This window comes from Callithrix jacchus, chromosome 14 (assembly GCF_049354715.1).
Source record: "Callithrix jacchus isolate 240 chromosome 14, calJac240_pri, whole genome shotgun sequence".
NCBI lineage: Eukaryota > Metazoa > Chordata > Mammalia > Primates > Cebidae > Callithrix > Callithrix jacchus.
In genome coordinates this window covers 42,225,869-42,469,661 of record NC_133515.1, presented here as the reverse complement: position 1 = coordinate 42,469,661, position 243,793 = coordinate 42,225,869, and the positions used below count along the sequence as shown (strand labels likewise).

Genomic DNA, 243,793 nt, shown 5'->3' with positions numbered 1-243,793 from the left:
CTCTGATCCCTTGCATTCTATTCTCCAAAAGGCAGCCAAAGGGAGCTTTTGAGAAGTAAATCAGATCCTGCCACTCCTCTGGACTTAGGCCTCAGGCAGCTTCCCCCACGCCCTGAATGGTCTCTCCAGCCTGCCTGTCCCATTCCACAAGCTCTTAATCTACACTCCTCTCCTCCCATGACCTTGACACAGAGCGCTTCCTTCTCTCTGGAACACTCTTCCTTGCCCCATCCTCAGTCCTGCCCAGTGAACTAGCTGGCCTTCAGATCACATCTCAAATAGCTCTCACTGTCCTGGGCACTTGCTTGATGAGGGCTCCCTGCTCTCTGTTCTCACACTCCCACATTTTCTGTCTTTTATGGCACTTACAGATTTGTAATGGTGTGTGACTGACGTCATTATTCCGTAAGTGTCAGTTTCCCTCACTGAAGTGGAAGCTCTTTGAGGTCGAGGACTGTACTTGTTTGCCAGGGCTGTCGTAACAAAATACCACAGACTGTGGGGCTTATAGAAAAGAAATCTATTTCTCACAGTTCTAGAGGCTGTAAGTCCAAGATGAAGGTGTAGTCAGTAGGCTTGGTTTCTTGAGTCCTCTCGTCTTGGCTTGCAGATGGCAGCCTTTTCCCTGTGTCCTCACATGGCCTTTTCTCTGTGTGCATGCATCCCTGGTTTATCTTTGTATCCAAATTTCCTCTTTTTATAAGGGCACTGGTCAGATTGGATGGCCCTAATGACCTCACTTTAACTCGTTCACCTCTTTAAAGGCTCTAAGTAGAGTCACATTCCAAGATACTGGTGGTTGCCTTTCACATAGAAATTTCAGGGGGACCCAATTCAGCCCATAACATGGACTGTGTCACTTCTGCTCACCACTGTGTCCCCCACTCAGGACAGTGCCATGCCTGACATGTCTTAGGACTTTATACATTCCCATTAAATGAATGATTGCATTTCAACTCTCCCTTTCCTCTTCCTCTCCCCACCGTACGTTGTGCTAGAGGCACAAAGGAAAGAAGGCATAGATGGCTACAGAAGGAACCTAAGTGACCACAGGAAATGTCTGCTACGCTACTCTTGAAATTACAGACCTTTTGGGAGAGCGTTGCTCTCTTCTAGTATTCTCTATGGGGGAAAATCAGCCACCTGTCAGCGGCCAGCTCATCCTGCCCTGGTGTGTGTCTACTGCCCCCATGGGCTGCTGTGGGAGTTTTGCTGACAGCTGCACACCCATCCAACTGGCCTCTTTGGAAGGTGAGTCACAGGCTGCCGGGAGTGTGGATCTGCATATCTGCAGGAAGGCAGTTTAGTAATAGGTACTAGAACCTAAAAAAAGTCATATCCTATGACCTTATAATTACAAAGCTAGGAATCTAATCTGAGGGATTAGCGGGGGCAGGGTGGGTGGGGGGGGCTAAGATGAGTTTATATCTATTTTTTTTTTTAACGCAACCTCCTTTTCACGATTATAATAGTAAGAATCTGGGGAGAGCCCCAATGTGAAACAAGAGAAAGTTTGTGAATCTAGTACATTTAGATGACAGACAATTATGTAGCTACTGAAAATATTGTTTATGAAAAAATTTTAATGATGCAACAACGTGGGACACAGGCCACATTCTACGCTCAGATATATAATAAATACTGCAATTTACATGTGTATGTACATTCAGAGGGGAAAGCCTGGGCTGGCAAATACCCAAATGTTAATAGACAATTTTTTTCAGAACCAGAGATTTCTTTATGCTTTTTTTTTTTTTTGAAACGGAGTCTCACTCTGTAGCCCAGGCTGGAGTGCAGTGGCGCGATCTCTGCTCACTGCAACCTCCTCCTCCCGGGTCCTGGTTCAAGCGATTCTCTCTACCTCAGCCTCCAGAGTAACTGGATTACAGGCACGCGCCATGCCCAGCTAATTTTTTGCATTTTTAGTAGAGACGGGGTTTCACCATGTTGACCAGGATGGTCTCGATCTGTTGACCTCGTGATCCACCCGCCTCGGCCTCCCAAAGTGCTGGGATTACAGGCTTGAGCCACCACGCCCGGCCGTCTTGCTTTTAAAGCTAGAAAAAGAAGGCAAAGTTTTTAAAGCAGCCGCCCTGCTTGTCAATGAAATTCTCAGCTCCAGGCTTCCCTTAGGGAAAGAGCCTCCCCAGGATCCCCCGTCCTACCCCGGGCGGTCGGGTTGGCTTCTGGAGAGACTGCTCAAATCTCCGAGGCGGAAGGAGGCGACCGATTTGGCGCAGCGCTCAAACAGGGGTGGATGGAAGCTCAGGGGAGGAGCCGAGCCTTTCCCCTGTGGGAGAGCGAGATCTGGGCTACGCTGGGCGTTCGGAGCCTGGTCCAGCCTCCGGCCATCGCGGCCGCCGCCCAGCCAGGTGCAAAATGCCGTGTCATGGGCCGCAGCCGGGGCATTAGATTACAGCTCAACGGCGCCCGGGAAGGGCAGCGGGGGTGGAAGATGAGCAGAAACCCCTGTTCTCAGAACGCCGGCTGTCGAGCGGGGTGAGCGCAGTCGGGGCGGGGACCCAGCCTAACCCACTGGAGCCGCCGGGGGGGTGGCCAGTTCCCCTTTAAGAGCAGCAGCTCTGAGCCAGGAGCCAGAGATCCCAGCCGGCCTCGCCCAGCCAGCCCTCTCTAGTGAGGGGACCCACGAGTGGAGCCTCAGCCCTCCCGACCTTTCTGAGCCCTTTTTGTGCCCTGGGCGCACGGGGCCCTACACGCGCCAGACATGCTGAGGGTCTTCATCCTCTATGCTGAGAACGTCCGCACGCCGGACACCGACATCAGCGACGCCTACTGCTCCGCGGTGTTTGCAGGTAGGAGGGGCCGGCCATCCCCGCCGGGGTTCGGGATGGGGGTTGGGGAGGGGACCCCGCGGCTCTCAACCCTGGAGAGCACCTGGAGGTGAGAGACAGGGGACTTTCTGGCCCCGCTAGACTGACGTTGACTGTTGCAACGACACAGGTCTGCAGAGGGCGATTCAGAGGGAAACTGAGGCTGGAAGAAGAGAAGTGCCGGTTAGGCACTTCTCCTGGAAGCTGAGCCCAAGTTGGCACTGAGGTGGGCCAGGAAGGTGGGAACAGCATCTCTCCTCTCACCTTTTCGGGATATCTGAAAAGAGGTCTTTCCGGTTTCAGGCAGCGAAGCGCTGTACCGCCGGGCTTTCCTCCTTCTTCCCCCAAGGCCTGGTCCCAGGCCTATTTATAACCCAGCTCTCCCCCACTCCCCACCCCGGCCTGCGCCTGGCTGCTTTCTGGCCCTTTGCTCTCTCTCAGAGGCTGGCCTGGCAGGCTGGCAACTACTGGGGGCGGAGGCACCGCCCACTCTTTCAGGGACCCTACCCTTGCTTTGGGCACAGGATGGGGGAATTTAGCAGCTGGGCACAGCTGTCACAGCACCAACCTTTAGAGACTTTCTCTGCCCCCAACCCCTGCCCCCAGCGGACCAGTGGGTGGAGGGAGGTGGGGTAGTATCTGGTTTCTATCATCAGAGTGAGGCCTCCTTGATTGAGCAGGGAAGCCACTCCCCTATCAGATTGGGACCTCCCACAGGAGAGCTTTCAAGAGAAGACTTTTCCCCCAGGAGCTGAGGGCTGGGCCCTGTCTGCTCTCAAGAAACCCTTCAGGACCAAGCCAAGCTAGGGTCTACAGAGCTGAGTCTTCGGGCTTGGAACCATATTGGGGGAGAACTAGGGGGAAAGAGTGTGAACCTCCCACCAAGCCTGAGGCTTTTCCTCTCAGCCTTCACGTGCCATTCCCCTTCTCCCCAGAGATCTGACTTCTACTCTAACTACATCATAGCATTAGTCAGTCTCTGGCCATTCAGCACAGACATTCCCTTTCAGTTTCATGAGCTCCTGGATACACCTGTTCACAGACTCATCTGCACATATGCTCCCAGGCACAGGCACATCCTGGAGCGTTTGGGACACCTGTGATGTGCCAAGGACTAGAAGCTCCAAAAGCACAGGCTCATGTTCACCACAGCATGTGCAGTGGGTCATTTCATGAGTGCCCACTCCTGGGTGTGAGATTCAGGGGTTCCATATTTGTTGGACCAGGTCGGAGCTCCAGGAGGAGTTGGTGAATGTTCCTGAGCTCTGGAGAGCAGTGTGCACCAAGAGCAGGGCCACTAAGGGCAGTGGTGGCACTCCAGCTGTGCATTTCTCCTAACGCACTGCTGTGACCTGCTCTCAATCCGTTTCCCACGGTGGCCTCCGGAAATGAGCTTTATCCAGGTGTTTCCAGCAGGGAGGACATGGGGGTCTTTCATGCTTCTTCTCTGCATCCTCAGCTCTGGGCAGGCCAGGTCAGTGGCCCTGTTTAGCAGCCTGGCTGAGGGCTCTGGGTTCCTGTTGCACAACTCCAGGGGGCACCATTCATACTGTAAAGAGCCCCTTGGCAGAGGGGAGGGAGGACAGGCACTCTGTGGGTGAAGCAGCCTCCACCCACCCCAGCACCTCTTCCCCATTTACAGCCCCTGAACCTGGGGGCTGAGTAGGCTTTGTGAATGGTGCCCTCCCCAGGTACACAAATGTACACTCATCTGCAGCAGCCCCTGCTGTCAGGGGCTTTGTCTCTGGTTTCCACTGAGCCTGAACCAGATTTTCTTCCACCTTCCCTGACCACATGCCCCCTCTGCACCCATGCACTCAATACACTAGGCTCCCACCTCATGGTCCCTTGCCCAGGCTAGACTCAGACCTCTGGCTGGAGAAAGGAAATAATGAATAATGAATGGCAGGCACTTTCTAACCCCAGAAGTGCAGGAAGTGCTGCTGGTGTGGCTTCTCTTGTCATTTCAGCCCCAAGGGCCTGTATGTGGACCAGTTCCCCCCATCCTGCCTCCTCCCATTTACACATCCCTGGCTGACCCTTTTCCTTCCCCCTGCCATTTGCCTGCTGCCTGGCTCTTTGGGGTTGGCTCCCTGTTTCCAGGGCCCAGAGCACACAGCTTACCTTGGGGAAAGGAAATACATTTTCTGTGCCAATCTGTCATGAGCCCCTGAACCTGGGAAGAGACTGGTTGGAGCCCCCACCCCCAGTCATCACTGAAACCGCCAGGCAGTCCTGGGGAATGCAGTTCCTCCCCTCCCCCAGCCTCTGGCCACATTTCACCTCCTGCATTAGCCAAGCTCCTGACCCATGTCCAAATTTGGCCTCCCTGTGCTATTCAGGCCTGCTCACTGTCCTTCTCCCTGGCAGGGTCAAGTTGGTGAATTTACACAGAAGACTTCAGTCTCAGGGATGCAGCTCAAAGCAAAACACCAGTTTGAGAAGCCTTCCCTCCCCAGATGGCCTGGGTCTGCTCTTCCCAGACTCCTTATCTGTTGTCCCATAAAGGCCCTCCTTTGGTTACATGATTATAATACCCGGTAGTCACACTTCGCAGCCCCTTTGTGCATGCATACATTCATTTCAAGCTCACAGAAGCTTTGTGAGGCCAAAGGGCAAGGATATTATCCCCACTTAAAGACAAGGATATTAGCTCAGAGAAGTATAGGAGCCTGGCCAAGGTCACATAGTGGCCACAGTGTCCCCACCTCCAACCCCTCATCAGTGCCCTCTGTTGTTCTCAGCATCCTTGGCATATGAATAAGAAAGTGCTGTGCAGAGCATACCATGTGCTGCCCACACCCAGGACACCAGGGAACTTGGACCTGAGCCAGCTAGGGAGGGCAGTGCCTGGGGCCCCAGCAAGGGCTGAGTCAGAGTAGGGGAGTGCAGGGCTGCAGGAGCGCAGCGTGAGACAAATGACCCAAAGAGGGAGGATTCTGGGGTTTCAAATGCATGTTCCTCACAAAGAGAGGGAATGGACATTTGGTAAGCACAAAAGCATGCCATTGTCAGATGGTGTTTCTTTAAGAATCTCACCGCCAGTCGGATGAAAGAGATCTATTGAACTGACACCATGGTTATTTTATGGCAATGCTGTTCTAACTAGAACATTAATATAAGCGACATCATGGCCCAGTTATAATTTGTAACAGGCACTTACATGAAGATACATACACCTCAATCCTCTTAGCAAGCTCTCATCACTCCCATTCTACAGATAAGGAAACTGAGACATGAAGAGGTAATGTAAGATGCCTAAGGTTATACACTGGTAAGTAGTGGGGTTCAAGTCTAAGTACCTGGCTCCTGAGGCCCCACAATATCCCCAGCTTTAACCACTCTGCTATCTACCTCTGGCTTTGGCTTGGATTTACCAAAGACAAGCAAGAAAAGGTGAAGCAGTAGGACTTGAACCCAGGCCTGGCTGAGCCCCTGCTGCCCGCCTCGGCCTGCACATTGATTCCTCACATCCTGCCACACCATGCGCATGGTCCTTACTGCTGCTCGCTCACCCAGGCACAGACATCCTCAGCCCTTATACTCCGGTCTTGCAGATGCTTTCTTATCTCAGGGGGTCCCTGCCCTCTGCCTCACCCTTTCTATATCCGTTGGGACCAATTGGTCACCAGTTGGTACAGGATGCTCCCTCCAGGCAGTGCCCTCATTCCAGGCCAGCTCACAGCTCTGACAGGGCTATGGTGGCTGCCTAAGATCTGAAAGCCAAGGGTGAGGGCAATGGTCACGTGGCACTGAGGTGGGCAACCTGTGGTGGGTATGGCAGGTGCCCTGGGGCTTCCAGAGAGGGGACCATGTAACTGTGGATCTCAAGCTTAGCCAGTCCAGGAGAAAGTAAAAGTTGGGTGGGGGGCCTGGAAGTGTGGATAGCTGGCAGTCTGAGTCAATCCAGGGGGACAACAGCATCAAACAAGAGGAGAGAAGGATTGCCTGCATCTGAACTCGGGACCCCAGGTCTGCCACTTTCTGGCTGTGTGGCTTTGGGCAAGTCATTAACTGCTGTAGGTCAGTTTTCTTATCTGTAAAGTGTTGTACTTGCTTTGGAGGAATGATTCTGGAGAGTTTATGTGTTAGTCCATATAAAGCACTCTGAACATCCTTGGGGTGGGTGGCACCTTTGCCTGAGTTTTGCTTGGACCCGCTGGGCTTGTTTCACTCACTCAGCCTGGCAGGCTGTGCTCAGCTCACAGTACCGGCCGGATCCCACGTCTACCAAGGGTGAGCCAGGCACCGAGCAGCAAGGGGTGTGTGAGTGAGTGCAGGGTCTGACCCAGGTGAGCACAGGCATGCCAGCTGTGGTGGGGCAGGCAGCTCCAGGTGCTGGTACCAGCTCTGTGGAGGCTGCGACTGGACCAGGCATACTACAAGCCGCTTCCACTGCGGCCACCGGGGAATGCAGTGGTGCCTGGAAACTTGGAGGCACCAGGAACTGCAGAGCCCCAAAAGAGTGTCACAGCCATGACTCGAAGGGCCCCTAAGGTCTGGGCTCCCTGAAGGGCTGCAGCTTTTCTCTCCTTCTCATCACCTGAAATGTGGCAAGTGGGGTTGGGGGATGGGTCCTTTCAGCTTTGTTTGTGTTACAGCTCTTTTAGTCCTGAGTTCTTGTCCTGTGTCCAGGAAGAATGAGATACATAGACAACTGGAAGGTGAGCAAGGTAGAGAGAGCTTCACTGAGTACGGAACAGCTCTCAGGAGACCCAAAGTGGGGTAGCTCCTTTCTGCAGGCCGGTCCTCCTGATGCTTGTGCAGCTGTCATCAGACAGGAGATGTGCAGAGGGCAGCTCCTCTCCACAGGCAGGTCTCCCCGATGGGTGGAGGAGACCCAACCCAGAGTGGGTAGCTCCTTCCTGTACCTGGTAGTCCCAACATCTGTCTGAGTCTGGCTGAGTCCCGGGTTTCTATGGACTCAGAAGGGAGGAAGTGTGTGCTGTTTGGTTCATGGGCAGCCAGGAGTGGGCTCGGGGGAAAAGCACCATAAGTTCTCACTCTCGGCTGAGGATTCCACCTGGAACTGGCAGCCCAGCCCCCAGGCTTCAGGCCATTCCTGGCTTGAAGGTGGGATTTCACTGGGGATCTGCCCCTTTCTGCCCAGGAGCAAGTCTGCCTCCTACTGCCATCAGCATGCCATCTAGGGCACCAGGCTGTTCGTGTAGAGGAAGTGCTGGTCAAATTACATACTTGGGCTTCTTGGCTCATAAGCTACTACCACACAAACGTACTAGATGTAATATTAAAAATCACTTGTATATCACAATTCCAAGTTTTATGCAATGTTGACAGCTTATTTCCCAGACATTTTGCAGAGTTTATGAGATTAAAAAGGCAGTACTGAGTCTTTCTGTAGTAATAGAACAAGAGTTCAGTATTATTATGGAAACACTGAGATCACTGAAAACTACAATCAGAAGTTAGTAGCCTCTGTTGTGCTTGCTCAACAGGGAGGAGCCTGTGAGATCCCTGGGGAAGAACGCGGCTACCATGCAAATCGTTCTGCACAATTAGCCCACACTTTTTAAAAAGACAAGAGAAATGTTCGTTATTAAATAAATAAGGCTAAAGTGTTTTATTGGACAGACCTATTTCCAGGCATAGAAGGCTGATTTACTGGGGTGCGGGGAGTTGTGCTCAGATTTGTTCTTTTCTGTCTGCTCTTTCTCGTCCTAATCTATGATGTTTTCTCCCTTTACAGACCCCCTGTAACACAACAGTTAACTTGACTTTTCTCTCCAAAGCCTCCAACTCAACTTTTAATGCTCGAAACATCTAGTGAAGTCTCAGATGAAGAAAATGAAGAAGCGAAGGATGCACCATCCTCAACTATGCCAGATTGGCATATAGATTATTTTTCCAACCTTTTCCACACCAGGGCGAGAAAGCAGCCTTTACCACCGTAATGGGAACGAGGGGCTGCAATGGACCCACAGAAATGTGCTTACCAAAAAAGCTCTGATTCTCCTCTGGTTCTACCCCGACGGTGTATTTCCTAGTGACTCTCCTAAAATTTACTGCCCCTAGCCAGACACGATTTTTCCTGTTTTTTCTTCTAAAATGTATTGTGTTTTGTCTAAAAAGTATAAAAGCATCCAGTCAAGTGTTAGGACACAGTTATACATAGTACTGATGGTGTCAGAGCAATTTGCCCCCTTGGTGTTTTTATGAGGTGGAGATGTGTCCAGGCAGTGTATCCTAATGCCAAAGACCTGGTCTTTTTTCCTCTCCATGGAAAGCTTCATGGGGGCCAATATTCAACATCCTTAAAGAACAGAACTTTCAGCCCAGAATTTCATATCCTGCCAAACTAAGCTTCACAACTGAAGGAAAAATAAAATCTTTTAGGAACAAGCAAGTACTCAGAGATTTTATTACCACCAGGCCTGCTTTACAAGAACTTCTGAAAGAAGCATTATACATAGAAAGGAACAACCAGTATGAGCCTTTCTAAAAATATACCAAAAAGTAAAGAGCATCAACATAAAGAAGAATTTACATCAACGAATGGATAAAATAGCCAGTTAACATCAAATGGCAGTAACCCTAAATTTAAATCGACTAAATCCCCCAATCAAAAGATACAGCCAAAATCTAATGGTATATCCAAAGATACACAAAGACTCAAAACAAAGGGTTGGAGAAAAATTTACCAACCAAATGGAGAGCAAAAATAAATAAATAAACAAAAAGCAGGAGTTGCAATTCTCACATTTGATAAAATAGATTTCAAAGCAACAAAGATACAATGGTAAAAGGATCAATGCAACAATAAGAGATCTTAACACCCAGATACATAAGACCCATAACGAGATTTAGACTCAATGAGACAGAAAATTAATAAGGATATCCAGGACTTGAACTCAGATCCAGAACAAGTAAACTCAATAAATATTTATAGAGCTCTCCATTTTAAATACACAAAATATACATTGTCCACTTTAAATACACAAAATATTGATCAGCCATTATTAATACCCATTTTTAGAATGAAGCAATATTCCTGTTCTCTCTCCCTCTTTTTCTTCCTCTTTCTTCCTCTCCTTCTCTCCTTTTTTTCTTAAAAAAAAAAAAATCCCTAGACACTTAAATGGTACACTTAGGCACCAATAACAGTGGCTGTGGGTGGAGCAGGCCTGTCCTCAGGCCCCTAGATGGTGGGAGGTGGTGCTATCAGGGGTAGCAGAGGGCTGAGCAGGCCTGGGCTGGCCTATCCTTCAGCCCCGGGACAGTGACTAGAGAGACCTATCCCTAGATCCACTGAAGATGCATGCAGGTGTACTGTAGCCCCACCACTGGAGGGAGGAAAAAAAAAAAGCCTCATCAACACTCACCCAAACTGAGACACAATCTTACACATCAACCTTATGTGTAAAACATATGAGCATCAATTCTGAGTGACTGGATCAGAAGGACACAGCTTTCACAATGGAGGGTGGTGGCCTTCGGACTGGGTAACTTAAAAGTTCTCAAGCCAGGTGTTTGCTGTCCCTGAAGAGTTTCATGAAACAGCAGGGAAAGATCACAGTCATCCATTTGGCTCATTTTGTTGTCAGTAAGTGTTAAAATTGCCCAATGTCCCCGGTATACATGTAAGTGGATCTGTGTATGTGTGTGTGTGTGTGTGTGTGGTATTTCGGTTATTTTAAAAAATGTACATTTATATTTAACATATATTTTTATTTTTACAAATGTGATTTGATTGATACCTATATTTATTTATTTGTATATAAATATATATGTGTGCAGGTGTATTTTCTTATCACCTGCATGGAAAAATACTGCTGCAGCTGACAAACAGCACCACAAAATTATATGTAGAATGACCAAAGCACTGAGACCCCCTCTGAGTGCTGCTGCTCTAATCCGGTGTTAGCACGCAGCTGCACGTAGGACTCAGGGGACTCAGAGTGTTGGAGCCATCCATTCCCTTGCTGTTTTGGTGAGGGTAAGCACCTGCTCTAGGAGAAGGCAGAGAGTGGATGCTGTTTTACAACACATGGGGGCAGCCAAACCTAATGGACCGGTCATATCAGCTGGGCTTCCATTCAGATCCTGAGTGGTCACAATCTCAAAAGTAAAAGGGTCATTTTTTGTTTGTGCAGCCACACACTCATCAGCCCACTGTGGTGCCTTAAGTCCAGCTAGATATCACCCAGTGATGCCCAAGGCCAGTTTCCTGGCACGGAGCTTCATGACACCCTATCGCTTTGGGGTTTGGGCATGCATAGCTCACATTGGCCAGGAGAAACATGCCTCCCCCACAAATTTAGCCCAAGTTTGGCAGCACACATTCTCCATCTACCTGAGGAGACAGGGTTCAGCACTCTGCCTCTTGCCTGGTTTTCATCATTACCACGACTTTGACCTTCAGAAGGGTTTGTCAACACCCAGTTCCCTGTTTCCCACACTTCTCAAACTTGTGGAAAAGATTGCAGGCATCTTACTCCCAGGGTCTCTTCTCTGGGTGTTCTTCAGGCCTGTCCTGTTAGCCTGTCTAGAGCCATCTGGAACTGGCCAGCAAAGCCTGCTCTAGACTGTGTGGTCTTCAGACTCTGGAGCCATTTTCCTGGCCTGTGAAACATCCAATGGACCTGAGTGCAGTGCAACTCTGGCCTGGCTGCTCTTCACTCCTGTAGCATCTTACAGCAGCCACACTCTCACTGCTTGAAGCATAACCTGAGGTTTAAGACCTAGACAATCTATCTCTTCACAAAGATCCTCTTCAATGCCCACCAAACTGGGACACCATTGCATGGACCCACCTCAGATGTACAAAACATGAACACCAATCTTTTTTTTTTTTTTGAGACAGAGTTTCACTGTTACCCAGACTGGAGTGCAATGGCACAATCTCGGCTCCACCTTCTGGGTTCAAGCAATTCTCCTGCCTCAACCTCCCGAGTAGCTGGGACTACTGGTGCGCACCACCATGCCCAGCTAATTTTTGTATTTTTAGTAGAGACAGTGTTTCACCTCATTGATTAGGATGGTCTCAATCTCTTGACCTCGTGATCCACCCACCTCGGCCTCCCAAAGTGCTGGGATTATAGGCATGAGCCACTGTGCCCGGCCAAGCACCAATCTTGACTGGGAGAAGTAGACAGCTTTCCCCCTGGAGTATGATGGCCTCTGGACTGGATATGGTTAAAGGTCTCTGGTTAGGTGTTTTCTATCCATTTCAAGTGAGATGGAACTGGGAGGAAAAGTCTCCAGTATCTTCTCTGGTATCTTCACTGCCAGTATGTTGCAAAAGGGCCTAACAGCCACTGGTATAAATATAATGTATGTGTGTGTTTATGTAATTGTGTGTGTGTGTGTGTGTGTGTGTGAGTTGGGGTTGTTTTTGTTACCCATCTTTATTTATGTTTATATGTATAATCCTATATATCTATTATACATGTACATGTAATTATATAGAATATATTTTTAATAAATATATAGTTATCTATTTTTCTATATCATATTTATCTATCTATCCATGAATACATTTTATTTTCACCTGCATGGAGAAACACCATTACATGCTGGCAGACAGTGTTAGAAATTTATATGTATTAATATCTATATTTTGATTTGTATTTACTTATTTATATAGGTTACATACTTATTTGTATATACATAAAATTATGCAACTTTGTGTGTTTGTGTGTGTGTGTGTATATATATTCCTAGTTGTGTCTTTACTCATGTTTTGTCTTGTTGACACAGTCCAGAGTGCCAGCACGACACTGTTTCTTGACAGCAGTGATTCTGAAACAAGTAGACATTGCCAAGTGTTGTTCTCTGGTCTCGTGTGAGGACGCAGCTGCAAACTGCACTCAGGATGGCGGAGCCATTTGTCCCTTTGGTGTTTCGTTGAACTTGAGCTCTCACTCCAGGAGAAAGCAGAGAGTGTCAACTGGCTGTTTCAGGGTGAATGTGGGCTGCAAAGGCCTAATGGACCTGGTAATGTGGATTGGTCTCCCATCAAAGTTCCATTTAGGTGCAACCTCTATGAGTTTCTATTACAAGAAGTCAAGGGGATCTTTATGGCTTGCGTGGCCATACACTTGTCAGCCTAGACTGGGCAACTAAAGACTGGTCTATCCTGGCACAAGGAATATGCCTGGGCTAGGGACACAGGGCACTCTGTGCCTTTTAGAAAGAGTATGCAATTGTAGTTTCCATCCACCAGGAAAAACATACCTATCTTTACAAAAAAAACAGACTCTATCTTTACAAAAAGAGGGCTTGGGCCTGGGAGGTCCAGGCTGCAGGAAGCAGCCTGATCACACCACTGCACTCCAGCCCAGGTGACAGCGTGAGACCCTGTCTCAAAAACAGAGCAAATAATGCAGCACTAAAGAAACATGCTTAGTTTGATTTGTTACACCTGTATGTGTAATTCGATCAAACTGAGGCCTCAAAAACAAAGGTAAGAAACAACATTCAAAAGCGTTTTCTAAACACTTGGATACAGAGTTCTTTTTCTGAGAAAAGCTCCATTCCCTGAAAGACAACAGCCAATAGCACATCCCTAAAGAAACACACTTGGATGTCTGCCTTAAACACGTATCTGAAAACCTATCAATGAGGCCTAAAAACCAAGAGCAACAAAAGGTCTTTAAGAACATGTATACCACATACGGTAGGGCTTTTTCACAATGGGTTTGCCACCAGAACGTAGGTGTCATGTAAACTACCCCTAAAAGCCAAAATGGGAAAGGAAAGAAAGGACTCATATCAACACCGTCGTCATTGTCCATGTAGATCTGGGAATTCCACCATTCCTGGCCATCTGATCTACACAGGTGGTGGCCTGGACAAACAAATCACTGAAAATGTGAGGAGGAGGCTGCTGAGTTGGGAATGGGCTCTTCAGTGTGCTGTGTCTTGGATAAACTGAAAGCTGAGTGTGAATGTGATACTACCTTGACCTCTTCCTTTAGAAATCTGAGACCAGCAAGTACCAGTGACTATTGTTGATGCTTCAGGCCATAGAGACTGTATCAGCAACATGAATACAGGCTCATTTCAGACGGGCTGTGCTATTCTGATTGTTGCTGCTGGTGTTGGTGAATTTGAAGCTGGTATCTCCAAGAATGGGCAGACCCATGAACCTGACCTTCTGGCTCACACGCTGGGTATGAAACAACTAATTGTTGTGTCAACAATATGGATTCCATGGAGCCACTCTCCAGCCAGAAGAGACATGAAGAAACTGTGAAGGAAGTCAGCACCTACACTGAGAAAACTGCGTACAACCCTGGCACGTAGCATTTGTGGTAGCTTCTGTTTGAAATAGCAACAGCATGCCGGAGCCAGGAGCTCATAGGCCTTGGTTCCAGGATGGAAAGTCACCCTTAGAGATGGCAATGCCAGGGCAAACATGCTGCTGGGAGCTCTGGACATCTTCCTACCACCAACTGGTCAGACTGACAAGCCCGTCTACAGGATAGCTACAAAATTGGTGGTATTGGTTCTCCCCTGTGGGCTGAGTGGAGATAAGCATGACACCACATGCACCCCATCCACACTCTGCCCTAGGAGCTTTAGGGTCATTACTAATGGGCAGAGGAATTCTACACCTACAAGAAAACGGTCAATACCTATCATCACAAAAATTCAAAAATATAAAACACACTGATAGAGCAAACACACAAATAAGAAAAAGAAAAGACTCAAATGTTACCACTACAGAAACCCACCAAACCACAATGGTAAGCAAATAGAGAGAACGAAAAGAACAAAGAACACAGAAAATAACCAATTAATACATTGAAAGAAATGAGCCCTCACATATCAACAATAACTTTGTAAATGAATTAAACTTTCCAGTTAAAACATATAGGCTGGCTGAATGGATTTCCATTTTCATTTAGATTTTGGTCTTTTAAAATATTCATTGTTTTCTTCACAGCTTAAGACTATTTGAAAAGATTTGTTTACTTTAATCTAGGATATTCAGTTGTTTTGTAATAAGATGGTAGTTCAAGTTATGAGTCTGCCATTTTGCTAGAAACAGAAGTCCCTAAGGCGTTACTCTTTCTGTAAAATTATTAATGAAATTTTGGAGCACCTTACATACATTTTTATTGAAACATACTTAGGATGTGTTGCCCATTGTCCAGCTTGTGGTGCCACATTTTTTTGTGAGAAGCAGATTTCTCTGATTCTTTAATCGTGAAGCAATATGAGTTCCTAAACAGGTAATATAAAATATTATTGTGGATGATGTCCTTAATGATAAATTTAAGGCACAGGAGAAACGTTATCTGTCTAGTTGACCTTGGTAAAAGACTAGGGCACAACTTTCAACTTATTAACAATGTCTCTGAGGCAGTTAAGAATTTCGATCATCCACGAGGTAAAGAAATTGAGAGTATCCTGGCCAACATGGTGAAACCCCGTTTCTACTAAAAATTCAAAAAATTACCTGGGTGTGGTGGTGCGTGCCTGTAGTCCCAGCTACTTGGGAGGCTAAGGCAGGAGAATTGCTTGAACCCCGGGAGGCAGAGGTTGCAGTGAGCTGAGATTGCCCCACTGCACTCCAGCCTGGAGCCTGGTGAAAGAGCAAGACTCTGTCTCCAAAAAAAAAAAAAAAAAAAAAATTGATTACCTTAATTAATGAAACATAAAACTTAAATTAACCTGAAAATTAAAGCCAGGCTCCCATCAGAAACAGAATAAAGTTAAAGCTCTTAATTAAAACCAGGAATGAGGACATGTTGGCTGCTCACTGAAGGAAAAACTATGTTCTTAAATCCAGACAGGCTGACAGTCAAGATGAAAAGCTAGATTATATACTCATTAGGGTGAAAAAAATAATCACCTCAGTGGCCCAAGGACAAGGCCTGAATTTTCTGTTAGAGGAAACTGGATCTATGCATGTGCTGTGTTGAGACCTCATAGTTCTATATTATAGAAATGGGCATGTTTGGTTTTCTGGAAGTGTTGCAAGTATAAGCTATTTGCATTTGTTCCTCTGTTTGCCTAGCTTTATAGGTGTCCACTGAGGCAGTCCATATTTGATGGATGATTGAGTCCTGATTTCTGACAGTCAGCTGACTCTAGTGTTACTGATCTTATGGAAAAGCCAATGCAGTGAGAAGTTTTAAGCAGAAGTTTCAAATACACATAGATCATAATTTAAATATGTCCCTGTTTTGGTTTTATTTTTCTTTTCAGCCAATCCTGAGGCATAAGAAACATTTCAATTCACTGCACATTCCAAAAGCCTTGCCATTTAAGAACAAGCCAAAGACCCAAGTGAAGGCAGGCAAGGTGCTGAAGGACAGGCAGAGACCAGATATCATATGCGGGCCTTGTGAAGGAAGGTCCTGTCACCAACTGACTGCCTGTTTATATAGTAAAATAACACTCTTGGCAGCGCACTTTGCGTTTCTACTGCAACTCAGTTTTTTGTTTTTTTTTTTAAAGGCAAAAACCCATGTAATTTTATTTTTGTTTAAATTTAACCTTGCCAACTTCTTTCCCTGAACAGCATTTGTCTTGTTTTGATACCCACCTACACTTATATTAGAAACGTACTGCAAACTACTTAGTGATTCCACTTTGAATTTATAGTCGTACGACTAAGATGTTTTGAATATAAGCCTACCCATATGCCAGATATAAATTTCAGGAACTCTTAATGTCTCTTCTTTTACAGAAATTCTACCTCTATCCTGATGTAATTAGGTTGATTAAAAAATTAAAAGGCTATGGGCCAGAAAGCTAACTTATACAAATACAACAAAAGGAAAAGATTTTCCAAGTACCTCTATGCAGTGGAAAATATTTCTTTCAAGTACCAAGTCAATTTCTTCAACTGTACAACGTATTCTAATTTGATGGTTTTCAAATATAGTAACAACAAAATGTAATAAAATTAAGACTAAGAAAACAGAGTAAATGGTATAATTCAAATAATGACTAAAACAAAATGGCATTATGGATTTTGTAATCAATATATAACTATATATTTAAATTTTACTTTACATCCATAAGATCACAGTTAAGGAGGTTAACCATAATTTCAAATTTTATTACCAGTCATTTGTGCTACTTTATCACATTTGAAAATATCACTCATTTTTTTACCTCAAACAGTGATCTATAAATTTGTTTAGACCATATTAAGGACGTTTTCTTTTCTTCTTCAGGATAATTTTTTAAAATGAATGATATATTGAACATACTACTAAAGAAACTTTACTTTTTGATTATGACCTCTATACTGAAGATCTGTAGGAATTTTTCTAATTAATTCTCAAATCTTCCCATGACGTCTCTGTTCATAGAAATATCTTTGAAATAATTTGTGTGACTACTTTACAAATCAAAAATAAATTCACATGACCGAATTACCATAATCACTAATTTTAAGTTTCCTAGATATTTTCTATATCCGTTTTCTTGATTATGTCAATGAACATGCTCTTAATAGAACAGAATATTTAATTACATCAGTTTCCCATCAACCCACCAAAATCACTTAATAATTATATTGGCCATTTCCACTGATCGGCAGGAGGTTCTTCCACTAATGGCTCCCATGTTTTCCACTGCACCATTTTTCTTGCTAGACTTAGTTCATGTTCAGCCTGAAGAATCACCTCTTCTAACTGACCACCTTGAAGCTGGTCTTCTAATTTTTGAACATCTGGTTCCGTTTTAACCATAGCCAGCTTCTCATTTGTAATCTGTTCTGTATATTTTCTATAAGCTGCATTTTTAGGGATATCCTCAAGAACATCAAGAATCTTTGTGTACAATATTCTTAGCCTCTCGTGTGGAGTGTTGCACACAGCCAATCCCACAAGGCCAGTGGTCTTCTTCAGCACACCCGCCATGACAGCGCCGACCTGCAACTCAGTTTTGATCAGGAAGGGATATGGCCAGAGTTATTCACGGCACTGGAACTAGAAGTTAGAGGCAGGGCTGGGATCTATTTCCCGTCCTTTGCTTGGCCCTGCTCTGCCCTGTGCATTTTTAATGTGGAGTCATAGACACGGCTGCTTAGTAGAGTTAATAACAATAATAATAAGGAGTTAATATTCATTTGGATCCTAGGTTGCCTCTAGCTTGGATTCCATCAACCGTGGTGCCTAGGATGGGAGTGTGCGGTGGCGGTGAGAGTATTCTGATGCTCGCCGGGTTTTGTTCCTGTCAGATCCTTGAACTGCTGGATGCTCTGAGTACAGTGCACAGTCAGAGGGTGAAGAAAGCCAAGAAGCAGCGGCTCCTGCAAAATAAAGAGCACTTCAAAGCACTCCTCAAGCAGAAGGAGAAGAAGCTGAAGCGGCAGGAGGACCTCAGAAAAAGCTCTTCTGAATTCAGGGTCAGAGGGAAAGAAGAAGCCAGACATCCAGTCTGAAGAGGGCTGAGGAGCAATTGCAGTGAGCCTTTGTAATGGGAGGGCTGGCCATAGATCTGCAGAAATGGACAATTTCAAACATGATGGTGCTTGTGAATAACCAATCAGGTGGCAAGAGCCCAAGCAACGTCCTTTTTGGACATGTCGCACAGACTATGTCTGTTTCAGAAGGAACAAAACCTGCATTGGCAGGATCTGGGTTCATTCTTAGCATCTGGAGCTGTCAAGATTTAAAGTAATGTAAACTATGGTTATGTGGATCCTCTCACTCTCTCTGCCTGCCTTAGTTTAATTATTTTGTGCTACAAAAATATAATTAAAACATCTCCTGTTAGTTTTGGCTTAGTAGTTTTCATTGGCGGTAAATGTCTGACAGTGGATTGTGGATAATTGTTTATTTCACTACCTTCCTGATGAGTCTTCCAGAAAAAAAAGAAGTATTCACTTGAACCCTTAGCTATCATGTAAATGTTCAAGGAAGGGTGATTTTTTTTTTGTCTATTGTATTCTTTAATCAATGGTTTTAATAGACATTTTATATTTTATTTCATGTATTTTATATTTTACATAATACTTTAGCAGCCGGGTGACAGCATATATAATTGAAAGCTTTAGACCAGGAGATTGCTGTCTCAGGTGAAGAGACCGAGGAAATAGAATATATTGTGAAGTAGGTTTTCTGTACTATGCTCATGCATTAAAACTGCCTAGCTACCTTGCTCATACAGTTTAATTCTGGGTCCTCACCCAAATCTCATGTGGAATTGTAATCCCCATTGATGGAGGAGGGACCTGGTGGCAGGTGATTGGATCACGGGAGTGGTTTCTAATAGTTTAGCACCATCCCTCTAGTGCTGTCTTGTGAAAGAGTTCTCATGAGATCTGGTTGTTTTATAAGCGCGTGGCGCCTTCCACTTTGCTGTCTTTCTCCTGCTCTGATTGTGTGAGGATGTGCCTTGCTTCTCCTGCGCCTTCTGCCATGATTGTAAGTTTCCTGCAGCCTCCCCAGTCATGTGGAAATGTGAGCCAATTAAACCTTTTTCTTCATAAATTACCCAGTCTCAGGTAGTTCTATATAGCAATGCGAGAACAGATTAATACAATTGCCTTTTTCAAATTGAACATTTCATTGATGTACTCATAGTATTATGTATTTATTTTGTGATAGTATGTTGGTATAATTATATAAGGTATAATCCTCTGTGATGTAATAATGGATTCACAACCAGTTGCACACTTTGCCCAATCTCTCTCAATAGCATGGTTTTGCAAATATCACAATCAAAATATTGACAATGATAGTCTACCGATTTTATTCAGATTTCCCCAGCTTTTCTTATACTCCTATGTGTGTGTGTGCATGCGTGTGTGTGTGAAAATACGGAACATTTAGCAAATCTTTGTGTCATCTTTGCACAGGACCCACACTGATCTCTGAGTGTTTCAATTTTAGTATGTATGCTGCTGGTGGGAGTACCCTGTTGCCTTTACCACATCATATGGGCCAAAAAAAATTCACTTGGGTCAACCAGGGGTTTCCTGGCAGGGTTGTGAGCAGGTGGCCTAGTCTGGGAGGCTTTCTAAAAGCCTAAAGCTGTCAGCAGACAGATGCGGCCTTGTGTCTCCATCAGAATGGATGGGGATGTGAGGATCCGGCCAGGCCCAGGTAGGTCTACCTGGTAATCGACAGTTGGAACATTCCCAGACCTTTCTGAGCAACTCTTGGTATAAATTTTCCTCTATTTCTCATGAGCAATTAAGAATTCCAGCATCAAGTATGGTGATGAGTCTGGGAACTGATACACAGAATACCCATACAAATTATTAAATAATTTAAAGCTAATATCTGTTGTGTTATATAGCATAATTGATACATTTTAAAATATGAGACTATAGTTTAACTAAAATAAACAAGGCACTCTAAGTCATACCATGTATTGCAATTATGTAGTTTACAAGGTCTTTCAGAGTAGATGAAACCTAGCTTTAAAAGAGTGTTAGGAGCTAAGGAAGTGTTTCCAGATAACAACTGGAATCAACAAAAGAAAAAAGGTGTCTTATACAAGTAAATGTTTTCAAAGAGTAAGCTTGCAAACACTAAAGTACATACGATTGTAGTTTCATATTTTAGCCAAAGGAGTGAAATCCCTGAGCAAGGTGAGAAATAAAAGGATGTTTAAGCACAGTAGCAGATAATTATGTTTTCTAAAGACAATATATGTATGTGTAAATGATATTTGCTAATATTAAAAATCTTGGTTTATCATATTGGAGAGCAAGGGAAATGAAAAGTTTGTACATCAAGATTATTTCAAACTAAAGTTGAACCAGGTGCCGTGACTCACACCTGTAATCCCAGCATTTGGGGATGCTGAGGCAGGTGGACCGCTTGACCCTAGGAGTTTGAGACCAGCCTGGGCAACACGGTAAAACCCTGTCTCTACAAAAAATACAAAAATTAACTAAGCCTGGTGTTGTGCACCTGTAGTCTCAGCTACATGGGAGACCGAGGTGGGAGGATCACTTGAGCCCAGGAGGTCAAGACTGAAGTGAGCTGTGATAGTACCACTGCACTACAGCCTGGGCAACAGAGTGAGATTCTGTTGAAAAAGAAATTTTTAAAAAACCCACTGAAATTAAGGAATTTCTATTGTCTGAAAGAAACAATAAATAGCATCTTCTATGTAGAATTTTTACTGGTGAAGGTCCCAGCTAGCCAGGTTAGTAAAATGCAGTCGTGTATCACTTAAGGATGGGGATTTATTCTGAGAAATGCATTCTTTGGCAGTTTTGCCATTGTATGAACATCATAGAGTGTGCTGACATGAACCTAGGCTGTACAGCTGACTACACACCTAGGCAATATGGTATAGCCTGTTGCACCTATGCTATAAACCAGAACAGCATGGGACCATACTGAATACTGCAGGCAATTGTGACATAGCGGGTATTTGTGTATCTAAATGTAGAAAAGATACAGCAGAAATACAATATTATCTTATTGAACCATCAATATATATTGTCTGTCATTGGATGTATGGCACATGGCTGTATGTGCACGTATAGTTTTTGCGACTGTGAAGTTTGTATCCATCTCATTGGAAGATAGTATATCAAAATGAGGACCTGACTGGGAGAGTTTGTAAATTCTTTTCTTTTCTTTCTTTCTTTTTTTTTTTTTGAGATGGAGTTTCGCTCTTGTTACCTAGGCTGGAGTGCAATGGCGCGATCTTGGCTCACCGCAATCTCCGCCTCCTGGGTTCAAGCAATTCTCCTGCCTCAGCCTCCTGAGTAGCTGGGACTACAGGCGCGTGCCACCATGCCCAGCTAATTTTTGTATTTTGAGTAGAGACGGGGTTTCACCATGTTGACCAGGATGGTCTCATCTCTTGACCTCGTGATCCACCCGCATCAGCCTCCCAAAGTGCTGGGATTACAGGCGTGAGCCACCGCGCCCAGTCAGTAAATTTTTTTTTTTTTTTTTTTGGTGACTGAGTTTCACTCTTGTTACCCAGCCTGGAGTGCAATGGCGGGATCTCGCTCACCGCAACCTCCGCCGCCTGGGTGCAGGCAATTCTCCTGCCTCAGCCTTTCGAGTAGCTGGGACTACAGGCGCGCGCCACCATGCCCAGCTAATTTTTGCGTTTCTACAGGTCTCATCTCTTGACCTTGTGAACCACCCGCCTGGGCCTCCCAAAATGCTGGGATTATAGGCGTGAGCCACCACGCCCGGCCCCGTAAATTATTTTCAGTGCTAATTGCTTACTTTTGTGATATGGTCAGGATGTATGTTGCAAAAGTAATTCTACTAGATTGTGAGTTCCCTGAGAGCTAAGAGCAGGAACTGCATTGTTTACCTGGCTGAAACGTGAAGTAGATACTTCAAGTCGATACTTTCCTGCTCTTAGCTCTGGTGGATAGAGTGGCAGGAGATGCCATGGCACCCACTCCGATGCCTGCCCTGCCATCTCCCCAGGTGACGTCTCTGGGGCATCTTGGCAAGTATCATTATCCTATCCCGAGCCTTCCCTCCCCAGAACTGTAGTTGAGGGCATGTGGAGGCCAAAAGACTTCTTAGAGTGTTACTTTCCTTGAAGATCTCTGCTGAGCGAACTGGAGGAGCTGGGTATTCACTGAGGTAACTGCACAGTCAAAGGATCATCCTGGTGGAGAGGTGTGGAAAGGTGGGGAAAGAGCGTATAGTGTTTTCCTTGGAAATGTATGGACGTGTCTTAGAGGAAATACTCCAATTCTGGAACCTTGAGCCCTCCAGGAAATGTTGGAATACTGGGTTAGTCATCCCCAAGGAAGACTAAGAATTCTGGGATCACCCATCTCCTTTAATTCCCACAACAATTCTACATAATATTAAGGAACACAGGCCAGTAACCCTCCAAGCAATGGATGTGGTAGCAAAGTATGACCTCATGGTGAAGAGGAGGTTGGTTCAAAACCTAAGAATTTAATTTATTGTTTCAAAGTGTTCTCCACTCAGTGTTATTAAGGCATATGTAACTGACACATAAAAATTGTGGCCGGGCATGGTGGCTCGTGCCTGTAATCCCAGCACTTTGGGAGGCCGAGGCAGGTGGATCACGAGGTCAAGTGATCGAGACCATCCTGCTCAACATGGTGAAACCCTGTCTCTACTAAGAATACAAAAATTAGCTGGGCATGGTGGCGTGTGCCTGTAATCCCAGCTACTCAGGAGGCTGAGGCAGAAGAATTGCTTGAACTCAGGAGGCGGATGTTGCGATGAGCCAAGATCGCACCATTGCACTCCAGCCTGGGTAACAAGAGCGAAACTCCATCTCAAAAAAAAAAATTGTTTATGTCTATGGTGTGCAATGTGATGTTTCGGTCTATGTGTACATTGTGAAATGACTACATCAAACTGCATAACATACCCATTCATAGCACTTTGAAGGAACGAAACTCAGGTACAAAGGAGAGGTGCTGTTGAAGGGTAGGGCTGCTCTATCTAAGTAGTATGTCTGGGGGTGTCCTGGATCAGGGTCCTTTTGTGCTAGTAATAAACTCGCCCTTCTGGGGCTGCTCCACTTTCCCCACTTTTTTTTTTTCTGGGGCCTCCTTAAGAATTAGGACATGGCCACTTTCTTTGAATAGGCTTCTTACTTCAACTCTTTACAGACAAGGGCTTGTGCCGCACCATGCCACCTCAGTGTCCCCACAGCACAGAGCTGAGTGCACACTGGCTGAGTGAGGAAATCCCCTTGGATTAATCTTGGTTCTAAGCATCATGGCTGAATTTCACATGTGTATGAATGACAGCATAGCTGAATAAGGATTTTTGTGCTACAACTGGAATCCCTGATTATGCAAATTCAGTATACTGAAATTCCTAGGACTTTTTATTAGATTTAAAAAAGTTATACAAGCTTAGAGTAAGAAATGAAACAGTGCAAGAGAGTTCATTGTGAAAAGTAAAATGCTCTGCCTCTGCTGAGAGACAGATACTGCAGCTCAGATACTACCACCATCAATAGTTTTCCGTAAGCATACCGTTTTGATGGTTTATGGAACTTACCGCTCAGGAAGCTTGACACTAGGGTTGATCTCAGAAAATCACTGTTGCAGATCATAGGCATGACCGTCTCACAAAGATATGGACACAGATATGATGACTGGAGATGTCCAGGGGGGCTCATGGGCTGCCTGTCCTTTTTGCTCTGTGCCCAAGTTGGGCTCAGAATAGCCTGGCATTGGCTGTGGGGAGAATAGTGGCGGGGGTTAGCAAGACCCCAGTTCATACTGTCCTAAGCCACCTGCAAGCGTCTTTCAAGGAAATCAGACTCCAGAGGTTCTGAGGAAGGAAGGACTTTTGACTGTTTTTAGGTTTTCTAGTCCCAGAGTTTAGGCAGGAATGGTTTGGCTTTGGGCCATGTGCCCCTTTACTGAGAGGGAGGGGTTGTGCTCACAAGCCATTAAACTGGCTATAGGAGAAGAGAGCAAGGCCAGGAGCGAGAGGCCAGGAAGCTGTGGGGTTGTAGGCCATCCCAGCAGAGGCCTGGTGGTAGTGATGGTGGAGGCCGAGGTGGAAGAAAATCAGAGGACTACAAACCCCATGGCTGCTGGTGACCTGACCAAGCTCCTACGTTCTCCTCGTTCATTTGAGGCTCTGTTGCAGCAGATGATCGGCTGGTGTGAGAGAACTGCACCTGCCGTATCAGGCAAGCAAGGGCGAGTCTGAGCTATGTTGGCAGAAAACCCGAAGGCAGCAGCAGGTAGACTGGCTGAAGGCAGGCAGGCAGCTAGCTTGTCAATCAGATTTGTGTTTTTGAGGACTCCCAACTGGTGAGCCCTCCATGATAGATGAACTGAGAGAGGAATCTGGTAGCATCAGGCTACCAGAGGGTCCCGTTGGTGCTTGGATCTTCTTTGCAGTTGGGTCTGAGGTGTGCTGGTAGAGGTGAGCTGGTCAGAAGGGTCTGTCGCAGAGCTAACCAATGCCTTCCCAGGAATGCAAACACAAGCGCCCCCCTGCAGGCAGGCAGGCAGGCAGGCAGGCACTTCTTTTACCACCAGGACCTCATAGAGGCTGACCTGGCTCTGTGAGGTAGGAAAATGGGTTGAACTTAGCACATAAGAGAGAAAGAGCTTAGGATGACCATCTGTCCTGTGACCCTGTCCCCAGACCACAGGTGGCGACAGGTGCTTCTATTCCAAGGCTGGGCCTCAGTGCAGGCTTGTGGTTTCTTGCCCAACTGTGGTGTCCTTCAACTAATGAGCCAGAGGGCTCTCCATCCTCTCTGCCTCTAGCAAGTGGAGACTCTGGGCCCTGGGAAAGATACAGGGGGAAAATGCCATCTATTATCTAAACATATTTCACTGGGACAGGGAAGGGCTCTTTATCTGACCCCCTTCCCCATTTACTCGCCTTGTACCCAAAGTTGGACATGCTGTAGCGAGAGGGAGGATGAGGGGCAGACTCAGGAGAGAAACCTGCCAAGGGGACCCAGACAACCAGGCTGACCAGAGCAATGCTTGGCCTGATTCACGGCCCATGTCTTATATCTTAGGTGTGTTGAATCATCTCTGTTGAATCTTACTTAAAGAAAACAAACAAACAACGACAGTTTCCTATGACAGAAGGAGCCCCAGGTTTGTTATTTTCAGTTAATGCAAAGTGAGTAAGAGGGGCGAGGAGTTCATGTTGATCAACCAGGAGGAAGGACTGAGGCAGACACCAGAGCGGGGCCTCATTCCCACAGTTAAGGATGCAGCATCCTAGTCTTTAGGCAGAGTGCTTCCCATCATGGCCTGGGCCCCAGTACCCCTCACATGCTTGGTGCTTCTGGGGAGGCTTGGGAAGGGGTGTGGAGGCTTACTGTCTGATCTTGGGGAGCTCGTGTCCTGTTGAGATAGAGGACGTGCACACATCCGCCTGCACACCAGGAACTTCCAAACATGGCTGCTTAACAGACTCCAGAGACATTTCCAAGTGAGAAGTGCAAGAATATGGAAGCAGGGACTCAAGTAGGAACCATGGAGGTCAGGGCATCCATGAAGGAGTAGACCTGACTGACGGAAGATTGAAGGAAAAGCACCACTTGTTTTGTATCCGAAACAAAGCCAGTACCTGTGGTTTCTCGTGTTACTACTGGAGAAAAGGTCAGGGCTGAGCTCTTGGGCTCCCTAGGTGTGACGTTTTCAGGACTGAAACCTTTGCCTCCAACAGTCTCTTGGCACCAGAGGCTGTTTTGTTCTTGCTTCCTTAGTTAAGCTGCAGTGGTAACATGACAACACACAGGAAATCATGTCAGGAGGGCTGCTGCCACCTAGGAGGGACCCACCTGACTGCTGCAAACGGCGAGCTGGAAATCATTTACTCCATTATAACTTAAATGGCCACACAGGAAGACCCGTTTATCTAAGGAAAGAGGAAAACCTGTGGTTTTTTTTTTTTTTTTTTAATGTATGTGTAGAAGTTTCAACACACACACATTAAAAGTAGAAGTTTCAACAATCAAAACATACACAATAAATATTTTATTGGTTTGATTCATTTAGATGCTTCTGGGGCTAGTTTTGAACATTAGGGAATAGAATCATTTGATCATTTGAATTTACCAAAAATGTGGATATTTCTAAAGTAGCAGAAATAAAGGACTTCAGTATTGGAAGGGGTCTCAGTTGCTCCCTCTCTATAGACCGGGAAGGGCATCAAGACAGATGGTGTGACTTGCCCAGAACCACTCAGCCAGGCACGAAGGGAAGCTGGGTCTGACTCACCACCACTCACAGCTGGTCTTTGCATTTCATAATGCTTTACTACTGACAAAGTTTTTCGTATGCCTTATCTCATTTGATTCATACATGTTATAGCTATGGATAACTAGTCCTTGATTCCTCCTCAAAACATCACAAGCATCCTGTTGTATTCAGATGAGCCTAGCCTTTCCCTTCACCCATGTCCAACGTGTAAATGCTGCGCCATGCCCATTAAAGGCCTCCCTGGACTGACTGGTGACGTGAAGCAGACAATAGCAGTTACTGTGGATCACACATCTTCTGTGTGACAAGCACGCTATCAGCTATTTCATATTTATTATTTTATTTTCTCCTTACGGCATCACTAAGCACTGGTGATTATCATCCTTCCCTCTTTGCAGGGGCATGAATAAGGCTTAGAGGAGCTAAGTAACTTGCTCTTTAGGTTCTTGGAAACTGACTCTAAGTGAAACAATGTGCAGCAGGTCCTCGAATAATGTCATTTTGTTCAATGTTGTTTGTTTTGTTTTACATCATTTTGTTTAAAATTGTGGTTTCCAAGACCTTAACGACGACATTAATAGGTTCTTAGATGCCAATGTTATTTCCATGTCAGAAGTGCAAGAATATGAAGCAGAGACTCACTAAGGCACTGTGGGTGTTGGTGCATCATCCATGTATTTAGTCCAATATATTCAAAATGTTATCATTTGTACATACAGTCAATATGGAAGTTGTTAATGAGATATTTTACATTGTTTATTATGTGCCATGTCTTTGAAATTTGGTGTGTGTTTTACACTTTACACTTCAATTCTGACAAGCCAATTTCCAATGCTCAATAGTTACATGTGGCACATGATCACCATATAGGGCAGTGCCACTCTATAAGAAAAGAAAAGGGAAAATATTTCTGGAAGGATGGTTGTTGAGAGTTGATGCCATGGTTAGCTCTTAAGGAGTTGAAGTTAATACTGGCATGGAATATTGAAAATATCAGTAAGAAGTTAAATGACATAGCAGTCATTATTCCTAAAATTATTGTTAATTTTGATTGACAAACGTTAAACATTTCAAATATCAAAGTAGTAGTGAGATACAATAAAGAGAGAGCCAGTTCTAAGTACAGAATTGCTGGATTCAGTTAAATCTCTGTTCTCTACCAATTGGGCCATGTTGAAGAGGCCTTAATTTAAGTGCTTTTGGCCTCAGTTTCCTCCTTTACAACATGGGGATTACACTACCCGCCTCAGATATGTAAACTTGTGAAATGTTACCATAATTGCCAAGGCGCACCTGTTTCCTTTTAAACATTTAAATCACTGTGCCTGAAACAGGGATTTACCTGCCCTTTGTGTAGGCTCCAGAAACAGGGGTCAGCCTGAGTCTCATAGCTAAGAACATGGATTTGGGTCATTTTCTCATAGTGAACACATTTCGCAGGTCCCTCAGGGAAGCACATTTTCCTATAACTCACCTTAATCTCAATTGAAGCCCTTGTTTCTTGTTTGGCATTGTGTCAGAAAACTTAAGCTTGTTTCTTTTAGGTAAACTTCAGCAATCCAATAATATTGCAGTCATTTTTATGTTTAAACTGAGCCAAGTCAGGATTCCCTTCCTTCCTTCCCTTTCTCCTTTGAGGACATCCATGAAGTGGAGGGGTCTATATAGCCTGGAGCTATTGGTGAGGGGCGGTGGGTCCGTGGTGGTCTTGGGGAACGGCAGAGCTGTGTCTGTCCGGTCTGATGTCTGATGATTGATGGCCTTGCTCCCTGTGGTTCATGCTGCAGGACAGTTCACATCCTTCTTGTCCTGATGACTAGCTTTTAGGCCCATGGGCCTCTCTCTCTGCTGAGAAATGGAACAGAACAGCCTCTGGATCTTCTTATGAACTCTCCTGGGGCCACAGGGGACTCTGTATGTGTCTGTGCCCACATAGTATAATTCTGCCCAGACCTTTGCTGCTCTTTCTTGTTGTTCTGCTATTTTTAGTCCTTGGAGGGCTTGGAGCTTCCTTGGGCTCCCTGTGGAAGCAAAGCAAAGTCCTCTAAATGTATCTGGGTTTTATCGTCCACCCCTCCCAGAGTTCAGTCCAGAGGAGGGGCAGCTTTGGACTCTCTCCTTCCTCCCAAAGCCTCTTCCTTTTCACCAAGGCAGCCTCTTCCTCTCTGTTGGAAAGGGCTGTCTGGCTCTTGTACATAGAGTTGCAGTTTTGTGGGGTGTAGGCTGAGGGAAGGCAAACTATCACATGGAATAAAAATTACCCTGTGTCAAGGAACAACCAGAGTTGTACAGCTTTTAAATGTGAAAACCGATTTTATTCAGGACTCTGGTGAGAGGTGAAGCGAGACCTCAGTATAGAACTGGGCTTAGTTCTGAGTGCAGGGTGGGCACATGGGACTGTATAGGCTGGGAGCAGGGTGGGACCCATGGATGAAGAATTACTACAAGGGCATATCAGGGGTGAGTGGGTGTCCTGGCTAAACCCACTAACCACTCTTGCTGAAGAAAGTCCTGGCAATCAGACATCACTGGGAAATTGTAGGGGATAAAGAATCAGATCAGATGGATATTGAGGGTAAGAAGATCTTGACAAACTGGCTTAGGAGGGTTTTTGGTAAAACTGGTTTTTATAAGAAAGTCTGCAAATAGGGCTAAGAGAAAGCTCAGGGACCTGACTGAGGTTTGGTCAGGCAGAGGCACTTTGTCATCTGTCACACTGTCACTGTCACCTGGCTTTCCTTTAGTCCCCAACCTTTTTTTTTTTTTTTTTCTGGAGTGGTTTTGGGAGACCAGAGGAGCAGGGAGTTAGGGAGAGTAGTCAGACAGGGCCAGAGAAAGTAAGGAAGTGTGTGTAGGGAAAATCCTTAAATCCTCTAATTAATTTAATTTATTTATTTGAGACAAGGTCTCACTCTGTTGCCCAGGCTGAAGTGCAGTGGTGTGATCCCGGCTCACTGCAGCCTCGACCTCAGGGCTCAAACAATCTTGCCACCTCAGCCTTCTGAGTAGCTGGGACTTATAGATGTGTACTTCCATGCCTGGCTAATTTTTGGATTTTTTGTAGAGATGAGGTTTCACCACATTGCCCAGGCTTGGTCTCGAACTCCTAAGCGATCCATCCACCTTGGCCTCTCAAAGTGCTGGGATTACAGGTGTGAGCCACGGTGCCTGGCCTAAATTCTCCAATTTTAAATGCTTCCCTGCTCACTGTTCCAGATTTGGGCTACTGATAAATCAGCCATTTCTCCCCATGGAAAGGTAGCCAATAGTAAGCAACAAGAGTGAGGGGCCTTTATATTGAAATAGAGGATAAGAGAAGATAGATGTTATGTTAGTTCCAGAGTGGTTTAAGAACTGTGAGTCTGTAAGCAAAGCAAAGCAAGGCTCCTAGAGGCTGAGAAACAATGTCTTTCCTGGGAAGTGTCTGTGTTCTGAGCCTTAAGCTGGGAACATCTCTAAAGATGTTTGCCATGAAGGTTTTCATCACTAGGCAGGTGTGTTTTGGAGGCTCTATCAAACAGATCCTGTGTTTATTAGAAAGCCGTGGTTCATAAAGCCCCATGCTAATCCTGTAGGTAGCAGAGTGGCCCTGGCCTGACCCATGACTGACAGACGAGTGTGCTGGCCTCCCTCCAGGCAGGAGACTCTCTCCTGCCCACTACTGGGTGAATATCCAAATTTCAAGGGAGCTTCTGGGTTATAAGTTTACCAGACTAGGTTCTGAGGTAGAGTTAAGCAAAACCAAACCAAACGGAATAAAGAAATAGAAAGGAAAACAGGTGTTATAAAAGCTGGAAAATACTCTTCAGGACATTATCCAGGAAAATTTCCCCCACCTAGCAAGACAGGCCAACACTCAATTGCAGGAAATACAGAGAACACCACAAAGATATTCTGCAAGAAGAGCAACCCCAAGGCACATGATTGTCAGATTCAAAAAAGTTGAAATAAAGGAGAAAATACTAAGGGCAGCCAGGGAGAAAGGTCGGGTCACCCACAAAGGGAAGCCCATCAGACTCACAGCAGATCTCTCGGCAGAAACTCTACAAGCCAGAAGAGAGTGGGGGCCAATATTCAACATCCTTAAAGAAAAGAACTTTCAACCCAGAATTTCATATCCAGCCAAACTGAGCTTCAGAAGTGAAGAAAAAATAAAATCCTTTGTGAACAAGCAAGTACTCAGAGATTTTGTCACCACCAGGCCTGCTTTACAAGAGCTCCTGAAAGAGGCACTACACATAGAAAGGAACAACCAGTACCAGCCATTCCAAAATCACACTGAATGCTAAAGAGCATCAACATAATGAAGAATCTACAACAACTGACAGGCAAAACAGCCACTTAGCATCAAAATGGCAGTATCAAATTCACACATAACAATATTAACCCTAAATGTAAATGGCCTAAATGCACCAATCAAAAGATACAGACTGGCAAATTGGATAAAAAGCCAAAATCCATCAGCGTGCTGTATCCAGGAAACCCATCTCACATGCAAGGATACACAAAGGCTCAAAATAAAGGGATGGAGGAAGATTTACCAAGCAAATGGAGAGCAAAAGAAAGCAGGAGTTGCAATTCTCATCTCTGATAAAATAGACTTTAAAGCAACAAAGATCAAAAGAGACAAAGAAGGCCATTACATAATGGTAAAAGGATCGATACAACAAGAAGAGCTAACAATCCTAAACATATATGGACCCAATACAGGAGCACCCAGATACATAAGGCAAGTTCTTAACAACTTACAAAGAGACTTAGACTCCCACACAATAATAGTGGGAGACTTTAACACTCCACTGTCAATACTAGACAGATCAACCAGACAGAAAATCAACAAGGATATCCAGGGCTTGAACTCAGACCTGGAGCAAGCAAACCTGATAGACATTTACAGAACTCTCCACCCCAAATCCACAGAATATACATTCTTCTCAGCACCACATCACACCTACTCTAAAACTGACCACATAATTGGAAGTAAAGCACTGCTCAGCAAATGCAAAACAACTAAATCATAACAAACAGTCTCTCAGACCATAGTGCAATCAAGTTAGAACTCAGAATTCAGAAACCAACCCAGAACCGCACAGCTTCATGGAAACTGAACAACTGGCTCTTGAATGTTGACTGGATAAACAACGAAATGAAAGCAGAAATAAAGAAGTTCTTCGAAACCAATGAGAACGAAGACACAACATGCCAGAATCTCTGGGACACATTTAAAGCAGTCTCTAGAGGAAAGTATATAGCAATAAGTGCCCATATGAGAAGAATGGAGAGATCCAAAATTGACACCCTATCGTCAAAATTGAAAGAGCTAGAGGAACAAGATCAAAAAAACTCAAAACCCAGCAGAAGACAAGAAATAACTAAGATCAGAGCTGAACTGAAGGAGACTGAGAAACGAAAAACCCTCCAAAAAATCAATAAATCCAAGAGCTGGTTTTTTGAAAAGATCAACAAAATAGACAGACCACTAGCCAGATTGATTAAAAAGAAAAGAGAGAACAACCAAATAGATGCAATAAAAAATGATAAAGGGGAAATCACCACAGATTCCACAGAAATTCAAACCATCATCAGAGAATATTACAAACAACTCTATGCACATAAACTAGTAAACCTGGAAGAAATGGATAAATTCCTGGACTCCTGTGTCCTCCCAAGCCTAAACCAGGAGGAAGCTGAAACTATGAATAGACCAATAACAAGGTCAGAAGTTGAGGCAGCAATTAAGAGCCTACCACACAAAAAAAGCCCAGGTCCAGACAGGTTCACAGCCGAATTCTACCAGACACACAAAGAGGAGCTGGTACCATTTCTTCTGAAACTATTCCAAATAATCCAAAAAGAAGGAATCCTTCCCAAATCATTCTATGAGACCAATATCATCCTGATACCAAAACCCGGCAGAGACCCAACAAGAAAAGAAAACTTCAGGCCAATATCCATGATGAACATAGATGCAAAAATCTTCAATAAAATATTGGCAAGCCGATTGCAACAGCAAATCAAAAAACTTATTCATCATGATCAAGTAGGATTCATCCCAGGGATGCAAGGCTGGTTCAACATACGCAAGTCTATAAACGTAATTCACCACATAAACAGAACCAAAAACAAAAACCACATGATTATCTCAATTGATGCAGAGAAGGCATCTGACAAAATTCAGCAGCCCTTTATGCTAAAAACCCTCAATAAACTCAGTATTGATGGAACGTATCTCAAAGTAATAAAAGCTATTTATGACAAACCAACAGCCAATATCATACTGAATGGGCAAAAACTGGAAGCATTCCCTTTGAAATCCGGCACTAGACAAGGATGCCCTCTGTCATCACTCCTATTCAATATAGTACTGGAAGTTCTAGCCACAGCAATCAGGCAAGAAAAAGAAATAAAGGGTATTCAAATAGGAAAGGTGGAAGCCAAAGTGTCTCTATTTGCAGACAACATGATAGTATACCTAGAAGACCCCATCGCCTCAGCCCAAAAACTCCTGAAACTGAGAAGCAACTTCAGCAAAGTCTCAGGATATAAAATCAATGTGCAAAAATCACAAGCCTTCCTCTACACCAATAACAGACTTAAAGAGAGCCAAATCAATAACGAACTGCCATTCACAATTGCTACAAAAAGAATAAAATACCTTGGAATACAACTCACAAGGAACGAAAGGGACCTCTTCAAGGAAAACTACAAACCACTGCTCAACGAAATCAGAGAGGACACAAACAGATGGAGAAACATTCCATGTTCATGGTTAGGAAGAATTAATATCGTAAAAATGGCTATACTTCCCAAAGTAATTTACAGAATCAATGCTATACCCACCCATCAAGCTACCATTGACTTTCTTCACAGAACTGGAAAAAACCACCATGAACTTCATATGGAACCAAAAGAGAGCCCGCATAGCCAAGTCAATTCTAAGCAAAAAGAACACAGCGGGCGGCATCACACTACCGGATTTCAAACTATACTACAAGGCTACAGTAATCAAAACAGCATGGTACTGGTACCAAAACTGAGATATAGACCAATGGAACAGAACAGAGGCATCAGAGGCAACACAACATAGCTACAACCATACAATCTTTGATAAACCCGACAAAAACAAGCAATGGGGAAAGGATTCCCTGTTCAACAAATGGTGCTGGGAAAACTGGCTAGCCATGTGCAGAAAGCAGAAACTGGACCCCTTCCTGACACCTTACACCAAAATTAACTCCAGATAAATTAAAGACTTAAACATAAGACCTGGCACCATAAAAACCCTAGAAGGAAATCTAGGCAAAACCATCCAGGACATAGGAGTAGGCAAGGACTTCATGAACAAAACACCAAAAGCATTGGCAACAAAAGCCAAAATAGACAAATGGGACCTAATCAAACTCCACAGCTTCTGCACAGCAAAAGAAACAGTCTCTAGTGTGAATCGGCAACCAACAGAATGGGAAAAAATTTTTGCAGTTTACCCATCTGACAAAATGCTGATATCCAGAATTTACAAAGAACTCAAACAGATTTACAGGAAAAAAACAAAACAAGCCCATTCAAAATTGGGCAAAGGATATGAACAGACACTTTACGAAAGAAGACATATATGAGGCCAACAATCATATGAAAAAATGCTCATCGTCACTGGTCATCAGAGAGATGCAAATCAAAACCACATTGAGATACCATTTCACGCCAGTTAGAATGGCGATCATTAAAAAACCTGGAGACAACAGATGCTGGAGAGGATGTGGAGAAAAAGGAACACTTTTACACTGTTGGTGGGAGTGTAAATTAGTCCAACCATTGTGGAAGACAGTGTGGCAATTCCTCAAGGCCTTAGAAATAGAAATTCCATTTGACCCAGCAATCCCATTACTGGGTATATATCCAAAGGACTATAAATCGTTCTACTATAAGGACACATGCACATGAATGTTCATTGCAGCACTGTTTACAATAGCAAAGACCTGGAACCAACCCAAATGCCCATTGATGATAGACTGGATTGGGAAAATGTGGCACATATACACCATGGAATATTATGCAGCAATCAGAAATAATGAGTTCACGTCGTTTGTAGGGACATGGATGAATCTGGAGAACATCATTCTTAGCAAACTGACACAAGAACAGAAAATGAAACACTGCATATTCTCACTCATAGGCGGGTGATGAAAAATGAGAACACATGGACACAGAGAGAGGGAGTACTAAACACTGGGGTCTATTGGGGGCAAAAGGGGAGGGTCAGTGGGAGGGGGAGGTGGGGAGGGATAGCCTGGGGAGAAATGCCAAATGTGGGTGAAGGGGACAAAGCAAACAAAACACACTGCCATGTATGTACCTATGCAACTGTATTGCATGCTCTGCACATGTACCCCAAAACCTAAAATGCAATAAAAAATAAAAAATAAAATGTTTACATCTTTTAAAAAGGTCAATTTTCACCTTGTTGACCAGGATGGTCTCGATCTCTTGACCTCGTGATCCAGCCGCCTCGGCCTCCCAAAGTGCTCGGATTTCAGGCATGAGCCACCGCACACGGCCGGTAAATTTTTTTCTTTTTGAGACAGAGTTTCACCCTTGTTACCCTGGCTGCAGTGCAACGGCGCGATCTCGGCCTCGGCTCACCGCAGCCTCCGCCTCCTGGGTTCAAGCAATTCTCCCGCCTCAGCCTCCCGAGTGGCTGGGACTACAGGCACGCGCCACCATGCCCAGCTAATTTTTGTATTTTTAGTAGAGACGGGGTTTCACCATGTTGACCAGGATGGTCTCGATTGCTTGACCTTGTGAACCACCCGCCTCGGCCTCCCAGAGTGCTGGGATTATAGGCGTGAGCCACCGCGCCCGGCCCCGTAAATTATTTTCAATGCTAATTGCTTCTTTATGTGATATTGTCAGGATGTATGTTGCTAAAGTAATTCTACTAGATTGTGGGTTCCACGAGAGCTAAGAGCAGGAACTGCATTGTTTACCTGGCTGAAACTTGAAGTAGATACTTCAAGTCGATACTTTCCTGCTCTTTCAACCAGGTAAACAATGCAGTTCCTGCTCTTAGCTCTCCTGGAACTCACTATCAAGTAGAATTACTTTAGCAACATACATCCTGACAATATCACATAAAGAAGCAATTAGCATTGAAAATAATTTACGGGGCCGGGCGCAGTGGCTCAAGCCTGTAATCCGAGCACTTTGGGAGGCCGAGGCGGCTGGATCACGAGGTCAGGAGATCCAGACCATCCTGGTCAACATGGTGAAACCCCGTCTCTACTAAAAATACAAAAATTAGCTGGGCATGGTGGCGCGCGCCTGTAGTCCCAGCTACTCCGAAGGCTGAGGCAGGAGAATTGCTTGAACCCAGGAGGCGGAGGTTGTGGTGAGCCGAGATCGTGCCATTGCACTCCAGCCTGGGTAACAAGAGTGAATCTCCGTCTCAAAAAAACAAACAAACAAACAAAAAAAACATGTCAATCTTCAGGTCACATGGTAACTCATGCCTGTTCCCAGCACTTGAGGAGGCAGAGGCGGGCAGATCACCTGACATTAGGAGTTTGAGTCCAGCCTGGCCTACATGGTGAAACCCTGTCTCTACTAAAAATACCAAGAAAAAAAAATTAGGCAGAACTGGTGCTGCACACCTATAATCACAACTACTCAGGAGGCTGATGCTGCAGAATCTCTTGACCCTGAGAGGTAGAGGTTGCAGTGAGCTGAGAATGTGCTTTTCACTGCAGCCTGGTGAGGAAGACTCCATCTCAAAAAAAAAAAAAAAAAAACCTTAATAGAAAAGTCAATATTTTAAGTTTTTTTTTTCCTTTCCTAATAAAAATGGGGGTCCAGGCCAGGAACAGTGGCTCACACCTGTAATCACAGCATTTTGGGAGGCTGAAGTCTGTAGATCATCTGAGGTCAGGAGTTTGAGACCAGCCTGACCTACGTGGAGAAACCCCATCTCTACTGAAAGACATAAAATTAGCTGGGTGTAGTGGGTGGTGCATGCCTGTAATCCCAGCTACTCAGGTGGCTCGGGCAGGAGAATCCCTTGAACCCAGGAGGCGGAGGTTGCGGTGAGGCGAGATTTGGTTATTGCACTCTAGATGGGGCAGAAAAGTGAAAATCCATCTCAAAAAAAAAAAGGGGCAGGGTTCCAACATATTGCCCAGGCTGGTCTCCAACTGCTGGGCTCAAGCAACCCTCCCAACACGCATGACCTAAAAATACCAATGTTGTTTTGAAAGCGTTTACAATGTGTTCAACTGTTTAAATTCATGTTCACTGTCAAAAATAACCACTATGGGGTATGTATTATTAAAATCTCCATGTGACTGATGGAAAAATGGAAATGTAGATGGACTAAGTATCTTACCAAGATCATAAAGCAGGTAACAGAGCCCAAATGCAAAACCAGGTCCGGCCTGACAACCACTACACTGGAGTGCTTACCAAAAACTGTTGCTAAACTGGCCAGGGGCGGTGGCTCATGCCTGCAATCCCAGCACTTTGGGAGGCCCAGGTGGGTAGATCCCCTGAGGTCAGGAGTTGAAGACTAGCCTAGCCAACATGGTGAAACCCCATCTCTACTAAAATACGAAAACTAGCCAGTGTGATGGCAGGTACCTGTAATCTCAGCTACTCACAAGGCTGAGGCAGGAGAATTGCTTGAACCTGGGAAGTGGCAGTTGCAGTGAGCCAAGATTGCACCACTGTACTCCAGCCTGGGCAACAGAGCAAGACTTTGTCTCAAAAAAAAAAAAAAAAAAAAAAAAAAAGAAGCCACTCATCATTGCCTGCCTGGATTACTACAACAAATTAATGTCCCTACTTTCCCTACTGCTATCTCAACTAATCCTCCACATGGCAGATGTTATCTTTCTAAAACATAAGCCTGGCTGGGTTGTTTTTGCTTAAAAGTCTTAATTTAGCATAGCACGATGGCCACACATCCCATGGCATTTAGAATCCTTATCAACCGACATCAATCTGTCTTTCCAACTGATCCGCATCCACAATGATCCTAAGTATGATTTACAAGGGCCTATATCATCCTCCTCCCTTCTGCCCACCCCTAACCTCTTGGATCCCATTTCTCCCACTCTGACCCTCATTACCGCCACTCCAGCCACACTGGCCTCTTTACCACTCCTCAAACATGCCTCACACAGTCATGCCTCAGGGACTTTGCACTGCTGTTCCCTCTGCCTTGGAACACTCCTCTCCAGACACCCAATGACTTGGTTCTGCTCAAATGACATCTTCATAAAGAGGCCTTCCTGATCACTCACTTCTTCCCTCACCCCTTTATCCTGTTTTGTTATTCTCTAAAGCACTTATCACCATATATATTCCACATATCTATTTGCTTATTTCTCTCCCCCACTAGAATGTAAAGTATATAAGGGCAAGGACTTTGTTCTTCAACTTAGGTTATATAATTATCTGTTGAACATGAACATATGAACTCCATGCTCTTTCACACTATCTTCTAGTCACACATGAGGCTGCCTCTCCATGGATTTAAGCCTGGTGCCTTTTGTACCTAATCACCAAAAGTGGGCTGTCCTGTTCTCATCCTGGTGAAATTATCTTCTCCACAGCTCCAATGTTGTCTCCAGTGAGGCCATCATCAATCTCTCCTCTATATTCTCGCTGTAATTAATTTATTCTTTTATTATAATGAATTTTTTGTCTATAATTAACCCACATCTTAAACCACATGCACTACATATTTTCCTAGATAACTGTGAGCTGCTATAATAAAAAACAAAGACTGCTAACACCTCTGTGTCCTCATGCTCTAGCAAGAAATCTAAAAGGATCTCCGTGTTTACTGCATCAATTTGTTTTGAGTCTCCACCAGTTCTAGAAGAGAGTGGAGAAAGTAGTATCCTCTTTTTATCAGTGAGCCTGGTGTCTGTGGGAAGGGTTTATAGCAGAGGTAGCCAAAACAGATTACGAACAATGTCCCGAGTCTGCTATGGAAGTGGGTACTGCAAGACTCAGCCAGCCAGCACAGCTCAGGTAGAAGACCAACATGGAGTCCAGTCTATCCATCTGACCACAATCAGTGTAACATGTGAACAACTAAGATTTAAAAGTGTGTTCTCATGTGTTCATAAGGATCTCCTAGCCCTCACAGAACAGATGAGGTGCTATATAAAAGTTTCACACAAAAGAGCCTGGAAGCAGTGAACAGGCCATCAGCTGTACCCTCATATCTTAAAAGGTGGTATTTCTGTGACAACAACTTATACAAATGAGAAAGCCAAATCTCTCAAGTTTTAAAGTTAAAGTATAGGGGAAGATCTGTGAACAAGGAAGATCTGTTAACATAATCAGAAACTAGTGTCTACATTAAGTGACTGACTGGGTTATAATTGGACATTTTATCTTCAAACCCACTGACCCAGTCTCTACCTCTCACCTTCCATTCCCTATCTTCCCCCCTCTGTCTCTATTCTGTCTCCACTACTCCATCACATATTTTTAAAAAGGAATATTTGCTGTCAGATTAATGTAATAGAGTGTACACTCCTCAAGCTAAATTTGGAAAAAGGCAAAATGAAGGCTTTTCCTGTGGGTGCCAGTGGCTTTCCAAAGACAAAAGTTTCTTCGGTCTTAAAATATGGTAAGTATCACATTCTTTCTGGCAGGTAGATGCCAGAAAAAGGCAACTGGATCCTTAAGATAAAGAGGCTATTAGGTTCTATTTTCAACAGAGTAAGGTAAATCTTAAAGCAGGAACAAGAAAGCACCAGCCTTTGGCTTACATTCTCCCCCATGAAGAATAAGAGGTGGTGGTAACCTTTCTCATCTGTCCTCAAAGTGGAAAAACAGCAGAAATATCTTAAATACATATGACAAAGGGGCAATTCCACTGGTGCACCCCTTCTTGTTTTGCTTCTTGGGGACTGTCCCATTCCTAATCATCTTACCCTGTTAGCACCATCTGACATTTTCATCACCTTAGCATTATTAAATACAACAGGTCTAAGGTTACAACTATAAAAAAAAATGCCAAAAAATTCCCAACTCCAATCACAATGCACATCGAAGTTCAGATAAGAAGTGTTGTGCTAGAGCAAGCATAGAAAGTCAATTCCAAGACAAAAGTATGCCAAATTGCAGGATATTTATTGCCAGTGGCCATAGAGGACTCACGTCTCTCCAACCTGTAGCCCCGAAAGGAGGGTGTCAAGAACTTTTATACCTGTAAAACCACCTCGGGAGCGAGGGTGAGGGGCAGGGGTGGGGGTGAGGGGCTTCAGACATTCCGAGAGCTGGTGGATTCTGTAAATCACCTCCTGGGCGGAGATGAGGGTGAGGGGCTCCAGACATTCCAGTGGATTCCTGGGCAAAGATGAGGGTGAGGGGCTCCGGATATTTCGAGAGTCGGGACTTGTGACATTCTGATTGTTACTTAAATGGTTCACAAAAGTCAAGATAAGCATTTGTTTACACATTGTCTGGGTAGGGTGGAAATCACAGACCTTAGTTACTTATTACAAGTTGCAGGGCCAAGATGGCGTGGGTTTGGACTGCTTCCCTGTCACATTAGGGGTTACTTAGAGCAGTTTCGACAGAAAGCCGAGGTATGGTTGAGGTATGCAGTCTTATGGGGCTTTTACCATGTCACAGAAGAACAAAAACTCACCATTATCTTTATTTTCTTTCAAAAACGCATTATCAGTATGTTTTAATTTAAAAATAGTCTCATCATCAGGTACTCAATGCCCAAGTAACTATAAAAATTTTTAAGTAAGGAATAGTTTCTGGCAAATCCTATAAAGCAAAACCATACAAGATGTGTATTATTTCATTTGCAGAGAAAGAATTAAAGAGTAATTAGGGGACTCAGAATATAAGCCAAGAAATTATGATAAACTTAATATGCCAATATCAGAATATGCAATTCTGATAAAAGAGCCATTTCTTCCAACACTGCTTCAACCAGGGAGTATCACTTGATTTTCAGTAAAACTACACCATAGTCAATAGATGTCTAAAACTGAAAGCAAATTCCATATGAATGAATGCATATTTAACTATAATTTATATAAACAGTTCCATTTAGTATTTTACAGTTCAAGGGCCAGCACCTGTGTAAAACAATTTAAGTAGAAGAGTAGAACAGAGTCAGAAGAACTTGGATTTGAATCGTAGATGGAAGGAATTCCAGGCACTGTTGAGAACTGATATTCTTGGGTGGGAGAAAAGCAGATACAGATAAATAAAGACAAAAGACAGAGAGGCTACATGAAAATCATTTTAACCATCGGAAAGTGTATCATTCAGTGGCATTACATTCCTAGTATTGTGTAACTATCACCATTGTCTATAGACAAAATGTTTTCATCATCCCCGACAAAAAGACTCTTAACCATTAAACCATAATTCCCTTTTCTCCCCACATCCTAGATCCTTTAGTCTGTCTTCTGTCTCTGTGAATTTGTCTATTCTAGGTACTTCATACAAGTGGAATCACATATGTGTCCTTCTGTGTCTGGTTTATTTCACTCAGCATGATTTTTAAGGCTCATCCATATTGTAGCATATATTCAATTTATTCTTTTTTTAGCTGAATAATATTCCATTGTGTGCATATACTATGTTTTGTGTATCCATTCACGTACTGATGGACACTTGGGCTGTTTCCACCTTTTGGCCATTTGACAAATGCTGCTGTGAATACTGATGTATACGTATTTGTTTAAATCCTTGCTTTCAGTTCTTTTAGAACTGAAGTTCTGAGTTTAAATGGAGAGTATCAGCATGAACTCAAGAGGTATCTTACATTACAAACAAACATATTTCCTAGCACTGTCCACAGAGAAAGACAGGAAACAATGAGCCTAGAAGCACTGAGCACCTCTAGCACTCAGACTGTAATCTCTAAATATCATTCCAACCAAAAAGGAATCAAAAGTTCCTTGGGAAAATGGCTGAGTTCACAGTGGGGCAGGAAATGTACAAGATAAGGCTAGAGTTTTTTTTCACATGAACAGCAAAAAAAGAGTGATCAAAGGTTACTAGGTTGTGTCAAAAGGACTTAGGAGACAATCTAAGAAGTTCCAACTCTCCAAAGACAGGGCCTCAATTTCTGCCTCACTTTAAAAAAAAGAGAGAAAGAACTAAATTTAGGTTTTAAGTTATCCTTTGTTGAGCCTGTTTTATATTCTGTAAAATTATGTATTAATTGTAACCATTTCTCCTCTGAGCTTAGCACAGAAAAAGCACTCAACAGAAGATGTTAGTACAAGTGCTACTTCATCAGCACAGGATTGTTCCGTGGATTAGATAAGCTAATACATGTAAAAGTACTTTTTTTTTTTTTTGAGATGGAGTCTTGCTCTGATGCCCAGGATGTTGTGCAGTGGCATGATCTTGGCTCACTGCAACCTCAGCTTCCCAGGCACAAGCAATTCTCTTACCTCAGCCTCACTAATAGATGGGATTACAGGTGTGTGCCACCACACACGGCTAATTTTTTTTGCATTTTTAACAGAGATGAAGTTCACCACATTGGCTGGTCTCGAAATCCTGACCTGAGGTGATCTATCTGCCTCAGCCTCCTAAAGTGCTGGGATTACAATAGTGAGCCACCACACCCAGCCAAAAGTACTTTTTAAATGGCAGACTGCTGTACAAATGTTAAATATGATTAGATGTTATTGCTTCCAAAAGCCATGGAACTGGTCAGAAGAAGGATCACTCCTTCACAGCAACATGCTAAATGGGGCAAACAGAATATATGAATCTTTGTATTGTATCAACACATACTGGAAAAGAAATCATAAACTTAGAGAATTGTCTTCTATCATGATGCTTACACATGTGTGAGCAACTGCTTAAAATAAGTGCTAAGACATATCAGATATTCCTTTCTTTCCTCAGGCCGCTGCTAGTATTAGCAAGTTTACTTCATTTTCAAAATATAGAATATGGAAGTTTATAGAATTTCTTAGGCACACGCACAGCCTACTGCCAAATATTTTAGTTCATTTCATGTCTTCAATTTCATTTTAGACAGTAATTAAAAACATGTAACTAAGGAAATCACTTGGTTCTCTTTTAACCTCACTACCCATTGAAGGAGGCCAGGCTTCACATTAGCACAAGATGATTACTGAATTATTACTGAATTACTATAAATTATTTTTATATCAGAATAAAGAACTTTTCTATTGAGGGCTCTACTTACCTCTGGTTTATAATAACGTTGAGTATATGTTAGATCAAGAATCAGTCCAAGTTCTTCATTTTGTTCTCAGATTTTGTTACAAAGAACCAAAGGGGAAAAGCATTCTTCTGGAGCAAGTTTCTTTTCAAAACTCTGTGAGAGAGAAAGAAATCAGAGCAAATATGTGCTTAAAATCCTGTATTACATTAGGCGTTTATTCAAGTCCTGTGATGCTAACATACAATGAGATTCAAAGGAAAGTTTCCATTCTCCTAAAATGGAGACTCTTTCTTCCAGAGTGATCACAAGGAAAAAAACTAAGCCCACTTCGATATTTATTTTTGTATTTGTTTTATGTTAAGTCTCCTAATCAGACTGTAAACTCCCAGATTTTAATCACCACTTTATCTCCAGCTCCAAGTGGAGTGCCTATCATATTTGGTGCTTATCAGTATTTCTTTTTTTTGAAACAGGGTGTTGCTGTGTCATCCAGGCTGGAGTGCAATGGCACAAATATGGCTCACTGTAGCCTCCACTTCTGGGACTCAAGCAATTCTCCCACCCCAGCCTCCCAAGTAGCTGGGACTACAGGCATGAACCACCACGCCTGGACTTTTTTTTTTTTTAAAGAGATAGGGTTGGCCAGATGCGGTGGCTCATGCCTGTAATCCCAGCACTTTCAGATGCTAAGGCAGGTCACGAGGTCAAGAGATTAAGACCATCCCGGCCAACATGGTGAAAACCTATCTCTACTAAAAAAAAAAAAATACAAAAAATTAGCCTTGTCTGGTGGCATGTGCCTGTAGTCCCAGTTACTCAGGAGGCTGAGGCAGGAGAATCACTTGAACCTGGGAGGTGGAAGTTGCAGTGAGCTGAGAGCGCACCACTGCACTCCAGCTCTGTCTCAAAAACAAAAACAAAAACAAAAAATGAGATACGGTTTTGTCATTTTGCCCAGGCTCATCTCAAACTCCTGAACTCAAGCAATCCTGTCTCAGCCTCACAAATAAATATTTCTTATATGTCTACATATAGGAAGGATGGACTTCATTGCTAAATATTCTTTAATGTATTTGGCTTATTTTTTAACTTTGTGCTCTGTTCCTTCAATCTGTCTGGCTGTTCAGGTGCCAGCAACATACTTTTTAAAAAATACCCTAGTTTTCAGAGCAATTTTAGGTTCACAGCAAAACTGAGTGAAAACAACAGTTCCCACATGTACCTTCCCTCCCCCACACCACCCAGACTCCCCACTATCCACATTCCATACCAGTGTGGTGCATTTGCTACAACTGAAGAACCAACTTTGACACATCATTATCACCAAAGTCTAGAGTTTAGGTATGCATGATTCATTCTGTGTTGTGCATTATGTGTACATATTATGTTATGCATATTTTGCCACAAAAAAGCGAAAGAACTTAGTTCAAGTTTTGATTCTCTTTTTCTGAGCTGCTTCATTATCTATAGAATTATTTATTAGTTGTAACCATCTATCCTCTGAGCTAGGGCAGAATAAGCACTCAAGAAGAGATATTAGTACTACTGCTACTTCATCAGCAGAGGATTGTTGTGAAATATGTTACCATATAGGAAACCCTTTTATGGGTTTTGATCTATCTATAATGACATGTTTCTACCCTTATAGTATCATACAAAATAGCTTCACCTCCCTGAAAACTCCCTGTACTTCCAACACCTTTTCTTTTTTTTTTGGAGACAGTGTCTCGCTCTGTGGCCCAGGCTGAAGTGCAGGGGCATGATCATGGCCCACTGCAGCCTTGACCTCCTAGGCAAAATCAATCCTCCCACCTCAGCCTCTTGAGCAGCAGAGACCACAAGCACACACCACCATGTCCAGTTAATTTTTGTATTTTTTGTAATCAGGGTTTCACCGTGTTGCCCAGGCTGGTCTAAAACTCCTAAACTCAAGCGTGGCCTCCCACCATGGCCTCCCAAAGTACTGGGATTACAAACATGATCCACCGGGCCTGGCCTGAAATGACTCACTTTTAAGCCCAGAAATGCAGAGAAGCTGATACAGCAGTTGAAAAAGGAAATCTGATCTATAAGTCACAAATTAAGTAAATTCCCAAAATGTTTCCAGTGGACTTCCCTGATACTAACCTCTGCTATGCTGGGGAAGTCTAAGAAGACACAGAATCCAGAAAACAATATTTGTCTTCACCTTCTCATTTTTTGTTTGTTTGTTTTTGTTTTGTTTGTTTCCTTCTTTACTTGGAACCTTCTCATCCTTTTTTATGGCTGTCAAAAGCTGTCCCCTCCTATTCCTTTCATAGTTCAAAAAAAAACACACACACAATCTTGAGATTTTCCACACTGAAACCCTAACGTTGATGATCCAGGGCATATTTTTTATTTTGACTATGGGAGGAAAAGAAGCCACTGACATTCAGTGGGTAGGGGTTACAAATTCTAGACAGCTTGCCAAATTCAGAACAGTCCTACAGATGTGTCCCACAACCTGAATGGCTTTTGAATGCCCTATTCAACATTAATATAGATAAAAAGCTGTTCATATTTAGCTTGGCCTTAGAACCTAACTCCATTTCACAAATAAACACAAATTTTTTTTTACAATTTTAATATATATTTAATTTGCCAGAATAATAATCACCTTATCAACAAAGTGAAGACTATACTTTGTTTTGTTTGGAAATCTATCACAGAAAGTGCTACCAGTAAGGCAATATCAGCCACCTAGATCAGTCTACATTTGTAGTTCTTGAACTGAAGGCACAGGCAACTATTACCCTATGTCTTATAATGCAGTCATGTCCAAACATTTATATATTGAAATACATATTACTTTACTTCAAATTACTTTTATTTTATTCTTTATATTATAGCTAGGGTGTGAATTGGTATTTTTCTTTGAAATATGGAAGCAGGCTGTATGTGCCTATGAACTTCATCTCAGGATAGAAAGGGATCATTACAAAGTATTTGCTATAAAAAGAGAATATGGAATGTGATAGAACTGAGAACAGTGTTCTGCATGGTGAATTTAGATGTCTGAAATTAATACTGAATTAACTTTTGCTTACCTACTGCAAAGGAACTTCAAAAGCAATGAAACGAGTCCCAGGCATCCGATGGCCAGTTGGGAGATAGTCTTCCACCTATTACATATATTTTTTGTTAGCCAAATTGTGCCTTGTCTCCTTGCACAGAATAAGACTTCTTGAAAATGAGAATCACAGCCCACATCACATGTCCTCTCTTCTCTCTGCTTTGCATTTCGCCACTCCACTTATTCAACCCCACCAAGTAACGACCTATACTGTCTTTCTCCCGTTTCCCATCATCAAAATGGAAACACAGCAACAAAACAGCACAAAGTGACTATCAAATAAGGCCTATATAAAAAAGAGATACCCAGAATTTCTATATCCCTGATAAAACTTAGCCGAGTACCAGATACTAAAGTGCCATTAACACAAACATATTCACTGAAATAATTCAAATTCTATTATTTCACTTCATGGTTTTAGTTTTCATACAACTGATGTCATCAAGTTCAATTACTATGAAACCTCAAGTTCATAGTTTAAGAGAAAACCTGCTAGGAGAAGGACTGTGAACTTCACTTAATAATGCTAAGAATTACAGTGAAAAGCAGAATGAGTCAGAATTAATGGCCATGAGCAGTGGCTCACGCCTCAAGGTGGGAAAACCACCCGAGGTTGGAAGTTCAAGACCAGCTTGAGCAACACAGAGAAACCCATCTCTACCAATAACAACAACAACAACAACTACAAAAATTAGCCAGGCATGGTGGCACATGCCTATAATCCCAGCTACTGAGGAGGCTGAGGCAGGAGAAACACCTGAACCTGGGAGGCAGAGGTTGCAGTGAGCCGAGATCACACCATTGCACTCCAGCCTGGGCAACAAGAGCAGAACTCCATCTCAAAAACAAAAAAAAAAAAAAAAAAAAAAAAAAATTAACTAGGGTTAATTCAGTATATAAGAAGCACAGAAAGTGAGGACAAGCAAGAGATGGGGCTGGAGAAGGAGAGAGGATCCCAGATCATGTGCAGCCTCATACTACAGACAAAAAGGAGTTCATTTTTACCCTTAAAAAATTTTTTTTTAAATTTTATTTATTGATTTTAAGACAGAGTCCCACTCTGTCGCCTGGCTGGAGTGCAGTGGCATAATCTCTGCTCACTACAACCTCCACCTCCTAGTTTAAGCCATTCTTGTGCCTCAGCATCCCAAGTAGCTAGGATTACAGGTGCCTGCCACCATGCTCAGCTAATTTTTAAATTTTTAGTAGAGGCAGGGTTTCTTCATGTTGGCTAAGCTGGTCTTGAACTCCTGACCTCAACTGATCAAGCCTACTTAAGCCTCCCAAAGTGTGGGGATTACAGGTGTGAGCCACCATGTCCAGCCCTTTTTTACTCTTAAAACAATGTTAAGAGCAGTGCTCATGAGCAATATTCCAATTCCAATTCTATTTCAATTTTTAGTAATTACCTGTTAAATAGATTTCTTCTTGGCCAGGTGCAGTGGCTCATGCCTGTATGCCCCGAATTTTAAGAGGCAGAGGCAGGTGAATTGCTTAAGACCAGTTAAAGAACAGCCTAGGCAACATGGCAAAACCCCACCTTTACAAAAAAAAAAAAATACAAAATATAAAAATTAGCTGGGCATGGTGGTGCACGCCTGTAGACTCAGCTAACCAGGAAGGCTGAGGTGGAAGGATCAAAAAAGTCTGGGAGGCTGAGTTGCAGTGAGCTATGATTTTGCCACTGCACTCTAGCTTTGGTGACACAGCAAGACCCTGTCTCAAAAAAAAAAAAAAAAAAAAAAAGATTTGTTATTGTTGTTAAGAACAGTTTGGGCAAGGTACAGTGACTCACACCTGTAATGTCAGCACTTTGGGAGGCCCACAGGGGTGGATCAGCCGAGGTCAGGAGTTCTAGACAGGCCTGACCCACATGGTGAAACACCATCTCCACTAAAAATACAAAAAAGTTAGCTGGGTGTGGTGGCGGACAACTATTATCCCATGAACTTGGGAGTCTGAGACAGGAAAATTGCTTGAACTGGGGAGGTGGAGCTTGGGGTGAGCAGAGATCAGGCCATTGCAATCCAGCCTGAGGGACAAGAGCAAAACTCTGTCTCAAAAAACAAACAAACAAAAACCACAATGGACCATAAGAAAACAAACAGGAGATGCAGTAATTAGAACCCAATTGAAACAGGTCAGGCAAGACCTGTATTAGGGGGCTGACAGAAGGTGACAGTCAAAAGATAGGACATAATATGTAGAGGATTTACTGAGGTATGAGATGGTGGAGGATGGTCTCAAGGAGTAAAAACAGTTCTCTGCACATACGTGCAAAGTCTCAAAATTAATCATTTCTACGTATAAAGGAACATCTCTCAAATGAGGCCTGTTAGGACCTAACAGCGTATGCCCTTTGTGATTTCTGAAAACAATACAAACGAACTTTCTATGTAAGATCTCAGGGCACTACTACAGCTGGGTTCCTAACCCAAATCATTATACTATCCGTGCCAAGTAACAAGGAATTGAGGAGGTTCTATTTTGGGAATTAAGGAGTGTCCCCAAAAGTAACAGTCCTGCCTTAAAGCAATTCTTCCGTATTTCACTGAAGAGCACTGGCCAGAACCTCGCTTTTACAAGAATAAGGAGAAATGACAGGACATCACAGACATTGCCCCTTTCAGCAGGTGGCGAAGAGGGTCAAAGCCTCAAAGCAAGGGGTGGACAAGCCAAGCTTGTGACAGCAAAAGTGAGACGCAGAGACCACAAAAGATGAAGCCCATACCCAGAAGCCATGAGCTGGAAAGGCCATGCCAAGGGCCCAAGACATATTACCTTTTGGGGATGTGGTTTCCGCTCTTCTTCTTGGACCAGGAGCGTCCAGGAAAGTCGCGTCCCTGACCCCAACCACAGCGAGGATGGTGCCATTGGCTCCTGTGGGTTCCAAAAGCCGCCCACCCAATGCCAAGCTGGCCAAAAGCGCCAGTCCGGCACCCTCAGTGCCAGGATAAGACCCCAGACCTAAAGAGACTTGGAAGCCACCCACGCAGAGCTCGGGCATCACACTATTAGCCATGTTAGTCCTGATGGCGTAACTGCGTAGACTTACTGAGAGGCTTGATTTGTACAGAAGACTTTGGTGGTTACAGCGCCCTCTTTAGCCAGAGGCCGGTTACCACAGGTGAATGAGGGCGTGTATGCACCCTTCAGAATTCAGTGTGGCACAGGGAAGTCCCTCTGTCCCTGCCCTGTACCTCCCCCGAGCACCCCTCCCAGTCCTGGTGTGTTCTAGATATTTACAAGTGCTTACACTCACATTTTGCACATTGTGTATAAATATTTACTTTCACACATATGTATGTCCTCTATTTTTATACTAAAGGAGCGACTAAACATATTCTACACTGTATCTCGAACACTGATTTTCCTAGTCAATTTATACATACTTACATTCTATTTTTTAGTGGTCATAGGGAATTTATTGGATTACGAGTAACGTAATTAAAAGTACCATAATGTATTCAGCCAGTTCAATGTTAATGGACCTTTTGTTGTTTTCAGGTTCTTTTGAAATCTTGTTACAGAAAATGCTGCAATGTGAACATCCTTATACACATATACAGCTATATCTAAATTCCTAGAAGTAGAATGTCTAGAATAGAAAACATACAAACTTAAAATTCTGAAAGATACTACCTAATTATCCTCCAAAAATAATGCACAAACATCCACTCCCATCACAGCTAAACTTTTACTGGGTTCTATCACATAGCAGGTATCATGCTAGAAGTGGAAAGAATGTAGTTAGGTTTTAGCAAATACCAAAAATAACCAAAAGTGGAGCTCAAGTCCAAGGTTTCCACACAGTCTCAAGCACAAAGATCTGTACCTGTTAGAAGAACGTTGAATTCTGCTACAAGTGGAACAGCAAAGAAACAGCATGCCCTATAGTAGCTCTGAAAACAGAATAGAATACTAAATTCCAGATTAAACTCTAAGTAATTAGGATTGCAGATTTTTAAAAGTAACTTTTACTTCTTTCTATTTTATGGATGTATCTTACATATATTTTTAGTAATCTTTGCAATCATTTTAGAATTTGGTGAACCAAGGATCAGAAAGGTCAGAGTTATTAAATAAATGAATATTAATAGAGCTAGGCCACTAGATTTATTAATACTTTTGAGACAATAATATTCCAATACATAAACATATACAATTCTGAAAATTTCCACATCATTAAAAATGTGTCAACATACATAAATTGCTAGCTGGTGAAAGAAAAAGATATGTTAGCCGCAAATAGCAAATTTGCAATTAGGAATATTCAGTTATTTGTTGTTGCTGTTGTTGTCATTGTTGACAGAGATCTTGCTTTGTCACCCAGGCTGGAGTGTAGTAGCACGATCTCAGCTCACTGCAACCTCTGCTTCCTGGGTTCAGATGATTCTCTTGCCTCAGTTTCTTGAGTAGCTGGGACTACAGGCCCAGGCCATCAGACTCGGCTAATTTTACTATTTTTAGTAGAGATGGGGTTTCACCAAGTTGGCCAGGCTGCTCTTGAACTCCTGACCTCAAGTGAACTGCCTGCCTTGGCTTCCCAAAGTTCTGGGATTACAGGCATGAGCCACCACACCCAGTCCACATTCAAATTTGACATTAAATTACACAATATTTTGGCCAGGCCCAGTGATCCCGGCCTGTAATCAAAGCACTTTGAGAGGCAGAGGTGGGTGCATCACTCGAGGTTAGGAGTTTCAGACCAGCCTGGCAAACACAGTGAAAACCCATCTCAAATAAAAATAAAACACTCAGCCCCAAAATTAGCCAGATGTGGTGGCTCACAGCTGTAGTCCAGGCTACTTGGGAGGCTGAGGCAGGAAAATGGCTTGGACGCAGGAGGCAGAGGTTGCAGTGAGCCAGGATCACACCAGTGACCTCCAGCCTGGGCGACAGAGGGAGACTCCATCTCAAGAAAAAAAAAAAAAAAAAAAAAAGATCAATTCGGGTATCTCTAATACCCTACCACCAAGGAAAAATATTATATCCATAGATTTCCTACCCCAAACCAGAAATCACCAGCAACTCAGCCCTAACTCATTTATCACAGTCATAAGAGAAGTTAGTGAGAAAAGCACTAACTAGGAAAACAAAAACCAAGGCAATCCAGGTCAACTTGAGCTGACTGCAGACATCTCTTTCTTTGCTTGAGCGCACAGCACAACTCACCACAGCGCCTTTTCCACACACCCCTTTTGATTTCCTCCACAAAACCTATCAGGTCAAGATAGTTCATGATGTCTCAAAAGAAATAACCATTATGAGAAAAATGTGCACTATGTCTTGCAATGTTGTATTCCTTAAAAATATGACAGGGAAAAAACATGTATAAAAACCGGGGCATTTAAAAGCAACCTACAGGTCGGGCATGGTGGCTCACGCCTATAATCCCAGCACTTTGGGAGGCTGAGGTGGGCAGATCACCTGAGGTCAGGAGCCAACATGGCAAAACCTTATCTCTACTAAAAATACAAAATTTAGTCAGGCATGGTGGCGGGCACCTGTAATCCCAGCTACTCAGAAGGCTGAGGCAGGAGAATCGCTTGAACCCAGGAGGTGCAGGTTTCAATGAGCCGAGATCCTGCCACTGCACTCCAGCCTGGGACACAAGCGTAAAATGCTGTCTCAAAAATAAATAAATAAATAAAAATAATAAAATAAAAGCAATCTACATTCTATAGACATACTAAGGAATGAAATAAATGAGGCAATATGACATAAAACAAAATGGAAAATATGATTATTTTCTTCAGTGTACAAAAGTCATGGAAGTTTCTGGACTATCTAGCTACATACAAAGTACTGAATTATCTGTTCTGTTAATACCAAATAAGGGTGTGTCATTGTTTCCCACAGAAATCAAAAAAGCCACACAAATCTCTTTGTTCCTATCACTCAACTGGCCTATTCCCTGTTCTCCACTAAATCAACTCTTCATTTTGCCTGGCCCTTGCACCCAAGCATGGCCGACAGGGAATTCTAAAGCCCCAAGATTCCACAGTGGCTGTTTGCAATGGAGAGGAGGCTATAAGTAACTGCCACACTGGATCCTCTCACGTCAGAAGAAAGAAAGTACCCTGAATGCCTCTCACGTATAAAAGAGAAGGATGGCAGGATGTCTGTGTGGCCCAAAGGTAGCAAACTATGGGCAACAGAATTGTAAACAAAGGCTAGAAGAGGGAAGGTCTACAGTCAGCCCTGTCTTCTACCTCCCTGGTGTTTGCTTCTCATGAGCAGAGTTTGTTTTCCAAACGTCACGACACGGAAAAGAAGACCCCTGTTCTGGAAGTTGACAGGAAGTTATACCCACGACTGTAAAAATGCAAGATCAAGGCTTGGCCCAGAAACAATGCCTAAAATCAAGTAGAAAAAAGAAGAGCAGAAGAGAGATCCAAGTCCAACCTGGCCCACCCTGGGCCAGCCCAAGGAATGTAGGATTCAAGGAGAAGAAATTAAAAGAGAGGAGCTTTGGACCACATCATTTCCTACCAGGGGCAGTCAATGAAGTTAGCTCTTCAGTCAAGGTACAAAAGAAGGCTCTTTAATCTCTTCATCTGGCCCTTAAAAGCAGCAGTAAATTCTTTAATCAGATTCACTGAAATGCTTTTAGAACAACTGTAACTGCTCAGCTGAGATGTCCCTTTCCTTTCTCTGCAGGGTACTTTGTACGTACTATACAATTATCAATGTACAGTATTATGTACTATGAAATATGACATATAAAATACAAATACTAGTCAATAATATAAGTGAACATGTATAAGAAACACCGAGATGATCTTGCAGGATGTCACCTCCCTGGAACTCAGCCACTTGGTACTGTTTCAGCTTTCCTACCACCTCTGCCAGCCAATCCCATCTTCCTGAGAATCTGGCCTCCCTATTGGCTATTGCACACCTTTAAACTGCCTGCTCTGTGACATCATTCTCTCACCAAGCCTATTGCCAGCTGGTAGAATCTTGGGGTAGCCTATAAATTTGTATCATCGCAGGTGGCCAGTGACCAGTGTGACCGGTGGCCTCCATACTGGACACATTCACTCCTTGGCTTCAGCCACCCAGACATCCACTAGGATCGTCTCTTCATCCCTTGAATCTACAGTTGATGTTTCTTCTTCTCTGACCATGTCAGGTAAAGAGAGAACCTTTCTTGACAGTTTTTCATTTGACTTCTTTCCCCCAACTTTAGATTTCTTTACCCCTATAGTCCCAAACAGCTTGGAATAACAGGGAACGTATTCAAGTAGAAATCTAGAGACCTCATTTCAGTTTTGGCTTTGACAGTTACTAGCTGTGTGACTTTACAGGACTCTTTTGTTCTCTCACAAAATCTATTCCCTCATCTGTTACATTAGGATAATAGATTGGTTATTCACTCTTGCCCCTTTCTTTTCTAATGCTGAGTCTAACAGGGCACACGTACAGAAAATGAAATCAGACACTTTTTGAGGGTGTTTGTTTCAATAGAAACAGAAAGAAAACCTAAGTGGCATAGAAAACTAGCAACATATTCTGTGGCGGTTCATGTGTAATAGTCTCCCTCCACTAATATTTCAACTTCACTATTTTAAATTTAGTGATGTTTTACATATTCAGCCAGGCACGGTGGCTCACACCTGTAATCTCAGTGCTTTGGGAGGCTGAGATGGGAATATCACTTGACCCTAGGAGTTCGAGACCAGTCTGGGCAACATTGCAAGACCCCATATCTACAAATTTAAAAAAAATTGGCCAGGTGTGGGGCATGCCAGGTACTCAGAAGGCTGAGGTGGGCAGATGAGTTGACTGTTTGAGGCCAGGAGGTTCAGACTGCAGGTGTGAACATTGCTCCATGTCCCCACCACTGGACTTCTGCCTGTGTGATGAGGCCAGACCCTGTCTCAATCAAATAAACAAACAAACAAACATAATATTCATGCTCTGGAGATTCCTTTCTGAACAAAATGGAAAGAGAAAATGAAGAGTACTGGGTTATAAGGAGGCAGATATTCTATGGTAAGGAATTTGGGATTTAAAATGAAAGCAGAAAGACCGGGTCCCCTACACTTACCCTTGGGAGTGCTCTGGAGAATTACACAATGATTTCAAAAGAAAAAAGTGTATTTTAAATTTTGGAAGAAAAGCGCAAAGGCAACAGAGTGAAATCTATTCAGAATAGGGCAAAATGAAGTTGGTTTTAGCAAAGGCTTAGATCAATAACCTAGGAAGGAAACAGGATAGAATAGAGCATCCCTAGATAAAGCAGCTTATCAGAAGGCACATTCAGTTGTTTTTTTCTGTTGCCCTTTTGAACATAGATGACACTTGACAGTTTAAACATTTTAGAAATGTGTTTGAGAAATGACGCTTCCAGGCCGAGCATGGTGGCTCACCTCGTAATCACAGTACTTTGGGAGGCCGAGGCAGGCAGATCACTTGACGGCAGGAGTTCGAGGCCAGCCTGGCAAACATGGTGAAACCCTGTCTCTATTAAAAATATAAAAAATTATCCAGTTGCAGTCGTGGGCACCTATACTCCCAGCTACTCGGGAGGCTGAGGCATGAGAATTGCTGGAACCCAGGAGGCAGAGGTTGCAGTTAGCTGAGGTCAAGTCACTGCACTCCAGCCTTCATGACAGAATGAGACTCTGTCAAAAAAGAAACACACACACACACACACACACACACACAACCATTTCCTCTGAAACTATTAGGTAGTATTTTGACTTAGGATAAAAAGCCAAGCTTGAAGAGGGCAAAGAACGACCGTTCTGATTTACCAATGGCCTGGCTTAAAGGTAAACACTAGGCAATGTCACATGATCTGTAGAAGCAAAATGTGACAGTAAGGATTATAAAAGTAATAGCTGTACTATATTCTCGTAGGCCACAATTGCCATATTAAAAGTTCTATTTCTCCTGGTTTCTGGTCTACGCTCAGAGAAGAGTCCTGTCAAAGAAGTCATGGTAATGATATTAACCTAATGGTAAATCCTAAACAGGTCAATCTGACCTCTCTCAGCCCATCTTAGAACTTCTCTAAGGACGTCCCAGTTCTAAAATGCTCCAATTCTAGGAAATAGGAGTCAGCACTCACCCAGATTCAAGGGAAAGACAGGGAAGGGAGAAGGTTGCTTCTAGCCTAGGAAATAACATACGAACCCAGACCTCTTGGGTCTTCTGCACATCTGTGCCAAAACTGGACACAAAGACAGTTCATCAGAAGAGGACCAAACTGCTTCAGCACTCATGGCCATCGTAAAGTGTTTGGCTTTTGGTATCTCAGTGAGTATCGGTATTAGAGGCTTCCTGATGGCAACAACCTTAAGATGATGCTGTTCTTCAGATAAGGTGACATTTTCTCAATCTCACCAGTTTGTTCATCTCTCTTCTTTCCTACAGAACATTTCAAAATACCTCTTTACTTGGAACTGCAAATTCTCTGCAGCTCTCTCTTCCTGTGGTGAGCAATAAGGCTTCCCTAACAGGAAACATCTCCAGCTTCTCCAGAGCCTCTGCTCCAGCTGTTAGCTCAGCATGGCTACTGCCATCAGCCTCTGGCACCTCTTTCCAGCCACTCACGGGCACTGTCTACCTTTACCAACATTCTAGGACAGCTATGTTGTCTGGGGTTAGTGGCCAGAGCCATAGCTCTACTTCAGCTGCCTCTTACCCAGGCATTTTTGAGTGGGACATTACAGCAAAGACAGCAAAGAAGTCACCCTCACTCAGGGACTTCAATGTGACTGTCACTAACCAGAACACAGCTGTCTCTTCCATGTCTATGACAGCCCGGCATAATAAAACTTCACATGCCAATATTATAGTCCCTCTGTATCCAACACTATCTACCAGTCTTGTTCAGGGGACATAATCTAAAATCACTAATCAGCAGGGCCATAGCCTGTCACTTCCCTACCAGAAAGGAAGGCAGGTCTATTACTATAATCCTGGCACACTGGGGCCTCAACTATCTGGAGAACTTGGCCCTGGGCTGCAATCCTATGGCTCTGCATCATACCCAGGAAATAGGGCCTCTGCCCATCAACCAGAAATGGTGATGGTGCTACAGGAGGTTCAGCCCACAAAAGTTCTACCACCAGTCTCCACTTCCGGGATGCATTACTCTGTGTCTGCTCAACCCAGCACAGAAACCAGTTTTCAAGGTGAGTACAAACAGCAAGAAAGGAGAACAATAAATACAGCACTGAAAGGGAGGGTCAAATCTATAGCTGAGTGGTAAGTCCACGGGCAGGTAGAATTTAAGTCCTGGGACTTCAACCACTATTCTTGGGCATTGCTCTCCATTTTCAGAGTCTACCTAAGAACACCTTCTAAGTGGGAAAGTGGAACACTGTAATGGTCATATATGCCACATTTAAGAGAGTCAAAAGAGATACCACACTTTTTAGCGCACTGGCTGATCCGTTCTCCTGCACCAGACGCTGTAACTTCCTTCCTGAATCTATTACTTCAGCCTCCTTGGAAGGCACTTCAGAAGTCTTATCTTGGCAGTGACCTTCTGATTTTCCTTAACTTACAGTAGGATTTAAGACCTTTTGCTCAGAGATTCTCCCCAAAACAAACAGGCTCAGAGTCTGTGCTTGCTTATGTATTTCAAGAGGGAGGGCTCCACTCTCTCCCCTAGTCCATGGTGTAAAGGGTTACCCTATATGAGAATGTGAGGCTTTATAAATCATCTCCTATTTAAAAATCACTTTGACTTTTTATTTGGCTTACAACAACCCTATGAAATTCAAAGAAAGCCAAGAAACAATCACATAAAATGATAAGCAGTAAGAGAACAGTCACTGCCTATCCCCTAATGCACAGTCTTGTCCATGACCCTGAACAAGAGCCAACAGAAATTCTTGCCCATGTTAGAAAGGTATGTAATTGCTGTATTTGTATGTAGGGGGACATCTCACTTACCAGGGATTGACTTCCTCCTTGATTCCTTTGTAGTGATGGAAACTTCCCTGGGGATGGATACTTCCCTGGGATTGCAATCTGCAAGCCAGACATTGTGTCTGGCACAAACTCCAGAATTCTCCAAGTCCTGCAGTACCCGAAATACCCAGATACTTGAGAGTAATCCATCACCTGAGCTTGGGGACATTTCAACGATAGCTCAAGTCCAGAGTCCAACCAGTCTCTTGACAGTGTCTCCAGCTCCAAGCCAGGACAAAACCAAGACTAAGGATTTGGATGAGATTAAAACCAAGATTTCAAAGCCTCTAGATGCCTACTGGTTCCCAACAGAAAATCAAGATCCTCCACTTCTTCCTCTAGAAATCCCTGATATTCACCAGCTTCTATGCTGCATTGATCCTCTTGGCCTAGGGGAGCAGCCTGGTTCTGAAAATGCCAATCTGGGAAAGAACAGCCTGAGTCTTCAGGGCCAAGGGATACTTGAAAATGGGACTGAGTCTAGCAGTGACCCTGCAGACGTCACTACATTGGTGGAGGATACTCACCTCCCCTCCATCTTCAGTTCCTTACAAGATCTTGACCAACCCAAAAGTCCCTCTGCAAAGAAAGCCAAAGATCCCAGCACCATCAAGGTAAATCAGGTGCAGAAAAAGTCAAGTTCCATTAAGGGCCACTCTGATCAAGTCAGGAAGAACAAGCATAAAGCTGCCGAGCCTATCCAGGGTGCTCCCAAGGCCAAAATCCAGCCAAAGAATCCAGAGAGCCTATTAGAGGGAGAAGTGGATGTTTGCAGGGCTACCGCCAGTTACAGCGCTTCTGTGAGCAAGGGTAAGCGTTCTAGCAACAAACGTCACAAAGCCACATCCAGCAGAGGCAGCACAACTAAGAGGCACGGGCAGGAGAAGACCAAAAGGAGCAGAGAGAACAGCGCCAAGAAATCTGAAGTCAGTAAGCAGTCAGGGACCAAAGTCAACGTAGAAGAGAAGCAAGCCATTCCCAATAGGAAGCGGAAGAAAAATCAACCTGAGCTTAGCCAAGAGACCTTCAAAAAGCCACGAAGCTCCCTAGGCATGCACATGCTGGAGTCTGTGCAAGTTTTCCATGCACTGGGGAAAAAAACTGACAAGAAAACTGGATTCTCTTCCTCCCGGACTCCGGGAAGCTCAACCAACACCGAGAACTCCCAGCCATTCTCAGCTTTCCAACCATGGCTGGATACCCGACATGAGAGGAAAGGCCCAGAGAAAACTCAACTCAAGGCCCAGAAACTGGATGATAATGCTGAAAAAGAGTGTCCATCTCCATCCCTGTATGAGTTGCCACCACCTGGGAAGGTCAAGTTGGTACCGTTGCCCTTTCTGACCCCGGACAAACCTCAAGCTCAACCTGTTTCTTGGCGGCCGCACCCTCCGGCCTCACGTAGGCCTGTGGTGGCTTGCTCTGCTCCACCTGTTTCTACTAACTCAGCTCAGTCAACTGCAGTCGATCCGTCACAACCGGCTCCTACCAACACATCTTTGACAGGTCCTGCCAGACCAGCTCAGCCAATTTCAACCAATGCAACCAAACCCGGTTCAGCCAATCCTAAACAGCCTCCTATTGCCTCTCATTCTGCTGCTTCTAGGCCAGCACCCTACAAAACATCATCTTGCTCTTCTCTCCAGCGGGAGCCTGTTTCCACTGCTGTGACCAATCTCCAGTCACTGCCCAAGCCTCAAAATCCATTTCTAATCCAAGACTTCAGCTCACAACCCAGGCCGTGGAAGACACCCGACATTTCTGGGCCAGTAGTGTCAACGCCCATCACAAAAGAGCAGAGGCCAGAACGTGAGGCCATGAAGAGGAAGACTCAGCAAGAGCGTGAGAATGCTGCCAAATACACCTGTCTGGGAAAACCACAGTTCTTCACCTAACAGGAAAAAGATACGGCAATTTCTCAATACTACAGCTCCAGAATCTAAGAGCTGCTGAGACTGTTGGCTTTACTTTGGATACCAGCTGGTTTTCCAAATAAATAGATACTAATTTATTCATTCTGATAATATATTTTTAAAACTTAATAAAGAAATCTAAAACAATTAATAGATAAGTAATAAAGAGGCTTTTGAGTTTTGAGATGCTGTTGACTGTGGGTTTTCTTTGGTGGGGTGGGGATCAAAGGCTGCCTTGGAAGGAATTAGGGCTGGGAGCGGTGGCTCATGCCTGCAATCCCAGCACTTTGGGAGGCCAAGGTGGGTGGATCACCTGAGGTCAGGAGTTGGAGACCAGCCTGGCCAATATGGTAAAACCCATCTCTACTAAAAATACAAAAAAGTAGCTGGGTGTGGTGGCGGGTTCCTGTAGGCCCAGCTACTGGGGAGGCTGAGGCAGGAGAATTGCTTGAACCCTGGAGGCATAGTTTGCAGTGAGCTGAGATCACACCACTGCACCCCAGCCTGAACAACAGAGTGCAACTCCATCTCAAAAAAACAAAAACAAGGAACTAAAACTTGGATGAGAGAATGTACAGCAGAATTGAGGAGAGAGGAAGGCATGTGGTCCAGAACTAAGAAGGTCAAAAGGGGAGAGATTTCATGGGCTTATACAAAGAATCAGAAATGGGGGAAATGGCAGAAGTAAGATGCAGAATCTGAGGTTAGGACTAAAAGAATAAAATTTGGATGAAGTTGAAGATGGCAGAAGATAAGGCTGGGTGGACCACAGCAATGTAGAAAATCTCCCATGGATGATGGCCTTATGTCTCATGGCCTATCAGATAGGTGTTTTAGAAAATAAGATTCAGGATTCATCTCCAACAGGTTTGGGTTACCTTATACATATATAACTGCAGTACAAAACAGGGGAATCTACCACCAGGGAAATGGCAAGGACTCACAGTTCTAGGTGCAGCTGATAACCTGCACCCAGCCAAGTGAACTGCAGCAGCTTGAATCTGACCCAGAAAAGACCCTGGAGTACAGATCACCATTGACTCAACACCTATGCACGGGCCAGTGAGATGCACTACTTCAGTTCACCTTCACAACCACACACAAGACCAGTAACACTGTGCCACGTTCCTAGTGAGGTTCAGCAATGGGCTCGGGTCACACTGCATGCAAGGGGGTAAGGCCTGTGGGTCTCCGAAGTCCTCAGCGTTTGCGAGGGCCTGCAGGCAGCCAAGCTGGCTTTCAGACCACGGCATCCAGAAGTTACAGGCAGACGAACTGAAGCTTCCGGAGGTATTTAAATATTAAGAGGCCCGCCAGATCCTCCTCCTCCATCCATTCCAGCATATGCAACCTTCTCGGCCAACACCATTAACTGAAGTACACGAGAAAAAAACGGCTGGGAACCTCCATTTTCACCGGATGTGGTGGGCGCGCATGCGCCCTGGGTCGCCCTCCAAAAGCTGCAAGACGCAGGCGCTCAATGTGCTGAGATGCTCCTTAGCGGGACGGGACCCCGCCTCTAGGCACCGCGATAACTAGAAAGGGTTGGGGGCGGTAGGAGAAGGCAGGAGAGGAACGGGTGGGGGAAGGGAAGATGAGGCCAGTGGACGGTCACCGTGAGAAAAATCAGGACTTTAGTTTTTTAAAAATTAGTTTGTGATATATAATTCACCTAATATAAAATTCACTGTTTGCTGGGCGCGGTGGTTCACGCCTGTAATCCCAGCACTTTGGGAGGCCGAGGCGGGTGGATCAGGAGGTCAAGAGATTGAGACCATCCTGGTCAACATGGTGAAACCCCGTCTCTACTAAAAATACAAAAAAATTAGCTGGGCATGGTGGCGCGTGCCTGTAATCCCAGCTACTCAGGAGGCTGAGGCAGGAGAATTGCCTGAACCCAGGAGGCGGAGGTTGCAGTGAGTCGAGATCGCACCATTGCACTCCAGCCTGGGTAACAAGAGCGAAACTCCGTCTCAAAAAAAAAAAAAAAAAAAAAAAGCCGGGCGTGGTGGCGGATGCGTGTACAGATACTCCGGAGGCTGAGGCAGGAGAATGGCTTCAACCCGCCTGGCCGAGGTTGCGGTGAGCCGAGATGGCGCCACCGCACTCCAGCCTGGGTAACAAGAGCAAAACTCAGTCTCAAAATTAAAAAAAAAAAACCACACAGAAAATTGTACAGTTCAGGGGCATTTAGTATGTCACAAGGTTGTACAATCACTACAACTATCTGAGCCATTACATTTTCATCATCCCCTGCAAATAAAAAAAAAAAATTCCTCTACCCATTAGCAGTCTACTCCTCATTCCCTCTTCCGTCTGGCCCCAGGCAACCACCAATCTCTGGATTTACCTTTTCTGAACGTTTCATATAAATGGAATCATACAATATGTGACTTTTGGTATCTGGGTTCTTTCATTCAGTACTGTTTTATTTTATTTTCTATTTTTGCTTTTTTACACTTTTCTCAATTTTAATGTTTACCAAGCATTATTTTGACCAGGTACCCAGGTTTGAGTTATGCACATTGAGAGCATCCATTATATAACCACACTTGCAGTTATTAAGGATTTAACCATTTTCTAATATTGGCCTATTTTCTACACTGCTTTTTCACATATATGCCCACAAACACATGGAATGTCTCTTACATTTACAGGTTTGTGAGCGTTTCTGGAACTGCAGTAAGTGTGAAGATCAATTTCCAGGCTGGCATTGCATGCATCCAAATATTAATGCACAGACACACAGAATTACAGCAACAAAAGAGCATATTCAAACCCTAGCATGCCCCATTCCCCTGGTTATTGCTTGCTTTGCTTAGTCATTTAGTACTACGTTTTAAAGGTTTATCTATGCTGTAGTGTGTGTCTGAACTTTATTGCTTTTCATGTGGCATAGTATTCTCATTGTATGACTACACCACATTGGCTTATCCATTCATCCGTTACTAGACATTTGGGTGTTTCCACTAGCAATCTATATTTATTGAGAGTTTATTCTGTGCCAGGCAGCACCTGGCTAAGTTATTCACCCATTTCACAGATAAGGAGGCAGAGAGTCCTAAGAATTTATCCAAGATTAAGGGCTAGCTAGCAAGTGCTAGCAATAGCTGGGATTTGAACTCAGGCATTTTAGACTTCAAAGGTAATAGATTCACATGACAGAACACTGGAAAGACATAAAGTGGTGAGAATGGAAATTCCCCCTTTCCCCAAGTTTCCCAGTCACCACCTATCCCCTCCCTTAGAGGCATCTACTTTTGCCACTTTAAGAATTCTTCCAGAGAATTTATTTATTTATTTTTACCCCAACATATATGAATTACAGTTTACTGAATAATTTACCCCATTGGTTTGAAATGTCACTTTTATGTATACCACATTTCTCTCCGTGTTTCCATTACTCTTTTCGGAACCATCCTGACTTTTTTGCCTATCTTTTATATTTGCCATTTCTCTAGAATCCTTTTTATTAACTTCTTTTTTATTTTTAAAACTTTCTTCTTTTTAAAACGGTTTTTTATATTATGTTCATTCATTCTTTTTTTTTCCTTTGAGTCTCCTGCTTCCCAGGCCGGATTTGCACTGGTGCAACCTCAGCTCACAGCAAACTCCACCTCCTGGGTTCAAGTGATTCTTGTGCCTCAGCCTCCTGAGTAGCTGGGATTACAGGTGCACATCAGCACGCCTGTCTAATTTTTGTATTTTTAGTAGAGACAGGGTTTCACCGTGTTGGCCAAGCTGGTCTTGAACTCCTGGTCTCAACTGATCCACCTGTCTCGGCCTCCCCAAGTGCTAAGATTACAGGTGTGAGCCACCATGCCCAGCCTGTTCATTTTTGTGTTCTTTTTAGTTTAGTCTTCATTTCTGAAGCTTTTTTGTTCCCTCCAAATTCCTGGTTTAATAAGGACTTATTTTGAGGAAAAAAGATTCCAAACATCAGGCTGTTCACAAAAATAACCCACAGTATCCACTTTAGAAAACAAATCTTAAGACTATAACACTATCCCAGATACTCAACTAAATGACATTGCCTCTGCAGTTAGGGAAGCAACAACTGAACTTATGTATGAATGAAAAGAACTGTACTCCCTGCATAACAAGAGATTATTTTGGAGACAGTTGATTAAAACCATACATCCTTTGAATTGTTAAGTCATAAAGAGGTATCAAAATTGACCAGATGTGGTGGCTCATGCCTGTAATCCCAGGATTTTGGGAAGCCGAGGCAGGCTGATCACAAGGGCAAGAGATGGAGACCATCCTTGTCAACATGGTGAAAGCCCATCTGTATTAAAAATACAAAAAATTAGCTGGGTATGATGGTGCATGCCTGTAGTCCCAGCAACTCGGGAGGCTGAGGCAGGAGAAACACTTGAACCCAGGAGGCGGAAGTTGCAGTGAGCTAAGATGCACTCCAGCCTGGCGAAAGGACAGAGGGAAACTCTTTAATAAGAGGAGTAGTGTATTCAGAAGTTTGTTGAACAGTCTGATTTATAGTAAAAGATTTTCTGTGACCTGGGTTGTGAAGAGTTCTATTAATGCCAGGCCATAGCCTTACATTTCCTCATGTTAGCACACCAGAGACCTGATGACCTGATTTTCTTTGGAATAGTTTTTCATAAAAGTTTGTTAATGTATCCAGTCATTTCTTTGTAAGGGCAAGACTTAACAAGGTAATACAGAAGTGCTAGAGATAGGTAACAGCTCTCAAACTCAATAAGCTTCTGTAGGTGATTTGCATAATGTGCCCGTTGTAGGAAAAGATTGGTTTCAGCAGACACTACAAACCATGTATTATTGTGGTGCTTAGCAGGAATCACATAATTAAATGACAGAAGGCGTTACTTGTCTCCGGATATTTTCTTAAAAAGCAGCTTCAGGTTTTTAGTTGGTTCACATATCCATTCAGGTCTGTTAATTAACCTGATAGGTTGGGCTGAGGAGGGGTGATTTTTATCCAGGTATAATGCACCCATGGTTCAGCTCCCACCTAATAGATGAATTTTAAATAATGTCTAATAGCTCCTTCCCTTTCTAAGATTTTATAGCCTGATCTTAGCCTCACGGTGGGTAAGAAAAGGTCTCTCACATATAATTTCTAAAGGGCTCAACTGGATCCTGTTTCAGGGAATGACCCAAATCCTCAGCAGGAGAGAAGGTAGTACTTTGTCCCAAGTTAGATTAATTTTCTGGCACATTTTAGCAGCAGTTGTTCTTTTTTTGAGACAAGAGTCTTGTTCTGTCACCCAGTCTGGAGTGCAGTAGCATGATCCCTGCTTACTGCAATCTCCACCTCCCACGTTCAAGTGATTCTTATGCCTCAGCCTCCCAAGCAGCTGAGACCACAGGCACACGCCTCCACGCCCAGTTACTTTTTCTGGTATTTTCAGTAGCGATGGGGTTTTGCCATGTTGGCCAGGCTGGCCTCAAACTCCTGGCCTCAAATAATCTGCCCGCCTTGGCCTCCCAAAGTGCTGGGATTACAAGCATGAGCCACCACACCTAGTCTAGTAGTTCTTTAAATAGTTTGATTCAGTGTTTTAGTCTTTCCAGTGGGCTGTGGCTGTGCTGCATGAGGTTTCCATTCAGTGTCTAGGACTTGAGACACTTCCTGTACTACCTTAGAGACGAACACCACAGCATTGTCACTCTGACTCATCAAAGGGAGTTCATACTGGGGAATTATCTCTTTAGTAAGGTGTGGGTCACTTTGGCTGCCCTTTCTGTTTGGATAGGGTATACCTCTACCCATCCTGTAAATGTGTCTACAAAAAAACGAAAAGATGGTTTTTGTACAAAAAGATGCCTGGTAGCCTCCAGGTGCCCGTGGCATTATGGTGAAATTAACTTGCCAATTCTTGCATGGAGAGTCCCCTCGATGTTTTACCCCCAAAAGGGGCAAGGTCCAGTTTTAGTGCACGAAGCATGCATTGATGGATCACATTTTGGATGACCCGTTGCACGTCTCAGCCAATCAAGTACTCATGTAGGCATAGAAGGGTTGCATCTCTTCCATAATAGATGCTTGGATGGAACTGGCTCACTATATCTTTAAGGAGGGCACTGCAAACCCATATGATGTATTCTGGATTACATTTCCAGGGCTGGGAATGTAAATCCCCATTCCTTGGCTCACTTTAAATCTCCTTTGGCAAGGTTGGAACTTGGTCAGATCGACATGAGGTATTAGTGTGGCTAAGAACGCCTCCAAGTCCAATGTTTCTATGGCTTTCTTGGCTGGCAGGTTGGCAGGTTGATTTCCTTTGACTATTTGGGAGTCTCCATTTTGATGGCTGGGACAATGGATGATAGCCACTGTTAGAGTGGCATTTACAGATTCTTTTTTTAAATTTCAGATGGATTCTTGCTGTCACCCAGGCTAGAGTGCAGTGGTGGAATCTTGGCTCACTGCAATCTCTGCCTTCTGGGTTCAAGCAATTCTCCTGCTTCAGCCTGCTGAGTTGCTGGGACGACAGTCCCATGCCATCACGCCTGGCTAATTTTTGTATTTTTAAAGTAGACACAAGGCTTCACCATGCTGGCCAGGCTGATCTCGATCTCCTGACTTCAGGTGATAGTGATCAGTCTGCCTTGGCCTCCCAAAGTGCTGGGATCACAGGCGTGAGCCACGCACCTGGCCAGTAAAAGTGGGTGCTTTTTAATTCTTAATGCTAAATACTTAGTGAGCTTTTTCCAATCTCGCAGCTTATGTGCTTCAGTTCTGGGATATTTTGATTTTATCACATTTTCTTTGAGGGGGTTGTTTTATCAGTTGAATGTGGGATTTTCTGAAATGTACCTCTAAGTATTTTTTTCTCTTGTTTTCCATTTTTAACCTTTTGCCTTTTTATAAAAATTAGGAGGATTTTCTCAGCTTTATTTTCTACTTTTCTGTTGGCTATCTAAATTTTCTGCTATATATTTTTATTTGCCCTAAGATTTTGATTTCCGAGAGCTAGCTCATTTTTTTTTCTAGAAAAAATGCTATTAAAAAAGTGAATTCATTATCTTTATCTCCCTAATGTCAATTACTTTTAAATTTCCCTGAATCGACTGTTTTCTTTTTCTTTCTTCTCCTTCTCCTGTGTGTTTATACCTCTGTCTCTGCTCTTGGGCGTGTTCTTGCAATACCTGATGACCAAGTTTACCACTCATCTGTCCACACTTAACACTGAGGCACTAAAAGCTGATAATGGACACTCTAGTCTTGTCATAGTGGAGTTGTAATAGGTGGTTAGTCAGCTTGGTTTTTGTTTACTTTCCTCTTGCTGCACATATTTAAGTTTTATTTTTCTCCATTCCGATGGTTACCATCGTGGTAGTTTTAATTTTTGTCCACCACAAAAACTTCTACTACGGAACGGAGGCACTTTCTAGAATCCTGTCTGAACCTCCTTTCCAATGTAATGCTAGAAACTGCCCCAGAATTACATTCTGAAAACAAGCTGATTTGTGTTTTTTTCTCTTGGAAATCTTGAAGAGCTTCTAGTCTTTAGAACCCATTTTCAGCTTCTTGTCAAGGCTTTCTGTGATCTGACTCCAAACTGACTTTACAAAGCCCTGTACTGTATTCCACTCCGTATCTCAGGATGCCAGCCATTTCCTGAGTGCACTGTATTATACGCACTATGGCACCGTGTCCTTTGTCTTTTGGGTTGTTCTCTTGGCTGTAATTTCTCTCCTGTGGTCTCTGTGAGCCCATCATTCACATTCTTAAGCCTATCTCCTCAGTAAAGCCTTCTCTCCCATCCTACATTATCACGAACACCCTGCCCTTCCAGATGGATGATTCCTCTCTCAGCAAGGTACCTTGTGTCATTATTTAGCATTTGTTTCATTTATATCTCAACCTTTATGAAACACCAATTCTGGAGCACTGTCTCAGATTCCACCAATCCCATCAACCCCTCGAGCTTCTGCTGGCAGGTGAGGTGATGATCCAGAAGTATGGAGGACTTGCTCCCTCTGGAGGGCCTTGATCAGCGAAATGCAGAGGACAGGAGGGAGGCTGGTAGGCAAACACCCCTCCAGTCTCCCCACTGTGGACTCCTCTCAGCCATGGTTTTGCCTTGCATGTCTTTCAGAGGAGATGTACAGGTTGTTTGGAAAATGTGGTTGCCTAAGTAGACGCACTTGCCAAACAACCCATGTGTCTCCAGGCTCACTGTGAAGGCTGTGGTGAGATAATGCATCACATCACATTGCTATGCATCGTTCCTTGCTTCACTTATCTTTTTCCTCACCCACACCTCTCTGTTCTTACATATCCATACAAAATACCAGTGCTTTAATCCTTGCCTTGGGCTCTGCTTTCTAGAGGACCTAGGCTAAGACACCCAAATATTTGTTTAAAAATCTGGCAGTCATAAGCTTTTAATTGTTCAGCCATGTGTACGACAGCTGGAAGTACCAGATCACCCACTGGTTTGACATTGAAGTCCTATGAATACTTACACCTTTTAGGAATATAGAAATGTCAGTTACATCCAGCATAACAATTGATCAAGAATTACAAGTTTCATTTTCGAGGTTATTTTCACAAAACATGGGAGTCGTGTTTGGAGTCTGGGTATCTTACCTGACCTATTTGTTCAGATAACACTTCCAAGGTTAGATTCATTTTAACACATGGTTATAGTTATGCATATTTATGCAAGTCTACATATTGCAAAGAAGAATAAAGATGATATCCCTTTGAAAGCTCTCATTTAATACCTTGTCAAATTAGATACTTTGAACGAATTTTATGATACATAACCCTTACAAGCCATAAGGGATCATTTTTATCTGAGATGGCTTAAATAAATAGTAAAATTCACCTTTTATTATACAGTCTATGAGTCTGACAAATGCATAGTTTTTTTTTTTAGATGAAATCTCACTCTGTTTCCCAGGCTGGAGTGCTGTGGCACCCAGGCTGGAGTGCAATAGCACAATCTCGGCTCATTACAACCTCTGCCTCCCAGGTTCAAGCAATTCTTTTGCCTCAGCCTCCCAAATAGCTGAGACTACAGGCATGCGCCACCATGCCCGGGTAATTTTTGTATTTTTAGTAGAGACGGGGTTTCCCCATATTGGCCAGGCTGGTCTCGAATTCCATGCTTCGTGATCCACCCGCCTCAGCCTCCCAAAGTGGGAATTTCAGGCATGAGCGACCTCACCCAGCCAATAAATGCACAGTTTATAACCATCACCGCCACTACCACAATCAAAAGATACAATAGTTCAACCACCCCCTAAAATTCCCTCATGGCATTTTGTAGCAATCCATTCCCACCAACCCCAGACTTTGGCAAATGCTGACCTATTTTCTGCCCCTGTAGTTTTGCCTTTTCTAGAATGTTGTATAAGTGGAATAATAGAGCATGTAGCCTTTCAAGTGTGGCTTCTTTCATTTAGCATAATGCTTTGAGATTCCTCCTTGTCACTGAGTGGACCAACAGTTCATTCCCTTTTGTTGCTGAGTATGCTGTGGGTATACCACAATTTGTTTTCCATCTACCAGGTGAAGGATATTTGGGTTATTTACCAATATTTGAATTTTGAACAAAGCTGCCGTAAACATTTGCATACAGTTTTTGGAGTGAATTCTTTTTATTTCCTTGTGCTGGGAATGCTGTTGTGGGGTAAGTGTATATTTAATTTTATAAGGAACTGGCAAACTTTTGCAAAATGTCTGTACTACATATACCGGTTTCAAAAATGAAACTTGTAATTCTTAATCAATTGTTACATTGGATATAACTGACATTTCTATATTTTTAAAAGGTAGAAGTATTCGTAGGACTTCAATGTCAAATCAGCGGGAAATCTGGTACTTCCAGCTGTCATACACATGGCTGAACAATCAAAAGCTTATGACTGCCAGATTTTTAAACATGCATCCTCTGGAATAATGTATGAGAGCCCCAGTTGCTCACATCATCACCAGTACTTGGTGTTGTCAGGTTTTTTTTTTAATTTTAGCTGTTCCAATATAAAAATGTAGTGTCTTGTGTTTCTTAAACAGCCTTAGAGAGATAATTGATATGCAATATGCTGTGTATTTTTATAAGTATACAGTTAGATTCATTTGACATATACACATCCATGCAGCCTGGCTGATGAATATATCTGATAAAGGGACACTGCAAACCCAAATGTCCTGGGCTAAATGGCACAGTTAGGAATGGAGCCAAGGTCTCTGATCCCCACCAGAGGCCAATGGCTCTATAGTTCTGCTGAAATAAAATGGGGCCAAATGCAGTGGCTCATACCTATAATCCCAGTACTTTGTGGTGCCAAAGTAGGAGAATCCCTTGAGCCCAGCAGTCAGAGACCAGTGAAAGCAACAAAGTGGGACCTTGTCTCTACAAAAAATTTAAAAGTTAACCAGGTGTGGTGGTGGGATTCTGCAGTCCCAGCTGTGTGGGAGGCTGAGGCTGGAGGATTGTCTGAACCTGGGAGGTTGAGGCTGTACTCCAACCTGGGCAATGGAAAGAGAACCTGTCTCAAAAAAAAAAAAGAGAGAGAGATAAAATGGAGAAAGGTGAAAAATTCTGACTGCTTTGGAGTTCTTGGATACTGAAGGCCACATGACAGTATTTCCAGGTTCCTTTAGGGGAAAAAGTAAGCTGGTGACACCAGGAAGTTTATAGATGGACTCGGTGACCCATAGTGCTTATCTGCTTGTGATGTGGCTCTTTGGGCCATTTCAGGTTATCAGTCACCATGGTTTCCACCACTGAGTGCTTTATAGGCATTGACATTTTGGTTGCTTGTGGCACAGAACATCACTGGCACTAAAGGAACTATGACCCCTAACAGCTAAGGATTTGAGCCATAACCGTGGGGCAATAGCCCTATACCTATCACCATATCTTGCCACATTTTTACTGATTCATAGGCCATTGCCAACAGCATAACCATCTGGTCAGGGAAATGGCAACAGTGATTGGATTATTAAAAGGTCCCATGTGTGAGGACAAGGACTATGGCAACAGCTTGCTGTTGGAAGGGACTCTATATGCCACTCATGTGGATGCTCTGACTACCACAGCTGCCCTTGGGAGGACTTATGTCATGTTTTTGGATACCTCATGGGATTTCACTCTGACCAGGGAAAATCCTTCCTGCCCAAGCAACATGACAGTGGACACACTATCATGCAATACAATGGGTTTTCCATGCACTCTGTCATCCACAGGAGCAATTGAATGAGGGAACAGCCGACTCACAAAGCAACTGAATAAAGGACATCAGGACAGTCTGCTAGTGGGGTGGTACCTCGATCTGACTAGGGCAGCGTGGATACTAACCACTGTACTCCAAGGGAAACACAGCACTGCACACATCTTGAGAAACACCGAACTTGGTGTGGATGGAGGTGGACCAGGTAACTGCCTGATTAGTCTGCATCTGTGAAATTCCAATATCAGGGTTCCCAATCATTCTTTTTTTTTTTTTTATTTATAGTGCACATCCTGTAGGTGGTTTGTGGTTCAGACTGCCAGAACACCCCAAACAGGGCCCCCTGACTCTAATCTAGAAGTGATACTTCCTCCAGATACTTCTCTTCTGTGAAATTCATAGGGATAAAGGACAGGAACAAGAAGTACCAGTGTGTTAGGATTAGCAGCACCAGGAACAACTGATCTTTCCACACAGGTGAGTAACCTTATCAGACATGTCCAGTTTGTACGAGACAAACCTCCCTTCCTGGACTGAAGGACTAAAGCCAAAAGGCCTGGGTCATGCGGCAAGGGGAATGGGTAGTCTCGAGACTGCAGCAGTCAGACTGGGACACTGCACTCAGGCCAGCCTCTATGGGACAGCTGAGGATGCAGGGAATACCCGAGGATGCAGGAAGTCTAAGGTGTGGGGCACTAACCTGTCAGTCTGCTTTTTCCACAGGATGTGAAAGTAGAGGCCTGGAAGCATAATGCCTTTGTTGGGCTCTCCCAAGCTGTGACCACCAAAGGAAAGTACTGGATCTGCCATCCCAGACCCCATTCTGTCACAGACTACAGCAACCTTCTCGTCCTGCCAGTAGTAAACTCTACCAGTATTATAGTGGTGCAGTGAGTATCAACAGAGCCTCAGCCGTGGCTTTCTCGTTTAAACTCAGGAGTTTGAGCACAAGAAACTACTGGTAGATGATGAAATAGAGTCAGAGCAAATCACATGGTTTCCTACCTGGACAAGAAAAGAAACCTTGACATCATTACTGCAATCAATGTCAGTTGCCCACAGGACAAGCAAGCCTGCAAATCTCCAGGAGCCCTTTTTAATCCAATTCAAACTGGATGCAGCTGGGGAAGCTTTAATAATTAAAACCCTCAGCAAAATCGGCATGTAAGGGACATAACTTAATATAATAAAAGTCATCTGTGACAAACCTACAGCCAACATAATACTGAACAGGGAAAAGTTTAAATTTTTCCCTCTAAAAACTACAACAAGACAAGGATGCCCACTCTCACCACTTCTATTCAACACAGTACTAGAAGTCCTAGCCAAAGCAATCAGATGAGAGAAAGAAATAAAGGGTATCGGAACTGTTAATGCTCATGATATGATCATATAACTAGAAAACCCTAAACACTCCTCCAAAATGATCCTATAACTGGTAATTGAATTCAGCAAAGTTTCAGGATACAAAATTAATGCACAAAAATCAGTAGCTCTTCTATATACCAACATCAACCAAGCTGTTAATCAAATCAAGAACTCAACCCCTTTTACAACAATTGACACACGCATACACACACACACACAAAAAAAATTAAAAAAATAACCTAACCAGGGAGCTGATGGACCTCTAGAAGGAAAACTGCAAAACACTGCTGAAAGAAATCATAGACGACACAAACAAATGAAAACACATCCCATGCTCATGGATGGGTAGAATCAATATTGTGAATATGACCATACTGTTAAAAGTAATCTACAATTTCAATGCAATTTCCATCAAAATACCACCATGATTCTTCACAGAACTAGAAAAAACAACCCTAAAATTCATAGGGATTCAAAAGAGAGCCTGCATAGGCTAAATGTTAGTTTTTAAAAAGACTAGTGGGTTAAACTCTAGAAAAGTTAATTAAGTACAAAAAAGATACAATTTACCAATATTAAAAATGATACAGGCAAAATCACTGCTGATCTTAAGGATATTATAAATTTACCCCAATTAATACAAAACAAATGGAAAATCTTAATAGTTTTATATTTAATTAAAATAATTGAATCTATAATTAAAAACCTCCTCATACATAAATCTTCAAATTAAATAATCTTGACTGGCAAATTGTCTCAATCATTTAAGAAAGAAAGAATATCAATTTTATACATATGCTCCAAAGAATTAACAAAGAAGAAACATTTATCAAGCAATTCTATGAAGTAAGCAAAACCACGATAATTAAAAGCTTGCAGGGACATTAAAGGAAGAAAGAAGTGCAGACAGTATCTTTTATCAGCACAGATGCAAGGCATAAGAGGAAAGTTGGCAAATAAAAATATTTATATAACAATCTATTCATCGTGACAAACTGGATTGAATCTGGAACTATAAAGGTTATTTAACATTTCAAAAACAGCCTATGTAGTTTTCCAAATTTATAAAAAAAGAAAAACTTTATATACTTCAATGGATGCAGGCTAAGCTTTTGTAAAATTTAACACCTATTTATATAAAAAGCAAAACTCTCTCAGCAAGCCAAAAAAAAGGAACATTTTTAAGCTGAAGAAGTTATGTAACAATAACCGAATTGTTGCAGCAAATAACATTTACAGAAAAAGTGATAACTTTCCTCTGAAACTTAGAATAAGGTAAAAAAAAATTCCTGTGTCACTATTTCTAGTTATATTTTACTGAAATTTCTACCAAAGCAATAATGAAAGAAAAAATAAAACATACAAGAAAATATACAGGGAAAATATACAAGTTCTCTGTATAAAATAATTTTTATACAGGGAAAATAAAATTGAAGAAACTGCAGAAGTATCTACAAGGAAACTATAAAAATTGAGTTAGGAAGGTTGCAAGATTTAAGGCCAATTTACAATAAAAAGAGAAATTATTTCCGGATAGCACCAACAAGCTATTAGAATATGAAATTATAAATATGATACCATTTGCAACAGCATCAAAAATCTTCAAAATGAAAAGGTAAATATAATAAAAGATGTAAAATACCTCAACACCAGAACCTCTGTCACTGTTGAGAAAATTTGAAGATGGTTTCAGCAAATGGAAGTTTGTAACATGTTTATGGATTGAAGAATTCAATATTGTAAAGAAGATATATAAATTCATCAAAATTCCAATGAATATTTCTGCAAGTTTTATTAGTAATTGGGAAGTTGCTAATCAAGTAGATGTGGGAATGCACTGGGTCTAAAATAGCCAAGACATATTTGAAAAATAACAATACTGGAGAACAACAATACAAAACATCATGAATTTGTATAAAGCCACAATATTTAAGACAGTAAAGTATAGGTTAAGGACAAACAGATTTATAAAGGCAACAGAGTAGAGTCCATAAATAGGACTACACATACACTCAAAGTTATGACAAAGTTGGCATTGCAATACCATAGGGAAATAATAAGCTTCCTAATCAATAGGGTTGAGTTAATTGAATTTATGTACAAAAAATTATTTGGACCCGTATCTCATCCCATACACAAAAATTAATTATACATTTGAACATAGGTCTGAGTTTAGCTAACTAGACCATGAAGTTCATTTAAGATGACAGAGGATAATTCATTCATAAGCTTGAGAATGGCAGATATTTTTAAAAATAGAATCTCTAAAAGCACTAACCTTAAGTGATTTAAAAATGAAGAAAAATGAAGGAAATAGAGAATCCCATTAAAATACTACAGTAATAATTTTTGCAAGCAAAATTCAATAGTGGATACTAAAATGACAAGTGAAAGCACAGAATATTGCATCATCCTCAAGTAAAATAGCAACTTACAGTGGAGAGACCTGTCAGTTATCCCTTAAACCAGTAATTCAGATTAACATCAGTAATAACGCATATTAATGTTTTTAACCCCTAATATAACTCACTGAAAAGGAAATATCACTTCTGTGGTCTTTTCAAGAAAAATGTATAACACAATTTTATCATTACAAAACATCAAACTGATAACAAACTGAAATTGGGGGACATTACACAAAGTAATTTACCAATTTTTCAAGTGTCAAAGTCATAAAAGGGAAAACCGAGAAGCTGTCACAGGTAGAAGGAGACTAAAGAGACTTAAAGGTAAATGCAATGTGAAATACTGAATTGAATCCTGAAACAGAAGAAAGATTTTAATAGGAAAAATTGTAAAATTTGGAGAAAGTCTAGTTTACTTATTAGTTTCAGAATAATGTTAATTTTTTAGATTTGGTGTATTTTCATGGTTATATGTTAACATTAGAAACACTATTACAAGTTAATGGAAATGGGAAATTTTCTGAAGTATTTTTGTGACTTCTTTATATGTCTAAATTCCCACAAAGTAAAAAGTTTTAAAATATTTTAATTTGGATGCCATTTACAAAAAAACTGGAGGAACAAGTTTTAGTGATATATTGTACTGCATGGTGACCACAGTTGATAACTACATATTGTGTATTTCAAAAACGCTAAAATAATAGATTTTTAACCTTCTAACTACTAAAAAAGATAAATGAGTGAGGTGATGGATATGTTAGTTGCTCAGTTGAATCTTTCTGTAATTATAAATAGATCACAACATCATGTCATACCACATAAAGATATACTATTATTCCTCAATTTAAAATAAGTTTAAAAATAAAAATGAAGATAACACTGAAAGAATGAAAGGAAAAGATAATATATATAAAATTTATATATGAGACAAGGGAGTCAATAACATGTTTAAAAACCCAATAAATCAATAAAATACTTTTAAAAATCCAATATAAAATATGGAAAAGGCTCAAACAGTCATTTAACAAAATAGTGTACTTAGATGGCCAATGCATATACAGTCAGCCTTAGGTGTCTGCAGGGCCAGCAATGTTAGCTCCTCTATATTTAGTATTCTTGGAGGTAAGGGTTGTTATCCTGAAATCCAATTTCTGCTGATATTGAGGGGTGATTATATTACTAACTGTTCAACAACATTGAAAAACTAGATAATGCAAATTAAAACCATCATGATCCATCACTATATACCTAACGTAAAGGCTATGATTTAAACAAAAAACAAATAAAATTAATAATATCAAGTGATGTCAAGGAAATGTAGCAACTAAAATATGCACTGTTGGTGGCAATGTAAATTGATTCAACCACTTTGGAAAATTATTTGGCCAATTCCATTAAAGCTTAATATGCTCCTGACTTATAGACAATCAATTCTACATCTAAGCAAATCAATGTCCATTAATAATAACACAATGAAAACTGTATTATGAATGGATGTCCTATATGCAACGCAGTAAGACAAAGGACAAGAGCAAAACTATTGTTACAGGCAACAGCAATATGCCAAATCTTATAAACGTAATGTAAAGCAGAATGATTTAGAATTACAAAGTAATTCTATTAAATAAATATAAGAATAAACAAAATTCTTTTGTGGTGACAGATTCTGCATAGCAGTTGCTTTTAATGAAGAAGGATGTGATAAAAAGAGGAGGAAACACACGTCTTGTAAAATAGAAAGCATTTCACTTCTTCATCTGGATAGTGGTGACACAGATGTGTATACTTTGTAAAAATTAAGAAATACCCATATGATGGCTATTTGTAAAAACATTAATTAAACTGTTTAACACTTTTAAATATCGTAAGTGTTCCCACCATTTTTTTTTTTTTTTGAGACGGAGTTTCGCTCTTGTTACCTAGGCTGGAGTACAATGGCGTGATCTCGGCTCACCGCAACCTCCGCCTCCTGGGTTCAGGCAATTCTCCTGCCTCAGCCTCCTGAGTAGCTGGGATTACAGGCACGCGCCACCGTGCCCAGCTAATTTTTTGTATTTTTAGTAGAGACGGGGTTTCACCATGTTGACCAGGATGGTCTCGATCTCTTGACCTCGCGATTCACCCGCCTCGGCCTCCCAAAGTGCTGGGATTACAGGCGTGAGCCACCGCGCCCGGGCCCCACCACATTTTTTAGGCAAACCTGTATTATGTGATCACTAAAAATCATATTGGCAAAAATATATAATGTATTAGATTTAAACTTTTAATCTTTAGGGAAATGATCATAATATATATCCAATTATGTATACCAAATGGGAGAAAAATTACTAAAAAGACAGATAGGCCTGTAATCTCAGCACTTTGGGAGGCCGAGGCGGGTGGATCATGAGGTCAAGAAATTGAGACCATCCTGGTCAACATGGTGAAACCCCGTCTCTACTAAAAAAAAAATACAAAAAATTAGCTGGGCACGTGTGCCTGTAATCCCAGCTACTCAGGAGGCTGAGGCAGAATTGCCTGAACCCAGGAGGCGGAGGTTGCTGTGAGCCGAGATCGCGCCATTGCACTCCAGCCTGGGTAACAAGAGCAAAACTCCGTCTCAAAAAAAAAAAGACAGATATCAAACTCAAATGTATTCTCTACAACGAGTATGTATTTCTTTTAAATTAGGGGAATACTTTCACAGTATAAACCAATTGCATTTAACTCCATTTATTATTTGACCAGCTTAACTGAAGGTGCAACGGCACAAAAGAAAATTTAAATTGTCTATTTCCAAATTGGTTTACTCCACATGGTACTTTATTTTGCTGCTGCTGTTTGTTTTGTTCTGTTTTTTCATTTTTTTTTTTTTTGGTGTGTGTGTGTGTGTGTGTGTGTGTGTGTGTATGTGTGTGTGTATGCACGCACACTTTTGGTAAGAACTGAATATTTTCCTTTTTCTTGTATCCATCTACATTTTAAGAAAAACAGTGAAAGAATAAGTATACTGAGGCCCTGCTAGTTAAGGGTTTCAGTGCTCTGCTTCATTGCATGAAAGTCTTCACTATTTTTATTCACATATATATTAGTTCAGTCATGATTTTGTTTCTTTACTTTGGATTTTTTAGGAAAATTCTTTATAATTAGGCTTACATGATATACAGATTTCCATTTTCCAGAAAGTAAATCAGAAGATAGTGACTGATAATTGGCACCCCTGTGTAACCTCATACCCTATCAAATTAAACCAAATTTGGCAGGTGATGGGGTGTGGTTACCAAAGACCTCGATGTTTGCAGTTACGTAGTTTGTCAGGATGGCTTTAATGGCCTTTGATTGCCTAAAACTATGGTTAGCATTACATTTTTGTTTCTTTTCTAATTTCAAAACAAAACAATATTGTCTCTGCAGGGTATAAACTTTAGTTACTTTAATTTTAACAATAACACATTTTATTTATTTGCCCACAGAAAAGTCTCAAATTTTCAATTCATTTTTGTTTTTATCTAGTCACTCTAATTCTAACTCTAAGACTTTGGGTGGCTTTTCGCAAAGCAATGCTTATCAAGTTGTCACTGAATTCTACAATATACTGCCATGTGCTATAAAATGTTCTCCGGAAAGAACAATTCTGATGCATTAGCTAACGAAAACCTTTGTTACCTCACAAAAGAGAATTTGACAGTTCTTCACTGGTACTTCATGTCTAAGATGAAATTGCAAATAAGAAAAAGCAACGTTTTGAAGTAGGGGTGCACATGCACATTACTTACTAATACTTTTTTGAAACCTCTAATCTGTCAAAAGTAAAAAGTTAGAATATATTTTTCAGTTTAAATATCTAAACTAGAAGTTTTCAATTAACATTACAAGGTTTGAATTTAATTCATTACACACCTACCATAGAAGAAAGATGACTTATATTGTTAAAGAGATTTAGAAATAAGGGCTGAAAATTTATAAATGGAATCATTTTTAAACCTCACCAGAATGTCTCATTCCTTCAGATTTCTAAATCACCAAAATAATATGTCTAATTTTACATTACTAGGAAATAATAAGCATATTTTGTTTAAAAAGCAATGCTCACACAAATGGTGGCTTTATATTATCCTATAAAAACACTTCATAATAAATTAGAGATAATTGAGAAATATTGGTAATGTGGAGTTAAAGAAACTTTGATATAAAAAAAGGCTAAAGAAAACAAAGATGATGGCAACAAACAGAATATAGATATTTGAATATTTACCACTTCAAGACAAATGTAGCTACATTGACAACATTTAGTTCATTTTAATATTCCCTTTAACTACAGTCGTCTTAAAAATCACTTCTCCCTAAACTGGGAACCACATCAGGTAATGAGCTATCATAAATGGGGACAAAGACTTCAGACTGGCAGTCTTTGTGGTCTTTATGACACAGCCTGAGTGATAAGACTCTTATTTGTTATTTTCTTGCATAACTACTTCATTCTATCATCATAAATATTGAGTATAATATTTTCATTATTCCCTCAATTAAAGATATTGGCTAAAGATTATATAAAAACAGTAAGTCTTTGATTTGCTTTTTATCTGGATCAGGGAAAAATTATATTACCTGTGAAAATTTATGGAAAGAATAAAGACTTCTTAAATGTCTTAATAATTTAGAATCGGCTGGCCGCAGTGGCTCAAGCCTGTAATCCCAGCACTTTGGGAGGCCGAGGCGGGTGGATCACAAGGTCAAGAGATCAAGACCCTCCTCGTCAACATGGTCAAACCCCGTCTCTACTAAAAATACAAAAAATTAGCTGGGCACGGTGGCACGTGCCTGTAATCCCAGCTACTCAGGAGGCTGAGGCAGGAGAATTGCCTGAACCCAGGAGGCGGAGGTTGCGGTGAGCCGAGATGGCGCCATTGCACTCCAGCCTGGGTAACAAGAGCGAAACTCTGTCTCAAAAAATAATAATAATAATAATAATACTTTAGAATCAACTTATGATATTCTAAAACCTGGCGGGGGAGGGAAGGGATGTGATTTGAATCATGCTTACATAATGTTTCCGATAGTTCAAACCATATAAATGCAATGCTCAAGAAACTGAAAATCTTAATACAACCTGTTTTTTTTTTTCCTTCAGTTTGCTTAAAATTTAATCACATGGTCTTCGCAATGTATAAGAAAACCAAATTAATATAGTTATAACAGTCTGAATATTTTCTTCTTAGGAGGTATGTTTTCCATCCTCTCTGTCAAGGAAAAAAATAGAGTCAATTTTAAATAAAATAGAGCATTGAAAACACAGCAAAGGGATTCTCTGTCATACTTCCTGCTAGATTCAAGCTATTTTCATTATACTTGGCTCATCTTGAGTATTTTCAGCCAAAATGTTATTCAGGCTCCCTGAAGTACATTTCCTGGGGTGGGGGTTGGGGGAGCAGATTTCTCTTCATTGTATAATATTATTTAATATAACAAAATGACATTTGAAAATGTCAAGAGGATGTAAGTTTGAGTATGTGCTTGTGTGTGTGTCTCTCACACATATATATACACACACATATAGACAGACACAGATACACGTACAGATGTCAAAGCCCCAAACCTTTGAATTCTTCAAAAGTTACTCAAAATGTTTTGAAACGTATTACTCTGAAGTTTCTGTAACTTGAATAAAGGTTAAACAGTGCATATTTCTCTAATAATTGAGAAGCATCGTTCATTTAGTGATACTAGAGGTGCTTTTGGTTGTTTTGTTGTTGTTGTTGTTGCTGTTGTTTTTTTAATTGTACTTTAGGTTCTGGGGTATGTGTGTAGATCATGCAGGATTGTTGCATAGGTACACACATGGCAATGTGGTTTGCTGCCTCCATCCCCCCGTCACCTACATCTGGCGTTTCTCCCCATGTTATCCCTCCCCGACCTCCCCCCACACCCTGCTGTCCCTCCCTTGGTCCCCCCACAATAGACCCCAGTGTGTGATGCTCCCCTCCCTGTGTCCATGTGTTCTCATTGTTCGACACCTGCCTATGAGTGAGAACATGCAGTGTTTGATTTTCTGTTCTTGTGTCAGTTTGCTGAGAATGATGGTTTCCAGATTTATCCATGTCCCTACAAAAGATATGAACTCATTGTTTCTTATGGCTGCATAGTAATCCATGGTATATATGTGCCACATTTTCCTTGTCCAGTCTATCGTCGATGGGCATTTGGGTTGGTTCCAGGTCTTTGCTATTGTAAACAGTGCCACTATGAACATACGTGTGCATGTGACCTTATAATAGAATGAGTTACAGTCCTTTGGGTATATACCCAGTAATGGGATTGCTGGGTCAAATGAGATTTCTATTTCTAGGTCCTTGAGGAAGCACTTTTTGCAATGTACCCATCTGACAAGGGCTAATATCCAGAATCTACAAAGAACTAAAACAATTTTACAAGAAAAAAATAAACAAACCCATCCAAAAGTGGGAGAAGGATATGAACAGACACTTTACAAAAGAAGACATATATGAGGCCAACAAATGTGAAAAAATGCTCATTATTAATGATTATTAGAGAAATGCAAACCAAAACCATATTGAGATACCACCTCACACCAGTTAGAATGGTGATTGATCATTAAAAAATCTGGAGACAACAGATGCTGGAGAGGATGTGGAGAAATAGGAATACTTTTTTTTTTTTTTTTGAGACGAAGTTTCACTCTTGTTACCCAGGCTGGAGTGCAATGGCGCGATCTAGGCTCACCACAACCTCTGCCTCCTGGGTTCAGGTAATTCTGCCTCAGCCTCCTGAGTAGCTGGGATTACAGGCACGCGCCACCATGCCCAGCTAATTTTTTGTATTTTTAGTAGAGACAGGGTTTTACCATGTTGATGAGGAGGGTCTCGATCTCTTGACCTCGTGATCCACCCGCCTCGGCCTCCCAAAGTGCTGGGATTACAGGCGTGAGCCACCAAGCCCAGCCATAGGAACACTTTTACATTGTTGGTGGGAGTGTAAACTAGTCCAACCACTGTGTTTTGTTTTTTTTTAACCAGTGCTGTATTTCATCTCCTGTTTCAAGAAAGAGAAAGAAAGAATACACATAATAGTATCTAAAAAATTTAATTTCTGGTCTCTACCTATGTCTTCTTTAAATAAATATATATTATAATAAACTTATTTATTGTTTAGGTGTTCTATTGAGCAGTTACTGTATTGCAGACACTATGTATATCACAAAGGTAATAAAATAGAATCTAACATAATTTACAGAAGAAACAACATTTAGATTATTCAGTAAAGGTATCAGTAAGATAAATAATACTTTTAAACCTGTATCTTCTTTTCTTATAAACTATCTAGGTATAATGACTTTCTTAAATACCCTCCACTAAGCTTTTCCATATTATAAATAATGCAACAGCGATAATTAGTAGAATTTTCTCAAAGATTATATATTTACTATATTAAAACCTACACATTATTAAATTATTATTATTATTTCAATTTTGTAGACATTGGCTAAAGCATCCTAGAGTTTCTTCCTGGTTAAAAACAAAAACAAAACCAAGAAACCAAAATATCCCTCAAAAATTGACATATGTCTTCCAGATATTTAATCTTATTAACTGGCACAATTACCTATTGAATTGCCAAAGCAGAACCCTTGAAAGAAACTCCTGCTGCTTTTATTTGTAGGTTGTGAAATCTGCACTTTTCCATGGGGGATAATTGTTTACATTTTTGCTTTCATTTACCCAGGAGCCAGGAAAATGCAGTGGTTAAGAGCACTGGCTGTGGAGCCAAGCTACTTCGTCAACTAGCACAGCTTTTCCACTTCTGCTGTGTGGCTTCAGACACGTTATCATGGAATTGTTGACTTATTTAAAAGACTAAGTTAAAAAAATGATCTCTACTTCATCAAGGATTAAGTGACAATACATGTAAAATACCTTGTACATGGTGCTCAACATCTATTAGTATCTGTTCTCTTTGTCTTGTTTTCTTTGATAATTCTACCATTTCATCCCATCTATTTTCTATTGTTCGGTTATTATTCAATTCCTAAACTTCTTTGCATGGTAATGACCTTTTTATTTTCCAGCTATAACAGGGTTCTTTCAATGATATTTGCACATATGTTTTCAGTGTGCAATTGTGAACTAAACATTGCTTCTAAAGAGTCTTATAACTTCTTGAATTACCCCTTCTATTTGTTCATATCACTTTGTGTGTATCTCTTATTTTCGTAAATTTTTGTTGTAAGATGGCAGGATTCATGCTTGTCTTCTTCCATGGCCCCAGTATCTAAGCAGGAATCTTGCAATTAAGAAGGATTCACTGAAATTAAATTAATTATCTAATACATTAAGAATAAAGGAGAACAATAATAAATATACCTACCTCATCCTCGACCAGAAAATCCGACTCTGGGGAAATGATAGTCCACTACAATTTTTCTTTGATGATGAATGTTAGACGCCCTTAAAGGATAAAAGAAAGGAGCATTTAGAAACACCATAGTAGTTAATTTATATCCATTTCTTTATTTATTACAATCAACTGACTCATGAGATAGATCTCTTTATCTTCCTCTTTTCAGATCAGGCAAATTAGTCTCAAAGAGGTTGTAAGACAGCAGCTGTGACCAAGGAAACCTATGTATCAGCCAGTTCTTGTGTAACCATTCATGCCTGATACCCATAGTGGTGATTCCAGTCAAAGGGAGCTTCCCGGGTTTTCAAGGCATCTCCAAAAAGCATCATCTTGGAGCTATCAGAGAAAGACTATCCTTACCCTTTTCTTGTCCTAAAATTTGCCACAATATGGCTTTAACTGTGAAAATAGATGAAAACCGCCCAAGTGAGAAAAGGCTTTTTAAATTTTTTTTGGAGTTTACTGTATCAAGAGAAACAGTTATCATCACTTGCATTTTACAGAGAGTTAGGCAGACTGAGGGTTGGAAACGCTTTGTAGTAGAAAAAACAGATAACTTTTGGTATGCGCTTATTGGAGGCTGTTGTCATGGGAATGTTGGAGGCGGTCTAGCTAGTAAGTAAGAAAGCATATGCGATTAAAAGTGAGTATTTTCTTTCTTCCTCTCCTTTACTTATTTTTTTTTTCTTTCCTTCTCTCAAAAAAAAAAAAAAAAAAAAAAAAAAAAAAAAAAAGAGTGAGTATTTTGCTTTCTCCAGTTGGTCCCAAGTTGAAGCAGCTGTAAAAAAATAGGAAAGACATCAGTTATTAATCAAGTTCTGGTCATTTTGAACCAACTGTTTAAAATGGAATCACATGGTCTTTATAATGTGTAAGAATATAAAACTAATATAGTTATAATAGTCTGATATTTTCTTCTTAGGAGTTAGGTTTTACATCCTCTTTACCAAGGAAAAATCATTCAAAAACTTTTGGAAATTGACCATTAGAAATACAGAAAGGAAATTCTCTGCCATATTTCCTGCTGTAAGCAAGCTATTTTAATTATACTTAGCTATAGAGGGTATTGTTTGACCTCCTAGAGTGGTTGCCAAAGATAGCAGGTTGGCTTCCTTGGCTGACTGTTGCCGGTTGTGAGTCAGAGTTCTATTTTTACTTATACTCTGACCATTGTTCATTTGTATATCCAATCTTAATATATATTAATATAAAGCAAATAATAAATAAGAGTGATCAGAACATAGCACTACACTTTTCAATTAACATGAATAATGAAGGTACATATATTAACCAAATAAAGAGAAAAAAATCTTAAATGGTGTACTGTGTTAGTCTAATGTTTCTAAAGAATGGCAAAGGTTTGACTCTATATTATAAAGTAGATAAATGAAGATACCAAAGGGAAAAATATGGCTTACCAGGATGAAAATTGTAGAGATTAGAAAGATGTATTGATGAAAGCAAGTCCAGTTATCCTATTAAAAATAATCATAAACAAGACGATCACCTTGATGAGTTGAAAACCATTTATTGGTATTTTGGATACTAGGGTCTGAATAATCTATTATCATAATATGTAATCAGAAAGATTACAAGGTGGCAATAAGGTGAAGATAATAGTCAAAACTGAGGTGAGAATTAAGAAGAAAAGAGGTCAGTGGTTAGAGATGAATAAAAGCAATGCAGGAGGTTGATGCAGTGAACAGGAAGTGACTGCTGATCAATGATAGGAACAGTGGTTTGTACGACATCTCAGTAGGTGAGGACCAGATGCTGCTGAAATACACAGTCACACTTCATCTGGAAATGCGGAGTCCAGCCTATGGGATGAAAAATGAGTAGTAGCTCAAATCTGACATGCTGGAAGGGTGAGATAAGGTAATAAAAGTGTTATTGAAAGTCTAAAATAGTACCCACAGGAGTAGCAGCTCTTGATAAAGACAATCCCTCCCCCATTTTTGACATATCGAAATAGTGAGAGTGTTCCTAATCGAAATGCTAGCACCTCTGGCTTGCCCATCAGCTAGCCATTTGCCTTTAAGTAAGTTGTTACTTTTTGTCTTTTAGTAAAATGAAAGTTATACTATATCATCTCTATGCTTTCCTGATTCAACAGAGCAGCCAAAGTCACTCCTATGTCCATGGCTTACATGGGTGAGAGATGTGAGTATTGCCCAGTGGAAGAGACAAGAAGTAATCACAGATATTGTTGCAAAAATCAGAAAGTCAAAGAATGCCAGAACTCAATTGACTATGTGGGACCAAAGAACTTATCAATTTGAGAGAGATGTACAGCACAGTATCATATTTAAACATAATGAATTAGCAGAAAAAGTGTGTGTTATCAAGTCTCGTTATTCCTTTTCTCTTTTGTTGTAACTAGAAATCAGTACCTCAGAGCCATGGTGAAGATACACATGGTGAAGCTGCACAATCTGAGAATGGCTATGTGAATAGCAGACAAATTTTCTTTTCAGGCAGTTCTTGTCAGGGTGGAATTTTAAGGCAGCATTGCCATAAATTCTATAACTCTGAGTAAGTGATTTTTGCATAATGTGGAACTTGAAAACAAAACATCTTTTTGTCAAGTCTAAAAATGCTATTTTCTGTGTATACTTGATTTCCAAAAGGGACTCTTAGAGCAGAAGGGTCCTTTTTATGATATCTTCATTTTGCATGAAATCACACTGAATAAACATATATTAGTCAGAATAAGAACAGTAAATAGCAATTGCTTCCACAGTTTTCCCCTGAGACTGACACAGAGAAGAGTAAATTGTCTAACAATGGACAAATCATAACTGGTTCTTAACATTTTAGATTGCTTTGGGAAGTGATACACAATATTTGATTTTTCAATGCCATATTATTTATTAATGATTAATTTATTAATCACATCTTCAGAAGATTGTTTAAGCCATTGTTAATAGCTATTTAGTGGTAAAACTGTTGCATAGCACTTAAAATCCAAAATATTTTGACCGGGAACTGGACAACTGATGAATAAAATATAGCAATTATTTCTATCATCAAATTACTGAAAAACTTATGATTATTTTGATGTCATAAATTGTTTTTAATATAGTGTCAATAACATACAAAATATTGGATTTGCATATACACATGAATACAAGTTATATATACACATGCATACATAAAATATATTTATACATAAGTATACATGTTAGCATATAGAATTAAGAATGGTAGCTATTACTGAATGCTGGGTAATTGGATCTAAACGAAAAAAACACAATAATATTTTCTATTTGCTTTTTTCAACAAAATTTAAAAAAAGTTCTATAAAATAGTCAAGATTTCATTACAAGGTGGCAATAACATGAAGATAATAGTCAAAACTGAGGTGAGACAATTTTGTACCAAGACAAAAAAATAATAAATTTTAAAAATTACTTAACACATAGTGGAATAAATTTTAATTATAAAATCAATGTTAAAATATAAAATGATTACTATTAGGTGAAATTATACAGAACGGTATTATACTAGATTTGTTTCTATTAAAAAGGGGCTTTTTCACTCTTCTTGCTTCTAAGGCCTAAACTTAGTCATGGGCCTTCCAGATGCGTCCTCAGAAGATATCATGGAAGTAAAAAATAACATGAATATTTGTTATATTGAGTTTAAAAAATAAATTAGCAGCACTGTGAAGAAGAAGATCAAGATTATGGGTTCTACAAAGGGCCTTATCTCAAGGCAGCCACCTTGGAGAAGGAGGAGGCATGAAGAATGGAAAAAAATAGAAGTGAGAGTTGTACAACCCCACCATGGCATCTCCATTACATAGAGCTGGGCAGGCACAGGAAGAGATACAGTATCCAGCAGCAAGGTTCAGGACCTTTTCTGATTGAGAAGGGAAACTTTTCAGAACAATGCACTCTATCTGTGGTGCTGGGATTACCCAAAGCAGGGAAAAAGCAGAGACTGAGTGAGATTGGACTACTCTTCCAATCCAATTATTTATGGCTGGAGACAGATTTCATTTGATTTAAACAAATCAAAGTTGATTTAGACAATTCAAGTGTTGTGGATAATTTCATGCCCATTACACTAGAAGGATGGAATTTTGAATGGATGTTTTCCTCTATTTATGAAACTTTTGTATAGTTTAAAATTTTTCTAGTGCTCCAATTTACTGAGTAACTGTTTGGGGTGGAACCATGTACATATAAGTGCAGTCCTCACCTATCCTGCCATATAGGAAACATCTTCATTTCCCTTAGGTTCGGTAAGTGTTTGACTATTGCTGCATAGCAAATTGCTCCACACCATCTGACTTCAAAAACAAGGTCATTTTATTCTGTTATCTTCAGGAATTCAGAAAGAGCTTAACAAGGTGGTGAAAATGTGGTACTCTCATTCAGTAATTCAATAATAGAATAAGAAATATGAAATGATAGAGCAGCTGGGGACGTCTGGGCAAAACTCTCTCCGCCAGTTCTAGAGTCTTTACCTGTGTTATTTCCATGTAGTCTCTCAGTGTTAATTGATTTAGGCTTCCTCAGAGGATGCCAACAGAAAAATGCAATCAGACTACTTGCTTGGCAGCTAATATTTTTCAAGAGTGAGTATTCAAGCAAAAAATGCAGAACCTGAAGTGACTTTGTGTGACTGAAACTAAGAAGTCACATGATGCTATGCCAATTCTGCCATTCTCTTTTGCTCAAAAACATCGTAAAATGTGTCCATTTTAAAGGGGGAGATGATACAGACACCTCCTGATGATGGGAATAGTGTAAAGAAATCTGTGGATATGTTTCACAAGTGCCACTGACAACGCATGTAAACCAGAAAAAGCAATTGGTGGACTTCAGGTCTATATAAACGAAGGGGTCTTCCAAGCCAAGCATTTCTTCCTATCAATGTAATCAAGTGAGATCAGGAGACTATGTGAAAAGTCCAAATGAAAACATCACTTCTTAGTAATGAGGCCAACTGGAGCATTTTCCTTGTCTTACTAAGTTTTTTCAAAAAGCATTTGCCAACAATAGTACCAGCTGTAGAAATAACACAGCATGACATAATGAAGTTTTGGCTGTGTTTCCCAAAATAACATATTACAAATGCAATACTTATGCTCTGAATTACAGGGTAATTTCTTACCACTGTTAACATAAAAGGTCTCAAAATAGGCGGTTCTTCTATTCTTGCCATTATCTAGTCCCTGTTCTTTCCAATTGTGTATTTGATTTCCTGCTTCTTTTCAGTTCCCAAAAGATACAGCATTGAAATCATTCCTTTGTATTCTCTGCCTTTGTGATTAATGGTAGCTTAAGGTAGTACACAGCCACAATAAATAATAGAATTTAATTTCACTATAAATTTTTAAATTGTAAAGGAATAACAACAGAAGGCCCCCTTGGTGGGAGAGCCATGTCAAGCAAATGAGTGATTTTCCACAGTAAAAAGTAACTCAGCGATGAGCATTTGTCATTTCCTGTCAGAGGCGAGCTTGAGAGGCATCCAGGTATAATTTATAAACCTGCTGGTTCCTACCCATTGTTCACTGACTACTCCCTTAGTCTCTATCTGCCTGATAGAAAAGAAAAATAACATCAGCCTGGCCTCTGTTATTCCCTTTCTAAACTACCACGCATACAATTATCTGCATTGTAGGTTTCTCTCCAGACTCAGTTGGTTTTTCTTAGAGAGAAAGCATATGACCCTGATTGTCTTTTTTTTTTCTGCTTATAAATTTGATGGTTTCTTTTCTGCAACCTATTATGCCTCCTTATATTTTAGCCCTTGATTGTTAATTTTTGAAAATTGGATCACTAGGTTCAGAGTTGTCATCTACTACATGCAAGCTACACAAATTTTATTCAACTAATAAAAACATAGTTAAGATTACATAGAAAACAAGGAAAATACGTTATCAGGCTGTGTGATAAAAGCATGCAAAATACTTTTTCCATACCCCGATGGCAATTATGCAAAAATGTGTAAATGTAATAGTAAAGAGTAATATTCAAATATGGCATAGACTTTAAAATGATGGACACCAGTAGCACTATTACATTTTACAGATAATCAGTTATGCAACTACAAATGAGATTTTTCATAATATCGTGGCACGATGCTATGAATAAAAGCAATTCACAATGCATATTTTATTTTCGTAGCGATTGATTGACTCATGGAAACATTATTCTCCTTTAAAGAAGAAAAACTAAAGGTCAGAAATCCAATTTATGATTAATGTCAACACTTTTCTTTTGATGTTGGGTAAGGTCACTGAGGACTGCATGTCTGCACAAATCAGTTAACTTTTCCATCCTACTGGGTGGAGAGAAAGGGAGAGGAGAGGAACAACTGCACATATCAAGAGAAACAAAAAGGGTGGAAAGAGTATGGGCACAGGAAGCAATTGAAATAAGATCTTTAAAACACATAGACTTATAATTAACTGCACCTTTACTTTTAAGCAACAAACTCACAGCTGTGAAATCAGAACACTAGTGGGAATTGTGTGTAATAGCACCCTTTCCTACTCAGAGTAACAATTGTAGGGCAAAGAAAAGGGGGCACAGCCTTACTACATAAAGAACTTTCAGAAACACTTGAGACTCACCCAAAGACACATGACTAGTCACAGGCAAGATTGGAGAACAGCTGAGAGATCTGACTCTTAGTGCCTTGAACATTCTGATTTATCATTTTTGATTCTTCATTGAAGCAATTCCAACATCATGTCCACTAGAAACAGGAAATGACAAACTGAATAGACAACTCCTGAACACACATATTTACAAACACACACACAGACACACACACACACTCACAGAAAGAGAAAAAAAAGGAGAGACAGAATGACCTTTCCATTTTTCAATTTAAGGAGTTATTGTTCATTTAATAGTAAGGGTATTTTTAAAAAATAATCCTAAACAGAAATACTGTGCCTAAATTTACACATCTCTTAATTAAATAATCATAGGCAGGGGATCAATTATGTTTGTTTCAGTATCTTTGTATCACCAGTATCAGTAATATATATTGATACATACAGGTGTTCAAGACTCAATAACTAAATTAAAGAGTTGCCCTAGCATTTATATTTATGTCTTGAACTCTGCTGAATGTACAATGAATTACAAAATAAATTGCCACTGCAGGCAGAACCTATCGCATGTGTCTGAGTGATTTTTAATGTCAAGTGGTACTTGCCATCACAGTGCATCTCTCCTTTCTGTTTATTCAAATGCACAGTAATGGCTTAGCCAACCTGGATGGAATAGACTCAGTAACTCTCCAATTAAATTATGTAAGGTGGCATGGGCATATCAGTTATCTATTGCTGCATGAAAAATTAACCCAGAACATAGCAGCTTAAAACAAATTTATTTTCTCAGTTTTTCGGGGTCAAGCATCCAAGAATTTCCTAGCTAGGTGGGTCTGGCTCAGGGTCTTTTAGGAGGTTTTAGTCAAGTGATTGGCCAGGGCTGCTGTCATTTGAAGGTTTGACTGTTGCTAAAGGATTTGCTCCCAAGATAGCTAACCCATACGGCTGTTAGTTTGAGGCTCCAGTTCCTTGCTCTGTACTTTGCTATAGGGTTCTTTATTATCAGACCTTTCTATGGGACTGTTTGAGTATCCTCATAAAAGGCACCTGGCAAATTTTCCAAAAGAGTGAGGAGAAAGACATGGTGTATTTATGTCCTAATCTTAGACATCACAATTCATTCTTCTGTCACATTCTATTCCTTAAGAGTGAGTTACAAAAGATAACATACATTTTTTAGAGGGGGAATCACAATTCACCTTCTAAAGGGAAGAGTATCAATAATCTATGGATATATTTTTAAATAACCAAATGGGATCACAGGCCTTTTCAACAGTCCTGTGGTTCATCAGTATAGTAGTTCAATAGTACATAAACCTGACACAATCTGTGTATTAGATTGTACTATATATGTATGTGTATATGCAAACATATTATGTTAAAGGCTTCTTTAAGATGATTTGCATTTTTGTGAAACATAATTGAAAATCTAACTGTATCTGTGATGAACCACAGCAGAATGGATGCCAACCATACTAAAAAAGAAGATGTTGGCAAAGAAAAGAAGGAAGAGAGGCTTGGCACAAAGACAGAGGAAAAGGAAGCATATACATTAATGAGCATAATAAAACAATCATATGCAATTACACACATGATGATATCTACCTCTATTCCCATTCCACATCCTGGTAACTGGGTTTTGATGAGCATTAGGGGTCATTGCATACACATTACACATCATTGTTCTCTAATTAGTCCCATATACCAGAAGAAAGTAGTAAAATACTTTTTTCCAAGATTGACAACTATGCACTGCATGCCTACATGAAATACTTTGTCTTTGCATCTGTGTCTCACAGATTGATGGCATTTGTTAGCATGGCCCCTACCACTCATTTTTGTATGTGAGCTGTGAATCTGTCAACAACTCTTATAAACACAGGATATCATCTACCTGTAAAGCATATACAATGCACATAGTTGACTAGATGAATTTTAAGTTTGAAATTTCCCTATGGTACCCTAAACATACACAGAAGTAACTTTTAGAATTACCTAACCACAATGCTCCTTTTAAATGCTTTTGTCTCTATGAAATGTTTACAGGAGACTGTGTACAGTGTTACCTAGTTATAAAACTTTGTGATTCTGTTTCTGTGATAATGCAGACAATATATTATCAGCCTTGGCAAATATGCACATTTTTATTCGTAGTGAATGTCTTCTCAGTATTCTCTGACAGAATTTGAGGAGCGAAATGTCTTTATGATTTCCATTTTACTGCTAAAATTGTGTTATTTACCATAGGGATCCAGGCTACTGCTGAGATTTACTCCATAATTAGAGGTATGTGAGGGGCTCAGCCAGGTTTCCCATTCGTTGTGAGAAAAGGCTTTGGCAATACCCTATATCTACTCTGCATTAGTACTTCTCAAGTTTTTGTAGTGAGGAATCAGTTAGTTTTCTTTCCAATCACATTCCTTCTTTTTTGAAATACCCTGTAAAGCAGGACAAGTCTAGTAGTCATATGTTGGATGTTGTGACTATGTTAGGTTGCCATATATATATATGTATGTTGTAATATCCAGTAGAAAACTATATAATAAAACATTAGAACTGTAACTTTATTTTATTTTATTTTTATTGCATTTTAGGTTTTGGGGTACATGTACAGAAAATGCAAGACATTTGCATAGGTACACACATGGCAGTGTGTTTTGCTGCCTTCCTCCCCTTCACCCACATTTGGCATTTCTCCCCAGGCTATCCCACCCCAGCTCCCCCCTCACTGTCCCTCCCCTCTTCCCCCCAATAGACTCCAGTGTTTGGTACTCCCTTCCCTGTGTCCATGTGTTCTCATTTTTCATCACCCGCCTATGAGTGAGAATATGCGGTATTTCATTTTCTGTTCTTGTAACTTTATTTTATAGCTTTTTTTGTATATTGGAAAATATCTCTTTGATTTTAGAAAATACCTCTTGGACGTTAGAAGATAACGTTACAGTTCTAGCTGATGAACTGTAACTTTATTAAAAGAGTTTTTTATTGGATATTACATATATAAGATAGGCTAGGTTTTTCTACAGTAACAAATACCCATAACACCTCGGTAATTTAAAACCACAGCCACCAAATTTGTGGGGATTAGCTGAGAATCTGTTCCACACTGTCTACATTCTGAGAAATAAAACCTTCTTACTTTACTTTGTCATGCTGTGCTATTATTTTACCATTTTATTAAATATAATTTGCCATTACTTAAGATAGGTGTCCTAAATTAAATTGCAATTCAGAAGTACTCTTTGTGTTATTTTGGTCAAATTTCATAGTTAGGTTAGATTCATAAATTGCACTTTGAGGATTTCTGAGTTTACGTAGTTCAAAAACTGCATAAGCAATGAATATTCTCTTCCTTTAAGTTTTGATAGAATTTTTCAGCAAAACCACCTATTTTAATGATATTTGTAAAATGTTTTTGATGTCTATGAAATTGAAACCTATTCAAGAGCTCTGTTTTTTAGATAAATTCGGTAATATTTGAAGAATTCTGTTTCACATAAATTTTCCAAATTATTAACAAGAACTACACTGTAAGTCTGTTTTCTCTAAATTGAATTTTGAATTTATTCATAATATCTAAGGTCATAGTTAAATTTAGTTTTCTCTATTTTTTATCTTGATAATGTTTGGTGAAATAAAATATTTATTATTTATCTCTTTAAAGAAAGAGTTATTGAATTTATCAACTAAATTTTTCTGATTTCTAAATAATTTGCTTTAATCTAATCCCATTCATCTGTTTTCTTTATGTTTTTGTCTTACTGCTTCCTAAATTCCTATATTCATTATTTTTTTCATGCTCTTATTGATGACAGTAATACTAATCACTGTTATCCTCTAAGGATATCTTTTATGCTGGTACATATTCTTTTTTATTGTTTTTAACCTCCACGTTTTTAGCATCTGCAGTTCTGATTGTGTGTGTGTGTGTGTGCAAATTGCTACATAAAAGAACTCCCTGTTTAACTAAATATTTTATCTTTTCTCTTATCTGTGTTAGATATAGTGAACTCCAAGTGTCTCTTCAAAGAAGAGTATGTTCAGCTCTCTTATTCTTTAATTCTCCATTTTAAAGTTTGACTTCTTTGTAGTTTTGGTAAACAAACTTTTCCACCAGTTCTAATCAGTAGGTCACATCTGTTCCCTGGTCACTGCTCCAGTCACGTGCTCCAGCCACCTGCTCTGGTCACCTGCTTTGACCTGAATTACCCCAGTACTTCTCCCATAACCATCCTTCCCACCAAACTCCCCGCCCCACCACTTTGACTCGTACCCTAGCTCTCTTTAAAATAGGCAATTGGAATTTTAGCTAGACTGTGTGGTCTAACCCTACCCAATAGGGGAACAACACAGCAGTAGAGACTACCTTTGTCAGGAATAAGGACTCCTTCTCCTTTCTTGTCAATGTGTGTGCTCACCATTGTTCCATCTGTGAGCCACACCCTTCTACAGAAGTTAATTGCCTTGTTGAGGAAATTTATATTAGAGTGCTACTTCTTTTGCAGCACCAAAAATTTACATAAAAATCTGGGAATAAAAGCATCCAGATAATATCAGTGTGCATATAGTTTCTTCTGCTCTTTAATCTCATAGTGAGCAACTTTCCTTCCAAAGTCTACCTTGAGAGAGTGGGCACATAGTAACAGCCTTGAGTTCACTCCGTCTTCATGTTTTCATCAAATCTTGGTTTTCCTGAAGATTACTTCTGGTTCTCTAGGACCCCATGCAATGCAATAAAATAATCAATAGTATATCAGTAACACTCTTTCTAGCTTTCTTTCAGTTTATGTTATTCATAGCTTGTTAATCCAGGGTAGAGCTTTTCAGGATATAGCATGTCACAGCCAACACTTGGTAATTGTCAACCAGTCATTGCCTGCAATTTGGAGTTCTGCATGAACTTACATATCTCTGAGGGTGAAGTGAGGACAGAGGCAGCAATACTCTCTCAATTGCCCCAATTTATAGAAGAGTGCCCAAGTGCACGTAGAGATAGGTTCCAGCTTTTTGACTTCTGAAGGCCCCGGTAATTTACGAAAGCAACAGCATGATCCTTTTCCAAGCAATCTCTGTTTCCAGGAAGAAAGTCAGGTACTACCAAAAGCAGAAGACCGAATGGGCTCTATTCTCAATTCTGTTCCTTAATTTGCAGCAACTGCTTTATCTGTAAATGTTTTCCATCAAAGCTCTTTTGCATTTCCTTCTGTCAGTGTCATCCGGGGTGATCCAGTGTGATTTGGAAGGCATGCCACTGGATGTCACTGGACAGATACTACTTGAATACAGAAAATCAGCAATTGTCTTTTAAGAAGAAACAAACAATGAGCACGTTATTCTAGGAAGTCTTCATTCAAATTGAGCAGATTATTGAACTGTTAATAGACAGTCAACACGACCTTAATTAAACCATTTTCCAGTCATACTTCCTATGAACTAAACTCACAGAATTAAACTTCTACATTTGAAGTTTCGATTTCATGTCTTTGGTAAAGTGTTTTCTCTCTCTCTCTCTCTGAAAATGATTATAGCAATCTTCAGTGTTCATGAGTGTAAATTTCACTTATTTGTGGCTCAGTAACTCTGACTTCAGTATCCCCTACCCCAAGCTACAAAATCACTTTGAATAGCACCATATAAGTAAATTGAGCCATCAAGTCATCAAGCTGGGAATGTCACAACCAGGAGAGTACTTCAATGCTTATAGCTGCTACTTGGGGACTCCAACAAAAATTTCCCAAAGCTGAAAGCATTCCAAGGCTCAGAGACTTCATGGAACATTAACCTTTACTTCAAAAATAAACTTTGTATTTTGAAAACAAACCATTTATTGTTTGTATAAAAGGTCCCTGCATTTTATAAGGAAACAATTTAATGACTCCATTTTATAAAAGTACTCTAGGACACTGATGACAAATGTAACCTTTACTTTAAAAGAGCAGAAGCAATCTAGTCCCTCGGTTTTAAAATTAGGTTGCTTGGCTGGTTGTACAGAGCTCGCAGTTGGACCCAAAAATGGTTGCGGAACTCTAGTTTGTTTTATTTTTATATTTTTCATAGGTTTTTGTTTTCTATTGAATAGCTCCTCATATCCCAAATAGAGGAAGAATTAAAGAATATGTGCATCTATATATGAAGTATTGTGAGCTTAAAAAGGAGTCATTTTGGTTATAGCTGTTTTAGAATAAATTTGTAAAGAGCATCTAAAATCAATTTTTACATATATGACTGCTGTATTACACAATTGATTTGTTTCAGGACATTGCCCAAAAATATCATTCTTTTTTTTTTTTTTAATTTTTTATTGGATTTTAGGTTTTGGGGTACATGAGCAGAGCATGCAAGACAGTTGCATAGGAACACACATGGCAGTGTGCTTTTCTTTCCTTCTCCCCTTCACCCACATTTGGCATTTCTCCCCAGGCTATCCCTCCCCACCTCCCCTCCCACTGGCCCTCCCCTTTTCCCCCCAATAGACCCCAGTGTTTAGTACTCCCCTTTCTGTGTCCATGTGTTCTCATTTTTCATCACCCGCCTATGAGTGAGAACATGCGGTGTTTCATTTTCTGTTCTTGTGTCAGTTTGCTGAGGATGACGTTCTCCAGATTCATCCATGTCCCTACAAATGACACAAACTCATCATTTCTGATTGCTGCATAATATTCCATGGTGTATATGTGCCACATTTTTCCAATCCAGTCTATTATCAATGGGCATTTGGGTTGATTCCAGGTCTTTGCTATTGTAAACAGTGCTGCAATGAACATTCGTGTACATGTGTCCTTATAGTAGAACGATTTATAGTCTTTTGGATATATACCCAGTAATGGGATTGCTGGGTCAAATGGAATTTCTATTTCTAAGGCCTTGAGGAATCGCCACACCGTCTTCCACAATGGTTGAACTAATTTACACTCCCACCAACAGTGTAAAAGTGTTCCTTTTTCTCCACATCCTCTCCAGCATCTGTTGTCTCCAGATTTTTTAATGATCGCCATTCTAACTGGCGTGAGATGGTATCTCAATGTGGTTTTGATTTGCATCTCTCTGATGACCAGTGACGATGAGCATTTTTTCATATGATTGTTGGCCTCATATATGTCTTCTTTCGTAAAGTGTCTGTTCATATCCTTTGCCCACTTTTGAATGGGCTTGTTTGTTTTTTTCCTGTAAATCCGTTTGAGTTCTTTGTAAATTCTGGATATCAGCCCTTTGTCAGATGGGTAGACTGCAAAAATTTTTTCCCATTCTGTTGGTTGCCGATCCACTCTAGTGACTGTTTCTTTTGCCATGCAGAAGCTGTGGAGTTTCATTAGGTCCCATTTGTCTATTTTGGCTTTTGTTGCCAATGCTTTTGGTGTTTTGTTCATGAAGTCCTTGCCTATTCCTATGTCCTGGATAGTTTTGCCTAGATTTCCTTCTAGGGTTTTTAATCGTACCAGGTCTTATGTTTAAGTCTTTAATCCATCTGGAGTTAATTTTAGTGTAAGGTGTCAGGAAGGGGTCCAGTTTCTGCTTTCTGCACATGGCTAGCCAGTTTTCCCAATACCATTTGTTAAACAGGGAATCCTTTCCCCCTTGCTTGTTTTTGTCAGGTTTATCAAAGATTGTATAGTTGTATGTATGTTGTGTTGCCTCCGGTGCCTCTGTTTTGTTCCATTGGTCTATATCTCTGTTTTGGTACCAGTACCATGCTGTTTTGATTACTGTAGCCTTGTAGTATAGTTTGAAATCCGGTAGTGTGATGCCCCCCGCTGTGTTCTTTTTGCTTAGAATTGACTTGGCTATGTGGGCTCTCTTTTGGTTCCATATGAAGTTCATGGTGGTTTTTTCCAGTTCTGTGAAGAAAGTCAATGGTAGCTTGATGGGGATAGCGTTGATTCTGTAAATTACTTTGGGCAGCATAGCCATTTTCACAATGTTAATTCTTCTTAACCATGAACATGGAATGTTTCTCCATCTGTTTGTGTCCTCTCTGATTTCATTGAGCAGTGGTTTGTGTGACCTCCTTGAAGAGGTCCCTTATGTTCCTTGTGAGTTGTATTCCAAGGTATTTTATTCTTTTTGTAGCAATTGTGAATGGCAGTTCATTCTTGATTTGGCTTTCTTTAAGTCTGTTATTGGTGTAGACGAATGCTTGTGATTTTTGCACATTGATTTTATATCCTGAGACTTTGCTGAAGTTGCTTATCAGTTTCAGGAGTTTTTGGGCTGAGGCAATGGGGTCTTCTAGGTATACTATCACGTCGTCTGCAAATAGAGACAATTTGGCTTCCACCTTTCCTATTTGAATACCCTTTATTTCTTTTTCTTGCCTGATTGCTCTGGCTAGAACTTCCAGTACTATATTGAATAGGAGTGGTGAAAGAGGGCATCCTTGTCTAGTGCCAGATTTCAAAGGGAATGCTTCCAGTTTTTGCCCATTCAGTATGATATTGGCTGTTGGTTTGTCATAAATAGCTTTTATTACTTTGAGATACGTTCCATCGATACCGAGTTTATTGAGGGTTTTTAGCATAAAGGGCTGTTGAATTTTGTCAAATGCCTTCTCTGTGTCAATTGAGATAATCATGTGGTTTTTGTTTTTGGTTCTGTTTATGTGGTGAATTACGTTAATAGACTTGCGTATGTTGAACCAGCCTTGCATCCCCGGGATGAATCCTACTTGATCATGGTGAATAAGTTTTTTGATTTGCTGTTGCATTCGGCTTGCCAATATTTTATTGAAGATTTTTGCATCTATGTTCATCATGGATATTGGCCTGAAGTTTTCTTTTCTCGTTGGGTCTCTGCCGGGTTGTGGTATCAGGATGATGTTGGTCTCGTAAAATGATTTGGGAAGTATTCCCTCTTTTTGGATTGTTTGAAATAGTTTTAGAAGGAATGGTACCAGCTCCTCTTTGTGTGTCTGGTAGAATTCGGCTGTGAACCCGTCTGTACCTGGGCTTTTTTTGTGTGGTAGGCTCTTAATTGCTGCCTCGAATTCTGACCTTGTTATTGGTCTATTCATAGTTTCAGCTTCCTCCTGGTTTAGGCTTGGGAGGACACAGGAGTCCAGGAATTTATCCATTTCTTCCAGGTTTACTAGTTTATGTGCATAGAGTTGTTTGTAATATTCTCTGATGATGGTTTGAATTTCTGTGGAATCTGTGGTGATTTCCCCTTTATCATTTTTTATTGCATCTATTTGGTTGTTCTCTTTTTAATCAATCTGGCTAGTGGTCTGTCTATTTTGTTGATCTTTTCAAAAAACCAGCTCTTGGATTTATTGATTTTTTGGAGGGTTTTTCGTGTCTCAATCTCCTTCAGTTCAGCTCTGATCTTAGTTATTTCTTGTCTTCTGCTGGGTTTTGAGTTTTTTTGATCTTGTTCCTCTAGCTCTTTCAATTTTGACGATAGGGTGTCAATTTTGGATCTCTCCATTCTCCTCATATGGGCACTTATTGCTATATACTTTCCTCTAGAGACTGCTTTAAATGTGTCCCAGAGGTTCTGGCATGTTGTGTCTTCGTTCTCATTGGTTTCGAAGAACTTCTTTATTTCTGACTTCATTTCATTGTTTACCCAGTCAACATTAAAGAGCCAGTTGTTCAGTTTCCATGAAGCTGTGCGGTTCTGGGTTGGTTTCTGAATTCTGAGTTCTCACTTAATTGCACTATGGTCTGAGAGGCTGTTTGTTATGATTTCAGTTGTTTTGCATTTGTTGAGCAGTGCTTTACTTCCAATTATGTGGTCAATTTTTGAGTAGGTGTGATGTGGTGCTGAGAAGAATGTATATTCTGTGGATTTGGGGTGGAGAGTTCTGTAAATGTCTATCAGGTTTGCTTGCTCCAGGTCTGAGTTCAAGCCCTGGATATCCTTGTTGATTTTCTGTCTGGTTGATCTGTCTAATATTGACAGTGGAGTGTTAAAGTCTCCCACTATTATTGTGTGGGAGTCTAAGTCTCTTTGTAAGTCATTAAGAACTTGCCTTATGTATCTGGGTGCTCCTGCATTGGGTCCATATATGTTTAGGATCGTTAGCTCTTCTTGTTTTATCGAAAAAATATCATTCTAAGAGAACAAAATATGCCACCCCAAATATGCTTCTTGGCCAAGAATTATTTTGAAAGGGTTATTCTGAGAAATTGCAGGCACAGGAGAAGCTCTGAAAGTTACTATTTGCTAAGAGAAATTTACATCTAGAAAAGAAATCTGCATTTAAAGGTGTCTTCCTCTCTATACCAGGGGAAAAAAGATGATGAAATGGAGAAAGCATGAGCTTTAATTCTACAAAGCAAGCTTTTCTCCTGTTTATTGTGTTTACTGTGTGCCAGCTCCCCATAACAGGACCCTTTCCCATTCCCTTCTTTCTGTGTCTCAAGGGTACTTAAGCCTGAAATCTGAGACAATTGCTTAGGATCTACTTGAGATATTTACTCATATTCTGGATTGTCTCCCACATATATAGAGGGTACCCATGTTATTAAACTCCTTTTTCTCTTGTCAATTTGTCTTTTGTTACTGGGGTTTATGCAAATAAGAACTGACAAAGAGTCCCTGACCAAAACTTTAGTCCACCTTCTGAGTCCTTTCTGACTATGCCTAAACTTGGGCTTCCCTCTCTGTCCTTGTAGAATGCAGTTTGAGCAAGAATCCTGCTAAGTTATTTTAGGAAAAATCTCTCACTTTTGCTATGTGACCACTCTCTAATATCTTAGCTTCCTGACCTGCCCTCAGTAATAATCTCAAGTCAGCTGAGCCAGAAATCCCTTATTCTTGATGCTTCCTCTCCCTTACCAATTTCCCACTCCTGACCCTCAGCTCTGCTCCCTTTTTTTTTCTTTTTTGAGGCAGAGTTTCACTTTGTCACCCAGGCTGGAGTGCAGTAGCTTGATCTTGGCTCACTCATGCAGCCTGGGCTCCTGTGTTCAAGCAATTCTCCTGCCTCAGCCTTCCTAGAAGTGTAACCCAGGTGGGGCTGTGTACTCAGCTCCCTCCCCATTCCAATTCCAAGGTCCTTGGCCTCTCTTACCCCAAGAATGGGGAAAGGGGCCTTGGAGATGCAGTTAGCTTATGGTTCAAATAAATATTGTGAACTCAAAGAGTTTAGCAGAGAGCAATTTATTAGGCAATGAGAGAGAAAAAGAGAGTGAGAGAGCTCCTACGCTGCCATGGAAGGCGATCCAAGGAAGTAATACATATAGGTAAGGATCACTGGGATTTTAACCCTGAAGTAATTTCCTCCCCATGCATGTTCTTGTCCAATGAGAGGAGTTCTTTCAAACTTCCTCTGGACTGATTGATATTTGATTGATACTGGATTGGCTGTTTGGTCCACAGGAGCGCCCCCTCCTCCTAGAGCTTTCTGCCGGCTTTTTGAACAAAGAAGTTCACCTGGATTTTGCACCTAGCCTGCACATGGGAAAGTTAGCCTCTCTCTCATTGCTGGTTAGGGTTTGACTAAGCAATAGTATGATATCTTTCCAGTCTAATTTGAAGGACTGACCCAGGCCCTGCAGGACATGTATGTACGTGTCCGGGTCATCTGAAAATTTTCCTAAGTCTGCATTGATTTGCTTTAAGTTAAAAATTGAAAAGGGGGTGCATATCTTGGTGGGGCCAATTTCTCATCCTACTGTCTGTAGGGGTAGAGTTGGGGCATCCTAGTAGCCTGAGGTGCCTTGGCCTTTCCTGGCTCCTCTTGGGTTATAGGAGCTGAGGAGACCTGGTCAGCATTGGTGGAGGGAGGGATCACAGGGAGTCCTAAATATGGGGGTAGTCCTGAGGAGGGGCCAGTAGGGTATAGTTTACAGGCCTTACATAGCTGAGGATTATACCTTAGAGAAAAGAAAACTTACCTATAAGGGACCTCAATCCATTTACGTTCCGTCTTGCAGAACAGGCTTAATTGTAGAAGGGTGTTATAATTTATACTTCCCTTAGGGGGCCAGGTTTCTCCACTCAGCAGAGTACTGCAGCTATGCAGTTTGGCAGAGAAAAATGAGCCATGTTTTCTTCAAAGATCACTGGAAGAAACTGTATCCTGGATAACTGGTCAAATTGGTCCCAGGTATCCAGGATACAATTTAAGGGTGATTTTGCCTTGGGAAGAGTAGCACCCATCTGAAATCAAATGCAGACATGCCAGCATTCCTGGTTATTCCTTGACACTGCTAGCCCTGGGGAGTCCCCCAGTTATAACATCTTGTAGTTTCCTTGCACCTTAGATGCATAATCATCTTCTGGGCCCCTCATGTGCCAGGTTTAATCACACTTACTGGCATCATGGGCACACCCTCGCTGTCTAAATGTCCTTCTTGGCCACCATAAGGACATGGAGACTACCAGGATTAGTGGCCCTGTACCGGCACATCCTTGAAGAACTAGACCAGTGCACCTTGGGCAATAGGTGCCAATATTCCCTAGCAAGAGTTCAATTAACATAGGCTTGACCATAAACTGACCTAGGAGGATAAACTCCTTGAAAGGGACCCCTAAGCCCAACAATCTTAAAGCGGGTAATGGACGGCCACATGGCAATGCCCTCAGGACCCAGACCCACTTTTCATCATAGCAGTATGCCCTAGGGTTGTGGGACCTGTAATTAACTATTTGGCCTTGGACAAGGTCTGACTATGGTATTCTAGATGGAGAAGTTTTGCCGTATGGAGAGCCAATCCTAGGCAAGACAAACTGTACATCATTAAATTCTTGCACCATTCAATTGGATTGGGAAATTGCGGGTGACAAAAATACAATGACCTCTGGCCTCCAGTACCCACTGATAGACTCTGGCTCAGTTAGAACATAACCTAGCACTGCAGACTAAAGGAACTGGCCCTGTGCACTTATACTGTAGGAGATCCTTATAGGCATAAGCCTGAGGGCACCAGAGACAAGGGTCCCTGGAATGCCACCCTGGACTGCCACCCCAAGAGCCTCATGTGTAGGAAATATCTTAGAGGAAAGAGTCAGGAAGAAGTTTGCCTCACAGGAATCTGGACTCAGGAGGTTGGGGTCTGAAAGGCCGGGTGTGGCTTGCACAGGTGACTTTCTTCCACCTGCCTGAGCCAGCCACTTCAGTGGCCCAGCACAGCTGCTGCTGTCACTATAGGTCTAACAGGCTGGGCATGGCTCACACAGGTGCCAGTGCCCACCACTTGGCCCAGACACCACTGTGTGTGACCCCATGCAGGCCCGTCTGCCTGATTTCTGCAGGCAGTTCCTGCCAGGTCTTGCCTCTGCCACTGCGCCCAGTCTTTACCTCCTTAACAAATTTAAAAGAGGCAAAAGGATAGATTAGCAAGCCAAAGAGGTCTGATACAATTCTCCACTCTGAAGTCTGACAACTTACTACTGGCTGGCTCACCAAAGATGTAACTGCAGTGGGGCTGCATTCTCAGCTCCCTCCCCTTCTGATTCCAAGGTCCTTGGCCTCTCTTATTCCAAGAATGGGGAAAGGGGTCCTGGAGGTGCAGTGAGCTACCATTCGAGTAAATAGTGTGGACCCAAAGAGTTTTGGAAAGAGCGATTTATTAGGCAGAGAGAGAGAAAGAGACAGAGAGAGAGAGAGCTCTCAGGCTGCCATAGGAGGGGATCCAAGGAAGGAATCCGTAAAGGTAAGGAGCATCTGGGTTTTAAACCTGGAGTTATTCCTTCTCCATTCATGTTCTCATCCAATGAGAGGAGTTCTTTCAAACTTTCTCTGGAGTGATTGATCTTTGACTTTGATACTGGATTGGCTGTCTGGTTCACAACCAAGCCCCCTCCTCCCAGAGCTTTCAGCGGGCTTTTTGAACAAAGATGCTCACCTGGATTTTTCAGCTAACACAAGGGCAGGAAAGTTAAAGAACTTTACATTCCCAGATGGGGACATGGATAGAGGTGTGGTGCTGGGAAGGTCCTGCTTTTGAAACCACAGCCCTCGTGTACCTGGGAAGAGAAGTTTGTTTTCAGAGAGAGATCCAAGATGGTTGATTACTAGCAGCTCAGGATTGTAGCTCCCAGTGAAAGCGCTGAGAATGAGAGGACTCCACACTTTCAGACGAATTTTGTTGCTCATGGACCAGGAGGTTCCCAGCAGAGGAACCCAATGGGTTGCCAGCGAGACTCTTGTGGCTGGCACAGCAGTTTTGCTGGCACCCCAGTGCTGCAGTTCTTGGTGCAGAGTAAATGGGACTGGGTCTCCTTTTGGTCGACATTTGGACCTCTGGGAAGACAGAGTTGCCCATTCAGCTGATTGAAAAAGGGACTCCAGAGGGAAGCCAGACTGGAGACTCCTGAGCAGAAAAGCATAAAAAATCTTAACGCTGCTGTTTTAGCTGGCGCAGTGGGTTGCTTAGATTTCAGCGCTGGGAATCAGCAAGTTGGACGTCCACTTAGAGACCTAATTTGAAAGTAGGTAATTACAAAGACGACAGGTGGATAAATTTACAATGATGGGAAGAAACCAACGTAAAAAGGCTGAGAATACCCAAAATCAGAATGCCTCTTCCCCTACAGGGGATCAAAGTTCCTCATCAAAAAGGGAGCGATGCCTGATGGAGAACCAGTGAGTTCCATTAACAGATTTAGGCTTCAGAAGGTGGAAAATAAGAAACTTCTGTGAGCTAAAAGAACATGTTCTAGCCCAATGTAAAGAAACTAAGAACCTTGAAAAAAGGTTTGATGAAATCCTAACGAGAATAGACAATTTAGGGAGGAATATAAGTGAATTAATGGAACTGAAGAATACAGTACGAGAACTCTGCAAAGTATGCACAGGTTTTAACAGTTGAATTGATCAAGCAGAATAAAGGATATCAGAGGTCGAAGATCAACTTAATGAAATGAAACTAGAAGACAAGATTAGAGAAGAAAGAGTAAAAATGAACGAGCAAAGTCTCCAAGAAACATGGGACTATGTGAAAAGACCTAATTTACATTTGATGGGTGTACCTGAATGTCATGAAGAGAAAGAATCCAAGCTGGAAAATATTCTTCAGGATATTATTCAGGAAAACTTTCCTAACCTAGTAAGGCAGGACAATACTCAACTCCAGGTAATACAGAGAACACCACAAAGATATTCCTCAAGTAGAGTAACCCCAAGACACATAATCGTTAGATTCACCAGGGTTGAAATAAAGGAGAAAATTCGAAGGGCAGCTAGAGAGAAAGGTCATGTTACCCATAAAGGGAAGCCTATCAGACTCACAGCAGATCTCTCAGCAGAAACCCTACAAACTAGAAGATAGTGGGGGTCAATATTCAATACCATCAAAGAAAAGAATTTTCAACCCAGAATCTCATATCCAGCCAAACTAAGCTTCATAAATGAAGGAAAAATAAAAATTTTTGCAAACAAGCAAACAGAGATTTCATCACCACCAGGCCTGCTTTACAAGAGCTTCTGAAAGAAGCACTACACACAGAAAGGAACAACCAGTATCTGCCATCCCCAAAACTTACCAAAAGGTAAAGAGTATCTCCATAATGAAGAATCTGTATCAACTAATGGGCAAAATAGCCAGCTAGCATTAAACGACAATATTAAACTCACAAATATCAATATTAATCCTAAATTTAAATGGATTAAATACCCCCATCAAAGACACAGGAATTGAATAAAAAGCCAAAAGCCATCGGTATGCTGTATCCAGATCCATCTCATAAGCAAGGACACACAAAGACTCAAAACGAAGGGCTGGAGGAAGACTTACCAATCAAATGGAGAGAAAAAAAACAACAACAAAAAAAACAGGAGTCATAACTTTCATCTCTGACAAAATATACTTTAATAGTAACAAAGACTAAAAGAAATAAAGAGACTTGGACTCCCGCACAATAATAGCGTGATACTTTGACACCATATTGTTAATATTCAATGGATCAACGAGATAGAAAATTAACAGGGACATCTATGATTTGAACTCAGACCTAGAATAAGTGAACTCAGTCAATATTTGTAGAAGTCTTCACTCCAGGTCCACAGAACATACATTTTTTTCAGTATCACATTACACCTATTTTGAAAGTGACCACATAATTGGAAGTAAATCACTCTTCAGCATTTGCATAGCATTTCACAGATTTAAATGAAATATTGGTTGGCTATTTGTTTGTTATTTTCTTCCCTTATTCCTTCCTCTCTCTGCTGTTAAGCACAATTATCGGCATAAAAGGGTTTTTAATACCTATTTTTAATATCTATTTTTAGATTGCATTCCAACCTGGGCAATAGAGCAAGACTCCTGTTCTCTCTCCCCCTTTCTCTTTCTTTTTTTTAAAAAAGTGAGAAGTCTGTTTTTTTAACACAGTCCCTCAGCAGCTGGGACTACAGGTATGCACCACCACATCCAGCTAATTTTGTATTTTTAGTAGAAATGAAGTTTCACCATGTTGGCCAGGCTGGTCTCGAACTTCTGACCTCAAGTGATCATCCTGCCTCAGCCTCCCAAAGTGCTGGGATTACAGGCATGAGCCACTGCTCTGCTCCTTAATGGTATATCCCCACTTGTCCTTGTTGGAGTCAGAGCTGTATCCAATCTCTCTCTCCCCGTATAAAACCCCATTGAGTGGCCCTGAAGTTTATCACAGTTACTCCCCACCCCCCAAAAAAGTCTGACTTAGTATCTTTACCAAATGTCATTAATATTTTTTTTCTTTCAGAGAACTATGGAGGGTAGGGAGAAAATTATTTTGTTCTCCCCTGATGAATATACATAGTATACTTAATATTTAAAAAAACTTTAATTTCTTGTGACTAATTTGCCTTTAAACAATTGTTGCTGATTGTTTCTGCTATTTCAATGAACATTTCTGTAATCAAATTTATTCCAGTCTAAAATATAACATTTTAAAATTTCTGCAGGGTACATATGAAGGCCTCGTGTACATCTTTTCCAGTCACCAAGATAGTTCTGAGTTAATGCTAACTTTAAGCAATGTTTTCCTCAATCAAGTTTGAAAGTACATTTAAATAATGCTTCCAGGCTCTCCTCACTTTATTTTCCAAAGCATAAACACGAGTGATATATAATTTTTTGAAAACTGTTAATAGTGATAGGAAATTATCCTACTTGAAACAAAAATGTTGATCTTAACTTACTCTATTTATTGAACAATAATTGCTGAATATTAACTTGTTCAGAAACCTTATAATGTAAAGCTATTCTTAACTCTAAAACTGTAGATTTTGTGATATTCATAGTTCCTTTTTAATGAGGATATTCAATATGATAATTTCCTGGAAATGGAATAGGAAATGATAGAAGATAGAAAGATGGGGAAGGAGTGGTTATTTTCTTTCTGAGGGAGCTCTGAGTTCTGATCTTGAGAACTTTATGATGCAAATGAAACCACCTTTGCAAAGATTATGACAGTGAGAGAAATCTATCATGGCTGACTCCATCTTGCTTCTAACTTCAAAGGCTACCTGTTCCTGCTCATCCCTGGACATAAGCCTTGCTAATCATGGGAGGAATTTAGTTTATAGTCTAATTTTAAATCAAGGATGATGGCAGCTCTTCCCAAAACTAATCCATGTTGTAAAACAAATGAAAGACCACAAGGTTAGGACTATGAGAGGTGCCTGAATTCTGCTAATACATGAATATAGCTTCTATAATTCTTTACTACTCAGGAGTTATGTGGCCAGAGGTCACATGATATGTGACTTTTCCAATTACACCTATAGATAACATCACTATTTTAGTACCTAAGATTGATCTTTTGAGATTTTTTTCAGACTTTTGTGTTGTGGCAACTGACTGACCCCCATCCTGACTTGTGATTTATGACTCTAGTAGTCCCATGGCCTTCACTTGGCAGCAGGCTTGTCACATTAGGACCATATTCCATGTCCTGATGGTGGCATCCTCATCCAATCAGCAGCAATTCCCTAGTCTGCTACCCACAAAACAATCCTTGAAAAATCCTAACCTGAGTCTTGTGGGAAACTTATTTGAGTCGTAACTCCATCTTCTGTGTGGCTGGCCTTGCATCATTTAAACTCTTTACTTCAATAGTCCTCAATACCATGGTCTCAGTGAACTGGTTTTGTCAGTGCAGTGGGTGAGAAGAACCTGTCAAGCAATTACATCAAAGCAAAAGTACACTGGATAAAGTTAAACCAGCAAGGGAGCCTTCAATCAATGCCATTGCAATAGGTGAGGAAGTCCATAACTAAAGTCTGAACTCAATTTTACTGAAACAAAGAGCTACAGGGATATTAGGAATTGGGGTGATTGGATCATGAATCACTTCTTTGCTAATTGGCCTCATCCCTCAAAAAAGAAATTTACCCATATCTTTATGGCAGGAGATAGTTTACATCTTAAAGCAAGGCACCTTCAGAATGTGATCTCATACATACTTGACCAAAGGAGAGAACAGGTGATTAGATAAAGGACTTTTGCTGACTTGAGATCACTCTCTGGGGATATAGAATTTAATACGCTGCTATAACACCAAAGGATAATATGAAGATATTTCTAGAACGATTCCTAGAAACATGGAAAAATTATAGTCTACACTGAATGAAGAAATGCCAGTATTTGAATGACAGATGTAAAAGGATTAAAAGATTCAGACACATAGTGGTGCTAGGATAGCTATTTAAGACAGCTGGTAAAAACAACCAGAGGACTACATTACATATGAGAACACAAAAGCTACACTATTCACCAAATCAATAAGGACACCTCTAGGGAGAAGGGAACTAATCTCACTAAGATACTCATAGGTTGCTTCCCTTTTTAGGCCAGGGCTAGTGGGAGAAGACATCTCTATAAAACTGTGTTCACTGTTACTAACAGGAGTAACAGAACACTAAAACTACAGAGGTCAGGTGGAAAAAAAAATAAAATAAAAATAAAGCAAGGCACCCACTAAAGTTAGCTCCCACCCTGTCATAGAGACCCAGAAACTGGGAGATAGGGGTGCTGATTTCCTTGATGATAACATTGAAAAATTATATTTTCCAGATCCTTGAGAAAGACATTCTTGGGTCGTAAAAATGGCAAGAGGCTTTTTAAAAGATTTATATCACTAAGGGGAAGAAAAAGGATTTGCAATCACAACTTTGCTAAAGCAGGGGCTCTAAGAAAATGGTGGTCAGAAGGAAGCCTGTAAGAATTTTACCCACGAAGAAAGGAGCATTAAGGTCATCTTGGTTAATGAACTATCTTTTTAAAAGTAACTAAAATTACTAATCACAAACTAAGCCATTTCAAACACAACACAGAAATTGTATAAATAAAGCAAGTACTTTTAAAGATTGTAGAATTATTTTAACTCTTATCTAAACCCTTTTTGTTGAAGCATTATTTCTAAGGTTAATTAAAAAAAAGAAGGTAATTGTCCATTTTTAGGAGAATAAATAAACAAATTGTGATGTACCCATACCACGGCATATTAAGCAGCTATGAAAATCAATGTAGTAGATTTATATCTATTGTCCTTTAAGGGATCTCCAAGATATATTGTTTCAGTTGTTCAGGGCAAAATGCTCAAAGTCATTGTTGAGGTCTCTCTCACATCTCCCAATTTTTTCAGCAAAGATTGTTGGCTCTTACTTCAAAATGTGTACACAATTTACTTATTAATCTGGCTCAGCCGTCATTTCTACCTTAGGCTACAATATTAGCTACATCATTGGTCCCCTGCTTCCACAATTCCCCCTTCCAAATGTGTCCTTACATTTCAGTCAAAGTTACTTTTTCAAAACTTGAGCCAGATAAGCAAGTTAGAATACGTCACCCCTCTGCTCACATCACTAGCCAACCCAATGTGATCTGGGTCGTTCCCTCTTTCCTCATCTCACCTGCTCCTTCACTCAGATACTACCCTGCTAGCCTTTATGCCGGTCCTCAAACATGTCCAGCCCCTGTGCTTTTGAACAGGCTGCTTCCACTCTTTGAATTGCTCTTATTACAGATACTCATCACATCTAACTCTGGACCCCCTTTCAGTCTGCTAAAATCGCATCTTCATTGAGGTTAACTCTTAGCACTTCAGTTTAGAGTATAACCTGCTTACTCCCTAGTGCACGCCCATTCCGCCACTTCATGGCTTTTATCACTTCCCAGCAACTTATAATTTACTTATTTGTAGGCTTATGATTTATTTTCTCTCTCCTACTAGGATGAAATTTTTGTGATAGTACGATTTCATGGTATTGCATATAACAGAGAGCCTGGCACAGATGCTATCCATTAAATATTTGTTAAACATGTGAATTAATGATGAGTAAAAGTCTTTCTTATTAGAATGCGGTAAAAAATCCATGTCAAATATCAAACCACATCTCAATGTCCTACTGATTTCTGAGTATGCTCTTTTAACAGTCTTAGAGTTCAAACAGATGTTGTAAATACACACTAAACAAAAATGTTAGAAAAACCACAGCTCTTATATTATGGACGTTGTTTAACAGCCAAAATACAGGTATTAAAATTTAGGAATTACAAGTCCACAAATGTGATTTTTCACTGTGAAATTTCTATTATTAAAAAATATATACGAAGATCAGTATAGGTCAAGTTAGGAAAACACAAACATAAAATAAACCTTTTTTGGCTGAGTGCATTGGCTCACTCCTGTCACCATGACCCTCTAAGAGGCTGAGGCAGGAGAATTGCTTGAGGCCAGGAGTTCAGCACTACTAGCCTGGGCAACATAGTGAAACACTCATCTCTGTTTTTACTGATTTTTTTTAAAGAAAAATTTTTTACTCATAATCCTTATAAAACTATGAAAATATAATTTGTTTTTTTATGAAGAATCTCTATAGATCTGATAAAATTAATACTTTTACTGACTATTTCTTTGTGTAGTCAATACTGGATTATTAATTTGAGCAAAAGGTGTTTGTTGTTAGCTATTCTAGGAATGAAATGAAATGTACCAATGTACCAAACTGACATTTTCAAATTTTGAGTGATATTAATGAAATTATAAATATAAAATATAAATAATATGAGGCAAAGCCACAGATAGAAAATTTTCTGAAATAATTTTATGAATTTTTATTTCATTTGCTTTATTTATTGCTGACCTCTTCTTACAGTGTTTTTTTTGGATGTGTGATTATTTATAATTTGTTTGATTTAAGAATGTCTTACCAATATATACAAATGCTATGATGCATTCTTGTTAAGTAAAAGGTTAAATGTATTTTATAGCTTCTCTCTATTTGTTTAGTTTTGCTTTTAAGACATTCACATGAAAGCTAGGAGCTATAAAAATCTCGGGTAAACATGTTAGAAGGAAAATGATTTTGAGCTACATGGATAACTGCTTTTTTAAAATAAAAATAAATACATGACAAATCAAAATAAATAACTCCACCAACCAACATTATCAAGTGCTTATTTTAAAATAGCTTATTTATTCCTGAACAGTTTTGTTTGAGTTAAGCCAAAAACAATTTTTGATGGCACTCTCACCAATGTTTAAGAAATAAGATATGAGTAAAGGCAATAAATACAAATATGCTGTGATGTGCTTAAGCTACCATCTGGAAAACTCATACATGAAAATTACAAATCTTACATTTGCTATTGAATCGACTATGAAGAAAGCCAATACTTCACAGCACCTGAGCCTTGAAAGACCCAAAGTGAGACACACAGGTCTTAAAGCACTATTATAAGCCAGAAGTTATTCACTAGGCAAGAACTATATACCTTATGCTAATCATAGTTCTTGGTAACAAACAAAGGAATGTTTCTCTGGTTACTCTAATCAGATAAAGTGTCTTTTGGAAGTGTGTTGGATAGCTCCACAGGGTAGAGAAGCAGAGCTGGAATCATACTACAGCCCACTTCAAGAGCTCACAAGCCAAACAAGCTGATGTGGTTTCACTGTGCCTCCACCCAAAATCTCATCTTGAACTGTAGCTCCCATAATTCCCACGTGTCATGGGAGGGACCCAGTGGGAGGCAAGTGAATCATGGGAGCAGGTCTTTCCTGAGCTATTCTCATGACAGTGACAAAGTCTAACAAGATCTGATGGTTTTATAACAGGGAGTTCCCTTGCACAGGCTATCTTGCCTGCAGCCATGTAAGACCCCTTTTGCTCTTCCTTCAATCTTCCACCATGATTGTGAGGCCTCCCAGCCATGTGAAACTGTGAGTCCATTAAACCTCTTTCCTTTATTAATTACCCAATCTCAGGTATGTCTTAGCAGCATGAGAACAGACTGATACACAAGCAACACCAATACTGGAAAGGTTCTAACTGTCTCAGTTTCTTTGAGTTATTCTCTCTGTATTCAGTATATTCCTGGAGCATGTATCTGTAATCCTATATGCCTATGACCTAGTTGCTAGTCTTCAGGGACAGCAAGGCTCTGGCTTATTTAGCTACACTAGTCGGATAAGACACTGTCTCCCACCAAAATGCCTAAATAGTAGATTCCACAAGCAGAGAGAAAGGTTTCAGATATCAGAAGATTTTTAAATAAGTCTCCAAATACCTTTATTGCCAGCAGATCTAATTAGTTTGATCAGTCAATCGAATACTGCAATGAGGGGAAATTCTAATTTATTTAACAGTGAGGACTGCCAGAGAAGCTTCACGATGAAATATGGGAAAAAGAATTTAATTATAAGAGAGAATTTTAAAAGAGAAGGAAGAGGATATTTTTTCCATTTCATTTTGTTTTGAAAGACAAAGCAAGGAAAGAATTTTAAAAGATCCAATGACACGGAACTGTGAATATTTTCCTAACCCCCAAGATGTGCAAAGCAAGCCGATATGTGAGAACATTAGAGGACTTTGAACTACCAAAGCTGCAGCACAAGGAAGATAATCAAGCTGTGGTTTTAGAGGGACCATAATGCTCAGCAGAAAACCTGGCAGATGCTGAAGAGTATGATGTATGGATATCCTAAAGCTGGTGGTAGAAAATAGAGCAACAGTCTTAGAGACTGAGATTAAAGACCCGTGCCTGTGCAATGGTGATAAGCAATGTGTCTGCATATTTTCAAGGATTTGGATTCTTTAGGGTATGTGATATTGTCAGGATGTATGTTACTAATTTTACTTGATTGTGAGTTCCATGAGAGCTAAGAGCAGGAACTGCATTGTTTACCTGGTTGAAACTTGAAGTAGATACTTCAAGTAGATACTTTGCTGCTCTTAGCTCTCTAGGAACTCACAATCTAGTAGAATTAGCAACATACATCCTGACAATATCACATAAATAAGCAATTAGCATTAAAAATAATTTACGGGACGGGCGCGGTGGCTCACATCTATAATCCCAGCACTTTTGGAGGCCGAGGCGGGTGGATTACGAGGTCAAGAAATCGAGTCCATCCTGGTCAACATGGTGAAACCCCGTCTCTACGAAAAATACAAAAATTAGCTGGGCATGGTGGCGAGCGCTTGTAATCCCAGCTACTCGGGAGGCTGAGGCGGGAGAATTGCTTGAACCTAGGAGGCGGAGGTTGCGGTGAGCCGAGATCGCACCATTGCATTCCAGCCAGGATAACAAGAGCAAAACTCTGACTCAAAAAAAAAAAAAAAAAAAAAAAAAAAATTAACGGCCGGGCGCTGTGGCTCACGCTTGTAATCCCAGCACTTTGGGAGGCCGAGGCAGGTGGATTAAGAGGTCAAGAAATCAAGACCATCCAGGTCAACATGGTGAAATCCCATCTCTACTCAAAATACAAAAATTAGCTGGGCATGGTGGCGCACGCCTGTAGTTCAGCTACTCGGGATGCTGAGGCGGGAGAATTGCTTGAACCCAGGAGGCGGAGGTTGCAGTGAGCCGAGATTGTGCCATTGCACTCCAGCCTGGGTAACAAGAGCGAAACTCCGTCTCAAAAAAAAAAAAAAAAAAAAAAATGTCAATTTTCAGGCCAGGCATGGTAACTTATGCCTGTTCTCAGCACTTGGGGAAGTTGAGGCGGGCGGATCACCTGACATTAGGAGTTTGAGTCCAGCCTGGCCTACATGGTGAAACCCTGTCTCTACTAAAAATACCAAGAAAAAAAAATTAGGCAGAACTGGTGCTGCACACCTATAATCCCAACTACTCAGGAGGCTGACACTGCAGAATCTCTTGACCCTGAGGTAGAGGTTACAGTGAGCTGAGAATGTGCTGTTGCACTGTAGCCTGGCGGGTGAAGAAGACTCCATCACAAAAAAAAAACCTTAATAGAAAAGTCAATATTTTTAAGGTTTTTTGTTTTTTTTTTTTCCTTTCCTAAAAAAAACAGGGGTCCAGGCCAGGAACGGTGGCTCACACCTGTAATCCCAGCATTTTGGGAGGCTGAAGTCTATAGATCATCTGAGGTCGGGAGTTTGAGACGAGCCTGACCAATATGGAGAAACCCCATCTTGACTAAAAGATATAAAATTAGCTGGGTGTAGTGGGTGGTGCATGCCTGTAACACCAGCTACTCAGGTGGCTCGGGCAGGAGAATCCCTTGAACCCAGGAATTGCGGGGAGGCGAGCTTTGGTCATTGCACTCTAGACAGGGTGGAAAAGTGAAAATCCATCTCAAAAAAAAAAAAAAAGGGCAGGTTCCAACATGTTGCCCAGGCTGGTCTCCCAACTGCTGGGCTCAAGCAACCCTCCCAACACGCAGGACCTAAAAATGCCAATGTTGTGTTGAAAGAGTTTACAATGTGCTCAACTGTTTAAATTCATGTTCACTGTCAAAAATAACCACTATTGGGTATGTATTATTAAAATTGCTATGTGACTGATGGAAAAATGGAAATGTAGGCAGGCTAATTATCTTACCCAAGATTACAAAGCAGGTAACAGAGCCCAGATGCAAAACCAGGTCCAGCCTGACAACCACTACACTGGAGTGCTTATCAAAAACTCTTCCTAAACTGGCCAGGGGCAGTGGCTCATGCCTGTAATCCCAGCACTTTGGGAGGCCCAGGCAGGTAGATCCCCTGAGGTCAGGAGTTGAAGACTAGCCTACCCAACATGGTGAAACCTCCATCTCTACTAAAATACAAAAATTAGCCAGTGTGATGGCAGGTACCTGTAATCTCAGCCACTCACAAGGCTGAGGCAGGAGAATTGCTTGAACCTGGGAAGTGGCAGTTGCAGTGAGCCAAGATTGCACCACTGTACTCCAGCCTGGGCAACAGAGCGAGACTGTCTCCAAAAACAAAACACAAAAAACAAAAATAAAAACACCTATTGCTAAATTAAGAGGCAAAGAATAATACCTTGCTATTTGTCATGGTTAATTTAAGGTGTCAACTTGACTGGATTAAGAGATACCTAGATAGCTGGTAAAGTATTATTTCTGGGAGTGTCTGTGAGGGTGTTTCCAGAGGATACTGGTGTGTGAGTGGGTGGACTGAGTGGGAGGATACACCCTCAGTATGGGTAGGTACCATCCAATAGGGTAGAGTCCTGGATAAAGAAAAAGGCAGAGGAAAGGCAGAATGTGCTCTCTCCTAGAAGCTGGAATACCCTATCTTCTCCTACTATTAGACAACAGAATGCCAGGCTTCCTGGCCTTTGGACTTGAGGACACGCACCATTGTTCTGTACCCTTTACTGGATTTCCAGGCCTTCAGCCTTGGACTGAGAGTTACTCCACCAGCTTCCCTGATTCTGAGGCTGACTTGGACTGAACGCTACCAGCTTTCCTGGTTCTCCAGCTTGCAGACAGCCTACTATGAAACTTCCCAGCCTTCCTAAATGCATAAGCTAATTCCCCTAATAAAAAAGCCCTGCCACACACCTACCCACCTACCGACCCACTCATCCATCCATGCATCCATCCATCCATCCTACTGATTCTATCATTCTGGAGAACTCATACTAATGTACTACTTTAACCATACTGAGATTTTCCCCATTTTCCAAGTGAAAATACTTTTGTTATTTATCTGTTCAGATCCTTAACAATTTCTCTAGCAGGATTTTATTACTTTTCTTATAATTCATATTAACGCTCTAAGTAAAATCCTTCCTGATCTAAAAACCATATAATATTAGTGTAGCCTAAGAATACAAGATCCTTTTGGATATCAAATCAAACTCCTGGCTTAAGTTCAAAATCAATGAAAATTTCTAAGTCCCTTTCCCAGTTGCCTCTGAAAAGTCACATATTCCCTGTCCTGTAACTGATTTTTCCAGTGCTAACTGCAAAATACAGAGCAGAATAGTATCTCCTGGTTCAAACTGGTCAGCAAGAATTCCTCATCAGTATCATAATGTGTTTGCATTGATTACAGTATTAATTTCTACCTCAATTCCAGGAAAAGGAAAGCAGAGAGAGGTACCTGACTCACTGTTGCAAATGTGGGGTCTGAGCGTGGAAATGCCGAGGAGTTGAGTGACCCTGGATCCCATGTAGATTACACCTAGGGCTTTGTTTAACAGGCTAATTCATGGGGTGGACTGGCTGCATGAAATGTGCTGAGTCTTCAAAACCACTTGACCTGGGTACACTGAAATTCCAATTCATTAGTGAGAATATTTCCACACAATATTACTGATTTCCAAATGTACTGGTCAGTTTAGTGACTATATTTTGGCCTATGAAAATAACAATTTCTTCCTTTTCCCATTCCTATTTGTTTACATCTCCCACAACAAATAAACAAGTTACCAGAAAAATGGATATATGCAATTTACATTATATGAAAAGAGATTGCCCTGACACACAAATCTCACATATAAAACACAAGAAATATGGGTGCGGTGACTCATGCCTGTAATCCCAACACTTCTGGGAGGCCAAGACGAGTGGATCAGGCAGTCAGGAGTTCCTGACCAGCCTGGCCAACATGGTGAAACCCAGTTTCTACTAAAAAAAATACAAAAATTAGCCATGCATGGTGGTGAATGCCTGTAATCCCAGCTACTTGGGAGGCTAAGGCAGGAGAACTGTTTGAACCCAGAGGCAGAGATTGCAGTAAGCCAAGATTGTGCCCCTGCACTCTAGTCTGGGTGACAGAGCAAGACTCCATCTCAGAAGAATCTATCAATCAATCAATTAATCAATAAGACTTTCTGATAGGACCATTGTGAAGAGATTTTTCTTTCTAGGCAATGTCCCCAGCACATGTTGAATACTGAGAAGTGGATAACCTGTTAAAAACAACTGTACAAAAAGCAAAATTTTCCCAGAAAACGTATATTAGGCTGAAATGCGCTATTCAGGCTGTGATATCTCCCTACTTCCATAGACATTCATAGACTTTTTGGCAAGACTATCTTATATTGGAACAAATGAATTACAAATTTTTTTTCCCAAAATTTGACAAACTTTTCTACATTTCCACCTTTAATTTTATAAAAGGGAAAAATAGTGACAACCCTCATATTTACATTCAATTGCATCATCTGGCCTCATGCCTTCTACATCACTCAAATATCTAACAAAACAACATATTTTGGGTCATTTATATATATGAAAAGAAAAACAATCAAGATTTTTCAAAAAAGGTCCTATTTCAACTTATAGACATAGATATAAAAATCCTTTCTTTTTTTTTTAGATGGAGTTTCACTCTTGTTACCCAGGCTAGAGTGCAATGGCATGATCTTGGCTCACGGCAACCTCCGCCTTCTGGGTTCAGGCAATTCTCCTGCCTCAGCCTCCTGAGTAGCTGGGATTACAGGCACATGCCACTGTGCCCAACTAATTTTTTGTATTTTTATTAGAGACGGGAGTTTCATCATGTTGACCAGGATGGTCTCGATCTCTTGACTTCGTGATCCACCCGCCTCAGCCTCCCAAAGTGCTGGGATTACAGGCATGAGCCACTGTGCCCGGCTGATATAAAAATCTTAAGAAAATATCAGTACATCAAATCCAGCAATTATTAAAAGATGACAAACCATGAACACAAAATGACATTTTCAAGAATGCAAGGATGACCCAACTTCAGAAGATCTATTTACATATTTATTTACATTACTATAATTTAATAAACAAAATGAAAGAGAATATGGAACGACTTTTTATCCAAATGCTTTATATACTAAAAATAGAAAGAGACTTCCTTAATACAACAGAGCATTTATCAGAAACAAAACACAAATTGGGAAAAATATTAACATTATATTTAAAAAAATACCATATAACCAACAGAATGGACCAGAAACTTGGGAGTCACCATCACTGTCAGCCATTTCTTCCATACTCTCCTCTTCAATCCCCACCATTTCCTGACAACAGTATTACCTCAATATCTCTAGAATATGACTGTATCTCTCCACCAAAATGACCACATTCCCTGGTCCACTCCACCACTATGCCTTAATTCCTGCAGATACCTCCTAATGTGTCTCCCTGCTTCTAACTCTTTCCCTTTGCAGTGTATTCTCCACTCAGCAGCAAAATGATAGGCTGAAAATGTAAATTTGATTATGTTTCCCACACTCATCCCCAACAAAAAAAATTCAACGGATTTCTATTGTTCTTAAGATAGTGACTAAAACCTTACACATAGCTCTGCATGGTTTTAGCTCCTACCCCTACTTCCAGCTCCATTTTAATGCCATACTTCCCCCATAGCCCAGTCTCCCTGGCCAGTTCTTCCAACACAGTATATATTTTCCTGTTCCATGGGCTTTGCTGATCCTTAATGTTCACAATTCTCTCCACAACGGTCCTATCTGGTTGACACCAATTCATACTTCAGATAGTTGCTCAGTCCTTTTCACAGAAACCTCTAGTCCTCTCATTGAAGTGAAATCCTCCCTGTTCTATGCTCTCATTGTACCACGTCCCTCTCCTCCTCAGCACTTGTCAGAGTTGTAATTCTATAGGCATTTGTGTGATTCCTTACTATCTACTCCCCGCCTAGACTGTTAGGAGGCACAGGGCAGCTGAAGTCTCTTTGCTAGCACCCAGCACAGTGCCTCCACATAACAGAAGCTCAGGAGATATTTTCTGAATGAACAAATATAAATCAGTACAGTGAGGCAACATCCATGAAAGGCATAAAAACACATATGATTTGATTCAGAAATTCTAATTTGAATGAAATTACCTCTGGGACTACGGTGTATGTATTCAAAGCTGTTTATACAGAAATGTTCACGATGTCAATGTTTTTTCATAATATCCAAAATTTCTGACTTTGGTGTTCGTCGGTATGCAAAGGAAAATATCCCTTAAAAAGAATGAGGAGTTCAAGTACTTCCAAAGAAAAATGTCTATCACATATTAAAAAACAGAATGTCTAACTATCACACCATTCAATCACGTGTCCATTTGTATCTGCATTTTTAGAGTCTGAAAAGATGTGTACTAAATTATTAATGGTGGTAATCACTGAGTGAGATCAAGACTGCCTTCTACTTCATGTGTTTCTAGATTGGTTGCATTTTTTCAACAGGTTTACATTACCATTGTAAACAGACATAAACAACTTTAAAATGGTCTCCCGCTGGGGTCAGCAACTTACCTGCAAATGAGGTAGCCAGTCCTGTTTAACCCATGGGTACAGCAGACAGCAATAATTTTGCCTATAAAAAGAAAATACAGGGTTAAACAACTGAAGTACACATAAAAGTGTGTAACTTTATCACTGCCCTGAAAATGAATAACTCTGAAGAGGAATTTTTTTTAGGAACATACTATAAAGAATCACCTAACAGAATGTCAAAATTCACTGCTTCTGGGAAACTTGGCATAGTCCCAATTAGACTTAATGATGTAAACTACAGGCTTGGTAAGACACTAACAGCTTAACTGCAGTTTTGGACTGTGAAGTAAGAAAAAAAAAAAAATATATATATATATATATAGCTAAATCTGCAATCAGACAAACCCATCTAACTACAAAAAGAATACCCCTCAATAATTAATATAATTATACCCAAAGAAGTGAAAGCAACAACAGGCTATGAGAAGAATGAAATTTGTTTCTGAAAGAAACAAATAAAATGCCTTCACTCTTGATACTCAATACTAAGGACAGTTTCCATAGTACTCAACTTCTCAAAGAGCTTCCATTCCTTCTCTCATTTGGTGCTCCACACATGCCACAGGTCTATGTGCCCTGTGAAGTACTCAGGTCAATAACACTATTCAAACTTCACCATGAAAAGGCAAGGCTTGGAGATGCAAGTCAAAACAGGCAAACAGCACAAGACTAGAATCAAGCCGAATATTCTTCCCATTATGCCATGGTATTTCTTACTCCATCCTTTTAAAACATTATATCAGGAATTAAAGAAGAAACATGCAGTTTATCTGTAAAATTTGTGTCTGTGACTAGGTAACCCATCAACTTGGGAGTCTGAGGCAGGAGAATTGCTTGAATCAGAGAGGCGGAGCTTGGGGTGAGCCAAGATCAGGCCATTGCACTCCAGCCTGAGGGACAAGAGCGAAACTCTGTCTGAAAAACAAAACAAAACAAAACAACAACAACAAAAACAAAAACAAAAAAAACAAGAACAGATTGGAAGAAAACAAACAGGAGATGCAGTAATTAGAACCCAGTTGCAATAGGTCAGGCAAGACCTGTATTAGGGGGCTGACAGAAGGTGACAGTCAAAAGATAGGACATAATATGAAGAGGATTTACTGAGGTATGAGATGGTGGAGGATGGTCTCAAGGAGTAAAAACAGTTCACTGCACATACGTGCAAAGTCTCAAAATTAATCATTTCTATGTATAAAGGAACATCTCTCAAATGAGGCCTGTTAGGATGTAACAGCGTATGCTCTTTGTGATTTGTGAAAACAATACAAACCAACTTTCCATGTGAGATCTTAGGGGGCTACTACTGGGTTCTCAAATCATTACAATTTCCATGCCAAGTAACAAGGAATTCAGGAGGTTCTATTTTGGGAATTAAGGAGTGTCCCCAAAAGTAACAGTCCTGCCTTAAAGCAATTCTTCTGGACTTCACCTGAGAGCAATGGCCAGAACCTCGCTTTTACAAGAATAAGGAGAAATGACAGGACATCACAGACATTGCCCCTTTCAGCTACGGCAGGTGGCGAAGAGGGTCAAAGCCTCAAAGCAAGGGGTGGAAAAGCCAAGCTTGTGACAGCAAAAGTGAGACACAGAGACCACAAAAGATGAAGCCCACACCCAGAAGCCATGAGCTGGAAAGGCCATGCCAAGGGACCAAGACATATTACCTTTCCGGGATGTGGTTTCTGCTCCTCTTCTTGGACGAGGAGCCTCCAGGAAAGTCACATCCCAGATTCCAGCCACTGCAGGGATGGTGCCATTGGCTCATGTGGGTCCCAAGAAGCCACCCACCCAATGCCAGGCTGGCCAAAAGCGCCATACTGGTGCCCTAAGTGCCAGGATAAGGACCTAGACTGAAAGAGACTGGGAAGCCACCCAAGCAGAGCTCCGGTCTCTCAAAGTTCTGGGATTACAGGTATGAGCCACTGCACCCAGTCCACATTCAAATTTGAAATTAAATTATAAAATATTCTGGCCGGGCCCAGTTATCCCAGCCTATAATCCCAGCACTTTGGGAGGCGAAGATGAGCACATCACTCGAGGTTAAAAGTTTGAGACCAGCCTGGCCAACGTAGTGAAAACCTATGTCAACTAAAAATACAAAACTTAGCCCCAAAATTAGCCAGATGTGGTGGCTCACACCTGTAGTCCAGGCTACTTGGGAGGCTGAGGCAGGAAAATGGCTTGAACGTAGGAGGCAGAGGTTGCAGTGAGCCAAGATAACGCCTTTGACCTCCAGCCTGGGTGACAGAGGGAGACTCCATCTCAACAAAAAAAAAATTGATTCAGGTATCTCTAATACCCTACCACCAAGTAAAAATATTATATCCATATATTTCCTCTTCCAAACCAGCTTATTCCACACAGAAATCACCAGTAACTCAGCCCTAACTCATTTATCATGGTTATAAGACAAGTTAGTGAGAAAAGCACTAACTAGGAAAACAAAAACCAAGGCAATCCAGGTCAACGTGAGCTGACTGCAGACATCTCTTTCTTTGCTTTAGCGCACAGCACAACTCACCACAGTGCCTTTTTCACACACCCCTTTTGATTTCCTTCACAAAACCTATCAGGCCAAGATAGTTCATGATGTCTCAAAAGAAATAACCATTATGAGAAAAACGTGCACTATGTCTTGCAATGTTGTATTTTTTAAAAATATGACAGGGAAAAAACATGTATAAAAACCGGGGCATTTAAAAGCAACCTACAGGTCGGGCATGGTGGCTCACGCCTATAATCCCAGCACTTTGGGAGGCTGAGGTGGGCAGATAACCCGAGGTCAGGAGCCAACATGGTGAAACCTTATCTCTACTAAAAATACAAAATTTAGTCAGGCATGGTGGCGGGCACCTGTAATCCCAGCTACTCCGGAGGCTGAGGCAGGAGAATCGTTTGAACCCAGGAGGTGCAGGTTTCAATGAGCCGAGATCCTGCCACTGCACTCCAGCCTGGGACACAAGCGTGAAATGCTGTCTCAAAAATAAATAAATAAAAATAATAAAATAAAAGCAATCTACATTCTGTAGACATACTAAGGAATGATATAAATGAGCAATATGACATAAAACAAAATGGAAAAATATATTATGATTATTTTCTTCAGTGTACAAAAGTCATGGAAGTTTCTGGACTATCTAGCTACATACAAAATACTGAATTATCTGTTCTGTTAATACACAATAAGGGTGTGTCGTTTCCCACAGAAACCAAAAAAGCCACACAAATCTCTTTGTTCCTGTCACTCAACTGGCCTCTTTCCTGTTCTCCACTAAATTCTTCAACCCTTCATTTTGCCTGGCCCTTGCACCCAAGCATGGCCGACAGGGAATTCTAAAGGCCCAAGATTCCACAGTGGCTGTTTACAATGGAGAGGAGGCTATAAGTAACTGCCACACTGGATCCTTTTACGTGAGAAGAAAGAAAATACCCTGAATGCCTCTCACGTACAAAAGAGCAGGATGGCAGGATGTCTGTGTGGCCCAAGGAGTCAGAGGTAGCAAACTATGGGCAACAGAATTGTGAACAAAGGCTAGAAGAGGGAAGCTCTGCAGTCAGCCCTGTCTTCTACCTCCCTGGTGTTTGCTTCTTATGAGCAGAGTTTGTTTTCCAAATGTCACAACATGGAAAAGAAGACCCCTGCTCTGGAAGTTGACAGGAAGTCATACCCACGACTGTAAAAATGCAAGATCAAAGCTTGGCCCAGAAACAATGTCTAAAATCAAGCGGAAAAAAGAAGAGCAGAAGAGAGATCCAAGTCCAACCTGGCCCAGCCTGGGCCAGCCCAAGGAATGTAGGATTCAAGGAGAAGACATTAAAAGGAGGAGCTTTAAACCGCATCGTTTCCTACAAGGGGCAGTCAACGAAGTTAGCTCTAAAGCCAAGGTACAAAAGAAGGCCCTTTAATCTCTGGCCCTTAAAAGCAGCAGTAAATTCATTACTCAGATTCACTGAAACGCTTTTAGAACAACTGTAACTGCTCAGCTTAGATGTCCCTTTCCTTTCTCTGCAGGGTGCTTTGTACATACTATACAATTATAAATGTACGGTATGATGTACTATGAAATATGACATATAAAATACAAATACTAGTCAATGATATTAGTGAACATGTATAAGAAACACTGAGATGATCATGCAGGATTTCACCTCCCTGGAACTCAGCCACTTGGTACTGTTTCAGCTTTCTACCACCTCTGCCAGCCAATCCCATCTTCCTGAGAATCTGGCCTCCCTATTGGCTATTGCACACCTTTAAACTGCCTGCTCTGTGACATCATTCTCTCACCAAGCCTATTGCCAGCTGGTAGAATCTTGGGGTAGCCCCTGACCAGTGTGACCCGTGGCCTTCATACTGGACACATTCACTCCTTGGCTTCAGCCACCCAGACATCCACTAGGATCGTCTCTTCATCCCTTGAATCTACAGTTGATGTTTCTTCTTCTCTGACCATGTCAGGTAAAGAGAGAACCTTTCTTGACAGTTTTTCATTTGACTTCTTTCCCCCTAACTTTAGATTTCTTTACCCCTGTAGTCCCAAACAGCTTGGAATAACAGGGAACGTATTCAAGTAGATATCTAGAGACCTCATTTCAGTTTTGGCTTTGACAGTTACTAGCTGTGTGACTTTACAGGACTCTTTTGTTCTCTCACAAAATCTGTTTCCTCATCTGTTACATTAGGATAATAGATTGGTTATTCCCTCTTGCCCCCTTCTTTTCTAACGCTGAGTCTTAAAGGGCACACGTACAGAAAATGAACTCAGACACTTTTTGAAGGTGTTTGTTTCAACAGAAACAGAGAGAAAACCTAAGTGACCTAGAAAACTAGCAACATATTCTGTGGCGGTTCATGTGTAATAGTCTCCCTCCACTAATATTTCAACTTCACCATTTTAAATTTAGTGATGTTTTACATATTCAGCCAGGCACGGTGGCTCACACCTGTAATCTCAGCACTTTGGGAGGACATCTCCCTCACTAATATTTCAACTTTACTATTTTATATTTAGTGATGTGTAGTGATGTTTTTAATATTCAGCTGAGCATGGTAGCTCCCACCTGTAATCTCAGTGCTTTGGGAGGCTGAGATGGGAGAATCGCTTGACCCTAGGAGTTTGAAACCAGTCTGGGCAACATTGCACGACCCCATCTCTACAAATTAAAAAAAAAAATTGGCCAGGTGTGGGGCAGGCCAGGTACTCAGAAGGCTGAGGTGGGAGGATGAGTTGACTGTTTGAGGCCAGGAGGTTGAGGCTGCAGTGAGCCATGTTCACACCACTGGACTTCAGTCTGTGTGATGAGGCCAGACCCTGTTTCCAACAAACAAACAAACAAACGAACAAACGTAATATTCATGCTCTGGAGATTCCTTTCTGAACTAGATGGAAAGAGAAAATGAAGAGTACTGGGTTATAAGGAGGCAGATATTCTAAGGTAAGGGATTTGGGATTTTAAATGAAAGCAGAAAGACCGGGTCCCCTACACTTACCCTTGGGATATGCTCTGGAGAATTACACAATGATTTCAAAAGAAAAAAGTGTATTTTAAATTTTGGAAGATAAGCACAAAGGCAACAGAGTGAAATCTATTCAGAATATGGCAAAATGAAGTCGGTTTTAGCAAAGGCTTAGATCAATAACCTAGGAAGGAAACAGGATAGAATAGAGCATCCCTAGATAAAGCAGCTTATCAGAAGGCACATTCAGTTGTTTTTTTCTGTTGCCCTTTTGAACATAGATGACACTTGACAGTTTTTAATATAAACATTTTAGAAATGTGTTTGAGAAATGACGTTTCCAGGCCGAACATTGTGGCTCACCTCGTAATCCCAGTACTTTGGGAGGCCAAGGCAAGCAGATCACTTGATGTCAGGAGTTTGGGACCAGCCTGGCAAACATGGTGAAACCCTGTCTCTATTAAAAATATAAAAAATTAGCCATGTACAGTGGTGGGCACATATAATCCCAGCTACTTGGGAGGCTGAGGCACAAGAATTGCTGGAGCCCAGGAGGCAGAGGTTGCAGTTAGCCAAGGTCAAGTCACTGCATTCCAGCCTTGATGACAGAATGAGACTCTGTCAAAAAAGAAACACACACACACACGCACACACACACACAGCCATTTCTTGTGAAACTATTAGGTGGTATTTTGCCGTAGGATAAAAAGCCAGGCTTGAAGAGTGCCAAGAATGACCCTTCAGGTTTACCAATGGCCTGGCTTAAAGGTAAATGCTAGGCAATGTCACATCATCTGTAGAAGCAAAATGTGACACTAAAAATTATGAAAGTAATAGCTGTGTTATGTTCTCGTAGGCCAAAATTGCCATATTACACATTCTATTTGTCCTACTTTCTGGTCTACGCTCAAGAAGAGTCCTGGCAAGGAAGTCATGGTAATGATATTACATAATGTAAATCCTAAACAGGTCAATCTGACCTCTCTCAGCCTCAGGTACTCATAAAATGAAAATCTTAGAACTTCTCTAAGGACCTCCCAGTTCTAAAATGCTCCAATTCTAGGAAATAGTTAGGAGTCAACACTTACCCAGATTCAAGAGAAAGATAGGGAAGGGAGAAGGTTGCTTCTAGCCTAGGAAATAATGTATGAATCCAGACCTCTTGGGTCTTCTGCACATCTGTGCCCATATTGGACACAAAGACAGTTCATCAGAAGAGGACCAAACTGCTTCAGCACTCATGGCCATCGTAAAGTGTTTGGCTTTTGGTATCTCAATGAGTATCGGTATTAGAGGCTTCCTGATGGCAACAACCTTAAGATGATGCTGTTCTTCAGATAAGGTGACATTTTCTCAATCTCACCAGTTTGTTCATCTCTCTTCTTTCCTACAGAACATTTCCAAAATACCTCTTTACTTGGAACTGCAAATTCTCTGCAGCTCTCTCTTCCTGTGGTGAGCAATGCGGCTTCCCTAACAGGAAACATTTCCAACTTCTCCAGAGCCACTGCTCCAGCTGTTAGCTCAGCATGGCTACTGCCACAAGCCTCTGGCACGTCTTTCCAGCCACTCACGGGCAGTGCCTACCTTTACCAACATTCTACCACATCTATGTTGTCTGGGGTTAGTGGCCAGAGCCATAGCTCTACTTCAGCTGCCTCTTACCCAGGCATTTTTGAGTGGGACAGTACAGCAAAGACAGCAAAGAAGTCACCCTCACTCAGGGACTTCACTGTGACTGTCACTGACCAGAACACAGCTGTCTCTTCCATGTCTATGACAGCCCGGCATGATAAAACTTCACATGCAAATATTATAGTCCCTCTGTATCCAACACTATCTGCCAGACTTGTTGAGAGGACACAATCTCAAATTCCAAATCAGCAGGGCCATAGCCTGTCACTTCCCTACCAGACAGGAAGGCAGGTCTATTACTATAATCCAGGCACACTGGGGCCTCAACTATCTGGAGAACTTGGCCCCTGGCTGCAATCCTATGGCTCTGCGTCATACCCAGGAAATAGGGCCTCTGCCCATCAACCAGAAATGGTGATGGTGCTAAAGGAGGTTCAGCCCACAAAAGTTCTACCACCAGTCTCCACTTCCGGGATGCATTACTCTGTGTCTGCTCAACCCAGCACAGAAACCAGTTTTCAAGGTGAGTACAAACAGCAAAAAAGGAGAGGAATAAACACAGTATTGAAAGGGAGGGTCAAATCTATAGCCGAGTGGTAAGTCCACAGAATGTCAGAATTTGGGTGCTGAGACTTCAACCACTATTCTGGGGCACTGCTGTCCATTTTCAGCCTCTATGTAAGAACACCTCCTAAGCGGGAAAGTTGAACACTATAATGGCCATCTATGCCACATGTAAGAGAGTCCCAAGAGATACCACACTTTTTAGTGCCCTGGCTGATCAGTTCCCCTGCACCAGCACACTGTAACGTTCTCCCTTAATCTGTTACTTTACTCTCTTTCGAAGGCATTTCAGAACTCTTATTTTTGCAGTGACATTTTGATTTTCCTTAACTTACAATAGGATTTAAGACCTTGTGCTAGAGATCCTCTCTAAAACAAACAGGCTCAGAATCTGTGCTTGCTTATGTATTTCATAAGAAAGGGCTCCACCCTCTCCCCTAGACCATGGCGTAAAGGGTTCTTACTCTCTCAAGAGAGTGGAGAGAATGGAAAGGACCCTATACGAGAATATAAGGCTTTATAAAACATCTCCTATTTAAAATCACTTTTACTTTTTATTTGGCTTATAACAACCCTATAAAATTCAAAGAAAGCTAAGAAACAATCACATCAAATGATAACCAGTAAGAGAACAGTCACTGCCTATCACCTAATACAGAATCTTGTCCATGGTCCTAAAGAAGAACTAGTAGAAATGCCTTGCCCATGTTAGAAAGGTATCCCATTGCTGCATTGGCATATAGGGGGAACATCACACTTACCAGGGATTGACTTCTTCCTTGATTCCTTTGTAGTGATGGAAACTTCCCTGGGGATGGGTACTTCCCTGAAATTGCAATCTGCAAGCCAGACATTTTGTCTGGCACAAACTCCAGAATTCACCAAGTCCTGCAGTAGCAGAAATACCCAGATACGTGAGAGTAATCCATCATCTGAGCTTGGGGACATTTCAATGACAGCTCCAGTCCAGAGTCCAACTAATCTCTTGACAGTGTCTCTAGCTCCAAGCCAGGACAAAACTGAGAATAAGAATTTGGATGAGATTAAGACCAAGATTTCAAACCCTCTAAATGCCTACCAATTCTCAATAGAAAACCAAAATCCTCCAGTGCTTCCTTTAGAAGTCCCTGATATTCACCAGCTTCTGACCTGCATTGATCCTCTTGGCCAAGGGGAGCAGCCTGGTTCTGAAAATGCCAATCTGAGAAAAAACAGCCTGAGTCTTCAGGGCCAAGGGCTACTTGAAAATGGGAGTGAGTCTAGCAGTGATCTTGCAGACGTCACTACATTGGTGGAGAATACTCACCTCCCCTCGATCATCAGTTCTTTGCAAGATCTTGACCAACCCAAAAGTCCCTCCATCTTCAGGTCCTTACAAGATCTTGACCAACCCAAAAGTCCCTCCATCTTCAGTTCCTTACAAGATCTTGACCAACCCAAAAGTCCCTCCCTATTCAGTTCCTTACAAGATCTTGACCAGCCCCAAAGTCCCTCCCTATTCAGTTCCGTGCAAGATCTTGACCAATCCAAAAGTCCGTTCATCTTCACTTCCTTACAAGATCTTGACCAACCCAAAAGTCCCTACATCTTCAGTTCCATACAAGATCTTGACCAATCCAAAAGTCCCTCAGGCAAGAAAGCCAAAGATCCCAGCACCATCAAGGTAAATCAAGTGCCGGAAAAGTCAAGTGTCATAAAGGGTCACTCTGATCAAGTAAGGAAGAACAAGCATAAAGCTGCCGAGCCTATCCAGGGTGCTCCCAAGGCCAAAATCCAGCCAAAGAACCCAGAGAGCCTATTAGAGGGAGAAGTGGCTGTTTGCAGTGCTACCACCAGTGACAGCGCTTCTGTGAGCAAGGGCAAGCGTTCTAGCAACAAAAGTCACAAAGCCGCATCCAGCAGAGGCAGCACAACTAAGAGGCATGGGCAGGGGAAGACCAAAAGGAGCAGAGAGAACAGCTCCAAGAAATCTGGAGACAGTAAGAAGTCAGGGACGGAAGTCAAGGTTGAAGAGAAGCAAACAATTCCAAATAGAAAGCGGAAGAAAAATCAACCTGAGCTTAGCCAAGAGACCTTCAAAAAGCCACGAACCTCCCTAGGCATGCACATGCTAGAGTCCGTGCAAGTTTTCCATGCACTGGGGAAAAAGACTGACAAGAAAACTGGATTGTCTTCCTCCCGGACTCTGGGGAGCTTAAGCAACACCCAGAACCCCCGGCCATTCTCAGCTCTTACACCATGGCTGGCTACCCGACGTGAGGGGAAAGGCCCAGACAAAACACAAGTCAACGCCAAGAAACTAGATGATAATGCTGAAAAAGAGTGTCCATCTCCATCCCAGAATGAGTTGCCACCACCTGGGAAGGTCAAGTTGGTACCGTTGCCCTTTCTGACCCCGGACAAACCTCAAGCTCGACCTGTTTCTCGGCGGCCACACCCTCCGGTCTCACATAGGCCTGCTGTGGCTTGTCCTTCTCCACCTAATTCTACTAACTCAGCTCAGTCAACTGCTGTCAGTACATCCCAACCGGCTCCTACCAACACATCTTTGACAGGTCCTGCCAGACCAGCTCAGCCAATTTCGACCAATGCAACCGAATCCGGTTCAACCAATCCTAACCAGGCTCCTATTGCCTCTCAGTCTGCTGCTTCTAGGCCAGCACTCTACAAAACATCATCTTGCTCTTCTCTCCAGCGGGAGCCTGTTTCCACTGCTGTGACCAATCTCCAGTCACTGCCCAAGCCTCAAAATCAGTTCTTAATCCAAGACTTCAGTTTACAACGCAGGCCATGGAGGACACCCGACATTTCTGGGCCAGTAGAGTCAACGCCCATCACAAAAGAGCAGAGGCCAGAACGTGAGGCCATGAAGAGGAAGGCTCAGCAAGAGCGTGAGAATGCTGCCAAATACACCTCTTTGGGGAAACTGCAGTTCTTCATCCAGAGGGAAAAAGATATGGAAATTTCTGAATTCTATGGCTACAGATTCTAAGAGCTGCTGAGACTGTTGGCTTTACTTTGGATACCAGCTGGTTTTCCAAATATATAGATAGATACTGCTTTCTTTATTCCAATAATATATTTTTAAAACTTGATAAAGAAATGTAATAGAATTAATAATGAGTAATAAATAGGCTTTTGAGTTTTGAGATGCTGTTGACTGTGGGTTTTCCTTGGTGGGGGTGGGGATCAAAGGCTGCCTTAGAAAAAATTATGGCTGAACACGGTGGCTCATGCCTGCAATCCCAGCACTTTGGGAGGCCAAGGTGGGTGGATCACCTGAGTCAGGAGTTTGTAACCAGCCTGGCCAACGTGGTGAAACTCATCTCTACTAAAAATACAAAGAAATAGCTGGGTGTGGTGGTGGGTTCCTGTAATCCCAGCTTCTTGGGAGGCTGAGGCAGAATCGCTTCAACACAGGAGGCAGAGGTTGTAGCGAGCCGAGATCGCACCACTGCCCTCCTGCCTGAGCAACACAGAGAAACTGAATCTTAAAAAAATAAATAAATGAAATAAAAACAAGAAGGTACTGAAAGTTGGATGGTGTTGAATAGACAGTAGAATTGAGGAGAGAGGACGGAACATGGTCCAGGCCTAAGAAGGTCAAAAGGGGAGAGATTTTATGGGCTATACAAAGAACCAGAAATGGGGGAAATGGCAGAAGTTAAGATTCAGAATCTGAGGTTAGGAATAAAAGAATAAAATTTGGATAGAAGTTGAAGATGGCAGAAGATAAGGCTGCGTGGAGCAAAAGAAATGTACAAAATCTCCCGTGGATGATGGCCTTATGTCTTGTGGCCTATCAGATAGGTGTTTTAGAAAATAAGATTCAGGATGGCGCTGTGAGAACAACCCAGGATTGGAGTTCTCGTTGTGTCTGCGGAGAGGTGAGTCTGAGCTGCATTTCCAGACTGATCTTTGTTGCTCACGGAACGGGGAAATTCCCAAGTGAAGAGGAGACGCGGGACGCCAGGCAGATATTCCGCCTGGCGAAGCCGGCAGCCGGGGTGGCGGCGGCCGGCCCTACCCAGCGCTCCCCACAGGGCGCACTTGTCCGGGTGCCCCATTGAACCGGCAACCGGAGACGTGAGAGGGCTGGACTTGAGACTGAGCTAGACTTGAACAGTGGGCCAGCCCAGGGGATTGCAGGAACAGAGCGTTAGGATTGGCCCAGTGGGACGAACAAAACCGCGATTTCAAACAAGCCCCGTGCAGACGGCCCGAGACGCTCTGAGGGGGAGGGGCAGCCACCATTACCGAGGTAACCCGCCACAACTGAGATACACGCCCATTGCTGACGCAGCCAGCCGTTGCCGAGGCAACCTGTCCCTACTGAGATACACGCCCACTGCTGACGCAGCCAGCCGTTGCCGAGGCAACCCGTCCCTACTGAGATACACGCCCACTGCTGACGCAGCCTGCCGTCGCCGAGGCAACCCGCTACAACAGAGAGACTCCGCTGCAGGGCGTGGCGGAGAACAGCAGAACAGCAGAGCCAGGGCGAGCCTCACAACAGCAGGGCGGAGCCTCGGCAGGCAAACAGTGGCTAGTCTGCATCCTAGCTGGGCAGGACCTCAACGGACATCCAAAAATAAAGCCCAAACCCCTCAACACAGAGCATTTGAGAAAAAAAAGGGTTTTTTTAATGAGCTCTGTTGCAGCAGAATCAAACATAGCAGCCTAACAGCCCTGAATGAACAACACAGCTCACAGCTCAGCAATTAAACCCCTATAAAGTACAAACTGTCTCCTCAAGCAGCTCCCCGACCCCTCTATATCCAAAAGATTGACATTAGGCAGGCACCATCCTGGGACAAAGATAGCAGAAAAAGAAACTGGTAGCATCCCTCGCTGTGCCACAGCTGCTAGAGGTGCACCCCAGACAAGCAGGGTCTGGAGTGGACCTCAGCACTAGTAAAGCGAAGGGGCTAGACTGGTAGAAGGAAAACCAAGCAACAGAAATACTTCATCATCAACATTCAGGGAGTCCACTCAGAGACCCAATCGAAAAGTCAGCAACTACGCAGATGACCAGCGGACAAATCCGCAAAGATGGGAAGAAACCAGCGCAAAAAGGAGGAAAACACCCGAAACCAGAACACCTCGCCTCCTAGAAAGGACCAAAACTCCTCACCAGCAAGGGAACAAAGCTGGACGGAGAATGACTGTGACGAAATGACGGAATTAGACTTCAGAAGATGGATAATGAGAAACTTTGGTGAGCTAAAAGATCATGTATTAAATCAATGCAAAGAAACTAAGAACCTTGAGAAAAGATTTGAAAAAAGATTTGAGGAAATGATAACAAGAATGGATAACTTAGAGAGGAATATGAACGAATTAAAGGAGCTGAGAAACACAATACGAGAACTTCGCGAAGCATGCACAAGTTTCAATAGCCGAATTGACCAAGCAGAAGAAAGAATATCTGAAGTCGAAGACCAACTCAATGAAATAAAACGAGAAACCAAGATTAGAGAAAAAAATGCAAAAAGGAATGAACAAAGTCTCCAAGAAATGTGGGACTATGTGAAAAGACCTAACCTACGTTTGTTAGGTGTACCAGAAGGGGACGAAGAGAATGAATCCAAGCTGGAAAATACTCTTCAGGACATCATCCAGGAAAATTTCCCCCACCTAGCAAGACAGGCCAACACTCAATTGCAGGAAATTCAGAGAACACCACAAAGATATTCCGCAAGAAGAGCAACCCCAAGGCACATAATCGTCAGATTCAATAGGGTTGAAATAAAGGAGAGAATACTAAGGGCAGCCAGAGAGAAAGGTCGGGTCACCCACAAAGGGAAGCCCATCAGACTCACAGCAGATCTCTCGGCAGAAACACTACAAGCCAGAAGAGAGTGGGGGCCAATATTCAACATTCTTAAAGAAAAGAACTTTCAACCCAGAATTTCATATCCAGCCAAACTGAGCTTCAGAAGAGAAGGAAAAATAAAATCCTTTGTGAATAAGCAAGTACTCAGAGATTTTGTCACCACCAGGCCTGCTTTACAAGAGCTCCTAAAAGAGGCACTAGACATAGAAAGGATCAACCAGTACCAGCCATTCCAAAATCACACTGAATGCTAAGGAGCATCAACATAATGAAGAATCTACAACAACTAACAGGCAAAACAGCCACTTAGCATCAAAATGGCAGTATCAAATTCACACATAACAATATTAACCCTAAATGTAAATGGACTAAATGCACCAATCAAAAGACACAGACTGGCAAATTGGATAAAAAGCCAAAACCCATCAGTGTGCTGTATCCAGGAAACCCATCTCACATGCAAGGATACACAAAGGCTCAAAATGAAGGGATGGAGGAAGATTTACCAAGCTAATGGAAAGCAAAAAAAAGCAGGAGTTGCAATTCTCATCTCCGATAAAAGAGACTTTAAAGCAACAAAGATCAAAAGAGACAAAGAAGGCCATTACATAATGGTAAAAGGATCGATAAAACAAGAAGAGCTAACAATCCTAAACATATATGGACCCAATGCAGGAGCACCCAGATACATAAGGCAAGTTCTTAAGGACTTACAAAAGGACTTAGACTCCCACACAATAATAGTGGGAGACTTTAACACTCCACTGTCAATACTAGACAGATCTACCAGACAAAAAATCAACAAGGATATCCAGGGCTTGAACTCAGACCTGGAGCAAGCAAACCTGATAGACATTTACAGAACTCTCCACCCCAAATCCACAGAATACACATTCTTCTCAGCACCACATCACACCTACTCTAAAATTGACCACATAATTGGAAGTAAAGCACTGCTCAACAAATGCAAAACAACTGAAATCATAACGAATAGCCTCTCAGACCATAGTGCAATCAAGTTAGAACTCAGAATTCAGAAACAGACCCAGAACCGCACAGCTTCATGGAAACTGAACAACTGGCTCTTGAATGTTGACTGGGTAAACAACGAAATGAAGGCAGAAATAAAGAAGTTCTTTGAAACCAATGAGAACGAAGACACAACGTGCCAGAACCTCTGGGACACATTTAAAGCAGTCTCTAGAGGAAAGTATATAGCAATAAGTGCCCATATGAGGAGAATGGAGAGATCCAAAATTGACACCCTATCGTCAAAATTGAAAGAGCTAGAGGACCAAGACCAAAAAAACTCAAAACCCAGCAGAAGACAAGAAATAACTAAGATCAGAGCTGAGCTGAAGGAGATTGAGACACAAAAAACCCTTCAAAAAATCAATAAATCCAAGAGCTGGTTTTTTGAAAAGATCAACAAAATAGACAGACCACTAGCCAGATTGATTAAAAAGAAAAGAGAGAACAACCAAATAGATGCAATAAAAAATGATAAAGGGGAAATCACCACAGATCCCACAGAAATTCAAACCATCATCAGAGAATATTACAAACAACTTTATGCGCATAAACTAGTAAACCTGGAAGAAATGGACAAATTCCTGGATTCCTGTGTCCTCCCAAGCCTAAACCAGGAGGAAGCTGAAACTATGAATAGACCAATAACAAGGTCTGAAGTTGAGGCAGCAATTAAGAGCCTACCACACAAAAAAAGCCCAGGTCCAGACAGGTTCACAGCCGAATTCTACCAGACACACAAGGAAGAGCTGGCACCATTTCTTCTAAAACTATTTCAAACAATCCAAAAAGAGGGAATCCTTCCCAAATCATTTTATGAGACCAACATCATTCTGATACCAAAACCCGGCAGAGACCCAACTAGAAAAGAAAACTTCAGGCCAATATCCATGATGAACATAGATGCAAAAATCTTCAATAAAATATTGGCAAGCTGATTGCAACAGCAAATCAAAAAACTTATTCATCATGATCAAGTAGGATTCATCCCGGGGATGCAAGGCTGGTTCAACATACGCAAGTCTATAAATGTAATTCACCACATAAACAGAACCAAAAACAAAAACCACATGATTATCTCAATTGACGCAGAGAAGGCATTTGACAAAATTCAACAGCCCTTTATGCTAAAAACCCTCAATAAACTCGGTATCGATGGAACGTATCTCAAAGTAATAAAAGCTATTTATGACAAACCAACAGCCAATATCATACCGAATGGGCAAAAACTGGAAGCATTCCCTTTGAAATCTGGCACTAGACAAGGATGCCCTCTTTCACCACTCCTATTCAATATAGTACTGGAAGTTCTAGCCAGAGCAATCAGGCAAGAAAAAGAAATAAATGGTATTCAAATAGGAAAGGTGGAAGCCAAATTGTCTCTATTTGCAGACGACAGGATAGTATACCTAGAAGACCCCATTGCCTCAGCCCAAAAACTCCTGAAACTGATAAGCAACTTCAGCAAAGTCTCAGGATATAAAATCGATGTGCAAAAATCACAAGCATTCGTCTACACCAATAACAGACTTAAAGAAAGCTAAATCAAGAGCGAACTGCCATTCGCAATTGCTACAAAAAGAATAAAATACCTTGGAATACAACTCACAAGGAACGTAAGAGACCTCTTCAAGGAGAACTACAAACCACTGCTCAACGAAATCAGAGAGGACACAAACAGATGGAGAAACATTCCATGTTCATGGTTAGGAAGAATTAATATCATGAAAATGGCTATACTGCCCAAAGTAATTTACAGAATCAACGCTATCCCATCAAGCTACCATTGACTTTCTTCACAGAACTGGAAAAAACCACCATGAACTTCATATGGAACCAAAAGAGAGCCCGCATAGCCAAGTCAATTCTAAGCAAAAAGAACACAGCGGGGGGCATCACACTACCGGATTTCAAACTATACTACAAGGCTACAGTAATCAAAACAGCATGGTACTGGTACCAAAACAGAGATAAAGACCAATGGAACAAAACAGAGGCACCGGAGGCAACACAACATACATACAACTATACAATCTTTGATAAACATGACAAAAACAAGCAATGGGGAAAGGATTCCATGTGTCACAAATGGTGTTGGGAAAACTGGCTAGCCATGTGCAGAAAGCAGAAACTGGACCCCTTCCTGACACCTTACACTAAAATTAACTCCAGATGGATTAAAGACTTAAACATAAGACCTGGCACCATAAAAACCCTAGAAGAAAATCTAGGCAAAACTATCCAGGACATAGGAGTAGGCAAGGACTTCATGAACAAAACACCAAAAGCATTGGCAACAAAAGCCAAAATAGACAAATGGGACCTAATGAAACTCCACAGCTTCTGCACGGCAAAAGAAACAGTCACTAGAGTGGATCGGCAACCAACAGAATGGGAAAAAATTTTTGCAGTTTACCCATCTGACAAAGGGCTGATATCCAGAATTTACAAAGAACTCAAACGGATTTACAGGAAAAAACCAAACAAGCCCATTCAAAAGTGGGCAAAGGATATGAACAGATACTTTACGAAAGAAGACATATATGAGGCCAACAATCATATGAAAAAATGCTCATTGTCACTGATCATCAGAGAGATGCAAATCAAAACCACATTGAGATACCATCTCACGCCAGTTAGAATGGCGATCATTAAAAAATCTGGAGACAACAGATGCTGGAGAGGATGTGGAGAAAAAGGAACACTTTTACACTGTTGGTGGGAGTGTAAATTAGTTCAACCATTGTGGAAGACGGTGTGGCGATTCCTCAAGGCCTTAGAAATAGAAATTCCATTTGACCCAGCAATCCCATTACTGGGTATATATCCAAAAGACTATAAATCCTTCTACTATAAGGACACATGTACACGAATGTTCATTGCAGCACTGTTTACAATAGCAAAGACCTGGAATCAACCCAAATGCCCATTGATAATAGACTGGATTGGAAAAATGTGGCACATATACACCATGGAATATTATGCAGCAATCAGAAATGATGAGTTTGTGTTGTTTGTAGGGACATGGATGAATCTGGAGAACATCATCCTCAGCAAACTGACACAAGAACAGAAAATGAAACACCGCATATTCTCACTCATAGGTGGGTGATGAAAAATGAGAACACATGGACACAGAAAGGGGAGTACTAAACACTGGGGTCTATTGGGGGGAAAAGGGGAGGGCCAGTGGGAGGGGGAGGTGGGGAGGGATAGCCTGGGGAGAAAAGCCAAATGTGGGTGAAGGGGAGAAGAAAAGAAAGCACACTGCCATGTGTGTACCTACGCAACTATCTTGCATGCTCTGCTCATGTACCCCAAAACCTGTAATCCAATAAAAAATTTAAAAAAAATAAATAAATAAAATAAAAAAAATTAAAAAAAAGAAAAGAAAAGAAAATAAGATTCAGGACTCATCTCCAACAGCTTTGGGTTACCTTATACATATATGATCACAGTTGGGAAAGGTCAGTACAAAACAGGGCAATCTACCACCAGGGGAAGGGCTCACAGTTATAGGTGCAGCTAAAAACCTGGGACCCAGCCAAGTGAATTGCAGCAGCCTGAAGCTGACCCAGAAAAGACCCTGGAGTATAGATCACCGTTGACTCAACACCTATGCACGGGCCACTGAGATGCACTATTTCAGTTCACCTTCACAACCACACACAAGCCAGTAACACTGTGCCACTTTCCTAGTGAGGTAAACAGCAATATAATTTTTCCTTAAGCTTAAACACAAAAGGAAACAATAAAGAAACCTCATTAGATCTGATCACCAGCGATCTTCAAGCCAGCTCTGGTCACCAGGTAGAATTCCAGGCCAGGTTTGTATCACAGAGTCCATTTCCAATAGGCTGGATAGGATCGTTCGCAGTAATTGTCAGGATACCACCTCCTTCTCTCCTGGGCTGCTCAACTGGCACTTGGCTTCACATTCCAAGTGTACCTCCTGTGTGAATAATCTTCTTCAGAGGGACCAGGAAGAGTGATATGGCCTCTCTGGTAAACATTTGGATTCTGTGAAAACATTCTTAAAACAAAACAAAATGTAATATGTCATTACTAAAATTAATAAAATAATGTTTATTTTTAAATTATATTTTTGGCCGGGCGTGGTGGCTCACGCCTATAATCCCAGCACTTTGGGAGGCCGAGGCAGGTGGATCATGAGGTCAAGAGATGGAGACCATCCTGGTCAACAAGGTGAAACACCGTCTCTACTAAAAATACAAAAAGCAGCAGGGCATGGTGGTGCACGCCTATAATCCCAGCTACTCAGGAGGCTGAGGCAGGAGAAATGCTTGAACCCAGGAGGCAGAAGTTGCAGTGAGCCGAGATTGTGCCATTGCACTCCAGCCTGGGTAACAAGCATGAAACTCTGTCTCAAAAATAAATAAATAAATAAAATAAAATTTTTTTAAATAAAATATTTTAAATTCATAAATTTACAAAATAATATATACTCTATTAAACTGTGTGACCTTGGCAGATAAACTACTTAACTTTTATTTCCGTAAGTTCTTTATAACATGGGGCTAATAACACTTTCCACCTTCGCGAGCTGTTACGAAACTAAATTAAGAACATACATTTCAATTACCCACATTCCCTGGCAAAGAGTGGATTCCCAGAAGCCTTTCCACCTTTCCCTACAGAGATAAATGCACGGAATGCATGCCCATACTACTCTAATTAAATACTTTCTCTCCCAAAGTGTAGTAGGGTTGACATTAGACACAATAAGCTATTTTGTACTGAAAAGACATGGCTACTTCTACTTTATAAAGAAATATACACAAATTATAAAATGTAGAACAACTTTAACCATGGTACATGCAACAAATTTGAAAAAATAGGATCTAAATTTACTTGTTTCAAAAGCAGGATCAGAAAATGTCTAATTATACAAAAGAAAATTTGGAAATCTCAGAAAAGAAAAAATAACCCCCTGCTGCAGAGTCCTCAATCCCACTTACTATAATTCAATTAGTTACAATTTCCTTTTGTTCTTTTCCCAGCATATTTTTCTGGCTGTTGAATCTTACCCTATTATTTTCACTTATGATAAATGAGCTACCAATTTCAGTGGCTTTAGAAAATGCTACAGTATGGATATAATCATTATTTAGCTACATTGTCTACTGTTCGAAATATAGCAGCTACAAGTTTTTCTACGACCACAAATGATGCTGGGATTAACACTGCAAAACATATACTACCAGATCCTGAGCCAGCCCAACGTCCTACACATGGTAGGGAGTTTGAGAAATGTGAAGGATTAAGTAAAAACAGCTTTTCCTGCATTTTGAAGTATTTCCTTAGTCTCCAAATGAAATTACTAGGTAAAGCATTTTTATGGCTCTTGAAATTGTGCTTCAAAAGGCTTAAACCAATTTTCAATGCCACTAGCAACATGCTTTTAAAATGCTTGTTTACATCTTTTAAAATGTCCATTTTCGCCTTGTTGAACAGGATGGTCTCGATCTCTTGACCTCATGATCCGGCCCCCTAGGCCTCCCAAAGTGCTGGGATTACAGGCGTGAGCTGCCGTGCCCGGCCGGTAAATTTTTTTCCTTTTTTTTTTTTTGGAGATGGAGTTTCACTCTTGTTACCCAGGCTGGAGTGCAATGGCGCGATCTCGGCTCACCGCAACCTCCGCCTCCTGGGTTCAAGCAATTCTCCCGCCTCAGCCTCCCGAGTAGCTGGGACTACAGGTGCGCACCACCATGCCCAGCTAATTTTTGTATTATTGGTAGAGACGGGGTTTCACCATGTTGACCAGGATGGTCTCGATTTCTTGACCTTGTGAACCACCCGCCTCGGCCTCCCAAAATGCTGGGATTATAGGCGTGAGCCACCGTGCCCAGCACGTAAATTATTTTCAATCCTAATTGCTTATTTATGTGATATGGTCAGGATGTATGTTGCATAAGTAATTCTACTAGATTGTGAGTTCCATGAGAGCTAAGAGCAGGAACTGCATTGTTTACCTGGTTGAAACGTGAAGTAGATACTTCAAGTAGATACTTTCCTGCTCTTAACTCTCGTGGAACTCACAATCTAGTAGACTTAGCAACATACATCCTGACCATACCACATAAATAAGCAATTAGCATTGAAAATAATTTACGGGTTGGGCGCAGTGGCTCAAGCCTATAATCCCAGCACTCTGGGAGGCCGAGGAGGGTGGTTCGCAAGGTCAAGAAATCGAGACCATCCTGGTCAACATGGTGAAACCCTGTCTCTACTAAAAATACAAAAATTAGCTGGGCATGGTGGCGCGCCTGTAGTCCCAGCTACTTGGGAGGCTAAGGCGGGAGACTTTCTTGAACCCGGGAGGCGGAGGTTGCGGTTAGCCGAGATCGCACCATTGCACTCCAGCCAGTGTAACAAGAGCGAAACTCCGTATAAAAAAAAAAAAAAAATTACTGGCCGGGTGAGGTGGCTCACGCCTGTAATTCCAGCACTTTTGGAGGCCGAGGTGGGTGGATCACGAGGTCAAGAAATTGAGTCCATCCTGGTAAACATGGTGAAACCCCATCTCTACTAAAAATACAAAAATTAGCTAGGCATGGTGGCGAGTGCCTGTAGTCCCACTACTCGGGAGGCTAAGGCGGGAGAATTCCTTGAACCCTGGAGGCGGAGGTTGCGGTGGGCCTAGATCGCGCCATTGCATTCCAGCCTGGGTATCAAGAGCGAAACTCCGTTTCAAAAAAAAAAAAAAATGGTCAATTTTCAGGCCAGGCATGGTAACTCATGACTGTTCCCAGCACTTGGGGAGGCAGAGGCGGGCAGATCACCTGACATTAGGAGTTTGAGTCCAGCCTGGCCTACATGGTGAAACCCTGTCTCTACTAAAAATACCAAGAAAAAAAAAGTTAGGCAGAACTGGTGCTGCACACCTATAATCCCAACTACTCAGGAGGCTGACACTGCAGAATCTCTTGACCCTGAGAGGTAGAGGTTGCAGTGAGCTGAGAATGTGCTTTTCACTGCAGCCTGGTGAGGAAGACTCCATCTCCAAAAAAAAAAAAAAAAAAAAAAAAAAAAAAAACCTTAATAGAAAAGTCAATATTTTTAAGTTTTTTTTTTCCTTTTTTTAATAAAAACAGGGGTCCAGGCCAGGAACAATGGCTCACACCTGTAATCCCAGCATTTTGGGAGACTGAAGTCTGTAGATGATCTGAGGTCAGGAATTTGAGACCAGCCTGACCAACATGGAGAAACCCCATCTCGACTAAAAGATACAAAATTAGCTGGGTGTAGTGGGTGGTGCATGCCTGTAATCCCAGCTACTCAGGTGGCTCGGGCAGGAGAATCCCTTGAACCCGGGAGGCAGAGGTTGCGGGAAGGCGAGATTTGGTCATTGCACTCTAGACGGGGCAGAAAAGTGAAAATCCATCTCAAAAAAAAAAAAAAGGGCAGGTTCCAACATGTTGCCCAGGCTGGTCTCCAACTGCTGGGCTCAAGCAACCCTCCCAACACGCAGGACCTAAAAATGCCAATGTTGTGTTGAAAGAGTTTACAATGTGTTCAACTGTTTAAATTCATGTTCACTGTCAACAATAACCACTATGGGGTATGTATTATTAAAGTCTCCATGTGACTGATGGAAAAATGGAAATGTAGATGGGCTAATTATCTTACCCAAGATTACAAAGCAGGTAACAGAGCCCAGATGCAAAACCAGGTCCAGCCTGACAACCACTACACTGGAGTGCTTATCAAAAACTCTTCCTAAACTGGCCAGGGGCAGTGGCTCATGCCTGTAATCCCAGCACTTTGGGAGGCCCAGGCAGGTAGATCCCCTGAGGTCAGGAGTTGAAGACTAGCCTAGCCAACATGGTGAAACCTCCATCTCTACTAAAATACAAAAATTAGCCAGTGTGATGGCGGGTACCTGTAATCTCAGCCACTCACAAGGCTGAGGCAGGAGAATTGCTTGAACCTGGGAAGTGGCAGTTGCAGTGAGCCAAGATTGCACCACTGTACTCCAGCCTGGGCAACAGAGCGAGACTCTGTCTCCAAAAACAAAACACAAAAAACAAAAATAAACAAAAACACCTATTGCTAAATTAAGAGGCTAAATTAAAATATCACTTGCTATTTGTGATGGTTAATATTAGGTGTCAACTTGACTGGATTAAGAGATACCTAGATAGCTGGTGAAGTACTATTTCTGGGAGTGTCTGTGAGGGTGTTTCCAGAGGATACTGGTGTGTGAGTGGGTGGACTGAGTGGGAGGATACACCCTCAATATGGGTAGGTACCATCCAATAGGGTGGAGTCCTGGATAAAGAAAAAGGCAGAGGAAAGGCAGATTGTGCTCTCTCCTAGAAGCTGGAATACCCTATCTTCTCCTACTATTAAACAACAGTACGCCAGGCTTCCTGGCCTTTGGACTTGAGGACACGCACCATTGTTCTGCACCCTTTACTGGATTTCCAGGCCTTCAGCCTTGGACTGAGAGTTACTCCACCAGCTTCCCTGATTCTGAGGCTTTCTGACTTGGACTGAACGCTACCAGCTTTCCTGGTTCTCCAGCTTGCAGAAAGCCTACTATGAAACTTCCCAGCCTTCCTAAATGCATAAGCTAATTCCCCTAATAAAAAAGCCCTGCCACACACCTACCCACCTGCCGACCCACTCATCCATCCATCCATCCATCCTACTGATTCTATCATTCTGGAGAACTCATAGTAACGTACTACTTTAACCATACTGAGATTTTTGCCATTTTCCAAGTGAAAATACTTTTGTTATTTATCTGTTCAGATCCTTTGCAATTTCTCTAGTAGGATTTTATTACTTTTCTTATAATTCATATTAACGCTCTAAGTAACAACCTTCCTGATCTAAAAACCATATAATATTAGTGTAGCCTAAGAATACAAGATCCTTTTGGATATCAAATCAAACTCCTGGCTTAAGTTCAAAATCAATGAAAATTTCTAAGTCCCTTTCCCAGTTGCCTCTGAAAAGTCACATATTCCCTGTCTTGTAACTGATTTTTCCAGTGCTAACTGCAAAATACAGAGCAGAATAGTATCTCCTGGTTCAAACTGGTCAGCAAGAATTCCTCATCAGTATCATAATGTGTTTTCATTAATTACAGTATTAATTTCTACCTCAATTCCAGGAAAAGGAAAGCAGAGAGAGGTACCTGACTCACTGTTGCAAATGTGGGGTCTGAGCGTGGAAATGCCGAGGAGTTGAGTGACCCTGGATCCCATGTAGATTACACCTAGGGCTTTGTTTAACAGGCTAATTCATGGGGTGGACTGGCTGCATGAAATGTGCTGAGTCTTCAAAACCACTTGACCTGGGTACACTGAAATTCCAATTCATTAGTGAGAATATTTCCACACAATATTACTGATTTCCAAATGTACTGGTCAGTTTAGTGACTATATTTTGGCCTATGAAAATAACAATTTCTTCCTTTTCCCATTCCTATTTGTTTACATCTCCCACAACAAATAAACAAGTTACCAGAAAAATGGATATATGCAATTTACATTATATGAAAAGAGATTGCCCTGACACACAAATCTCACATATAAAACACAAGAATTATGGGTGCGGTGACTCATGCCTGTAATCCCAACACTTTGGGAGGCCAAGACGAGTGGATCAGGCGGTCAGGAGTTCCTGACCAGCCTGGCCAACATGGTGAAACCCAGTTTCTACTAAAAAAAATACAAAAATTAGCCATGCATGGTGGTGAATGCCTGTAATCCCAGCTACTTGGGAGGCTGAGGCAGGAGAACTGTTTGAATCCGGAGGTGGAGATTGCAGTAAGCCAAGATGGTGCCCCTGCACTCCAGTCTGGGCGACAGAGCAAGACTCCATCTCAGAAGAATCAATCTATCAATCAATCGATTAATCAATAAGACTGTCTGATAGGACCATTGTGAAGAGATTTTTCTTTCTAAGCAATGTCCCCAGCACGTGTTGAATACTGAGAAGTGGATAACCTGTTAAAAACAACTGTACAAAAAACAAATTTTTCCCAGAAACCGTATATTAGGCTGAAATGCACTATTCAGGCTGTGATATCTCCCTACATCCATAGTCATCTATAGACTTTTTGGCAAGACTATCTTATATTGGAACAAATGAATTACAAATTTTTTTCCCAAAATTTGACAAACTTTTCTACATTTCCACCTTTAATTTTATAAAAGGGAAAAATAGTGACAACCCTCATATTTACATTCAATTGCATCATCTGGCCTCATGCCTTCTACATCAATCAAATATCTAACAAAACAACATATTTTGGGCCATTTATATATATGAAAAGAAAAACAATCAAGATTTTTCAAAAAGTGTCCTATTTCAACTTACAGACATAGATATAAAAATCCTTTTTTTTTTTTTCTAGACGGAGTTTCGCTCTTGTTACCCAGGCTGGAGTGCAATGGCATGATCTCAGCTCACCGCAACCTCCGCCTTCTGGGTTCAGGCAATTCTCCTGCCTCAGCCTCCGGAGTAGCTGGGATTACAGGCACATGCCACTGTGCCCAGCTAATTTTTTGTATTTTTATTAGAGACGGGGGTTTCATCATGTTGACCAGGATGGTCTCGATCTCTTGACCTCGTGATCCACCTGCCTCGGCCTTCCAAAGTGCTGAGATTACAGGCATGAGCCACCACGCCCAGCTGATATAAAAATCTTAAGAAAATATCAGTACATTAAATCCAGCAATTATTAAAAGATGACAAACCATGAACACAAAATGACATTTTTCAAGAATGCAAGGATGACCCAACTTCAGAAGATCTATTTACATATTTATTTACATTACTATAATTTAATAAACAAAATGAAAGATTATGGAATGACTTTTTATCCAAATGCTTGATATACTAAAAATAGAAAGAGACTTCCTTAATACAACAGAGCATTTATCAGAAACAAAACACAAATTGGGAAAAATATTAACATTATATCTAAAAAATACCATATAACCAACAGAATGGACCAGAAACTTGGGAGTCACCATCACTGTCAGCCATTTCTTCCATACTCTCCTCTTCAATCCCCACCATTTCCTGACAACAGTATTACCTCAATATCTCTAGAATATGTCTGTATCTCTCCACCAAAATGACCACATTCCCTGGTCCACTCCACCACTATGCCTTAATTCCTGCAGATACCTCCTAATGTGTCTCCCTGCTTCTAACTCTTTCCCTTTGCAGTGTATTCTCCACTCAGCAGCAAAATGATAGGCTGAAAATGTAAATTTGATTATGTTTCCCACACTCATCCCCAACAAAAAAAATTCAACGGATTTCTATTGTTCTTAAGATAGTGACTAAAACCTTACACATAGCTCTGCATGGTTTTAGCTCCTACCCCTACTTCCAGCTCCATTTTAATGCCATACTTCCCCCATAGCCCAGTCTCCCTGGCCAGTTCTTCCAACACAGTATATGTTTTCCATGGGCTTTGCTGATCCTTAATGTTCACAATTCTCTCCACAACGGTCCTATCTGGTTGACACCAACTCATACTTCAGATGGTTGCTCAGACCTCCTCATGGAAACCTCTAGTCCTCTCATTGAAGTCAAATCCTCCCTGTTCTATGCTCTCATTGTACCACGTCCCTCTCCTCCTCAGCACCTGTCAGAGTTGTAATTCTATAGGCATTTGTGAGATTCCTTAATATCGACTCTCCCCCTAGACTGTTAGGAGGCACAGGGCAGCTGAAGTCTCTTTGCTAGCACCCAGCACAGTGCCTCCACATAACAGAAGCTCAGGAGATATTTTCTGAATGAACAAATATAAATCAGTACAGTGAGGCAACATCCATGAAAAGCATAAGGACACAGATAATTTGATTCTGAAATTCTATTTTGAGTGAAGTTGCTGGGGCTATGGCGTATGTATTCAAAAATGTTTATATAGAAATGTTCATGATGTCAATGTTTTTTATAATATCAAAAATTTCTGACTTTGGTGTTCATCGGTATGCAAAGGAAAACAGCCCTTAAAAAGAATGAGGAGTCCAGGTACTTCCAAAAAACGATGTCTATCACATATTAAAAAACAGAATGTCTAAGTATTACACCATTCAATCACATGTATGTTTGTATCTGCATTTTTAGAGTCTGAAAAGATGTGTACTAAATTATTAATGGTGGTAATCGCTGGGTGAGATCAAGACTGCCTTCTACTTCATATGTTTCTAGATTGGTTGCATTTTTTCAACAGGTTTACATTACTATTATAAACAGACAAAAACAACTTTAAAATGGTCTCCCTCTGGGGTCGGCAACTTACCTGCAAATGAGGTAGCCAGTCCTGTTTAACCCATGGGTACAGTGGACACCAATAAGTTTGTCTGTAAAAAGAAAATACAGGGTTAAGAAACTGAATTGCATACACAAGTGTATAACATTATCACTGCCCTGAAAATGAATAACTCTGAAGAGGAATTTTTTTTTTGGAACATACTATAAAGAATCACCTAACAGAATGTCAAAATTCACTGCTTCTGGGAAACTTGGCATAGTCCCAATTAGACTTAATGATGTAAACTACAGGCTTGGTAAGACACTAACAGCTTAACTGCAGTTTTGGACTGTGAATTTAAAAAAAAAAAAAAGATACTAACAGCTCAATCTGCAATGAGACAAACCCATCTTTCTAAAAATAGAATGCCAATCAGTAATTAATTTAATTATACAAAAAAGGAGTGAAAGCAACAACAGGCTATGAGAAGAATGAAATTTGTTTCTGAATGAAACTAACGAAATGCCTTCCCTCTTGATACTGGAATAGTAAGGACAGTTTCCATAGTACTCGACTTCCCAAAGAGCTTCCATTCCTTCTCTCATTTGGTGCTCCACACATGCCACAGGTCTATGTGCCCTGTGAAGTACTCAGGTAAATAACACTATTCAAACTTCACCACGAAAAGGCAAGACTTGGAGATGCAAGTCAAAGCAGGCAAACAGCACAAGACTAGAATCAAGTCTAATATTTTTCCCATTACACCACAGTATTTCTTAGTCCACCCTTTAAAAACACATTATAAGAGGAATTAAATAAAAAACATGTAGTTTATCTTTGCAAAATCTGTGTCTGTGACTTTAGGTAGCGTATGGTAAGGAAAGCACTCATCAGCCAGGTGTGGTGGCTCATGCCTGTAATCTCAGCACTTTCCAGCCTGGACAATGTGGTGAAACCCTGTCTCTACTAAAGGTACAAAAAATTAGCTGGGTGTTGTGGCAAGCACCTGTAATCCTAGCTACTTGGGAGACTGAGGCAGGATAATCTCTTGATTCTGGGAAACAGAGGTTGTCGTGAGCTGAGATCATGCCACTGCACTCCAGCCTGGGTAACACTTTGTCTGAAAGACTTTGTTTGAAAGAAGAAGAAGAAGAGGAAGAAGAAGAAGAAGAAGAAGAAGAAGAAGAAGAAGAAGAAGAAGAAGAAGAAGAAGAAGAAGAAGAAGAGGAGGAAGGAGAAGGAGAAGGAGAAGAAGAAGAGGAAGAGGAAGAGGAAGAGGGAGGAGGAGGAGGAGGAGGAGGAGGAGGAGGAGAAGGAGAAGGAGAGGAAGAGGAAGAGGAAGGAGAAGGAGAAGGAGAAGGAGAAGAAGAAGAAGAAGAAGAAGAAGAAGAAGAAGAAGAAGAAGAAGAAGAAGAAGAAGAAGAAGCAGCAGCAGCAGCAGCAGCAGCAGCAGCAGTAGCAGTCACTCATCATTGCCTGCCTGGATTACTACAACAAATTAATCTCCCTACTTTCCCTACTTCTATCTCAACTGATCCTCCACATGGCAGATGTTACCTTTCTAAAACATAAGCCTGGCTGGGTTGTTTCTGCTTAAAAGTCTTAATTTAGCATAGCATGATGGCCACACTTGGCATGGCATTTAGAATCCTTTATCAACTGATATCTGTCTTTCCAACTGATCCACGTCCACAATGATCCTAAGTATGATTTACAAGGGCCTATATGATCCTCCTCCCTTCTGCCCACCCCTAACCTCTTGGATCCCATTTCTCCCACTCTGACCCTCATTGCTGCCACTCCAGCCACACTGGCCTCTTTACCACCCCTCAAACATGCCTAGCACAGTCATGCCTCAGGGACTTTGCACTGCTGTTCCCTCTGCCTTGGAACACTCCTCTCCAGACACCCAATGACTTGATTCATTACTTCCTTTAAGGTTCTGCTCAAATGACATCTTCATAAAGAGGCCTTCCTGATCACTCACCTCTTCCCTCACCCCTTTATCCTGTTTTGTTATTCTCTAAAGCACTTATCACCATATGTATTCCATATATGTATTTGCTTATTTCTCTCCCCGACTAGAATGTAAAGTATATAAGGGCAAGGACTTTGTTCTATTCCCACTTTTTAGAAAAGTGTCTTCAACTTAGGTTATGTAATTATTTGTTGAAAACGAACATATGAACTCCATGCCTTTTCACACTATCTTCTAGTCACACATGAGGCTGCCTCTCCATGGATTTAAGCCTGGTGCCTCTTGTACCTAATCCCCAAAACTGGGCTGTACTTTTCTCATCCTGGCAAAATTCTTGTCCCTGCAGCTCGAATGTTGTCTTCAGTGAGGCCATCATCAATCTCTCCTCTATATTCTCACTGTAATTAATTTATTCTTTAATTATAAGGAACTGTCTTTTTGTCTATAATTTAAGTCTTAAACCACATGCACTACATGTTTATTTTTCTAGATAACTGTGAGCTGCTATGATAAAAAACAAAGACTGCTAACATCTCTGTGTCCTCAGACTCTAGCAAGAAATCTAAAAGGATCTCCGTGTTTACTGCATCAATTTATTTTGAGTCTCCACCAGTTCTAGAAGACAGTGGAGAGTGTAGTGTCCTCTTTTCATCAGTGAGCCTGGTGTCTGTGGGAAGGGTTTATAGCAGAGGTAGCCAAATGGATTACAAACAAGGTCCCAAGCCTGCTGTGGAAGTGGGTATTGCAAGACTCAGCCAGCCAGCACAGCTCAGGCAGAAGACCAACATGGAGTCCAGTCTAACCATCTGACTGCAATCAGTGTTAACATGTGAACAACTAAGATTTAAAAATGTGTTCTCATGTGTTCATAAGGACCTCCTAGCCTCACAGAACAGATGAGGTGCTATATAAAAGTTTCACATAAAAGAGCCTGGCAGCAGTGAACAGGCCATCAGCTGTACCCTCATATCTTAAAAGGTGGTATTTCTGTGACAACAACTTATACAAATGAGAAAGCCAAATCTCTCAAGTTTTAAAGTTAAAGTACAGGGGAAGATCTATGAACAAGGAAGATCTGTTAACATAATCAGAAACTAGTGTCTACATTAAGTGACTGACTGGGTTATAATTGGACATTTTATCTTCAAACCCACTGACCCAGTCTCTACCTCTCACCTTCCATTCCCTATCTTCCCCCCTCTGTCTCTATTCTGTCTCCACTACTCCATCACATTTTTTAAAAGGAATATTTACTGTCAGATTAATGTAATAGAGTGTACACTCCTCAAGCTAAATTTGTAAAAGGCAAAATGAAGGCTTTGTCCTGTGGGTGTCAGTTGTTTTCCAAACACAAACGTTTCTTCAGTCTTAAAATATGGTAAGTATCACATTCTTTCTGGCAGGTAGATGCCAGAAAAAGGCAACTGGATCCTTAAGATAAAGAGGCTATTAGGTTCTATTTTCAACAGAGTAAGGTAAATCTTAAAGCAGGAACAAGAAAGCACCAACCTTTGGCTTACCCTTATATACTTCCTTGCCCTTATATACTTTACATTCAAGCGGGGGAGAGAAATAAGCAAATATATAGATGGAATATGACTGGTGGAGACTTCAAACTTCCCGCATGAAGAATAAGAGGTGGTGGTATATTCCTTATCTGTACTCAGAGCGGAAAAACAGCAGAAATATCTTATATATGACAAAGGGGCAATTCCACTGGTGCACCCCTTCTTGTTTTGCTTCTTGGGGACTGTCCCATTCCTCATCATCTTACCCTGTTAGCACCAGCTGACATTTTCATCGCCTTAGCATTATTAAATACAACAGGTCTAAAGTTACAACTATAAAAACTACCAAAAATTTCCCAACCCCATTCAGAGCACACCAAAGTTCCAAAAAGTGGAACAAAAACTCACCGTTATCTTTATTTTCTTTCAAAAATGCATTAACCGTGTGTTTGAATTTAAAGATAGTCTCATCATCAGGCACTTGATCCCCAACTGTAAACATTTTTAAGTAAGGAACAGTTGCTGGCAAATCCTATAAAGCAAAACCATACAAGATGTGTATTATTTCATTTGCAGAGAAAGAATTAAAGAGTAATTAGGGGACCCAGAATATAAGCCAAGAGATTATGATAAACTTAATATGCCAATATCAGAATATGCAATTTTGATAAAAGAGCCATTTCTTCCAACACTGCTTCAACCAGGAAGTATCACTTGATTTTCAGTAAAACTACACCATAGTCAATAGATGTCTAATACTGAAAGCAAATTCCATATGAATGAATGCATATTTAACTATAAATTACATAAAGAGTTCCATTTAACATTTTACAATTCAAGGGCCCAGAGCCTGCGTAAAGCAGCTACGATTTAAGTAGAAGAATAGAACAGAGTCAGAAGAACTTGGATTTGAATTGTGAGATGGAGGGAATTCCAGGCACTGTTGAGAACTGATATTCTTGGGTGGGAGAAAAGCAGATACAGATAGATAAAGACAAAAGACAGAGAGGTTACATGAAAATCATTTTAACCATCGGAAAGTGTATCATTCAGTGGCATTTCATTCCTAGTATTGTGTAACTATCATCATTGTCTATACACAAAATGTTTTCATCATCCCTGACAAAAAGACTCTTAACCATTAAACCATAATTCCCTTTTCTCCCCACATCCTAGATCCTTTAGTCTGTTTTCTGTCTCTGTGAATTTGTCTATTCTAGGTACTTCATACAAGGAAGTCCTGGGTTTAGGTTCTGCTACTGATGAACTGGTGCCTGAGGAGTGTGGAAAGCCTAGGCATCGGTTCTAAACTCCTCCCCAGCTGCCTAACCCCAAAGCCTGTCCTCTAGCGGTGCAGAAATAGAATTACAATCAATCTATCCCAGCAAGTCTCTGCAAAGGTAGAAGAGGAAGAAAACATTTCATCACTGAAGAGGCATTAACCCAGAGTGAGATGCACATCACAGGCAATGATCTGCTAAGGCGCTGCAAAGACAGAAAGCTCATCACTAAACTAGCCAGTGGGTCCAGCGCATTGCACACTGCACACGTTCTCAAGAGAAGCCATGCTTAGGGGACTGCCCAGCACCTTTGGTCACACCCATTTCATTGGAGATTCAACCCCAATTTACCTGACCACCTGCGTTTGGTAATTACCTTGCTACAAAGGAAAAGAAACTCTTATCTTTATGTCAGGAGGTAGATTTACCACTCAGAGTGGATGGTAGGCTCTCACCGAGGCTGGCAAATAGGCCCTGGCTGCTCTGATGACGGCATTTCAAAGACTGGGCTCCCAGGTCCTTCAGGAACACAGTCCTGGGTTGCAAAGCTGAGAAGAGGCTTATTTCACTGTCAAAAAGCTTTGCATGCCCCTCAAAGGAGCAGAGGAAGGATTCACAATGACAAGTTTTCCAAAGAAAAAGCTCTAAGAAAAGGGAGAGAGGACACCGCTTCCCTTGTTTTTAACAAGGAGAATTAAGCCTCTTTGTTGTCTTTTTTATTTTTTTATTGCCCTAAAAAAATAAAACACTGTTTCTGACAGCAGTGTTCCGTGACTCCTCAGCTGTGCCACCAGTTCTTCCGAGCCCAACACAGGGTCCTTGGAGTGAAAATTTGTTTTTTTTCTAATGCAAAAAAAAAAACCAAAAAAACAAAAACCACCCAGCTTGCTTAGTATTTTTATAAATCTGCATTTTCCCTTCAAGAAACCCTTAGCTCTTAGGAAGTGAGCTGAGCTGTGGTTAAGGCAGCTCCCCAGGCTGGGCTGCTGGTCTCCCCCTGCCCCTCACACAGGCTTCCCTGTCACCTCTCACTGTCACAAAGCAAGACCTGACTATGAAAGCTTCCACATGCAGGCCAGACACACGCATCTTTGGGTTTGCACTTCCGGCATTATGTGCAGCAAGTGCTCAGTTGCAGGCCGGCTTCCCGGGAGGCTCCAGGACCCATCCCTTTATTTAGGAATTGAAAATGAACTGGAACTGAGGAGTTTTGAACTGGAAGACATTTCAGAAATGATCAAATTTAATAGTTTCCAACCTTTTGGGATTGCAGACACCTTTGGAGATCTGATGTAGAAAGAGAACCCACAAATCTGCACACCACTGCGAGTTTAAGGAGCCCTTGAGGTGCCCACGCAGCCCTTTACGGTTAGCTGAGGAGGCTGCAGCTGAGCCCTGTCTCCCGAGGCAGAGGTCTGGGCTTAGTGGGAAAAACAGCACCCAAGTCACAGCAGGCAGCAGAAGCTCACTGGCTACGCCAAGTCTGATTAAGAAACTCTGGCGAATGTTTTGTTTTGTTTTGTTTTGTTTTGTTTTGTTTTGAGACAGAGTCTCACTCTGTTTCCCAGGCTGGAGTGCAGTGGTGCTAACTTGGCTAACTGCATCCTCTGCCTCCTGAGTTTAAACGAGTCTCCTGCCCTAGTTTCCCCAAGTAGCTGGGACTACAGGTGCATGTCAGCACACCCAGTGAATTTTTTTTTTTTTTGTTGAGACAGAGTTTCACTCTTGTTACCTGGGCTGGAGTGCAATGGCGCGCTCTCGGCTCACCGCAACCTCCGCCTCCTGGGTTCAGGCAATTCTTCTGCCTCAGCCTCCTGAGTAGCTGGGATTACAAGCACGTGCCACCATGCCCAGCTAATTTTTTGTATCTTTAGTAGAGACGGGGCTTCACCATGTTGACCAGGATGGTCTCGATATCTTGACCTCGTGATCCACCCGCCTCGGCCTCCCAAAGTGCTGGGATTACAGTCTTGAGCCACTGCGCCTGGCCAGTTTTTTTATATTTTTAGTAGAGAGGGGGTTTCACTCTCTTGGCCGGGCTGATCTTGAACTCCTGACCTCAGGTGATCCATCTGCTGGGATTATAGGAGTGAACAACCACACCCAGCTCTGGTGAGCATTTTTGAGACGCTGCATTTTAGAGGCTTTGTTTTCCAGTTTTCCATGTGATCAGTTCTATGTTCAAGGCTAAGAGTGGACTGGAATTGCTGGGGCTACACATCAGTGCTACAGAGAGGCAAACCAACTGCCACAATAGTCTCTTCCCAGGAGTACAAATTCTCAGTGACAGGAGCCTCTGTCCCTGACCCCAAAACATCCTGTGCTCCCCTCTTGCACCTGCACCTGGGGAAAGACTCTCAGCAGAATCCAGGTGGCCCATGCTCCATTGTCCCATGAACCATGGAGTTCAGGGTTCAGGAAAATCTGGCCAAGTGCCCTGCACCGTGCTGTGAGGCTGTCCTAAGGTCTGCAATCCCGAGACCCCAGCCAATGTAAAAGATCCCTCTTAGTCAGGGGACCCCAGGGAAACCTGAAAAAATGAATTCCTGGCCATGATGGAAGAGTAGCCTTATGAGAGCCTGTACTTTTGGAGTATAGGGCCCAAAACTGACCAGCATGAATGTTAAAATAGGTATCATTAGGTTATTCAGAACAGACTCTGTGACAATCAGGTACAGATTATGAACAACACGAGAGGCCATGCAAAGCAAAAACTAATACATACCCTAGAAACCATGGAGTCTCTTTCAGTGAGTTTTAAATTGACCCAGGATACTGTGGCTGACTTACCTCCCTGACTCTGGGACAGCATCATGGGACAGAGGAAACCCTCTCTCTCTGAACTGAAGCATTCATTTTACTTACTTTATATCTTTAGACAAAGCTGAAATCTTTCAACCAATTGCCAATCAGAAAATCTTCAAATCCACCTGTGACCTATAACGACCTCCCCCCACCCCACTTCAAGATATCCCACCTTGTTAGGCTGAATCAATGTACACCTTCCATGGGCTGATTTATGATGTTACTCCAATTCCTGTCCCCTCAAATGTGTAAAATGACTGTCCTGGGCAAAATTTTTCAAGAGGCCTTGAGACTTCCTGAGGCCATGGCCATTCATTGGCTCAGAAGAAACTTCTTACAGATAATTTAAGAGTTTGGTGCTTTTGTTAACAAGCCCAACCAGAGGACTTGACACACCCTTTGCTCAGCTTGGGAATTCCCAAACCTGCTACAGGCCCCGCCTTCCCCTCCCAACCAGCACACTCTTCGTCTCACCAGCAACTCCACCTGTGCTCACCTGGGTGGGCCTCTTTCGGCTGTGAATCTGCACCCTTTCCCACCCCTCCTGACTCAAGGGTGCCTCCTCTGTGGGCAGTGCTCACTGTCACTCAGCCCTTCAGTTCCTGAGCTCCCTGGAATCTCCATCTCTATGGGGTGCTGGTATCCCTGGGCCAGGACCCCTTTAGTATAACCTGGCTCTGGCTATGAAATGTACATCTAGTTCCCAGAAAGTGTGACTGAGTCCCCATGTAAACCTTCTCAGTCACCTGGACTGCGGGGCATAGCCCCCACCTTTCTGCTGGTGGTGAGCAATGAAGCAGACAGCTTCAACTGGGCTGGCAAACACCTAAGTCCTATACAGTGCCAGTGTTGTGAGAAAGCTGAAACCATACACAGAATGACAGGAAAACACCAGGTCAAACCCATTTTCAGGTCACCCTGTCTGTCTTCCTAGAGTTGGTGGTTTCCTGCATCGTTAGATCACCTCTATTACTTAAGGCGATTTTAGGTGGCTTTTTGATACCTGGAATGTAAAACTCCTGTCAAGTTCACCCTCCCAACACAGTTATTCTGGATGTGACATCTCCACCACTGTCCTGCTCCTGGAGCCCCATCTGGTGTGTCCTCCTGGGTGGCAGCCATACCTCTGACATCTGGTGCTCAGGCCAAGCCCAGGCCTGGCACACTGCAGACCCTCAGCCTGCTGGGCTCTCCTGCCACATAGAGCAATGCACTTGGGAATGCACTCCCTGCTGTGTTACAGCCCAGCTCTTTGACTCCACAGTTTATGATTACCAAAATTTCAGGACCAACCAATGAGGGGGCAGCTAGCCTGCTTTCCAGGGGTGGTTGGGCCCTGGACACTATCCTCTGGATGCCAGTGAGCAGCTGAGAGTTGAAGCTCCCTGGATACTCAAGGCTCTTGTGGTGACAGTGAGGGGACATGGGTGGAAGGACAGTGCTCTGAGCCTGCACCTTCCTTGGGATCTGGAGACCGGACTGTTTTTTGTGCTTGGCCCTTATGGTCCCCTCAGCAACCTAAACATTTGTTATCAAGGGAGAAACTGTCTTTACTGAAACTCATGTTTGGATACAGGTTTTCTGCAATGTATGGTCCTTGGAGAAACACCAAAGGGTTGCATATGTGGCCTGCCTGCGGTAGGTGCCCCCTCAATGCACTAAGAAGCTGAGAGATCCAGGAAAGGGGAAAAGAGGGAGGAGGGATGAGTAGTTCATCTATCAAGTTTATATAGATGAAGAAACGGAGGCTGAGAGAGGTTAAGCAACATGCCCGAGGTCACACAGCTAGAAAGGGATGGAACCAGATTCCAGTGCAGGTGTTTCTGACCCTACCTTCTCCCAGAGGCAGAGGCCAGCTTCCTCGTGGGCAAAAGCAGAAAGACACACCCTTTAGCAGGTCTCCCATTCCTGGAAGCCTGGCAGCCATGCAGGCATTCACCTGGTTTCCTCTCTCTTTCTCAGGACTGCTGTAAAGGTGTGCGGGGAGTCTAGATCTCTCTTCTGGACTTTGAGATTTCAGAAACAGAATTCTGTCCATGGCTCCTTATCACATCCGCACATACAGAGAGAGCAACCACAAGTGGGTCGTGGGCTTCTTCTCCACAGGGGTGAATGAGCATGCCTTGACCACCTTCCTCCAATTGCTGAAGCTGCCCTGAGCACTTGTGCTCTTACCTGGGGGGCCCCTCACACTACTCCTGCTCCCTGGCTCCTGACTCCTCATGGTGTTCAGCCTCAGCCTCAGCCTCCTTCCTGCCCTGTGGTTTTTTGCCAAACGTCCCTGAAGGAAGTATAAAGACAGGACGCTGTGCACAGACATGTCTGACATCACCAAATCCTACGTAAGTGAGCGTGGCTCCTGCTTCTGGGTGGCTGAGTCTGAAGAGAAAGTGGTGGGCATGGTGGGAGCTCTGCCCATTGACCATCCCACCTTGAGGGAGAAGCAGTTGTGGCTGCTTCACCTCTTTGTGGACGTTGAGCACCATCGTCAGGGGACAGCAAAAGCCTGGTCAGGACTGTCCTCCAGTTTCCCCAGGACCAGGGCTACAGTGAAGTTGTCCTTGGCACGAATACAGTGTAGTTCTCTGCCCTGGCCCTCTACCAGGGCATGAGCTTCCAGAAGACTGTGAGCAGGAGGCTAGTAGCTGTTCCTACAGTTCATTCATCTACCACCTCCCTTCTGCTCAGGCAGGGGGTCTCTGATCTCTTTCTTTGTGTATTGGTCGAATAGAGTCCACTCTGCTGTAGCAGTAAGCTATCCCCAACCTTTCAGTGCAATGACACAATAAAAGCTTATTGTCCATTCTCATCTGAGTCCCTCGTGTTTGATTGTGGGGTTGCTTCTGGGGCTCTGCTTCATTCAGTCTTTTTGGGTCTTCTGTGTGTTGATGAAAAGAGTCAAACTCTGTAAAATATTTTCAGAGATTTATTCTGAGCCAATGAGTGACCAGGGTGTAAGGGTTACAGGAGGAGGAAAGAAACACGCAAAGTAGCTCAACAGTCAAGACAGGTTTATTTTGGAGAATCAACTTGAGGGGGCTTTCACCAATTTCAGTCAGGAGCACTCTCTCTTATAGACTAAGAGCATTTAAGGGTTTTAGGGTGAGAGTTTATCACAGGCTTGGAATGCTTCTGTGTGAAGTTTATTGCAGGGTTGGAATGTCTCTGGTCAGAGAGGTGGTTACCTTGGGGCTGACATCTCTCTGGCCAGAGGGGAGGTTATCTCAGGGCTGGCATGTCTCTGGTTGGGGAGGGGTTTATCTTAGAGTTGGAATGTTTCTGGTCGGAGATGTCATTTGTGGTTTATGGGCATGCTGGCATTAAGCATTAGGATGATGGCATTTGGGTTGGAATTCGGTGGTTGATCAAGGGGAACTTTAAAATGGTGGTGCTTGTCCAAGACCGCGATGCTCCTGCTCTGTTAATCCAGACCCTATGGTTATAAAAAGGACGAGGGGTGGCATTTTCTTTCTGGCTACTTCCTGCTGATGGGAGGATGGAGAGTTTCCTGGTCTCAGATTGACTGAAGGAGTAACGCTGTCTGTGGGTGTTTTTGGGTAGATGTCTGTGAAATAGCCATGATCCTGTCAGTTAAAAATCTTTGAAAAAGATTAAATAGGCAGGGTAAAAACATTAGTCCTAGGCATATCCTTAGGAGAGGGCCCAGAAACGGGATGACCCATGCTATGATTTCGTTCCCAACCAAGAATTTATTTAACTGTTTTGGTATTCCCTTAGCTTTTCGGCCCTTTCTTTAAGTAATTTTATTATTATTATTATTTTTTTGAGACAGAGTTTCACTCTTGTTCCCCAGGCTGAAGTGCAATGGTGCAATCTCGGCTCACCGCAACCTCTGCCTCCTGGGTTCAGGCAATTCTCCTGCCTCAGCCTCCCGAGTAGCTGGGATTACAGGCATGCGCCACCATGCCCAGCTAATTTTTTGCATCTTTAGTAGAGACGGGGTTTCACCATATTGACCAGGATGGTCTCGTTCTCTTGACCTTGTGATCCACCCACCTCGGCCTCCCAAAGTGCTGGGATTACAGGCTTGAGCCACCACTCCCGGCCTCTTTAAGTTATTTAACAGTGTTTCTTACTAGGCCCAATTGGTTGAGATAGAAGCAACATTCCTTAACTTAATGAGAGGCAGAGGTGCATGTTTGGAAAAGCCCATATGTTATTTTCTGTTAGTAACCATTATTAAAAGACAAATAATGGTAGGACTGGTTTGCTTTCTTATACTTGGTTTAAGTATTTGCATACAATGCAGCAAGAATAGTTATTTATTACATAGGCCTTTTAAATTAGCATTGATGGAACTTTGTTCCACAGAAGGTATCTGAGATAAGATCTTTTAGAGCTGAGCCCAGCCATGGACCATTAAATACCTGTGTGTTGGGTGAATTCCTCTCCTATTGAGGTTTTAAGATAACTTGGGGTTCCTGGCCTGTCAGAAAGTGACATTGTTTACTTACCACAGATCAGAAACCCTGTATGGGGACTGTGTACACAAAAAATGAGGCCAGTTTCCAAGGGCTTTCTTGGCTTCATAAGTCAAGTTAGATTCCTTAAAGGAGAGCACACCGTTCCAGTAAAAGCCTTAGTAAAATAACCAGTTTTTCCAATTGTGTCCTGTTACAAAAGAAAATAGATTCTTATTGCACGTATGCAAATAACTATATTGCGCTAACTGAAAAATACTAAAAAAAAAAAAAGATTACTTCAGTCTCTAGAGGACCAGAAACAAGACAACAATCATTTATGGATGACAAAAGGTTTTAGTTAAAGTCACAATTGTCAAGGATATCCGCTACCTTTGTGGCACACAATAATTTTAACATAACAATTGCAATTATTACTGATAAAGTACACTAAAATACATCAGAATTATAGGAGCCTCCTATAACTTTGGAACACATACCAATAACATATTTATAGAAATATAGCCCAAAGAACGCCAAACACCATTTTATATTTGACAGTGTTTCCTATATGGTTTTATACCAAATAGGCTAAATTTTACCTTTATATTAGTGTGCTAATAATGTTAAACTCACTTTTTAATAAAACCTTGTAGATAAATTTACCCAATTTTAATGTTTAACCATAAGGTAAGGTTTTTATAGACCCTTTTTAACCCTTTATATACATTTTATAATGTTTGTTAAAGAGCAAGTTAGTACTTTAGGAGAAACCCATTGTGCTTTTCTTTTCATGCTCAATTTGCAGAAAACTAGATGCCAATATGTTTACAAACAGAATTTCCTTTTAAATTCTTAAACCTTCAAAACAATTCTTTACCCTTTTGAGCTAGGTAAAAATCCACATTCTCATTCCTCCTTATAATTTTTTACCAAAAGTATATGTAAACTGCTTTTTCAATAATCTTAAATACATGTTATCCTGTTCACTTTTAGCAAACTTTACTTTTGTTGCTAAGTTTTGGATTTTAATTATGTACTCGGTGTAGAGTCTAAGACCTAGACAGAAGTACAAATAGGTTTGGCTTCTTCCAGCATTTAACTCCATGTGTCCTAGGTCATACCCAGTTGCCGAGTAGGCAAGTTGTACAACTTTTGAGTTATACTGGCATTTTATAAAGCATTCATGAGGTCTAATCACTTTTAAATTGTACAACACTTCCTGCATAAATTCCCTTTTATAAAATTTTTCACAACTTTCACAATCTCTGACATGCTTCAACTTTCTGACTTGCTGTAAACATCCCTCTCTTTAAATGAGTGAATTTACTTTAGGACAAGAATTTACCACTTAATATTCTTTTCATATAAACTCTTTTTCCTTAATATCTTTTGCATAGCTAGGGGTCATGGTTATTTTCACATGTTCCCAAGCTTTGTCTATTTTTATTAACTTATAGTTTAGCTTTGAAACAAAGATGATAAGTTCTTTCCCAGAACAAACTTCCTTCATGTCTGTGGACTAGACTGCGTAAGGCAATTAGAAATGAGGATATTTTGCTGGGTGTGGTGGCATGTGCCTGTAGTCCCAGCTACTCAGGAGGCTGAGGCAGGAAAATCACTTGAATCCGGGAGGCAGAGAGGTGGAGGTTACAGTGAGCTGAGATCACGCCATTTTACTCCAGCCTGGGCAACAGAGTGTGACTCTGTCTCAAAAAAAAAAAAAAAAAAAAGGAAAAAAAAAAGAAAGCAGCAACAACAAAAAAAAGAAGTTAGGATCTTTTACTAAATAGTTTAAGATGTAGTTATCTTCATTAAACCAATATTAATGTTTCATATATTAAAGAATTAAACAAGCAAAGATTATTGTGTGTACCTATGCAACTATCTTGCATGTTCTGCACATGTACCCCAAAACCTAAAATGCAATTAAAAAAAAAAGAATATTTTAATTCCTAAAAAAAAATAAATAAAGATTATTGTGTTTGGGCTGAGTTGCAGTTTTGTAGCCTCTATGCCAATTTTGACATCTTATAGTATTTGGCAGAGGTAAGTCTGGAATTGCTTGATTAATAAATGCAAACAAAAATGTATGCTGGCAACTCTGAAGACGTTTCTAATCTTACTGCTTCATTAAGTTTAAAAGATTGAAGTCACATTAACTGAAAGGTTTCACAGCTTTTACTTTTCCCCTAAAAATATTTGATTTAAATGATTATTTTAATTATGCCAATTAATTAGAGCTTTTTAAATAGACACTGGACACATAACACATATATAGCCACACAGACGACCAGAAGAAGATCCAGTAGTTCCAAGATTTTTGTTGTTGTTGTTAATTTCCCAGCTGGATTATTGACCTTTAGGTGAGGCCTTTTAAGAACAGGGCTAGGAAAACAATTTCCAGGCCCAATAAACAAGTATAGTTGAAAGACAAAAACAGATTTTGATAGGTACTTATTCACCTCTAATTCCAGGGGTTCAATGAGGAAGACAGATTTTTCCCAAAATGGGATTTATGGCTCTTTTCTGTTTTTCCAAGGAGTCCAGGGCCACCGGAAGTCATTTTAGGGTCTTTCATGCATGCACCAAGAGTGGCAGGAGTGAAGAGAAGTATTTAAATCGATGGGGAAAACCGTTTCCAGGAAAACAAGATTTATGAAAAGAAAAACATAAAGGCCTTTTGAATATCCTCATAGCTTGGATATCCATTTTAATTAAGCTGAGTGCTTTTTATCTAGGGTGAGAGTGGAGGCTAGAATTTTATAAATACCATGCCAAGTTGGCCGGGCTTAGTGGCTCAAGCCTGTAATCCCAGCACTTTGGGAGGCCAAGGCGGGTGGATCATGAGGTCAAGAGATCGAGACCATCCTGGTTAACATGGTGAAACCCCGTCTCTACTAAAAATACAAAAAAAAAATTAGCTGGGCATGGTGGCATGTGCCTGTAATCCCAGCTATTCAGGAGGCTGAAGGAGGAGAATCGCCTGAACCCAGGAGGCGGAGGTTGCGGTGAGCCGAGATCGCGCCATTGCACTCCAGCCTGGGTAACGAGAGTGAAACTCCATCTCAAAATAAATAAATAAATAAATAAATACCATGCCAAGTTAGATTAAAAGATTGGGTTATGTGTATTAATTCCCTGCAATAATGAGATGAATCTTCAGAGAGAGATTCAGATGCTGTTTGATTTGTGACAAATCAGACATGGAGAAAGGGACATGAACTCGAGTGATGACTTCAACCCCTGCCACTTCCTGGAGAGGGAGAATGGCAGAAGTGATCTGACTGGTTAGAGTTGTTTTTGAATGGCTAAGAAGTGGAGAAGGAGGAGAAGCACGGTTTAGGGCAGAACGCTTGGGGGCAGGAGGGGCCACCAGGGCTGAAGGCTCGGCCAGGCGAGGAGCAGATGCAGGAGGATGAGAACATGGAGAGGGTTCACCTGTAGGGTTAAAAGGGGTTTCAGAGGAAGGGGTTTAGAAGGAAGAAGGGTTTTTTTTTTTTTTTTTTTTTTGAGACAGAGTTTCGCTCTTGTTACCCAGGCTGGAGTGCAATGGCGCGATCTCGGCTCACGCAACCTCCGCCTCCTGGGTTCAGGCAATTCTCCCGCTTCAGCCTCCCGAGTAGCTGGGACTACAGGCGTGCGCCACCATGCCCAGCTAATTTTTGTAATTTTAGTAGAGATGGGGCTTCACCATGTTGACCAGGATGGTCTCATCTCTTGACCTCCTGATCCACCCGCCTCGGCCTCCCAAAGTGCTGCAATTATAGGCGTGAGCCACCGCGGCTGGCCCGTAAATTATTTTCAATGCTAATCGCTTAATTACGTGATATTGTCAGGATTTATGCTAATTCTACTAGATTGTAAGTTCCACGAGAGTTAAGAGCAGGAAAGTATCTACTTGAAGTATCTACTTCACGTTTCAACCAGGTAAACAATGCAGTTCCTGCTCTTAGCTCTCGTGGAACTCACAATCTAGTAGAATTACTTTTGCAACATACATCCTGACCATATCACAAAAATAAGCAATTAGCATTGAAAATAATTTACGGGGCCGGGCACGGTGGCTCACGCCTATAATCCCAGCATTTTGGGAGGCTGAGGCGAGTGGATCCCGAGGTCAAGAGATGAGACTGGTCAACATGGTGAAACCCTGTCTCTACTAAAAATACAAAAATTTAGCTGGGCATGGTGGCGCGTGCCTGTAGTCCCAGCTACTCAGGAGGCTGAGGCGGGAGAGTTGCCTGAACTCAGGAGACAGAGGTTGCGGTGAGCCGAGATCGCGCCATGCACTCCAGCCTGGGTAACAAGAGCGAAACTCCGTCTCAAAAAAACAAACAAACTAACTAACTAACTAATTTTGGGTAAGGGATTTCACAACTGGCAAAAAAAGTCTGATGTAGGAAGTGGGTCTTCTAAGAAATAGGAATCGTGTTCTGATAGAATTCGCTTTATTGCGTCGATGGTAAGCAACTGCTGAAACAAGTGGGATGCTTTACTATCTGGTTTAACTTTTATGTTTTTCCATGTACTGATAAGGCTGCAGTTAGTACACATATTTCTTCTAAAATCTTTCATCAACGTTGAATGTTCAGGAATCTTTTTTTACATCTTCCCAATCTTTGCAGGAAATCCCACTACATTGAATATTCTCTCCAGCCAGTCATGGTGATAAGGATTACTAGTTTTGATGTCTTCTTGTCAACTATGAAATATTGGTTCTGATATTAGGAGTTCTGCAAATATACACCCTGTAGCCCAAATATTAATAGCTTTGGTATAACGCCTTTCTCCAAGAAGTAGTTCAGGGGCTAAGCACCAGAATGTAACAATCACTGGATCCAAATCTGCTCATGTAAGCTACTACAATTCTTTAAAATGTCCTTGCATTATCCATTTGTAATCAATTTTATTAGACCAAGAAACACACTTATGTTCCTTTTCGAGGAAGTCTTTCTCTACCTTGGGTCATGTATGAAGCTTCCATGGGATCAGCCCTTAAAGTTTCTTACAAGGACCTTGAACAGGCCTTGAGAAATAGGAAGCTAATTTTCCTTGTAGCTCTGATGTAACCTCATATTACATTCCCTATAATTAAAATTAAACTAAGCCACCATGGCATGTGTATACCTATGTAACTATCCTGCAAGATCAGCACATGTACCCCAGAACTTAAAGTATAATTTTAAAAATATATATAAAAAAGAAATACCAAGCTGTATAATATTTATGTCATGAGACATTATATTGCAGTAATAAAGATCTTAATTTCTTTAAAAAAAGTAACTTTGGTAAGTATTTATTGTGTTAAATGTGTCAAATAGCAACGCTGTATTTAAAAGATTTCCCAGCAAAACAGGAGGTTAATATGGATAGGACTGTCTTCAGGAGCAAGTTCCCGAAAGGTGTGTTTAAATATATTTGAATCTTACTTAAATATACAAAAGAGGAGCTTGTTATTTGAAGAAATTCTCTGGGAAAGAGTTCTTTTCTAAAGCAAATATCACCTCACAGTTTATCATTCTGTTATTCTAGGTTTCATGGGCTGACTCATTTTACTTAGAGCAATCTAATTACACTGACCTTTGTTGAGAGTTGGGATTGATGAGGTCCCAGATCGATCCCCATCAAGTCCAGTTTCCTTTCACTGGTCTCTGGACAAGGACTGCCACAGCCCCGGCTGCCTGATGCAAACGCACACCTTTGGTCTTCAGGGGCAATGGTGAGACAATTCCAGTGGATCAATGAAAAGCTTGTTTGAGTGTTCTAAAGTGCATTTTTCAAATGAGTGATTTGGAAGTGTCATCTCTGACTATGACAAAGAGCCCTTTTTAAATTTTAAAGGCCTATGAATTTCAGTAACACTATGGCAACATGGAAACAAATGAGACATTTATTTTTTCTGTCACAGTCAAAATCTGAAACAGATTTCAAAGACTTTTTGGCTCCTCTCTCCGTTTTTTATTTTTTTTCTTTTTAATTATTACAATAGACATTTATTTAAACATTTGCAGACAAAATAATTCTTAAATTTTATGTTTCAGGTTTTACCATCTTCATAAAAATACTTGGAGGACAGCTGCATCCACAGACATCAAATACGTGATGACTTTTTTGACCATTCTTCTCAGTCTTTTCTTTCCCAAATAAGCACTTTCAGATACGGTTCAAGGTAGAATTTATCCTCTTTGTGTTTGGTCCGCTGCTCTTAAGGCAAGATCTGCTGTCTCAGAGTCAGATCCAGTGTTCTGATGCGAAACATCCTGCCATTAGAAAGTCCGCTTACGGCTTCCTTTACGTCTTTGTCCTTGTACATCGTCTCATCTCACGTTTACTCATTTCTTGAATCCTGCAGCATTGTAGTATCATTTTCAAATACCATCCAGCCACCTGTCTGATGCTGCAGTAGCCGGCCTGCCAGCCATCTTGACCCAAACGTGAAATATTGCTTTCTCTCTCTCTTTTTATTTATCTAATTTACTTTATTTTTGAGATGGAGTTTTCTGTCTTGCTGCCCAGGCTGCAGTGCAATGGCACAGTCTGAGCTCATTGCAACCTCCACTTCCCAGGTTCAAGTGATTCTCCTGCCTCAGCCTCCCAAGTAGCCGGGACTACAGGCATGTGCCACCATGCGCAGCTAATTTTTGTATTTTTTATAGAGATGGGTTTCACACTGTTAGCCAGGGTGGTCTTGATCTCCTGACATCTTGATCCGCCTGCGTCCACCTCCCATCGTGCTGGGATTACAGGTGTGAGGCACCATGCCTGGCCTCTCTTTTTAAACTTTGTTGGTTGAAAATATAATTTCAGAATGTAAGTAATAAGAATGAGTAGGATATTTTTTAAATTACTCAGAAACCAAAAAGACATCCCCAAATTGTTGGGTGTTTTCTTTCTGAAGGTACAGCTTTATCTTCTGCTTAAAGAGTCTTAGACTTGATGGCTTTTGGTCAAAGATCATTACAAGATTTACAAACTCAACACTCAGTAGTGTAAGAAAAAATATGTACATGTAGAAAAAAATGCTGGAAGAAAATATGCTCAACTATTCACCGTAGTTGAACTGTAGATAGTTATTGCTAAGTGGTATGAATATGGCTGATTATTCCTTCCTTTGTATACTTTTCTGTGTTTAATGCAATGGGTATATATAAGTTCATTTAGAAAACAGTTTTAAAAAATATTTATAAAACGTTACTGGAAGTGCAAACTAGCACTGATTTCAGAGCATGGAAAAAGTTACTCTTTGCAAAACAATTTCGTAAATGACCAGCAATATCATTTTGGTGCTTAAAATGATTAATTCCAAGTTTTTAAAGGAGCTAATGCAGAAAGAAAGACTAAAAGTTACATACATGTCTAATTTACCTTTTTCTCCTGAATTTGATCTTAAACGAATAGATTCAAGTAACCCCCGCTACCCCTCACCAAGAAACAGCTGCTTCAAAGGGCAAAATAAAATATCGTATTTAAGGTTACCCAGTTCTAGAACTCTGTAACTCAGACGGCCTTGACTTGAGGAACCCTGTGACGTCAGGTTGGGAGTGTAGCTGTGAGCATGGTTTGGGAGTAGCTGCCATATTGGTTTATTTGTGTAAGCTTGAGCCAACAGGGTTATCTTCATTGATTCCATGCAATTATCCTATATCATGTATTTAGTATAGCCAACTTGTTTAATAATTTTGATGGAAGACTTAGTCCTAAAGATTGATATCTAGTTTTGAGTCACAACCCTCAATATAGGGTAGACTAGGTATAAATTTAAACCTCACAGTTCTATATCTGGGCCTTGAGTAATTTTGCTCCATGGCTCACTGGGGATGTGGTAAGGGGAAGTCTACAATTTCAGCCTATTTAATTGTGTTCATACAAACATCATCCTATTGATCAAGTCATGGTTTCTGCCAAGTTGCCATCTTCCAAGAGAGCAAAAAGAGAAGTATTTGCTTCTTCCCAATTGTTAAGTTTTACTTTTGCTATTCCAGCCTAAAGCCTAAGTATAATTTGCCTGGGCCAATTATTAAAGTCAGTTTCTGCACTCTCAGTGCACGCCAGAAGTGGAGATAGGAGGTGAGGGGAATGAGTAAATGATCCTGAAACTGTCATTTGCTGCACATAAGCTAGAATTAGCTAAATTCTGCCAAGAGTTACAGTTCTCACTTTTAATGACTTCCTTAATAATATTTTTAAAGGGACCCCACAGATGCTTCAAAATGTGTGCTGTAAAAAGGAATGGGGAAGAATTCTATATACTGATACGGAATAATCTGTAGAATATTTTGTTAAGTGAGAAAAGCAAGGTGCCAAACCATAAAATGGTATGCTATTTTGGGGGCAAAAGGGAGAGAAATATGAATATGGGTGTGTGTGTGTGTGTGTGTGTGTGTGTGCGTGCGCGCGCGCGTATGTGCTTATATTTGTGAAAAGACACACTGGTAGGATAAACCAAAAATTAATTAAATGTTTATGAGAGAAGGAAGAGAACAGGTTGGAATTGGGAAGGAATGAAGCTTTCTCTGAATGTACCGTAGAATAAAATTTTGGCCTTGGATACATTCCTGTTTTATATGTTGAAAAAGTAAAAGTAAACCAAAAGAAAAATTGACAGCAGATACATTTCACACAAGCTTTTTTCTGACTTGGTGCCCTTTTATTCCGAGGAAAGAATTTGAGGCAGCTTAAATCAGAGCACAGATATATACCTTATGCATTTTGATAAATTTTGATTTGTCTGTAACTGCTAGAGAATAAAACCATTTGGAGAGACTCTTGCCAGGGCAACTGTGTAATCCGGTGGCATTGGTATTGGTAACTACTAACTCACTCTTTGCTCTGAAAAGTGACCTAAAAAACAAGAGTGAGTTTTGGGACAGATTCTGCCTGTGCCCCTGAGAAATGATGCCACCACAAGCTGACTTTCAGGATTTTTGAAGTAATGTACTTTATACAGGTAAACATTTGATGATTTGCTGACTTATATTTGGCTTATAATGATACAACATAAAAGGTGAGCATATACGTAATTCATCCTGGTTCTGCAAGCCTGAGGTCTGGCAATGTTAACAAGGAGAATGGAATGAAGAGCTGCAGCTAAGACTAAAATATAACGACTTTTCGTCCTCCTTTTTCCCTCTTTCTTCAACTTCTGATTGTTTTGTTTAAATACCAGAATAAGATAGAATGCCTGTGATTGAAAATATGTATCAGACCTGTAATCTCAGCACTTTGGGAGGCTGAGTTGGGTGGATCACCTGAGGTCAAGAGTTTGAGACCACCCTGGCCACAAAAATCAGCTGGACATGATGGCGCACACCTGTAATCCCAGCTACTCAGGAGGCTGAGGCAGGAGAATCTCTTGAACCTGGGAAGTAGAGGTTTGCAGTGAGCCAAGATCATGCCATTGCACTTCAGCCTGGGCAACAAGAGCGAAACTCCATCTCAAATAATAATAATAAAGCTTATGTTATTATCCTTGACACCTATTCAAAATCTTTTTAATTTTCCACCATCTAAAAGAGATACTAGTTAACTATATAAAACTCAGGCAATAAAATACATTTAGCTCTTTCTAATCAGGCAGTGAGACATAAACTGTTGGGGCATACCGCTCGGGGCCACTGCTGTTTGAGATTAAAACACTGGAATTGCGGTCTGTACGGAGAGCCTTCATATTCTTGCTTCCTTTCCCAGTCACTGCCCCAGCGTTCTTGCTCTTCTCTTCCATTTAACATTTTGGCAGTCAGAGTCAGGGCTGTATTCCTTTCTGTTTCTAGAGTATAGGTCTGATATCTACCACAAAATATTAAATTTACCGAGTAGGAGGTGAATGGTGGGGGAAGCAAGTGGAATTTCATCTGTATTTACAGCCACTCCCATCACTCACATGACCAGAGCCTCCTGTCAGATCAGTGGTGGCATTAGAGTTTCATAGGAGCGTGAACCCTATTGTGAACTGCATATGTGAGGGATCTTGGTTGTGGGCTCCTTTTGAGAATATAATGCCTGATGATCTGTCACGATCTCCCATTATCCCCAGATGGGACGGTCTGGTTGCAGGAAAACAAGCTCAGGCTCCCACTGAGTCTACATTATGGTGAGTTATGTAATTATTATGTCTTAAAATGTAATAAAAATAAAGTGCACAATAAATGTAATGTGCTGGAATCATCCCGAAACCTCCCTGCCCCCAGTCTGTGGAAAAATTGTCTTCTATGAAACTGGTCCCTGGTGCCAAAAAGATTGGGGACCGCTGATTTAGAGTACTGTTACATCTCCTTTTACCCTCCGCCACCTGCATCCATAAAGGCAGTAATAGACACTAAATAATACGTTTGGAGTTGAGTGTTTTATGTTTTTATGTTTGATCTCCAAGCCGGCAAGTGTGTTATCCTTTCCATTATACAGTTAATACTAATTGGACATCTTTAGCGTTTTGATAATATGTGGAAATCAGATTCTCTTTCTTCTCAGGCTTCACTATCCCAGAGAAAAGGTAGACAAGCAATCGTACTTTAAATTGTTACTGCACTCTAATCAAATCTGTTTTCTGTTTTCAGTGTTATTAATTATATTTTAGTAGGTATCAATTCATCAAACAAGTAGTGCAATTTTACCTTTTATTTTTATTTTTTTGAGACAGAGTCTCACTCTGTCGCCCAGGCTGAAGTGCAATGGTGTGATCTCAGCTCACTGCAACCTCTGTCTCCCAGGTTCAAGTAATTCTCCTGCCTCGGCCTCCCGAGTAGCTGGGATTACAGGTGTGCACTACCACACCTGGCTAAGTTTTTCTATTTTTAGTAGAGACAGGGTTTCCTCATATTGGCCAGGCTGGTCTCAAACTCCTGATCTCAGTTAATCTGCCTGAGTCAGCCTCCCAAAATTCTGGGATTACCAAAGTTCTGGGATTACCAAAATTCTGGGATTATCACTGTGAGGCACTGTGCCCAGCCCTGATTTTACCTTTATATTAAGCATGTAGCTTATCCCTAAGTTTCTTTCCCCCCCAGCCAGAAGATTTTTATGCTTGGAAATGTTCCTGATTTCAAGATGGTATCCCCCTATTTATTTCATAATTTTACTTGTGACTCAATAATTTGATTGGTTGGATAATGTTGCTAATGAAACCAGCGTCATTTTTATCTCTATATAAATTGGTTAACTTTGTTTTAATTCATTTAGCAATCTCTTTTGAGTGGCTGCTGTGTGTCAGGCATGGTGCAAAGTGCAGGGCAAAAAGTGCTGTGCAAACCAAACATGATCCCCCTACGACTGGGAACAGGGCAAGATGAGCTCTCTCATCACTCCTGTTCAACACCAGAGTGGAAGTCCTAGCCAATGCAATCAAGCAAGCAAAGGAAATAAAAGGCATACACAGTGGAGAGAAAGAAGTATTTAGTTCACAGATGATGTGATAGTTTGCATAGAAAATCTCAAAGCTTCAACAGGAGAGCCACCAGAACTAATATGTGAACTTAGCAAGATCACAGAATACAGTCTCATTGTTTATTTTATTTTTAAAGTAATCCCATGAATTTGCTACTATTATATTTTGGGGGGAGGGAAGTAGGAAAACAGAAGTATAAACACAATGGTTAAGTGAACTGTCTTAGATCTTACAATTAACAAGCAGCAAAGTTGGTACTCCAACCCAGAAATACATGACAAAAAATATTAATCACCATGCTAGGGCATTTTAAATTTAGTATGCTTAAAATGCAAAGTCTCAGCCCTTACCCAGAGATTGTGATTCCAATGGTAGAATAGGGGTACGTCCTGGGGAGCTGTGTGTTCACAAGCACTCTGGGAGATTCTCATGCAAGCTGTTCAGAGAACCTGTCATTATATGGACTGTATATTTCCTATACATGTACAGTATTCTATTCATATACTATTTCACACGGTACCTCTAACCCAGGAAAAATGATCTCTCAGTTGAAGCTCAGTGTGACAGAAACCAAACCAACCTTTTTCTGGTCTCATCAGTGGATTTAAAGAGAAGCTAAACAAACCTAGAAGGGCCAGTAGAATCCACATTTGAGAAGGCAAGGAAGAAAAGGCAACATTTCAAAGGGCTGATCCCTCTGTGAGACCCACAACCGAGTTTTTTTTTTTTTTTTTTTGACATGGGATCTTGCTTTGTTACCCAGGCTGGAGTGCAGTGGCACAATCTTGGCTCACTGCAACCTCCAGGTTCAAGCAATGCTCCTGCCTCAGCCTCCCAAGTAGCTGGGATTACAGGGGGCCACCACGGCATTCAGCTAATTGAGTGCAAGTTCTAGCAAAGAACCTTGCAGAGAATCCCACAGCCCACTGCAGTGGAGGGGCATCCCAGCAGAAGCCAAAACACTGGTGGTCTAGAGAGAAAGGGGAACTTGAAGAGTGAGTTCAGGGGTTCAATGAGGGTACAAGGGGATAAGACTAGGGAACTGTGTATTTAGAACTCCGACAGCTAGTGTAGGATCCATAAGGATGAGGGAAGGGCCAGGTGCAGAGGCTTTTGCCTGTGATGTCAGCAATTTGGGAGGCCAAGCAGGGAGGATCACTTGAGCTCAGGAGTTTGAGACTAGCCTGGGCAATATAATGAGACCCCCACCTCTATTTTAAAAAAATTCTAAAGGATATTAAATAAAAAGATGAGTGAGGGATTGGCATTGGAGCGTGCATGGCCCATTTTATTTTATTTTTGTAATCATAATTATTAACTATTCCTGGATTGAGCATTTTCCATGTGCCGGGAATGTTGTTAGGTACCTCACATGCGCTGTGATGTGGAATCTTCAGAGCAACTCCCCGAGGGAGGACTGTTGATTATCACCGGATAATGAATCTGACCAGTGAAGTTGAGTGGACCATGAAAGAGACTCAGGACCACAAGATAGCAAAGCTGCAAAGAATTTTAGGGATGATTTAGTCCCAGGGTATATCCTGTGCTTTAGTTTAAAAAGGGACAGAAAGGGCTGGGTGCAGTGGCTCATGCCTGTAATCCCAGCACTTTGGGAGGCCAAAGCAGGGGGATCACTTGAGCCCAGGAGTTCAAGGCTACAGTGAGCTATGACTGCATCACTGTACTCCAGCTGAGCAAAGGAATGAGACTCTGTTAAAAAAAAAAATGGGGGGTGCGGGGGAGGAGAGAGAGAAAGAAAGGCAAAGCATTCCTGGAACGAGAGCAGCTATGTGAGTGGTTTCTCAACAATGAGGAAATGGGATAGTTTGCGACAGGGGCCTGTGCTACAGGCTTTGGAGAAGAGACAGTGATGTCAGGGCTCCTCAAAACTGGAGCAATCAGAGTCACCGCTAGAGCAGTGATGGGGGCTGCCTTGATCCTAATTGCACAACTAGCCTCTCTAGGGCACTGCATTGCTTCCAACCTACTTTTCATATCAAGCATAGTAGTTTCTCGCAACTAATCTATGAGAAGCTCTTTCAGTTGAATTCTTTTGGTAGAATCTAAGAAAAATCAGCTTAAACGAACCTATGCTGAAAAGAGGGATTTATTATGAAGATATAGTATGTTCCACAGAACCCAAGGCAAAGGCAAAGTGGCCTCAGGAAGGGACTGGTACTAGAGACTTGGCTGTTGTTAGGACTTGCCCTGCATCTCTAATCACTATCCCCCTGACCTCCTGCCTGTCATCTTCTGCTTGTCTGGTCCAGATGGGAGTAGCAAATGCCCAACCCATAGCTTCTGAGCTTAGATATTAGGTCCCTTTTCCCCTCGGGTCTATATGTCAACATAGAGACTCTGAGTGGTCCAGCTTGGATCAGCTTCCCATCCTGATGCAATCAGGTGAGTCAGGGGTTGGGGTCATCTTGTCCGTCATGACTACTGGGTGTCCCAGGGAGAAGTAGCCAAGCAGAAAACTGAACAGATGTCTTACACGTGGCAGCCTGCTCTGTAACACAAGTATACATCATCCCATACGTACAAATTTTCAGTGATGCCTCTGCCTAACAAGGCTCAACTACTCCAGCTACAATCCCAAATGTACTCTGTCCTTCCCCAACAGAAGGTAACTCAACAACTCATAATCAGCTGCTATAGGCAATACTGGGGTCCTGGCACCAGGGTTTATAGACAGTGTTATCTTTTTCCATATAAGGGAATATTGCCCGCTTTGCCATATAACACGATGGTCTCAGGTCCAGGGCATGGGAAGTGAATATATTTGGATACCATTATTTAGCTTATCACAAGTAGCTTCATTAAAAAGGTAAAGCAGGATGGGCACAGTGGCTCATGCCTGTAATCCTAGCACTTTGGGAGGCTGAGGCAGTTGGATCACCTGAGCTCAGGAGTTCAAGACTAGACTGGTTAACATGGTGGACCCTCATCTCTACTAAAAATACAAAACTTAGCTGGGTGTGGTGGTGGGCTTCTGTAGTTCTAGTTAATCAGGAGACCAAGGCAGGAGAATCACTTGAACCTGTGAGGTGGAGGTTGCAGTGAGCCAAGATTGCACTACTGCACTCCAGCCTGGGTGACAGAGTGAGACTCCATCTCAAAAAAAAAAAAAAAAAAAAAAGACAGGGGAAATTGGTTTTGAATGAATTAACTTAATGTATCCAAGACATTATTATTATTGCAAAATGTAATCAATATAAAACTATCAATAAGATATCTTACATTTTTTTTTCCTGACTAGGTTTTCAAAACTCTGTGTGTCTGCACGTGCTTCCTCTTCTCTCTGCATCTTGTGGGGAGTTGTTCTTGGACTGGGGCACAGCTGCACACACCAGGGGGTTGTGTTCTGCTAAAGGGACCTGCCCAGGATCTTTGGTTTCATCGGGAAGGGTGGCTTTGCCCAGGAGAATAAGCACCGTGGGCTCGGTTGCCTGGCACCCTTCGACTAGGTGTCAGATACTCAGAGGCCATGTGCCTGTCCTGGCTCAATCAGTTGGCAAAGCCCCTCTGTCTGGCACCTGGAGACCCTGGCCATGCCTTTTCCCATGGGAAGTTGAATTCAGGCATAACCCCTTTCTCTGGCAGTTGTGTGTGTGGAGGGGCTGGTCTGGTAGGGCTGAGTCCTTGGACCTCACTACCTATTGCCAGAAAATAGAAGCGTGGAAAAGTACTCATAGTCACCCATTGGGCAGGCCTGCACTTCTGCACAGCTGAAAATGGTAGAAATGGGATGTTAAGTCTCTTTAATTCCAAAACCAGTTCTCTTAGCTACATAGTCTTTTCCTCCTTCCCATGGGAAGAGGCACAGCCAGCATCTCCGGGTGCCAGACAGAGGGCCTTTCTCAACTGATTGAGCCAGGGTGGGCACCTGACCTAGGAACATCTGGTATCTGGTGCAGGATGCCTTTGCTTGTCTGGTCCAGTGCCCATGCCATAGCATCTGAGCTTAGGTATTAGGTCCTTTTCTTCCAGGTCTATATGTCAGCAAAAGAGAGCCTGAGTAGTCTAGTGTGGGTCAGGTGCTCATGCTGATGCAATCAGATGAGTCAGGGGATGGGGTCATGTTGTCACCATGACTACTGGGCATGATAGGTGGTGACCCTATCATCACCTATGGTGGACTGAGACAGGGATTGCTTTGGAAGACAGTCCCCACTTGGACTGAGGTAGGGCAGCAGGCAGGCAGGGGCAAGATCAGGGGCAGGCCAGGAATTGGGACAAACCAGGATGTGGTCCACATGGCCAAGGTAAAGACAGGAGCTTCAGGAAGAGCCTTCAGGTGTGACCAGACCTGAGGTGGAGGCCATGGCCGGGCTGCTCACAGGGAGACCTGTTTTGGATGGAGAATAACTGTTAAGCTGTTTGTTTTTCAGTGAACTGCCTCAGCCAAGAATGTTCCAGTCATGTCTTAAAAGGCTTAGCCTCTCCAGAGAGGGTCTGGTTTCCCTGAGTCAGTGATTTTTGTCGCCTTCTAAGAATCTTGCCAGTTTGTCTCCAAAAGAGTGTTTGCCCTTACGGTGGATGGTGGCTCAGCTGGCTCTGGACTGAGACTCAGTCCTTTTAGGCTTTGGTTCAGTAACTTTCCAATTCCCTCCCACAGCACTGGGGCCACAAATGGGCGTTTGGCTTAAACCTGACACTAACCCATTGATTGGCTCCATCACCAGAGCTGTCTGCACACAACAGGTATCCATGCACATTGCCAACCAATAGTTCTTATCTTGGGGTGGCTTGGCTGTCAACCAGACCAGGGGAGCTGATTGCTGGAGGCCTCATCTCAGAAGCAAAGAACAGCATCTGTCCTTGCTCCAGTGTTTTCCAAAGACTCCAGTAAGTGCCTGATATGGTTTCCTGTGTCACCAGCCAGGTCTTATCTTGAATTCCCATGTGTTGTGGGAGGGACCCGGGGGAGGTAATTGAATCATGGGGGCAAGTCTCTCCCATGCTGTTTTTGTGACAATGAATAAGTCTTATGAGATCTGATGGTTTCATGAAGAGGAGTTCCCCTGCACAAGTTCCCTCTCTTTGCCTGCTGCCATCCATTTAAGACATGACTTGCTCATTCTTGCCTTCTGCCATGATTGTGAGGCCTCCCCAGCCATATGGAACTATAAGTCCATTAAACCTGTTTCTTTTGTAAACTACCCATTCTTGGGTATGTCTTTGTCAATGGCATGAGAATAGACAGTGTCTTTAAAACATGTTTACAATGATGTTTTGAGTGTGTGCCCACCTCTCTTTGATGAATCCATGCAGAACGTTTAGCACAAATCTCAACAGTTATGTAGATCAAGAACAAGTTAGATTGATATCTCAGTTTCCAATTCAAATAACAGCACAAATTTATTTGGCTTGATTTCCCCAGGGCTTACCTTTTCCCCACAAAATTTCATATATTTGAATGTGTACATTTAAATATATGAAATGTACAGTTTCCAAAATAGCATAATAGTCATTACGGAGAAGGTTGATTGTGTTTTCTGAACAAAAAGTGCAATCTTTGCTACATTGTAGAGTCAGTCTGGGAGGTAATTGGAGGCAGAAATATTTAAGTTTGGGCTGGTCTATAAAAAGATCACAGAAGAGATTATTTGAATTGTGGGTGCCCCAAAAGTACATTCAGGGCATTCAATGGTGATTCTGGCATCCATTGAGTCCCAGCCTTCACCCCACCTTTCGTGTGTTATCTGGGAGAAGCAGACTCAGTAACCATGTAGGAGGCTTAGCCAGTGACATTCTTTCTTGCCATAGTAATCTCTGTTTCTTTCTTCTTATTGTTCTCAGAGTACCAGTGGAGAAGACTGGGCATGGCGGTGAAAGAGCTCAAACAGGTGAAGGACCAGGAGGTGAGGCAGGATGTGCATGAAGTTCCTGGACAAACGATAATTAGTAATACAAATAAGAACAAGCACAGCAACAGGTAGTACTTATTACTTATATGCTGTGTGCCACACTATGCTGGGTGCTTGACATGGGTTACCTCACTCATTCATTCATCCAGTTGTTCAGCAGTTACTAATGTGTCAAGTAGCATTCCAGGTACCAAGGGCACAGCAATGAATAAAACAAAGTCCTTGCTCTTGTGGAATTTGCTTCTAGGAGGGAGTTGGACAACAAACAAATACATACATAAAAGAGATTAGTGCTAAGAAGGAAAATAAATCTGGGCATGAGAGAGGGGGCTGGGGGTCCCAGAGGAGGTCACTCTGTTGAGTAGGTATCTGTCTGCTTTGCAGGCAGTCAACAACAGGCCCTGAGCCTGGGAAGGGCTTCACAACGCATGATAGGGGACCAGGGCCAGATCCCGGTGAAATGGAGAAGCCACTGGAGACTGTTGAGCAGGGACATATTTTGACATTGGTGTTGAAGGAATTGCTTTGCCTGCTTGGTGGAGAAGAGGCTGGGGAAGGGATGGGAGGAGGCAGGGAAGTTGGTTCACAGGCTACTGCAATAGTTGAGGAAGAGATGATGATGGCTTGAAGCTTGAGCTAAAACTGGAGGAGGTGAGAAATGGTGGGTTTTGGATCTTCTCTGGAGTTATAATGGCAGCAGAATAGCTGATGAACTTGAATGTGGTGTGAGAGCAAGAGAAGAGTCAAGGATGTCATCTAAGTGTTTGGCTGGAGCTCAAACTAGGGGTACCATTTCCTGACATGAGTGCCTGAGGGAGGAGCTGGTCTGGAGATGGAAAAGCATTTGAAGTGGATGTACTGCCTTTGTGCTGCTCACAGAAATCGGGTGGAGATGTCATAGACAGAGGTGAGTGCATAAACTAGTCTGGAGCTCAGAGAGGAGGCTGGAGATTGAGATTTAGGAGCCATCAGCAGATATATTGTCCCTGAGGTCAGAGGCCTAGATGACCAACAAAGGAGGGAGAAGATGTGAGGTCCAAGAACCAACTTCCATAGGAAAGGGACAGATGCTGAGGGGAGCTGAAGGAGGTAGGAGGAAATCAGAGAGAGTGCTTATTTTGATGGCAAATGGAGCAAAGTGCTAACAAGCTGAGTGTGATGAGTACTGAGAACTGACCACAAGGTTTGGCAATGTGGATTTCATTAGTCTCAAAACCATATGTGGTGGACGCTGTTATTTTCCTCGTTTTTCTTTTTCTTTGTTTTCTTTTGAGATGGAGTCTTGCTCTGTGGCCCATGCTGGAGTGCAACCTCCGCCTCCCGGGTTCAAGCAATTCTGCTGCCTCAGCCTCCCAAGTAGCTAGGATTACAAGTGTCTACCACCAGGTCTGGCTATTTTTTTTTGTAATTTTGGTAGAGACAGGGTTTCACCATGTTGGACAGGCTGGTTTCAAACTCCTGACCTCAAGTGATCCATTCGCCTTGGCCTCCTGAAGTGCTAGAATTACAGAAGTGAACCACTGCGCCCATGCATTTTCCTCATTTTTCAAAGGAGGAAGCCAAGACTCAGAGAGGCTTAAGTAACTTGCCTGGATGGAAAACAGTATGGAGGCTCCTCAAAAAATTAAAAATAGAACTACCATATGATCCAGCATGCTTACCACTGGGTATCTATCCGAAGGAAGTACAATCAGTATATCAAACAGATGTCTACATCTTCATTGTAGCACTATTTACAATAGCTGAGATATGAAATCAACCAAAGTGTCCATCAATGGATGAAGGAATAAAGAAAGTATGGTATACAAACGCCATGGAATACTACTCAGCCTTAAAAAGGAAGAACATCTCATTATTTGCTACAACCATGGATGAACCTGGAGAATGCTATATTAAGTGAAATAAGTCCAGCACGGAAAGACAAATACCACATGATCTCACTTATATGTGAAAAGCAAACAGGTCAGTCATAGAAATAAAGAGTAGAATGGTGGTTACCATTGGGGAAAGACTAGGAAGATGTTGGTCAAAGGATGCAAAGCTCTTCACTTGGATGGGAAGAATAAGTTCAGCAAATCCATTGTACATCATGGTGACTGCAGTTAACATATATAGTATGTAAAAGAGTAGATTTTAAATGTTTTCACCACAAAAAAGGAAGTAAGGTAATGCATATATGTGTGTGTGTGTGTGTGTGTATATATATATATACACATACATATATATGTGTGTGTGTGTATATATATGTGTGTGTGTATATATATATACACACACACATATATATGTATGTGTGTATATATATATGTGTGTGTGTGTGTGTGTGTATATATATATATATATATATATTTTTTTTTTTTTTTTATTTGAAACAGAGTCTCATTCTGTTGCCCAGGTTGGAGTGCAGTGGCATGATCTCGGCTCACTGCAACCTCAGTATCCCAGGTTCACGCACTTCTCCTGCCTCAGCCTCCCAAGTAGCTGGGACCAAAGGTTTGCACCACCATTCCTGGCTAATTTTTGTATTTTTAGTAGGAACAGGGTTTCACCATGTTGTCCAGGCTGGTCTTGAACTCCTGGCTTCTTGAACTCCAAGGCCCGCCTTGGCCTCCCAAAGTGCTGAGATTACAGGCATGAGCCACTGTGTCCAGCCTGGTAATGCATATGTTAAATAGCGTGATTTAGCATTCCACAACGTGTGCATATATCAATGTTTTACATCATAATTATATACAATTTTTACTTGTCAATTAAGAAAAAAAAAAACCCAGCAACTTGCCTGGGCCCACACCATCAAGTGACACAGCCAGGATTCACACCCAGGGTCTCTAACCTCAGAGGCTGCCAACTTCATGCCCAGTGCTACCCTGGAGATACACATTTCCCTTCTTACTACCTGTTGTAGAGCCCTGGCTTTTACCTCCGCTCCCAGGTAAACAGCAGCCGTGCTCCAGAGAGGATTACTGGGGAAGGAGCCTCACTCGCTTCACCTCTATTTGCAGGGTGATAGATTCCTGCCGAATTATCAGAGAGAATGATTCAAAATGAGGCCAGAGAGGGGATAATGGAGAGCGTTTAGGAGAAGCCTGCCTTACTGCTTATCTTTGGGTTTAGCTCATGATTGCTTAAAAAATTTCTTATTGGCATGAGAGAGAGGAAGACTGAAAATAAGAATTGTTTACACCAAAAAGATGTAGTGGGAGATTTGTAGGCTTTTCTGCCAGATTGCAGGCTACAAAACAGATTTGTGGGTGAAATCTAAGCTCTTCATGTTTGTTCTTTCTCATTTCATTTCTTGTATGCTTAATGCACATTAAAGAAAAGCTAATTAGGCTACGATAGGAACAGCACAGATAATCCTCATTCCTAAACAGTGTTATCTATTCACTGCAAAATATTTGCATGAAAAGGAATTTTTTTTTTGAGGAAAAAAAGGTAGCAAATGAACTGCCCTACTTTATACATACTAGTTTCTGACTGTGTGTTCTTAAAATGTCTCAATACCCTAAACATAGATTTTCAAATCTGGGTTCCCCAATCCAAAGCCAAATGGATTAAGAGCATAGGTTTATAGGCCCTTGATGCCAATACAGTTTTCTAGATGATACTTATAAAACAAAAGATTCTTTTCTTTTTTTTTTTTTGAGACAGAGTCTCCCTCTGTCACCCGGGCTGAAGTGCAGTGGTGCAATCTCGGCTCACTGAAACCTCCATCTACTGGACTTAAGTGACTCTCCCACCTTAGCTTTCCAAATAGTTGGGACCACAGGCGCATGCCACCACTCCTGGCTAATGCTTGTATTTTTGGTAGAGACGAGGTTTCTCCATGCTGCACAGGCTGGTTTTGAACCCCTGAGCTCAAATGATCCACCCACCTCTGCCTCCCAAAATGCTGGGATTATAGGTGTGAGCCACCACACCTGTTGAGATTCTTAATTTCAGTGTTCCTAGGGCATCCACAACAAGTTACCAAAAATGTGGGTGGCTTAACAAGATTTCAGTCTCTCGTCATCTGGAGGCTTGAAGTCTGGAATGAAGGAAGCAGCAGGGCTGTGCCCCTTCTGAAGGCTCCAGGAGAGAATCTTCCTTTGCTTCTTCCAGCGTCCAGTGGTTGTAGGCATTCCCTGGCTTGTGGCAGTGTAAATCCCATCTCTGCTTCTGTCTATATTTGGTTTCTCCCCTGTATCTCTGTGTGTTAAATCTGTCTCTGGGTTTCTCTGATGAGGACACTGTGATAAGATTTAGGACCCACTCTAAATCCAGGATGATCTCATTTTGAGATCATTAATTATGTCTGCAAACACCATTTTCCAAATAAGATCACATTTACAAGTTTTGATGCTTAGGATTTGAATATATGTTTTGAGGTCACCATATTTTGGGGACACATATTTATGGATCACTATTGGGGTGACCCATAGTGGATCACCATCCCACTCAATATACCGTGTTACCCCTGAATGTGGTGGGAAGGAATTAGAGGTTTGGGGTGTGGTCTTCCTCTGATGTCCACGTCTTACGTGTTTGCACACAACGCCACATTCAGGAGAATATCATAAACGTGTAAGTCGTCTATAGAAACAAATAGAGGATGAGGTGGTTCACCTTGTGGTGTCTAGGGCCACAGCAGAGTGGAAAGAGAATGTCTGGATCAGACACACCTGGGTGGAAACTGACTGGCTACAAGAACTTGGTGATTATCCTTAACCTACCCTCAGTCTGAACGTGTGAAAAGTGAGTCCTAATCCTGACCTCAGAATGTCCCGTTCCTGGGAAATCAGAGGTGCCACATGTGGAGTCCCTTGCACAATGCCTACATGATTCTACAAATGCCTCCCTTCTCTCTGTGCTGAGCCAGGATGCCTGTCTTCCCTCCTGCTGCCATTCAGCATTCATTTTTTCACCCTTGGAGCTTCCCAGCTATGGGAAAAAGTGGGAACCCTGGTCTGGTTCCTCCTATCTTAGGCCAGCGAGTCTGCTCGAGCCCTCTGTTCCACCAGGATGCTTCCAGTCCACTTACGCAGTCCCGCCTCTTTGGCTGCCTCTGTCTCTTGCCCAGAGACAGTAGTAGCTTTTCTCATCTGTTCATTAGGACCCCCTTGTATTCAGCCTATCTACTTTGGAAGGCATCCAGGAGCCTTATGAGGAATACAAGGATGAGTCCCATAGTCCTTGTCTGTGGGATGGGACCCTGTGGATTGCTTTTCTGAACTACTTCCTGAGGGGATCCGAAGCTGGGCTTTGGGCGGCTGTGTGTGAAATGGATTTAAAGGGCAAAGAATTGGAAGCAGCAAGGAGTAGGCCTGTCTGGCAGTTTAGGAACTGTGGACTGAACAAGGGTGCTGGTAAAAGGAATGGAAAAGAAGGGTCTGGAAATAGGAGCCACAGGTTCTGCAGTTGGTTGATGCTGGGCCACGGGCCATCTGAGTCGTGCAGGTGGGACCATCTTCTCCGCTGTGGTGAACGGTGGGCTGCTCGGCTTGAAGAAGGAGCCCTGGACTGACTGTGTGAACCCAGCGAGTCCCTTAATGTCTCTGAGTTCCAGTTTTCTCCTCTGTAAAAAGTAATAATAATACCAAGAACAAGAAGAATAAAACAAACAAAATGCTCCAGAAATTACAGGTTGTTTGGAAATATAACTAAGTATCATGGGCCTATAGCCAAGTAAATATTTCTAAACTCCATTGTTCTTTTGTAACATAATATAGGGTAATTTTAAGTCAGACGCCTCTAGGGCAGAGCTGTTCTCTCTGTTCCATCACTATTATCCTTTAAGACATCTAGAGGAGCAATGAATGGGATCAAATGAAGGTAAAGACAAAGGCTCTGATGATGATCATATCCAGTCCAGTTGACTTTTTTCACCAAGAATCGGCCCGGGGCAGTGCTTCCCAAACCCTGATGGATTTCCCAGTCCTCTGAGAATCTTGTTAAAATTCAGACTTTGATTCAGCCACTGTTGGTCAGGGCCCAAAATTCTGCATTTCTAGCAAATTCCCAGGTGATGCCAGTATTACAGCTCAGAGGACCACACTGTAAGTGGCAGGAGCGAGGTAGCACTCGGGATTCAGTCATTCAAATACTCTATGCCCAGGATTTCTTGAAAACTATCAGCTGCAACTTCTCTCTCCTTTTTCACTGAAAGCTCATCTTTTTTTTTTTTTTTGAGACAGAGTCTCTCTCCATCACACAGGCTGGAGTGCAGTGGAGCCATCTTGGCTCACTGCAACCTCCGCTTCCCAGGTTCAAGCAATTCTCCTGCCTCAGCCTCCTAAGTAGCTGGGACTATGGGTGTGTGCCACCACGTCTGGCTAACTTTTGTATTTTTAGTAGAGACGGGGTTTCACCATGTTGGGCAGGCTGGTCTCAAACTCCTGACCTCAAGTGATCTGTCTGCTTCAGCCTCCCAAGGTGCTGGGATTATAGGCATGAACCACCTCACCAGGCGTCATCTTCTTCAGGTCAGAAGCGACAGAGAAGAATTTCCTTAGGGCAACTCATGTAGAATAGAGCCAGAGAGGCAAAGGAAAATTACTGCTTTGAGGAAAGCCATTTCTTCAAGCAGTTAATGTGATGACCCAGGATAACAGAAGGAAGTTTAGTGTGCCAGACTTCAATCTGCACATTTTAGGCATGGCAGGATGACTTGGTCTGATTCTCAACTGAAAGCCTAATTGAAAATTTTGCTTTGTTTTAGTGTTGTGTCCTGTAAGATTTTCCTTATACTCCACCTCCTCTGAGAGGCCTCTCTTTTTCTATTTTCTTTTCCTCACTCTCAATCCTCTGTAACAGGGCCCCCAGTCCCCAGGGCTATGGGCCTGCACTGGTCTGTGGCCGGTTAAGAACTGGCCTGCACAGTAGGAGGTGAGTGGCAGGCTAGTGAGCATTACTGCCTGAGCCGCGCCTCATGTCAGATCAGCAGTGGCAATAGATTCTCATCGGAGTGCAAACCCTGTTGTGAACCATGCATGCAAGAGATGCAGGCTGCATGCTTCTTATGAGAATCTAACTAATGCCTGCTGATCCCAGGTGGAACAGTCTTATTCTGAAACCCACCTCCCCTACTCCATCCATGGAAAATTGTCTTCCGTGAAATCGGACCCTGGTGCCAAAAAGGTTGGGGACCACTGCTCTATAATCTCCTTGGCCTCCAGTATCTGCGTCTATCCTAACTCTGGCTTCCCTGTATCTGGCCACCCTTTTGTGGGTCCCTTTCAGAGCATTATCTCCTTGAAGGCAAAACGGAGACTCTAGACCCTGTAGTCAGGGGTCTTAGAAAATGTCTGGCATATTCATAGCCACTCCTGGTCTAGTAACAGTTATATTAATAGTTATAAATTTGTTGAAGCAAAGACCCTTTGCTAATCTGCATTTAATCCTAACAACTTGGTGAATTTTTGCTTTCTCTCCATTTTGCAGGCATGGCAATTGCAGCTTAGAGAGGTTCAGCTACTTGGGTCACCCCTTGTCAGGTGGGGGAGCTGAACCTTGGATGCAGGGGTATTTGTCTCTCCTGTCTGAACTCTTCCTAACTGTTCGGAATGACAGAATGAGGAAATGCACCCAAGGTGAATTTTATGTTGACTATTACCTGCAAAATGTCGGTGGCTGATCCCAGCTTCAGATGACCATCCTGATATCCAGAGCAATGGTTCCCAAATTTTGGTCTATGGTCCAGTGCTGGCTTAGGACCAAGGACTTACCAGTCTTTGATGTGAGGAAAATAAGAACATAAAATTGGTTGGGCATGGTGGCTCAACCAATTGATTGCAGGTGGCTCACACCTGTAATCCCAGCATTGGGAGGCCAAGGCAGTCAGATCATGAGGTCAGGAGTTCGAGACCAGCCTGACCAATGTGGTGATGGTCTCTACTAAAAATACAAAAATTAGCTGGGCATGGTGGTGCATACCTGTAATCCCAGCTACTCAGGAGGCCGAGGCAGGAGAATCACTTTAACCTGGGAGGTGGAGGTTACAGTAAGCTGAGATCGTGCCACTGCACTCCAGCCTGGGCAACAGAGTGAAACTCTGTCTCAAAAATAAGTAAATAAATAAATGAAATAATGGTGATAAGAACTTGTATTTTTTTTTTTTAGGTGCTCTTACTTGGCAAAATAAACTGATCATTCTGAATTGAAATTCCACTTTATTTAGATTGCTGTGGAATCCCAATTCCTGAGAATGATAGCTGTGAAAGGAGGAAGTAATAAAGTCCTGGGCCTCTGAAGCAAATAGGGAGGTGCCTTTAATGGATGATGTTAGTGGAGACTGCAATAAAAATTCCTACTCATAAATATCACCCTTTCCATTGTGCCCAGCTTACTTTGAGTAGTCCTGTATAATAGGACCTAAAATTCATGAAAGGGCCACCCCTTTTATTTGAGCAAAATGATTGAGGGCTTTGTCTTTGAAAAAAACTCTGTTTGAATGGGCACCCTGCTAGGGTGACTTGGATGGGAAGAGAGAGGATGTGGGTGTCGTGTGCCTTTCTCCCACTAGCTCATTATCTCAGTCCCTGTGGGCTGCTCGAACAAGATACATAGACTGAGTGCTTTGACACAAGAGAAATTTATTTCCCATCATTCTGGAGGCTAGGAAGTTCAAGATCAAAGTGCCCATAGATTTGGTGTTTGGTGAGGGTTTGTTCTCTTCCTCAAAGATGGTGCCTTCTGGTGGCGTCCACATGGCAGGAGAGGTGAACTGCTTCCCTCAGGCCTTTTTTTTTAAGACAGAATTTCACTTTTGTGGCCCAGGCTGGAGTGCAATGGCATGATCTCAGCTCACTGCCACCTCTGCCTCCCGGGTTCAAGTGGTTCTCCTGCATCAGCCTCCCAAGTAGCTGGGATTACAGGCATGCACCACCTCACCCGGCTAATTTTGTATTTTTAGTAGAGATGGGGTTTTACCTGTTGGTCAGGCTGGTCTTGAACTCCTGACCTCAGGTGATCTGCCTGCCTTGGCCTCCCAACGAACCATGCTGGAATTACAGGTGTGAGTCACCATGCCCGGCCAAGACTTTTTTTCATAAGGGCCCCAATCTCATTCCTGAGGTGGAGCCCTCATGACGGCATCATCTCCCAAAGACCTCACCTTCTAATGCCATTGACTTGGGGATTAGGTTTCAACATATGAATTCTGGGGGGGCATAAACATTCAGGCCATAGAACACAGGTGACTTAATTTTCTGGGAAATGTTAGGAGACTCTGGGGCAGCAGGAATTTCTGGGTAGGGGGATGGATAGGAAGTGAGGAAGGGGTTGGGTGTGGGAAGACAGAGCACTGCCTAGCTGAGAGAACAGGGGTAGGGAGAGAAAGACTTACAGGAAGGGGATGCCCAGAATGATATTCAACAAGGATGGGGAGGCCAGATTTTACCTGTTGATCTACCTTGAAGCAAAAACCCAAACCAAAATAAACACAAAAACTAAAAAGCAAAACTCCTACAATGTCATCAGAAATGGGCCATTTCCACATGGAGTGGCAGATGAGCTGATGGAATTCTTATAGTTTCTCTATTTCAGGAAGAAGAGAGTATGAGTGATGTCTTTCTAACTGTGTTCATATCTTGCCTGATGATTAGAATGACTGCCATGATAAATACAGGTAATTGCAATCCTTTTCTTATGCACATTTCACAACACTCAGCCCTACACAACAGAATTGATCTTGTACTCATGACTGCCAAAAGAATATCCTTGTATGGCGGGCACAGTGGCTCATGCCTGCAATCCCAGCACTTTGGGAGGCCAAGGCAGGTGGATCACCTGAGGTCAGGTGTTTGAGACCAGCCTTGCCAACATGGTGAAACCATGTCTCTACTAAATATACAAAAATTAGCTGGGTGCGGTGGTGGGCATCTGTAATCCCAGCTACTCAGGGGGCTGAGGCAGAATTGCTTGAACCCAGGAAGCGGAGGTTGCAGTGAGCCAAGATCACGCCATTGTACTAAGCCTGGGTGACAAGAATGAAACAACACCTAAAAAAAAAAAAAATTCTTGTATAGTGCGGTAGATCACAGAGTATAATGTAGTTACGCATGTACCATGAGCCCAGGAAGGGCTTAGTGTGTGGCTCACCTCATCTTTATTGCCCCCTGGGTGAGCCATGAATCATTGTACCCAAGAAACTCTGACACACTTTCTAGGAAGCAGTATTTACCACCATGATAGTATAACTACCATACACTGCTAAGCAGTGCAAAAATTAAAAAAGAAAAGCTGCCTTTATGGAGTAACAAGCTTTAGAGCAACTGCAGATTGTATGAGATTATAGCAACTGAAATGATCTTGCCATGTTGGGCTTATGATGTCTGTTGTATAGTGGCTTTTTTTTTCCTGAGCCAAATAAAGTTGAAATTAGCAATAGTCAAGTATCAAATCTGGTGGCATTTCACATCTGTGAATGTTTCAATAATTAAAAGGAGACAAGGACTCTGGCTGGAAAGAATAAGCATATATATATGTATTGAGACAGAGTCTCTCTCTGTCGCCCAGGCTGATGTGATCTCAGCTCACTGCAACCTCTGCCTCCCAGGTTGAAGCATTCTCCTGTCTCAGCTTCCTGAGTAGCTGGGACTACATCACAGGTGTGAGTCACTATGATCGCCTTTTTTTTTTTTTTTTTTTGAGATGGAGTCAGAGTCCGGACCCAGGACAGCCTTGCTTCTCTCCATTGAGGCGGGGGAGGGGCGAGGCCATAAAGAGGGAAATGAGATAAGGATAGGAAGCAGCAGAGGATATCATGGTGTGGACTTTAGAGTCACACTGCCTGGGTTTGAGTCCAGCTCCGCCTCTTACCAGCTGTGTGACCTTGAGTAAGTTACCTGACCTCTCTACGCCTTATTCCCCCAAGTGAAAAATGAGAATAACAGTGGTACTAAGTCATAACGTTGTGAGAAGTAAACAAGTTGATAAGGTGGTTGTGTTCAGCATATTATTCAAATGAATGTTTGCTACTTCTGGAGGAGGCACAGCAGGAAAAATGCCCTAGATGGATGTAGCTGCAAGCAGTGAAAGCTATTGGTGCAAAGGTGAGGGGCAGACTGGAGGATGCCTGTGAAGCGGCGTTGTTGTCTGGGGTAAATACCTGAAATTTGTTGTCTCACGGCCATAGAAAACTAGGATGCAGACGCAAAGAGTGAGGTTCAGCGCAGAAGTCTGCTCTGAAGAAGGCGAAAGAGAAGAGCTCTTTGAGGCAGAGAGGCGTCCCAGGGAAATGGGTTGCTGCTTCTGCAGTGAAATGCAGAGGGTTTTATAGATGAGCTTGAGGAGGCAGTGTCTGATTTATATAGGGCACAAAAGATTGGTGGGACCAGTTGTACCATTTGCACAGGGTGTGAAAAACTGGTTAGAGCTAGGTATGTCATTTACATAGGGTATGAAAACCTGGCCACCCTCACCCTAATCTTTTATTATGCAGATAGATTCTCCACCTGGCCAGAACCATGGTTTTTTTCTGAGATGGAGTCTCACTCTGTTGCCCAGGCTGCTGTGCAATGGCTCACTGCAACCCTCATCTCCAGGTTCAAGCGATTCTCCTGCCTCAGCCTCCTGAGTAGCTGGGATTATAGACATACCTGACTAAATTTTGTATTTGTAGTAGAGATGGGGTTTTGCCTTGTTGGCCAGGCTGGTCTTGAACTCCTGAGCTCAGGTGATCCACTTGCCTCAGCCTCCCAAAGTTCTGAGATTACAGGCGTTTGCCACCGTTCGTGGCTGCCTGTTTATTTACTGTACACATGGTGACAAAGAAAAAAGGAAGATGGAACCTCCATGTTGAATATAGCTGGACCCCAGGTAGCCCTGATCTACTGGCACAGCAGCCAGCATTCACCCGTGCAAGCTTCTGGCTTGCTTATCTATGTTAATGCTTGAATTTTTAGGTTACTCTTTGTTAGAAAAGAAATGATTTTGGGACTGTTTTTTGTTAAAAGGGAAATTCTAGGAAGAAATGCTAGAAATATATATATATATATATATTGAGATGGAGTCTTGCTCTGTCACCAGGCTGGAGTGCAGTGGCACAATCTCAGCTCACTGCAACCTCTGCCTCCTGGTTTCAAGCGATTCTTCCACCTCAGCTCCTGAGTAGCTAGGACCAGAGTTTCGCTCTTGTTACCCAGACTGGAATGCAATGGCACGATCTCGGCTCACCTCAACCTCCACCTCCTGGGTTCAAGCAATTCTCCTGCCTCAGCCTCCTGAGTAGCTGGGACTACAGGCACGCACCACCACACCCAGCTAATTTTTGTATTTTTAGTAGAGACGGGGTTTCACCATGTTGGCCAGATGGTCTCCATCTCTTGACCTCGTGATCCACCCATCTCAGCCTCCCAAAGTGCTGGGATTACAGGCGTGAGCAATCTCGCTCCGCCTAGAAATATATTCTTTTTTTTTTTTTTAAGTTGCATTTTAGGTTTTGGGGTACATGTGAAGAACATGCAAGATTGTTGCATAGGTACACACATGGCAGTGTGATTTGCTGCCTTCCTCCCATCACCTATATCTGGCATTTCCCCCCATGCTATCTCTCCCCAACTCCCCAACCCCCACTGTCCCTCCCCTATACCCCCCGCCACAGACCTCAGTGTGTGATGCTCCCCTCCTTGTGTCCATATGTTCTCATTGTTCAACACCCTCCTATGAGTGAGAACATGTGGTGTTTGATTTTCTGTTCCTGTGTCAGTTTGCTGAGAAGAAATATATTCTTAAGATATATTTCTCTCTATTTCTATATAGATATATTTAATATTATATTTACATATATATTTTGAGATGGAATTTCACTCTTGTTGCTCAGGCTGGAGTACAATGGCACCATCTTGGCTCACTATAACCTCTGCCTTCCAGGTTCAAGCGATTCTCCTACCTCAGCCTCCCGAATAGCTGGGATTACAGGTATGTGCCACCATACCTGGCTAATTTTGTATTTTTTAGTAGAGACGGGGTTTCTCCATGTTGGTCAGGCTGGTCTGGAACTCCCTACCTCAGGTGATCTGCCTGCCTCGGCCTCCCAAAGTGCTGGGATTACAGGCATAAGCCACCACACCCGGCCCATATTTATATTAACTTATATCTATCTGTATCTATTTCTTAAGAAGTATATTCTTAAGATATATTTCTAGGAAGAAATGCCAGCCAGACAGGATCAAAATTGTGCGACCCCCTTGTAGACCCCTGCCCGGTACCCGATCCCAAGTAACAGCTCGAGCGAGAGTTGGAAGCCGAGTTCAGGTTTATTGGGACCAGCGGGCAGGCCAGGAAAGGAAGGAGATCGGGGCTGGCTGCGACTGCGCAGCTGGGGTAGGAGGGTTTTATAGGGGGGTGGACGGGGCGCGGACACAGGGCTGGCGGAGTGTCGTGGGAGCTTAGGATAGGCTGTCCGTCTCTGGGCAGACTGCTGAGGTAGCTCAGAGGGTTATGTGTCGGGTCAGGATAGGCCGAGGCTTGGCGGGCTTTTCTGCTGCGATGATTGGCTGTTTGTTGTTGCCGGGCAGAACAGAGCAGCGCCTGAGGGTTTTCTTCCGGGCGGCGGGAAGCCTGGGGGGAGGGGGGTGGACGGGACTTTCTACCGAAAAAAATGTATTTTTTTTTTTTTTTTTTTTTGCCAACATTGCCTGGTATCTCTCATGAAAATGTATGGGCGTTTTTAAGGCAGATATGCATTGTCAAACCGGTTTCCCAAAAGGTTGAACCAATTCAAGTTTCTTTAATTGAGTATCAAGTCTGCTAAACTCACCCCACCTCTAAGCAAATTTGTTTTTCCTGGGCCTCTGGGCTTGTTTTCTTTTGGATTTCCTCTAGCAGTGGTTCAGACCTCAGGAAGGGAGTGGATTCTGGCAGGAGAACAGGCTTGGTGGGCAATTTCCCTAATGTTTGCTCCTGTGGGAATCTCAGAGCCACTCCCCTCCCTCTGATGATTTCAGTCACTTCCAGTCATTAGGTTGAAGGCCTGTCTTGTTACTGCTCACCTCCACCTACGCTGCGGCTGGCACTTGTACTGCAGGCCTTCAGAGAGGAAGGACAACTTGTTATGTGGTAGTTCGCTGTTTATAGGAAGCTAGGCACAATACTCAGCAAAGCCACAGATTCACCCTAAGTGGCTGGCCCCTTCCAACTGTCATAATCCAGCCCTGATGTTCACCATTACTGGCAAAAATCCCTTCCAAATGGGAACACCTCTCCCCATGTGAAATTGATTCTGGTTAAGGGGCTACTGATGAGTATCATATGGCTCAGTCCCGGCCTGTTAAGATTTACAGATATTTGTTATCACCCACATTCCAGGGAATTTGTTGACATAAGCCTCAACTATTTTGAAAGAACATTCTACCTTGGGATGCTGCATTGCTTTTAAACTTGTATCTATATAAGGCAAGAATTATTTGCACACTCAATGGTAGGATTTCCATCCATTCAACATTTAAAGTAAAAAAGTAGCTGCCTCCCACTGTTCTGAGGATAAATAGCTACAACCTTGCCACGAGCCACAAGCCTGTCTGGTTTCCTCTCCTGAGAACTCTCCCCTCGAGCCTCCTTGATGTTCTTTCTGGCTCTCAAACACAGCATGTTCCCCCAGCCTCGGGGCTTTTGCGTGTGCCTTAAATGGTCTCCTTCCTCCTGGAAATCGCTCCTGACTCAGCACATTCCATTCCAGCACCCTCCTTTGTCCAGTCTTATTGGAATCCTTTAGAGGAACTCCAAAACCCCATCTGCAGGTGAGGCTGCCCTGATGCCCCAGATGAGGTCTGGACTCTGGTTTATATTATCATATTATCACGGCATCTGGTGGTTTTGCTTGTGATGCTTTATAGTTTGTAATTCTATGGTTATATGTGTCATCAGAGTTGAACGTCTGTCTCTCTCATTGGTCTATGAGGTCTAGGCAGGAAGGGACAGCTTTTTCTTATCACCAAAAGTGTGTGGCCACCAGAACAATGCCAGCCAGATAGGTGCTGAATTGAGGCTTGCAAATGAGTAAATGGATACTGACATGCTGTGGCTGGTGGTGGGGTGGGGTTAGTGCGGTGACTGAGTGTCCTGGCATGCAGTTTTTGTTTTTGTTTGTTTTTCTTTTTTTGCAGGGGGATACATTATTTCTCGTGCCGTTTAAGAGTGCCTCTCAGGGTGGAGGCTTTGAGACAGATGGGTGGATTTTCTTAATCTACTAGTGGGAAGACTTCTTAACTCCCTTGGCCTCAGTCTCATTTTAAGATGAGGATAATATCTTACATTTTCTTCATCCTAAGACACCACTGACTTTAAGATGATCATTATTTAATAATAACTTTTCGCTCGGGGACTCAAGATGGCGCTGTGAGAACAACCCAGGATTGGAGCTCTTCTCGTTGAATCCGCAAACGGTGAGTCAGAGCGGCATTTCCAGACTGATCTTTGTTGCCCACAGAACGGGGAAACTCCCAAGTGTAAAAAAGACACGGGACGCCAGGCAGTGGGTCTGCCTGGTGAAGCCGGCAGCCGGGGCGGCGGCGGCCAGCCCTACCCAGCAATCCCCACAGGGCGCGCTTGTCCGGGTGCCCTGTTGAACCGGCAACCTGAGACTTGAGAGGGCTGGGCTTGAGACTGAACGAGACTTGGACAGTAGGCCAGCCCAGGGGATTGCAGCGATTGGGATACCCAGTGGGACGAACAAAACCGCGATTTCAAACTATCCCAAGCAGACGGTCCGAGACGCTCTGTGTGGGAGGGGCGTCCACCACTATCGAGGCAACCCGCCCCAACTGAGATACACGCCCACTGCTGACGCAGCCAGCCGTTGCCGAGGCAACCCGCCCCAACTGAGATACACGCCCACTGCTGACGCAGCCAGCCATTGCCGAGGCAACCCGCCCCAACTGAGATACACGCCCATTGCTGACGCAGCCAGCCGTTGCCGAGGCAACCCGTCCCTACTGAGATACACGCCCACTGCTGACGCAGCCTGCCGTTGCTGAGGCAACACGCTACAAAGAAGAGACTCCGCCGCAGGGCGTGGCGGAGACCACAGCAGAGCCGGCAGGAACAGCGCGAATCACACAACAGCAGGGCGGAGCCTCGGCAGCCAAACAGTGGCTAGTCTGCCTTCTAGCTGGGCAGGACACCTGATCGGACATCCAAAAATAAAGCCCAAACCCCTCAACACAGAGCATTTGAGAAAAAAAAAAAAAAAAGGGTTTTTTAATGAGCTCTGTTGCAGCAGAATAAAACATAGCAGCCTAACAGCCCTGAATGAACAACAGAGTGCACAGCTCAGCAATTAAACCCCTATAAAGTACAAACTGTCTCCTCAAGCAGCTCCCTGACCCCTCTATATCCAAAAGACTGACATTAGGCAGGCATCATCCTGGGACAAAGAGAGCAGAAAAAGAAACTGGTAGCATCCCTCGCTGTGCCACAGCTACTAGAGGTGCACCCCAGACAAGCAGGGTCTGGAGCGGACCTCAGCAGTCGTACAGCGAAGGGGCTAGACTGGTAGAAGGAAAACCAAGCAACAGAAATACTTCATCATCAACATTCTGGGTGTCCACTCAGAGACCCAAACGAAAAGTCAGCAACTACGCAGACGACCAGCGGACAAATCCACAAAGATGGGAAGAAACCAGCGCAAAAAGGAGGAAAACACCCGAAACCAGAACACCTCGCCTCCTAGAAAGGACCAAAACTCCTCACCAGCAAGGGAGCAAAGCTGGACGGAGAATGACTGTGACGAAATGACGGAATTAGACTTCAGAAGATGGATAATGAGAAACTTTTGTGAGCTAAAAGATCATGTATTAAATCAATGCAAAGAAACTAAGAACCTTGAAAAAAGATTTGAAAAAAGATTCGAGGAAATGATAACAAGAATGGATACCTTAGAGAGGAATATGAATGAATTAAAGGAGCTGAAAAACACAATACGAGAACTTCGCGAAGCAAACACAAGTTTCAATAGCCGAATTGACCAAGCAGAAGAAAGAATATCTGAAGTTGAAGACCAACTCAATGAAATAAAACGAGAAACCAAGATCAGAGAAAAAAGCGCAAAAAGGAATGAACAAAGTCTCCAAGAAATGTGGGACTATGTGAAAAGACCTAACCTACGTTTGATAGGTGTACCAGAAGGGGACGAAGAGAATGAATCCAAGCTGGAAAATACTCTTCAGGACATCATCCAGGAAAATTTCCCCCACCTAGCAAGACAGGCCAACACTCAATTGCAGGAAATACAGAAAACACCACAAAGATATTCTGCAAGAAGAGCAACCCCAAGGCACATAATCGTCAGATTCAATAGGGTTGAAATAAAGGAGAGAATACTAAGGGAAGCCAGAGAGAAAGGTCGGGTCACCCACAAAGGGAAGCCCATCAGACTCACAGCAGATCTCTCGGCAGAAACACTACAAGCCAGAAGAGAGTGGGGGCCAATATTCAACATTCTTAAAGAAAAGAACTTTCAACCCAGAATTTCATATCCAGCCAAACTGAGCTTCAGAAGTGAAGGAAGAATAAAATCCTTTGCGAACAAGCAAGTACTCAGAGATTTTGTCACCACCAGGCCTGCTTTACAAGAGCTCCTAAAAGAGGCACTACACATAGAAAGGATCAATAAGTACCAGCCATTCCAAAATCACACTGAATGCTAAAGAGCTTCAACATAATGAAGAATCTACAACAACTAACAGGCAAAACAGCCACTTAGCATCAAAATGGCAGTATCAAATTCACACATAACAATATTAACCCTAAATGTAAATGGACTAAATGCACCAATCAAAAGACACAGACTGGCAAATTGGATAAAAATCCAAAACCCATCAGTGTGCTGTATCCAGGAAACCCATCTCACATGCAAGGATACACAAAGGCTCAAAATAAAGGGATGGAGGAAGATTTACCAAGCAAATGGAAAGCAAAAAAAAGCAGGAGTTGCAATTCTCATCTCTGATAAAATAGACTTTAAAGCAACAAAGATCAAAAGAGACAAAGAAGGCCATTACATAATGGTAAAAGGATCGATACAACAAGAAGAGCTAACGATCCTAAACATATATGGACCCAACACAGGAGCACCCAGATACATAAGGCAAGTTCTTAATGACTTACAAAAGGACTTAGACTCCCACACAATAATAGTGGGAGACTTTAACACTCCACTGTCAATACTAGACAGATCAACCAGACAGAAAATCAACAAGGATATCCAGGGCTTGAACTCAGACCTGGAGCAAGCAAAGCTGGTGGACATTTACAGAACTCTCCACCCCAAATCCACAGAATACACATTCTTCTCAGCACCACATCACACCTACTCTAAAATTGACCACATAATTGGAAGTAAAGCACTGCTCAACAAATGCAAAACAACTGAAATCATAACAAACAGCCTCTCAGACCATAGTGCAATCAAGTTAGAACTCAGAATTCAGAAACCGACCCAGAACCGCACAGCTTCATGGAAACGGAACAACTGGCTCTTGAATGTTGACTGGGTAAACAACGAAATGAAGGCAGAAATAAAGAAGTTCTTCAAAACCAATGAGAACGAAGACACAACGTGCCAGAACCTCTGGGACACATTTAAAGCAGTCTCTAGAGGAAAGTATATAGCAATAAGTGCCCATATGAGGAGAATGGAGAGATCCAAAATTGACACCCTATCGTCAAAATTGAAAGAGCTAGAGGAGCAAGATCAAAAAAACTCAAAACCCAGCAGAAGACAAGAAATAACTAAGATCAGAGCTGAGCTGAAGGAGATTGAGACACGAAAAACCCTTCAAAAAATCAATAAATCCAAGAGCTGTTTTTTTGAAAAGATCAACAAAATAGACAGACCACTAGCCAGATTGATTAAAAAGAAAAGAGAGAACAACCAAATAGATGCAATAAAAAATGATAAAGGGGAAATCACCACGGATTCCACAGAAATTCAAACCATCATCAGAGAATATTACAAACAACTATATGCGCATAAACTAGTAAACCTGGAAGAAATGGATAAATTCCTGGACTCCTGTGTCCTCCCAAGCCTAAACCAGGAGGAAGCTGAAACTATGAATAGACCAATAACAAGGTCTGAAGTTGAGGCAGCAATTAACAGCCTACCACACAAAAAAAGCCCAGGTCCAGACGGGTTCACAGCCGAATTCTACCAGACACACAAGGAGGAGCTGGTACCATTCCTTCTAAAACTATTTCAAACAATCCAAAAAGAGGGAATCCTTCCCAAATCATTTTATGAGACCAACATCATCCTGATACCAAAACCCGGCAGAGACCCAACGAGAAAAGAAAACTTCAGGCCAATATCCATGATGAACATAGATGCAAAAATCTTCAATAAAATATTGGCAAGCCAATTGCAACAGCAAATCAAAAAACTTATTCATCATGATCAAGTAGGATTCATCCCGGGGATGCAAGGCTGGTTCAACATACGCAAGTCTATAAACGTAATTCACCACATAAACAGAACCCAAAACAAAAACTACATGATTATCTCAATTGACGCAGAGAAGGCATTTGACAAAATTCAACAGCCCTTTATGCTAAAAACCCTCAATAAACTCGGTATCGATGGAACGTATCTCAAAGTAATAAAAGCTATTTATGACAAACCAACAGCCAATATCATACTGAATGGGCAAAAACTGGAAGCATTCCCTTTGAAATCTGGCACTAGACAAAGATGCCCTCTCTCACCACTCCTATTCAATATAGTCCTGGAAGTTCTAGCCAGAGCAATCAGGCAAGAAAAAGAAATAAATGGTATTCAAATAGGAAAGGTGGAAGCCAAATTGTCTCTATTTGCAGACGACATGATAGTATACCTAGAAGACCCCATTGCCTCAGCCCAAAAACTCCTGAAACTGATAAGCAACTTCAGCAAAGTCTCAGGATATAAAATCAATGTGCAAAAATCACAAGCATTCGTCTACACCAATAACAGACTTAAAGAAAGCCAAATCAAGAGTGAACTGCCATTCACAATTGCTACAAAAAGAATAAAATACCTTGGAATACAACTCACAAGGAACGTAAGGGACCTCTTCAAGGAGAACTACAAACCACTGCTCAACGAAATCAGAGAGGACACAAACAGATGGAGAAACATTCCATGTTCATGGTTAGGAAGAATTAATATCGTGAAAATGGCTATACTGCCCAAAGTAATTTACAGAATCAACGCTATCCCCATCAAGCTACCATTGACTTTCTTCACAGAACTGGAAAAAACCACCATGAACTTCATATGGAACCAAAAGAGAGCCCGCATAGCCAAGTCAATTCTAAGCAAAAAGAACACAGCGGGGGGCATTACACTACCGGATTTCAAACTATACTACAAGGCTACAGTAATCAAAACAGCATGGTACTGGTACCAAAACAGAGATATAGACCAATGGAACAAAACAGAGGCACCGGAGGCAACACAACATACATACAACTATACAATCTTTGATAAACCTGACAAAAACAAGCAATGGGGCAAGGATTCCATGTTTAACAAATGGTGTTGGGAAAACTGACTAGCCATGTGCAGAAAGCAGAAACTGGACCCCTTCCTGACACCTTACACTAAAATTAACTCCAGATGGATTAAAGACTTAAACATAAGACCTGGCACCATAAAAACCCTAGAAGGAAATCTAGGCAAAACTATCCAGGACATAGGAGTAGGCAAGGACTTCATGAACAAAACACCAAAAGCATTGGCAACAAAAGCCAAAATAGACAAATGGGACCTAATGAAACTCCACAGCTTCTGCACGGCAAAAGAAACAGTCACTAGAGTGAATCGGCAACCAACAGAATGGGAAAAAATTTTTGCAGTCTACCCATCTGACAAAGGGCTGATATCCAGAATTTACAAAGAACTCAAACAGATTTACAGGAAAAAAACAAACAAGCCCATTCAAAAGTGGGCAAAGGATATGAACAGACACTTTATGAAAGAAGACATATATGAGGCCAACAATCATATGAAAAAATGCTCATCGTCACAGGTCATCAGAGAGATGCAAATCAAAACCACATTGAGATACCATCTCACGCCAGTTAGAATGGCGATCATTAAAAAATCTGGAGACAACAGATGCTGGAGAGGATGTGGAGAAAAAGGAACACTTTTACACTGTTGGTGGGAGTGTAAATTAGTTCAACCATTGTGGAAGACAGTGTGGCGATTCCTCAAGGCCTTAGAAATAGAAATTCCATTTGACCCAGCAATCCCATTACTGGGTATATATCCAAAAGACTATAAATCGTTCTACTATAAGGACACATGTACACGAATGTTCATTGCAGCACTGTTTACAATAGCAAAGACCTGGAATCAACCCAAATGCACATTGATAATAGACTGGATTGGAAAAATGTGGCACATATACACCATGGAATATTATGCAGCAATCAGAAATGATGAGTTCGTGTCGTTTGTAGGGACATGGATGAATCTGGAGAACATCATCCTCAGCAAACTGATACAAGAACAGAAAATGAAACACCGCATATTCTCACTCATAGGTGGGTGATGAAAAATGAGAACACATGGACACAGAAAGGGGAGTACTAAACACTGGGGTCTATTGGGGGGAAAAGGGGAGGGCCAGTGGGAGGGGGAGGTGGGGAGGGATAGCCTGGGGAGAAATGCCAAATGTGGGTGAAGGGGAGAAGAAAAGCAAAGCACACTGCCATGTGTGTACCTACACAACTGTCTTGCATGCTCTGCTCATGTACCCCAAAACCTATAATCCAATAAAAAATTATAAAAATAAATAAATAAAAAATAACTTTTCAGAGAAAAAAATCCAAACCAGACCAAATAAATACATACGTAAATAGAACACCTCACTGTATAGCTCCTGCATGTTTATTTGAAAACACATATTGATTGCAAAACACACTCAACTTCCAGGCATGTTAACATGTTAAAAAAAATGAACATCTTTAGAATTTAGACAAAACGTGGCAACGCCTACCAAAAGGGATGACCGTGACTATTAAAAGAGATGATGTGTGTTCACTGTTTTGCCAAGTGCCTGGTATATCTTAAGCATTTATTGCTGTGAATACTATCTTTTCCTTTGAAAGGGTTCACTTGTTTTCAGTCTGTGGGTTGCGTATTCCCAAGGCCATTCAAGGGCTCATGCCTTCTACTTCTTCATAAATTCCATCTCCCCTGCCCCTGCCCAGTATTTGGTAAGCTATGGCAAACACACCATAGATGTCAGTAGTGGAGACTGATGGTGGCATTTGTGTCATGAAGAGCAAGGCTGTTCTGGAGCCTGCTTCCTGCTTGGGAGGAGTGAAGGGAAAGAAGCCAAAAAGTGGGGAACTGGCCTTCCTCAGACCGTCTGTGCTCAGGATCTGGCTCCTTTGCTAAATAATCAAAGGAAGAAAAGCCCCGATTGGTGGGACTGCATTCTCTGTTGTGGTCAGGATGTTATTGCTGTCTTTTCTGTGATTTCACGGAATAAAATTACACCATGTTTATTGTCAGAGATCTTCGTTGGCTGCTTCCAGTCCCACTGCCACCACCTGGCCCAGGCCTTCATGACTTCTTGCTTGCCCCATGTAGTTGCCTCCCCAAGAGTTTCCTGCTGGCAGATATTCCTCCGTGTGGCTTGCCCAATTTAATTCAGATTATATCAGGCATGTTCGGGGTGATAAGCCGGTAGACTGGCCCCATATAACTCAATTCCATACAAATGAGCAAGGTACTCAAGTTGTGGAGATGCTCATCTCACTTCCCTGGTCTCCTGCAGAGAATGATTAAGCTGCAAAGGCTGGTAGCCACAGAAAGCGTTATTCTTATGAACATGTAGAGAATAAAGTTACTTTCCCAGGTTTGTCTGGTGAACAAAGCTTTGCTTTCTGAAGTTGGGTCCCATTCCAGCTTCCTCACTGTCCTTCTCTGCTGAGCCTTAATTTGTTCCTGAATTCCTGCCCAACTTCAGGGTCTATTTGGTCAAGCCTCGGTTGCCTCTGATTTCTGGAAAAATCTCCTTTGCTTTTACCTCCCTCAGCACACTGTCTATGCTCACTACACATCACTTGATTCCATTTTCCTATTTTGGAATATACTCAGATAGGCACAAAGCTGATTTCTTTTCTAGAGTATAAACTCGAGAGAAGGAGCTCCATCTCATTTACCTTTATATTGTAGTTTCCACATGTAGCATGCATAAAAGGAGTAAGTCGCTTAATGGTGACTGAAACATCAAAAGGAGTTTATGATAGGGTTTCAACTCGGGTGCTAAAAAGCAGTTACAATGTATTTCTTATGTGTCCAGTAATTGAAATCTAGAGGGAAAAATGATTCCTACACAGTGAAGGGATCTTTCTTTGACAACAATCATTTCTCTTTTTGTGCATTCTTCCTTTGAACTAATTTAATGGTGCAAAGGGGCCTTTCTTTTCTCTGACGGGCAGAGGAGGGAATGTATATACTGTCAGATTATGCTGTTTTAGCAATGTGTCTATTCATACATATATCCAATGCTCAGAATGAAGCCAGTATATATTTTAAAACCAACACTGGTGCTTTATGAAGGGTGGGTTGAAGGTTGAATTCAGATGTAGGCACAAGAAGTCAAAGGCAGGATCAGCTCTAGCTTGGTGACCTGGACTTAGGTCCCACGTGGGTGAGGCCAAGCCTCACTGCCTTCTCAGCTGTGGCTTCTGGGGCACAGTATGAGAATGCTGAACAGCCTCACCCTTAAGAACTACCAGCTTTCAAGAAAACAGGTAGCACAGAGAATGGTTCTAAGTCAATGACCTTGTGGCACCTGGAAGCGGAAATTCAGTGTTTCAGGGTATGCCAACAAAATAACTCGGTAGGCAACATAGCCTATCGGGGTTTCCATATTACATTTTATGGATTCCTCAAGTTTTAAGTACATTTTTGAAATAATAATTTTTTGGCACATTTAAAACTTATGTATGGATATAATTTCTAAATCCAATCTCTCCTTTTTTCAGTGAACAAATTAGATTGCCATCTTTATCTTGTGGCAGACACATGTTTCCAAGTGCAAATAGTCACCTAATAAAAAACAATATGGTTATACTGCCTCATAGATGATTTTTAGAGTTTTGAAAATTATCAAAAAGTCAAAAGAGTAATTTTAAATTGTAAAGAATGTGGAAAAGCCCTTGTAAATGTCTGAATAGGCTCAGTAGTCAGTGAATGTGGGTTTCAATCTCAGTGGGAGTAGATTGAACTTGGTGGTTTTGAGCATCTTTTCTCCCCTAAGTATCTGCCTCTCCAGATGCAGAACAAAAACAAAGATGACAGACAGGTCCTGCACACCCAAAGGACTGAAGTCAATAGAATAATGCATAGAAACATATCCTTAGACCAATGGTCATTTCTATGTTTGAATTAAGTCATGATCCTAAGTTGTCTGAGGTGATGTTCTTTCTGCATAGATCCCTTATAATAGATTCCTTTCCCAGTGACGGATGACAAGTAGCTCATAATAGCTGTCATAAACTATTCTGTAAAAATCATTTATCTCTCCATCCTTCTCTGCATTATCACTTTTATTTTTCAGGCACTGCAAAATGGCCTCATTTTCGATGGCAGACATTACTGGAAGGGTCATCCTATCTGTGGGTTCCGTATCACCCCTACCTGCTGGTAGCCATGAGTGGGTCCCCAGGGATGAGGATGTGGTTGTCTCTTCTCAGTGATGGTCTCATGGGTAATGGTAAGCCCTAGAGTTGCTCTAAGGCAAAGAGGTTTTAGGGAAAGGTACTCTCTAGTCCAGTTTTTCTTGCATTATTTCAACCGAATGCTAAGAGAAATCGACAGGTGAGTAACCTCTTATCAACCTTTGAGAAATGCCTGCCTGATTTTCTAGCTAGAAGCTATTAGATGAGAAATGTAGTTCTTTCTGAGTCTTGTAATTTTTATCACAGCAAAGTTATTTGCCTTAAGGATTTTCCCAGACCCATTACTTTCCTATAAAATATCCTAAATTGAAAGAATACACTTTTCATTATGTAGTTACTTTCATTGCTGGAGACTCAAAAATACTTGAAAAATATTTTAAACTTCTCTTCAAGGACCATTTTCTTCATTGTAAAATTTACATATGGTGATATATAGCAACTGTTTTAATATCTTATAGCCATCTTAATAAAATCTAGATATAATAAGAAAAGAAAAGGATTGCATATCTCAATAATAGTGTAGTGCTCTTTTAGAAATGCTGAATAATCACTCTGGCTGGAATGGGAGCAGCAAAGCCATTGTTTGAATAGCATCATATGATGCCTAATGACCTAGAGAAAGTATGACCAAGCTTTCTATCTAATTGGAAAAACACCCTTCCTTTTGATCAGCTTTGTGTGGATAATGCTTCTGAATGCCACATTTTCTCTTTTGCCTTTTTCTTACACTCAAGTAAAGGATGCCAGCTTGAGGGTAGATCTCATATAATCACTGGTGGAGGACTGCATCTCAACCCCTTCCTCCTAGACTGCAAAGCCCATCTTTGAAGGGTTCCAACCTTATCTATCTATCTATAGGTCTGTTTAATCCATTGGAGCTGCCAACCTTTCTGCAGGGGCGTATGACATGAAGGCTAACGTAGCCTAATGCTTTATTACTCTAGTCTGGCCAAAAACGCTACCATCATTCAGAGTAATACTTTGTAAAATTTCAACACTGATATGGTTTGTATCTGTGTTCCCACCCAAACCTATGTTGAATCATAACACCCAATGTTGGTTGTAGGGCTTGGTAGGAGGTGATTGGATCATGGGGGCAGATTTCTCATGAATGGTTTAGTACCATCCACTTGCACTGCCCTCTTGATAGTGAGTGAGTTCTTGTGCCATCGGCTCATTTAAAATTGTGTGGCACCTCCTAACCCGCTCTGTTGCTCCTGCTCTGGCCATGTTTTGTGTCTGCTCCCACTTCACCTTCCACCATGACTGTAAGTTTGCTGAGGCCTCCGAGAAGCTGAGCAGATGCCAGCATCATCCTTCCTGTACAGCCTGCAGAACTGTGAGCCACCTAAACCTCTTTTTATTATAAATTACCCAGTCTCAGGTATTTCTTTGTATCCATGCAGGAATGGGTTAATACGAGCATCTTTTCTTTAATATATTTAAAATTGTGACGCCTGTAATCCCAGCACTTTTGGAAGCCAAGGTGGGCAGCTTGCTTGAGCTCGGGAGTTCAAAACCAGCCTGGCCAACATGGTGAAACTTCGTCTCTACTAAAAATACAAAAAGTTAGCTGTGTGTGGTGACAGCCACCTGTAATCCCAGCTACTTGGGAGGCTGCGGCAGGAGAATTGCTTGAACCCAGGAGGTGGAGGTTGCAGTGAGCCAAGATCATGCCATTGCACTCCAGCCTGGGCAACAAGAGTGAAACTCTGTCTCAAAAAAAAAATTGTGTTATAGCAAGTCATTTTTTAGTATATGTAAATGAAGGAAACTATATGCTCTATGTGAGCATATACTACTATATTATATTGTTGGAAAAGAAATCTCCACAAGGATTTGCTGTAGCAGAATGAGCTTTTCTAGAACCAATAATTTTTACTTAAAAATAGTTGATAAGTCAATGTTTAATTCCACCCACCTTTCCTCCCCAGTGGAAGGACTTCCTGGGCATTATGAATATTTTGTAATCACGTAGTTATTTTATTCTTAGGATGTCACTGCCTGAAATAATTCATCCCAATAGAGAAAGAATGTTTCCCTTCAACTTTAGCAGAAAATTATTTTTGTTTAAGATTGAAATCAAGTTGATGATAATTGAGTTGCTGAAATATGTAGAGTCTTCTATGTTTTTTATCATGCATTTTAGCAAAGGATTTATATTTGGCTTAGTATTGTCCAACTGGTGTGTGTGTGTGTATGTATATGTATGTGTTTTTTCTTTTTGAGATAGAGTCGCCAGGCTGGAGTGCAGTGATATGATCTTGGCTCACTGCAACCTCCGCCTCCTGGGTTCAAGTGATTCTCCTGCATCAGTCTCCCGAGTAGCTGGGACTACAGGAGCACACCACCATGCCCAGCTAATTTACATATTTTTAGTAGAGATGGGGTTTCACCATATTGGTCAGGCTGGTCTTGAACTCCTGACCTCATGATCTGCCTGCCTCAGCCTCCCAAAGTGCTGGGATTACAGGTGTGAGCCACCATGCCTGGCCTGGTATATTTTAACACAATGACTAGATTATTTGTTGCTAGTGGGTAAGGAAAACAAGTTAAAATTCCTTCGCAAGTTGTCCAGCACAGGGAGAGGTGGGAGTGCAGTCAGTACTTACTGTAGGAGATAAACCAGATGTCTGGCACTGAAATGGAACATCTGTCAGCATTTGATTGTGTCATAGACAGTGCCCTTGCCACACCTGTACGATAATGCTCAAAGAAAAACAGTGACATGTATATAATGGAATATAGGTGTGCCAAATGAAAAAATAAAGGATTCTGGGGATCATGTTTATACTTGTGTTGAAATTACTTTTTTTTGAAGTGTGTGTGAAGGAATTAACAATTATATAGTAATATAAAAATTATCCTCTGAATGAATCCAGGAATATGACATATAACTTGACAACCAGTGGTGATAAATAATTGCTTTAGGTTTCTTCAGGTTTTTTTTTTTTTTTTAGATTCCCTTCCTACCAATATTCTCTGTCTGTGAGACACCAGAGCTTCTATAAGGCTGTGGTCTATGGTAGCATTTCCCTAATGGATTATTCTTCTTGGAACTCTAGTGTTTCATGAAATGTTAACAGTTATTTCACGAAAAAAGAAGATACGTATGCACGCAGACCATGTCTGACTTTTGATGGTTTGACTTAACCATTTTTGTACTTTGGGTTTATGAAGTATTAAATGCAGTTTTGACTTAATGTTATTTTAAATTTATGATCAGTTTAATGGGACACAACCCCATCATCACTTCAAGAGCATGTGTGTGTGTGTGTGTGTGTGTGTGTGTGTGTGTGTCTCACAAAGAGACTTGTTATAAGGAACTGGCTTATGTGATTATGGAGGCTAGCGAGTCCAAAATTTGTGATATGAACTGGCAGGTTCAAGGCCCAGCAGAGCCAATGGTGCGGGTGAGGTTCTGAGGCCGTTTATTGGAGAATTCTGTCTTGCTTTGGGAGGCCAGTCTTTTTGTTCTGTTCAGGCTGGTTGGATGAGAACCAACGCATTATGGAGAGCAAGCTGCTTTAAGCAAAGTTCGCTAACTTAAATGTCAATCTCATCCAAAAACACTCTTCAAATTGATACATAAAATTAATCATCACGCTGGCAAAAAGAAAAAAAGGGTGGTGGGAGTGGGAGGAGGAGAAACACTACATGTTATGCATGTTATAGTCTCCTTATGGAAAGATAATCACAATACACATGAACATAAAGGCCCTGAGAAGTCCTGCAGTGAAGATGTCTTTTTATATATCTATAACTCCATCTTTCTCAAATTTATTTGCTCATGGAAACTGCTCCCATTTTTTTCCCTGTGAAAATGTATTACCGTTGTGCTGGATTACTAGTGTTCAGAGGAACAAGGTAAAAAGCTGGTATGGGACCCTGTTCAGGCAGCTGGTTCATTGGAGATAAAACTGATAATATCAGCTTCATTAACTGAACCTAGAAGCCTAGATGGGTATTTATCCTTTTAATGTATTGGCTCTATACTCAAGCGTATATAGAGGGTCCCCTGCATGAGATTCCATACACGACAGGTAACGTGTGAAACGCTAGTGCACTTATGAGTACCATCACCACTAACACAAAATAAGTGTCTGAGAAAGATGCCAAAATAAAGAGAATCATAAATAAAGGAAAACAACATCACATTTACATTTCATGGGCTTATGATATATATATATATATATATATGTTTTTTAACTCAAGGAAATGACAAGTTTCCCATCATCCTGGGAAACTTGAGTATCTCAATGCAGGTAGGCATGAAAAGATCATATTATTTTATAAAAATTTTCTGAAGCCTATAATCAAGTATGTGACAATCCTCGGTGAATCACAGGAACTCTCAAGCTGTAGAACTTTATATGAAAACAAATGATAAATCTACACAGTTAATTCTTAGATGATTATCACACTGAGATAGTAATCATCTCACATGAATGTTACTAGGTTGGTGCAAAAGTAATTGTGTTTTTGCCATTACTTTCAAATGGCAAAAAACACAATTGCTTTTGCACCAACCTAGTATCTCTTTTTTATCCCTTTCTCCTTTATCCATCCTGAGTCATTAACTCTGTTAATGACTCTTGCACTGGCAAGAGTCCGGTGGAGCAGAGAGAGGTGGGGAGTGACTCTTGCACTGGCAAGAGTCCGGTGGAGCAGAGAGAGGTGGGGAGTGGACGATCAGGGGCGGCCAGGTCTTGATTTGGAAAAGATACCTGTAGAAAGGACACTCGCTGAAAAGGTGACCTGTGTGCTACATAATGAAACATAGATTTTACTCACCATGAACACCGGGAGAAGCACTGAAGCCTTTCTAACCAGGAGTTATGAGAAGAGACAGGCATTAGAATCATTCTGATACCTGCTGAAACAGGTTGGTGAGTGGGGGTCATGGGAATTTGGGAGAGAGTTAAGCTTGGTATGCTTTTGGGGTACCTATCCTACCTATCGTATATATTTAACAAGAACGTGGCTTCTCGAGGGCAGGTATATGTGTTTGTTTATGGTTGATAAAGGAAAAACTTAAGCCGAATTAAATTTAAAGGAGTTGGGCTGGGCGCAGTGGCTCACGCCTATAATCCCAGCACTTTGGGGGGCTGAGACAGGAGGCTGCCAGCCTCCCTTCTGCCATCTTTCCTGAGATGCAGTAATTCCCTGTGACCTTTCTGAAGGTGACCCACATGACCCAGGGAACCAGGGCTGTTTTCATAAAACTGTGGCCGTCTTGGTAACACAACTTTAAATTCCTTTCCTCTTCCCTGATTCATTCCCTTTCCCCATCACTCCTGCAAACACCCACCCCCAATAACCTGTAAGTTTTGCCTCAGAGCTGTTTTCCGGAGAAGCAGGTGAAGACGATACCAGTGTAAGAATGTGGAAGTCATTTGGGTTCATATGTGATTTTTCTTACACAAGAGGAGCCGGAATAGATCATGGGAGTGGAACTATACATTTTATCAGGAAGGGGGTAAACCTCCAATTCAGTGGCTGCCCAAGCAGCAAGGGCTTTTGGCTGAATTTTGAGAAAATTAAGATGAGGGCCTGTTTCTGGAGCCCCTCCCTTGAGAGACACAGCTCTCGGCTAGGTTAGATGGGGCTGCAACTGGGCCCAGTTTTGCTGTAGCCCCACTGGCTAGGAGCCACCCCTCTGTTTATGTTCCTCCACACTCCCAGCTCTGCTTTAACTGATGTGCGGCTGATATGTTTACTGTGTTGTTTTGTGCTTGTTTGTTTTTTTTTTTGAGGGGGGACGGAATCTTGCTTTGTTGCCCAGGCTGGAGTGCAGTGGCATGATCTTGGCTCACTGCGACCTCTACCTCCCAGGTTCAAGCAGTTCTCAGCCTCAGCCTCTCAAGTAGCTGGCATTACAGGCGCCTGCCACCATGCCTTGCTAATTTCTGTATTTTTAGTAGAGACAGGGTTTCACCATGTTGGCCAGTCTGCTCTCGAATTCCTGGACTCAAGGGATCCACCTGCTCCAACCTTCCAAAGTGCTGCGATTATAGGCATGAGCCACAGTTTCTGTGCATTTTTAATGGCCCAGCGACAGCTTCCAGCCAGGCTGAGCTGCCTGCATGTTGGGTTCCTGTTGTCTCCCCAGGAACCAGTTACTGTTTTTTGTGAGTACTCTGGTTACAAAGTTGCATAGGTTTGGAGTGGTCTGCCTAATCATATTTTTCTCTGAAAGGCTGTAATTTACGTGTGTGATTTTTGAGAATGTTGAGGTATATTAAGGTACGCCTATGTTGCAATCTAGCAGAAATGTTGGTTTCTCAAGCAGATGGAAAAAAAAAAAAGTCTTGTGGAATGAATACATTGCTTTAGAAATTATTCCTAGTGATATGGAAAGTGGCATTCACATGATTGATTTTTTTTTTAAACTTTTTGTTCAGAGAGGATTTTAAGCCCTTACATTGTAGCTATTTAAAAAGACAAACATTTCCCCATTGCAGTGGTGTACCACTGGATAATGAGATAAGAATACGAGGAATATCTTTCTGTAGCCCCTCTGAATCCACTCTTCTCTCTTTTTCAGTGTGTTCTGTGCCTTGGAAGGCTGGAACTGGAAGGCTGACTAAATCAGGGGCGACTCTCTTTGCTGTAGGGCTTCTCGTTGAGTCCAGCCAATGCCGGGCAAAGGAGGCAATCCAAAGTGGGGAGAAGAGCGAGGTGGGCCCACTCCTTTGTTAAAACTCCTGCTCTGTGTGTGCCACCTAATTCCTTCTGGTGAGGCAGGAGAATAGCATCTGGAGGCAGGGAACCTAAGGACGATTCACTCTGACTTCCTAGAACTAAATCAAAAAGAAAACTCCAACTTTCCACACCTAAGTAACAAAAAAAACACGAGGGTACTCACCACCCTCCCACTAACCCCTTTTCTGCATGGCAGATGGAAAATTGAAAGTATCTCTGATTGGCTGCTTTCTGCAACCAATCAGACTGTTTGCTGGCCAAGTCTTCTTTGCCTAGAAATGTAACTTTGTAACTTCAATTTAGCCTCTGATTGGTTGTGGAAAGCAACCCGTCAGAGGCTTGTGTAGGTGTAATTTCAGCCTCTGATTGGTTGCTTTCTGCAACCAGTCAGACTAATTGCAGGCCATTCATCTACATAGGGTGTATACCAGGTAACCAATGGGAAACTTTTAGAGGGTACTTAAACCCCAGAAAATTCTGTAAAGGGTCCCTTGAGCCCCTATGCTTGGGCCGCCCCCACACTGAAGAGTGTACTTTCATTTTCAATAAATCTCTGCGTTCGTTGATTCATGCTTTCCTTGCTTTGTTTGTGTGTCTTGTCCAAGTCTTTGTTCAAGATGCCGAGAACCTGGACCCCCTCCATTGGTGATACGAGGACCCTGATTACTAAACACCTTTCTTTGAAGGTTTGTGTAGTTTTTAAAACTTCGGCAGCTGAATGCTTGAGGCAACTTCAGTAACCCTTGTCATATTCATTCTCTGTACAGGAAGCATGTAGTTAGAAATTAATAAGAACTGGGGATATGGGAGATATTTCACTCTGTCTTCAGAGAACAGTAAAGAATATCTCTTCCTTAGCAAATGTGTATCCAAAAAACAACATTATAAAATACATTTGAAAAAGTGCCACTTAAAACATAAGTCAATCTGTTTTTGATGATTCAGAAGATACATTAGTAGCCGGCAGTGTCTCAGGAGTTGTGGTTATGACTAATTACTAAAGACGTGGAAAGTCTGGTTCATGGGATATAGAGAGCAGAATTTTCTATACTTTGGGTGTGCTATTCCTGCATGGCTTCTGTAAAAATCCCTTATGAACACTGTTAAATTATAATAAAACAGGGACCCAGCAAAATGATCCCCCAAAAAGTTCTGTACTTTTAAAATAAAATCAGAAATATTATCAAATATCTCCTACATTTCAGACACTATTATAGTTTGCTTACCATATTTCCTTTCATCTTTAGGACAACCCAACAAAGTGGGTTTTATTATCTGTCTTTTGTAGATGAAGGAACAGGCTCAGAGAAGTCACAAGTTCAAGGTCACACACCCAGTAAGGGGCAAAGCCTGGATTAGAGGCCAGGTCTCTTTTGTTGTAAAGTTCATTCCCTTTCATGAGACGAACTGCCATTTCGAGGATTGTCAAAAGGGAATTCTAGAACTCACAACTTTTTGGCTTTTCTGAGCTTTCGTGGTTTTGAATGATACTAAATAGGTGAATCCCAGCAGGCCAAGGAAGCGAGTACTTCTCTTTCTGTTCTTTTCTTCTAGGTGAAGCTGATTCTTATGATTTAGGCATTGCTATGTGTCATTACCCACTGCAATGGCATAACACACCGAGATTAGCTTGCAAGACAATCCTTCACAATGATGGCTGGCAGGCACCACACTGAGAGATCCTGGGACTGAACTTTTCACCTGAAGAAATGCAGGAAGCCGTCCTGTTGGGCAGTCACTTACCGTGCTGTGCCTTGGATCGTGGAGTTTTAGAGCCGGAGGGGAATGCCTATAACGAAAGCAATAATTTTTACTTACTCGCAAAGACCTGTCTCAAAATAGTAGACTACGCTTGGCAGCCAAAAAGGCAATCTTGATTTTTCATGTCCCATAAACAAGGCAACAAGCTCTTTTGTGAGGAGGTAAAATAAAGGCTTCATTTTTCAGTGTTTTATGTTCCTCAGATGTACATCTGAGTATGTGTTAAATCCTGAAGGGTGGCCCAGACCTGGAGAATTTATACCAGCTGGTCTGGGGGCTGTGGTGAGCAGTGACCTAGCAGGACAGCACACAAGAAGGAGGTGAGTTGCTGGGTTTCCAGGTGTGCTTTGCGTGGAGCCTGCAGCTGACTAGCCAGCAAGACAAAAGATCTATTGAGAGCATGGGCTCTGGAGGGAGACTGCCTAGGTTCCTATCCTGACTCTGCCACTCATCTCTCTGAGACTCAGTTTCCTCCCCTGTAAAATGGCAATAACAAGCACATGCACCTCAAGGGGTTGTCCTGAGCCTTGCCCAGGTAACACATGTGAAGCATGAAGAATAGTGCTTTGCACAGGGTAAGCCATCTATGTGTTAGTGATGATTCTTATGATTTTCATTTTTTCAGAGGCTCAGAAATGTGAATCAATCTGTGATATGGTTGGGCTGTGTACCCACCCAAGTCTCATCTTGAATTGTAACTCCCATAATTCCCACGTGTTGTCAGAAGGACCCCATGTGAGATGACTGCATAATGGGGTGGTTTTCCCCATACTGTTCTCCTGGTAGTGAATAAGTCTCATGAAAGCTGATGGTTTCATAAGGGGAAACTCCTTTCTCTTGGCTCTTATTCTCTCTTGTCTGCCACCACATAAGACACACCTTTTGCCTTCCACCATGATTGTGAGGTCTCCCCAGCCACGTGAAACTGTGATTCCATTAAGCCACTTTTTCTTTATAAATTATCCTGTCTTGGGTGTGTCTTTTTCAGCAATGTGAGAACATAGTAATACAACCTGTGTAAGTTCCCACAGCTTGTAGGTGAGTGCATTGGGATTAGAGCTGCCCAGAATAGATGGAGTGTCCCCCATCCTGAGACTGTCTAGGGGACCCTGCACTTAGACCAGGGGAAACCAGAGATAAGTTTGTGGTGCCGAAGGCAAGAGTCGATATTGAAAACCAGTTCCATGTGAGATTCCCCTTGAAGAGAATTCTGCAGACCTGTGGTTTCATGTACTCCAGTGTTGAAATATTCTTCCTTTCTGCTTCCATGATTCCTCTGCAGAATTTGCTCTGCTGAGAAAGGTTGTGGGTCATGGCAGTAAGCCATCAAGAATAAAGGTATTCACAGTCTTCCCAGTGTCTGTTCAGCATGGTATCCCCAGCTCCTAGAGCATTGCCTGGTATGTGTTAGTATCCACTGATGTTTATTAAATGAATATTTATTAAATGAGTGAATGAATGGATGAATTGAGGGAGAGATGACTTAATGAATCAAATTTTTGCTTACCAGGGGAGGACAGACAGGAGCTTAATGATCACTACTCAGTGTTCCCTAGGTTAGGGCCAAATACGGCCCCAGGGCAGCAGGCTGAGAGACCAAAGCAGGGTATGTGTGTGCATGGTAGTTTCTCTTCAAAAACTGTATACTTCCCTCCTTCTCCACTCCTGGGGTGGGTGCTCAGTGTGTGGACAGTGGACCCACCCACACGGGACCCACAGAAGGGCTTTCAGGCCACGCAAAGAGAATCCCTGGTAGATCAATTTTTCACTTCCGTGGGTCAGTGGCTCCTGGAACATAACCAAGAAACACATTGTGGCCTCCATCTACGGATGGGGGTGGTGGAGAGAGTTTGGCCCAGGTACACCAGTTGGAAGGCTGTTTCAGGAATTCAGGTGAGAACTGGAGAAGGCTTGCATTCAAACACAGGTGGTGAGAATGGCCTGGAGGGGATACGTTCTGGAAATCTTTGTAGGGTGGATTGTCGGCACTGATTGGAGTTATCATATCCTGCCTTAAAGCCTTAGATGTCGCCAAATAAAGTGAATTCATAGTTTCCAGCTGAGAATGTTGGCCAGCTACCAGCTATTCCTAGGAACTGGCTTTTTTAGAGTGGCCACTATAGTCATTGTTTTTGAGTTTCTGGGTACCATCTGCTTGGTTCTACAGTGCATTTCTTTCCATACTTAATAGAGATCTATTGAAATGGCGTTTAATTCAGGATTTTCGCATCTATGAAGTCACTGTACCTTTTCCCATTAACCTAATATTGCATCTCCTCCCCTCCCCCAAACTTCTTTCTCTCTGTCCATCTCTTTCTCCACCTCCCAATCCATCTCCTTTAGTTATGAATGGCTCCATACATTTCAGGAGCACCCTGCCCTACAACTTTGATTCCAATCCAAGGAATGGAGAAACTCTGTAGCTCAGAAGCATCTTAAAATTCATTCATGATTCCCTTGACCTTAATCCATAGGGTAGAAGGAGTCTTTGGCTCTGGTAGAGACAGGTATGTCTGCTGTCAGGGACCCCTATCATTCTAAAAGCGGGTTATCCCTCACTCCTATGCTCCTCCTTTGAATTCTCTAGTTCTTTGCTAGAATCAGGAAGCTTCCCTAGAGATTTGCTGCAACTGCTGACAGCTTCCGGGCCTGTCCTTGTTCTGATAGTAACTCCTGACTGGCAGCCACCATTTGCCCACACCAGGAAGGTTGCTTAAAACAAAGCAGAGGTCAGGCCATGGTCAGTCCACTTCAAGGCCCTGCTTCACGCTTTCCCCTGGGGACTTGCCTTCTGGCTATTTTCTGTGCTCAGTTCAAGCCTCAGGCTCTCTGATCTGGACCTTTCTGCTTTACCTGGGCTTTGGTGCTGGCTTCCTTGTCTCAGCTCTGCCCGAATTCCAACCTGCACCTCCCTGCCCAGCCTGGACCATATTCTAATTTATCCACTGGGACTTAGAAACTTCTCTGGTTTGGTTTGGGAAACCGGGCTCTGACTTTGCCACTGCCTTTTCCATGATCCTGTCCTGTGGTGCTTCATTTCCCTGTACGGCAATAGAAGCCATTAGGTTTCACTATCACCAATGAACCTGTTTGGCTAAAAGAGAAGCTAAGCTCTCGTTCCCTGAATCATTATGAAGGATACCTCTTTTGGGCACCATTCAGTCATTTCACATTTGGACCTGAGATTTCTTTTCTTCTTCTTCTTTTTTTTTTTTTGAGACGGAGTTTCGCTCTTGTTACCCAGGCTGGAGTGCAATGGCGCGATCTCGGCTCACCATAACCTCCGCCTCCTGGGTTCAGGCAATTCTCCCGCCTCAGCCCCCTGAGTAGCTGGGATTACAGGCACGCACCACCATGCCCAGCTAATTTTTTGTATTTTTAGTAGAGACGGGATTTCACCATGTTGACCAGGATGGTCTCGATCTGTTGACCTTGTGATCCACCCGCCTCGGCCTCCCAAAGTGCTGGGATTACAGGCGTGAGCCACCGCGCCCGGCCTGGACTTGAGATTTCTAAGTTCAACCTCTTTATCATTCACCAAATTTTGAAACACAACTATCTTTTATCTATCTGTTTATCTATCTATATCTATCAATCAATCATTTTTTGGAGACAGGATCTCGCTCTGTCACTCAGGCTGGAGTGCACTGGTGCAATCACAGCTCACTGCAGACTTGGCTTCCTGGGCTCAGGCAATTCTCCTGCTTCAGCTTCTCAAGTAGCCAGGACCACAAGTGTGTCACACCATGACTGGCCCCCAACAATTCCTCTGGAAATTTTACTTGATGAGCCTAACTACTTTGATCACACCTTTTAGATTGAAGCTGTGCTCACTAGTTTGCGTTTAAGGAGTGTATCTGTTGCTTGGGTTTGATGGGGGTCAGGACATGCTACCCCAAAATGCGGCACCTGGGCATTTGAGAAAACAGTAGAAACCCAAAGGCCACTCTTACCTTCCCCTACCTTCTCCTCCAAAATGGATCAAAAGACTGGTTTGGGATGTGTCCTCATGATCTCACTATTTCGGGAGGAGAGGAACATTTTTTTTTTTTTGAGACGGAGTCTCACCCTGTCACCCAGGTGGAGTGCAATGGCTCACTGCAACCTCCACCTCCCAGGTTCAAGCGATTCTCCTGCCTCAGCCTCCCAAAGCAGCTGGGATCACAGGGGCCCGCTACCATGCCCAGTTAAATTTTGTATTTTTAGTAGAGTCGGGGTTTCACCATGTTGGCCAGGCTGATCTCAAACTCCTGACTTATGATCCACCCACCTCGGCCTCCCAAAGTGCTGAGACCACGGGCAGGCATGAGCCACTGTGCCTGGTCAGGAGCATTCTTATATCTGAAAACACAGGCACACAGAGAAGAATCTGAACAAACAGGCCTTGCTTAGTGCCCCCCCAGGTTATTACCATTGGATTATACCCCTATGTCCAATTATACTTCTCCACGACTGCCCAATTCTTCATCATACCTAAAGTAAAAAGAGACACAGGTTCACCTGCGTCGAAAGACACAATTATAACAAATTTAATGTAAAGTTCTTAATTGGCTTTTATTTGCAATCCCAGAATCAGGCAACATCTCATTCTATAAAATAGAGATGAGCTGGGGAGATTGGCTTTATAGGCAAAAAAGGGCTGAGGAAAGCAGAAAAAGAAGAAAAAGTAAGGTGGTCATTTCAAAGTTACTTTTCTTATAAAGGTTAAAGGGAAGAGGGCTTCTTTGTTATGCCAGTTAACACTGGCCTGTCTGGGGATTTGGCTCTTTCTCTCTCTTTGGATTTCCTGAAAGATCAGATAACCAACTTAGCTAGGTGGCATGGAACTTTACCATGAATGACCCCATTCTGGTTTGGTTTGTTGGGTCTAGTGCAGAAGCTCAGTCTAAACCAATGGCCTCCTATCTATTTTTCAGAGAAGCGCTGGTGTCTTTGGGTCTTCATTTCTGAAGGCTCTCCTGTCACATAAGAGTTATATTAAATAAATCTGTATGCTTTTCTCGTGATAATCTGCCTTTTGTTATGGGGGCCTTAGCCATGAACCAAGTAATGGGAAAGAAAGATGTTCCCAGCTGGGCGTGGTGGCTCACACCTGTAATCCCAGCACTTTGGGAGGCCCAGGCAGGCAGATCACTTGAGATCAGGAGGTCAAAACCAGCCTGGCCAACATGGCAAAACCCCATCTCTACTAGAAATACAAAAATTTGCTGGGCACAGTGGTGGGCGCTTGTAATCCCAGCTACTCCTGAGGCTGAGGCAGGAGAATTGCTTGAACCCGGGAGGTGGAGGTTGTGGCGAGCTGAGATTGTACTTTTGAACTCCAGCCTAGGTGACAGAGTGAGACTCTGTCTCAAAAGAAAAAAAAAAAAATGTTCCCTCTAGGTACCTCCCATTTTCCTTTGTAGGGCAGGAATGACTTTTCTGATTAAATTACTTTATAGTGTAACTGTTGGGCCTCAGAAAATGATACCCTGAAATGAAAGTCTCAGAAGCAGCTTCAGAAGCAGCAGTTTTTCTCTGACCTTCTCCTCCCTCCTATCTCTCAGTCTTATTCTCCCCCAAGGCTCGCCATAGAAACTAGAATCCCTTTCCATAAGGCAGGTTATCAAAACCAAAATCCCCTTCCCCAAAGGCAACCATAAAACCTGAAAATATTACTGTAAGCTCCCCCATATCCCTGTGAAAAATTGGCCACAAAGAAATTATCTGACCTTCCTTGGTTGATTATAGGTCATAAGACCCCCATTCCAGGGAGGGCCCTGCCCTGTACTCAGAAAAAAAGGAATGTTGGCTGGGTGCAGGACTCATGCCTGTAATCCTAGTACTTTGGGAGGCTGAGGGGAGCAGATCACATAAGGTCAGAAGTCCAAGGCCAGTCTGGCCAACACGGCGAAACCCCATCTCTACTGAACATATAAAAATTAGCTGGGTGTGGTGGCGCATACCGGTAGTCCCAGTTACTCAGGAGGCTGAGGCAGGAGAATCGCTTGAACCTGGTAGGCAGAGGTTGCAGTGAGAGGAGATTGTGCCACTACACTCCAGTCTGGGCAACAGAGTGAGACTTCATTTTAATTGTGAAAAAAAAAAAAAAAAAAAAAAAAGAAGAAGAAAAAGAAAAAGAAAAAAACACTAAATAGATAGGCCAAAAAAAAAAAAAAAAATCGAAACAGACAGGACTTGCTGGGCCTCCCTTCACTCTATTGGCCCTGGATCATACCCTTTTCCTGCATGGTTGTTCACACTTCGCTGAACCAAAGCATAAAAAGAAGCAATTGCCCCTGTATCTTTCGATCTTCATTATGAAGGTTCTTGTGTCATGGAAGACTATGATGAAACATATTTGTATGCTTTTTTCTCCCATTTTCTGTGTTTTTTCAGTTTTGGTTTTCAGTGAATCGTCAGAGGGCAAAGAGACATTTTTCCCTTGTTCCCCCAAAATCAATGCACCCATTTATGTTCTAATGAAACCAAGAATACGTTTGGAGAAAATTATTGCTGTTGATGATTACTAAAAAGTGGCTCATGCCTGTAATCCCAGCACTTTGGGAGGCTGAGGGGGGCGAATCACCTGAGATCAGGAGTTCAAGAGCAGCCTGGCCAACATGGAAAAATCCCATCTCTACTAAAAATACAAAAATTAGCTAGGCATGGTGGCATATGCCTGTAATCCTAGCTACTTGGGAGGCTGAAGCAGGAGAATTGCTTGAATCCAGGAGATAGAGGTTGCATCGAGCCGAGATCACGACACTGTACTCCAGCTTGGGTGACAGAGTGAGACTGTCTCAAAAAAAAAAAGCTATTTCTTTGTGAAACAGAGGTAACATTAGAAAATATTTTAATGTGCTTTCTGTTTGTACTGACCCCAGTCAGCCCAAGGTAAGGTACAGTGCTGGGGTAAATAAATGAGGATTTGTTGACGTTACAACAGAAGTGCCAAGGAAAACAAAAGTTAATCGTCAGCTCCTGACATTCAAAATAGGTTTTTGCTGCCAAACAATAGATCTGAAAGCCAGGTTTGCCTAGAGAAGATTCCTCAAATTAGCACATAGGAGAGAACAACGCAGCAAAGGTGAGGAAGAAGACATGTTGTCTTGATCACATTTTCCCAGGACAGAATCCAGAGAAAGGAGGGGTGTCACTGGCACTGAGGGGAATGCTGAGAGCTTAGGGCTTTTGCTCCATGTTAATGTTTGGAGCGCTGGGAAGAGATCATCTAAGCATTGCTCCCTTTTGAACCTGGGGAAAAGCCACTTTGAAGTAGACCAGGAAACAGAGAGTGGGCCAGGATCTAATTTGCCCGAGTTCTTTCTTCTGGAGGGTCATGGAAACAACCTAGAATTTCTCTCCCACTCACGGGGTTGGAGGTGGGGAGGGAGACACAGAGGTGGCTGTTTCCAGACAGCAGGTCTCAGCCTGGGGCCCACCGTGGAGAGGAGCCAGAGGCCAAGGGGAGAACTCAGGCTAATAGCTAACAGAGGATGCTCAGGGACTCCTGTGCTTCCAAGAGACAGGGAGGCCAGCTCAGTGAGAAACGAGCACCTGGCCAGGTGACAGTCATGATTTATTTTGACTTGATAAAAGAAGATTGTACTTGCACGATCACATTTTCCTCAACAGCAGAACCCAGGACAGGCGTGAAGAACTTGGTGGTGGTTGCAAGGATTATGGATAATCTTGATTTTCTTCCTTCTGCTTCTCTGTTTTTCTGATATATATTGTAATGACAAAGTGTTGATTTTATAAAAAGAAAAAGTAAAGCTATCATAAAAAAAATAGAGAATCAGACTAGACACATTACTTTTTAACTTTTTAATATTGCAAACCCATCCCTATAAGTGTGTAGACATATCCTTTTTTCATTATTATTATTGAAACAGAGTCTCACTCTGTCATCCAGGCTGGAGTGCAGTGGCACAGTCTTGGCTCACTGCAACCTCTGCCTCCTGGGCTTAAGCAATTCTCATGTTTCAGCCTCTCGAGTAGCTGGGATTACAGACAGGCACCACCACACTCAGCCAATTTTTGTGTTTTTAGTAGAGACAAGAGTTTTGCTATGTTGGCCAGGCTGGTGTTGAACTCCTGACTTCAAGTGATCTGCCTGCTTTGGCATCCCAAAGTGCTGGGATTACAGGCATGAGCCTATGTGCCCGGGCTCTCTTTTCTAAAAAGCATACATATACTTTTACACAAATACAATCATATTTTTTGGTTCAGTCTCCTTTGTCTTTTTCTTTTGACTTGTGTTGTCCTCACCCACCAGTTCCCCAGGTAAAGTGTTAGCCACCTGGTGTGCTCTTTAGTACTTTTTTCTATCTAACCATATACCTTATGACCACATATGACTGTGCATACAGGCACGCATGAATCCTATACTTGTATAAAAACATTTAGATTCGCACATATGTAAATCCATTTGTAAGTGGGTATTTTGTTACATTACAAAGATGAGATCGTACTAAGAACTTATCTCTGTCCTATTTTTTGTACTTACTGTCACCTCCTAGAAATTCTCCAAGTAAATTGGCATAACTCCTAGTTATTTTGTTGAATGGCTCTGTAATACTCTATGATATTGTCATTCATCCCTCTGTAAGAGTGCCTAACATTTCTTTTATTCTTGATTCTTGAAGATGGTGGCTGTTTGGCCACTATGATTTGAAAATGTACGATATGTTCTATACTTTAAATATGTAAAACAATTGTTTTATGAATTTGATGATGTTAATACACCTAGTTTTTTATCCACTTATTTCTAATGACATTCAAACCTTCCTTCCTCTCTTCACTCCCTTCCCTTCCCTTCTCCCTTCTACCTTCCTCCCTCCCCTTCTTTCCCCTTCCTCCTCCCTCCCCCCCCCTCCCTTCCTGCCTTTCTTCCTTCCTTCCTCTTTCTCCCTTTCTTTCATCCTTGCTCTCTATTCCAAGCTGGAGTGCAGTGGCGCAGTCAGAGCTCACTCCAGCCTTGACTTCCTGGGCTAAAGTTGATCCTCTCACCCCAGCCTCCTGAGTAGCTAGGGCTACAGGCATGAGCCGCATGGCTAAGTTTTAAAAAAAATTTTTAGAGACAGGATCTCACTTTGTTGTTGCCCAGGCTAATCCTGAATTCCTGGGCTCCAGCAATCCTCCCACTTTGGCTTCTCAAAGCTCTGTGGGGATTACAGTTGTGAGCCACTATATCCAGCCTCAAATATGTTTTTCTATTCCAGGGTTAAGACAATACTTCTTGGCTAATACAAGCACTAGAGAGTAATAGTGCAGGAAAATTAATCAACAAATATTTGAGAATCTCTATTATGTCAGATACAAACTTCTCTTTGATTAGTGGTATGTCACAGAAGTCTTCAACAGGACTTGTGCAGTTTTCTGTGAAGAGATTAAAAATGGGCCCAAATCACAAAAGTGGAGATTTTCATTTGAATTAATCTATTATTGGAAAATGGGTTGATCCTCAGAAGGCAATAAGGTTTTTATGGTTTTACTAAAATTTTCATTGCAATTATTACATATAGTGTTTTGTATTCAGGTGTAGCTTGTATCTGGTTTTTAGAGGTTAGTAAAATAACAGCTTTTTATTGTTAATCTCTCCCTAATCTCTCTAGCAATTAGCTTATTTTCTAAAGATTTGAGTTACAGACCACCCATACTGACTTAAGATAACTCCTGGTTATGCATGTAAGTCTAAATTTTACAAAGATCTTATACATCTATATCCTTATTCAAGTCTTACGACTTTTTTGGATAATGAATCTTATCGTTTGACAACAGATGAAGATTACGCTTTTCATTTTAGTTTGCCAAGAGTTTTAGATCATGCTAACAAAAACCAATATTGCTTAGCTGAGCTGTGCTAATGACAGTTTATAGATCATTCCTATAATTTTAACCACAGGAAGGAGAGGTTGTTAGCCTGTTATACTTGCTTTAAATGTCTAACTGTGGCTTCCATTACAAACAAAAATTATGAAACACATTCATCCACTGTCCTGAACTTTTGACTATTAAAAAACAGGCACATAATAAAACTTTTTACTCTCAAGCTTAATTTTAAAACCAGGTGTGAGGGCAAAGAGGTTTGCTAATGTTGAACACAGGTCTTCAATCACAGGGACAATTTATAGTGTGTAATGGATGAGGTTGATAATATATTTTTTTTAATTCTACTTTCTTTTTTGCAGGAAATAAAATCAGAATTACAAGAGAATCTGTCCTACCATCTCTTGTCCATATCAGTCATTTGACCCTGGAAAGAAGTCACAGCATCTTTAATAGACAGCCAGGAGGCTTAAATGAGGGGCACTGAGTTGCTGGGAAAGCTAATGGCTTGTCGAGAGTGGTAGGGTCCCCTTTGATTATGAGGCCTAATTACCACCTTTGCCTTTCGAATGTTTTTCTATTCATTGCACCTCATCTCCAAGGATGACAGAGAAGGTGAAATGCAGGCAACTGTGGTGAAAGATCTGGTGTGAGGGAACGTTCTCCATCACCTTACCCAGTGTGGGCTGAGTTCCGGCTGGCTGCTTTTCCTAACCTCCAGGCTGACTCACTCTGTACTTGTAACCTCATCATAGCCTCTGTCTCTGCCTTATTTGCCCTACAAGCAGGGCTGGCCCCCTGGCTTACCAGCACTGGGAAGGCATCATAGCCTTCTTAGGGGCTTCTAATGCTAGAACTGAAGAGATCTTTGCGGCCATGCCCTCAGTCCCCTGGCTTTGCTGATGATGGAGTTGAGGCCCAGGGAGAAGTTTCTGTGGTCAAGTCTCAGTGGGTTCAGATTTCCCATCTTCCAAGTATGTCGTTTTTTTGAGTGTCACTCTGTCACCTGGAGTGCAGTGGCACAATCTCGGTTCACTGCAACCTCTGCCTCCTGGGTTCAAGTGATTCTCCTGTCTCAGTCTCCCGAGTAGCTGGGAACACAGGCTTGCACCACCATGACTGGCTAATTTTTGTATTTTTAGTAGAGACGGGGTTTCATCATGATGGCAAGGCTGGTCTCGAACTCCTGACCTCAAGTGATCCACCCACTTCAGCCTACCAAAGTGCTGGGATTACAGGCATGAGCCACCACGCCCGGCCTGCCAGATATGTCATTTCTACTCCACCAGACTCATTCTACTTGTTCACAATTCTTCTTAAAAGAGACTCATCCCTTGGAATTACTAGAGTCCTAAGTCAAATACCCTTTGGACGAGGCCAACCTGAGTGCGAAATTGTCAGACATCTATCTTATTAGAGAAGATGGCTATAAATCAGGTACTGAAGGTATGGAACTTTTGTTGAGCAAGATGACAAGATTTCCTCTGGGGCAGGAGGCTCTGGCCTGGGCTGCTGCTGCAGGTGACTGGCTGAGAAGAGAGAAGGGACAAAATGGAAGCTGTCCTTTTTCCTACATCACCCTCTCCTCTGTGGCTTTCGTCCATCCAAACCTGCCCTACCACCAGCACCTATCAGCAGCTTTCACCACCTGGAGGGCTAATTTGTGCCTCTCAAGGGGACCGTTGTGTCTCTGAGCTTCTTGGCTGAGAGTTCCTCCATGGAGACGCCTTTGGATCATTAAAACTTCCAGCTGTGTTTGCTGCTCAACTCCTTTTAGCCTCTATTGTCCCAAAATATTTTTTGTTACCTACAATGAAGGAAAATAGATTTCTAATTCTGGATAATGTCAAATTGTGACAACTCCATCAGGGTTTAGGTAAGATTACATTTCCTTATAAACAGTTTACATAGTTTAAATTCTGAATGGACCTAAATGACTTTCATATATATATATATGAAAGTAAGCTACATTTTACTGTGTTCTCTTGGACCTTTCCAAAGAAAACTCTGCTAGTGTGGACTGCCAGGTACAGGTAGTGAATGAAATAAAGGAACTTTTGGAAACACAGAGCCTTTATAGTAAGAACTAATGACTATGTTAAGTAAAAGATGTAAGCGTACCTTAGCTGGAGACAGCATCTGAACTCCCTTTTCTGTAGTGTCTTTTGCTGATCATCCTTTAGGCTGGAGAGACTCAGAGGCTCATTACCAGAATTCCAAGTGAGTTCTTCTTTTTTTTTTTTTTAAATGGAGTCTGTCTCTATCACCCAGGCTGGAGTGCAGTGGTGTGATATCAGCTCACTGCAACCTCTGCCTCCTGGGCTCAATCGATTGTCCTGCCTTAGCCTCCCTAGTAGCTGGGACTACAGGTACACCCCAACATGCCTGGCTAATTTTCTTGTGTTTTTAGTAGAGATGAGGTTTTGACATGTTGGCCAGGCTGGTCTTGAACTCCTGATCTCAGGTGATCCGCCTACCTCGGCTTCCCAAAGTGCTGGGATTACAGGTGTGAGCCATTGGGGCTGGCCTAAGTGAATCTTAATTCACGCTATGGGTATATACATACATGTTTTTAATCCATGGTTCCAGGCTTGTGACTCCCATGGTTTTTGTTATAACGTGAGGACACTTTAGGACTCAGTAGCAGACCCCAGAAAACATAATCTTTCTCTCTCTGACCTTCTCCTGCCTTCCTTTCACCTGCTTTTTTTTTGAGACGGAGTTTCGCTCTCGTTACCCAGGCTGGCGTGCAATGGCGCGATCTCGGCTCACAGCAACCTCCACCTCCTGGGTTCAGGCAATTCTCCTGCCTCCGCCTCCTGAGTAGCTGGGATTACAAGCACGCGCCACCATGCCCAGCTAATTTTTTTTTTTTTTTTTTTGTATTATTAGTAGAGACGGGGTTTCACCATGTTGACCAGGATGGTCTCGATCCTCGTGATCCACCCGCCTCGGCCTCCCAAAGTGCTGGGATTACAGGCTTGAGCCACCGCGCCCGGCCTCACCTGCTTTTTTTTTTATTTCCCAAGGCAGAAATCTTCTCCCACCTTTTTGTCTTGGAGTTGGCCATAAAGAAATTCCCTGACCTACCTTGTTTGATTGTAGGTCCTAAGACACTCCTTCTAAAGAGGGTTCTAGTTCTGCCCCATACCCTGGAGGAAGGAATGCTGCACAGAGAGACCAGGAAGAATGTGAACAGACAGGACTTGCTGGCTTTTCCTACTCAGCCTATTGTATTAGGCCATAGCCTTTTTGTCCAATGCTATTGGACAAACTGCACCCAATTGTCAATCACGCTTATCTAGTGAAGTCTCCATAGAAGGTCAAGAGGACTGCTAAACACTGGGAGCTGATAAGAACGGACCCATATGCCGGGAGTGCGGAGGGAGGGTGGGAGGGAGGGGGAGCCTCTCAGCTCCATGGGGCCAGAAGCTCCTGTGTTAGAACCTGTCCAGACCTCATCCTGTGTGTCTCCATCTGGCCGTTTATTTGTATCCTTTAAAATATCCTTCATAATAAACTGGTAAACTTAAGTAACTATTTCCCTAAGTTCTGTGAGCCACTCTAACAAATTAAATCCCAAAAAGGGGAATCCTAACTTGAAGTCCTAAGTGCCTAACTTGAAATCCTAAGTTCCAGAGGCCCAGACTTTAGACTGATGGGAAAGAGGAGGCGGTCTTGTGGGACTGAGGCATTAACCTGTAGGTTCCAAGGCTATCTCGAGGTCGATAGCGTCAGAATTGAATTGAATTGGAGGACACCAGCTGGCGCCTGCTGCAGGATTGGTTGGTTGCTTGGTGTGTGAAGAGAGTTCCCTCACCTTTGGTCACAGAAGTCTGTGTTGCTGTTGAGTGAGAATAGAGAAAAAACACTTTGGGTGTGAGTTTTTCCACACACATATGCAAACCTCCTCCCCAAGATCTATAGCTGACAGAGGAAGATTAAATGAAATACCCAATATAAATGAGCCAAAATAGGTATGTGTGTGTGTGTGTGTGTGTGTGTGTGTGTGTGTGTGTGTGTGTGTTGAGATGGAGTCTCATTCTGTTGCCCAGGCTAGAGTGCACTGGCATGATCTTGGCTCACTGCAACCTCTACCTCTCAGGTTCAAGGGATTCTCCTGCCTCAGCCTCCCTAGTAGCTGGGATTACAGGTGCAAGCCACCTGGCTCAGCTAATTTTTGTACTTTTTGTAGAGATGGGGTTTTGCCATGTTGGTCAGGCTGGTCCTGAACTTCTGATCTCAGGTGATCCACCCCACTCAGCCTCTCGAAGTGCTAGGATTACAGGCGCGAGCCACTGCACCCGGCCTATAGAGCATGTTTTTATTTATAAAGTAAAAAACAAATCAGAAACAGGTACTCCGCAGGTATCCGTTTTGAGGGTGAGATGTGAACTGTTTAGTGCAGTGCCTGGTATGTGATAGTCAATGAGGATAATAGTCAATAACTATTTTTATGAGTTATTATTTATGCTGCATCAGATATCAAGATTGGATCATTTTCCCTTCTAGTAGCATATTAAAAGATACAAAATTTTAAATTCCCACTTTATTTTTGCTCTATTAAAATGTTTATCAATATTAATTAAATTGGGGGTCATTTCTTGTTTTATCTAAACACCTGTTAGCTTTTAAGAGTATTTCTTGCTTGGGTGCAGTGGCTCTAATCCCAGCACTTTGGGAGGTCAAGGCAGGAGGATTGCTTGAGGCCAGGAGTTTGCGACCAGCCTGGGCAATAAAAGTGTGACCCCCCCATCTCAAAAAAAAAAAAAAAGAGCTGAGTGTGGTGGTTCATGTCTGTAGTCTTAACGAACTACTCTGGAGGCTGAGGCAGAAGGATCGCTTGAGTTCAGGAATGCCAGGCTGCTGCGTGCTGTGACCACTCTGCTGCACTGTAGCCTGGGTGAGAGACTGAGACACTATCTTTAAAAGAAAATAAAAAGAAGCCAAGAACATTCCTTGGTCAAATGAGTTTGGGAAGTAATGAGATTAGCTTTTATTTATCCATATCAAGGGAAAAATACTAAACACAGTAATAACACTGAAGTGACTTTTCTGTGCCCTCATGTACCATATTTGATTTCAACAATCTCCTACAGATGAACATGCCAGTTGCGTCTCACCTTTTGCACCATGAATAGGGCAGAGCATGCATAGTTGATAGAAAATGAAATTTAAAAATCATATTAGTTGAAAACTATTTTCAAATGACTGTAAAATGGACCCCAAAGCTTAAAGACATATGACTCATTAGTTGCTAGTGGGAATATAAAATAGTGCAACCACTGTGGAAAACAGTTTGGTGGCTCCTCAAAATGTTAAACATAGAATATTGTGTGACTCAGCAATTTCATTCCTACGATTATATCAAAAACAGATGTTCAAACAAAAACTTGTACAAGAAAGTTTATAGCAGCACTATTTACAATAGCCAAAAGGTGAAAAACTCTCAAATTATCTATCAAGAAATTAATGGATAACAAATTGTGACATATTCATGCAATGAAATATTATTCACCCATAAAAAGGAACGAAGTACTGACACTGGCAACATAAACATACTCAGTTGAAGAAGCCAGGCACAAAAGCTCACATGTTGTTTGCTTCCTTTTACAAGAAATATCCAAAATGGGTAAATCCATGGAGGCAGAAAACAGATTAGTGGTTGTCTGGGACTGAAGTGAGGCAGAAGGGAGAGGCTCCTTAATGAACACAGGTTTCCTTTTGGGGTGACAAAAATGTTTGGGAACGTGATAGTGGTAGTGGTTGTATGCCATTGTGAATGTCCAAATAAATACTGAGTTGTACACTTTAAAATGGTTAAAATGGTAAATTTTTATTTGTATTTACCATTATAAAAAAACAGAAAATTGCTTCATGGTACCCCCAAAATACCAATATGTAAAAAACCTGAATTCAGCTGGTGGTGTTTTCAAGTGATTTGTTCTCGTGATCCAGTGGCTGTCTCACTCAAATTACTTGTGTCCGAATTATTTCTTACTAAACTGTGAGGGTTCCTTCTTCAGGGAATGGTGGTAGGCATTTTTGCGCCAATCTCCTGAACTGGACTTAATTGAAAGGCCTGCTGATCAAGAATAAGAAATCTGTAGTTTAGGTGAGGTGCTGTCATAGAAATTCATTTTCCAATAGACACCACTTTTTTATGCTCCTCTTTTTATTCCTACTTTTAATTTTTTCTTTGTGCTCTCCCTCTTGGCATTTTCCCTCTAATTGTTCCTGATATTTAAAGCTGTCCAGGACTATGCAAGAACTTCGCTTTGGTGGCACCAAGAATTTGAAGTGGATGGCGTTCTTGCTTCTTAGTAGAGACAATCCAGTCCTTAAAAACACTCAGTAGACGAATTGGGCTCTGATAAAGAATTTTCCGTGTTTGAATTCATATCAATATGTGTATTATGAGCACAACTTTCTTTTTAAAATGATAGCAAGGAAAGATCTCATTTCTGGTCAATTCTCTTCACAATTTATTGTCAGATAACTTTAAAAGAAACATGTTAGCAGGGCCTGGTGGCCTCACGCCTGTAATTCCCATACTTTGGGAAGCTGAGGCAAGAGGATAGCTTGAGGCCAGAAATTCAAAACCAGCCTCTCTCTCTTATTTGGAGACTTTTTCATTGCTCAGAATAGCCTGTACCCATTAAGTAATCACTCTCTGCTTCCCTCCTCCCCCATCCCCTGGGAACCATTAATCTGCTTTCTGCCTCAATGGATTTACCTGCTTTTGATATTTCATATAGAAGGAATCATACAATAAGTGACTTTTTGAGCCTGGCTTCTTTCACTTAGCATGTTTTCAAGGTTCATCTATGTTATAGCAAGCATCATTCCTTTTTGTGGCTGAAAAATACTTCATTGTATGAATACACCACAATTTGTTATCCATTAATTTCTTGATGGATAATTTAAGAGATTTTCACCTTTTGCCTATTGTAAATAGAGCTGATATAAACACTCCTGTACAAGTTTTTGTTTGAACATCTGTTTTTGATTGTCTTGGGTTCCTAGGAATGGAATTGCCAGGTCAAACAATGTTCTATGTTTAACATTTTGAGGAACCACCAGATGGTTTTCCACACTGGCTGCAAAATTTCAAATTTCTACCAGCAATGTACGACGGTTCCTATTTCTTCACATTATTGACAACACTGATTCTTTTTTCTTTTCTTTCTCTTTCTTTCTTCTTTCCTTTTTTCTCTCTTTCTTTCTTGTTATAGCTATCCTCATAGGTGCGAATAGTATCTCATTGTGGCTATGATTTGTATTTCCTTAATGACTAATGATACTAAAAGTCTTTTTATGCTATTGTTGCCTATACATATACTTTCTTTAGAGAAATGTCTATTCAAATTCTTTGTTCATTTTTAAATTGTATTTTTTGTCTTTTTGTTCTTGAGTAATAACCGTGGTTTATATATATAATTCAAAAATATTTTCTGCCATTCCATAAGTTAACTCTTTACTTTCTTGATACTATCTTTTGATGTACAAAATGTTCTAAAGTTTGTGAAGTCCAGCGTACTTATTTTTTTCTTTTGTTGCTCATGCTTTTGGTATCAAATATAAGAATCCATTGCCAAATCTGACTTCATGAAGATTTACTCCTGTGTTTTACTCCTTAAGGTTTTTTTGTTTTGTTTTAGGTTATTGATTTTCTTTGAATTAATTTTTGATTATGGAGTGAGGTAGGAATTCAACTTTAATTTTTTGCCTGTGTTCACACAGTTTTCCCAGAACCATTTGTTGAAGAGACTAGTCTTTCCTCATTGAATGATCTTGGCACCCTTGTCAAAAAGCCATTGGCCATCGATGTTGGGGTTTATTTCTGTACTGTTAATTCTATTCATTCTTTGTCTGTGTTGATGCCAGCATGACACTGTTTGGGTTACTGTAGCTTTGTAGTGAGTTTGAAATCAATAAGTGTGAGTCTTCCAATTTCATTTTTTCTTCTTTCAATATTGTTTTGGCTATTTGTAATTCCATATGGATTTGAGGATCAACTTTTCCATTTCTGCAAAAAAAGGCTATGGAAATTTTGATAGGGACTGCATTTAACCTATGGATTGCTTTGGGGATCATTGCCATCTTCATCATAATATTAAGTCTTCCTCTTCATTATCACTGATGTCTTTTCATCTATTTAGGTCGTTTAAATTTTCCTCTGGCCTCAAGCTATTTTATAGTCTTCAGTGTGCAAGTCTTTCACCTCCTTGGTTGATTTTATTGCTAGGGTTTTATTCTTTTGGATGCTATTGTAAATGGAATTGTTTTCTTTCTTTTTTTTTCTAATATTCTCAGGGGTTGACAAGAAAGAAGCGTTTTCTTAATTTTTGAATTATTTGAATTAATTCAAATGGAACCCTTCCCCTTCTGCAAACTTTAAAATTTTATGTTTATAGGACTTTTTGTAAAATGTACTGAATGATTTAAACTAAATATAATTTGGGATTTAAATTTTAAATATAAAAGTTATTGACTGTGCCCCCAGCAGCCCCGCCATGTCCCAGTCCCCATTGAAAGGGAAACAATTCCAAAGAAAGGAAGCAATTCAACTTACAATAGTATCCAAAAGAATAAAACCCTAGCTAGTGGAAATTTCAAATTTTGCAGCCACTGTGGAAAACAGTTTGGTGGTTCCTCAAAATGTTAAACATGGAATATTATTTGACCCAGCAATTCCATTCCTAGGTATATACCCAAGGCAATCAAAATAATTCAAATAATTATTTGTTGCTGATGTATAAAATTCTAGCTTAGTTTTGCATGTTGATCTTGTACCCTGCAACTTTGCTGAATTTGTTCATTAGTTTTTGTCATTATTTGGTGGATTCTTTGAGATAAAAAAAATAGAATCATATCTTCTGGAAAAACATATTGTTTTAATTTCTCCTTCCCAATCTGGATGCCTTTTATTTATTTATTCTTGCCAAATTGTCCTGGCTCGGACTTCTAGTACAATATTGAATAGCAGAGGTGAAGATGGGAATGAGATAAGGATGCTTGCTTTCACCACTGCTATTCAATATCCCACTGAAAGTAATGGATCTTGCAGGACATCCTCCATGTATTACAACTTACAAAGTAAAACCAGTGGTTCAATAATGCACCACCTTTTCTGAGATTAGACTTTTTTTGGGGCAAATTTACTTATTTTGGAACATAGAAATATTGGAATAGTCCTCTTAGGAGGAAGACAATAATCATCTCAAAGCTATGTGTCTCACTCTAGAAGACTAGCTCTATTTTCTGAAAAAAGCCCATTGACTCAGAGTTTGTTCCTTAAATTAGGGCTATTGATTTACTCATGGCATCTTCCTTAGACACGCCTGGTTCTGTCTTATAATGTATAATGCATTCAAAGGGAGGATGGAGAATAGGGAACTGCCAGCAGCTGACAGTTGGGAGAAATGACCATTGGCAACAAAGGACAATGTGGAAGAAAAGTTGAATCAGAAGGAGTTCAGGGAAAGGGCAAACTAAACGCTAATTACTTCAGTGGTCCTTGTGGTGTCACTATGTCTCTCCACAATGCAATGAATCACTTTTTATTTTCTGAGTTCATTTCTAGCCCCATTTCTGGACACTCTCTGCAGCCCCTTGGCCAGTGCAGAGGAGGGCAATGGGGACTGGGACATGGGGAGCTGCTGAGGGCCAGGGGAGCACAGTCAGTAATTTTTATATGACTTTGAGGTAGATGAAACACCAAATTATATTTAGAATAAATCACTCAGTACATTTAACAAAAAGTCCTATAAACATAAAATATAAAAGTTCTCAGAAGGGAAGGGTTCAATTTCATAGATTTTATATTTATAGCATATATTCAATTTCTTATCAATGCTAGGGAAATTCGTTATTACGTGAAATGATGAAACAGTCTTTTAAAATAAAGTTCTTCTGGCCAGGTGTGGTGGCTCATGCCTGTAATCCCAGCACTTTGGGAGGCTGAGGCAGGAGAATCACTTGAGGTCAGGAGTTCAAGACCAGCGTGGCCAAAATGGTAAAATTTCATCTCTACTAAAAATACGAAAATTAGTTGGGTGTGGTGGTGCATGCCTATAGTCCCAGCTACTTGGGAGGCTGAGGCAGGAGAATCACTCGAACCCGGGAGGCAGAGGTTGCAGTGAGCCGAGATCATGCCACTGCACTCTAGTCTGTTTGACAGAGTGAGACACTGTCTCAAAAGAAGAAAAAAAAAGAATTCTTCTGACACATTGATGAAATGGATAGAGAAAGAATGTGTAACTTCTCATAACTTGTCCCTGTAAACATGGATTGATGATTTTCTTCTATGAGAGCCTTCATGGGGGATGATCTGGGTAAGTTCCACCAGTAAAAATGTAGATCAATGAAGAGAAATTCATTTCCTAAGCAACTCAGTGTTAAGAGATCACATAATTTATTGTCCGAACCAGGAAACTTTTGAGAAAGGAGTGGTGGACTATTAGTTATGCCAGGATGACAGGCATAAACTGTCTTGGGCAAACTTAGATTGATGATCATTCTAACTAAAACCATTAGAACCACTTGAGATTTTTTTTTTTTTTTTTTTTTTTGAGATGGAGTTTTGCTCTGTTGGCCAGGCTGGAGTGCAGTGGTGTGATCTCAGCTCACTGCAACCTTTGCCTCCTGTGTTCAAGCAATTCTCATGCCTCAGCCTCCTGAGTAGCTGGGATTAAATGTACCCGCCGCCCTTCCTGACTAATTTTTGCATTTTTAGTAGAGACAAGTTTTCACATGTTGACCAGGCTGGTCTCAAACTCCTGACCTGAACTGATTTACCCGCCTTGGCCTCCCAAAGTGCTGGGAATACAGCCACCACACCTAGTTAAGTTTTTATTCTCATTGTTACCACTGCTTCCTTATGGAAAAAAATTAGTAGCAAGAGAAACTTTTATTTTTTAACGCAATAAGCCAGATTTTCAATGGAGAGGAAAATGAAGTAAGAATCCACTGTTATGATGGTTGCCCTTTCCAGTTTTCCTGCCGTTTTTTAGAATGGCCTATTGGGGTGATGTGAGGCTGGACTGAAGTCAATCCAAATCAACTTGATACTGAGTGTGGCCAAGACAGAGCTGCCTAGTGGGTTTAGGTTCACACAAAGACCAGGGTGAAGAGGAACTGGTTTCAGCCCAGATCTTTTGGGCCATTCTTGTGCACTGTCTCCTCTCCAGACTTCCTACCAGTTAGACAGCCTGGGACCCTCTTGTTTTTACCAGGACCCACCAAGTGTGGGAAACTCCTAAGATTCAGCTGTAACTGGACTTGTTTTCAGGAATTAGCAGGAATGGAGTGGATAATTCTATCATGAGGAATACATTTACTTCCTGACACTTTGTTGATAAGTTAATTTCACAGCAATGCAATTACCAAAATAATAAAAGCCATTCCATGAACATACTTAATCATGTGAATGTCATTTATGATTCCAAGGGCTAAAGGTAACGATGGTTAAAAGTCAGAAGCAATTTCGTTTAGGTAAGTGTTCTAAAGGTTACTTATCTGGCATCAGCGGGACCTTACATTCGATTATTAGTCTTCAATACATGATTATGAGTTTGTGGATCCCTATAATGAAGACATAGTGAACAAGGATGGCTATTGGAGCAACGATAAAAGTAATGAAAACCGTCTGGGAGCATCTGTTGCCTACTGGGCACAAGTAGTTTGTTTAAAGTAACATAGTTAGTAGCACTTTGGAGCAGAGCCGGAATTAAAAGCTCATGCCCTTTCCACTCTGTTTCAGGGACTCTCAATTCATAGATATTGTAGATAATGAAAAATACATTGAGATGCAAATCAGGGACCTTCCTAGCCATAGATGTATCTTCAATTATGGCAAGTCCTACAATCTTTCTGAATGAGAGTTTCTTTATTTGTTAAGGGAAGGTTGTATAGGTCCTACCTGAATCTCAGAATGGTAGTAAAATAAAATGCGATGTATATGACAGTACTTTGACAATACTTTTCATGGTGAGAAGCACTGTGAAGCATTGTTCAGAAGATTCTGTTTCAGTCACACTTGTATCATGACCTTTAGGAAAAAAAAATCGTTCAGCCGTTAAAAATTCTTTTCTCTATTTTTAGATGTGCAAAAAATAGGGAAAAAAGAGGCAGTCTTCATAAACACTTTTCAAAGTGGTTTCTATGGCTAACTAGGTTTTTTGTTGTTATTGAGACAGAGTTTTGCTCTTGTTGCCCAGGCTGGGGTGCAATGGCGTGATCTCGGCTCACTGCAACTTCCACCTCCTTGATTCAAGTGATTCTCCTGCCTCAGCCTCCCAAGTAGCTGAGATTACAGGTGCACACCACCATGGCTGGCTAATTTTGTATTTTTAGTAGAGACAGTGTTTCACCATGATGGCCAGGCTGGCCTCAAACTCCTGACCTCAGGTAATCCATCCACCTTTGCCTTCCAAAGTACTGGGATTACAGACATGAGCCACCACACCCAGCCATGGGTGAATACTTTCATCCATTGTTTGCAGGTACTAATTGCTAGGTGGATCAGCATGATTCAGAATGCATCCTACCATTCTTAGTGATGATTAAGGATCCTGACATTTTAAATACTAAGTGAGGCTATGAGGGTCACTTCGGTTTTAAGTAACAGAAATTTCCAACTCAAAATGATTTAAACGTTAGGAAACATCAGGAACCATTTCATCTCACTTAACCAAAATTTCATAGGCACAACAGCTCTTGCTGTGGTATCTCAGGGTCCTAATTTCTTTTCTGACAATTCTGTCTACTTTGACCTTTACTACATGTTGACATCATGGTTGTAGTTCTAGGTATTGAAGCTTGCAGGGGGTCATCTCAAGGAAGAAAGAAAAAATTTCCCAACCTTTTTTGGCTGGGATTGGATGACATGCCAATTACCAGCAAGGAGAAAAGATCATCATGGCTGACCATTTGGGGTAAAGTGTATGTTTGGGAGTCAACCACCGAGACCACTGCAATAAGGCAGATTGGAAGGAAGAATGGAGCCACCTGAAACTATGTAACTTCTATTCAAACTCTGCAGTGGTAGACTCTTTGTAAGGCTACTTGGTTGATGGAGATGGCAGCACATCTGCCATTTGGCATTTCTTGTTACCAGGTGGATCATGACCATTTCTATAGTTCCTTCTTCTGTGGCCACTATAATTGGCTTATTTTGAGATTCCTATGTAGCTTTTCTTTCTTTCTTGCTCGCTTTCTTTTTGACTGAGTCTACAGTTCCAACAGAAAGACACTGAGATCAAACAAAATCTCTACTCCTTTTGGATTTGCAAAAAGTTACAGGTTGTATCTTATGATGACTATTGCAGAAAACGATGAGCCTCCAGATTTTCGTTTTAAAAAAAGGCGTGCCTCTGATGAATCTCTTTCCTGTGCAATTTGTTGACTGTTGTAGCTGGCACCTTTGTATCAGCCTGTAGTTAATCCAGACTAGAATACGAATACCACTGTTAAAAGGACAAGAACTAGTTAGGGGGCATCCCAATCTGTTCCTTGATTAAGGAAACAATTCTCATCTGATAAGAGGAGAAAAAATAAACAAGCTGTAATGTATGTTTTGGGGCAAGGAAAAGTGTTCTTCCTGATGAAGGTTTGCTGAATTAAGACAAACACCTGTTTATTTTGTGCCTTCATCTGCAGATCATGACATCAGCTGCTTAGGTGTTTATAAGCAGAGCCACACCAGAATGAAGAAACATTTCTCAGTTTCCTGAAGAAAATATTTAAGAACTCAAAGCTTCCAGTGTTAATTAAGATAATTTTCTGGTAAATTCCTGGTCTGGGCCAGGCAAGGTGGCTCATACCTGTAGTCCTAGCACTTTGGGAGGCTGAGACGGGCAGATTACTCGAAGCTGGGAGTTCGAGAACAGCCTGGCCAAGACTGCAAAACCCTGTCTCTACTTAAAATACAAAAATTAGCCAGATGTGGTAGCATGCACCTATAATCCCAGCTATTCAGGAGGCTGAGGTACCAGAATTACTTGACCCTGGGACGCAGAGGTTGCGTGAGCTGAGATTGCGCCACGGTACTCCAGGCTGGGCGACAGAATGAGATTCTGTCTCAAAGAAAATTTCTTGGTCTGAACAGCCTACTTAAACTGTTTAGTAATCTGTTTCTCTGAATGATTGGAATCTGTTTAAAATGCCATACTCAGCTCAGCTGAGAGGTAAGTGATCAACCTCTGCCTTTCTCTTTTACTGACTTCTGGCCCTTTTCCTACAAGTGAATGAACATTTGATGTTGCAGCAGGAACAACTCACTGTGCTCATGACAAGGCACAAAAACTGTCTAGGAAAATATCTACTGATCATTTAACCATGAACCATGACTAACAGTTATCTAAATGGAATTAAAGATAAAGACTCCAGGAGAGTCATGGGAAAAACGTGCCGTTTCCTAGCACTAACAGTTGAGTAGACTTTTCCTCTTTCTTTTATAGAAACTTTTACCCCTTACTCTCCAAATACTTAGCAAGAGTTATTTTATATTTCATGGAATATATCCTTCTAAAAAGCTCTATAACACTGTCCTCAGAAATATGAGTTAGAGAAATCAAAATAATAAGCTTGAGGTTGAACAAATTAGGAAACAGAGGTTTTAATTTTTTTTATTTAAAAGTTTCTTGACAATAAACATGTAGTTTCATTATTTCCTTAATAACAAATCATTTCATAAAAAACTAATCCTACGTGAGCGTGTCTGGGAATTGCCAAGTCCCCACCTATAGGATTTACCATTAAACTCACACATCTAGATAACAGGGTAGAGAGCAGAGTTGTGCACTGTCACAGATTCTACATCCCGCATGAGAGGAACTCATGTTTTGGTAATTTTCATAATTTGCCAATTTGAGATGATTTTTAAATACACCCAACTGAAGTCATTAATGGCATGGACTTTTCTCCCTCTGTTGGGAACAGCAGCTGTTTCATATGCATTTGTAAAAATATTTTCTAACTGTTCAAATTCAGGGCATGTTTCATGCCTTGTAATTTTGTTTTTAATATAGTTAGGGAAGGCAGACATCTCTGATGGACTCCATTCTTCTACTATGCTTTGGAATTTAAAAAGATGAGAGTGGTAGATACTTCTTTCACTGAAGTCATCTTTTGAGCTTTATATTTAGAGTCAAAGGAAAATTAATTCCTCACAGAGTACATTTTGGCTTGAAGGTACAAGGAAGTGAAGTACTGAGGTAATATCCTGAAACAGGTGCCTGGCTTCTCTGCTTCTGCTCAGCACCTCTGTGGATAAATGGAGATTTACAGACCCAGGGCACCCAAAGCCATAGAGAACATTTTCTTCATTTCCTGTGGAAAACTAACCAATCATGTCAAATCAAATGTACTTATCTTAGACACTGTTTCTGGGTTATCTAACTGTAGACTATTCATTTTTTTAAAACAGAGTCTCACCCCGTCACCCAGGCTGGAGTGCAGTGGCATGATCTCAACTCACTGCAGCCTCTTCCTCCCAGGTTCAAGCAGTTCTCCTGCCTTAGCTTCCCGAGTAGCTGAGATTAGAGGTGTGCGCCACCACACCCAGCTAATTTTTTATATTTTTAGTAGAGACAGGGTTTTGTTAGGTTGGCCAGGCTGGTCTCGAACTCCTGGCTTCAGATGATCTGCTCGCCTCAGCTTCACAAAGTGCTGGGATTAGAGGCATGAGCCACTGCGCCTGGATATTTCTGGGTTATCTTTTTTCCTTCTCAGCATAAATGATGGCTTGGCAGGTTAGAAACTGTGACATCAGCTTGGTTCAAAAATAACCTTCTGAATTCATTATCTTGTTTCTGTTTAACAAGCAGAATTTGAGAAAAAGATCATTTGATATTTTTTATTCTATATTTTAGTTCTATTAGAACCAAAGAGAAATAAAATAACCAGTAATTAAGATGAACTGAAAGCCCAAAATCCAGTTGACAGTATGAGTCAAAACCCCAATATTCACAGAGTTCCAGCCTCCCAATTTTGTGGTCTCAAGAGAACTGCCCGATTGATTGGTATTCATATAGGCAGGTGCTAAAGGATTACCTGACTTCAAATCCCCAACCTGACATCTCCTTACATCTGTCATGCTAAATATAGTTGTTTCTTCATCTTATTCACTGATGTGGCATTTATCAAATCCTCACACAAAGGTGTAGGCTGGAAAGAATGACAAGAACACATTATTTAATAGACTCCTTAAATCTACTAAAAATAATGAAATTTAACTTTAGATGTCCTTTTTTTTTCATTTGGGATCAAATGAGTGTTTGGCAGTATACACATATCAATTATGGGGTTTGTAATTCAGCAAAGGGGTATTCTCTTTAAAATATTAGTGTACAGGGGAATTGTGTCAATGCTCAATATTTCATAGAAATGGCAAGACCCCCTATTTCATCAACCATAAAAAATGTAACTGAAGAGAAACATTATAGCCTTAAAAACACATGCAGTAATTAAATGCTGTGGCTCTATAACCAATCCTGTAAAGTTGCATTTAGAATTACACAGTATCAAGCATTGTTCAAAATTGTCATCTTCCACAGTTCTGTCTAGTTTTATTGTAACAATACATCAAATGAATAAACAAATATGTCCAGATCACAGAATGAAGAAGGATTTTCTTGAAGCAAATTTCTTAGGTGTCTGATTACCCAAGCTGCTGCTCCTGGGAGTTTTCCTCTGATGTTATACAAAGCATATCTATTATTTATACAGAATTGTTTATCTTTTTATCTCTCACAAGGAAGTTGTTTCTTCCAAAGGTGAAACTCCCGCTGGACAGAAGTGATGGCTGGCTTTAAGGTGCCAGCCCTGCAGGTGATCCTGCATCTGCAGAGCACGGCTTTCAGCCCAACTCAAAACCCAGGATTTTTTTTCTGGGCTGTTTTCAGCTGTTTTTCCTTTTGTTGTTTGTTATTAGAAAAATATACAACGTAAGTCATTGGTTTTATTTTAAACAAGCATAGCAATAGATGTACCCATCCTCGAGTGGGCACTGTATTTACTCCAATCTAGAGGGCTTATTGTCCACTCATGGACACGATGGCTCAATCATTTCCTATTGAAATTCCAGTCTCTGTCTCCCTCTCTCCCATGTCATTCACCTGGGCTTCATCCAGCCTTGTCCCTCTTTCTTGGCACTTGCGTTGACTGTTGTGAAGTCCATGAGAGAAAGCCAATCCTTTCTGTGGATTCCTCTGGAATCTACAACCACAAAAAAAATTTCCGGGGAACGAAGTCAATCTTTTCCTACTACTCAGCCTAAACCAAACATCAAAGAGAATGATTTTTCTCCTCCATTAATCAGAACATCTGAACTTCGTTTTCGTGAATGTCTCAGATGTCTGAAATGTTACAGGTTTCTTCCCTGCATCCCCACCTCCCATGCTTTACCCACCCAAGGAGATGACACAATCTCCTGCTTCAATATGCATCTCTTCGTGTCTGCTCCAGGAACAATATTAGAGTCCCCAAATCTCAATTGTCATTACTTAGTTAACGACTACACTGAGAGCACTCATTTCTACCTGCTTTTCTGCTGCATATTATGCTTTTCCATTGACATCCTTCGAATACTAGATGGCAGGTACCATGAATATAGAAGCAAACTTAAATGATAACACTAATATTTAGAAGCCTTGGAATTACCTTTCTTTCCCTACCTCCCAAGTCCTGTTCCTTTGTGTATAAAATTGATGAGATCTTTTAAAACAAAGTTTATGCAGGGCTTTTACTTGGTCAAGGGGAACTTATGGTTATTCTATACTTTTTAAAGATTGTCCCGGAGTGTTATTTCCATGAAGTCAACAGTTGTGTCTGTTTGTGCTCACCACTGTAGATCTCATGCTTAGAGCAGTGTTTGACATCTAGTAAGCTCTCAAGGACTCTGTAGTCTGTTCTTGGGCTCTCCTGAGAAGTTTAGTGATACTTTTGACAGTGCCTGTTTGTGAACCAAAATACGGGAGAGTGGGCATTTCATGCCTCGTCCTCAGTGATGGGGAATTTATAATTGTGTCGGGCATAGCTTGCTCAGAATGATTAAGGTTGGAAGCTGTCTAATGTGTTTGTACAGGGAGAATTCCATTTCTATCACATGTTGATTGGATACAGGTTTTTAACTTTGCCCAGAACACTTTACAATACCTCTGATTGGAAGTCAGATCCTGTTCAAACATTTGGAAAAACAAAAGTATAAACTTCCCTCCTGTTTAACGACTATCTGACCAATTGGATAAAGAGTTGTGCCGATTTTTTGCTCCATTTAAGCATTCTGTTTGTTGTTATGCACCGTTATATTCAGTGATGTGTGAAAACCAAAGAACCAGAAGTCGGGCTTCAACAGTATGATTGCCTGACTGAGGCTCTAGCAGAAGCAACACAGTCTTAGTTCCTCAAAACACAACTTACCTGCAGAGAATATATGAAGAACGGTGGCTTTTCAACACGTCTAGGCAACATACCAGCATGTGTGACAAAGCATTGGCATATGCCGTCCAGTGGAGGGCACCAGTACTTAGTTTCATTTCAGAGCCCATGCCTGTATCAAGGTCGAGGTTTAAACAAGACCAAAAAAATTTCCTTAGGGAGTCACCAGAGTGCCAAAGAACATTTGCAGTGTCAAGGGGCTTCGTGACCATCCAGCCAGATGTCCCTGTTAAGGATAAAGAGTAAGTGCGGAGAGGTCCTTGAGTTGGTCAGCACCCAACAAGTTTGTTAGGGACAGAGACAGAGCTCACAGTCTGGAGCGTTTCCACACCGTACTACTACCTGTTCCTTTCTTGCTTCTCCTCTGAACATTACTGACCCAGACCTTAAGTAGGAAGAACTGGTTTCTGCAGTGGGATCTACACAGGCTACACTGGAACAGCCAGGGTGAGGCAACATGCTTCCTGTGGAGGGATTTTGTCCTGGAAGCCTTGCCCTTTGAAATACCACAATGAGCCTTTGTGGTATTCCTCAGGGAAATGGCCAAGACACTCATTTCCATTTCTGGGCCATTGTGGTGCCTTGGGTGGCACTGAGATAGTTGGGAGAAGAAGATTTGGGTTTAAGATTTTAATTATTTTTGCTCAAGCCTTGACGTGGTGTCAACGGGCTAGGAACAAGCAGCAGGTTTTGTTTATTGTGCTGCGTAGATTTCATCAGGGCATTTGGAAAATGGAGTGGAAACAACGGAATGAAAAACAAAACAACAGAAGTTAACTCTGAATGCTCAAAGTCTTTGGAACATTTGAATTATGTCATTGGAAGTAATTTTCTGCAAAGTCCTCTAGTCTTCCAAAGCTCCCGATTCAAATCTCAGGGAAAACCAACACCTTCCATAGTCCTACATCTACATATGTTTCAAGAAATAACTCTCTTTCCTACATGTCTGTTGTTATCTTACACAACAGTAAACACATATTTTTTGTACATTAAAAATAAACATTTTATTAAAACATAACAAAAATAGGGAAAAGTATGTAATAAATTTTCACAAGGTGAACACAAATGATAAATGTCATCCAGGCCAAGACACAGAACATTGCTGTCCATGCAGAAGCCCTCCCCAAGGCTCCTTCCATTTACTCCCTGAAATCCCACCCCCCTGCCCTCAAAGGTACCAATATCCTGACTTCAGTCACCGATTTAGTTTTGTAAGTTTCTGAATTTTATACAAATGAAATCACATAGTAGTTACTCTGGTGTTCAGTTTCTTTCATTCAACATTGTGTCTGTGAGATTCATTTATGCTGTTTTTTTGTTTTATTTTGTTTTGTTTTTGAAACGGAGTCTTGCTCTGTCACCCAGGCTGGAGTGCAGTGGTACGATCTCGGCTCACTGCAACCTCCGCCTCCCGGATTCAAGTGATTCTCCTGCTTCAGCCTCCAGAGTAGCTGGGACTACAGGTGCACGCCACCACACCCGGCTAATTTTTTGTATTTTTTTGTAGAGATGGGATTTCTCCATATTGACTAGACTGGTCTCGAACTACTGACCTCGTGATCCATTTGACTTGGACTCCCAAAGTGCTGGGATTACAGGAGTGAGCCACTGTACCTGACCTCATTCATTCTGTTACATATAGCAGCCTTGGTTATTCTCATTTTCATGTAGCATTTTAGTACCTGGATAAACGACAATGTATACATTTATTTTTGATGGACTTTTGAGTCATTTCTAGTTTTTGCTTACTATGAAGAGTGCTTCTATGGGTGTCTGAGCACATGTATTTTGGTATATATTTATGTGTACTCAATTTTGAGCATACATTTAGGAGTAGAATTTCCAGTCATAGGGGAAGCACAGGTTCAGCTTTGGTAGACACAGACAAGCTGTTTTCAGTTGGTTGTGCTAATTTGCATTACCAACAGCAGTCTATGGAAAATCCATTTGCTAGATGGCCTCACTTGAAGTTGGTGTTCTGGCGAGGATCTGATGCTATTTCATTGTGGTATTAGTATGCATTTTCCTGATGACTAATGTCATTGAACATCTTTTCATATGTTTAGTGGCTATTTGGATTCTTTTTGTGTGTGTGTGAAGTGCTTGTTCAAGTTATATGACTGTTTTTCTATTGGATGGTCTGTCTTGTTTTTATTAACTTGTAGGGGGTTTTTTCTTTTTTTGAGGGGGGTTTATATATTATAGATATAAGTCCTTTGTTGGATATGTATATAACATAGCTAATATTCTCTCCCATCCATTGTTTGCTTTCTCTTCCTTGCCCTACCTTGCACTGCCTTGCCCTGCCTTGCCCTGCCCTGCCTTGCCCTGCCCTGCCTTGCCCTACCCTGCCCTACCCTGTCCTACCCTGCCCTAACCTGCTCCACACCTCCCTGCCCTTCCTCTCCTCTCCTCTCTTTTTTCTTTTCCTTCCCTCTTTCTTTTTTTTTCTCTTTCTTTCCTTCCTTATTTCTTTCTTCTTTCATTCTTTCAGACAGATTTTGGCTTTGTAGCCTAAGCAGGAGTGCAGTGGCGACATCTCAGCTCACTGCAGCCACCATCTCTGAGGCTCAAGCCGTCTTATTTCCTTAGCCTCCCAAGTAGCTGAAACTACAGGCATGAAACCACGCCCAGCTAATTTTTGTATTTGTAGTAAAGACAGAGTTTTGCCATGTTGCTCAGGCTGGTCTTAAACTCCTGAGCTCCAGTGATCCACCCGCCTTGGCCTCCGAAAGTGCTGGAATTGCAGATGTGATCCACTATGCCCAGCCTTCACTCTCTTAATGGTGTCTTTTTGATTGATTCTTACTTTTAATGTAGTAGAATTTATCCATCATTTAATTTATGGTTATTGCTGTTGCCTCTTCTTAATTTTTTTTTTTTTTTTTTGCCTACCATAAGGTCATGAAGATATTCTCCATCTTCCCCCTAGAATCTTTATTTATGCCTGCTTTTACAGCTACAATTCCTGTAGTTTATAAAGCATGATGTAAAATAGAGATTTAAAAGTTTTCTTTTCATATGAATTCTAATTACTCATATGCATTTTATTGAAAAGGCAGGTTTTCCCATAATTGGACTGATGTGTCACCTTTATCAAAAATTGAGTGACAGTTTCTGCACTCCCTTTTCTATTCCATAGGCCTGTTGGTATATCAGGAACTAATACCATGACCCTCTTAATTGCTGTAGCCTTCTAATGTATCTTAGTATCTGCTTATGTAAATCCTATAGCTTTTTCTTCTAGATTTTCCCAGTCCTGCTGGAATGTAGATTTGCTTGGAAATAACTTACTTAGACCTTTATAATATTGAGTTTTTCATTTCATGATCATTGCATAGCTTTTCACTGAATAGATTTTTAAAATTTTTTCTCAATAAGCTTTCCACTAAATTAGATTTTAAAGATTTCTCTCAATATGCATAACTTTCAGTGTAAAGTTCTTAAAAATCTTTGTCAGATTTATTACTGACTATTTTCTTGCTTTATTATACTGGCTACAATCTCCAGTATGTTAAATAGAAGTGATCACAGCGGCATATTTTCTATCTCAGGAGGAGATCTTTTCCTATTTCACCATTAAATATGATGTTTGCTACATGGCTTTTCTAGGTTCTCTACATCAGGACAAAGAAAGTTTTCTTCTATTCTAATTTTGCTAAAAGTTTAATTTTTTGTTAATACAAGTAATTGAAGCATTTTACTAAGCGCAATTTGTGCATTTGTTAATATGATCATGTGACATCCTTTTTTGTTATGTGATGAATTATATTATTATTATTATTTTTTGGCTTATAAACAACAGACATTTATTTCTCACAGTTCTGGAGGCTAAGAAGTTCAATATCAAAGTGCTGGCAGATTTGGTATCTGGTGAGGGCTTTGCCTCCTGGTTTGCAGATGCCTGTCTTTTCCCTGGTCCTCACACGGTTGCCTGGGGGTGGGAGCTGTCCAGAGCCTCTTTCATAAAAGTATGTCAACAGATTTTAAAATGTCAAACAAATCTTGGATTTCATTTCTGGAATCAGGCCAACTTGGTTGTGATATATTGTTATTTTTACATACTGTTGGATTTGATACGGAAACGTTTGATTGAGTACTTAAGCATCTGTCAATACCCCACAGCCAAAGAAACACATTTGAAGTTGAACAAGTGGGTTTATTGCTCATTGCAAAGAATAAGACTGTGTACAACAGGAACCATGGGGGTATCTCAGTCAGAGAGAATTAGGAAGGATTTAGTATAGGATTTGGTATTTTCAGGGAGGGTTTGAGGAAGTACAGCTGTGCTCCAATAATGCTGTCAGAAAGCAGGGACAATTCTATAGCTGAGTGTCTTAAGAAATCTTATCTATGAGGCTGGAGGAATGCATTGAGGCTAAAGGTGTAATCAGCAAAGAGGCATAGCCGGGATGGGAGGATGTCCAGTCATTTTTGTGGTTTGAACAATGGTCTTGATTTTGTCTGTGTTAAGACATGTTTATGATGGTCTCAGTTTGTCTTGATCCATCATGGTTACGGAGTACCCTTACCTGCTGTTGGTGTTCTACGAAATGGTTTATGTTGAACAGGAGGACACCAAGGCCTGCCTGTGGGAGCCAGGCCAGCTCCTAGCAGCATCGAGTCCTGGCTGCTAGTGCCAGCCACTTCCTGGTATCAAGGACTGCTTTTCTCCTTCTTGCCTCTATATATTTTTTTTTTTTTTTTTTTGAGACAGAGTTTCACTCTTGTTGCCCAGGCTGGAGTGCAATGGTGTGATCTCTGCTCACTATAACCTCTGCCTCCTGGGTTCAAGCAATTCTCCTGTCTCAGCCTCCTAAGTAGCTGGGATTACAGGCATGTGCCACCATGCCTGGCTAATTTTGTATTTTTAGTAGAGACAGGGTTTCTCCATGTAGGTCAGGCTGGTCTTGAACTTCTGACCTCAGGCAATCTGCCCACCTCGGCCTCCCAAAGTGCTGGGATTACAGGCGTGAGCCACTGCACCTAGCCTCTCTTTTTTGCATCTATGTTTATGAGAGATTGGTGTGTAGTATTTCTTTTTTTATACTGTTCTTTTCAGATTTTGATACTGAATTCATGCTGTCCTCATAAAATGAGTTAGAAAGTGTAGCTTCCTTTTCTAATCTGTAGAAAAGTTTGTGTAGCATCAGTATCAGTTATGCTTTAAACCAGGGGGCCCCAACTCCCAGGCCATGAACTGGTACTGGTCCATGGCTTGTTAGGAACAGGGCTGCACAGGAGGAGGAAAATGGCAGGTGAGCGAGCATTACTGCCTGAGCTCTGCCTCTTGTCTGATCAGCAGTGGCATTAAATTCTTACAGGAGCGTAAACTGTTATTGTGAACTGGGTATGTGAGGAATCTGGGTTGGGAGCTCCATATGAGAATCTAATGCCTGAGGATCTGATGTGGAACAGTTTTATCCCAAAACCGTCCCACACACCTGTCAGTGGAAAAACTGTCTTCCATGAAACCAGTCCCTGGTGCCAAAAAGGTTGGGCACCACTGCTTTAAGTGGGAGAAAATCCTCCAGACAAAATAGTTTGAGCCTTGACAAGGACTCTCTCCTTGGTCAGACTTTAATTAGGCTCCTCTGAGTCCTGAGAAGCTTGGTGTGCTTTTCGTGTAGAATCCCTTTTGATGAGGCCTTGACCTTGGTCCCTGTCCTTGTGGGGCCTGCATAGTCCAGTTTTGCAGCAAGAATTGTGCTCATTCCGTTCAGAGAGAATCCCCAACCCTTGATATCTGATCCCCCTTAATATCAGATTAGATTGCTCATCTCCTACCCTCAATATCTTATCACCCTGGCCAGCCTTCAACCAGAATCCTGCCATGTTGGTGTAGCAAGAACCCCTGCCCTCAGCCCCTGATGTCTCCCTCAGGAATTTTCCATATCCTGACCTTTCATGGTGCATAAGTCTTTTCTTGCCTCTTTTGATTTAATTACATAGTTTAAAGATTATTTCATTTTCTCCTCTATTTAATTTTTTTTAAATAAAGATATCCCTCTGCTAGTCTTTTGTAAGTTATCCTAGAAATTAAAACAATCACTTTTGATTTAATCAGGTTTAATATAAATGAGTTCTTCACTGCTTCTCAAAGGACTTTAACTCCATGTATCCCCTGTGTTTTTTTATTTTTGTCCTGCTGTTTAATCCTATACATATTTAAATCTCCATAAGATATTATTATTGTTTTGTACAATTAATATTCATTTACATTCAAATAAATTTACATTGCTAATTATTTCTATATGGATTTGTGTGACAATCTTCTGTCTGACTTATTGGAGAAAACCATCACTACATGTTGGATCCATTACTGGTGTCCTCCTTCCCTTCGGTATTTTGGCCTTTCAAGGCCACTTCTGCAGCTGCAGATCCCATTTTGTTTTCCCAGTCCTGTAAAATTGCTTGACGCTCTGCTGGCTTCTCTGCCTCTTAGTATCTGCCCCCTGCCCAGTTTCTTAGTCCCTAGCCCAGTACCAAGAATTGACACGTGGTCCGAAGGTGAAATTGGAATGTGGCGAGCTGGGCTCACCTCTGGAAGCTTCCTATCTTTTGCAGATCTGGTGTCCAAATTCTGTCTGGTTGTCTTGGCAGTTCCTCCATGCCTTTAAACAATTTATTATTTTTTGTAAGGTGCAGTCTCACTCTGTCACCCAAGCTGGAGTGCAGTGGTGCAATCTCAGTTCACTGCAACCTCTGCCTCCCAGGTTCAAGTGCTTCTCCTGCCTCAGCTTCCCACGTAGGTGGAATTACAGATGCACGCCACCACATCCAGCTAATTGTATTTTTAGTAAAGATGGGGTTTCACTATGTTGGCCAGGCTGATCTCAATTTCCTGACCTCAGGTGATCTGCCCACTTTGGCCTCCCAAAATGCTGGGATTATAGGCATGAGCCACTGCACTCAGGTTAAACAAATTTAAAAAATATAATTTATCTATATAATTTAGCTGCTCTTTAGGTTTTCCTTTAGTTTTCTTTAATCTACTCTATGATAGCCAGAACAAAAAGTCCTGTAATTATATTTTTTGCACATATATTCTCCAGCATATGAGAAACCTCTGATTGTTTAAGAAACCAATTAGGATGTGTTGCTTAAGTGGTCTGTGGAGAGAAGTAATGAGGAGACTGCCTTGTCCCAGTGAACTCACTGCTAACTTCAGGCCCTTTTTCTCCCGAGTCCTCTTATAGTATGGAGAGAGAGCACCTCCCTCATTTCTCACCACTGCTGTGGCTCCAGAGTGACATGAATCATGCAGGGTGACTGCCTGAATGTGCTGTTTCTGAACCTGCGAGGGCCCTCCAGCCTTAAAATACCTTATATCCTCCCACCACAGCTAGCCACAGATGCCAGCAATCCCTTTGAGCAGGAACGTTCTCTGCACTATAAGGGGACTCAGGAGAAAGAGGGTCTGGAGTTGGTAATGTGTTCACTGGAACAAGGCAATTTCCTCATTACTTCCCTAGCAGAGTTTAAACTTTACAGACTCTGAGAGCCCAGGGCAACACACAGACTTTGGTGAATGACAGATAGGAGATTCTCCCATAAGAGGAGGAATGGGAAACCAGGAAGACATGCTATGACAGAGGAAAAGACGTGGAAAAGAGAAAAACAGTCTGCCAACATCAGAAGTGTCCTGGGGACAGAGGCAGGTGATCCTTCCAGTGTCACAATAACCAGTGGGACCAGGTGGCTTTGATGCCTTGTATCTCTTATGTGGCTCCACAGTCCTACAGTCGATATTCCTCTGCTACTGCCTCCCCAGGCTGCAGGAGTGAACCTCGTTTCATCCTCCTCCGATTTTTGGGGTTTTCTCTTACTGATCATTTGTCAGGAGCACAGCTCTTTTGACAATTGACTGTTGCTGAAGTGTGGTGTGCTTTTCGTGTACCGTAAATTCTTCCTTTATGTGTTGTCTGTGTATGGTGTTCTATAAATACATTAATTGGTACCACTTTTAATTTAACTGTCACTGCTGTCTCTTTTCTTGCCAAGCTTATATTAAACTCTCTTATGATGGAACAAAATAAAACCACCCAGTTACAGGGGCCTATTTTGGCTAAAGTGGAATGTAACAGGAAGCAAAGTTGTGGTTATGGTGGAGAAAGGACTCTGAAGACTCATCAGTGATAGTTTGTGTAAAAAATTTAGAGTAAAAATTCCTTCTTAGATGTGGGGGAAAAACCCTCCAGGAAACTACTGAAATAAGAAAGGTAAGGTGGAATTATTCAGAACAGCTGCAATTTAGGAAATGGGTTGAAACCAATTTCAACTTCATTTTAGCTTTCATTAAATCATACTTATTTTAGATGACTTTGGTTTTGGAGGAGTTTCAGAAAGCATATTCCTTATATGTTCCTTTCTGCCTTCAAAGGCTGCAGCCAACTCACAACAATGGAAACCCAACTGGTGCAAATGCTCATTCAAATGTCTTTTACACCAGATAGAAATTGTAATGAACTAGTTGTACAATAGAGTGTATTTTTACTAACTCCCATCTAGATGGCATTTAAGGATATAGTAG

At 41.8% G+C, this 243,793-nt stretch overlaps 4 protein-coding genes, 1 long non-coding RNA gene and 1 pseudogene across 21 annotated transcripts; 3 read left to right on the top strand and 3 right to left on the bottom strand.

Moving 5' to 3' along the window:
- Positions 1–1,563: 1,563 nt before the first annotated feature.
- On the bottom strand, positions 1,564–17,687 carry LOC100407930 (NADH dehydrogenase [ubiquinone] 1 alpha subcomplex subunit 5). The gene has a single exon (XM_078349102.1). The coding sequence runs from the start codon at positions 17,672–17,674 to the stop codon at positions 17,324–17,326; it is 351 nt and encodes a 116-aa protein (XP_078205228.1). The 5' UTR covers positions 17,675–17,687; the 3' UTR covers positions 1,564–17,323.
- Positions 17,686–59,982, bottom strand: LOC118147286 (uncharacterized). 12 transcript variants are annotated; one of them, XM_078349101.1, is made up of 9 exons: positions 52,209–52,592; positions 48,495–49,615; positions 45,688–45,762; positions 42,641–42,772; positions 27,908–28,454; positions 25,548–25,942; positions 24,281–24,997; positions 23,747–23,925; positions 17,686–18,254 (listed from the first exon to the last, which is right to left on the bottom strand). In XM_078349101.1, exons 7-9 carry the CDS (start codon positions 24,283–24,285, stop codon positions 17,917–17,919), a joined length of 522 nt encoding a protein of 173 aa, XP_078205227.1. In that variant the 5' UTR covers positions 24,286–24,997; positions 25,548–25,942; positions 27,908–28,454; positions 42,641–42,772; positions 45,688–45,762; positions 48,495–49,615; positions 52,209–52,592; the 3' UTR covers positions 17,686–17,916. The 12 variants fall into 12 exon arrangements, 1 of the variants encoding a protein (XP_078205227.1); XR_013526500.1 differs by lacking the exon at positions 17,686–18,254 and adding exons at positions 40,094–40,221; positions 56,631–59,982 and having other exon boundaries at positions 23,558–24,997; positions 52,209–54,185; XR_013526501.1 differs by lacking the exon at positions 17,686–18,254 and adding exons at positions 44,747–44,910; positions 56,631–59,982 and having other exon boundaries at positions 23,558–24,997; positions 49,549–49,615; positions 52,209–54,185.
- Positions 52,687–58,670, top strand: LOC100394609 (uncharacterized protein C2orf78-like). Of its 4 annotated transcripts, XM_078349100.1 has the most exons (3): positions 52,687–52,851; positions 55,101–55,864; positions 56,664–58,563. In XM_078349100.1, the coding sequence occupies exons 2-3, from the start codon at positions 55,753–55,755 to the stop codon at positions 58,541–58,543; spliced, it is 1,992 nt and encodes a 663-aa protein (XP_078205226.1). In that variant the 5' UTR covers positions 52,687–52,851; positions 55,101–55,752; the 3' UTR covers positions 58,544–58,563. The 4 variants fall into 4 exon arrangements, with proteins under 4 accessions (XP_078205226.1, XP_054100807.2, XP_035128202.3 ...); XM_054244832.2 differs by lacking the exon at positions 55,101–55,864 and having other exon boundaries at positions 56,664–58,670; XM_035272311.3 differs by having other exon boundaries at positions 55,101–58,670.
- A 22,621-nt stretch (positions 59,983–82,603) lies between the features above and the next one.
- LOC100404780 (uncharacterized) lies at positions 82,604–136,718 on the bottom strand. 3 transcript variants are annotated; one of them, XR_013526090.1, is made up of 6 exons: positions 136,156–136,718; positions 117,849–117,909; positions 114,711–114,878; positions 88,493–88,617; positions 83,319–83,375; positions 82,604–82,678 (listed from the first exon to the last, which is right to left on the bottom strand). It is a non-coding gene; the product is annotated as an uncharacterized LOC100404780 (long non-coding RNA). The 3 variants fall into 3 exon arrangements; XR_008476285.2 differs by lacking the exon at positions 136,156–136,718 and adding an exon at positions 119,537–120,879; XR_013526089.1 differs by lacking the exons at positions 82,604–82,678; positions 83,319–83,375; positions 88,493–88,617; positions 114,711–114,878; positions 136,156–136,718 and adding exons at positions 116,618–117,554; positions 119,537–120,880.
- LOC118147281 (uncharacterized protein C2orf78-like) lies at positions 122,194–128,677 on the top strand. Its single transcript, XM_035272310.3, has 3 exons — positions 122,194–122,331; positions 124,724–125,488; positions 126,324–128,677. Exons 1-3 carry the CDS (start codon positions 122,325–122,327, stop codon positions 128,519–128,521), a joined length of 2,970 nt encoding a protein of 989 aa, XP_035128201.3. The 5' UTR covers positions 122,194–122,324; the 3' UTR covers positions 128,522–128,677.
- A 17,457-nt stretch (positions 136,719–154,175) lies between the features above and the next one.
- LOC118147284 (N-acetyltransferase 8-like) lies at positions 154,176–154,915 on the top strand (annotated as a pseudogene).
- Positions 154,916–243,793: the final 88,878 nt, after the last annotated feature.

Bases quoted from the DNA above. Each gene is read 5' to 3' on its own strand.
- LOC100407930 (XM_078349102.1), bottom strand. From the start codon at position 17,674: ATGGCGGGTGTGCTGAAGAAGACCACTGGCCTTGTGGGATTGGCTGTG.
- LOC118147286 (XM_078349101.1), bottom strand. The intron at 18,255-23,746 runs GTAAGTTCCATA...CCATTTCTGCAG, and splicing joins AGTGTCAAGCTTCCTGAGCG to ATCTATGGCCAGCCCTCCCA.
- LOC100394609 (XM_035272311.3), top strand. From the start codon at position 56,540: ATGACCCTGAACAAGAGCCAACAGAAATTCTTGCCCATGTTAGAAAGG.
- LOC118147281 (XM_035272310.3), top strand. The intron at 125,489-126,323 runs GTGAGTACAAAC...ATTCCTTTGTAG, and splicing joins CACAGAAACCAGTTTTCAAG to TGATGGAAACTTCCCTGGGG.